This window comes from Vidua chalybeata (genome assembly GCF_026979565.1).
Source record: "Vidua chalybeata isolate OUT-0048 chromosome W unlocalized genomic scaffold, bVidCha1 merged haplotype SUPER_W_unloc_4, whole genome shotgun sequence".
In the NCBI taxonomy this organism is placed as follows: domain Eukaryota; kingdom Metazoa; phylum Chordata; class Aves; order Passeriformes; family Viduidae; genus Vidua; species Vidua chalybeata.
The window spans coordinates 246,822-535,179 of NW_026530339.1; the positions used below are offsets into that span (position 1 = coordinate 246,822).

At 45.2% G+C, this 288,358-nt stretch overlaps 1 pseudogene; it reads left to right on the forward strand.

Annotated features, from left to right (window-relative positions):
• The first annotated feature begins 3,150 nt into the window (after positions 1 to 3,150).
• On the forward strand, positions 3,151 to 123,443 carry LOC128782889 (SET-binding protein-like; annotated as a pseudogene).
• Positions 123,444 to 288,358: the final 164,915 nt, after the last annotated feature.

Genomic DNA, 288,358 nt, shown 5'->3' on the forward strand with positions numbered 1-288,358 from the left:
AGAATAGGACAGAGTTCTGTGGTTGGTGCTGCAGGCAATGGCTGGCATCCAGGGATGGGCACAGTGTAGGACTGATGGACCCATTGCAACTGCAGTACAGTGGTGATCAACTGTCCAATGTGATGGTGTTGGGTAGGATGTGCTTCAGTATTTTACTCATCCCAGGATGTTAGAAAATTGTCCCCGTAGTATTATTCCCAAGGAAATACATTGTCTCATTTATCAAATTTCCCGTTTTCACTTTATTATTCCATGTGATATGCTAATAACACCCCTTTGTTAGGCTTTTGGGTTTTGCTAACTTAAAAAAAAGAAGTAATTTTTACCATTTCATTAGTCTAAATGAGTGATGTATCTTTTAGTTTCTCCTGTGTTATCACCATAGCCTTTGTAGTGTACTCAGAGGTTTAGGCTCCCTTGATTTTGATAGAATTTGAAGGTGGTCAGCACTTTACAGCTTTTGTACCAAAGGAAATAGAGGGAGAATGGTAACTCTTACATTCTCTGCAGTTATATATTTATAGTGTGCAAAGATATGATTTGCCTTTGTTTTACTTAAATTTGCAGGCAACTTATTTTTTGAGTGTCACTCCCTGAAGGAAGATAAATGCCTGTCATGGTTTGACACTGGCACAATGCCAGCACTCCCCATGAAAATACACTTTCCTAAAAAAATGCTGTGAGATGCGATCAGGAACAGAGCAAAGCAGGCCTAAGCTTAGAAATAAAGGGGGAAAAAAAACTTTATTAAGCTACTTCTAGTATAAAAGACACACACACTAAATCCAGGATGAAGACTCTCCAAAACACTCCTCCTCCCCCAACCCAATTTCCAACAAACTACAGCGAGACACCGCCCGGGATTCCTGATCAAGTTGCCACGCTTCAGATAATCAATACTCAGTCCATTAAGGGAGAAAGAAGTCTCTCTCTTGCACCATAGACCCCCCCCCGGAAACACAATTGCCACCTTTCTGTGTTTCCATGTCACACATGGCAACCGCCTGGAGAAAATCTGCCAGTGTGACACTCTCCTTTCCATGTCACAGTGCTCTCACCACCGTGCATGGACAGACTGCTCATAGGGCTCTTTTAAGGATGCTTTGCTAAGGACTAAAATAAACAACAGTTCAGCTTCTCATTTTGGGACCCTGTGTTCTCAAAAGCGTGTCCATGCCTTCAGTGGTCATTCCAGGTGCCAATATCCAAACCTGACCACTGATTGGTTTGACCACAACTTTCTAAAAAAATTCACTTCTATGTCAAACCACGACAATGCCATATAGCAAAGACTTCATCTATTATATAAACAGATTTGAAGGCTTTGCTACTGAATTCCTCTGTCTGCTGAATCGCATAAAAATGTCTTCAGCTGAACTGAGACAGAGTGGGAGCATCTTCTGACCTTTTGATCAACTGACATCTCAAACCATATTAATGGACAGATTATGATGTGATGGAAAGAAGACTAGAAATAGACTTTTTATCATGAGATCCTTCCCGTGTATATCCTTCTTGGGTATATTCAGGTGGTAACCACTGGGGCCAGGACATCATTTGAAAACAGGGGAATGAAATGCTGATACAGAAAATCTAAATATGCTCAGGTTTGCCAACTGCAGCTGGCTATTACAGCTTACAGTTTCTCTCTACTTTTCTCCTACCCTCTTGTTTCTATAAAGGCTGTGGGTGACCTTGCAATATTTCCTTTCACTAATAACCCTATTTTGGCAGAAAGATCAACACAAAATGGACCCTGAGTCCTTGGCTCACAGGGGAGCTGCAGTCCCTGAACTGAAGGTGCACAAATGGTGAATATGGAGATCTGACTGCAAAAGGAAACATTCACATGGAAATGTCTCTGTCATTTTATATATAATAACAGTAATTCTTAAACCCATTTCAAACTTTTTTTTAGAAAAAAAAATTTTGCACATTTTTTAAAAATGCATAGATTTTTTACACTTTTTACAGAACCAAACAGAAACAAGAGCAAATTTAATATTGATCTTATCTTCCTTCCTGAGCACAATTGCCGTATGTTTGAATGAACTTTCTTGTTATCTTAATGGCCAGTATGATTCTTTAGCCTCCTTGATAAGTGAGAATAAAGGAACACTCATTCATTGCTGACTCTGCACATTGGTAATGGTTGTGCCAAAGTTTGATCTGGGAAGGGAGGGAAGGGAGGGAGGGAAGGGAGGGGAGGGAAGGGAGGGAAGGGAGGGAAGGAAGGGAGGGAAGGGAGGGAGGGAAGGGAGGGAGGGAGGGAGGGAGGGAGGGAGGGAGGGAGGGAGGAAGGAAGGAAGGAAGGAAGGAAGGAAGGAAGGAAGGAAGGAAGGAAGGAAGGAAGGAAGGAAGGAAGGAAGGAAGGAAGGAAGGAAGGAAGGAAGGAAGGAAGGAAGGAAGGAAGGAAGGAAGGAAGGAAGGAAATTCTCAGTTCAGTCAGAGAGAAAAGGAAAAAGATTTTGCTGGGCTAAACATGGGAAAAAGTCCGAGAGGAATGTAAACAATCTATTATCTCTCTCTTTCTGTTCATATTGTTTATAGATATGTTCTACCACTGTGTGCTATTCATAGTGCACCAGTGGTGTGAAAGGTTTTCACTTTCAGACCAATCATATTTCACCTTAGTGATCCTGGTTATAAAAGAGGAACGCTACTTGTTAATTGTTGTAGATGTCGGCGAACCCACTGGGAAGAATGATGATGTCTAACTCCAGAAGGCTGAATGATTTCTTTATAATAATTATGTTATAATACACTAATATGCTATAAAAAAGATGATACTAAATACTACATGCTACTTTCTCTAACTATCATATCTAACTAACTCACAACTCGTGACCCTGTTCTCCAGAGTCCAGACACAGGTGGATCCGATTGGCCATCAGGCCCAAACAATCCACCATGATCCACCCAAGCGCTCACTCTAGGTAAACAATTCTTCAAACACATTCCACAAGAGAAAAACAAGGAGCAGAAATAGAAATTGTTTTCTCTTTCATTTCTCTCTGTGCACCTCAATAAAAAATCCTGAGAGAGAGAGAAATGTGCTTGCCACAGTTAATAAAGTTCATTCTTTGCCTTCTGACGATGGAGTAATTTCATTCCTGTCCCTGCCTCAACAGCGACATCTGGTGACCCCTCATGGAGTCGCAGCGCAGCCAGGACTCGTCTTTAAGGGTGCGTCCCGGGGGGTCTCTGCGATCGGACACCTTTGCCCTCTTGAGTGAGGTAACACTGAAACCCTGTGTCTTCCGGAGAAGACTTGGTCCTGTTTGGACCGCGGGTCGGCTCTAAGAAGCTGAGAACTGAGCGGGATGGGTTTTCCCTGAAATAGCAGACTGTCTGTCTCTTGGAGTGGACGTTTGCTAAGGGAGGGTTTCCTTGAAAATGGGGAACCAACTTTCTGCACCTGAACGGCTGATTCTGTCTTCCTGGCAGGGTTATATCCCTCAGCTGGGGGTCCCAGTGTCTGATGCTGAGCTCGCTCTACTCCTGGGTTGGGCTCGGGACCATGGATTTTCTGCGGATCTCAGACGCACCTTCGATCGCAGAATTTGGTGCGGCTTGGGTCATTGCCTCATCACTGAGTTGAACAAGGGGGACGCAACAGCGTCCGCACTCTTCACAGTCTGGGGGCGCATCTACACGGCCCTACAGGGTGAGACCCCGAGAGACAGCGATTCCAACTGGGACATTTCGGGATTCAGTGGGCAACAGGTGGGCAGGGCAGGGCTGTGAGAGATACCGGGATGCCCTGCGGACTTTATATGTCATCGGGAACTTATGTTAAGCCCAAGTATCCCCATCCGCGTGACTGCGTTCAGCTGAAATATCCTTCGCTCGTTGATCGGACACTGACCGCACCGCAGCCCGTGCCGTGGTCGGTCGGGCTGGACCGTCCCGCCCCGAGAGCGGAGCCGGCGACTTCCTCCACCTTTCAAGTGGCAGCCGGGGTGCCTTTGTTACAACTATCAGTTTCGGCACACCCGACATTGCAGGGACTGCACGGGGCAACCCCGCTCGCGGCTCTGCAGCCCCCCCCCTCCAGAATGCAGTTGAGAGGGGGGCCGGCGCCGCCTGCAGTCCGTGACACAGTGGGGGCTGCTGCCCCCCCGGCTCCTTCGCTAATGGAGCCTCTGCAAATGTACGGGTCACGCCCTCCTGTACTGCTGGGACCAGCTATGGAGCCTTTGATCCATCCCCTGGCACGCCCCCTGCCACCCGCGGGGGCTCCAGCTTTGCCGACGGGACAGGCGCAACTGCCTCTCGGTCCACACACCGCTCCAGATGGAGCAGCCAGTTTTTCCGTGTTTCGGCCGGCACCAAACCGACCCTGGGACCAACAGAGTCCCCGATGCCGCCAGCGACCCGGCGCAGCTGCCCGCTTTGCTCAGACTGGCGGTGTGCCACGCTGCGGGGGAGACTGCGCCCACCGCTCCGCTTGCCACGCCTCGGGCTCCGCCGCCTGAAGCCGGGTTGTCAGCAGCGACTCCGCTCTGCGATCTGCCGCCAGCAGCGGCCGGCAGCTCCGCGCTGGACAACACATCCAGCCCGCTTGTTTCAGAGCCTGCACCCAGCCCACCACCCCCTCCGCTTCCCCCAGACTGCCCCGAGCTGTGTCCCTCTGGGGCAGCGGCAGAGGCACTGAGAGGGAGCACCGGCTTGGTCCACAGCAGCATCGCTGCTGCTGGTCCTGTGGCTGGGGATGGGGCCGCAGACACACTGGAAGCGAGGAGTGGCCCTTTGTACTGGGCAGGCATGAGCGGTGCTAAGAGCCCCAAATCCAGGGTGGAATTTTACATTCGCGGGAACACCTCCCCTGCTCGCACCCTGTGCGTCCTGCTCCTGTTCGCAGAGTCGGAGGAGCAGGATTTTGAGCAGCCTGGTGGGGGCGGGCACCAGAAAATAAGGTTGGAATGGGTTGCCCATCTGCGGGTGGCCATAGGGTGTCCCAGGGACCCCAGATCCAGGGCCCCAAGTGATACCAATGAGAAGCTGTGAGGGACCAAGCCGAGTAGATCTTGGCTCGGCAGAGGGGCTGGGGTCCTCGCCCCCCCCCGGCCGGGTCTGGGACGCTTGGGCCGGCCCCTGGGCCGGCCCCTGGGCCGGGTCCCCTGCCTCGCCCAGCACCACAGGGTCCTAAAGCCCGCCGGTGCTGCTGGCTCTTTTGGAAAAAAAAAAAAATTAAAAAAAAATAAAGGTGGAAAGAGCTGCGTCTTCACTGACAGCTCAAAGTACTGGAATGCCACGAGTCAGCCTCGACCCAAGTGATTGAATTAAGGGCTGTGGCCATGGCATTTCAGAGATTTCTCAAGTGTTTCTGAATTTGGTCAATTCTACTCAATTGTTTTGAAAACTTTGAGGATGCAATTTGGACCTGATTTCAAACTTGTCACTCAAGTTGTTCATTGAGGACATGACTGCATGGGCCAAAAGCCTTGCATGATTCTTCTATCAAGTGCATACACCTTGCAAAAAGTAATTTTGATGAATGCCAACCAAAGCTTCACCTGCTGCACCTTACTGGCTGGGATAAATCCCAGAGGCCTAAAGGCTTTGCAGCTGTGGCAAACAGATATTACTCATCTTGCCAAATTATGAATTTGGCTGATTTGGGTATGTGCACGTGTTTGTTAATACATTCTTTTCTGTCATGTGGGCATCTGATCTCACTGGGAAATGGGTTTTGACAAGTTGGACTGCCAGTCCTTTGTCAGACTGACAATAGGTTCTTACTATCCTAAAGTTGGTAACTGATTTTTTGAAATTTATAGTATAAGTTTGGAATCTCTTCGACCATTCTGAGCCAATAGCCAATTGAGGTTTTGATTGTCAGTTGATAAAACTTTTGAGCTGTGTTTGTTCTCTTTCCTGCAAAGGGCCCTGCAGGAGGGCAACAAACGCCGCCTCCTTCTTTAAACAAAAAGGGGGACATATGGATATTCTCAGTTCAGAGAGAAAAGGAGGAAGATTTTGCCAGGCTAAGCCTGGGAAAAAGTCCGAGAGGAATGTAAACAATCTACTATCTCTCTTTCTGTTCATATTGTTTATAGATATGTTCTACCACCATGTGCTATTCATAGTGCACCAATGGTGTGAAGGGTTTTCACTTTGAGACCAATCATATTTCACCTTAGCGATCCTGGTTATAAAAGAGGAATGCTACTTGTTAATAAAGTTCATTCTTTGCCTTCTGATGATGGAGTAATTTCATTCCCGTCCCTGCCTCAACAGCGACAGGGCAGGACAGGACAGACACATATTTCTGAATCACAGAATCATTGAGGTTGGAAAAGGCCTCCAAGATCACTGAGTCCAACATTTGACTGATCCCCACCTTGTGAACTAAACCATAGCACTAAGTGCCATAGCAAATCGCTTCACATAATCATTTAGGTTGGAAAAGACCTTTGAGATCTGTTGTCACAGGCCCCCAGCTGGGAAATAATTAGCATTGACTCCATGATTCACAGAAGGCTGATCAATCACTTTATTATACTATACTTATTTAGAAACCCATTGCCCTTACAGACAGTCACGATACTGGTGAACCCAATTGATCCTTCAATCCAAACACCATCACCATTGGCCAATCAAGAAACCACCCTTTGGTAAACAAATCTCCATAACACATTCCACATGTTCACAACAACAGGTGCAGCAGGCCAAGATAAGAATTGTTTATCATTCTTTTCTCTGATCTTCTCACAGCCTTCCCCAGGACAATGCCTGGGAAAGTTGTGCCTGTTGCTCTCTGTGGCCAGAGAGCTGCTGCCACAGCGATCATTGAGTCCAACCTACAACCTAACATCACCTTGTCAACTAGACCATGGCACTGAGTGCCACATCCAGTTTTTCCTTAAACACCTCCAGGGACAGTGACTGCACCACCTCCATGGGCAGCCCATTCCAATGCCCAATCACTCTTTCTGTGAAGAACTTCTTTTTAATGTCAAGTATAAACCTCCTGTGGAGCAGCTTAAGACTGTGTCCTCTTGTCCTATTGCCAGTTGCCTGGGAGAAGAGGCTGACCTCCACTTGGCTACAGCTTCCTTTCAGGCAGTTGTAGAGAGTGATAAGGTCTCCCCTGAGCCTCCCTCCTCTTCAGGCTAAACAACCCCAGGTCCCTCAGCTGCTCTTCATAGGGCTTGTATTCTAGACCTTTCACCAGCCTTGCTGTCCTTCTCTGCACACGTTCAAGCATCTCAACATCCTTCCTGAATTGTGCGGCCCAAATCTGGACACAGTACTCAAGGTGCAGCCTCACCAGTGCCAAGTACAGGGGAAGAATCACTTCCCTGGTCCTGCTGGCCACACCATTCCTGATACAGGCCAGGATGCCATTGGCCTTCTTGGCCACCTGGGTACACTGCTGGCTCATGTTCAGTCTGCCGTCAATCAGTGCCGCCAGGTCCCTTTCTGCCTGACTGCTGTCCAACTCCTCTGTCCCCCACCTGTAACGCTGCAGGGGGTTATTGTGGCCAAAGTGCAGGACCTGGCACTTGGTCTTGTTAAACCTCATATTGTTGGATTCAGCCCATCTATCCAGCCTGTCCAGGTCCCTCTGCAGAGCCCTCCTACCCTCCAGCAGATCAACACTCGCACCCAACTTGGTGTCATCTGCAAATTTGCTGATGGTAGACGCAATCCCCTCATCCACATCATCAATAAAGATATTAAACAGGAGTGGGCCCAACACAGATCCCTGGGGGACATCACTCTTGACTAGCCAGCAATTGGATGCAACACCATTCCCCACCACACTCTGGGCCTGGCCATCCAGCCAGTTCTTAACCCAGCAAAGAGTGCACCTGTCCAAGTCGTGGGCTTCCACCTTTTCCAGGAGTATGCTATGGGAGACAGTGTCAAAGGCTTTGCTGAAGTCCAAGTAGACAACATCCACAACCTTCCCCTCATCCACCAGGTGGGTCACCTGGCCATAAAAGGAGATCAGGTTGGTCAGGCAGGACTTGCCCCTCCTAAATCCATGCTGGCTGGCTCTGATCTGTTGGCTGTTCTGTAGGTGCTGTGTGATCACACACAAGATGATCTGATCTATAACCTTCCTTGGCACTGAGGTCAGGCTGACAGGCTTGTAGTTTCCCAGATCCTCCTTTCTGGCCCTTCTTATTGATGAGCATCACAATGGCCAGCTTCCAGTCATCTGGGACCTCCACAGTTAGCCAGGACTGATGATAAATGATGGAGAGTGGCTTGGCAGCCCTTCCACCAGGTCCCTCATTGTAGCAGCCACAGGCCCTGCAAGGCCTCCCTGGCAGTCTCTTGCCTAAGATAAGAAATGCCTAGTCATGATGACTGGACCAAAGAAGCCCCTCTTCTGCCTTCGGACCCTTGTTATCTCTCTGTAAGACCATAGGTCATATCCGCCTCAACCCTTACTATTGGACTGTTTCCCAAAACCCCTACACCCTATATAAACCCCATTTCTGCCCAGTTCAGCAGAAGAGCTGTCACTGAAACCCTTTGCAGAAGCTGCCAATAAAGACACATCTGTGGAACCTCATACAGCCTTCTCCTCTCTCTCTCCCTGCGTCTGCCGAGGCACCTTAGCAAGCAAAGAGTTGAAATCACTGAAGAGCTGAATTCACCAAAGAGCTGATCTCACTTAAGAGCTGAGCTGCTTGCTAAGATTGCCTGCGGCTGGGAGCTTGCCTGAGGAACCTGGAGAGGTTGTGCTTAGCTGGACATCGCTATCCAGGACACCTACGGCAGCCGGGGTCAGATAGACCCCGAGAATTCAGGCTGTAATACCTCATCACTCTAGGATGGATCCCATCTGGTCTCATAGACTTGTGAACATCTAAGTCGCTCAGCAGGTCACTAACTGCTTCCTCCTGGATTACAGGGGGGCTATTGTGCTCCCCATGCCCGTCTACCAGCTCAGGAGGCCAGTTATTCTGAGAACAAACTGTCTTATTGTTGAAGACTGAGGCAAAGAAAGTGTTAAGTACCTCAGCCTTTTCCTCACCATTGGTGACTATATTCCCCCCCCCCGTGTCCAATAAAGAATGGAGGTTTTCCTTGCCCCTCCTTTTGCCATTAATGTATTTATAAAAACATTTTTTATTATCCTTCACAGAAGCGAACAGGTTAAGTTCTAGCTGATCTTTCACCTCTCTAATTTTCTTTCTGCATGACCTAATGACATCCTAAACCATTTCCTGAGTTGCCTGCTCCTTTGTTCCAGAGGTGATACACCCTCTTTTTTTCCCTGAGTTCCTACAAAAGCTCCTTGCCCAGCCAGGCAGATCATCTTCCCCGTCGCCTTGGCTTACAGCACATAGGGACAGTTTGCTTCTGTGCCTTCAAGATTTATTTCTTGAAGTATGTGCATCCTTCCTGGACCCCTTTGATTTTAAGGGCTGTTTCCCAAGGTATTCTCTGAATCAGCCTCTTGAAGAGACCAAAGTCTGCCCTCTGGAAATCCAGTGTAGAAATTTTGTTGATGCCCCTCTTTGTTTCACCAAATATTGAAAACTATATTATTTCATGGTCACTGTACCCCAGACAGACTCCAACCACCACATCTCCCACCAGTCCTTCTTTGTTTGTTGTCGTGGTTTGACATGGAAGTGAATTTTTTTCCAGGAAGTTGGGTCAAACCAATCAGTGGTCAGGTTTGGATATTGGCACCTGGAGTGACCACTGAAAGTATGGACACGCCTCTGAGAACACAGGGGGTTAAAAGCAAGAACTCCCAGGGGAACTGTCTCTTTGGTTCCGGTCGTCAGAGAGTGCAGACTCTCCCCTGCCCAGCCTCAGGCTGGGTGGGGGAGGGGAAGCCACGCGGCCTTGTCCAGGTAGGCCGAGGGGGCTGAGGGTGTGGAACCGAGCCAGCTCCTGGACGGAAGGGTGGAGAGAAGCGGAGATGCCTTTGTTCCCCCCCCGACAGAGGGAAAGTGACAGAGAGCCTGATGGCACCTGGAAAGTTGCCGGCAGAGGAGAAGGAGAAGGGGGGGGGGGGGGGGGGATGATGTCCAGCGTGGGAGACGGGATGCTGGACCGAGATATCAGCCATCCAGGGAGTCTGAACTTTTAACCCTTTCCAGGAAATGAGGGCTTTGTAAAATATTACTCCTCCTTGATTTGTAGTGGAAGAGACACAGTCCGGGACCTGAGATGTTAGAAGAAGAAATATTTAGGTGGGAGGAGATGATGAAGTAGCTTTTGGCTGGACTTTTCTTGTTAGCCATGGACTGAACCAAAATCTCCTGCAATAGAGACTGCATTTTAGGGGGATGCAGTGGTGACCCAAGGAGACCTGCTTCAGCTTCTAACCGCACAGGAATGGCAAGAACAGAAGAAAGCTGAGGAGGGAATTGTAATGCCCTCTGTCTTCGGGAAAGAAGATGATCTCTGTTCTTGGACCCTTGGCCCCAGGTGAAAATGGGGGGGACTGTAGTCCCAGGATGAGAAGCTGAACTGTTGTATCTTTGGGTCCATGGCAAAGCCTTTAAGGATAAAGGAGCCCTATGAGCAGTCTGTCCATGCACGGTGGTAAGAGCACTGTGACATGGAAAGGAGAGTGTCACACTGGCAGATTTTCTCCGGGCGGTTGCCATGTGTGGCAGGGAAACACAGGAGGTGGCAACTGTGTTTCCTGGGGGGTCAATGGTGCAAGAGAGACTTCTCTCTCCCTTGATAGCTTGAGTATTAATTATCTTAAGGGTGGTAATTTGATCAGGAATCCCAGGTGGTGTTTCATGGTGGGTGTTTTAGGAATTGGGAGGAGGAGGGGTGTTTTAAAAGGTCTTCATCCTGGATTTAGTTTATGTGTTTTCTGTAGTAGTAGTAGTTTAATAAAGTTTTTTTTTCCCCTTGTTATTAAGCTTGGGCCTGCTCTGCTCTGTTCCTGATAACATCTCACAGCATTTATTTAGGGAAGGTGCATTTTCATGGGGGCGCTGGCATTGTGCCAGTGTCAAACCATTACATTTTTAAACAGCAGGTCTAGCAGAACTCCATCCCTGGTAGGCTCGCTCACCAGCTGTGACAAGAAGCTGTCCTCAGCTGTGGTGTGGTTTTTGCTTTAAGTTTGTGTTTGCCCACTATTCTCCTCCCTAATCTCCTCCCCTCCCGAGTTACCCATCTCCCCAAGCCCTTCCCTAACTTCCTCCCTCACAAGTTGTCAATCCTCCCTATCCCTACCCCTTTTTCCAGAGCGTTCCTCGTCTATCTTGTAGTATTCGATACCCCATTTGTTACTTTGTATTATCCCCCTCCCCTGCTCCTCCTGATAGGTTTATAGAATGTTAGTCCTGACCTGAGTTCCTCCCCTGCCATGCCCTCATTGGTTAGTTGCCCTATACCACTCCTCCTATAAAAACCTCTGCAGACCTCCTGGGCTTGGTCTTGGGGTCCCAGGTCGTGGACCTAATAAATCCATCCAGTTTTACCCCAAGTACCGCGTCATCATTATCTGTTCCTGTGCTGGACCAAGCGAAAACTGGGAATAGCAGAGTTCTCGGGGGGAAGGTCACGCCCCTGCTGTTGCTGCCCAGCACAATACAGCGCACTGCGACAGTCCTCCATACACTCTAAGAGTTTCCTAGACTGCCTCTTCTTCACTGTGTTGAGTTCCCAGCAGACATCTGGCAGGTTAAAGTCTCCTGCAAGAACAAGGGATGGCAATCTTGAAACATCCTCCAGCTGCTTCTAGAATAATTCATTCAGCTCTTCATCCTTGTTGGGTGGTCTATAACAGATTCCCACCAGGATGTTAGCCTTGTTGGCCTACCCCTGATTCTTACCCATAAGCACTCGACCTTACTATCATTAACCTCAAGTTCTATAGCATCAAAAGCCTCCCTAATATAACGACCCACCCCTCCACCTCTCCTACCTCACCTGTCTCTTCTGAAGAGCATGTAGCCATCCATTGCAGCACTCCAGTCATGCGAGTCATCCCACCACAGTTCCATGATGGAGACTACATCATAGCTTTCCTGCTGTACCATGGCTTTCCAGCTCCTCTTGTTTGTTACCCATGCTGTATGCATTAGTGTACATGCACTTCAGCTGGGCTGCTGATTTCACCCCTGACTCTGGCTTACCACCCTTGGTCTCATCTCTAACGAGCCTGGTGTCCTGGTTTGAAAAGACAGGTGTCTTCTAAGGAAGGCAAGAGCCTCCCCTGAAATGGAAAATGTAAACTCCTTCCCTACAAACTATTATAATTTTGAAATTAAGGGGGTCTCAGGCAAAGATATGGGAGTAGGAATAGCAGTTCTTTATTAGGGAAGAAAGTTAAAATAAAATAAAAAATGCAGTAATACAAAACAACACTGACAGAGTCTAAATACGACTTGAAACCCTGTTGGTCAGGGTGTTGGTAGCAGTCTAATTAAATGGTGGCTGCAGTCCTCCTGTAGTGACAGATGTGGTTTTGTTGAAGCAGTGATCCTGTAGAAATGTGTAGTTTTCCTCTGAAGGTCCTGGACCTGGTGGTGTAGATGGGCCTGGTCTTCCTCTGGGAATCTAGTGGGAAAAGGCTGCTTCTGGTGTTCGATATCTCAGATTATATCCAGGTAGGAATGCGTGGCTCCTCCCCCTGGGCAGAGCATCTCACAATGGGATGATGTAATTTTATCAGTCATGCAGTGAGACTCAATGGCCCATTAACAGAAGATATCTCCCCAGAGGGAGGATTGGTTGTTGAAGAGATAAACTGTCCAATGAACAAAAGATAACTGCCCCACCTCTAACAGGTGGGAAATAGAATACACACCGCCAAACCACATCTTACAACCCAGGACACCTGGTTTCATCCCCTTTCCCCTTCAAACCCAGCTTAAAGCCCTCTCAATCGTCCCTACCAATGCAAGGGCTAGAATCCTTTTGCCCTTGCTAGATAGATGGAGCTCATCTGACTAGCAGGCCTGGTGCCGTAAAAATTGCCCCATGATCAAAAAAACCCAAAATTGTCCTGATAGCACCAGTCCTTAGACCACTTATTGATAGCATGGGTTTTCCTGTTCCTTTCATCATTCATCCCTGCTACTGAAGGAATGGAGCAGAACACCACCTGTTCTCCTGTCCCATCAACCAGTCGACCCAGAGCCTTGAAGTCCCTTTTAATTGCCCTGGTGCCCTTCTTGTCAACCTCATCACTGCCAACCTGAACAAAGAGCAGCGGGTAATAATCATAGGACTGAATTAGTTCAGGGAGTTTCCTGGTGATATCCCAAACCTGGGCCCCAGTGAGGCAGCAGACCTTCCTGTGGGATGGGTCCAGTCAACATACAGGGCCCTCAATTCCCCTCAGAAGGGAGTCAGCCACTACAACTACCCTTCTTCTTAATACCTGAGGTTGTGATTTCCCTGACAAAGTGCATGTCGTGGTTTGACATAGAAGTGAAATTTTTTTAGGAAGTTGGGTTAAACTAATCAGTGGTTAAGTTTGGATATTGGTACTTAGAGTGACTACTGAAAGTACAGACACGCTTCTGAGAACACAGGAGGTTAAAAGCAAGAACTCTTAGGAGAACTGTCTTTTTTGTTCTGGTCGTCAGAGAGTGCAGACTCTTCCCTGCTCAGCTTCGGGCTGGGTGGGGGAGGGGAAGCCATGTGGCCTTGTCTAGGTAAGCTGAGGGGGCTGAAAGTCTAGAACTGAGCCAGCTCTTGTAGACAGAAGAGTGGAAAGAAGCGGAGATGCTTTTGCTTCCTCCTTAGAGGGAAAGAGACAGAGAGCTTGATGGCACTTAGAAATTTGCTGGCAGAGGAGAAAGAGAAGGGGGGGGAGGGGATGATGTCCAGCGTGGGAGACGAGAATGCTGGACAGAGATTTTAGCCGTCTAGGGACTCTGAACTTTTAACTTTTTCTTGGGAAAGGAGGGCGTTGTAAAATATTACTCCTCCTCAATTTGTAATAGAAGAGAGACAGTCCAGGATCTGAGATGTTAGAAGAAGAATTTTTAAGTGAGAGGAGATGATGGAGTAGCTTTTGGCTGGACTTTTCTTGTTAGCCATAGACTGAACCAAATTCTCCTGCAATAGAGACTGCATTTTAGAGGGATGCAATAGTGAGCCAAGAGACCTGCTTCAGCAGCTGAGAGTGACAAGAGTGGAGTAAACAGAAAAAAGTTGAAGAAGATGTAGTGATGCTTTCTGTCTTCAGAGAAGAAGAAGAGAAGAAGATCATCTCTGTTCTTAGACCCTCGGCCCCAGGGGAGGAAGAAAATGGGGGGGACTGTTGTTCCAAAAAAGAGAAGCTGTTAGACCCTTGGCCCCAGGGAGAAATAGGGGGGACTGTGGTCACAAAATGAGAAACTGAACTGTTGTTTTTCTTTAGTCCTTTGCAAAGCATCCTTGAAAAGAAACCCTATGAGCAGTCTGTCTATGCACGGTAGTGAGAGCACTGTGACATAGAAAGCAGAGTGTCACACTGGCAGATTTTCTCCAGGCAGTTGCCATGTGTGACATGGAAACACAAGAGGTGGCAACTGTGTTTCCGGGGCGGGGGGGGGGGGGGGGGGGGGGGGTCTATGGCGCAAGAGAGACTTCTCTCTCCCTTAATAGACTGAGTATTAATTATCTGAAAAGTAGTAATTTAATCAAGAATCCTGAGTAATGTTTCATAGTAGTTGTTTTAGAAATTAAGAAGAAGAAGAGTGTTTTAGAAAGTCTTCATCCTAGATTTAGTGTGTGTGTCTTCTGTAGTAGTAGTTTAATAAAGTTTTTTTTTTCCGTTGTTATTAAGCTTAAGCCTGCTCTGCTCTGTTCCTGATAACATCTCACAGCATTTATTTAAGAAAATGTATTTTCATAGGAGCGCTAGCATTGCGCCAGTGTCAAACCATAACAGTGCAACTGGGAGACAGATTTTTTTTCTCTAGCGTCATCTGCCTGACCCTCTAGATCCAGGGCCTTGTACCTATTTTGTAAAGGCACCTGGGAATGTGATGGGGGTCAGGAGGGAATTCTTTTACCTCCCCTGAGCAGGGGCCCATTTCCATTCCTCCCCACCTACTAGATGCCCTCCTACCTGATGGCAAGAGGGGCCGGGATCCTCTGATTCCTGCTGAGCTTCTCTCATGGTTGGAAGGCTGTAACTCCTCTGGTGACACTCCTCCAGTCTATTTCTCTTTCACTCCCCTTAATATCCCTTAGCCTTTCTACTTCCTTAAGCTCTCCCACTAGATAGAGCAGATCATTCACCTGCTCACACTACACGCAAGTGTCTTTTGCACTGTCCTCTAGTACTAACCACCGGGCTCAGACACTCCTTGCAGCCAGTGACCTGGACAGCTGCATCCTTCTTGGGGGATTCTGTCTGGGTTAGCACACTCATCTAGCAGCAGTGGCTTTTGACCATTTGTAAGCCATTGCTGGATCTAGTCAAGTTGGGGGAAACAACAACACCCCCCTCCAAAAAAAAACTCCAACCAAACCAACCAAAACACACCCATCTAACACCCAACCCACCACCAGGAGCTGGGAAGGTGGATGCACCCTTCCTGCTCACCCCATCTGCTCATACTGATGTGCCATGCCCTTACTGCTGTTCCATGCCCCTGTTTCCTTGCTTCCCAGAGCCGTTTAAATCACCCTCAAATGGCCTTGTGACCATCCCTTGCTCACCTGGGCAGCCTGTTCAAATTCTTGACAACCCTTTCAGTAACAAAATTTTTCCTGATGTCCAGCCTGAACCTCCCCTGGCATAGCTTGAGGCCATTTCTTCTTGTCTTGCCACTAGTTGCTTGGGAGAAGAGGTTGATTCCCACCTTGCTACAACCTCCTTTCAGGGAGTTGCAGAGAGCAGTAAGGTCTCCCTTCACCTCAATGTCTTTCTTGTAATGAGGGGCCCAGAACTGGACATAGAATTTGAGGTGCAGCCTCACCAGTACCAAGTACAGGGGAAGAATCACTTCCCAGGTGTTCTGTTTGAAAGCAAAACCAGTGAGAGACTCCAAGTCAGAAATACAATTTATTAGGAAAAGGGAAAAGAAACAAAATACATGCAATAATACAAAAGAAAAACCACTGACAGAGTCAGAATACAACCTGACACCCTTTTGGCCAGCGTGTTGGTAGCAGTCCAAATTGGAATGGCTGCAGTCCTCCTGGAGTGGCAGATGTGGTTCTGTCGGAGCAGTGATCTTGTAGAAGGGTGTAGTCTTCATCTGACGGTCCAGTGGAAAACCCCAGCTGTTCGTCTTGGGAACCAGTGGAAGGGCTGCCTCTAATGTCCCCAAAACCCAGATTATATCGTCAGGAATGCTGTCTCCTCCCTCTGGGCGGAGCATCTCACAATGGGATGTTATAGTTCTTATCAGTAATTCAATAGCCCATTATCAGCAGATGTCTCCCAGGAGGGAGAATTGATTGTGAAAGAGAAGGAAAACTGCCCACTTAACAGAAGACAACTGCCATACATATGGCAAATGGAATACATCTTGCTTCTCAATCTGGGACAGCAGGTCCTGCTGGCCACACTATTTTTGATACAGGTCAGGTTGCCACTGGCCTTCTTGGCCACCTGGGCACACTGCTGACTCATGTTCAGCAGGCTGTCAACCAGCACCTCCAGGTCCTTCCCTGCTGGCAGTTTTCCAGCCACTCTGCCCCCAGCCTGTAGCACTGCATGGGGTTGTTGTGACCCAAGCAGGGGACCTGGCACTTGGCCTTGTCGAACCTCATACAGTTGGCCCCAGCACATCTATCCAACATGTCCTGATTCCTCTGCAGAGCCTTCCTACCCTCCAGCAGATCAACACTCACACACAGTTTAGTATCATCTGTGAACTTACTGAAGGTGCACTCAAAGTGCAGTCTGATGTAAAGCAGACTCAGTCTAACTGAAGTCCTGATGTAAATGTATTTGGGGCTATACAAGCATGAGCACATGCCCAGGCAACCCATGATGGTTATAGAGTATGTAGCATAGCTCTGTGCACAGTTAACATGGAGGTACTCAAATTGTACATGTTTTGCTTCTTCTTGAAGACAAACAAGTTGCTAATTTTCCTGACAGGAAGAAGGAGAAAGGCTGGCAGTGTATGAATCCCAAACTACTGCCAGTGTAGTGGGAATGCTGATGCACCAGGTCTGGACAACAATAGTTACTACAGCTCTATGGAGACTCTTTGCAAATAAGTAGGTTACAGAGGTGGAAGAAATGGACAGCAGGACACTGTCTCTTCTTATCTCCCCCAGCCTCTTCAATCAGGTGCCGGCTGGACTTTCCATTCCTCCTGCCTTTTGCACTAGATCATAGGATCATAAGGTATTAGATTTTGCTGACATCAAGTCATCCACCATCCTCGTGGCATTATAGCTTCCTGAGTCAGGGAGATGCTGTGAAATGTTGAGGCTGTGAGTCCACATGTTGTTTTTAGCTGCAGCTGCCAGGACCACAGAGGTGTGCAAATAGGAACTGGGAGGAAGCACCTGACACAAGTCTCCACCATCTTTTCTTTGGGAAAAACAGGCACTACAAAGGGTGGATGGCAGCTTTGGTGCTGTCTGTTCACGAAGAAAGTGACATTGCTGAAATTCAGACAGCTCACCATGATAAGGAGCTCCCTCAATCTGCAAACCACAAGTCAGTTGCTGCATGGGTGATGCCCATGGCTAAGTATTAAAGCATCACAAGTGAAACAATTCAACGCGATGGGTTCCTCTGAACAGTTCCCATCTGAGAATAAGAGTTTCTGATGGCAGCTTTGAAACCTTTCCACTGAGAAGGCTTTTTGATGTGTGGGGTAAAGTGAGTTCAGGTACAAAATATTTCCTCTGCCTCCCTCCACTGCCTTGCATAGTACTTTTTTCCTACACCCCACAGGGTGTAGGATGGTGCCCAAACATGGGTGGCACCATATCAATATCTTCCCTCTTGATGTGGGATTGCATTAATCCTGTTTGCCTTTTGCCAGATAGTCTCTGCCCTGATATAGTAAATTCTTCTCGAAGTAAAGAGCTTGTGTTCAGCTTCTTGTAGCTCAGAGGGGCCAATGAAAACAAACTTGCTTTGCCTTGGGTAGCTCAGCACAGAAGTTCCTATGGCACTTCTTATGATCCTCCAATGTAACATGATTAGACCAAATGGCAAGTACTTGAGGCGAGATGCTTTTTTGAGGGTGTGTAATTTAAAGTTGCAAACACTGAAGATGTAGTATCAGGCAGATGACAGTGGTGTGGTATGGGAAAAGGAGAACGGTGGTTTGTTTATGAAGTTAAGCTGTTCAAATGCAACATCTCTGTCATTTTAAACACATGACATCTGGTTCTTTGCAATTATTCTTAGGTGCAGATGGCAATAATCTCCAGTAAGAGTGATTTCACAAACCAGCAAAAGATTATTGTTATAACCAAATTTAAAGCAATACACTTCCCTTCTCCTGGCTGGAAGGAGAGAATCTTTGTCAGGAAAAGAGGAAGAGCGACATATGTCATACCAATGTTTTAGGCTGCATTTGTCTTGAGCAAATTAAGCAGTGTCTGGGAATGTTCATGGGAGTGTGACTGGGTATACTCAAATTACTAGATCAGTCCTTGGCACATTTTTGGTCCATGACAGCTAGCAAGATCCTAAGTAATTCCTAAGTATGAATCCGGGTTCATCCTAGTGAGCTATTTGCATTTAACTACTACATTATGGAAGTTAAGATATACAAACTGTTCTGTGCTAGCTGGCCTTAATGTCTGGGAATATTTCTGGGCACAATTAATTTACTAGTGGATGAAGAGGCTTAGGTCCAACTGAGAAACTGGACTTCATAATTCCTAACTCTATTTGTCAGCAGTGTGAAAGGGGAGCAATTATCAGAGGCTGATTCAACCTCCCTTGGTCCTGACTTCTCCAAATGTAGACGGTTGCTAAAGAAGCTAAGCCTACAGGGTTCAACAGGTTGATAGCAGAGAAAAAGCTGCATTATCCCTGAAAAAGGTGATGTATAGTACAGGTCAATTTCCTGCATGTTTACTAGCCATCTCCCCTGCCTCTCCAAGCCCAGATAAAAAGACTATGAAGTCATTGAGGTGTTCTTTGCTGCAGCAGTGAGTGCCATCTGTTATTTTTCTTCACAGAAAGTATTTCTTTCTTGCTCACCATAGGGAGGTTCCTTTTTCAATAGGTTCCAGCCATAGTGTTCTATATAATTTTCTTTTAACAATTTGACGGTTGATAGTAAATTGCGTCCTTCGGAGACAATTGTAGTCTTACACATAATAAAACAGCTCATGGAAAGATTCAGCATTATGTCTTTCAAATATAAGTAAACCCTCTGTTTGATAAAGAAAGTTTTATTTTGAGTCTCTCCTATCCAAATATAGTTTATTTTCCCCACTAAATCAAAAACCTTGGTGAAAAAAAATAACTTTGGCTCAACTGTTGCAACCAAAATGTAATGTTTCACTATCTTTCCTTTAATTGAAATCTGTTAATGCACAAATTGATCTAAGACTTGTTTATTCATATTAAAAAAAGCATTTTCCCTTCAAGAATACCTCAAGTGTTTGGTCACAGTGGGGATGAAATTACTGGTTGAATTTGGCACATATTTCGTAACATGACCTTAATCTGCAGGTTTCAGCGAAGAAGGCATTTTCTCCAGGTATTTCATTAAGTCAGATAAGTAAATTATATTTTTGACATGTTAAAGATGTTCCATTTTAGACAAAAGAAGTGATATTCTAGTTGTTTCACTGAAATTCAATGCCCTCTGTTGCTTGTTAACAACTGCACATTTATTATTTTGACATGTCAGTTTTCTATCAAGTATCAACGAACTGCTACATACCAAATAATCAATAATTCTGCTGGTTGAGTGTGCCCTGGAAATACAATATTATTGTTAATATTGATCCACACAGCAGAAATCAAGGCATCCAACTTTGCGGACATTACTTGCTAGGACTCTGCCTTTTACTTGCAGACTAACCGGCTTCAAAATCGTTATTCCCCAGGGACCATTTTTTTTGCACACCATCTTTCCATGTATCATAATGAGCGTGAACATAAACACAAGGATGTCAGGGCCCAGATGACATGTAGATATGGTACATATAGTTTCATTTCAGCTTTCTGCAGTTTCTGGATGCAGCAAACCAGCTGCAAAGAGCACTGGTAAAATCAATATGCATCAGATTCAGTATATGCCTCTAAGGGTACAGCACAGCAGACTCCCTGGACAAAGTAATTAGTGTCCCAGCATACCATGAAGATACTCAGAGGGCTAGAGCACCTCTCCTATGAATAAAGGCTGAGATGGGATTCTTCAGCCTGGAGAAGGCTCTGGGAAGATTTTATTGCAGCCTTTCAGTACCTAAAGGGGCTATAAGAGAGTTGGAGAGGGACTTTTGAAGAAGATGTGTAGTGATAGGACAAGGAGGATTGGCTTCAAACTGACAAAGGGCAGGTTTAGATTAGATATTAGGAAGAAATTCTTTACTGTGAAGGTGGGAGGCCACCATCCCAGGAAGTGTTCAGGGTCAGGTTGGATGGGGCTTTGAACAACCTGATCTAAAGAAAGATGCCCCTGTCCATGGCAGGGGGATTTGGCAGCGAGTTGGCTCGATCCACCTTCTCCTTTGGTAGCTTGTGCAACTTGTCATGTGGGGCTCCATACGGCTGCTTTCCACTTCCGGTTCATCCCTACGAAGTGACAGGAACCGTCAGTGAAAAGAGCGCAGCGTGTTTCCTCTGCTGGTAGTTGGTTATATGGTGGAGCTTCTTCAGCCCTTGCTGCTTGTACCTGCTCCTCGTCGTCAGTGAGACCAAAGTTTTCACCTTCTGGCCAGTTCGTAATTATCTCTAAAATCCCAGGGAGATTCAGGTTTCCAATACGGGCGCGCTGGGTGATGAGGGCAATCCATTTGCTCCATGTGGCGTCAGTGGCATGGTGGCTACTAGGAACCTTTCCTTTGAACATCCACCCCAGCACCAGGAGTCGGGGTGCCAGGAGGAGTTGTGCTTCCGTGCCAATCACCTCCGAGGCGGCTTGAACTCCTTCGTAGGCAGACAAGATTTCCTTCTATGTGGGGGTGCAGTTGGCTTCGGACCCTCTGTAACTTCAGCTCCAGAATCCCAGTGGTCGGCCTCGAGTCTCACCAGGCACCTTCTGCCAAAGACTCCAGGACAAATAATTGTTCCCGGATGCAGAGTAGAGTACATTCTTGACTTCTGGTCCTGTCCTGACTGGGCCAAAGGCTACAGCATGAATGATCTCCTGCTTGATCTGGGTGAAGTCTTGCTGCTGCTCAGGGCCCCAGTGGAAATCATTCTTCTTGCGGGTAACCAGGCACAGAGGGCTCACAATCTGGCTATACTCGGGAATGTGCATTCTCCAAAAACCTATGGCACCTAGGAAAGCTTGTGTTTCCTTTTTGCTGGTTGGTGGAGACATCGCCGTGATCTTGTTGATGACTTCAGTGGGAATCTGGCGCCGTCCATCTTGCCATTTCACTCCCAGGAACTGGATCTCTCGGGCAGGTCCCTTGACTTTGCTCTTCTTGATGGCGAAGCCAGCTTCTAGCAGTATCTGGATGATCCTCTCACCTCTCTTAAACACTTCTGCTGCTGTGCTCCCCCACACAATGATATCATCGATGTATTGCAGGTGTTCTGGAGCTTCACCCCTTTTCCAGTGCAGCCTGGATCAGTCCATGGCAGATGGCAGGGCCGTGTTTCCACCCCTGGGGCAGTCGGTTCCAGGTGTACTGCACGCCCCTCCAGGTGAAAGCAAATTGAGGCCTGCATTCTGCTGCCAGAGGAATGGAGAAAAACACATTAGCAATATTAACAGTAGCATACCACTTTGCTGCCTTGGACTCCAGCTCGTACTGGAGTTCCAGCATATCCGGTACAGCAGCGCTCAGCAGTGGAGTCACTTCATTTAAGCCACTATAGTCCACAGTCAATCTCCATTCTCTGTTCGATTTGCGCACAGGCCAGATGGGGCTGTTGAAGGGTGAGTGGGTTTTGCTGACCACCCCTTGGCTTTCCAGCTCACGAATCATTCTGTGGATGGGGATCACAGTATCTCGATCCATCAGATACTGCCGGCGGTGCACTGTCGAGGTCGCAATTGGTACGCGTTGCTCTTCCACCCTTAGGAGTCCTACTGCAGATGGGTTTTCTGACAGTCCAGGCAAGGTGTTTAATTGCTTAATGTCCTCTGCCTCTACAGCAGCTATTCCAAAAGCCCACCTGAGTCCATTTGGGTCTTTGTAATAGCCGTTCCGGAGGAAGTCTATGCCTAGAATACACGGAGCGTTTGGGCCAGTCACTATAGGATGTTTTTTCCACTCCTTCCCACTTAGGCTCACCTCGGCTTCCACCTTGGTCAATTGCTGTGATCCCCCTGTCACACCAGCAATGGAAACAGGCTCCGCCCCCACGTCCCGATGGTATCAGAGTACACTGCGCACCAGTATCAACTAAAGCATCATATTTTTGTGGCTCTGATGTGCCAGGCCATCGGCTCCACACTGTCCAGAAGATCCGGTTTTCCCATGCCTCTCCCTGGCTAGAGACAGGGCCCCTCTAACCCTGGTTATTTTTCCTTTCCTGGGCATACATACTAGAGGTTCCTTTAAGGGGGTCCGACAGATCGTACCTGACAGCTTGGTCATGGGAGGCTGAGGCTACTTTCACCTTGGTGGAACTCCCCCGGTTAGAGTTTCCCTCCTTGAGTTGACGCACCCGTGCTGCCGGGACACAAGTGGGTTTCCCATCCCACCTTCCCATGTCTTCCCCATGGTCTCGCAGGAAGAACCACAGATTAGCCCTTGGGGTGTACCCTCTCTCTCTAGCTGGGGAATGTTGGGCTCTGACTTTGGGGCCTGTGACTCACACGGGTGCTGCATTAACCTTCCTCATCTCCTCCCTCATCTGCTCTTTGAACTCCTGAATCACAGCTGAGATATGAGCCTGCATTGGGCCATTAATCATACTCTCATAATTCCTAAGTTTGTTGGCAACAGAACCCACTGTCTCTGGGTTAGTGTCAGCATTGATTGTTGCGATGAAAGTGGTGAAATGAGATGGCCCTATATTTGCTAGACTTCACAGCATTTGCCCTGTGCACCTGACCTTGTCGGGGTCATTATCATGCTGTCCATCCCTCCCAAAGAGTACCTCCAATACTGCCACTTCCCTCAGCTGTTGGATCCCTTCCTCCAGGGTCTTCCAGCGCATTCTATGATGGTGCTCCTGCATTCTCTCCCTGTGGACAAACCTCTCTCTGACATTCATTAAAAGCCACTCCCAGAGAGAAAGGGACCCTGGCTCCCTTACAAAAATCTGATTCATACCTGAGTCCTGGGTCAAGGGTCTAAAGTTCCTTGCCTCACCACCATCCACCTGGATGCCTGTACCCATAAGGTCCCAGACCCGGAGTAACCAGGTAGTATAAGCCTTACACCCTCGTCGCACAATGTCTTTGTGCAGGTTACAGAGACTTTAGTACGTCAGGGACTCGGTGATGATTGCAACCTCTGGCTCCCCTGTGAGTTGTGAGGTTCCTCCATTTCTATCCCTATCTGGGTGCTATGCTTTCATCTTAGACCTCCTTGTTTCTACTGGGGCAACTGCTGCTGGCTGGGACTGCCTTTGTGGTTCAGCTGGAACCTGGACAGTTGTAACATCTGTGGGTTCCACAGCTGTACTATTAGACTGTCCCTCTTCAAGGCAAAGGGAGGGTTTCTCACCAGCTGGGGAAATGCACTCCTTCAGCATCTCACATATCTCCTTAACCAGAACCCTCACCCAATCTGGGTGGTTCATTTCTGAGGTGGGCTGCAGGGCAGGGTCAGGTTCTGGAGCAGCAGCATCTCTAATCTCTGGGGCAGTGTCAGGCTCTGCAGCAGTATCCCTAGTCTCTGGTGTAGGTGTCAGGGTAGTTATCCAGGTTAATCTTCCCTTATCTCTGAGTGCTAAATAGAACAGGCCTATCAGCAACACTACCCATTGCACAATGTCATTAGCATTTAGAGTGGATCTTAACCCTTCAGAAACTGGTGGAGCAGACCCAAAAAGATGGTTAAAAGGTTGGCAGAAAATTTCCCCCGGTGTCATTTCCTCACAATAGGTACCATTATTAAAGTAACCCCAAAAACATACAGTTAGTGTGTGATAGCTCTGAATACATGTACCTGCCTTCCAGAGGAAGTTAAAGATCCATTAATTCCTCACCTTATTAACCCATAAGCCAAACTGGATAACAGCCACAGCAGCCTTAGTTATAGGACCCATGTCTAGATAAGGGCCTACAAATGGGAGAAATATAGCTACGACCATGTGCCACCCAAACCAGGGTAAACTAGACCACATGGTGACGACTTAAAGATGTTTCTATATCAGGACACACAAAAAAATAGATTACTTAAGAACTGTTAATCCTTTTTTCCTCTCAATACCCTCGAGCCTCACATTGGGCACCAAAATCTGTCTTCATTTGAAAAGACAGGAGTCTGTGAAGGAAGGCAAGGGCCTCCCGTGAAATGGAAAAGGTAAACCCCCTCCCTCCAAATTACCACAATTTCAAAATAAAAAGGCTCTCAGGCAAAGATATGGGAATGGGAATAACAGTTCTTTACTAGGAAAAAAAACTAAATTAAAAAAAAAATGTAATTAGTACAAACAAAACTACTGATAGAGCCAAAAACCTGACACCCTGAGGAGTCAGGGTGTTGGCGACAGACCAGTTAAATGGTGGCTGCTCCTCCTGCTCCTGGAGTGGCAGATGAAATGCTGCTGAAGTGATGATCCCGTAGAAGGGTGTAGTTTTCTCTGAAGGTCTGGTGATAGAGTAGATGGGCCTGGTCTTCCTCTGGGAATCCAGTGAAGAGGCTGAGTTGCTGTCTCAAGAAATGCTGATTTTATATAGGTAGGGATGCTTGGCTCCTCCCTCTGGGTGGAGCATCTTACAATGGGATGATGTATCTTTCTCAGTCATGCAGTGAGCCATTCAATGGCATATTAACAGAAGGTATCTCCCCGGGGGGAGACCTTGTTCTTGGAAGAGATAAGAAAACTGCCCAACAGAAGATACCTGCCCCACCTCCTACAGATGGCAAATAGAATATATGCTTATCTTACAAGCCAGGACAAAGAGTAATAAAAATCAGAACAAAACCTTCAGAACAATTCTCCTCCCTCCACAACCTTTTCTTTCCACTGACAATATAAAGAAACAAAACCTAAAATTTCAGTCAGTTTACCGCCTCTAGAATAGTCTTTCTTCAGTTGACGTAGGGAGAGAAATCCCTCTTGTTAATGTTATGGAGACTTCTCCACAAGGAAAAAAACAGTTCTCTTGTGGCTCTCTCACGAATAGCAGCTGCCCAGGGAAATCTGCATTCGTGAAGTTCCTCCCATTTTTCACAATCTTTTCCCACAGCTGTGTTTATGGGCCATGTCAACTTATGGGGCATTGTTTTAAAGATGAGCTGTTCAAACGCAAAAGTTCTCATTATCTATTTCTGAAATCATCTTCATCCCTGGGAACAGAGATCTTCTCTTCCTGGGGATACAGGATTTTCATTGCCCTTCTCTCCTTCTCTGTTCAAACTTCTCTTAGGATCACAGCTACTTTAACATCTGCTTACTTTAGCATGGAGGTCTTTACTCAATATCTACAATTTCAACACTTTCATCTCCCCATACCTTCATGCATTATAGGGAAAAAGAGTCTTTCTCCATAGCTTTACAAGAGGATTTCAGCCCCAAGATTAAGGCATCTCCTCATCCCTCCCATCTAGGACTTGACTTCTTCCTCACTGACCATGATGTCTTTATGTTGTTCCTTTACATGCTTGCATCTTCTTCCTTTCTCTCACTTGAGGGAGGATTGAAGCATTGAAAGGGTTAACATCCCGCCCAGGGCCTGCAGATGGTCAACCTGACCCCGGTCGGGCTGGGTGGAACTACAGACTGCTGGGTGGAACTGCGGCTGGGGGGACAGCTAGGATCTAATCAGCCAGGCCAGAACTCAGCAGCAGCATGCCAGGGAGGGGGGGGGGGGGTGGCTTCTCCTTCCCCCTTCCCGGTGATTGTGGTGGTAGAATCTTGGCCAAGCCAGTTCGTCCTGGGGCTGATCCTGTGGGCTGGCAGATTCAGCTCGGCCCTGGGCTAACTGCAAGATGTTAGAAATCGCAACTGTGGCCCAGCCCGGCCCGTGGCACTCCCTCCCATGCCCGGCAACCGATGGGGGTCCGGCAGGCTCCCCAGGAGAAGGAGCCCTGCCCCGTGGCAGGGGCCGCCCAGCCCGGCCTAGCCGAGACAGGGGTCCGGGGCATGTTACTTCTTTGCTGGCCGGAAGAGAAAGAGGAAGTTCCCAGGTGTCTTCGTCTTTAACATGTGTTTTTTTCACAGACGTCTATACAACTTTCTAGTGGCTAAAAGGTTTGCATCACTTGCCTAAATGTGTCCCATGCAAAACCAGGACAGTGGCTCTGCTTCAGTAATGAGTGCTGGGGAGAAAGTAACCTTGACCTGAGCAGTGCATAACTTTGGTGAGGATAAGTGGGAGATGTAGGCATTTGGGAAGGCGGGGGGGAGGAGGAATGGCTGTACCATGCCACCATGGCTGGAAAATGGTGCAGGACAGTGATGGAAGCGTAAAAGCAGGAGCTTCAGATGGCTGGGAGGAGTTCATGAGAGCTCCTGACAAGGTGAGAGAGGGAAAAATTTTTCCTTACATGTGTATATTCTCAGTTCAGTCAGAGAGAAAAAGAGAAACATTTCTGCTAGGCTAAGCCTGGGAAAAAGTCCGAGAGGAATGTAAACAATCTATTACCTTGCTTTCCGTTCATATTGTTTATAGATATGTTCTACCACACTGACCTAAGTCCAGTGTACCAATCAGGTGAAATGTTTTTACTTTAAGACCAATGGAATTAATGTTCACGGTGTTCTCTATAAAAGAGAGAAGTGCTTTTGAATAAACGCTCGTTTTGCCTTCTGAAATTGTGCGAGTCATCTTGCCTGTCCCTGGCTCAACAGCGTCACTTACATGTCTTAGGAAGAGTGAATCAGGAGAAATGGTACCCTCTACAGTGCCTCACTCCCCTCCTTGGGAAGACAGTCTCATCTCTGATTCAGTGTTGCCATGACCCTCTGTGCTACCAATTTAGTTCTATCTTCTAGGTGACCTTTACCCACATTGTCAGACGTCCCCTTGCTCCCAAGAAGCAAATTTATCAGCCTTATCCTTCATCTAAGAGCTTTAGTTTATCTTCTGCATGGCAAACAATTTTGCACCAGAGAGATAAAGCTCAAAACAATGTCTTAGGAAGTCTATGTGAAGAACAAGATGCTATTTTCTCTTACTGGGAGGAATCAAGGTCATGTTTAAAGTGCTCAGAGCAGTCAGAGTTGCGGGGAAAATGCAATGCAAGGGCCTTTATCTACTGGCATTTCCTAAGACCCAACTTCATATAAAAAATTACATTTCTACACTCTTTCAGAGGGAAGAAACAAAAATTCAGACACTCAGAGAGGAGCAGGTATGATTTAGGGTTGCTCAGGGTTGATGCTTTGCAAGAACCTGGAGGTAGAGCTGAAGTTGTCATTGGTTGTGGATGTATACTATCAACAAAAGGAGGTGATGCCATGGTTACATGTTCTTCAAAACATTTCTCTCTCCAGCAGTATCACCTCTTCTTTGCACAGCCTCAGCAGCTTGCTTCAGCTGCTTCAACTGAAACCACTAATGATGTCATATTTTTTCTTCAATTGGATGATGAGTGAATGACCATTTCTGCCCTTATCTCCTCTGTTAGATAAAATGCCCCAAAATGCCATCATTGAAGTTCAGAGGTCATTAGTGACTTTAAAATCCTCTCCAATTGCCTTGGATCAAACCCAAATGAAATAAAAATCAGTGTGAGAGTCAAGAGGTAAAAAGATACCAAAATGATGTGTCCAAGGCAAACAGCTTGTTGGTTTCAGAGTGTTTCTGGTAGCCATCTGCTTGTTTGAATTTGAGGATATGATGCTTTTAGAAGTCAGAAAAAAAACCACAGTCGACCATAGTCTTCAGATATTTTATTTGATAACAACAGTCTCTTTTTTTGTGTCCATTTTCTTACAGCCTCAAGAATGTCCTGTTTTGCAATCATACTATCATCAGGTGTTTATAGTGCTGAAATACCATGACGTGCAATTCAGTAATTAAAAAAAAAAAAACTTTTTTGAAGCCTCTAAAAATTTTCTTCTCACCTCCCTTCACGAATGAGCAATATAATAGTGTGTTACTAAAACTTAATAACCATTCATTTATTTGCATGGCTAATTATTGGCCCTTTTTATCTAAAAAAGATACTTTTTTTTTTCGTGCTACTCCTATTTCAACTCTGTGGTGTCAGCCTTTGTCCTGTGTAAAAAAGAAACCTATCCTTTTATGGATGGTGTTAACTGAGACACCAGTGACTAATCACATTTAATAGCTAAATTCCCCTTTTATTCTCAAAAGTGGTCAGGATCAAAATACCAAGAGACCAAAGCTGGAGAGAGAAACTTGAACTCCCGATGTATTCTTCCTGTGAACAAATAAAGACATTATAGATTCCCTTGCTGCCAATGTGACCCCTTTAATCAGAAGCATGGTCACAGTTAAGAAGATGATATTGTCCATAAAAATCTCTGTTGTGGTCAGAGCATTATAAAGCAAATATATTAATGTTCTTGGCCCAAAGACTGAATGACATTAAAAGATGAAGATGGGAGTTAAAGGGTTGGCAGAAGCAAGCAGACAGGAATGGGAAGACTTCACAGTGTCTATCTGCACACCCAGGTGTGGTCAGCAGTTACTGAGGGTGGATCCATTGCGCTTGGAGAGGTTTGCAAGAGTATTGTAGACAAGGATGATGAGTGTGTAACAAGAGCCTTTCCCTTGCAGGAGAGAGCCTTGGAGAAGAGATGAAAGTGCATGAACAAAAGTTGTTTACTCTCTTACTTGGCACTTGTTTAAGAAAAACATTCTTTCTAGATTTCAAAAAAAATTAATAAGGCATTCACAAACTAATGAAAGCTACATTTTTATTGGTTGTAATGGATTTAATTAAATTCTGGACATTTACCACATCACAATGTTTATCTGCAAGGCAATATTTCCCCGTGGTTAATAAAAGCGAACAGCAGGAGTACCAGAGCAAATTCAATCCACTTCTAGCACTCATTTCCAGGATTTTAATGGCACCCACATTACCCTGGCTTCTTTTTAAAGCTTCATCCTGCTTTATGTGACAATACTCACAAGAGATGATAAAGATGCTATGTGCATTTCAGACAACAGAAAAAACACTAAGTGAGGTGATTTGGTAGTGGCCACAGAGCAGCACTGTTGGGAGCAAACCTCAGTCTCCTTAGATTTTATCCCAGGAGTCTACTGCATCTTCAAGAGGAAGCTTTGTAGACATGCTTTTATGGAGTGTGAATAAAAGGCTTGCACCAAACTGGGATGAAGAGAGTGGATTTCTCCCTGTTGGCTTCTTGGGGTGCTGGATTGCTCTTCTCTGACAGTCAAGAACTCAGAAGTGGTAGCAGTAAGGGAAAATATTTAGCTCGGTAGATAAATAGTATGAGACTGTCTGTGTTTTCCTTCCCTTTTTATCACTGGCCATCACCTGCTTGTTCTTTCTAGTGGGATTTCTCTGAGTCCTGTTTGACACAGAGAAAGAGCTAACATCCCCCATTTTGAACTTGCCTGCTTGTTGTCTTCTGATCTCAAATTTCTTTTGAAGGCAGTTTGAGGTCAGTCTTCTTCTGAAGCTCTGTAGGACTCACCAGGTTCTGTGCTGGTGCCTAGCAGCAGCAGCAGCAACTCAGGAAGCAAAGAGACATGAGAGCAATATTATACTTCCCTGCAACAGCTAACTGTGGCCCTGGGGCACCCATAATTAGTTGTTTTGGATGGAAAGGTGCCTGCTTGTTTAAAATTATCCAGTTCCCCAACCCTGTGCTTCTTGGGGATAGTCCTGAAAGCCCTGGAGCAAGGGTTTAATCCCGAAGCCATCCTTCTGGGCTTTCAGTTGGAAACCTGTGGTATTCCCAAATTGCTTTGGTGTGTTACAGGTGGCCATACTGAACAGCCTTACTGCAGACTTTGAGAGTCTGTCCTTTGGTCCAGCCACACAAAGCTGACTGTTGAAAGGCCAGCACATCCCTTCAAATCCTCCAGCTTTTCCTTTGCCATCATTTTGCAGTGAGGGGTTTTTGTTTTCAAGAAAAGCAAGGGGATTGATGTCAGGCAGCTCCAGAAATCTCTGGGAGCCACAGTGTGAAACGTCTTTTCCCTTTGCCATTGTGAGTCTCCCAGTGCGGAGCTGCCTTTGATTTGCAATGATGGAGGATATGATGGATCAGCCTCTCTGGTCTCCCTCCTCCTAGTGAAATGAACAGGGCTAATGCCTTTATTAATGTTCAGCTCTTTATTAAAAAGATCAGCTAGGCAGGGGGCTCGACGCAGAGCTCGCCCCCGCGGTTGTAGCTTTCCCAGGCAGCCGGAAGGAAGGAGGCGCGCAGAGCCGGTCACTGGAGTCCCGAGCAGCAGCTGTCCTTTCTCCTTCCTTGTGGCACACCGGTGGCCCGAGGATGAGGAGGCGTGGCGTGCAGAGTCTGTTGCTGAAGTCCAGAACAACAGCTGTCCCCGCTCCTTCCGTGGTGGCAGCACCAGGGCTCTCTGTCTGTCTATCGCCCTGCTTCTCAGAGCCTAATATAGTATGTTCCTTCTTAGGTGATGGCGACGGTTAAAAGCCAGTCAGGGGATGTGTTTCCCTCTTCCTCAGCTAGGGCATTTATCTAGACTCCTCTATTGTGTTCAGTTTTTGATTTATATTCATTTTTATCTCCTAAAAATACTCCCATGATCCTAAGGGGTTTTTATTTGCATGTTAGTCCCAGAATGGCAGCGTGGAGGGGTGGGAGGCCAGGTAGTTTAGAGAAAACAAACAGAGCAATTGGCTAATTAGCATTTCAATATCGGTACTTGGCTAGAGTTAGTAGTTTTCTTTTAGTGTTGCCATGGGAACTAGGAAAGCCCTGCCCGCGTCTCTGGGGAACACCTGGAAACTGTTCATAACAAATCCCTCCTCTACTTCTTTGATCGGGCTTAAGCCCGCATCAACTTACAGTCTTTTGAGGGCTAACTTCTTTTGGCATTTGTATGCTTTTACTCAGGCCTGAGGGTAATTCTAGTGTTCTTTAGAAACCAAGTTGTAACTCCTTTGGCTAAAGGACACTTAGTCTTATTAAACAATTACCAAGTACTTAAACCTTTTCTATGGTACTTTAACTCAGAAACAGTTCTTAACACCTTACTGTATATCAGTCTCTAGCAAGTCTTCCTTAAAGTTAATTTTAGGTCCTCTGGTTTCTTAATTACTGTCCATGCACAAGAGGAGGCGGGTGACGCTGTTGGGTCTGGTCCGGCATCCGGGGGTGGCACTGGTCCTTTGACTCTGGTGACGTGGGTCCAGCCTTTTTCTTGGGTCCGCACTGCAGTGTGTGTGGTGAGTAGTACCTGGAAAGGTCCTTCGAATTTGGGGGTTAATGGAGTGGTAGTGTTCCAGGACTTTATCAACACCCAATCCCCAGGACTGATGTTGTGCGCATTGGTGTCTAGAGAGGAGGTTTGGGGAAGATACCCCTTCTTCCTGAGGCCTTCTAGGGGTTTTCCTATGACCTCTAGATATTTCTGGGTTGCTGCCTCCCCTTCCAGATAATCTGCTGTACTGAAAGGGGTGATTAAAAAAGGGAGTCCAAACATCATTTCATACGGAGAGACCCTCATGTCGGACCGAGGTCTGGTTCTGATGCGCAAGAGAGCGAGAGGTAAACACCTGAGCCAATTCATTTTTGTTTCTTCAATTAATTTAGTTAACACATTTTTAAGGGTTCTATTCATCCTTTCTACTCTTCCAGAGCTCTGAGGATGCCATGGGGTGTGTAATCTCCACCTTATCCCCAGGGCTTTTGTTACTTGATGCAAAGTTTGAGCAACAAAATGTGGACCTCGGTCCGAGTCAATGTTATTGACCAGCCCGTATCGTGGTATGATGTTTTCTAGGATTATTCTTGCAACTTCCTGCGCAGTTTCTTTTCTGGTTGGGAAGGCCTCCACCCAGTGAGTGAGATGATCTACGATCACTAGTAAATGTTTGTACCCCTGCACAGAGGGCATTTCAGTGAAATCTACTTGTATGTTTTGAAAAGGTCTCAAAGCAATTTTTCCTCCCCCATACGCAATTTTTCTCATTACCTTTTGGTCAGTTTTCAGGCAAATCGCACACCCTCTTGTGACTGCTTTTGCCAGATCATAAACTCCAAGGCATAAATTTTCCCGTAAAAAGTGGTCGCACAAACCTTGGATTCCCCAGTGGGTTAATTCGTGTAACTCTACTAGCGCCCTTCGAGCTAGGGCTTTATTTAGGAACCTACGCCCATCAGGAGTTAACCATTCTCCTTGTTTCCCTTGATGTAATTCTAGCTCTTTTATTGTTTTTAATTCTTTTTCACTGAATCTCGGCTCTTCTTTTTTTTCTTTCTCTACTTGGTCCTACTTCTATTTTAAAGGCTTTTACTGGGTTTCTTGGGTCTAAGGCTGCTTCTTTAGCGATCTGATCTGCTAATCGGTTTCCCTTTTCTTCACGTGTGTGTCCTTTCTGATGTCCCTTTATATGCACCACAGCTATCTCTGCGGGCTTTTGTAAGGATTCTAATACTAGTTTTATCAGTTTCTCATGTACTAGGTTCTTCCCTTTTGAGTTTAAGTAGCCACGTTCCTCCCAAATTTTTCCAAAGGTATGGATGATCCCAAACGCATATTGCGAGTCTGTGTAAATAGTTCCTTGATCTCCCTTTAACAGATCTAGTCCTCTTTTCAAAGCATAGACTTCACAACACTGGGCTGACCAGTTCGAGGGCAGTTTCCCTTTTTCCATGACTTTCATGTCTTCCCCATCTATGACAGCATATCCTGAGGCTCTTTTCCCTCCTACTACTCTTGAGGACCCATCTATAAAAAGGGATCTCCCGTATGGTGAGGGTACATCTTCTAAATCCTCTCTCACTTTGGTCTGTAGATTTATGAGTTCAACACAATCATGTTCTAGATCTGCTAGGGGTTCTCCGGTAAGAAATTGTGCAGGGTTTAGACATTTGGAGGTGACTAACTCTAAGTCCCCTGTGTTCATTAAGATGATCTCATACCTCAATATTCTAGAGTCAGTCAACCATTGCTGAGCTTTTTGGCTTAGCACTGTTTTGAGATCGTGGGGGGTGTGGACTTTAATTTTCCCTTGCAGAGTCAATTTTTGGGCTTCTTTTATCAGGATAGCTGCTGCTGCTGCGATTACTTTCCCACTTAAATACATTCTTAGGGCTTCTTTGAGCAACTCATTGATGTTCTTTGCTTGCCAGTCCTCTATCTTTTCTGGGTTTTGTCTAATATCGGGTCAGGATTTGGTGGCAAACTAGACCTTTAAGAGGACTTGACCCTCTGGGCTATCTGGGTCTATATGTGAATATAACTGGAAATTTCATTTTAGTTGGTTAAGCCAAATTGCCGGGGTCTCATCCTTCTCCTGAGTACCATCAAAGGCCAGTTTCGTGTTGCTTCCCCTATGGGTACTCTTTGATCCCTCTTATCATGAGGGCCCTATAGTCTCTCATGTTTTGCCTACCTTCTTGTTGGCTGGGACTCCAGTTGGGGTCCACCAAGGGCATCCTCTGGTTCCCTGGGGGCCCCAATCCACCCTCTCTTTCCCATATCTTCACCCCTGCCGCTCAGATCATCTGGACCTTTCTCAGAAAGAACAGAATGCTTAGAATAGCTCAGGTCTCCCCAGGTACAAATACTCAGCCCTAGAAATTGGTCCAACTGGCTAGATATTCCAACGGGGTCTTCAGTGGAGACAGACACTGGAGGCCAGGGGGCATGCCAGGTGATGAACCAACCCTGGGCAAAGGTGGCCTCAGCTCCCAGGTGGGAGGAGGCAAGGAAACTCCAGCTGGAGAAGGGGAAGAGGGAGTTGGGGAGATGGTTGAGGAAACTAAGGGAAGGGGCGATGAAACAGAGGTGGGAAAACGGGTGAAAGGAATCAGGGACTCAATAGGAGGGGCTGAAGGACCAACTGGGGAAACTGTTGGGGAAGTAACAGGAGCAGAAGGGGACAGGCAATCGAGGGGGTCCCATTCCTTTATTTTTCTAGTCTCCCCCTCTCTATTCCCTTTGTTTTCCTCTCTAATTTTTTTTGTAACTTGCATATTCTCACAGTCTCATTATTTATAAAATTCTCCAGCCAGCAAGCCGCATGAGATAGTTGTTCTATATCAAGGGGCTGTTAGGGGGAATTCTCTTTGCTTTGGAAGGATTTGCTCCTTTGCTATAACCTCTTCCCAATTTCAGGCCTCAAAACTAAAAAAAAATAGGGTGCTTCTATCTAAAATGGAATATACTGACAGGCAGCTAAAGCTCATCTGACCTTTCCCAACTTCGTATTTTGAATCACTTGACTAAACTTAATCTCTTTTAACTAAATTCCCCTCTTGGCACTTTACATTGTCTCTTGGCCAGGACAATCACTAGTCACACTCTCATCTATTGTCTTCTGTACTTTTTCTCTTTGGATTAAGTTTTGAACTCCTTGACTTTCTAGCCTTGTACCCCTGTTAAGTCCTGCCCAAACTCTTACTTGGCCTTTTGCCTAACCTTCTTACTAGGCTTGGGAAGCTTGGTCTCCCTGCCAAGGTAAGGTCGAACGTCCTGCCGAGCCTTACACTCGAACTCCGGCCAAGCCCCTTGCCTGTCCCTACTAGGCTTGGGAAGCTTGGTCTCCCTGCCGAGGTAAGGTCGAACGTCCTGCCGAGCCTTACACTCGAACTCTGGCCAAGCCCCCTTGCCTGACTCTCCTACTAGGCTTGGGAAGCTTGGTCTCCCTGCCGAGGTAAGGTCGAACGTCCTGCCGAGCCTTACACTCGAACTCCGGCAAGCCCCCTTGCCTGACCCTACTAGGCTTGGGAAGCTTGGTCTCCCTGCCGAGGTAAGGTCGAACGTCCTGCCGAGCCTTACACTCGAACTCCGGCCAAGTCCCCTTGCCTGACTCTCCTACTAGGCTTGGGAAGCTTGGTCTCCCTGCCGAGGTAAGGTCGAACGTCCTGCCGAGCCTTACACTCGAACTCCGGCCAAGCCCCCTTGCCTGACTCTCCTACTAGGCTTGGGAAGCTTGGTCTCCCTGCCGAGGTAAGGTCGAACGTCCTGCCGAGCCTTACACTCGAACTCCGGCCAAGCCCCCTTGCCTGATCCTGCTAGGCTTGGGAAGCTTGGTCTCCCTGCCGAGGTAAGGTCGAACGTCCTGCCGAGCCTTACACTCGAACTCCGGCCAAGTCCCCTTGCCTGACTCTCCTACTAGGCTTGGGAAGCTTGGTCTCCCTGCCGAGGTAAGGTCGAACGTCCTGCCGAGCCTTACACTCGAACTCCGGCCAAGCCCCCTTGCCTGACCCTACTAGGCTTGGGAAGCTTGGTCTCCCTGCCAAGGTAAGGTCGAACGTCCTGCCGAGCCTTACACTCGAACTCCGGCCAAGCCCCCTTGCCTGACTATCCTACTAGGCTTGGGAAGCTTGGTCTCCCTGCCGAGGTAAGGTCGAACGTCCTGCCGAGCCTTACACTCGAACTCCGGCCAAGCCCCCTTGCCTGACTATCCTACTAGGCTTGGGAAGCTTGGTCTCCCTGCCGAGGTAAGGTCGAACGTCCTGCCGAGCCTTACACTCGAACTCCGGCCAAGCCCCCTTGCCTGACTCTCCTACTAGGCTTGGGACGCTTGGTCTCCCTGCCGAGGTAAGGTCGAACGTCCTGCCGAGCCTTACACTCGAACTCCGGCCAAGCCCCCTTGCCTGACTCTCCTACTAGGCTTGGGAAGCTTGGTCTCCCTGCCGAGGTAAGGTCGAACGTCCTGCCGAGCCTTACACTCGAACTCCGGCCAAGCCCCCTTGCCTGACCCTACTAGGCTTGGGAAGCTTGGTCTCCCTGCCGAGGTAAGGTCGAACGTCCTGCCGAGCCTTACACTCGAACTCCGGCCAAGTCCCCTTGCCTGACTCTCCTACTAGGCTTGGGAAGCTTGGTCTCCCTGCCGAGGTAAGGTCGAACGTCCTGCCGAGCCTTACACTCGAACTCCGGCCAAGCCCCCTTGCCTGACTCTCCTACTAGGCTTGGGAAGCTTGGTCTCCCTGCCGAGGTAAGGTCGAACGTCCTGCCGAGCCTTACACTCGAACTCCGGCCAAGTCCCCTTGCTGACTCTCCTACTAGGCTTGGGAAGCTTGGTCTCCCTGCCGAGGTAAGGTCGAACGTCCTGCCGAGCCTTACACTCGAACTCCGGCCAAGCCCCCTTGCCTGACTCTCCTACTAGGCTTGGGAAGCTTGGTCTCCCTGCCGAGGTAAGGTCGAACGTCCTGCCGAGCCTTACACTCGAACTCCGGCCAAGCCCCCTTGCCTGACTCTCCTACTAGGCTTGGGAAGCTTGGTCTCCCTGCCGAGGTAAGGTCGAACGTCCTGCCGAGCCTTACACTCGAACTCCGGCCGAGCCCCCTTGCCTGACCCTACTAGGCTTGCTTGCCTTCTTGCCTTTCTGCTTACTCGGGTTAATGCCTGCTCTGACGGGGACATCCTGCCCTGCCTTCCAGGGACATTCCCCTATCTGCTCTGATGGGGACCTCCATCTATGCCTGCCATGGACATCCTACCTGCCCTGTTATCCTGTCCTGCCTGCTGTGGACATGCCCTCTGCCTGGCGGGACTTGCTGCTCCTGCTTGCTAGGACATCCCGCCCTACATGCCTGTTATCCTGTCCTGCCTGGCGGGGACATGCCCTCTGCCCGGGGGACATGACGCTCCTGCCTGCTTGGACATTCCACCTGCCCTGTTGTCCTGTCCTGCCTGGCAGGGACATGCCTTTTTGCCTGTCAGGGACATGCTCTCTGTCTGCCAGGTACATGCCCTCTGCCTGCCAGGTACATGTCACTCCTGCCTGCTAGGACAGCCCGCCCTACCGGCCAGTGATATCCCACCTGCCGTCCTATCCCATCCTGCCAGCGCCGGGGACATGTCCTCCAGGACCTCCACATCCCACCTGCCCTGCTGGGGATATTCCCCTTGCCCTGATTGACAGGGACTTACTTTGCCCATAGGGCACCTCCACACGCTCGGAGGAGGGCCTGCTTTACTTCTAAGGAGACGCCTCAGTCGCTCCTCTATTCCACTCGCTTCCCCCGTTCCCGGCCGGCCCCTTCACAGGAGTCCGGAAACGCGGTACTAGCGGGCCCCTCTCACTTCGGGGGTCCGAGCTGCCGGCCCCCGTCTCACTCACTCACTCATTCGCTCGTCTCCCGGTTTTTCTTACCCATCCGATGCTCCTCTCCGTTGCTCGTCTCATGCTGATCCTAGGGTCCGAAGGTAGCCAGCAACTCCCGAGGGTCCCTCGAAGCAGGTGGTCGAGCTGTCCAGCTGTCCGGGGGTCCTCTTTGGGCGTGGCGATCCCGGACGAGCCCCCAAATTGAAATGAACAGGGCTAATGCCTTTATTAATGTTCAGCTCTTTATTAAAAAGATCAGCTGGGCAGGGGGCTCGACGCAGAGCTCGCCCCCGCGGTTGTAGCTTTCCCAGGCAGCCGGAAGGAAGGAGGCGCGCAGAGCCGGTCACTGGAGTCCCGAGCAGCAGCTGTCCTTTCTCCTTCCTTGTGGCACACCGGTGGCCCGAGGATGAGGAGGCGTGGCGTGCAGAGTCTGTTGCTGAAGTCCAGAACAACAGCTGTCCCCGCTCCTTCCGTGGTGGCAGCACCAGGGCTCTCTGTCTGTCTATCGCCCTGCTTCTCAGAGCCTAATATAGTATGTTCCTTCTTAGGTGATGGCGACGGTTAAAAGCCAGTCAGGGGATGTGTTTCCCTCTTCCTCAGCTAGGGCATTTATCTAGACTCCTCTATTGTGTTCAGTTTTTGATTTATATTCATTTTTATCTCCTAAAAATACTCCCATGATCCTAAGGGGTTTTTATTTGCATGTTAGTCCCAGAATGGCAGCGTGGAGGGGTGGGAGGCCAGGTAGTTTAGAGAAAACAAACAGAGCAATTGGCTAATTAGCATTTCAATATCGGTACTTGGCTAGAGTTAGTAGTTTTCTTTTAGTGTTGCCATGGGAACTAGGAAAGCCCTGCCCGCGTCTCTGGGGAACACCTGGAAACTGTTCATAACACTTGGAAATGAGCTGTAAATCTAAATGGGTCATATCCCAGTAAAATCAGATGATGAATGAATCAATGAGGCAGGTTCAGAAATCTTCCCACTGCTTTTAGGGAGAAGGCATATTCAAAAACATCTCCCTGATAATTGAGGAGACATCCCTCCTCAGCTGCAGAGCTACTGTGACCATGGCATTTCCCATTAAGGCAGCCTGTGGTCATACAGCTCTCAGTGGGCTAGAACATCCTTCTTCCACAGCCTTGTCTGCCCTACAGACATATCCTCTGGCCAAGAAAAGAGCTCTTTGCTCCTAGACCTGGTTGTCCTCTAAAGGGCACATCAACCAGACAAGACTAGACCTAGGGAGTGGAGGTAAAACCAGAGCTGAACCTGTGTCTCAGCACCAAATCAAGTTGCTTTTTCTAGTGAAAGCTTAAAAAAGCACCATTCCCTAATCTCATATATCTCAAGAACCCTAGAGATAAATGTTTTTTGTGAGGCTTTTATAAAACATTGTGGAAAGACTTAGAAGCCTCTGGCTGAAATTTCTGTCCATGCAGGCCTGACCTATGAGGGACAGTTGGTTTTCTAGAAGAGGGCTCAAATCAGAGGATGAGAATGCTTTGGCCAAAGAGTCTAGTAAGTTGAAGGAAAAGAGTTTCATGAGCACAGACACTTAGTCATCATTAACTTTTTATCAAATAATGCTAGAAATATGCCAGAGGATGCTCACATGAGTGTTTGTGTGTGAGTGAAAGCACCTGTATGGTGACTAAAGCACCAAAACCACCCTTTGCTGACATCATCAGATGCAATTTTCATCCCTCTGAATAATTTGTGGTATTTTAGGTGCTGCAAGCATAGGGATGTTTGGTAGTGCTAGAGCTGAACTCACGAAGAACTAGAGGAATACAGAGATGGAAATGATTCAACTTCCCAAGTCAGCCCTGTTTCTCTCTACATTTCTCCTGCACTGCTTAGTTTGTGCAAAGCTTCATCTCCTATCTCATGTCTGATGGGCAGAGCCAGGGAAGCACATCTGAAAGTTTTCATTTGTAGATACAGGCCTGATAAACTCCAGAAGGAAAAGAAGAGCAATCAGCTCTATGAGAACCAAGCCAATTAAATGTCTGAATAGTGTTTCAATAGAAAACATGAGCAGCATCAGTAACTTTCCATAAGCTTTAATAATGCTAATTACTTTGCCAGTTGCGGATTCCACCATGATTTGTTTAGTGCAGTCTTGCTTTGACCTCTTGCCTGGGCTGATAGGCTTTGTTTATGCTGACTGTTCATTTGCAGAGCTTCTCTCTTTATTTTTCCTCATGCTTTCTCTTTTCCCTGGGCTCGGCTCAGAGCCCAGAATAGTCCTCTTCCCCCTTTAAATGCTTCCATCCAGGGCAGGGTATCACCAAAGGATGATGAGTTTCTTGGGAGCAAGAGATGCTGCTCTTGTTCCCAACTACTCTGGATGCAAAAATGATCCTCCCCTTCCCTTTCTGCCACTGAGTTTAAGAAAAAGAATCCTTCCAAGAAGCCAAGCAGCTTCTCAAGGAGCAGGCGGTTGGGATCTGCTGGGGATAGTGGCTCTGAAGCTGATCACTTTTGTTTCAGGGAGAGAAAGAAGGACCTTGTATCTCTCTAGATGGCAAAGGCATATAAGGGCGTGCACTCAAAGTGAGTCTTCCTGGAAAGTTAGTGGGAGTTTTTTATTGCTGTTTACATTCAAGTCCATGGAAATTTAATGGGTGCCTCCATAGCCACTTTGCACAAGAGCCTTGATTCTTCTCCAGCTAATTGGGGAATAGGGCTAATCATGGGTGTTTATGGAATGCAGCTGCCTGACTGACAACTTGAATGCAAACCATGATATCTTCTGGGGATTTTAAAAGTTGATTAAATTCCCTTACTGTTCAAATCCAGGCTGGGGAGGGTGGGATGACATTTCCTCTGTCCTCCTACATGAGGTGCCAAAGGGTGGCTTCACCTCCAAGGTGTGTAATGTCTTCCATTTCACCCTCCAGTAGCAGTGATTACCATCTCTAGAACCCCAGTGATGGTGCATTATGCATATGCCAGCCTTGTTCCCATCAGATTCATGGGTTTTGTGGCCTATGCTCAGCTTTGCCTCCCAGCTTATCTTCATGGTCAGCTCCTGGGCACAGAGGGCTCTGCAAGCAAGGAGCAATAGCAAAGCCATAATAGCACCATCCTAACCAACAAAGGATTGTGAGTATTTAAGAACTGATGAACAGCAGATAGATAGTTCATGAAGGGCTTTCTCGTGTACCTGATTTACCTTGGCCTTTTGGTCCCAAGCAGCTGGTGAGATAACATAGAATCATAAAGGTTGGAAAAGACCTCTAAGATCATCAAATCCAACCATTAACCCAGCACTGCCAAGTCCACCACTAAACCATGTCCCTAAGCACCACATCAACACATTTTTATAACACTTCCAGTGATGGTGATCCCACCACTTCCCTGAGCAGCCTTTTCCAACATTTGACCACCCTTTCAGTGAAGAAGTTTTTCCTAATAGTCAATTTAAACCTGTCCTGAGAAACATGAGCACATCCTCACCAGAGTGCAGCAGGACTTATTTCTAGCCATCCCTGGAGCAGGCAAAGGAGCCCTCAGGAACAAGATTTGACAAATGAAGTATCAGCTAGAGATAAGCCTATCAGCTCTATTCATACCCTATCGGTTTCAACTTTGTGACTGACAAATATATGTGACACACTGCTGCTCACACCTCTCCTCATCACTAGGAACTGTAAAAGATCCTCTGAATGTGTTTTCAGCCTTCACAGTTCATATCAGCCACAAACAGAATCAGAGAATCACAGAATATGCTGAGCTGGAAGGGACCCACAAGGATCATCAAGTCCAACTCCTGGCCCTGCACAGAACCATCCCCAAGAATCCCACCATGTGCCAGAGAGTATTGTCCAAATGCTTCTTGAACTCTGTCAGGCTTGGTGCTGTGACCACTTCCCTGGGGAGCCTGTTCCAGTGCTCAACTACCCTCTGGGTGAAGAACCTTTTCTGAACATCTAACCTAAACCTCCCCTGACTCATCTTCATGCTGTTTCCTTGTGTCCGTTCATTGGTCACAAGAGTGAAGAGATCAGTACCTGCCCCTCCACTTCCCCTCATGAGGATGTTGAATACCGCAATGAGGTCTTCTCTCAGTCTCCTCTTATCCAGGCTGAACAGATCAAGTGACCTCAGCCACTCCTCACAAGGCTTCCCCTCCAGACCCTTCACCATCCTTGTGACCCTCCTTTGGACATGCTCCAATAGCTTAATATCTTTTTTATATTGTGGCCTATTGTAAATAGGCATAAAGTAGACAAGTTGCTGGTTCATGTTAGAGAAATGTTGTGGCAAGCACATTTCACTCTCTCACAGGATTTTTCATAAAGGTACATAGAAAGAAATGAAATAGAAAATTTCTATTTCTGCTCCTTGTTTTTCTCTTGTGGAATGTGTTTGGAGAATTGTTTACCTAGAGTGATTGCTTGGTTGGATCATGGTGGATTGTTTGGGCCTGATGGCCAATCGGATCCACCTGTGTCTGGACTCTGGAGAACAGGGTCACGAGTTTTTAGTAGTTAGATATGATAGATAAAGTAGCATGTAGTTTTTAGTATCCTCTTTTATATAGTATATTAATGTAATATAGCATAATTATAATAAAGAAATCATTCAGCCTTCTGAATTGAGTTAGACATCATTCTTCCCGTTGGGTTCGCCGGCATCTACAACAAGTGGTGACGCCGAACGTTGGATGAAGAACCAGGACCTGGGTCAGTCCACAGCCGTGATTTAACACGGGAAAGGAGGTGAACCCTCTTGAAAAGGCATGTCCGACATCCCTGCGAGGTATAGGGGAGGTAAGACGCTGTGGGAACCCTCTCTATAGGACCAAGTGCAGCCCTGAGCAGTTTGCCATAATCAGATGCCTCTGCCTGCCTTTGAAAAGGTATTGATTTTCTCATTATAATACTGCCCTGACCTGGGGTGGACTTTAACTTTGGGAAGAGATGTCTGCAGCTCTGAGCACTGGTTTTTATTGTGTAGATGGCCTTATATTTGCCGTCTGGAGAGATTTGTCTCAGAACCATGGAATTTATATCCCCGATGATGATCTATTGGAGTTTCTTAAATATGCAGACAGTCGTGTTTTTTTCATGGATCTGATTTTTTCCCTGAATCCAGAGGCTTAGAGATCCCTGTGTTATAAACTGAGGCAAATAATTTGTTCAGCCTTTCGAGAGTCAATCAGAAATTTATTGATTACAGCAAGCAATGGCAAGCAAACAGAGCTGGGTGCAGCCGGGGAGTCAGCGCTCCGCCAATGGCTCACACCATTTCCCCCTTCCCACAGTCTTTTTATACTCTCTTCTGTGTCCGCTGTATCTCTGGGTGTACTCTGCGCTTGCGCCCTCTGTTGCTAAGGGGTCTTCTTTTACTCTCTGGTGGTCGTTTGAGGAAGGCTCCTCTCTTCTTCCTCTGTGAAAGTCCACGGCCCTGTAATGGTCTTTTCCATATAAGGTTATATGTTATATGGGCCTAAGCTCAAGTCCTGTTATCTACACAAGGTTTCCCCTTTGGATTCCTGTTATTTACACAAGGCTTCCCCTTTGGTTTTCTGTTATCTACACAAGGCTTCCCCTTTTTGTCTTGATGAACAAAGAGTCTTTTCTAACTTATTACAATCCCCCCTTTTCTTTTTCTTTATTTTGTTCATCAAACCTTTTTAGTTCTTGTAAGCTAAGGGCTAAGGTTTCATTAGTCTCAGGATCTTGCGGTGTGGGTTCATATTTGGCCTTTATCAACATGAGGTGAGTGGCTTCTAATCTCCCCTTTACTATGTCTATGATCTTATTAAAAATACACGGGCTGAAGGTTAGTCCCAAAATCAGTAAAATTAGGGGCCCTGCAATTGTGGACAATAGGGTAGTCAGCCACGGGGAACTGTTGAACCAGGTTTCCCTGACTACCCCTGTGTGATCTGCATAGATACAACACTCCTCTTTGAGCGCTGCACATAGCCCTCTTTGCTGTAGGAACAGGAGGTCTAATCCTCTCCTATTTTGCAAAACCACTTCAGATAGGGATCTTACTGATTTCTCTAAGGCTGATATCGACTGGTCTATTTGCTCTAAGTCTTCGTCCACTGCTACCCTTAGAGAGTGAAATTCTTTCCTTTGTTTTACTAAGGAGGCCACTCCCGTGCTTACACCCGCTCCCCCATGAGCATTCTTGAGGGTGATATATAATTTTTGGGATTATAACTACTTGTATGCAGTAATTTGAGGTCTCATTGAAAATTTCTAGGGAGACGCAGGGTGAGTCCTCTTTTTGCACAGATCCACTTTGTGGTTTTAGCAGGGAGTAACCACTTGGTTGGCTTATCCTCTCGTTTTGCTGTAGTCATTGTTTCGCACAGGAACTCTATGTGCTGGGGCACTCGGCTAATGCATCTCCCCTTCCCTGTTACTAAGGCTAATGTGTGCTCTTGCGAATCTTTCTAATTACATGAAGGGGGTTAGTGCCATTTGCACGTCTTGCCTTTTCTGATATTCTAACAGTTTCATAAAATGGGGGTTTAACATCAAAACAAAGCCAACAATGCTCTGTAACCTGGGGGTTAGGTACGCTCCCTCTACTAGCTTCTAAAGGGTGTTAAATCGAGAATCCTCGCTAGGGGGTATTATTGTCTGGTTATCAATAGTAGAATTTTCCATTCCTGAGTTACTTTGATTACTGATTATTTCAACATAACCTGGCTCTCCACCTTTGGCTATTACCGGGTTAGGGCCTACTGGCCAGGTATCTGGTGGGATAGGTTCCTTCTTACTGGGTTCCATGTCCCAAAAAACCCATGTTCATCCTACTGTCCATCTTGGATCTGATGGTTTAGTTACATTCAGATACACAAATTGGCAATTCCCCTGATTGACTATGCTGCCCGACCAGTCCTTCTGCGGAGCTTTACAGCCATGGGGTCCCCAAGAAACAGTAAGCCATTGATCTCCTTCTACTGACCAATCCGATGCTATTGTTTCACAGCCCCAATACCCACAGAAGTATTCCCTGGGGTAATTGCAAGATCCCTTTCCTGGATTTGATGCTGGACACATATAGAAACCTATTTTATTTAGACATGGTTCGATGGGGGCCAATGTGCATAATGACGATGTAAAACTAGGAGATCTGGACAATATCTGAGTTTGAATTTCCTTCCTATCTACTCGGGTTAGTATCCATTTAAAGGGTTGATGTGAAAATTGAGAATCTCCCCCTGGCAATAACATAATCAGAATTACAATAAGGATAACTTGCCAAGGAGAATGGAGTCCTGGTTTTGCACTTAACTCATAATTCCCTACCATTCCCCTTTTAGCTTGTTGCCCTTTTTGTCTGCCTGGGGTGGTTGAGTCAGTACCTTTGGGGAGATTATCAATACCCAGTCGGTAATATTTGGAGTATCTCTGCATTATTCCTCTTGGGATTGGGAGGAGCCTGGTTCTTTCCCCTCTGCCTCGCCCGCCGACTCGGGTGCTTCGAGCCACGGGGATTACCATCTTCTCGACAGCAGCGGTACTCTCCAGCGCATCCATTCCCTTTTCCCCTTCTAGCCTTATACTGCTCCCAGTTCTTATCCTTGACCAGGGATGAGTCACACGGGATTTCTTTCAGTTCTTTCTGACAACACCGGTTTACAATATGGGCAACAAGGGGGTCAGGTTCATTCAGGTGGAAACAAGAGTTCTCAGGGTTAAGCCCTTCTCTGTAAACCTTCCACCTCCCTTGGATTTGAGCCTCACCCACTTATTCTTCAAGTCCCCTAACTCTAATATGATTCTTGTTAATCCTCGCTCTAGCCTGTAGCAGCTGGAGCAAATCCCAGTAGGTGGCTTTCCTTTGAGGCAATGGACCCACCACTGTTCTTGGCAAGTTTTACAAAGCACACAAAAGGATAACAATCACAATGTATTTCTTTACACACTACTCTATAATCATCAGCCAAGGGGTAAGTGTATCCTTTCTGTTCCCCTTCTTGGTCTATCTGGATTACCCACACTGAGTCCGTCAGTTTTTCTTCAAGGTGACCTTCAGGTTTCCAGGTTGGCTCGTTACTCTCCAATGGTCAGCTGTAGTCCTTTTGTCTGTCGGATTGTAACCTGCGTCTGTGGGTCACACTAGGGGAGTACAGTGAGGCTGCCTAACAGGGCAGGATGCATACATCTACTTTCATTCGTCCACATTCACTTTATTTTTCACTTACTCTCACACACAACAAAACAACCACAACAACAAGGCACCTTTTATTTTTCAACACATCTATTAGACTTTTAGGTGTCCCTGGCTAGTCCCAGTGTTCTTGGATACCCCTCAATCTAGCTGTGTTGTTCCCAACTCCAGATCCTCTCAGATTTATCTTCAAACCGGCAGAATTTTTACTCAATCCTGGGTGCTCTCGAATATTAATATCTCAGCCCAGCAAACTTAATTCTGGGTGCTCTTGGAATGTTAATCCCTCAACCCAGCAGGTTTAATCCTGGATGTTCTTGGGCATTCTTATCCCTCAATCCAGCAGAATTTTTAGGGGCCCCTCCTACACATTTTACCTTTTATTTTTCCCCAATAGATTATGTCAAGAAAACCCTCTTTTTACCTTTTATTTTTTTTTCCTAATTAATTACCTTTTATTTCCCCCCCCGCCCCCCCACCAAGGGGTCCCACTCTTTCCCTGAGACCTAGTCCCAGTTTCCCCGGAGGGGGATTCTCTCACTCTTTTTATCACTCGCTTTGTCTATTTACTGGCCACTTTTCTCGCGAAAAAGACGGAAACGCAGCATGGGAGACTACCGCTCTCGCTTAGCAGGTCTGGGGTAATCAGCGCCTCTCTCATTCACACACATTCATCCCCCCTTTGTTTGCTATTTCTTTCTATTGTGCTAAAACACTTTTTTTTAAATTATTAATTATTTAAATTAAAATATTAATAAAGTTTATAGTTATTCAAATAACCAATTTAAAATATTAATAGCCAAATTAATAATCAATAGTATTTCTAATATTGAAATATTATGGTGTTAATTAATTAACCATCAATTGTTGTTAATTTGTTGTTTGCCCAGTCCCACATAAATTTACGAACTCTTAAGGGTTTAATCTAAATTACTGGGAAGGAAAGAAAAGGAGGAAAAAATTTCTTTAGTTCTTCCTTTTAATACTATGGCTATGCCACTCCTTTATCTTTTCCCGATCTTCTTCAAACACGTCCCAGGTTTTAGGGACTAGGTGGCTTTTCTTACAGATTAAATTCAGTATTTCACACTTTGCTTGTTCAACCCCTGGGTTATAGTATCTTGGCAATTCAGGGGTACATGCACGACATGTGGATCTCCGTCTATATGAAATACAATACCACCTCCTCTGACACATCAAGCATCGGAGGAGAACTCAAGCTGTGTGCCAGTCTGGCTTCTAGCAAATGGTTGTCAATCCACACACGAAGCAGGGGATTACCCCTTTCAGACCCCACCTCAAGGGGTTCTTAAGCGCCCATTCAACTGGCAGTTGTTCCCAGTCAAAGGCTAGATAGCAACTTGTTGAACTTTGGTATATCCCTCCCAAGAATACTCTGTCTCTCTCTCCGTCCTCCCGCTCTATGACTGCCGAGTCTCCTGATGGATGAAGAGACTGACTTGGTTCAAGCTGAAACCACCTGTGGAGAGCCTGTCTGGGAGGCCGGGCTCCCTCGGCCTGGACTTCGAGTTCTGCAGCCACTGTGGGCAGATCGCCTCTCACTTGTAACAAGAACTAAACAGCAAACCCCGTAATGCAAAGGATCTCCCAGTGACAGCTTTTAACACTAAAGGGCAGTGCTATTGCACAACAAACACTTAACTCTTAGCCCAGCCGGGTTCGCTGGCTACTTTTGCAAGCCCTTTACCAACCAGCGATGCTTTTAAGTGGTGCTTGTAACTCCCAACTTGTACCACGCTCCCACTAGCTGCACTATCAGCTAGCGGCGTTCAAAGCAGCTTCTCAAACCGCGGCTTGTGCCCACGTGCCTGCTGCGCTATCAGCTAGGCTGCGCCTAAAGCACCTTTGCAAGCCCCAACTTAAGCCCCGCGCCACGCTCCCCCCTGCTTGCCAGAGACAGCCCGTGCCATGCATGCGCACCACCCGCTCTATCAGGTAGTGTGGGCTGAGAGCTGCCCCGCGCATGCGGAGCAACTGCTCGACTTCATATGAAATGAACAGGGCTAATGCCTTTATTAATGTCCAGCTCTTTATTAAAAAGATCAGCTGGGCAGGGGGCTCGACGCAGAGCTCGTCCCCGCGGTCGTAGCTTTTCCCAGGCAGCCGAAAGGAAGGAGGTGTGCAGAGTCTGTCACTGGAGTCCCGAGCAGCAGCTGTCCCTTCTTCTTTCCTTGTGGCACACCAGTGGCCCGAGGATGAGGAGGCGTGGCGTGCAGAGTCTGTTGCTGAAGTCCAGAACAACAGCTGTCCCCGCTCCTTCCGTGGTGGCAGCACCAGGGCTCTCTGTCTCTATCTCCCGGCTTCTCAGAGCCTAATATAGTCTGTTCTCTCTTAGGTGATGGCGACGGTTAAAAGTCAGTCAGGGGATGTGTTTCCCTCTTCCTCAGCTAGGGCATTTGTCTAGACTCCTCTACTGTGTTCAGTTTTTGATTTTTATTCCTTTTTATCTCCTAAAAATACTCCCATGATCCTAAGGGGTTTTTATTTGCATGTTACTCCCAGAATGGCAGCGTGGAGGGGTGGAAGGCCAGTTATCTCCAGGTAGTTTAGAGAAAACAAACAGAGCAATTAGCTAATTAGCATTTCAATATGGGTACTTAGCTAGAGTTAGTAGTTTCTGTTAGTGTTGCCATGGGAACTAGGAAGGCCCTGCCCGCCTCTCTGGGGAACACGTGGAAACTGTTCATAACACATAGTCTGGGTCCCGTACCCTCCCCTCCCCCCTCCCCCCCCCTTGACGTTGTTGAGCAGGACGGGAGCAGAGAACTCCACATTAGAACGCAAAGAAAATGAACTCCTTTATTTCAAATGTACCACTCTATATATATAGAACATTGAGAAGACTAATTTCATTGGTCTTAGAGTAAAAACATCTCACACCATTGGTGGGCAGTGAATGACGCACAGGCGACGACGGCGGTGACGGCGGCGGTGGGTGGAGCGAGAGGCACGGCTACTGCTGCCGCTGGAATGGTGGGCGGAGCGGCAGGTGGGGCGGCGAACCCGGCTGCTGGCAGGTGTGGTGCCATGGCTGGCGGGGTGGGGGCTGTTCCCTCCCCCGGCACAGGAGCCAGTCCCACAGAGGGCAGAACGGAAAACGTCATGGTGGTCCCACCCAGGATTTGTCGCAGCACAGTAGGTGCTGGTATCTCAAAGGATATCAAATCCGTCGGTCCACTTGGTGCGCTGTGAGCCGGACCGGGAGACAAAGCCTGCCCCCGTTGGCAAAGCCGGAGCCCCCGCGTGCAGCGGGGGGAATGCCAGGGGATGGATCGGAGGCTCCATTGCCGATCCTAGCAGTACAAGAGGGCGAGACTGGTACATCTGCGCAGGCTCCATCAGCAAAGGAGTCGGGGGGGCTCCAGCCCCCACTGCGCCATGGACTGCGGGTGGCGCCAGCCCCCCCGCGAATGTAGTCTGGAAAGGGGGGGGCTGTGGAGCCGCGGGCTGTGGTGGCAGCCGCCGGTGCCGGGCCGCCTCGTGCATTCCTTGCAATGTCGGGTGTGCCGAAGCTGATAGTTGCGGCAAAGGCACTCCCGCCACCTGACAGGCAGATGATGTCACCGGCACCGCGCTGAAGGTGAGGCACGTCTGCGCAGCGGCTGATCTGTTGGCAAAGAATATCTTGGCTGAACGTAGTGACAGGGATGGGAATACTTGGGCTTAGCATGAATTCCCGGCGGCATGTAAAGTCCGCGGGGTGCCCCGGCGTCTCTTGCAGACCCACTCTGCGCCGTGGCGAGTCTGGGCACCACCCCGCCCACCTGTTGCCCACTGATTCCCGAAACGCCGCTGCATACTGAAATGGCATCCTTATTCCCCGATAGCTCCCATTTGGAGTCACTGCTCCTCGGGGTCTCACAATGCAAGGCCATATAGATGCATCCCCAGACTGTAAACAGAGCAGACGCTGTAGCATCCCCCTTGCTCCCTTGCTTCATGAGGCACCAGCATAAATCATTCCAGACTCTACGATTAAAGGCGCATCTAAGATCCGCAAGAAATCCATGGTCCCGGGACCAACCCAGGAGATTGATGAAGTCATCATCAGAGACCTGGATACCCAATTGTGGGGCACAGCCTTGCCCGTTCAGCCGTAGATGGCTGGTTTCCCACTGTTAGGAAACCCTCCCCTTAGCAGACGTCCACTTCAAGAGACAGACAGTCCACTAGTTCACGGAGAAACCGTCCCGTTCAGTTCTCGGCTTCTAAAAGCCGATCCATGATCCAGACAGGACCAAGCCTTCTCCAGAAGGCACGCAGTTTCAGTGTTACCTCTCTCAGGAGGCCAAAGGTGTCCAGCCAGAGCCTCCAGGCTACTGGCGTGGAGCAGCATAACCCCTCCCCCCGCCGCAAGACGCTGGGCCCGGGTCTTCAGCCGAGGCTGCAATTCCACAAGTGGTCACCAGATGACACCATTGAGCAGGATGGGAACAAAGAACTCCACATTAGAAGGCAAAGAAAATGAACTCCTTTATATCAAATGTACCACTCTATACCTAGAGAACATTGAGAAGACTAATTTCATTGGTCTTAGAGTAAAAACATCTCACACCATTGGTGGGCAGTGAATGATGCACAGAGGCACAACATATCTATAAACAATGTGAATAACAAGATAGATTAAAGAATTATTTACATTCTTTCCCAACTGCTTCCCAGGCTCTTGCCTGGTTAGAAAACCTTTCTCTTTCTCTCTGACTGAGTTGAGAATACCCACACCCTCCCCCTCCCCCCCCAGGTATCTGAGGAGTGAGAGGACATGGGGGCAGGGTGCAAGGGACAGGGAAGACGGGGCGGAGAGAATCTTCTCCCTGGGACAGTGGGACGGAGGTGACAGAGCCCTCCCTGTCAGGGGAGGGTGGGGCTGATGATGCGGCAGGCAGGACATGGAAGGAGGGAACGCCCACCCGAGGGGGAACAGGGGGAGGAGTGGCAACCTGATGCCTTGAGTGGGCGGTGCCCACGCCCACAGGGAAGCAGGAGGGGTGGGGTCAAAGGCGGGGGCAAAGGCGACAAAGGAAGGGTTGTGGGAAGGAGAAACCCCTCCACGTGGCTGTCTTCCATATTGGGAAGACAAAGACCCCGACCACGTGGCCGCGGCTTCCTCAGGGGAACAAAGAAAAAGGTTCAAGGAAACAGAACTGTGCGGGGTAGTGCTAGAACTGGGATTTCTGACCAGGAAAAAGGGATTGGAAAAGGGGTTTGGGGTCAGTTCCTCAGCGAAGTAGCTAATTTTGCCAAGGCGGGGGCGCCGGGGGGGGCTCGCGGGAGCCAGAAGAACAGTCCACGTTTGTGGAGCTGCCCTGCGCCTTAGAGCGGCGGAGTACTCCCCCATGCCTACCCGGGTTAGGGGAAGAAGGGGTAGGAGAGGAAGGTGGGGAAATGGGTTCAGGGGAAGCAACAGATTTTCTCGATGGCTTTTTTCCTTCCCGGCCCGCGTCCCACGCAGGCTCTGTTTTTACAACTTCTCATATTAACAGATGGAGGAGCTTGGGGAAGCAGTCTTTCACGGAGGGATCCCTGTCGATTCCTTCCACTAGCCTGGCTCCTACCCACTCCCAGAACTCCGTTTTGTGCCCGGCTTGGGCTCCTCGGCTTCTTGTTGGGGCCGGCGCTTGGGGCGATTTCTGGGCGCTTCTGCTGCCATGCTCCAGGGTGGGCTGCTGTCCGCGCTTTGCTGTCGGCACGAGGGAGGGAACAAAGAGGCAGGGAAAACGTCCAAATCCATCCGCGTGGCAGCTGGATGCTTTATTGGCCGCAGGAGCCGCGATGGAGAAGCCGCAACCCGCTCCCAACCTCGCGTGGACGAAAGTGGCCCCGGGACCGAGGGGGGAGCAGGATGATATAGGGGTAGGACAGGGAGGACGGGGAGTCCTCCCGCCCAATGAATACAGATGCAGTGGCGATGACGTGTACCACAGCGACCAATGGGAACACGGCAGGGGTGGCCACGGGGCTTCGGGGCGAGTGGTACCGTGGGAATGGGGTGACGGGCATGGAATCCTCAGGAGTTGGCAGGGAGTGGTTGCAAGAGTGACAGGGGGAAGCTCCAATGGCAGGCAGCCTGAAACTAACCACTGTGTGGGGGGGAAAACACAGGGGATGCACGAGGGTACACAGAACCAGCAAACTAACAAAGATCAGAACCCCTAATCTGAACCCAAACCTGGGATGCAACAGTCAGTGTGTCCAAAAAGGCTGTGCAACTTAGACTGGAGCTGTGCTTGTTTACCTTTCTTGTGCATAAAGCTTAGAGGATATGGATTCAGTGCTGGGGAAATGGTTTTAAGCCAGCTGAGGTAATTTGCAGTGCTCACCTCTGTTACCATGGGAATATAGAGGTGTAGGCATTTCTGTTTACTTACCAAGTCAGTGAACACTCAGTCTGTGTTCAATGTACTTAATTTTAATGTTGTGATTTTTATGCTCCTGTAATCCTGGAACAGTCCTTCAAAATCCATTTTTGCCAAGGTAAATATATTTTCCCTTAAGTTAACTGGGGCATTCCTTTTTTACATCCCTGAATGAATAGGAGGCTATATTCCATTTTTAAGGATGTGTTCATGGACTCTGAGACACCTGAATGTTATCAAAGATCTGTCACTGCGTCTCTGAAAGACTGAAATGAGCTTTATTACTGGTGTCTCCTTCAGTAGGAAATGTGTGGTTAGAGGGGTGGTCCTTTGATGTGCAATTAAACCCAGGAAAAATAGTTTTGTGTAATGTATAAATAGAAAAGAGGAGACATAAAGGTGCTGTTGAAATTTCTTGCTGCCAGTTTGGCATCCAAATATTAAAGGTGCATGCCACTACCTCTGCGAAAGAATGAGTTGAGAGAAACATCTTCTCCTTCCCAAATTCCAGCCCCTTGAAAATTACCATTTTACTTACCTTGTAACTACTTTTTTTCACTTGGAAAACAAACAAAAAAACCAACCAAACAAAATAATCCAAACCAACAAAAAGTCTAAGAGGCTGACTTGACTTGTCTTCCTAGCAAAAATGAATTTTTTATTAGAAGAAAATGATGGTTTCTCTCTAAGACAATGCTTTCATTGTATTGATTTTCTCTTTATCTCATGGTCTTTGAGCATCAGGGATAAGGCAGCCAAACACATTTTGCTTAACCAGACAAATGGAAGCTACAGTATTTGAATAAACTTCAGCTGTTACTGTCTGCCATATCTGAAGGCCTGACTGATCTCCTGACATTTTAACATTCACGTAACTCCATAGACAGAGTGGAGCTATCATGCTTTACATCAGCAACAAATGCAATTTCATCTTCTGTAAGAGCCGTAATGAGGGATGCGGGTCTCCAGGCGGCTCTTCAAAATGCAGTTTATTACATCCAAGACTTTACAGCAGTCCAGGGTTGTGAGTGACAGAGCCTGTGCCTACAGCTGTCAGCTCCAGCTGCAGACAAGCCTGAAGACCCTTTAGCTTTGGTTACAATGCATTATATACTTTTCTTTGCTGAGCATCTTAATACAGAAGAACCAATCTATACCTTAACTTTTCCCAATAGCCTATCATAACTACTATAATTACCATATTCATGTTACTATTCTCCAATCACTAAAAGTTAGTATGTTACAGTTTAAGCTAGAAGTTGATTTTCAGTTTTCTTGTGGTGGAAAATTCTGAGACCTTTTTCCTACTTGCAACATTGGCAGTCTTGTTTGCCTGTGCTATCTTTCTGCTTGGTAAAAACATCTTCTTGTTTGAGGTGGGTTTATCCTTTGCTCTAAGCCATAAAAACCCCTTCTAACTAGCATACACTTTGCCTTCTTAGTTATCCAGTAAGACTGGATCAGCAATTCTTTTCTTCTATATCAAAACTTGCTTCCATCTCTATTTCATTCTCAGGTTCTAAATTCAAAAATCTTTCTGCCAAGCATACATATCTGTGAGACTTTCTAGTCAAACTTTCATCCTTCCCAACAATCTTCTGGAAGAACCAAAAAGAGTTGATGCTGATGGATGAGGAAAGCTATTCAAATTCAGAACTACAGAGGAAAATATAGTGGAAAAAACAGGGATGACAAAGGGTGCAGTTATCACCCTACCATGACCTGTCTTAAGAATGTGGACATCTAGTCCCAACTGGACTTCCAAGCTCCCTGTACAGCTGAAACAGAGCTCTGGGCACAGGAGAGAGCCATGTACGCTAGATATCCTAACCACCACTATGGCTATCATCTCTGTACTATCTGAATGATGTTTGCACAAAGGTTGAATCAGGTCACTGTAAAGCTGGGTGGGGCCTCTTAGGTTGTCATATCCAGCCCACAGTGAGTGCATCCCCCATGTCCTGTAATCCCTTCAACACAAATCTATTAAGTTCTATCTTAACCTTCATTTGGTTGGTTGTTCCCACTGCTTCTTCCAGTTTATACCCTAAATTTATTCATACCCTCTTCTCTCAGGCTCTTGGAGTGAAAATGAGCCTAAAGAGCTTTATAACCTCCCTGTTATTAAATCTCTGATATATCAGTAGACAGAAAATGCCTCTGTCTTGTTGGACTCACACAAGCCAAGAAAGGTTTTCCTCTCTTTAGAGGAGCCCAGTGGCAGGCTGCAGGACTTCCAGCTGGTTGGTCCTCATCCTGCTGAATTGCTAAAAGATGTTTGGAAACTCAAATCATCCCCCCATGTTGGAACCCTGGTTGCTGAGAATTTTAGATTTTCTGTGCTGACAGGCACTGATCCCCAAGAGAACACTGCATTTGACCTGAGGCCATGGAGAAGGCTTCCAAAACTGAATGATAGAACTGGGATTATGGGTGTGTAGTTTGAATAAAAGTGTGTAATATCATATGGTGGAAAACTTAGAGTTTAAGGTTTTAGAATATAATACTATATATAAAGCAAGATGGAGGTTTTAGGGTGGAGGCTAGTCCTTCTTCTTCACCTTCTTCCTCATTGTTTTGGGTGGTATTGTGTAATTGGATAAAAAAGTCCGCATTGCGGGCCACAGGTGGTTGGGTCAATAGTAAAAATAATTTAGGTGTCATTTCTTAATTGGACAGTTTATCCTTAAAAGGCCTTGTAGAGAGAGAGATAGGGCTCCATTTTTAGTTTGTTAGTGTGAAGTGCTGTAGAACTCACGATTTGTGAGACTGTAATATAGATGAGAACTAATAAACATCTGAGTCTGAACAAATTTGCCCTTTGCTGTTGGACTAACTCTGTTAATGCACACAGATTTTGCAATGGTAGGGGCCACTGACCCACCCAAACTGGATTTTCTGTTTTCCAGGTTAGTTTTAAAGTGTCACATGCTTCAATGGCCCCCATTAAAAATCTGATTGAATTCTAAAACCCCATTGGAAGAGAACATCCCTCCCTCATAGTACCATTGGCACTGGTAATACGAAGGGTTTGACTGAGGCAACGTGTCCCTCAGGGCCTTTGATCTGTATCAAGTGTCAGCTTTGATAGCTGTGGCTACTCCCTCCACTACTCCCTCAAGTGCCTGAGGCACTTCAGCAAGGGAACATTGTGGGGGCCATTTGGCTTGAGAGATAACTGTAACGTCAGCCCCTGTGTCTATGAGACCAAGTGTTATCTTTTGTCCTATTAATGTCAGGGTACATAGGGTAATATAGATTGTACCCAGCATACTTGGGATGTTCCAGTAGACTCAAATCCCCCTTTTCGCGTTACATCTGTGAAAGGTACGCTCATGGTTTGGGGAAGTAAAATTAATTGAACTATTCAAGTTCCTTGGGGAATGGTGCAAGGTGGTCGAGATGTCCATGCTATGATCATAATTTTATTGTCAGAGTCCATAACCCCAGGGAGAACAAACAGCCCCATCAAAGAGGTGGATGACCGACCTAAAATCAATGCATGCATATGCTGCCCTGGTGGTCTGAAAACTCCTGTGGGAAGCAAATGAACAGATGAATCAAGTAAGATTACTGTGATGGAGGTTGCCATGTCTAGTCTGGCCCTCCCTGGTGTGGAGGGTTGTAAATTGCTGATAGTCTGGCAAAGGCTGCTTGTGGCAGCTGGGCTGAGGCTTGCAATGGTCTGCTCTGAGGCATTGGCTGGGGCATTTGTCTCTCTGCATGGTGCCACCCCATGCTTTGACTTCGGTTTCCCAATATTGGATGTCCTTCAAAATCATACTTGGAATGACATTGATTTGCATAATGTCTTCCTTTACGGCACTGAGGGCAAATACTGGGAGCTTTGGATCTGGCCTCCCCTGTTGTAGTTGAGACGGTCACAATACATAGCAACACTCCATTTTCAGAAGGCTTCAAACCCGGTTTTATTATAGCATGCATGCTTTTTATACATTCTTACAAAAATCATAAGTTTACACTTTACTCCTTGGTCAGGAAAGACAAACAAAGTGCTTATTGGAATAGACAGTTGCAGCTTTCTCTTATTTATCCTTTCTTTCTTGGTTTCTATGTCAACGACCTTGGTAGAAAATTCTTTCAGGGGTAAACATTGATCCTCTTATCAAACTTCTCTCTGGCTCACAGAAGTTGCTGTAAAACCTCTTCCACAAAATCATTAGCTATACCAGCCCCCACAGCTTTATAAGTAACTGTTACCCTATGCTGAAGTGTGCCGAGGCAATTACATGCCTCAGTCATTTCTAGCAGGGTGGGTTCCTCCTTAGGCAAGGACTTAAGTAGTTTTTTACAGTCTTCATTAGCATTTTCAACAGCTAATTTTAAAAATAACACCTCTCTGGCAGTGTTATTCTCAATTTGTCTTTCAAGAGCTTGTTTTAAGCGGTCAATAAATTGCATATAAGGCTTGGCCAGTCCTTACTTTACATTAGTAAATACGTTTTGGGGGGTTGCAGAATCGGGAACTTCTAAAAATGCGATACGTGCAGCTTCAGTAATACCTTTAAGGGCTTCTCTAGGAATGTGGGCATGCCCAACAGGGTCTGAGTGCATCCCTTCTCCAGCTAGCTGGTCAGTCATGAGGGCTGCAATATTCTGGTTTGCATGCCCTACAAATCTTACAAGCAAAGTCTCTAACCCCTTTTTCCACTGAGCATCAAAAATGGCATACTGAGTTTGGGTTAATAATAAGTTCACCAGTTCCTTTAAATCATGAGGGGTTATAGGATGAGTTGACAACGTAGACCATAAAAGATGAGCAAAAAAGGGAGACTCCAGCCCATGTTCTGTAGCAGTGTGGCGTAGTTCCTTAATTTCCGAATAAGCGAGGGTTTCCCACTTGCCATGGTTTGACACTAGCACAATGCCAGTGTCTCCATGAAAATACACCCTCCCCAGATGAGTGCTGTGAGATGCGATCAGCAACACAGCAGAGCAGGCTCGAGCTTAGAAATAAAGGAGAAAACTTTATTACCCTACAACGACAATAAAAGACACATACAGAATTCAGGATGAAAACTCTCCAAAACATTCCTCCTCCCCCCACCCAAACTCCAGCAAACCACAGTGAGACACAACCCTGGATTCCTGATCACATTACCACCCTTCCAATAATCAATACTCAGTCCATCAAGGGAGAGAGGAGTCTCTCCTGTACCATAGACCCCCAGGAAACACAATTGCAACCTCCTGTGTTTCCATGTCACACATGGCACCGCCCAGAGAAAATCTGCCAGTGTGACACCCTCCTTTCCATGTCACAGTGCTCTTACCACCGTGCATGGACCAAGACTGCTCATAGGGCTCCTTTAAGGATGCTTTGCCAAGGACCAAAAGAACAACAGTTCAGTTTCTCATTTTGGGACAACAGTCCCCCCCATTTTCTCTTCCCCTGGGGCCGAGGGTCTCGAGAATGGAGATCTTCTTTTCCCTGAAGACAGAGGGCACCACCACACCCTCCTCATCACTGCAGCAGGTCACTCTCTTGGCTCCAACCATTGCATCCCCCTAAAAATGCAGTCTCTGTTGCAGGAGAAATTGGTTCAACTTGTTGCTTCTTTTCTCTCCGACTTCCTTGTTTTCGTCCGTCTCCTTTTTCCCGGGGCACCGGAGAGAAGCAACAAACACCTTTGTGGGTTCGCTTGATACAGACAGAGCTATTTAGAGAGCGCGATCATGACCGGGATAAAGAGACTCAAGAGATTGAACACTTGTTGTGCAGTCCAAAGTAGGTTGTATTTGTTCGAACGCCGCACATACAAGTGACAATGGTCTGGGGTTGAGTTACAGGTTTTATAGGGGAAAATAAGAGATAAGGTGAAACCAATAGAACAGTGCCCAGTATGAATACATTATAGGTGAAATCCAATGGGAATAGCTTCAGGGGGAAGGGTAAATACACGTAAAAATACAGAATAGAAACTCCAGCTTTAGGTTTAGGAAACAGAAACTCCCATTTCAAATTCACAAAGCTTTTTGCTCCATCTGCGTAGCTGTACACTACAACAGTTCAGTCTATGGCTATACAAGAAAAGTCCAGCCAAAAGCCACTCCATCATCTCCTCCCACCTAGGATTCTTCCCCATCTTCTTCTGACATCTCAGTCCCAGGCCATCTCTCTTCTCTTTCAGATCAAGGAGGAGCAATATTTCACAAAGCTTTCATTGTCCAAGAAGGGGTTAAAAGTCTTGGACTCCCAGGCCGGCTGAAATCTCTGCCCAGAACTCCTACTCCCAAGGCTGGGCACCTTCCTGGCCTGTGGCTGGGCAGGGGAGAGTCTGCACTCTTCGTTGACCGGAACCAAAGAGAGGGCTCCCCTGGGAGTTCTCTGCTTTTAACCCCCTGTGTTCTCAGAGGCATGTCCAATGCCTTCAGTGGTCACTCCAAGTGTCAGTATCCAAACCTGACCACTGATTGGTTTGACCCCAACTTCCTGAGAAAATTCACTTCCCTGTCAAACCATGACACCACTGCAGGTTGTTTCCCCTGGTGCCGCAAAGCCTGACTGGAGTGACTATTTTCACTGTGATATTAAAATCCTTCTCCTTAAGAGCCTTTTTCTTTAATTACATCTAGTTATCATGAGTGTCAGGAGGGAAGAGGTCAGGCTCAGCATCTGGATCTATTGGTCCCAGATTGAAGGGGTCCCCCTCCTCCTCACTGCTAGAGCCACAGTCAGCAATATAGGCTGCTAATGACCGTGAGACAGGATACCTTCCCCTCCTTTGACTGGGCAGAGCAGGGGTTGATGGCTGCGGCCGCTTTTCAGTATCAGAGGTGCCAGTTTCAAGTGGGCTGGGAGAGTCAGAGCAGGGTAGGGGGCTGGTGCTATCCACAGCCTGAGACTGGTCTTGCTTTTTCAATGTCTCAAAAATCACTCTCCAAGACGGGAGCATATGCATTGCCAGCTGTGGGAGGGGTTCCTGCTCTCCCTTGGGAGGCAGCAACAGTTTAGAAAAAGGTTGCCAATCACCTGCTGCTCTCCACCCCAGAAGAGCTGTCTGTCAATGCTTGGTACTCTCCCCAGTTCCAGAAAGTTCAGTTATTCTGTTACCCCCATTGGCTCCTGTTAGAATACCACTCCTCCTCTGTACCCCGATTAGTTCTCTGTTGTCACCCCACTCTGTCTCCCCCCCTTTACCCGTTGCCCATTGGCTGTTTTGTACCCTAACCACTCCTACTCCTTTGCCCTTAATACCCGGCCCTGCCTTCCCTCGGGGCTCCCGGGGCTGGCTCCCTTCCAGAGAGCTTGTGTCCCCTCGTCTTCCCCCTCCTGTTCCTGCGACTCTCCTGAAATAAAGCCTCTAGGAATACAGTTACTCCGGAGCCCTCTCTTCCTTACAGTGGAGCTATCTGGGTTCCCGCCACATCCTCCCCGCGGACCGGTCCTCCGAGGATTTTCCCCCGGACTGGCTGGGCACCCGGGTGAAGCCTGGAGGACTTGTAATTTAATACAGCCAGCTCATGTCCTGTAGTAGCTAAATCATAAAGCTTAACCCCCACATTATCCCAAACAGCATTTGTAAAAATAGAGGAGGCAGTGACGTCGGGACTTTTAACAGCCACCCATTTAAGTCCAACTTTGGCAAGGATTTGCCATGTTTCGCAAGCAAAGCAAGCATTAGTTCAAAAACACCTCTCTCTTCGTTAGACATGCTTTGTCTCATGTTCCTCCTGCCCACCTCCTCCGTGGAGGGATTATTTCGGGCCCGCTCCTAATTCTCGCACCAGCACTTCCAGTTCTGGGGGGCTCACCAACAGCAGCGCAGATAGGCTGGTTCTTGCTCCTCACACGGGGCACCAATTATCGGCAATGGAGAGACAGGGACATCTGAGCTTGGATCATAAGCCAATTTTATTGAGAATACAAGGTGTTTATATAGGGGTTTACTTGTATGGCACTTATATGGGGTTCTATTTTTGGTAACAAGTTCCCATTGGTTACACATTCTTCATGACATATTGTCACCTAGTAACATTATCTTATCACAGAGTTTCACCAAATGTTTCTTAGTCACTTCTTCCCCAGAGAGCAGTTATCTGTGTTTGTCTCTCCCACAGTTTCTGCTCGATCAGACCTAAGATATCAAGCTCCTTTATCAGTTCCATTGTACTCTGTTTTATTTACCATAGACATCAGCATGTGTCAATGTCTCGGGGTTCCAATGCTGGGCTGACCCCAAGATCGTAAAGAGTCTTTGCTTCCTAGCCTGACACAGCCAAAGAAGGAGTCTGGAATGCTTTAGATCACGTTCTCAAGGTTGTTTATTTTTTCTTATCTATAACATTCTTTCTCTGACCTGCCGAGCTCTGGCTAGCAAAGAGGCCATGGCATTCTGCTCTGCCCTCTGGGGCGGTATTTACCTTTTATATCAAAAGTTACGTATAGTCTGTTTACAACAACGTGCCAATATCTAACATCTATGTTGGACAGTGTGTCTCTACCTTAAACCAATAGAAAAGTGTCACCATCACACCAAGACATGGAGGACAAGGAGAAGGAGAAGAAGGCTAGGACACACCCAAATTCCTTCATCTTGACCCCCTGAATTACATTCTAAAAATCCCAAATTTCTACTTTTCCACCCTGTATTAATTCAAATATCACACTACTAAAACCCTTGTGGCTTGTAATTCCTCATACAAAATTGACAGCTTTTTCCACTGGCTAAAATCAAAGCTACAGATGTTTTTGACTTCATGCCAGGGTCTCTGAGCCCCCTGCCAGGGTCTCAAGACATCCAGGGCAGCCAGAGGGATGTCCTGGACTCCAACAAGCATGTATCTCATCTGTTACTATCATGTATATGCAGCTTGCCATATATGCTGCAAAATGTTCCTAGAGGTGCGTTCCTTCAGTCACTTTAATGTCAACAGTCTTCTGAAGGTAGCAAATTTGTGTTCCCTTAATGCAAGTTATGGTGAAATAGGTCAGGAATTTTGGAAAATATAATGCAATTACTTTGCATCAGTGATAGACCTCTAAATTATGCTCTTGCTTATTATATGGTGCTTCAGCCAGGCAAGCAACAAAGTCATTACCCCTGTAGAAGGAGCAACATGAAATGATTTTTCTCTGTATAAAGTAGATACTGGAGTCCATCACTGCAATGGAAAGCAGCAGTCATGCATCACAGTATGACATAATTTTTCATCATCTTCTGCCAGCTAAGCTGTGATTAAGGTGTTAGCAAGTTTTTCAATTGTCAGATAATAAAACTGATCATCAGAGCTGAACTAAAATGTACAAGGCCTTGAAGACAGACCAGGCTTTCAGGCTGATCCAGCACTAAAATACTGGTCTTCAAGTTTCAGTTCCCTGAGATGATGTGCAAGTAACATCCTCATGCCCCACGTGTCCTTACTATGTGCACTGTATCAATGCTGTATCCATATTTACATCAATGTCTCCTGTGTACTCCTCTATCCATTTCAACTGAGCCCTCTGGTGGTATCTAATCTCAGCAAGACAGATACACTTAGGGTTGTTCAGGTTTCCTAGTTGTTTCTTAGTGTTGCTACTTTAGCATAAAACATAAGTTGTCACTGTGGTTTTATTCTTTTACAGTTGTTCCATGCATAATTTTTTGACATTTTATGGATCCCTGAAGATCCACAGGCCACCTCTTGAGAAACAACAGCCTTGAAAGACAAGGTAGAAAATTTGTACTTGTGTATCATTGGAGTTCCTTGATACTACAGGAAAACCAGGAGGGGGAAAGTCATGGACTTTGGTTTTGTCTTGGTTTGAAAAGACAGGTGTCTGTTAAGGAAGGCAGGAGCCTCTCTTGAAATTGAAAATGGAAGCCCCCTCCCTCCAAATTATTATAATTTTGAAATTAAGAGGCTCTCAGGCAAAGATATGGGAATAGGGATAACAGTTCTTTACTAGGAAAACTAAAAATACTAATGGAATAGTACAAACAAACAAAAAAAAAAAAAAACCACTGACAGAGTCAGAATACAACCTGACACCCTGTCAGTCACGGTCTTGGTAGCAGTCCAGTTAAATGGTGGCTGCAGTCCTCTTGGAGTGATAGATGTGGTTCTGTTGAAGCAGTGATCCTGCAGAGGGGTGGAGTCTTCCTCTGAAGGTCCAGTGGTGGTCTAGAAGGGTCTGGTCTTCCTCTGGGATTCCAGTGGGAAAAGACTGTCTCTGTTGTTCGAAATCTCAGATTATATCCAGGTAGGAATGCTTGGTTCCCCCCCCCCCCCCCCCGCCCACCCCGGTGGAGCATCTCACAATGGGATGATGTAATTTTATCAGTCATGCAGGGAGACTCAATGGCCCATTAACAGAAGATATCTTCCTGGAGGGAGGATTGGTCATGGAAGAGATAAAGAAAACTGCTCAATTAACAGAAGATAACTGCCCCACCTCTAACAGATAGGAATAGAATGCACACCCCCATTTCCAACCTAAGACAAGGACATAGCCTCAAGCTGCACCAGGGAAGGTTTAGGTTAGACATTAGGAAGAATTTTGTTACTGAAAGGGTGATTAGATATTGGAATGGGCTGTGCAAGGAGGTGGTAGAGTCACCAGCCCTGGAGGTATTTAAGGACAGACTGGATGTGGCACTTAGTGCCATGGTCTAGTTGTGATGGTGGCATTTGGTCATAGTTGGACTCAATGATCTCAGAGGTCTTTTCCAACCTAACTGATTCTGTGATTTTACTTGTTCCTTAAATTAAAAATCAGTAGAATATGTTTCCTTAGTAATTTTGCATTTATAGAAATATTTCCTTTTTTTTTTCGAGTGGGAAAACCAAACAAAGCTTGTTTACAGTGCATGAATTTAAATGCAAATTTGGCTCAAATATAAGACTCTATAAAGGTTTCTAACCCTTACAAGAACATTGGTCAAGAAGAATTGTCATTCACTGTACAAAATAAAGAGCTGCAACCAGGGGTTATGAATGGACTGATAAACTAATTTTTTTTCTATTTATTTTCTGTGACCTTCCAAGTTTATGACAGACCACAAAAACATTCTGCTCTGCACTATGATCCAGGTCTCCAACAAGATTTCACCAGTGACACCTTAAAATCAAAGCACCAGCAAAAAAGTAGCAACCAGCACCATCTTGACTGGTCAGCAAGCTCTGATACTGGATCCACTTCTCAAAGTTGCTTTGTTAGCACAGAACCCAGTAGAGAAGCAGTTAGTGCCACCAAGGTCTCCACTATGGAGCCAGGAGTGTCCTTCAGCAAATCCCAGGCAAAAAAGTCCTGCACCAGCAGCACATGGGGGCAGCTGTCAGATGGTAGTAAAGAGCTTGCCATTTGCAGTGCAGTCCCACCACCCAACAGCATCATTGGGGCTGCCCAGCTGAGCGGTGACTCTGAGTGTAATGGGCTTTTGACTCTTAGAGATCAAGAGGGAGGTATGCAGCTGGAAGCCCCCAATCAGCCTACCAGGAGTACAAAGAAGTCCTGCAAAAACAACTTGCTAAGTCAAGCCATCCAAACCACAGACATCGAATGGGTAAAGAGTGCTCAGAAAGCATTTGACAGCAAATCCCATGACAGCATGGAAGGAAAAAAGGAGTCTTATTCAATGGACAGTGTGTTGGATACATCACCCTCAAATCAGAATCCCATTTCTGCTAGCAGTTGTGAAAGTGACACCAGTTGCATACAAATTACCAACCCAATAAAGTCTCTGACAACAGATACTTCTGGCCACAAAAGGAAAAAAAGGCACTCCACAAAATCTTTCATAGAGGAAACTACCCAGGAGAAAAGCCTGCCTTCTGAACTTGCTATGAGCAGTGAAGTAGCAAACAGGACTAGCTCTCAGCCAGAGGGGAGTAAAAAAGATCTTCAAGCCACAAAGACAGGAAAAGTGATTGAAAATGAGTCCCCCTTAGTAGCTACTGACAGTGGTGTGTTCATTGACAAAGCCTCCCCCAACTGGGCCACCAGACTCAGAAAACCGATCTTCCCACAGCCAGCAAATTATCTGAGGTCCAGCACCCCAAACATGCAGCTAAGTGGCGATGGACCTGTAGCCAACCTAAATCTATGCTTCAGGAGACCTCCATGACAATATCTGAGAAGCTGATGGTGGAGCCTCCTTTAGCCTATCCAATCACACCATCCAGCCCTCTTTATACCAATACAGACAGTCTTACTGCGATCACACCTGTCAAGAAAAAAAGAGGACAACCAAAGAAACAGCCTTTGCTCACTGTTGAAACCATTCATGAGGGAACCTCCACCAGCCCAGTGAGTCCAATCAATCACGAATTTCCAGGAACAAAGAAAAGGAAGAGGAGAAGGAACCTGCCCAAGTTGGCCCAGATAGTTCCAGGAAAGGACAAGTCCATCAGTGAACTCAAATTTCACAAAAGGGTCGTGAAGCCTGGGGTCTTAGATAAGAAGACCATCAAGACCATTAAGGAAATGAAAACCCTCAAGAGGAAAAACATTCTCAATCAGATTTTGTCCTCCTGCTCCATCTGCATAGCTCTGAAAGCAAAAGTCTAGACCCTGTTTAGTGTTGGGCCAACCACCATTGACTAGGGAAGCAGATCAATGTCAACAAGAGGGGGGCTATCTACATAGGTAAAAAACGGGGCAGAAAGCCAAGGACAGAGATGCAGCTTCAGACAGAAGAACCTAAGACATCCATCAAACACTCAAGACTTGTTTCCAGCCAGCCAGAAAACCCAGCAGTGCCTTCCAACCTGCAGTCACTTGTGGCATCATCACCAGCAGCTATTCATCTGCTTTCAACACAGTTAGTGGGGATTAATGACAACCTCAGCCCTGCAAGCACTGCAACTAATTTTTCAGAGTTAAAAACTATGCCAAATCTTCAACCTATCAGTGCTCTTCCTCCAAAAACCCAGAAAGGAATGCGCAGTAAAACTTGGAAGCTGTCTCCACCCTGGTTAATGGCTAATTCACCTTCTCATCTCTGTGATATAGGTTCTCTGAAAGAAGTCATGCTGTCACCAGTGAGCGAGTCTCACAGTGAGGAAACCATACCAAGTGACAGTGGGATAGGTACAGACAACAACAGTACCTCTGACCAAGGCGAGAAAAGCTCAGAATCCCACCGGATATACTCCTTTGATTTCTGCACCCTGGACAATCCAGAGGCTATCCCATCTGACACCAGCATAAAGAACAGGCATGGTCAGCAGCAGAAACATCTCATTGTGGATAGCTTTCTCTTTCATGAGGGTATTAAAAAGCCAAAGCACAAGAGGAAAAGGAAAAGCCTGCAGAAGAGAGATGGCCTCCAGTTTCTGGCAGACCTTGATGAACTCATCAATAAGTTTCAAGTGTTCTGATTTCTCATAAAAGTTATATATTTTATCATGAAAATCCATATCCCAGCATCTTCAGGATTAATTTTGGTCACTACTACCCTGTGCCATATATCTAGTATGACCCATTGCTCTATCTTTGCAGGACCTCTGATATAAAGTCTAAGAAGAAGTGTGGTAGACCTGCCAAAACCAAGGACACCATGACAAAGGTGCCTTTTTTACAAGGGTTTGGTTGCCCTATTCCCAGTGGGAGTTACTATGCACCCTATGGAATGCCTTACACATCAATGCCTATGATGAATCTTGGTTACTATGGTCAGTATCCAGCTCCTCTGTACCCGGCTTCCCCATTTATGAGACCTACTGTGTCCCCACTCCAATTCCATGCAAGTTCTCATATAAAGATGTCCACCACTGCCAAACATAAAGCAAAACATGGAGTGCACCTACAAGCCCCTATGGGAATGGGCCTTGGAGACATGTAGTCCTCTTTGGCTCCTCCAAAAGTTGGAGGAACAAGCATTTCAAGTGGCCGACTTCACAAAAGGAAACACAAACATAAGCACAAGCATAAGGATGAGCAGATATTGGGGACACATGAAGATCTGAGTGGTCTCTTTGCTAGCAAGTCCACTGGCTTCTCCAGCCATGCAATCAATGAAAGGCTAAGCAGCTCAGATAAAGACTTCTCCTTGCTCAACGAGAAAAGAAAACACAAGGTGAAGCAGAAGCACCAGCATTGTGAAACCAGACACAAAGGCTCAAAGAGTAACTTTGAAGCAGATACACTGTCTATATTATCACTTTCTGATGCCCAGCAGTGGACACAGAGTAAAGATAATAGCAACTTCAACAATGATCCCATTGACTCTTGCACAAAGAGATACTCTGGTAATACTGAGAGTAATGGAAGGTCAGAGTCCCTGGACATGTTTGGTGAAATGAATTCCTCAAGTGAGAAGCAGGACAAGGATGCAAGTGGGAATAAAAGAAGAAGCTTTGAAGGGTTTGGAACTTACAGGGGAAAGGACATTCAGCCCTTCAGGACAAATAGGAAGAACAGAAGTACTTATGATTCTTCAGCTTCTTCAAGTAAACTCTGCTTTATTCTATTTTACTTTACTGCATTTAAATTTTAATGTCAAAGAGGGACTTGCCATTTACACCAAATATATTTATGAGTCAATAAGTTCTCTGGATTTTTGTAATTGACTGGCAGTATGCATCCAGACTCTGGGGAGATCAACAAGAAAGTTGTGCATGCCTTAAGCCAAAACCTTTAAAAGTCTTTGAGTTGTTGCACAACATTTTTTTGAATATTTGTCCTGCCTTCACCTATCTCTCATAGTTTGTTGAGCTTCCTCAAAAAATCTTGCCATTACATTCTGCAACAGCATCAATTATAATACCTGTTGGCAAGGTAGGTATCCCTCTTATTGGTGTCTGCTCTCATGGGGTGGTAATCGTTGCCCAGCCTTTGGGAGAACAGCCACAGTACAGAGTGAAGAATCTCTGCTCTGGCTCACAAAACATACAAAAGCCATGTGTTGATGAGAAGGACCAGATGCATGGGAAGTTGTGGAGCTGGGTCTGTGTCCCATGACTACTGTGGTGTACTGCTGATCCAGAGGGATCCATCATGATGGTGGTTGTGCTGAATATATGGAGATCCTGGGTACAATACCAGTGTAAATCTGTCACTTCCAGTTGGCAGGTGTCATGTAAAGTAATTATCTTGAGCACTGAGTGGCTATGGGAAGGGACTAATGTAATGGAAGCAATAAACCCTCACCAACTGACTCTGAAGAGTTTTAGGTCTCTTGACTTGGATATATAAGCTGCGTAGATGCAGAAGGAAGAAATTCCTTTCAGATGCTAAGGACATCTGTTCGTTGCCTGCAGAAGGGCAAAAAAAAAGAATCTGAATCTTGTCTGAGAGACTGAATTGTACTTTACAAAAGGGAGCTGCTTTTGTGATGATACAGAGGCAGGTGTTTTGCTGCAATATAAATGAATTTAGCTTGGAAGCAAGCCCAGAGCTCCTGCACTATCAGGTATTTATCATATCAAAAAGCAGATTTCACACTAGGATCTGGAAAAGGGTGAGCTTTACTGAACCACCCAGTGGTGGATGATGTAGCATCCCATGAACTCTCCCACCTCAGTCAGTCCCCAAGTCCTCGGCCCTGGCAACAGCAGTAACTACTTACCATAGAGTCAGTCCTCCTGGGGGGAAAAACACACTCCCAAATAGACTTCTGTGTCAATTTCCCCTGTGTAACTTCCCCTGGTTTCTCCTTTCCCTGTCCCCTCACTGGATTGGTATCCCTGGAGACCAAACCCCTCTGCCTCGCCCTTAGCTCCGCCCCCCACCCCTTCTTAAGCTGCCTTCTCCACGTGGTTGCTCTCTTTTCCTTGCTGGATTCCCTTCAGCCACATGTGATATCCTTTGCTGGAATAAAACCCTGCACAAAGAGCCTTTCTTGCCTCTATCACTGAGCCAGCTGCAGTGAGTGTTGAGTGAGGGTCTGACTGCGTTGCCTGAAGGTTAACTCAACTTGCTTTTCTACAAGAGAGGTTGGTTGGGGACAAGAAATAGGCAGCAGCACCCACCACTCCAACACTTGCATTTTTAGGATGACATTGTGATGTGCTAAAAAAAGAGCTTAAAAAAACCCCGTAATTCATAGCTTCCAAAATGAAAAGAGAATCAGCTGAGAATTTGTATAACCTGCCAAAGTAAGGCTCCAAAGTTTTGGTTTTTTTTTTTTTTTTTTATTGTAACTGAGTTCCAAAGACTGCTCAGGCTTAAGCCACCTAGACATTTCCATTTCCTTCACTGAGACCAGTATCTGGACTATAGCAATGAAAAACAGTCTAAAATGAGAGCTTACCCAATGAAAACATTGCCATTCATGATACTGTATTATATCAGACCAATTGTGACACCCAGAAATGAGACACCAAAACATATTGGAAAAGAGACTGAATTCAGTCACTGGTTGTATCAGGGTTACTGCATGCCTGACAAATAACAAAAATATTCTCCAGCAAATGCTCCAGTGTCTATTGCATTAAGGAAGTTGTGTCTTAGAAGACAAGGGTTAAAAGTCTTCAAAAATTTTAACAAGGCTTTTTATTGGTCTTTTAGTGGAAGTTTATGATTTCATAGTTTGATAACAGTTGGATTTGTTAGCCGTTTTGCTTTTTGAACAGATGTTTGCTAAACCTTTACTTCCAATTTAATATATTTCACTTAGATGTAACAAATTGTCAAAATTCTCAATACTGCTGAACCCAAAAGAGTTTCCAAAGTAGAGGCATGATCCCCACCAGGCTTACTTGGAAATATAATTAGTTTAAAAAGGCCATTTCATGTTATTTTCCTTCAGTTTATTGTCCATGCCAATAAAAACATAAGATGGTGTGGTAGAACTTGCAATAGGAGCTCTGTCAGATTTGCTGTTTAAACTTTTAAAACTTTTTAAAATACTTTTTAAACCATGACACTGTCTAAGATCTCAGTGCAGCTTTTTATCCTCTCTGCTTTTGACCTTCACTGGAATTCCCAACATAGGTCCTCACTTGAGTCTAGCCATAACTGCTGACCAGTTCTCACTGAGGGGGGGAATTAAACTTTTCCATTATAATCTTGACCTTCTTTCTGCTAATTTCCCTGTGATGGCTAAACAGTGATTGACTAATCAGAAAATAAAAGGTAAAAGAAAAAAAGTCCTATAAGATTATATAGCTCTGTCCCAGGAAACCACTTCCATAGCTTAATTGCTCTTTTATTTTGGTATTTGTCATCTTTCACAATATAAAAATTATGTATAACAGAGATAAGAGGAGACACCCTAAATATTTAGATGAAAGCTGAAAATAGATTTATATCACAATTTTAGTGCTATCTTTACTGAGTGGACATTTTGGTATGCTCAGTAATACCGTTTGCAACTTCATTGTATGTTGCTGGAGATGAAATATGGAGCGAACCCACCTACATTCAGTGGAGATATCTGTGATACAAGGATCGAGAGAACCATTTAGTACTCTTAGGCATTCAGGAATTGCAGTCTGTTTCAATGTAGTGTTCTAGTGCAGGTGCCATCGAATTGTTGCTAATTTTTAATTTTTGTGTTGCAACAGCATTTAGCTATTTTTGAAAAGTTCAGTGTTCTCTGGTGGTATGTAGTGGTCATGCATATGGTAGAAAACAGTCCTGTCATATAACCTTAAAGCCTATGTATGATTTTACAATCTAGAAATATCAGGATGTCAAGGGAAGAGTTTTCCCTCTTACTTTCTGGAGGAGATGGTTGCAGTCTGTTACAAATGGAGTGAGAGCTTAGACAAGTCCTGCCCTTGACTCAGATTTCTGGCAGTAGCTCTGTTTGAAGTGGCCTACACTCCAGATGGCTCTCACTCACAAGTTCTTAAGAATGGCTGATTTGGTCTATTATAAAATGAATTATTTATTGAATAGACACAAGATTACCAGACAGAAGATTTTAAACAGACTTATTTACTTACTACACAGAATAAACAAAAATAATTATTAGTAAATAAAAATACAGTGCACAATAAAAGGTACCTATATTACAGCTAGTGAATAAATAGTATAGGTTAGGAGTCAATGTAGCTTACCACCAAATTGATGATGGAGTACACATAGAGCCCTTTCACTCAATTCCCAAGAAAGTAACCACAAAGATGCATCCAAACTTTGATGAGAAGCCCTACACGTTTCCATGGTGTGTGCAAAAGATTTCTGCTTTGTGAAAGTTTTGTGTAGCTTTTATAGTTTGTAAAGTGAAGTGTCTGTCAGTCAGAAATTTCATCTTATCTCCCTACATCTTGTTCTCAAGGCAAGATGTTTATTGTCAGCTGGGGCTTGCACCCCACTGGCGCCATAGATAACTCACCATGACAGATGTCCAGCCTGGGTTATCTCAACAATGCATGTGAGGGGGAGAATGCCCAGAGCTATCACACCAGCTGATAGACTGAACAGATAAGCTCTTCTGTGGTAGGGGGGAAAGTCCTGCCTCACAGTCCTGACACAAGAAACCTGTACCAAGAGTGAAGTGTCCCACTGAGGGAGTGTCACCAACTACCTTGGTTGGCCACAGCAAAAGTCCATTCCTTGTACTGCACCAACTTGGACTATCACTGGCCATTCATTAGTGAGTCCTGTGAGCTTTGTCTTATTTTACATCTCTTAGGACCTCTTGGGGTTAAATATGCAATGTTAATGCATATGGCTATTTCCTAGCCCTGTGTCATGCATGCAAACATATGCAAGTCACACTTATGAAATGCACAAATGTATGTGTACTTTTAAAAGTTATTTTCCAATATCTTTATCTTAAAAGTGCTCTTGTTCCTTGTCCTGGGTTACAATGTGGGGTTTAACCAAAGTATGTATTCTACAACTATCTACATCACCTTCTGATGAACTGTGGAGTAGTGTCTCTTTATCTTCACAAATGACAACTTCCTCCAGGGTAGCACCCACCCACCCTGAGGGGGCCATCTCTGTTAATGGGCCATAATGGCTCAGCAGCATAATGGGCAGCTATAAGGACCCAGGCCAGTAAGAACTCCCCAAAATATCCCATGACTCCTATGATTATATCACTCCACTGTGAAACTCCTCGTCCTGGGGAGGTACCACCAGAACACCACCTCATATAATCTTGAGGTTTGGGGACTTGGAACACCACCACGACCACTGGACATCCAGAGGAGGACCCACATTTCCACAGGACCACTGCTCTCAACAAGACCACAACCATCATTTGAACAGCACTGCAACCACTGCTTAATTGGATTGTGACCACCACCCCTGACCAACAGGGGCTAGGGTGTACTCTGACTTTGTAGTTTTAAGCCAGTTTTTCTGTATCGTTGCATTTATTATAATCTTTGTATTATCCAACTTAAAATCTCTTGCAAGGTATTTGTGTGAGTGTTAATTTGTCCCACTGGTTTACCTTCAAACCAGCACATTCCTCTTAAAAGCCTTACATTGGGTGATTACACCTTCCAAAGGGAGAGTTGGAGGAATACTGGAAGAAGGGAGAAGTGACAATCAAATGAATGAACAGCATTCATCTGATGTCAGTACAAACACACATATAAACAGCCATGCTCTGCTGAGAAGTGTCATTTACCCAGATGAGATTTCTTCTCTGACAAAACTCCCCTCTATATCTCAGTTTCCTTCTGGAATGGGCCATTGCCACACAGCACTGAATAAATCTCTGGTTCATTCACTCTCATAAGGCCAAATGCATTAGTACAATTTAAAACAGGAGTTGCTATAGGCGAAACCAAATATGGTGAAATATTGGCAAAGTCACAATGAGTTTTGTTTTGGTTTGAGGGGGGTGTTGTTTGGAGTTTCTTTTAAGAAACAGCATATGCAGTTCTGGACTATTAGTCACAAAGCCTAATCACCCACAGTTTTAGAATCATAGAATCCTAGAATCCTAGAATGGTTTGTATTGGAAAGGACCTTAAAGATTGTCTAATTCCAACCCCCTGTCATGGGCAGGGACACCTTCCACTAGACCAGGTTGCTTACAGCCCCATCAAACCTGGCCTTGAGCACTGCCAGGGATGAGGTATCCACAACTTCTCTGGGCAATGTGTGCCAGTGCTTTACCACCCACATAGTCAAAAATTTCTTCCCAATATCTAATCTAAACCTGCCCTTCTTCAGCTTAAGGCCATTCCCCCTTGTCCTATCACTACACACCCTTGTGAAAAGTCCCTCTCCAGCCTTCTTGTAAGCCCCCTTTTGTTACTGGAAGGTGCTCTAAGGTCTCCCCAAAGCCTTCTCTTCTCCAGGCTGAACAACCCCAACTCTCTCAGCCTCTCTTCATAGGAGAGGTGCTCCAGCCTTCTGATCATCTTCATGGTGTCCTCTGCACTCTCTCCAACAGGTCCATGTCCTTCTTATGCTGAGGACTCCACAGCTGGATGCAGTATTCCAAGAGGGGGTCTCACAAGAGCAGAGTAGAAGGGGCAGAATCACCTCCCTTGACCTGCTGGTCACGCTACTTTTGCCACATCCCAGGATGCAGCTGGCTTTCTGGGCTGTGAGTGCACACTGTCAGGTCATGTTGAGCTTCTCATCCACAAATACCCTCAAGTCTTTCTCCCCAGGGCTGCTCTCAATCCATTCTCTTCCAAGCCTGTACTTGTGCTTGGGACTGCCCTGACCCAGGTGCAGGACCTTGTGCTTGGTTTTGTTGAACTTCATGAGGTTTGCAGAGTCCCACCTCTCAAACCTGTCAAGGTCCCTCTGGATGCCATCCCTTTCCTCCAGTGTGTTGACTGCACCACACAGCTTGGTGTTGTTGGCAATCTCTCTGAGGGTGCACTCAATCCCACTGTCCATGGCACCAACAAAGATGTTAAAAAGTGCTGGTCCCAATACTGACCCCTGAGGAACACTTGTCACTGCTCTTCACTTGGACATCAAGCTATTGACTGCAACTCTTCGAGTGCAACCATCCAGCTAATTTTTTATCCATAAAGTAGTCCATTTGTCAAATCCATGTATCTCCAGTTTAGAGACAAAGATGTCATACAAAACAGTGTCAAATGCTTTGCACAAGTCCAGGTACACAATGTCTGTTGCCCTTCCATCACCCATCAGTGCTGTTACCCCATTGTACAAGGCCACTAAATTTGTCAGGCATGATTTGCCTTTAGTGAAGCCATGTTGGTTGTCACTAATCACCTCATTATTTTCCACATGCCTTAGCAAAATTTACAGAAGGAGGATCTGCTCTATGACTTTTCCAGGCACTGAGGTGAGACTGAAAGGCCTATAGTTCCCTGGGTCTTCTTCATTTCCCTTTTTAAAAATTAGGGTTATGTTTCCCTTTTTCCAGTCAGTGGGAACTTCACTGGACTGCCATGACTTTCCAAATATGGTGGATAGTGGCTTAGCCACTGTGTCCTGTAGTGAGGGACAAGTGCTGCACAGTTACGGGGTGAGTGTTTGTACAATCTGGCCCATAAAAGTTACTATTGTAGCTTTACAAAGTAGCATTATTTTTAAATACAATTACATTCATCAAAACAGCTGTTTGGGCCCTTGAAAACTTTTAGGAGTACAAATCAAAACTACTAAAAAGAGCTCCAAAACTGTTATCTGGCTCCCTTAGAATAAACGTACTTCTTATTTTCCTCTAAGTCTTCTGCCAGACCTGGGGAAAAGAGACCAAGCTAGCATGACTGTTCACAGAATCACAGTCACAGAATTTTTAGAGTTGGAAGGGACCACTAAAGATCATCTAGTGCAACCCCCCTGCCAAGGCAGGGTGTACTAGTTTGAAAGCAAACCAGTGAGAGACTCCAAGTCAGAAACTAAAACTTAATAGGAAAATTGAAATAAATGCAATAGTACAAAACCACTGACAGAGTCAGAATACAGCCTGACACCCTGTTAGTCAGGGTGTTGGTAGCAGTCTAATTAAATGGTAGCTGCAGTCCTCTTGGAGTGATAGATGTGGTTCTGTTGAAGCAGTGATCCTGTAGAGGGGTGGAGTCTTCCTCTGAAGGTCAAGTGGTGGTCTAGAAGGGTCTGGTCTTCCTCTGGGATTCCAGTGGAAAAGGCTGCTTGTGGTGTTCAAAACTCGGATTATATCCAGGTAGGAATGCTTGACTCCTCTCCCTGGGCGAAGCATCTCACAATGGGATGATGTAATTTTATCAGTCATGCAGTGAGACTCAACGGCCCATTAACAGAGGATATCCCCCTGGAGGGAGGATTGGTCATGGAAGAGATAAAGAACACTGTCCCGCCTGGTTTTAAAAGATGGTAATAGAATACATACTTTTGGTTACATCTTGCATTGTAACCTAAGACACAGTGTCACCTAGAGCAGGTGACTCAGGAACACATTCAGGTGGGTTTTGAATATCTCCAGAGAGGAGAGACTCCACGACCACCCTGGGCAGCCTGTTCTAGTGCTCTGCTACCCTCAATGTAAAGAAGCTCTTCCTCATGTTGAGGTGAAACTTCTTGTGTTTTAGTTTATGGTTGTTGCTCTTCATCTTGTCACTGGGTACCACAGAAAAGGGTCTGTCACCGTCCTCTGGGCACCTGCCTTGGAGATAGTTATATGCATTAATGAGATCCCCTCTCAGTCTCTTCTCTTCTCTTCTCTTCTCTTCTCTTCTCTTCTCTTCTCTTCTCTTCTCTTCTCTTCTCTTCTCTTCTCTCTTCTCTTCTCTTCTCTTCTCTTCTCTTCTCTTCTCTTCTCTTCTCTTCTCTTCTCTTCTCTTCTCTTCTCTTCTCTTCTCTTTTCTCTCTCCTCTCCTCTCCTCTCCTCTCCTCTCCTCTCCTCTCCTCTCCTCTCCTCTCCTCTCCTCTCCTCTCCTCTCCTCTCCTCTTTGCTTCCTCTTCACAGGCCCAGCTCCCACAGTCTCTCCTCATAAGAGAAATGCTCCAGACCCCTCATTATTTGTGTAGCCTCTGCTGGATCATCTCCGGTAGCTCCTTGTCTTTCTTGAACTGTGGAGAGCAGAATTGAACACAATACTCCAGATAGGGCCTCACTAGGGCCAAGTAGAGGGATAGGATCACCTCGACCTGCTGGCCACACTCTTCTCAATACCCCCCAAGATACCATTGGCTCATAGTCAACTTGTCATCCACCAAGACTCCCAGGTCCTTCTCAGCAGAGCTGTTCTCTAGTAGGTCAGCCCCCAACCTGTACTGGTACTTGGGGTTATTCCTCCCCAGGTACAGGACCCTGCATTTGCCCTTGTGGAACCTCATTAGGTTTCTCTACACCCAAGACTCCAGCCTATCAAGGTCCTGCTGAATGGCAGCACAGCCTTCAGGTGTATCAGCCATTCCCCTCAGTTTCATATCATCACAAACTTGCTGAGTGTGTATTCTATCCCTTTGTCCAGATCATTGATAAAAAAGTTGAATAAGGCTGGAGCCAGTATTGATCCCTAGGGAATGCCATTGACTACAGGCTTCCAACTGTATTCTATTCTGCTGATCATGGCCCTCTGAGCTCTGCCCTTCAGCCAGTTCTTGATTCACCTCACTGTCCATTCATCTAACCCACATTTCTTGAGCTTACCTACTAGGATGTTATGGAAGACAGTGTCAAAAGTGTTGCTGAAGTCTGTTGCTCCATTCAGCCTACAGCATTTCTTAGAGGAACAGGCTGTTGAGGGATAGCAAAAATTATGGGGAAAGTGAGTCAAAACTTTTCTTGAAAGTATTTTGACTAAGGCATTTGAAATACAGCGGGTTTTGTTGTTGTTTTAATGCTGCCACTTGCTTTACTGTGTTGCTTCCAATGTTTGCACTGACCAAGGAGAGAAGAAACAAAAGGGAAGTTGGAAAGGGAGATGGAGCTGGAGTATTTATCACCTAACCAGACTTTTATTTCTTCTCTTAATGGTTGTATGTTTATTGCTGTGCCTGAGGCTCAGTAGAAAGTCTTTTGGACTAGTGATTAATTAATCAAATTAAATGTTATGATCCCTTTGCTTTTAGGGAGTGTTGCAAGCCCCCCAGTGTCACTGTTAAATCAGAAATGACACAGAGTCAGACAGAAGGCTAAGTGGCATAAGCACCCCATCTTTACTGAAACCTCTTCTTTTATACACTGGTTGATACAGGTGGACCTGATTGGTCATTTAATCAATACATTTCACCTGATTGGCTAATTAACAAGACACCCATTTGTAAACAATCTTATGAGAATAACAGGAAAACAGCTATTAGAAAAACACCACCTACAGGTTGTTTTTAATAATTGGCTATCATTGTTTATCTCCAGCTTCCCAGGCCGATTCTGGGAAAACTTATCCAGCTTTCTCTCTCTCTGACCAGGCTGTCACATCCACACCCTAGCACTGTGCCTAATTTCCGCCTCCTAATTTACTCTCTGTCCAACAGTCAAGCAGTCGTTCCTTTGCAACTTGGTGGCTCCCAGCTATTTATTTTTGCTCTTTATGGAAAATGCCAGAATGTCTTGTTTGAAGTTTTTATTCAGACCACTGCTATCTTATGCAGTTGTGTAGATTCCACCTTGGGTGTGCAGCAGCTTCACATCAGGCACAATTGGCTTCTCCTGGGCTCTTGGCTTTAAAAGGAAATAAAGAATCATGGCCAAATTCTCATCTCAGCCTGGCATAAATCAAGCATCTCTCTATTAAAATTGGTGAGGTTGACTTTTGGAGTGAAGTATCTGCTGAGGCATGTATTGGGTCTGACCGAGATAAAGTTCACAGTCCTTACAGTGCTGTGCTGTACATTAGTAGCTGGACAGGTGTTGATAACAGACAAGTGTTTTGCCTACTGTTGAACGGAGCTGTCCCTCTGACATTCCTTCCCCCACCAAAGGGGATGGGAGTGTGCTGCAGTATGTTATAAATGAATACTCCGATTTAATAATTAAAGAAATTTATTAAATTATCAAAGTATAAATTTGGAAAAAAACCACAAGCGATTCGACTCTGAGCCAGGCAATCAGTGTCAGGGAGACTTAGGACTTGGCCTTTATCACACCAAAGTCCCCGTGGGTCTCCGAGGGTCAGTTCTAAGGGGTCCATTTTTATACAGTCTCTCGGGCTTTGGAAGGGGGGCTTCTTTAGCATATTATCACATTTCCCCAGGAACCGGTGGAAAATTGCTGGAATCCTGTCAGGTGAAAATTTCTGGGATAAGCTTCTGATGATGCCTATCAGAATACCTCCTGCTGGGGTCTAGTCAGACGACAGAAATCCCTTGGAATATACGTTTCTGGAGACAGTGTCTTCTTGGTGTTTGAATCTTTATCACTTAGTCTGTTGATGCTGCTGATGCCTATCAAAAATGCCTCCAGCTGGGGTCTTGTCAGACGAAAAATCCTTTGGAATATACATCTCTGGCAACTGTGTCTTCCTGGTGTTTTGAATTTCTATCACTTAGCTTGCTTGTTGCCCAACACTGGTTTTAGTACACAAAATGCTGTGGTTTTTAATTTAATTTAGCACTAATTATTTTATAACATATATTACATATTACAATCCCTCTCCTTTTATATTAATTTATTAATTCATGCTTGTTATGACAAGTTTCACCTAGTTAGTTCATTACACATTTTCAAAATTTAATTCCAACATTTATAAAATCTAGCAACTACATTTATTAAATTAACAATCTTTGATGCAATAGATTATTCTAATTTTAATAATTTTAAATTTCTATTACTACGTGTATCTTAGGATGTTAGTTTTATTACGAGGTAGCTTAAGGTTTACAACGGCTCCTTCCTAAGCAAAATATTGGTAAAAGACTCTACTTGTTTTCTATGTCTGCTAAAACTCATCCTTGTAGCTATCCCACGGCAACTGTGTTTTGTATATTTCATAATGATCTCTGAGTTGACTCATCTGGTCTTCAAACCTAGCTAAAGTTTTCGCAGCTCTGCTTTTCCTATCTTCTCTTAGTTTCATTATTCTATGAATCAGGGACTCATAAATTCCGGGAGGCTGGACAGGACAAACGCAGATCCACACCAATGTGGTGAAACGTACATTCTCCCTTTATTGTTTGTAAGATGGCAGTTAATATACACTTCAATATAGTTTACAATTGTGAGTACAATCTCATTGGCAAGCAAACATTGTTTCTCTTTGTCTTAAGGTGGTTAACGTTTCACACTGCAGACCTATACTACTTCACACCCAGAAAGCTCAATTATACTGTGATTACCTTAACATAATTTCTAACTGCGCCACGGACTGAATTTCTAACTGCATCAGAGGCTTCGAGGCCTCACCAAGGCCTGTAGCTGAGGCCTAGGCTGGGGTAGCTCAACCTTCTAAATATAAATCATGCCCTCTTTCTCTCAGAAATTCTGCTACAATTCTAGATGCCTTGGGTGCTTTTGCTAGTTCAGGATCTACTGGTGTTGTTGCTATCTGCATACTTTGGACAACAGAGTGGATTAATCGGATTAAGCACGGTATTAAACAGGGTAGAAACAGTAATCCAGCTATTGAACATAATATTAAAAACCCTATATTCCTCCACCAAGCTGCTCCTCCAAACAATTGATCCCACCATGAAGCTTGGAGGATGGAATTCCACTGTTGGACTGGTACATGTGCTAGTCTCTTAATCTCTGCAGCAAGGTTGTTTATAGCCTCCCCATAATTGTCAATTTCTACACAGCATTCTGATTCATTAAATTTTCCACAAACCCCTCCTTCTTCGGCTAACAAGTAGTCCAGAGCTATTCAGTTCTGGTATACAAAGGCTCGCTTTTGAGAGTGCTGTTTGGCCAATAGTCGTAAAGCTTCCGAAGTATGATTTGACACGACTTCTACTGTGGAATACAAAGTTGTGTTTCGTGTCATGTAAATAAAGGCAACCTGTGTAGTTGTGGTTATGAAATGTCTGGAACACAGCCATGGGACAGCTATAAAGATGAGTTCTAAAAAACAACCGAGGAAAGCATGAAAGCAGGCCTTTGAACCAATCTTTTGTGTGCAAATATCAGTTATAATGTGGGAATCCAGAGCATCCCTCTCTGGCTGCCCTGGAAGGTCTGGGACCCTGGCAGGGGGTCAGGAACCCCCCTGTACAGAGCCCCGAGAGACACTGTCTCTGATCTCTGTCCATGGAAAAGAGTTTTCATTCTTACAGGATGAATTACAAGCTCTGAGTGTTCGATATAAGTAGTAATTAGTGTGGCACGGGTGCAAAAGTAGAATTTTAGGATTCTAGATAAGGGGTTCAAAGGGGGCAAGATGGAGGAAAATTGGGCGTGCCTTGTCCTTTTTCTTCTTCTTCATGCCCTCCATGTTTCACCGTGGTGTTGGCATTTTTCTATTGGTTTAGGCTGGGGACACACTGTTCAACATGGGTGATAGATATTGGCACCTTATTGTAAATATAGCACATGTAGTTTCTAGTATATAATGTTTGTAACATCCCACTGAGGTGCAGAGCCCCGCATGCTGTCCTGCAAGACAGACCTGCTGCAGGTCAGAGAGAAAATATTTTAGATAAGAAGAAATAAACAACCTTGAAAACCAGCACAGACGACTTACGACTCCTTCTTTGGCAGCGGGGCTGAAAGACAGAGACTTTCTACAATCTTGGGAGCATTTAAATATCACAGATCCCAACATTATAAGTCTTAAGTTGTTCTGTAATAAGAGCTTTTGAATTATAACTTTAGAAAGTTGCTTAGTATTAAGGATATTAAACTGTAGTTCTAGAATGTATAAGTCTTAAGCTGGTTTGCAATAAGGACTTTTGAATTACAACCTTAGAGTGTTGCTTAGTACTAAGGATTTTAAACTGTAGCTTTAGAATATACAAAGGATTTAAACAGAAAGTGACCCTATCTCAAGCTCTTGATGGACATCTAGATTGCTGATTAGTGACTTTGAAAGGGGAAGTTAGACATCACTACCATAGATTAATGATCTCAGAAAATAGAAGTTGGAGCTCACCATCTGGATACACATCCTGGGATATACACAATAGGGTATAGAAATTGGAAAGGAACCAAACATCACCATCATAGATTTATGATCCTGGAGTATAGAATTGTGATGTTAAAGGTAGAAATGGAAACTGTCGAAAGCTCACGTAGAAACTGGGAAAAGATTATGAATATGCATGAATATGATCGATAAATACCAGCAAGCCCAACAACCGGTGTGCAGTCGGAGGGGAAAACCCCCACCACTGTACCCAGTGCTGTCTTTGCTCATATGTCACTATATTAATTAATAAATTGCATTGCTGCTTGATATATTGGCTGAGTCAAGCATCTCATTCCTAACACTACTACAGCCTGGAATCTTATTAGTCAATTAAGTAGATAAACTGGGGTTCTATATCCCCAGCTCCCATCTTGAGCCCAAGTGGCCGGGCCATAATATGCTATTATTCTTTCTGCCAACCATTCGTCCTCTCCCCATTTTTGGTCTCCTCCTGCTTTTGGGAGTTCTAGTTTCAACTCTCTCTTTTCTCTATCCAGAGTCTCATATAGGGGTACTCTCAGTAAATTGCTCTCTGACCTAGGTAGCACAAAGAAGGAGGGTCTTATCATGCCTAAAGTACAGGATCCTTTCCATTTAGGGGATAGTTCACTGTATGCCTTTTCCCTGCAAATCCAATATATTCCATTAGGGACTTTCCACGGGTCTTTGACAGCGCCTGGTTTTTCCCAGTAATCCTTTAGGGCCTCCAAGGATTGGTAAGGGTTAGCTCCAGAGCTCTTGTACCAGCACAACCTAATTTGGTTATCCCAGTCACAATTTATTTCTTTGGTTCTACCCCAATACCCAGCGGGAGCCTTCGGCTGCCAGGTCTTGGTATTATTGTTTGAATTTACTGCTAAGGTAGATATACAAGGGGTATAACCCACCCATTGTGTGTATCTTTTCCCTTCCTGACTGATACAAATTGTTCCAATTATTTTACGACCTAGAACCCACCCTTCAGGCTGTATTATCGTTTTAGACATTCCGGTGTAATTCCACCTCAGAAGTTGCTCTGGAGTTAAACCCTCACCCTTCCATGGCCATTTCTTGGCTGATTTGAGCCCTCCACAAATCCAACAGTTGGATAATCCTAACTCTGTAGCAATCTCTTGCATCAGATCCATGAAGAGGTTTTTATTTGAATCGGTTGAACTCCAGCTGCTATACTCTCGGGGTCTGTGTCTCTGTGAAGTCTTGATGACCCCAAGATTGTAAAAGTCCTTTTTCTCCCAGCCCAAGCTGCCAATGAAGAGGTCTGGAATGCGTCCAATTGCTTTTTCAAGGTTGTTTATTTCTTCTTATCTAAACATTCTTTCTCTGACCTGCCGAGCTCTGGCTAGCAAGTCCACCATAGCATTCTGCACGAGCCTTGGGCAGCTCCCACCTTATAAACTCAAAACTACGTGTTCTATGTTTACAGTTCCTATACTAATACCTAAGATCTATGTTGGACAGTGTGTCTCCACCTCAAACCAACAGAAAAGTGTCACCATCACAGCAAGACATGGAGGACAAGACAAAGGAGAAGAAGGTCAGGACACGCCCAAATCCCTCCATCTTGTCCCCTGAACCCCCTATCTTAAAACCCCCCCAAATTCTATTTTTCACCCTGTGTTAATTTCACTATCACACTACTCAAACCCTTGTGGCTTGTAATCCCTCATATAAAATTGACAGCTTTCCACAGGCTAAAAACAAAGCCACAGATGTTCTTGACTTCATGCCAAGGTCTCCGAGACCCCTGCCAGGGTCTCGAGACAGCCAGGGCAGCCAGAGGGATGTCCTGGACTCCGACACTATATTGCTGTTCTAACTGCTCATATTGCTCGCTTAATTCTTTTAGCTTCCCCTGTTCGATCTCCTTTTTTCTTACTTCTGACTCCTGTTTCTTTAACTCTTGAGTTATTTGTTTCATTCTACTTTCAGGATCTGCACCTTTTCCATCTTTAGAGAAACAAAAAATCTCATCATACCATAAACAGATTCGATCATCATTCTCTTTTAGAAAATTAAGTAACACAGGTTCCTTATTAAGAGAAGTTATTTTTCCGCATTTTGTATTTTCTCCTACCCAGTATGTCTTTCCCCCTCTAGTAGACATTCCAACTTTGCTGGGATTGTAGCACGTTGGACTAGCCTGAACATGTGCCATAAAGGTGGATTCCATCCTTTCCCCAATCCATACTGTATGGTTACACTGATCACAGATGGGGATATTAGGTTTTAACCCAGCAGCCCTCTTATACATGTGTTAATGTTTTCATATTCCCTTTCATAGGTCATGCTGCTAACCATCGATCCTTAGGTGTTGCTCTGGGGTCATGACAAATTATTCCTCCTTCTGATTGACATAGTTTATATCGAGTGCCATTATACATGCAGCTTCCCCTTTTGTTGCCATTCTTGCAGTCAAAGTTAGTCCAGTATGCCATGATTTTTGTAACTACCTGTCCTTTTAGGGTGGTCTTAAGGCATTGCTCACAGTCTTGGGCTGGACTGTGCCCCTCAACATTGAGGTGTTTCTCAATGATCAGGCTGACTGTCCTGCCCATCATTAGGCTCAGAATCATCAGAGTTCCCCACAGGCATACCCCTCTGCCTTTGCCTACGCCCACTGGGTTGCCATCAGTGGTGAGGTAATCCATCTTCACGGCAGCAGGGGTATTCTTCAAGGGACTCATAAATGGAACGAGCTGCCCACCTCCTCTTAAAGGTGTCCCACCTTGACAGTTTGACTGCATCGGCACTGCAAGGTACTTTGTTTAACCTGCGACACTCAGTTGTAATGGCTTGTGTTCTGGAGTTCAATTTACCTCTCACTCCCTCCTGGAACAACCTGTACCACTCTATAGAGTCTAATTCCAATATGCCTGCATTAGTGGTGACCACTAAGGCAAGGGTGGTTATAGCATGTTCCTCTTCCCAACATGGTGGACAAAGTCCGTGAAGTCTATATCCTCTCCTGCTATGTGCAACCCAAATTTCTTGACAATAATAACATTTAAAATGAACGACTGGATAACATTCACACCCATGTTCCAAACAACTTATCTTATCCCCTTCAGTCATTAGGATGCCAGTGCAATTTTATCTTCAAATCTCCTAGAGGAGAAGTCACTTTCCATTCCGGTGTCCTCTCCTGACGTTCAATCCTTTTTACTCGGGAAGCGTGCGTCCAACCCGTCTCAACCGTTTGTATTGCTGTGTCTGTGGTTAGAAGCACAATGAAAGGACCCTCCCAATGAGGAGTTAGGGAGATTTCTTTCCAAGCTTTAATCAGTACTTCATCTCCTGGTTGTATTTTATGTATGGCAAACCCCAAAGGGGTGCTTTGCATTATTAATCCCTTTTTTCTTAGCTCTTGCAGATTCTTATTTATTGTTATTAAATATGGCTGAATTTGGCTGTCCTCCAGCTTGGGGTGTCCACCTGGCATCCCATGTTCATATGGCATTCCATAAAGCATTTCAAAGGGTGATAGTCCACTTTTTGAGTGAGGCATAATTCTTATATTTAGTAGGGCTAAAGGAAGGCACTTGATCCATGACATTTTAGTTTCCAACATCAATTTTGACAACTTGGCTTTTAGTGTCTGATTTATCCTTTATACTCACCCTGAACTCTGAGGGTGCCATGGAGTATGATATTCCCAGCAGATTCCTAGAGCTTCTGCCAACTGCTTGATAATTTTTGATGTAAAATGCGTTTCCTGATCTGAATTTATAGAATCTACTATACCATATCGAGGTATAATATCTTCTAACAGTCTCCTAGACACTGTCTGAGCTGTAGCCTTGATACTTGGAAAGGCGTCTACCCAATGTGTCAGTTGGTCTACCATTATGAACAGGTATTTATACCTTCCCACTTCAGGTAGTTCAGTGAAATCTACCTGAATCTTTTCAAATGGACGATATGCCAATGGCCTGCTTCCGAATTGAGTTTGCTGTGACCTGGCCTTATTTATCTTTTCACAGGTCATGCATCCTTGTACCTCCTGTTTAGCTACCTCATAAATCCCTCTGCACCCAAAGAATTTCAAAAATTGTTCTGCAAGTGCTTGTGCCACCCAGTGGGTCTGCTGGTGAAGCCTATTTAGAACTTTCCTTGCGTACTCTTTGGATAATAATTCTCTTCTATCAGGCAGTTTCCATTTACCTTCCTCCCACTTGCCTCCTATTTTCTCATACCATTCAATTTCCTTTGAGGAGGGACAGGAGGGATAGTCCTGGGTTTTATCCCCTCTAACTTCCGGAATATTCATTACCAATAATGCTGCCTTTTTAGCTTCCCTGTCTGCCAGATTGTTTCCCCGAGTCTGAAATTGCATCCCCAGCTGGTGTCCCTTAACATGTACTACAGAAATTGCTTCTGGTCCTCTAATAGCCTCTAGGATTTGTCTTATTAATTCTTCATGAACCAACCCTCTTCCATGAGTGCTGATCAAACCTCTTTCTTCCCAGATTTTTCCAAAAGTGTGGACTACCCCAAAGGCGTATTTGCAATCAGTAAAAACCGTCCCTCTCTTTCCTGTTAACCATTTGAATGCTTGTAAGACTGCATACAGTTCACAAGCCTGTGCCAACCAACTGTCACCTAGAGGTCCTGACTCTACTACTTTTCCTGACTTCACATCCACTATTGCATATCCTGACTTCCTTTTTCCATCTACAAACCATTTTTCCCCATCCTCTAATTCTTCTTCTTCCAAGTCCTGTCTTATCTTTGTCTGTAATTCCACCACTTCTGCACAATTATGATTACACTCCTCCAGTGCTTCTTCGAATAAGAATCATGCTGGATTTTGAGCAGCAGTTGTCCGTAACTCTAAATCAGGTGAATGCAACAATATAGACTCATACTTCAAAAGCCTAGCATCCGTGAGCCATTTGTCTGCTTTCTGTTGGAAAATGCTTCTTACATTGTGTGTAGTATAGACCACTAGTGGTGCTCCGAAGGTGACCTTTTTTGCTTCTTCTACTAGTAATGCTACTGCCACTATTGCCTGAAGACAAGTGGGCCAGCCTCGGCTTACGGGGTCTAAGAGTTTTGACATATATCTCACAGGTTTTTTGGCTTCAGCCCAATCCTGCGTTAGTACTCCATGGGCAGTGTGATTACTAACATCTGCAAACAACTGAAACTGCTTCTTTACATCAGGAAGGCTCAGCACTGGAGTGGTTATGAGCATCTCCTTTAATCCTCTAAATTTCTCGTCATCTTGCTCTGTCCATTTTACCCTATCAGTAGTCAATTTTTCATATAGAAATTTCACCTTCTCACTATACCCTTCAATCCACTGTCTGCAGTACCCCACAAGTACCAATAGCTGCCTAACCTCCTTTTTTGATTGTGTAGGAGGTAATGCAATAATTCCTGCAACCCTCTCGGGGTCTAATTTCTTTTTTCCTTTCGTAATCCAGTGCCCCAGATACTTGACCTCTGTCTCAGTAAACTGCAGCTTTGATTTTGACACCTTTAATCCCTTTTTCCCTAAAAAGTTCAATAAAGCTATTGTGCTTGCCCTCACTTCTTCCTCTTTAGGACCAGCTATGAGTAAATCGTCAACATACTGCAATAGTTTGATTCCCTCTGTGGGCACAAACTGACTTAATAATTTCTCGAGAGCTTGTCCAAACAGGTTGGGAGAATCTACAAACCCTTGCAGCAGAGATGTCCACCTGAACTGTTGCTTTCTATTTGTTTCAGGATCTTCCTACTGAAAGGCAAAGTAATCCTGGCTGTCTGTGGCTAAAGGACAGCTCCAAAAGGCATCTTTTAAGTCTACTACGCTGTACCAAGTGTCTTCAGGGGAAATTCTGTTCAAAAGAGTATATGGATTTGCTACTACAGGAAAACATGTCTTTGTTCGCTCATTTACAGCCCTTAGGTCTTGGACTAGCCTGTGGTTTCCATCAGTTTTCCGTATAGCTAAAATAGGAGTGTTGTGTCTTGACATGCAGGGTTCTAAAGTTCCCTTCTTTACTAATTCATCTATCACAGGTTTTAATCCCTTTCTCCCCTCCATGGAAATGGGATATTGTTTAATTCTGATTGGATCCTCTGGTCTCTCTATTTCAATAGAAATAGGTTCCATTTCCAACCTTCCAGCCTCTCCTTGGGTATACCAGACCTTGGGATCGATTTTACTTTCATCCTCCTCCGTTAATCTGTATAGACTTACTACTAGCTCCGGCCCTTATACTCTCAAATTTATCCCCAGAGCTACAATTAAATCTCTTCCTAATAGATTATAATCTGCTTCTTCAACTAATAACATATTCCCTAAAAAAAAATGATTTTCTGATTCTATTTCCACTTCTTTAATAACTGGTACTTTAAATGGTTCCCCTTTAGCCCCTATTACCACTATTGTATCCCTACTTTTTGTAATGAACAAAGTTCCCAGGTGTTCCTGGGAACGCGGACAGGGCCTTCCTAGTTCCCATGGCAACACTGAAACAACTACTAACTCTAGCTGAGTACTAATATTGAAATGTTAATTAGCTAATTGCTCTGTTTGTTTTCTCTAAACTACCTGGAGATAACCTGCCTCCCCCACCCACACCGACATTTTGGGACTAAAATGCAAATAGAAACCCTTGGTACCATGGGAGCATTTTTTAGGGGATAAAGACACCCATAAATAAAGAACTAAACACAGTAGAGGGGGCTAGACAAATGCCCTAGCTGAGGAAGAGGGAAACACATCCCCTGATTGACTTTTACCCGTCACCATCACCTACAAAAGACTAGACTAGAGTATGCTGTGGGAAGCAAAGACGAAGAGACAGAATTTCCTGGTGCTGCCACAAGGAAAGGAGAGGGGACAGCTGTTGTTCTGGACTTCAGCGACAGACTCTGCGTGCCTCCTTCCCTTTCGGCTACCTGGGAAAGCTACAACAGCGGGGCGAGCTCTGTGTCGGGCCCCCTACCCAGCTGATCTTTTTAATAAAGAGCTGAGCATTAATAAAGGCATTAGCCCTGTTCATTTCACTTTTTATACATCCCTTTGGCAGCTTCTGAACCGTGGAATGTTCTGCTCCTGAATCGACTAGAAAGGTTATTTCCTCCTTTTGGGGTCCTATTTTTAGTTTTATCAAGGGCTCTTTAAATGTCCTGGTCCCCAAAATAAAAAGCCCCTGACACCTCTAATCTTCTTGAAAAACGTTCTCATCCTGTATCCTTTTCTGACAATCCCTCTTTAAATGTCCTTTTCTTTTGCAGTAGTAACACTCAGGGCATTCATTCTTTGTGTTCTCACATGTCCCTTTTCGCAGGACAGGCTGCCCTTTTTGTGCTGGTCTCACATGGCTTTGGGGACACTGCTCCTGCTTCTGTGCTTCTTTTACTGCTGCCACTAACACCCGTGCATCTACTTTCTGTTTTTCTTCATCTCTCCTCATATAAACCTTTTGTGCTTCTCTCAATAATTCCTGCAATCCCCTCTCCTGCCAGTTTTCTGGTTTCTCAAGTTTCTTCCGTATATCTCCCCAAGATTTTGCTACAAATTGTGTTTTTAATAATACTTCTCCTACGGGTGAATTTGGATCAACTCCTGAATACATTTGCAAACCTTTTCTCAATCTCTCTAACCATTCTGTAGGAGTTTTGTCTTTCCCCTGGCATTCTCCAAATACTTTGCTAATGTTCTGCCCTCGGGGTACAGCCTCCCGAATCCCCTGTATGATAATGTTTCTTAAATCGACCATATGTTGCCAACCTTCTTCGGTCTGGGTGTCCCACCCGAGCCTTTGATTTGGCCATCTCTGGTCCCCGGCTAAACCTTGGGGATTTTGATGTTCCCATTCTCCTATTCCCGCTTGTCTTATCATCTCTCTTTCCTCAGTAGTAAACAAAATTCTCAATATGGCTTGCATATCATCCCAGGTAAAGACACTGGTCTCCAGAAACTGGTCTAACCGGTCTGACACCCCCAGGGGACCATCCATCAAACTGCCCATCTCTTTTCTGAATGCCCTGATATCCCCGGTGTTAAGGGGCACATTTACATATCCAATGACTCCCCGGGGCTGTTGGAATTTCCCTCAGCGGGAGCAGGCTGTATCCCCCTTCGCCACCCTCCTCACTCTCACTGCTCACATTATTAGTTTTTTCTTTTGTTTTGCTCCGTGTTCTTCTCGCAGGAGGAGAAGAAACAACCTCGGAGGGTGCAGTTGGTCCCATGGCCCCTGCAGGCTGGGATGGAAATTGGGACGGCTGCACGGGCTGAGACGGACGTACCGGAAGTGGCTGTGATGCAGACATGGGCAGGGGTGCCGGTATTGGGTGGGGTTGCCGTGCCTGCTGAACAGGAAAGGGTGGGGGTGGTGGTATTGTATATGGAGGTAGTAAATAGACTAAGGGGTCCCACGATTCACTTTGAGTTCTTGTTCCTTTCCTGATTTTTACTGTAAATAACCGAACTGCTGATCCCATCCAGGTCTTTGCACACTCTATTTCTTCCAGATCCCGCAGTTCCTTGCTATTTATATAAGCTTTCAGGGAGTGACACACCCATTCCTCAAATGTCCTGAACATGGACCAAATCAAATGACTCCTAATCACTTTTCCTCCCCACACATCCATGCAAAAATGGATCATTTCTTCCTTTGATTTCCCTTTTCTTGAAGGACATTCCTCCCAGTTTTCCAGTAAAAAACCTAGGGGACTCTCTGGGGGAATATCTGGTATGTAGCTTTCCTTTCTTCACAGGGTTTTTTTCCTGGGTTTCCCTTTGAGGTTTGCTTTTCCTCTGTCCCATTTTACGAGGTAATATGGTATTATTTCTCAATCGCTTCTCTCCATCCGTGACCAGAACCCTCGCAGGTGGCTGGAAATACACTACTTGGAGATCCTCTCTCACTCTGCAACTATTGTTGCATCTCAATCACCCATGCATTCTCACACTTATTCTCATCTATGTCTAGCACACACCGTGTTTAGCAGTTTTACAGATTTACCGATCAGCGTCCAGGGAATGAATCGTTTTGTGGCGTTCAATCTGGTAAGAGCTCCCTTTTATTTCTTCTGTCCTGCAACTCTCCCCGGACCTTTCCCGGTCCTAGACAAGGTTGGCTTACCAGTCCGCTGACTCCTGAGGGCATGCCTTTCCTCCCCTTGCCTTTCTGTGGCCGACGTCCAAACCTGCCTTGAGTTTTGTATTTTACATGTGCAAAGGGTTTTCTTCAGTTTCCCTTCTCCTATGACCGGCCGCCCCAACCTGCTGGAGTAAGGAACACGGCTTTTAGGATCCCACACGCCCGACCACCCCACTCAACCATGCGGTACTTAAGATTTGTCTTCCCGCGTGGATTCTTTCGTGCACTTAGAGTTTTACAAGTGAAATTTTCTGCGGTTCCAGAGGGCCTCCCCTCTTGTGAGTCTTTCGGGAGCTTCTGAGCTCATTTTCTCTTTTGCTTGTGGCTTTGGCTGATTTTTCTGTCCGATTTTTCCAACAGGGTCTCTCGGTTTCACTCACACCGTTGGGGCCGCTGTAACCAGCAGGGTGCCCCACCGATGGGGAGAGAAACCGTGAAACTCAGAGTTGGATCATGTCGAGGTCACAAATTTTGTTATAAATGAATGCTCCGATTTAATAATTAAAGAAATTTATTAAATTATCAAAGTATAGATTTGGGGAAAAAAAACCCACAAGCGATTCAACTCTGAGCCAGGCAATCAGTGTCACGGAGACTTAGGACTTGGCCTCTATCACACCAAAGTCCCCGTGGGTCTCCGAGGGTCAGTTCTAAGGGGTCCATTTTTATACAGTCTCTCGGGCTTTGGAAGGGGGGCTTCTTTAGCATATTATCACATTTCCCCAGGAACCGGTGGAAAATTGCTGGAATCCTGTCAGGTGAAAATTTCTGGGATAAGCTTCTGATGATGCCTATCAGAATGCCTCCTGCTGGGGTCTAGTCAGACGACAGAAATCCCTTGGAATATACATTTCTGGAGACAGTGTCTTCTTGGTGTTTGAATCTTTATCACTTAGTCTGTTGATGCTGCTGATGCCTATCAAAAATGCCTCCAGCTGGGGTCTTGTCAGATGAAAAATCCTTTGGAATATACATCTCTGGCGACAGTGTCTTCCTGGTGTTTTGAATTTCTATCACTTTGCTTGCTTGTTGCCCAACACTGGTTTTAGTACACAAAATGCTGTGGTTTTTAATTTAATTTAGCACTAATTATTTTATAACATATATTACATATTACACAGTATGAATAAGAAATCCAGCCCAGATTCATGAACCAGCCTCTGGGCTGACTGACAGAGGTTTCAACCAATACCAACTCTCCTAAAATGCAAGCATTTGAATGGTCTGGAGTCTGAGAAGCATACAGACTAGACCAATGACTGTGTAGCACCAGGAGTTTTTGAATTGCCTATAAAAGCTGCTCAGGAACAATAAAACAGGCTGTTTGGCTGATGAAGCAACGGGGGTCTGTCGTATGTTAAGTTTCATATGAACATCAACGTATCAGGAGTGGGCAAGATCCTGGGAGGGGACACAACCAGGCCAGCTGACCCAAATTAGCCAAAGGAATATTCCATACCATACCATTCCATACCATATGACATCAGCTCAGATATATAAACTAAGGGAGAGAGGAGGAAGTGGAGGAAGTCATGAGTTTTCAATGTTTGCCTTCTGGAGGAACCGTTATGCGTGCTGAAGCCCTGCTTCCCAGGAAGTGTCCAAACATCACCGCTGATGGGAAGTAGAGACTGACATTTTTCCTCTTTAGCTTTTGTGCGTGCAGATCTGTGCTTATTTCTTTCTTTTACTGAAATAAAACTGCCTTATCTCACCCTGCTGGTTGTGCTCCATCTTATTCTCTCCCCTGTTCCAGTGGGAAAGTGCGCCTGGCTCGCAGTGTCCACGGGATGGAGGTTCGTCGACTAGCTGTCCCGCTTGTGGCCGGAGGGCAGACACACGAGGAGCCACCCCCGAGTCTCTGCTGAGACTGTTGCAGGTGGCGGTGATTGCTGCGGCGTGGGTAGCACAGCAGAGGCACAGAGCACAAGGAAACCGAGGCAAAGGAATAAGGGAAGGACACTTGTCTGAGTCTCCAAAGATTTAATCTCAAAGTGGGGGCAGAGCAAATGACAAATCTGAACCTGAACAGACTACTTTTATAGGGTAGAGGGAACACGGGGAAGACACAACCTTTGACCAATAGGAGGGCATTAGGGGAGGGGTGCAGGGTAAGGGCTCCCCAATAGAAGCCAACATGGGGAGGGAGCAAACCTTACAATCCAATTCTGCTTTGAGGAAGGGATGAAAGACAGGGAACACTCCAGAACCAAAGGAGTGTGCTATCTTTGACAGACAGGGGTAAGACAAGGGAACAAGGGAAGTATACAGGTGGATTGACATGTGGATTGACATACATTTTGGTGGGGAAAACTGTGGTAAACAACTCAGGACTGAACCATTAGGGAAGCCAAACGGGGTACATAGACTGAACCATTACAAACTTATAACAAGGAATATCAAAACATACTACAGAAGAACAAACTGTAAAATAACAGACTACCACAGGAAAGGGAGTGATAAAGCAACTGAGTGGGCAGCTAGCACTCAGCCAAGTTCAACCCGCTACAGGCGAAAAGAGCGTGTGGGGCTGGGAAGTCTCATCTGTGGTTTCAGTGGGGGCATGCTGGAATTCTTGTGGCTGTGCCTGACATGCTGGGTGCCCAAAACAGTCTCAGTTCAGCATTTATAGGGATTTTCTTAGCTTGGAGGAAGAGGGTTGGTTAAGATTTTGACTGTGCACAGCCTGGATACTTGTATAAGTGGCGGTTTAAGAAGAGTTGGAAGGAAAAATGTGTGCTATAGCTCTGAACTATATGCAGTTCTTGCTCAAAGGCACTGATAATCTAGGTACAAGGCAAGAAGTCTGTTCAGATACATGGAAGAAGAACAAAGTAATGGCTGTATCTTTGCTATAAACCTGCTGATCAATGTGACTTAAATCTGGGCATAGGAAAAGCTGGGTTCAAGATATCTGTTGATGAGAGGGATCATAATGCACTCAGAGCAACCTGCATCCTGTCCTATTCAACTTCAAAAGTGAGAGTTAGCGTCTGTGACCTCCAGAGCATGATCTGAGGCAGCTTCTCCATTCCCACTGCTTTCCAGGAGTTTTATATTCATGTATCACAGCAAGAGAAAGCTGGAAGAGCATTATCCCAGCTGCCTTAGTCTGGCTGATTGCAATAATGATGCTGAACAACAAAAGTAGCAAGAATGTCCTGTTTTAAGGTTTCACTGAGAAGAAAGTCAGAATAATTCCCCTATAGAGCAAGGGCTGTGGGGAGGGGTGGGAAAGGAAAGCTTTGACTGTCCATGGGGGAGTTATTACACAACCTCAATGACTTGACCCAAGGACTCATAATAGGAATCATTAGTGATTTGTCAATGAAAACATTCACCTGGGCATAGATCCCCATAGGCTTTTGCAGCAGCACTGAGTCTGACCAAACTTTCACATAGCACAGTGCTGATTTCAGGAGGCTTCAGGAGTATGTGCAATGCAGAGTTAACTGTCAAGCAAGGGCAGGACTAGATGGCTCAGAGTAATTTGCTAATGAGATATCAAGCTCATGGGTCACTGGTTGAAATTCAATCTTCAAGAACAGTGACAGAAAATCAAATCAAAGTGCTGATGTCAGAGTGATGCTGGAGCAGCAGCAAAAGTGATGCTGGTGCTTTATGCAGCACACACAGACAGCTTAAGTTTGGGAGCAAATTGTGAGGAAGTTGTCTGGTTGATCCCAGTTGCAAGATATAGATCAGTCAATTTGTATTATACCTATCAGTAACTTACTTGTCTTAGTGTGGTTGCTTGTGAATGACAACAGCATCTCTCATCACAGAATCTGACTCCAACGCAGTGTTATATAGAACTAAAAACATAGTTGTGGAGATGTCTAAGTAGAGTTTGCTCAGCAGTGTCATAGAATGTGAAACAGCAGTGTACCACAAAGCTCAGTAGTTTGCGGTTCTGCTGATAGAGTTTTTTGCCATTAGGCCAGTAGTGATAGCTTTCCCATTTCTGGGCTCCTGAAACAATTTGATAGTTTTACCATAGCTTTTTCAGGGCTGGGGAGGGCCCACACTACTAAAGCTCTAAACCCAGCTCTTATGGTTTTCAGAGTTACCAGAGGAAAGGTTGATGATGAAAGGGACAAGGGCATCAGATGCCCTCAGCAATGGTAATGGTATGGCATGTGGAGGACAACGTGTTGGGCAGGCAGGCATGTGCTGATGTTCCTCACCCCACTGATGTTTTTGTTGTCCTTTTCACTGATTTCAAGAGCAACTCAGTGGTCCTTTCTCTGCTTCCAAGCAGCTGGGCTGAGTGTCTCCAGATAGCAGAGCTGTCCTTTCAGCTCTGTCTTTGGCCTTCCTTGTCTCCAGTGTAGGCAGGAAAGGGAACAATATTCAGCACTGTTTTCTGTGTCACCTACAATTAGTTGGCATAAAGAGCACTTAAGTAAGTTGACACACTCTTTGAGTTGCTTGATTTGCTTAAAAAAGAAAACTAAAACATCCCCAGACTACTCCAGATTCTCTTTGCTGCCTGAAGTCTAGTCTGCACCAATAAAACCTTGGGCTTACACAAAAACTGGGACAAGGTCAGTTGCAGAATGTTTGTCATTCATATATTTATATATTTTCTATTAAAAACAAATGAACAAGCAAACACATCTGGGAAAGCAACAAGTAAAAAAATTAGTTAAATCTAGATTCTTGCAGATTTCCTGTTTTGCTTTTTAACAAAACCTCAAAACTGTTTTGAACAAGCTTCCCACCTCAGCTGAGAGTGGAGTTGTGTACACTTCACATTTAGCCTCCAGAAGTGTACCCAAGGACAATAGCACATCTCCTTTGGCACAATGGGGCCAAGTTTACTGCTAGCAGGACAGTCAATATGTGTGCCTGTGTTGAAAACTAACTTTTCTATTTCCAGCAGAACAGGCTGAACAGACAGAAACTGGAGGCATTTGTTAAAGGTATGCCTCTCTGAGATTCTAGGCAGATATTGTCACTGAACTCAGGAAGAAATAAAACTCTTCAAAACTATCTTTGAAATGCCAGTGAGTCAGGCATTACTTTATTCTGGGCAGGATGTGCAGTGAAAATCATTCCAATTACACATGTCCCTTACAAGACTTTTCACATATTTGTACATTTATAGAAAACAAAGAAATTCTTGTTCATTGGTTCTACAATACACAATACTTCGATCCCTTAGTTTTAATGCTAATTTGCATTCTTTGGTTACCTTATCATTCTTCTCTCAGACAGGATGTCTCCAACTTTGCCAGGAGGTAATGTCTATTTATCTCATCCTATCTTCTGGCTATTCCCAACATGAGAATGTTAAAATTCCAAGCCTCCCAAACTCTCTTTTTGTTTATTGAAGCTTATCAGGCCTTGCTCAGTGAGACCCAAAGCTTTGGTGGTTTAAAGATTAAACCAACAACAGAGCCCAGCTTCCCTCCACCTTGGCAAAGGTGAACTGTTAGGTTGCACGTGGCGGGGGTAAGGGGCAAAGGAGACAAAGACACTCACCCTCAGATGTTCGTGTGACAGCAAAGCAGTTTATTTCCACGCTCCCCCTTACAAAGGGCATTTTGAAAGACCTGGTCTGGATATTCTCATTGGTCTGAACTCCACGCCCCCTTGGGATCTGGCCAGTGAAATGCTTGCAGCTTCATAAGAGATCTGATTGGGAGAAGCCCCTGTCAGTCAATCCCGGGGCTTGGTAGCTAGCTCATTTGATATCTCGTAACAGTGAACAATCCCATGACTAAAAGTTACTTAAAACTAAAGAGTGTAAGAAAGTTATATAATTTCCAACAGTATCAGCTGTTGTCAGTACACTGTTGTAATTTCTTTGATTTGATCTAGGTCTCACATCTCAGTAAAAAAGAGCAGTGAAATATATTGCACTCAAATTAATGGTTGTTGCCTGATCTCATCTTGAAGGAATTCATTGCAACCTGAAGCAATGAATGCATTTTTCAAACCCAGCATTCTTTGGCTCCTACACTGCATCATGATATGATGCCTAAAGGAGGTGAGGAAGATCTTATTTATGATATAGTGTGCTATGGCAGATAGTAATGTAGCTAGATGCCTGGGAACTCTGGATGGAGTTATGGCATTTGGGTATGTAATTCTAAGTAACAATAAGCAGTGTTTAACATTTCCTCCCACACTAGAAGCGTACCTATTAGAAGTTTAGCTAAGTCAGGTGTGCAAGTTCTTGCATAAAAAGACAAACTGCTTGTAGTGGTTTGACCTTGACTGGGTGCCAGATGCCCACTAAGCTGCTCTATCACTCCCAGCTGTGGTGTTATCTTTTAGTTAAATGGTATGCTCTGTCTCACCCCTCAAAACTGAATGGTTTATTCCAAGCCTGTAATCCTCCCCTGAAGTATCATGTGTCTATAATCCCATTGGCCCAAATCTTGTTCCGCGCTGTCTTGGTTTGAAAAGACAGGAGACTGTGAAGGAAGGCAAGGGCCTCCTGTGAAATGGAAAAGGTAAACCTCCTCTCTCTGAATTACCACAATTTCAAAATGAAAAGGCTCTCAGGCAAAGATATGGGAATGGGAATAACAGTTCTTTATAAGGAAAAAACTAAATAATAATAAAAAAATGTAATTAGTACAAACAAAACTACTGATAGAGTCGGAAACTTCACACCCTGAGGAGTCAGGGTGTTGGTGATAGTCCAGTTAAATGGTGGCTGCTCCCCCTGGAGTGGCAGATGAAATGCGGCTGAAGCGGTGATCCTGTAGAAGGGTGTAGTTTTCCCTGAAGGTCTGGTGATAGAGTAGATGGGCCTGGTCTTCCTCTGGGAATCCAGTGAAGAGGCTGATCTGATGTCTCAAGAAATGCTGATTTTATGCAGGTAGGGATGCTTGGCTCCTCCCTCTGTGTGGAGCATCTCACAATGGGATGATGTAACTTTCTCAGTTATGCAGTGAGCCATTCAATGGCCCATTAACAGAAGATATCTCCCCGGGGGGAGACCTTGTTCTTGGAAGAGATAAGAAAACTGCCCAACTTAACAGAAGATACCTGCCCCAACTTCTGACAGATGGCAAATAGAATATATGCTTATCTTACAAGCCAGGACACATGCCCACTTTGAATCTGCCTGTTAAGTGTGCCGGGGGAACAGGGCTGTCTCTCTCTTAGCTGGCTCTCCTGGCCGGTGCTCTCTCAGCCCCTCTGTCCCCCTCCGCTTTCCCCCCTCACCCCCCCCCCCCCCCCCCCTCCCCCCCCAGAAACCATGCTGCCTCCCCGGGGTAGGGCTCCAAATAAACCCTCATCCAATTAGCACCCTCAGAAGCCGTGTGGAATCTCCTTGCCTGCCTGCTGCTACCAGCGAACTCACAGCTTAGGGGGCCCCCTGGGGACACCCCGGAGGGTCCCCCCAAAAGTGTGGCAACACCCAGCGGAACAGGGGAGAGAATAAGATGGAAAAACAACCAGTGTGTTGAGATAAGGCAGTTTATTACAGTGGAAGAAAGAAACAAGTGAAAGTTTGTGCACCCATAAGCAAAGGGAAAAGTTATCTCTACTTCCCATCAGCAGCCGATATTCAGACACTTCCCAGGAAGCAGGACTTCAGCACATGGAGCAGTTTGTCCAGAAGGCAAACACTGTAAATAACAAATGCTCCCCTCTTCCTCCTCCTTCCCTTAGCTTTTATATCTGAGCTGGTGTCATATGGTACGGAATATCCCTTTGGCTAATTTGGGTCAGCTGGCCTGGTTGTGTCCCCTCCCAGGATCTTGCCCATTCCCATCCCCTTGATGGGGGATGGAATGTTAGAGGGATAGTGTGGCAGCAGCTCTCTGGCCACAGAGAGCAGGCACAGACTTCCCAGGCATTTTCCCGGGGAAGGCTGTGAGAAAATCAGAAGAAAAAATGAGAAACAATTCTTATCTCCACTCGTTGCACCTGCTGTTGTGTGCATGTGGAATATGTCATGGAGATTTGTTTACCAAAGGGTAATTTCTTAATTAGACACTGGATGGTGTTTGGATTGATTGACCAATTATGTCAAAGCTGTATCTGACTGGCTGTAAGGGTTACTGAGTTTCATAATAAGTATAGTATAATATAGTATAAGATGATATAATAAAGTAATTAATCAGCCTTCTACAATCATGGAGTCAGTGCTAATTATTACCCAGCTGGGGGCCTGCGGCAACAGGATAGTGGTTCTCAGCAGTAGCCAAAACACTGGTCTGTTATCAACACCCCTCCAGCTACTAATGCAAATCACAGCACTGTGAGCGCTGTGAACTCTACCTCAGCCAGACCAAATACATTGCTGAAATGCTAATAGAAGCCACTCATGTTAAAGAGTGGGTAGAGCATACACTGACCCAAATCCTCCTCTACTGTTCATCAGGAGACAGTCTTACTGAGATCAAAGAAACCCTTAGCAGGTAAAATTGTGTCATGGTTTAACACTGGCCAAACACTAGGCAACCAGGAAAGTTGTTCACTCACTCTCCCCTGCCACAGCCAGGCAGAGGAGAGAAAAATTTAATGAAGGCTTCATGAGTTAAGGACCAAGAGAAAACACTATGATGGGGGTTGATGTTGGTCAAATGCCAGTGCACTCATGAAAATCATTTACTCATTCTCCTCTGCTATAGTTAAGCAGAGGGGGGGAAAGAAAACACTTTAATGGGATTCATGAGTTGAGGTAAGGATTGGGAAGAAATACTTCAAGGGCAAAACAAGTTCAAAACTTTAAAAGGGATAAAGAAAATTTTATTAACAGAATTAAAAGAGGATAATGAGAACTAAAAAAAACCTTTAGAACACCTTCCCCACCCCTCCCCACCAGCCCTTCTTTCTTTCCCACCAACAACACAGGGAGACAAAACCATGGGGTTTTTAGTCAGTTTGTCACTTCTAAAAATCTTTCTTCAGTTCGCTTAGGGAGAGGAGACTCTTTTGCTATGCCATGGAGTCCTTCCCATGGGAGACAGTTCTCTGTGAACTTTTCCAATGTGGTTTTAATTTTCACGAGTCACAGTCCCACCTGGAACCTGCTTCAATGTGAGTCCCTCCCACAGGAAAAAAAAGTCTTCCCACAGCTTGTTTTCTGTGGGCTATTTAGTTTATGGGGTGCAGTTTTTAAGGATGAGCTGTTTTAGTATAAAAGCAGGGATCCTCTTCCTCTATGTCTGAATGCAAGGGTTCTCTCTCTTTGTTCAAGCCTGTCACCAGATCACAGCTTCTCAGCGTCCACATGTTCCAGCATGAGCACCTGTTTCTCATGGGCTGCAGGTGAATGCTTGTCTTGGTTTGAAAAGACAGGTGTCTGCTAAGGAAGGCAGGAGCCTCCCCTAAAATGGAAAATGTAAACCTCCTCCCTCTGAATTGTTATAATTTTGAAATTAAGAGGCTCGCAGGCAAAGATATGGAAATAGGAATACCAGTTCTTTTTTAAGGTGAAACATAAACTTTAAGGGATTTAGAGATTTTAGAGGAGCTAAGATTTTAGTTAGAGATAAGCCTTACTAGAGTTAATTAAAATAAATGAGTAGGCCTTGATGAAGTTAAGAGTTAGTAGTTAACTAAGAATTGATTGCTTGTCAACACAATGTTTAGTTAGCTGGGTTTATAATGGAGAATATAGAAACTGACAAATAGCTTTTAGGAACATAAGACAATTGTGGGCCTCCTCTGTTCTGAAACCAATTGAAGACAGGGAATGGGAGTTCTACCAAGGTTCATTTGTCATATTTGCATTGAAAAGGTAGAAAGGTCAGAATGAGGAAGACTTCATTTACTTCCTCATTTTGGGACCCCTCCCCATGAAAGGGACCACCAACCCATTTCAAGGAACAAACTACGCATGCTTAATAGCTTTTGAAATTATTAGCATACGAAGAGAGGAATGGGATGTACTAAATTATGAATATGTATTTGTGTTTTGGGTATTCAATTCTTGTGTGGATAAAAGGACTCTGTAATCATTTGGAAGGTGCGGTGTGTATTTGGGAGCTATCCCACACACTGCCCGGTGTCACAATAAACATACACTTTCTAACTTTAAAATGTTACAGAGTTTTTGTCCGTCACAGTTGGATATCGGTACTAGATCAATATCCATATTTCTTTAATAAATCAAGGGAAGAAAAAAAAATATAAGATAAATAATGCAGTAATACAAAACAACACTGACAGAGTCAGAATACAACCTGACACCCTGTGGGTCAGGGTGTCGGTAGCAGTCCAATTGAAATGGTGGCTGCAGTCCTCCTGGAGTGACAGGTGTGGTCCTGTTGAAACAGTGATCCTGTAGAAGGGTGTAGTCTTCCTCTCAAGGTCCAGTGGTGATTTAGATGGGCCTGGTCCTCCTCTGGGAATCCAGTGGAAAAGGCTGCTCCTCTGGGAATCCAATGGAAAAGGCTGCCTGTGATCTTCCAAATCTCTGATTATATCCAGATAGGAATGCTTGGCTCCCCCCGCCCCGGGTGGAGCTTCTCACAATGGGATGATGTAATTTTATCAGTCATGCAGTAAGACTCAACAGCCCATTAACAGAAGATATCTCCCTGGAGAGAGGATTGGTTGTGGAAGCGATAAACTGTCCAATTAACAGAAGATAACTGCTCCGCAGATAGGAATAGAATACATACACCCATTTCCAACCTAAGACAATGCTGCATCCCCCATGCACTACATGAATTACAGGGAAAGTTTGTTGTATTATAGTCCTCACCATGACTTGAAGAAGAATCTCCGCTACAATGACTGGAGCACCTCCTCCTCCCCCTCCCTCTTTTGCAGGGACCTTAGTGTTGCCATGTTGTTCTTCTCACGTGTCTTCACTCTTTTTCCTTTTCTCTAACTCGGGAGAGAATTGGTGTTCATAGGTTTTTTTGTTCTCAAGTTCTACCAATTGAAACAGGTTTTATAGAGTTCTTCAGTGCTGAAAGGTTGATCTTATCCAGGCTTCGCATCGGGGAATCGCTCATTGTGTTTCTCGCTGTGTTGGTCACATGGTCTCCGCTGGCACAGTGGAAGCCGTGCTGGCTGCTGGTTCCATTCTGCGCCTTTTCTTCATGCGGGGCGCCGAAAAAAAGAAAAGCTGTTGCCGCTGCTTTTCTCCTTCTGTCTGCAGCATGACTGGCTAAAAGCGGCTAAGCAAATAAAGTTCATTGCAAGCCATGCTGAGATAGCTGCAACCGTGCAGCGCCACCCTGATCACGCCAATTTTGGCCGTACAGTCCTGGCCACATGGCTGCTCCTGCACAAGAGATGGCAGCAGCCACGTGGCTGGCCTTGGCCCTGGCCCTGGCCAGTCGTGGCCTCAGGGCCACCCCCAGCACCAGCCATGGGGCCACTCCTGGCGCTTGTCCTGGCCACATGGTTGCTCACGGTGCCGGCATGGCCTGGTGGCGCCACCAGAAAGGCTATCGGCAGGGTCTGCCAGTTAGGGACCTAGCCCCACTGGGAAGGGGCCCCAGCCGTCCTGCCGGGACGGGGCCTGGTAGGCTCCCCAGGAAGGGGCTCCGCAGCCCATTCATCACTCCTCAGAGGGCAGAAAGCTTAAATATGTTCTTAAACATGTCATCATAGAGGCATTGCCATATTTTTTAATTTGGTCAGACAATATGTCAGTCATCAGAGCCTTTAGGGATTGGCTCTGCCAGACAGTAGAAGTCTCAAGAAGCTTCTCTCTCAGAAGCAGCCTTTGTAGCTTTTTTCTTCCCCCACCAAAAACCAGATTGTGCTAGCCTAACATAGGCTCCAAGGCTAAAACAGGTCCAACTTAGAGGTACAAAGTGAATGTAATACTAAGAAGATCAGAGGAGGGTAATGAGAGTAAAATAAACCCTTAAAAACACTTTTTCTTCCCCCAGCCCCTCCCTCCTTCCCACTGACAGCACAGTGAGACAGGGTGGTGGGGATTCTGGTCAGTTCATCACCCAAGGTTTTCTTCTGCTGCTTGGGGACAGGAGTCCTTCCCTTGCTACGCCGTGGGGTCCCACCCACGGGAGACAGTTCTCTGTTAACTTCTCCAGCACGGTTCCAATCTCATGAGCAGCAGTCCTCCCCAAACTGCTGCAACATGAGTCCCTCCCACGGGCACACAGTCCTCCCAAAACTGCTGCGGCATGGGTCGCTCTTCCACAGGATGCAGTCCTACAAGGACTGGCTGTTCCAGCTTGGAAGCAGGGGCCCCTCTCTCTACTGGGTCTTCCACTGGATCACAGCCTCCTCCAGCTATCCAGCCACTCCAGAGTGGGCACCTCCCCCAAAGGCTGTGGGTGGATCTCTGCATCCCCCGTGGACCCCCATGGGCTGCAGGGGGACAGCTGCTTAACCATGGTCATCACCACGGCCTGCAGAGGAATCTCAGCTCCAGTGCCTGGAGCACCTCCTCCCTCTCCTTCTTCACTAACCTTGGTGTCTGCATGTTGTTTCTCTCACATGTTCTCACCTCCTCCTCTGGCTTCTAGAATTAAAACTGCACCACAACATTTGTTTTGATTTCTTCTTAAATATGTTATCACAGAGGCACTACCAACCTCTCTAATTGGCCCAGCTTTGGCCAGCAGTATGTCCATCTTCAGAGCCATCGGGAATTGGCTCTGCTAGACATGGCAGAAACTTCTAGTAGCTTCTCACAGAAGCTACCTCTGTGGCCCTTCTGCTACCAAAAACCAGGCTGTGCAAAACCAACACAGTGGGCCAAACCAGAAAGAGAGTCTATGCCTCTAAACTGCTTGTTTCAAGCTGACTTGTGTTCACATAAGCAAGAGCTGTGAGCATCTGGAATGGGCAGACTGATTCATGCTGCACAGTGCTTGATCCTGATTTTTATTGGGCAACATCTCCCTGTAGCCCTGGTTTACAATTTTTTCTGTGGGTTTTTTTTTCCTAATACAGATGTTAAAAATGGGGTCTTTTCTGCAGCCATCCACTTCTTGTGTGCTATGGGGAGTGACAGGAGGGATACTGGGGTTTGAGGACCTCAGACTAGCATTCAAGTATTGTACAACATAAAGAGCCAAAGTTGTGTTGTGCGTGTCCATGCTGTGCCTGGAGCAGAGCCTGGAGCACACTGTCAGTTTGGCTGTGCCTAGCTTCTCTCTCAGATGGAACAAATGGCTCCCTAACGGCCAGCCAACAACTGCAGAGTGTGGAGGACTTGGATACCAGGATAGAGGAGAGGGACAAGTCAGTAGTTCAGTGTGGAAACACCTTGTCATTCCTAAGTGACAGCTAAGCCTGGGGCATAAGGGAAGGAATGCCTGTTCCCTGGCCTAACTCAATTCATGCCATATATCTGATAGAGTTCTAAAAAAGAAGATTTGAAAACAAAAAACCACCCCATCTACTGGGCTGAAAATCACTAGACTGTGCATCCTACACTTCTGGTTTTTGAGTGGTCTACCTTCAGCAGGAAGAAAAAATGCCTCTACTCCAGCCCTACCTGTTAAATCAGGCCGTGATTTACTTGGGATATGTATAATTCGCTAACACTGGTGATGTTCTCTATCATCAGGTAGAGGCATTAGGCCCTCTGGATTCAAGGTGCTATATCTTTATAAGATTACATTATGTGCTATTAGGAAGATCAATTCATACCTACGTGCTTGTTGTGTCAAAGCTTGGCTTGCATGCTCTTAACACTCATCTTGCCATACATCTTTCTTCAGTAGTATGTACATTTTCACCATAGCAATATATCATAAGTCATCACATTATGACACAAAGCATTTGTCTATCTAAACAAAAATATGTATTCAAAAGAACTCTAAATTTTATGCTGATACTTACTTGGAAGGGCATAAACCATGCTAATAGTAAGCAACATGCAATAGAATGATGTCCTAAGGCAATTTAACATATATTTTGTTTTTCCTTAATTTTAAGAACTGTTTACAGAAACTATATTTGGTTAACTTGCTTTTTATTGTCATCAGTAGATAACTTCAGTCAGATAGGTCTGAATCTGCAGAAGGCACTACTTTTACTAAAGCTTCACCAAAATGAAATTTGGAATTTGAATCAATGCCCAGGAATTATGTCAGCTATAGCAGATTACATTTGCTAATGTCTCTTAATTTTAGATGCATTTTTAAAACAAAGCAGATCATTCTTCCAGGCTTTTACCTTTTAACGTTTTTAGCCTTTGGGCTGAATGAACCATTTTACTTTGGGTTATTGAATATAAAACTTTGAATCTATTTTGTAGTACATTTCCATAAAAACCCATGGATGTAGTCAACATATAGGTTTCAAAAGGAAATTGTAAGTAGTAAAACATGCGGTATTTTATCAGTCTTTTGCATACGGTCTCACCAGTATCCCTGCCATGTGTGGGACATGGACTGCTAGAGAATGTTCCAGGGTAAGGGAGGAGCTCTTTTCTAATATTGTTGTCATTGCTTCCACTGGCTTATTGCAGGCTGGTGCCCCTGCTGCAACTGGATCTAATTGAACTGAGTAATTAATATATAGTAAATAATATGCAACCAGTCTCTAATGGGGTCCTAAATTTTGTGTTACCACTCCACTGGCTATTCCTTTACATTTATGTACATACAGATTGAAGGATCTGGGAGCCCAAGATCAGGATCAGACACTAAAACTCCTTTTATTGCTTTAAAATCTTGTTTCCTCTCAGAGCCCCATGCAATAGGCTTTATCTCTTTGTTCTTGGTTGCCTCAGTCAGAGATTTAGTTAGTTCCTTTAACCTAATCTTAACCCATAAAAATGACTGTTGAATTAATCTAGTCCATGACTTTGAGTTCCATCTGTTATGGTGGTCACTCAGGATTGTGATGACCCACCCTTAAAAGGAAGGAAGTTGTCGCTCTCATATTAGGGATGGCTGAATGAGGCAACACAGACTCCAGTCTCAGAAGGCAAAAGTGAAGTTTATTAGATATCACATTCTTTTTATAGACTGTTCCGAGAAAGCTGGACCTGATTGGTCCTCAGTCAACACCTCTCACATAATTGGCTAATTAAGAACAATACCCTTCTTGTAAACATCTTACAAGTAAACAAGTTCAAAACACCAGCTGCAAAGATTAAAGATTATTTTAATTCTTTCTCTGAGCTTTCTCAAGCTCCCCTAGAACAATGTCTGGGAAAGTTTATCTGACTTTCTCTCTCACCAGACTGCCAGCATCCACAATTCCCCCTTTTTGTTTTAAAGCAGAAGGTGGTGTTTGTGATCCCCTGCAGGGTCCTTTGCAGGAAGGAGAACAAACACAGCTCAAGAGGTCCCTTTAGTAATTTGCCGGTTACTAAACAGAACCTCAATCAGACACTGACTTAGAATTGTCAGGGAGATTCTCTAGCACATGCCATCGAATTCTTCACAATCACGTCTATGCACTAACATCAAGTCTTGTTGTTCATTCTTGTAAGAAGTCAGTTACTAGTTCTAATACAGTAAACAAAACATTGTTAGTCTGCTCAAAGAACTGGCAGTCTAACTTGTCAACACTCACTACTCCAGAAACAAAGGAAAAGATAGAATGCTCGTTCTCTACTCATAGGAGGACCATCCGATTGATGATCGGCATCCTGATCATCATTCAAAGGTTTCCTGTTGGCTACATTCTGCTTTTGGTGTCACAAGTCAGGGCGAACACACCTTGCAGGTATCCACTGTACCCCAGTATCTGTGGAAATGCATGCATACCCATGACCCCAAGTGATTAGCTCACACGGGCCCTCCCACTTATTAGTGGTTAGATCCCGTACCCAGACTTTTGCTTGAGGCAGGTGTGTCTCGCCTGAAGATTGCAACAAAGTGATTTTAAATGACAGGATTGCTTGAATTTTTTGGCACTGTAAGGTGATTAATTGTATATAGAGCCTTTTCCAATCGACTGTGCGGGGTTTCTCCAGGCATTCCCCCTTTTTGTTTTTCAAGAACACACTTTAAAGTGCCATGAGCACGTTCAACAATAGCTTGACCAGTTGGAGAATGAGGAATACTAAATTCATGTGACACTCCCCATAAACGTAAAAACTGATGCATCTTCTGCGAGGCGTAGGCGGGACCATTATCAGTTTTCACAGAAGAAGGTATATCTAAGATTGCAAAAGCCATCCTCCAATGGGCAATAACATCGTGACCCTTTTCTCCAGTATGAGCAGATGCCCACATAGCAGAGGAGGTGTCAATAGACACATGCACATACTTAAGTCAGACAAATTCGACAATATGAGTGACATCTGTTTGCCAAAGCTGTGAGGCTTTTAGGCCTCTGGGGTTTACCCCTGCTGGTAAAGGTGCAGCAAATCCATGACAGTCAGCACAAGAACTGACAATGTCACGAGCCTCAGTTGGCATTAACTGAAATTGTTTCTGCAGAGCATGTGCACTTTGATGGAAAAAATCATGCGACGCTTTGGCTTGCGCAATTTTGTCAGGCTGAGGTGCTACCCACGCAGGGTTAGCTAACCTATTAGCCCTGGCATTACCTTCTGTTATGAAATCTGGTAAATTGGTGTGACTCCAAATGTGCAGGATGTAATACAGATGAACTCGGGCCTGAACTGCACACCACAAAGTATTCAGTAACTGAAACAAAGCTGTATTATTGACTTCTTTCAGAAGTGAATAATCCAAATGTTTGGTTACATCTGCTACATAATCAGAATTAGTGACCAGATTCAGAGGTACCTGAGAAAATCACTGGAATGCCATGGCAACAGCCTTCAATTCAACCAACTGGGCCAAGCCTGACTTGTGGCCTTCCAGCACGTGCCACTCAGATTCATCTTTCCAAGTAACAATGGCTTTCCCTGTTTTTCCGGAGCCGTCAGTGAGGATGGTGGGTCCTTGCACCAGCCCCCAACTATTTTTTGGCCACAAAGACAAATTGGTTGATTTTGCTAACTGCAACAACTTATGACTGGGCAGATGATAAGCAATCTGCCCTGAAAAGTTTTGCAGCACATTTTGAAAAGGAGCACTGTTAACAAAGTTCCATTCAAAGTCTTCCCGCTCTACTGGAAGAATAATTTTTGCAAGATCTGCCAGGTCCCATCCCAACTTCGCAAGAGCAGATCCCTTGCTAGCCCCGGATAGCTCTTTTCGGGGCGAGAAGGGCAGCGAGAGGCACTCCCTGCTGAACCCAGCTGGGCCTTAGAGAGTGCCTTCGTGGGTCTGAGGACACTGCTGATCCCACCAGCAAGGAAGGAGGCGACACTCTTCTGGGGGTAGGTCCAAGATTTATTGTGACTCCGAGGAGAACCCCAGAGCCCAACAGCACTCGAAAAGGTCCCAGAAGAGAGTGAGCTCTGGGCCTCGAGCAGGCCCTGATATAGGGTGGGCGGGGAAACCCGATCAGCCAATGGGAGAAGACATGGGTATGGCCCTCCGAGGGAAGGACAGCCGAGGTATCCACTTAGCAGGGAGGAGGGGAGGGACCCCAGGCCATTGTCCAGTCACCCAGCGACCCCAGCAGAAGCTTCCAGACAGAGGGGAAGGATGGACAAGTCACCTGGGAGGGGTCAGGGGCATGAGTCAGGGTTTTTTGGATTGATACACACACAGGTGCTGATGGGAAAACCCGGGATGAACCAAAAAGGCACAAGGGGGGTACAGAGGGATAAACCATCTTGAACATACATACAGTGGAACCTAAAAAGACAACTCCACATCTCCCTGTTTTTTGTTTTAAAAAGAAAAGAAGGAAATGGATTAAACGGGGGTTTCCGAGTCCATCTGATCTTTGAACCAGGGATCTTGATTCAGAGGCTCTTCCTCTGGAGCAGGATGTTCATCTTCATTGATGGAGAGATGGACTCAATTAACTGAGATGGTGGAGTTCAGAGCCTTCAGAATAAGTCCCTTTAAAATACTAAAACCAGTGATAAACGCAGCAAGAACTAGTATAAGTAACAGTCCAGTTTGAATTAGTGATTTGATCCAACCCGAGAGTCCCCATCCTTGGAAAAGAGACCCCAGCCAGTCTGATGACTCTTTCTTTAGGTCACTGATCAGGTTCTGCATCTTTTGTATTGTGGCATGGATGTCCTCAGCCCTTGAACTTAAATTTAAACAACATAAACCTGCAAATTCTTCACAGTGGTGATTATGTAGGAGCAAAAGAAAATCAATTGCAGCCCGGTTTTGGAGGGTGGCCTGCCTCGTTATTTCCTCATCTGATAGGAGCTCCGAGAGGGCAGTTGAAGTAAGATTGGCTTGCTTAGCAACCCAACACTCGAGGAGTGCCAATTCCCCAACTGTTTTTGCTATAGCCATCCATGGCAAAAGCGCAATGGCAGCTATGTTTATGGATGTAGACCAATGGATAGCCTGAGAGTCACAATTTTGATCCCAATCCTCAAGGTTAGTGTCCCTTTTTTGGTGTACCAATTGATAGGTTTTGTTTAGATTTTGCCAATGCGAAATTTGAGTTTTATTAGGTGTAAACAAGCTCAGCTGCCCAAAGGTAGAAGGGCCTCCGATCAGGCGAGGGGGGATGCCTGCCCAAGCCTGCTGACTGCAGATGAGGAAGATGCCTTTAGGTAGGGAGTGGGGTTTATTATCAGGGGTAGAGTACGTGGGGACTTGGATTACCCTCTGGCACCATTCCTTCGCGGTGTACTCAGTGGTGGTCTGCCTGATCTCAATGGCAGGTCGGTCTCAGGGATCAGGGATAACTGTGAAATGTACACAGGTAAAAGCAGGGGAGGAGCCAAGCAACTCTTAATTCTTCAAGGTTATAGTTCATTACGGGGAACGGTTTGACCCATCTCCTCCATGTGTCCGGTTGGTGGGCGATGAATGAGCGGGTTTCCCTGCCAGAGGAAGAAGTGGGTTTGGGAAAAGTGAAAGGGAATTCGTTCATCTGGTATGGGATCCCCACGAGGCAGGATAGGAGAGGGTCAGATGCAGAGGATGTGGATAAGCAAATGTGATCTTGATTTAGTGATTTTGCCAATGTGGTCCACACATTGGCCCTGGGCTGAGGAACAATCCATGCCAGCTGGGGCGGCGAGATGGTCGCCAGGATGAGGAGGATGAGGCCCCTTTTCAGCGACATCATGGGTTGGATCCAGATGATTTCTGCAAAGTAACTGAGATACAAATCAATTATTTAGGTAGGGGAGGTCTAAACCAAAAGGAAACAGAGAGCTGAGGGAGCTGGAGAGAGAGGATGAATGTGAAAGGGATGGTTTCTGCTGCCTTCTCAGGGCTGCATTCTCCACCTGAGGACTGACAATGATTGGTTGTGCTTTGGGGATGTGTGGTCACACAAATTTTGAGGGGACCCATCTCAGGCCTGAGGGTGTGGACACGCAAGCATACCCACGACCCCAGGTTACTAAGTCGTAGGGTCCCTCCTGCTGCCATGTTTCTGGGTTTTTTATGACAGGAGGTTTCTCCTTGAATGTGGCTTCTGGGTAGGTGTGAAAATGCCAGATGATTGGCGGGTTTAGATTTTCAAAGGAACAGTTCAGGAAGTTGTGAAAAGTGCCCTAGCAAGCCAGACCTGGGGGGACTCCACCTTCATCACTGGCTGCTGTTGTTTGAGAACTCTTTTTAAGCTCTGGTGGGTCCACTCCACCACAGCTTGACCTGATGGGGAATAGGGGATACCAGTCTTATGTTCTATTCCCCATTGTTGCAGGAAGCTCTCGAGTTCCTTGGAGGTATACGCTGGGGCATTATCTGTTTTGATCCCCTTAGGGACGCCCAGCGTGGAGAAAGCCTGTACTAGGTGTTTCTCGGCATCAGCAGCTCTCTCCCCTGCATGGGCAGAAGCAAAGACAGTTCCAGAGAAAGTATCCACAGAGACATGAACGAACTTAAATCTGCCAAAAGAGTGGATGTGTGTTACATCCATTTGCCACACCTTGCAGCTTCTCAGCCCTCTAGGGTTGGCCCCTGCACTCACTGCTGGTATTGGGAGCGACTTACAGGAAGGACATGTGGCTACAATGGCCCGGGCCTGGTCACGGGTGAGCTGGAATTGTCTCACCAGGCCGGGTGCATTCTGATGGTAGAGCTGGTGACTGATTTTTGCCTGTTGGAATTTGTCTGGGAGCGGAGCCATCTGCACGGGGGCGGCTGCAAGGGAATCAGCATGCCGATTACCCTCTGCCAGAAACCCCGGCAGGTCGGTATGTGACCTGATGTGCATTACATAGAAAGGTTGCTCTCTGTGGGAGACTAATTTTATTAACTTTGAGACCAAGTTGTGCAAGGCAAGGTTGGAAACCCCCTGCAAAACCACATCTTGAGCTCTAGACACTACACCTGCTACATAGGCTGAATCAGTGACCAGATTAAAAGGTTCAGAGAACCTCTCAAAAGCTCTAACGACTGCAGCCAACTCAGCTATCTGAGGCGAGCCTTCCACCTCAGCAACGTCTGACTCCCACTGCTGAGTCTGAGGATTCTTCCAAGTCACTACGGACTTGTGGGACCCTCCAGACGCATCAGTAAAGACGGTCAGAGCCTTTAAGGGTTTTTTGCTTTGAATAATTTTGGTTGACAATGTGAATTGAACATCCAGATTGAAAATTTTGTGGGCCGGTCTCAAAACAGAAAGTTGACCGGTGTAGCTATCTAGAGTGAATTGCAGAGCCTGATTTTCTTGTAATAAATGTTCCAACATGGCCTTGGTAAATTGGCCCGATTCTAATTTCAAAGGAATGTGAATGCGCTCAAAGTCACATCCGGCCAGCTCCCTGATCCTAGCTCTGGCCTTACGGATCAATTCTACTACCAGCTCCTGTGGCCGTGTCATTCTTTTGGACCTTTGATGACTTATGAAGACCCACTCTATGATCAGGAGAAGATCCTGCCGGTCCCAGTCCTTCTTTTCCCTGCGAGTGTCTTTCCACTGAAAGATGACTCCATGGAGGTGTGGCAGTCTGCCCAGCACTATAAATTTAAAGGGCAGGTTTGGATCGTATCTATGAGCCTGCCGGGCAGACATTGTCTCCTGGACTTTCTCCACCGCAGCCCTAGCCTCTGGGGTAAGAACCCTAGGAGAACTAGGCTCCTCTCCCCCTTTCAATAAATTGAAGAGGGGGGCTAGGTTTCATTTGTAATACCCAGCAAGGGCCTTACCCAGTTTAAAGAGCCACACAGCTGCTGGACATCCGCTAAAGTCTCAATGTTATTTTTAATTGCCAATTTTTGTGGAACAATGGTCCACTTACTAATTTCCAGACCCAGGTACCTCCAAGGCGGCATCCTCTGAACTTTGTCCTCACGAAGTTCGAACCCTGCAACAACCAATGCATTAGTTGTCATGTCAAGCACGTGTGTAAGGAGATCGTCATTGGGGGCACAAACTAAAATATCATCCATATAGTGGTGGATAATCACGCCGTCGTTGGCTGCATGGACTGGGGCCAGCAATGAGGAGACATACCACTGGCAGATAGTCAGGCTGTTTTTCATGCCCTGAGGAAGGACTTTCCAATGGTATCTCTTCATTGGGGCTTCTCGATTGATGGAGGGAACCGAGAAGGCAAAGCGTGGCGCGTCTTCAGGGTGCAGAGGAATTTGGAAAAAACAATTTTTTATATCAATAACTGCCAGATTCCAATCTTGGGGTAACATTGTAGGGGACGGCATCCCTGGCTGGAGAGGACCCATATCTTCAATTAATTTGTTAATTTCTCGGAGGTCATGGAGGAGCTGCCACTCATCCTTGCCAGGTTTTTTGAGGACAAAGACGGGGGAATTCCAGGGAGATGTTGTTTCCTGGATGTTCCCTTTGGCTAATTGCTCTGCCACGAGCTTCTGGAGCGCTTTTAATTTTTGTTTGTTGAGCGGCCACTGCTCTACCCAGATTGGAGTATCAGTTAGCCAATTTAATTTCTGAGTAGGACGCCCCTCAGCAACCACTGCCCGAAAAACCTGGGGGGTCAGGATGTCAATTGTGACTCCCCACCGGGCCATCAGGTCTCTCCCCCACAGGGGTTCTGTATAATCTAAAACAAATGGACGTAAGTGTGCCGATTGCCCATTTGGCCCCTCGAATTTCACAATGTTCTTTGATTGCCTAGCCAATTGCATACCCCCTACACCTTGAATGCGGCCGTCCACATCCTGCAACTCCCAATGAGACGGCCAATTCCGTGAAGGAATGACTGTCACATCTGCCCCCGTGTCTAGGAGTCCATTCATGTGTTTGCACTCACCCCCTTTCCACAAATAACAGTCAATTTTTGGGCGATCTTTTCTGAGTACCTGGGCTTGTCATATCTTGTGAATCTTCTTCGGTGACAGCTTCCATAGATGTTCTGGATGTACTGGAGGACCAGTCACTGGGATAGCCTTTGCAATGATTTGCCCTTTGGGAATAAACACTGGGGGGTGAGTGCAGTGCAGCCACACTACCAAATGTTTTGGGTCTGTGATGGTTAAACAAGGAGCAATGGTTATTTCGACTGGCGTATATTTAGTGTCCCCAAGAACGATGTACCTACTGCGAATATTTCGCCAGGTTCCGGGGTTCTTGGTGTCGACTGTGATGAACTGCCAATCTGTGTCTTTGAGGTGCAGAGGCTCAGTTAATGCCAGCCTAAAAGGGGAAAAATTAGAACAGGTGTTAAGAATGGGTTTTGGATGGTCAGGGTCCCGACCCAACCAAAACCTGGAAATAAAAGGCACATCATCCCCCGGGTTATTAGTCTCATTTGGTAAAGTCACGTCTGGTGAATAGTTGTTTGTGTCCTCAGGTGGGTGTTGCAAGTCTCTGCCCTCCCCCTCCAGTGATGGTACTTGTCCCACCTCATTTGTGTCTGCATGCAAGGGGGGACTGCGCTGGTGATCTAGTTTTTTGGACTTCCCTGCTGGTGGGAAATCCCTTGCCCCTGTTGTTGGTTTTTAAATTGTAAAAATTCATCCTTCATTGGGCAGTGTTGTGCCCAATGTCCCTTCTGATGGCACAGATGACACAGTGTTCCTTGTCTCGGTCCCTTTGGGGGCGGTCCCGGAAAGCGACAAGGTGAGGCAGGTTTCGGTGTCAGTGGTGCAGTGGCTTCGATGATGGAAACCCTCTTAGGTGCCGCTCGAAACTCTCTAGAGTCCTTTGCAGGGATGGAGACCTTCCGTGCGCAAACGTCTAGTATGTTTTGTAGGGTGGGGTCCGGATCGAGGGGGAGGCTGAGGATGGCATTTCGGCAGGCTTCATTCGCATTTTGTCGCGCAATCTCGGTAATAAATCCTCGCCGGAGCCCTCCGTCTGGCACTTGTGAATCTACTGCCCGATGCAGCCGATCTACAAAGCTCACAAAAGACTCTAAAGGTTCCTGCTTAATAGACAAATAGTTAATAATTGGACCACTGGGTTTTCATTTGAAAAATGCTTTCTCCACCGCATTTGCACTTTGGAGCAAAGCCTCCCTTGGTATCTTTTCTGCCTGCTTTTGACCCGAATCCCAGTCCCCTGCGCTGCACAAGTGATTTACAGATATCATTGCCCCATCTGAATCATGGAAGGTATCCTGATTAGCCAAAAGGTCAGGCAACTTGTCCCTTATGTCCCTTAACCATGCGGACTCCTGTAAGAGCCCGTCTGAAGCCCCTTGTTCTCCATTCTGCCTTCCGATTGCCACGAGAAAGAATCCCTTCCCTCACTGCAGTTCCGGCTTAGAACAGGACACAGAGCAGGTGGAACCACTTAACCATCATGCTAGCTGTTCCAAACAAGGCCTGGCAAGAACTTGGCAAGGAGTTGGCAAGGACTTGGCAAAGACCTGACATGGACCCAGCACGGGACAGCCTGATGCGCGGCCTGCTTCTAATCTCCGTTCTTAAGCCAAATGAACTTTTGGGGTGACTCCCGTGGTCCTTCATTGAAGACCCCTCATCTGCCTCGTTACCACTGTGACAAACAAAGAATGAGAACCCTCCTCCCAAGGACTGAGACCCCTACTATAGGGAGGAGGGGAAACTGGTGGTCTGACCACTAATGATATGACCTGTTTCCCTTCAGTAATTTTAATGGACTTATTCTTCATTGTATTTGTCTTGCTTTGGTGGTTTCTGTGGACTCACCTGTTCCCTCGTGGCGATTGCAATGGACTTTCATTGTTACAATTGTTCTCCCCTCTTTCCTCTGTGGACTATAACTGGACCCCCGAGTCGACCAGAACTTCAAAGACTTCCCCGACACGACAGACGGATCCCCATCGTCCGGACCACTGAGGATCTCGCCTGTGTTGGTAGCTATTCCCATACCCCTCTTATCTCTCTCTCTCCTTTCTGATCCCCACTATCGCATTTACTGTTTTGGCCCCTAATAAAGATGCATTTGTTGTGATTAACTGATAGTCCCTTGTTGTTTGCCTTTTTTGCACTTTTGGGATCGGTGAAAAGAACCATCACAACACCCCGCAATAAGTGGATTGTGACAACTCCTACACCAAAAACTCTGCCTGAGTTATTAAACATGAAAAAAGAATTCGCATATCTGCCGGCACATACTCTGCTGAAGACAGCATTGCTTTCAAGAGGCCGCGGATGTATTCACTCTCCCAGCCAAATTCCTTTTGTGCTTTACATAAATACTTTATAACTTGTTGGGGGAGGGGGGACCACCGTGGAAAAGGCCTAGCCCCCGCTGGGGGGTGTAGGTAACTGGAGCAGAAGTGAAGGTAGGCAGGGAATGAGGCGGGTCGTGGCTCCTCCCGCCCCCCCCTCCTCCCCGGAGACCGGACCATGGGCTCCCCCCCCCCCCCCGCCCCAAGCCCAGACCGTGGGAACCGGGAGAGAGGTTGCAGGGATCGAGGGAGGGGGCGGAGGGAGCTGAGTCAGGACCGAGGGGAGTGGCTGGTGACAAACTCCCCCAAGGGGTGGAGTCGAAGGGCGAGGACATGCATGATTCGTTAGGGGAGGAGGGACGGGGAGGAGGGTTTGGAGACCGGAAGGGGTTTCGGGAAGAAACGCGAAAAGGATTGTGAGAAGAAGGAGACCGCATGTTGGGAGAAGTCACGTGGCCGCCGCCATCTTGTGGCACAGGGTGAGAAGATCACACGGCCAGAGCCACCACGTGGTGGCCGCCACCTTGCGGGGGGGGGGGGGGGGGGGGGGGGGGGGGGGGGGGGGGGGGGGGGGCGGGGCGTAGGGAGGAAGCAAGAAGGGGATTGTGGGAAGGAGAAGCACAAGTGGCAGGAAAGACCATGTGGGCGCTGCCATCTTGTGCCACATGGTGAGGAGAGCACATGGAAGGACCCACCACGTGGCGGCCGCCATTTTGTGCCTCCAAGGAGAAGGAATTCTTTGGAGAAACAGGGTCAGGAAAATTAAAACTAACATCGGATGGGGCTGAACAGAGTGGGGAAATAGGGATAGGGGAAGGATTCAGAGCAGTGTGGCCTGCACTGTTCTGACAGGGGTCCCTGGAATTTTTAAAGGAGCCAGAAGAATCCTGCAGGCTTAGCCGGGATGCTCGTCTAAGAATTCCCGGTTTTGGGGTAGAGGGAAAGAGGAGTGGGAATTGTAGAACTGGGATCAGAGTTGGGGATTGATCTATCTAGCGATGGCTGTGGCGGTGCTTCATAGTTATTTTTCACAATATCACGAATTTGGAAGGCCAAATAGGTACATTTCGAGAGAGAGGGGTCTCCCTGTTTCAAAATTTCCCTGCCGACCTGATCCCAAAAAAGGGTTTGAGACAATTTGGAAGCCGAAATATCTGGGAAGCACTGCAACAGCCACTGAGCAAACCTTTTAACATCCCTTTTTTTAAACTTTTTATTTTCCCCCAACAAGGATTCCCAGAACATGGTTATAAAGCCTCCTCTGCGGTACTGTCAGCTTAGCACCCATGCTGAAAGATGTTGAAGTGTACCGCAGAAAAACCACACGCCGAGAAAACGAAGAAAAAAAATTCAAAGTGTGTTCCTGCTGGTTTAAACAAACTGCCCCTTTAAACTCCCCAGCACCCCGGGAAAGGGAGTTTTGGGAATCATTCCTCCACAGAAAAGAAAGCCCACCAAAAGGGAAACCTCCCCCTACCCTTTGAGGAAGAGGAAACCCATCCAAAAGAGACAGAAGAAAAAAACCCCTCAGAACAACTTACCCCATAAACTGATCAGGGAAAGGCAGAACAGGAAAAAAAAAAAAAAACAAACCTCGGGCAATGGAATGTCGACGGGAGTTCCGATTCCTACGGTGCCTTTAGGAATTGCCAGAGCTTTCCCCCGGGAGCGCTGCTCCTAAAACGGAGCCTGCTCCCACCGGAGGTAATTTGACGGCCAGTGAAGATTAGATCCAGGGTCCCCAAGGACCTCAGGATTCTTCTGTCCATGGGGTCAGAGGATTTCTGGCCGCACGGGTCCCATCCCAACTTCGCAAGAGCAGATCCCTTGCTAGCCCCGGATAGCTCTTTTCGGGGCGAGAAGGGCAGCGAGAGGCACTCCCTGCTGAACCCAGCTGGGCTTTAGAAAGTGCCTTCATGGGTCCGAGGACATTGCTGATCCCACCGGCAAGGAAGGAGGCGACACTCTTCTGGGGTAGGTCCAAGATTTATTGTGACTCCGAGGAGAACCCCAGAGCCCAACAGCACTCGAAGAGGTCCCAGAAGAGAGTAAGCTCTGGGCCTCGAGCAGGCCCTGATATAGGGTGGGCGGGAAACCCGATCAGCCAATGGGAGAAGACATGGGTATGGCCCTCCGAGGGAAGGACAGCCGAGGATCCACTTAGCAGGGAGGAGGGGAGGGACCCCAGGCCATTGTCCAGTCACCCAGCGACCCCAGCAGAAGCTTCCAGACAGAGGGGAAGGATGGACAAGTCACCTGGGAGGGGTCAGGGGTCTGAGTCAGGGTTTTTGGGATTGATGGACACACAGGTGCTGATGGGAAAACCCGGGATGAACCAAAAAGGCACAAGGGGGGTACAAAGGGATAAACCATCTTGAACATACATACAGTGGAACCTAAAAACACAACTCCACGAAGATCAGCTGCCATTAATTGCAAAAACCGTTGATGGCATTTGATTATCAAATGAGCAATCAATTCAAATAACATGGGTGCTGTCTTTTTGGTTGATGGGGCAAGAAGACCCATTCCAAAATGTGCAAAGGATCGGACCATTTTTCACTCCATTGGCCAATGATACCTGTAGGATGAAAATCTGGATCAATAATGAAAACAGTGATATCAATGGAGGGATCTACTCGATAAACCTGATGAGCAGAAATAGCTTGTTGAATGTCCTCCTGTGCTCGTCGCACCTCAAGAGTCCATTTCCGAGGTGAATTCAGATCAGGGTCCCTCTTTAAAATGTTAATCAGTGGGGACAATTGTATCGTGGTTAGCCCCAAATAAGGACGTAACCAACTGATGCTACCCAGCGAGTTTTGGGCGTTGTTCAGAGTTTTAACAGAATCTGTTAATTGCACCTCTTGATGTTGAATGGGTTTTTTTTGTTTGTTTGTGTTTTTTGTTTGGTTTTTTTTCCATAAAAGCATCTACTCCAGTGGCGTATCTGGGATCATCCTGAGGTAATCGCATGTTATCTGCTGCAGCCTTACCAGCCATCTGCCTCCAGTTGTCCTCAAAAACTCTAAATTGCAAAGGTTGGAACAACACTTGACCCAGTTGTTTAATATCAAATGGAGCAAGCAGATCAGTGTTTAACACCCTGATAGCTTGCATAGCTTCTGAAGAACCAAGCCCATATTTTGCTATTTTATCTTGCAAATCCTGTACAACTTTCCATGCTATGACATCATGCCTGTTGACTTGTCCCATATTTGGAACAGCCTTAAACACAGGAAAGGCTTGGACACCCCCTTGTGAGGCTACACCGCCTCTCTGATCCACCTGCATACCTTCTTCAGATGCTGGAGCAACTACTTGACTTTCCTCTGTGTCCCCACCCCCTGCATCTATGGTCTTGATAATTCCTCCCCCGGGCATCCCCAGCTTCTCTAGAAGGTCCCAATTCCCCATTTCCAGAGACTGCAGTTTGACCAATTCCCAAAAACATCCAGGGTGCTTTGGTCGCACAGTCACCTGACACAGTGGCAGTGTCCACAGGTAGCTCTGTGACGATCTCACAACACGTCGCTGCCGGCGCTCAGCTGCCAGGCCACTCCCCTGCTGCGGGACAATCTGTCAATCTTCATCAGTGTCACTGCCCATGTCTTGGGGCAGTGGCACATGGGAGAGCCTGAAGGAAGTGGAGAAGGGCAGGCTGGCTGGAAGCACCAAGGTGGGGGGGGGGCAGCCATAGCGGGCGCCGCAGACGGTGGCGCCAAAACAGCGGGAGGCACAGTGCCCACAATTCCGCATGCGGCAGGAGGAGGAGGTGGTGCAGACACTTGTGCAGACCCCACAGATGGGAACGGAGGGGCTGAAGGGACAATGGCTCTGACCGCATCACCTGTCTGCAGTGGAGGCACTCCCACCACCGCTTGCGATGCAGAGAAAGGAGAGGCCGGGGGGGCAAACGAAGGGGGATGCTAGGCAATTTCCATCTGGGACTCGGCTAATGATGCCTTTGCAAGCTGCGCCACAGATGACGGATACATTGGCATTACAAAGTTACAGGAAGAGGGATACTTCAAGGGGTTGTAATCTCACGGCAAGGGATAGATTTTACGAGCAATTCCCGTGTCTCTCAGGGGTCCGGGCGGAGCCAAGGGAAAGCCACCAGCAGCCCTCTCAGCTTCCTCGCCTTCCGGCGTGTCAGTGTCCATAGAAGGATTGTCCTCACCCTCTGAGTCTGCCACATCCGTATCGCCCTCCCCCAGTGTCCAGCGCTGCAACCCTTTAGAGAGAATGCCCCATGTAACTGCTAATTCAAATGCGTCCTTAGCTGGAGATTTCTTGTAACAGCCGGTCTCCTATCAACTGTCAAGTGTCCAGGCTAAAAGCAGTCTCAGTGTCTACCCAAAATACATGAGCCTTTTCCCAGCAGAGCAGGGCGCGCAGGGAATGATCTGACACAGCAATTCCCATGCACATTAATGTGTCCTTCCACACAGAAAGGAAGATTTGTTCCTCTGTAGAGGTTTGGTTCCCCATATTGTAGGCAACTGTTCCCCAGCAGCCCGCCTAAACAGTGGTTTGCTCCGGAATACAAACTTTCGCTTTCCTGGGGCCCATCCCAACTGTAATGAACAAAGTTCCTGATACTCCTGGGCAGGGCCTTCCTAGTTCCCATGGCAACACTAAAACAACTACTAACTCTAGCTGAGTACCAATATTGAAATGTTAATTAGCTAATTGCTCTGTTTGTTTTCTCTAAACTACCTGGAGATAACCTGCCTCCCCCACCCATGCCGACATTCTGGGACTAAAATGCAAATTAAAAAAACCCTTTGGATCATGGGAGTGGTTTCAGGGGATAAAGACACCCCTAAATAAAGAACGAAACACAGTAGAAGGGGCTAGACAAATGCCCTAGCTGAGGAAGAGGGAAACTAATCCTCTGATTAACTTTTGCCCGTCACCATCACCTAAAAAAGACTAGACCAGAGTAGGCTGTGGGAAGCGGAGACAGAAAGACAGACCTTCCTGGTGCTGCCACAAGGGAAGGAGAGGGGACAGCTGTTGTTCTGGACTTCAGCAACAGACTCTGCACGCCTCCTCACCCTTTGATTACCGGTGTGCCACAAGGGAAGAAGAAAGGACAGCTGCTGCTCTGGACTTCAGCGAGAGACTCTGCATGTTTCCTCCCCTTTCGGCTACCTGGGAAAGCTACAACAGCGGGGGCAAGCTCCATGTTGGGCCCCCTGCCCAGCTGATTTTTTAAATAAAGAGCTGAACATTAATAAAGGCAGTAGCCCTGTTCATTTCACCAACCAGCTCTCAGGCCGGTTCCACTACCCGTGGTCAGAAAAGACCAGACTCCTCTTAGGAGGGTGTGGGGATATACTACCGTACCTCTCTTAATGGAGGACGGAGGGTGACTCCTGTTAATCAGTCTTGACTGCAATAAACGTCGAAACCACCAGATGTCGCTCTCGTATTAGGGACAGCCGAATGAGGCAACACAGACTCCAGTCTCAGAAGGCAAATGCGAAGTTCATTAGACATCACATTCTTTTTATAGACTGCTCCGAGAAAGCTGGACCTGATTGGTCCTCAGTCAACACCCCTCACATCATTGGCTAATTAGGAACAACACCCTTCTTGTAAACATCTTACAAGTAATCAAGTTCAAAACACCAGCTGCAAAGATGAAAGATTATTTTAATTCTTTCTCTGAGCTTTCTCAAGCTCCCCTAGAACAATGCCTGGGAAAATTTATCTGACTTTCTCTCTGACCAGACTGTCAGCATCCACAGGAAGTACTTAAGATAAAAGAATTCTTATTGCTTGAAAGGATCAATAAAAGTTAAAGGGTCCCCAAAGAATCAGAGAGTTTTATTAGCAAATTACACACTTTGCATGGAAATTGGTATGTTAATCCCTGACCTACTATATAGGAACATAGTAGTGGGTTTTGGATAAAGGGGTAATGTGAAAAGAAAAAGAGAAACTAAAGTTGTAAATTAAAAATGACAGACATGAATTAAAGAAAGTGTCTTTGTTTGAAAAGACAGGAGTCTGTGAAGGAAGGCAAGGGCCTCCTGTGAAATGGAAAAGGTAAACTCCCTCCCTCCAAATTACCACAATTTCAAAATAAAAAGGCTCTCAGGCAAAGATATGGGAATCGGAATGACAGTTCTTTACTAGGAAAAAAACTAAATTAGAAAAATGTAATTAGTACAAACAAAACTACTGATAGAGTCAGAAACCTGACACCCTGAGGAGTCAGGGTGTTGGTGATAGTCCAGTTAAATGGTGGCTGCTCCCCCTGGAGTGGCAGATGAAATGCGGCTGAAGCGGTGATCCTGTAGAAGGGTGTAGTTTTCCCTGAAGGTCTGGTGATAGAGTAGATGGGCCTGGTCTTCCTCTGGGAATCCAGTGAAGAGGCTGATCTGATGTCTCAAGAAATGCTGATTTTATGCAGGTAGGGATGCTTGGCTCCTCCCTCTGTGTGGAGCATCTTACAATGGGATGATGTAACTTTCTCAGTCATGCAGTGAGCCATTCAATGGCATATTAACAGAAGATATCTCCCCGGGGGGAGACCTTGTTCTTGGAAGAGATAAGAAAACTGCACAACAGAAGATACCTGCCCCAACTTCTGACAGATGGCAAATAGAATATATGCTTATCTTACAAGCCAGGACAAGAAAGGAAAAGAGAAAAAGAGAGTAAAAGCAAGAGAAAGAGAGAGAGAGAAAAGGGATTACAAGCCCATGCTACAGTGTCGATCCAGCTGATGGGATGCCAATCCTGGTCTCAGCGCCAACCCAGCTGAGGGGATGCCAATTCATGTTTCAGCATCGATTCAGGTAATAAGCATCAATCCAGCTACATCAGTCTGGTTGATGAGATGTCCAGGGTCCAGGGGACACTGCTTAGTCCTAGAGCGGGTACCTTTTTATGGACAGATTTCTCACTTTCTACATAAATTAGTTATCATGCGCAGTCCATTCTTTCAGGCCTTTCTGGAAATGGGTCAGAGATTTTTGGGGGTCTTTGGTGGTTCCAATCCCACCTTATAGTCCATGTACACTTCCTGCCAATCATTCCTGCATATGCACTGTACTGTGCTATGGTTCTTTCTCATGGAAAAGTGCTGCCCTATCTCCACCTGGGCTCTTTTCTCCAGACAAATCTTGTTCTTTCTCATGGCATGTTAATAACAATAGTCCTTGGTTATTACCAACAGTCCTTGGTTGGCTTCACAGCCCCCTGGTAATTGGTGTTTGAGACATACACATTAGCCCCTTATCTTCTGGCAATTGAGAGCTCAAAAAGATCTCACTTTGGACTGCTGTTTATAGGGTTGTTGGAGTGGGCTTTAGTCATAGTAATTTTTCATTCTGGCTGCAATTCAAGATGGTAACTTTCTTTGAAGGTTCAGCAACAGAAATATTATTCCACATGGATTGTTATTCAGGCAAGAAAAATAAGTTTCCAAGGCTGTTTGTTAAAAAACAGGTACTCATTAGACAGCACTTGTTCCTGGGAACAGACAGTGTTTCTGATAAGCTGAAGAGGGGCTTAGTCCAGCTGTAGTTTGTCAAGGCCAAGGCCTAAGGAGCATTTCTCACATCATAGTGCAGCCTGGGGGGGGGGGGGGGGGGAGAATGCAACTAAAGTTAGCTTCTCTCTAGGCCTCTACAGGGATCAAAGAGGTGATGTGTTGCATGGGCACCAAAGCCAGGTCAGGTCAGGTCAAGTCACTGCTGCACTGCAACTGCTTCTTGTAAGGCTTCTCCTCCATTGGTTTGGGTGGTTCCTGTTATAGTAATTCCTATAACACACAACTCAAATCCCCCACTACCAGAAACCAGGCTGTGCAAAATCAACACAATCCATTACAATCTCCACTCCTGGTCCTTTTGAGCCAGGTTATAGTGTTTAACATTGCAATTAATTAAAATATTGTAATGGTTTGTTCCTATTACCCCTGTTCAGTTTTCCTAATAGTCTCTCCCCAAAGTTGTTTTCCACCTGTTTTCCCACCTTTCCCCATATCAGTCCTAGTGTATACCTCCCTTATTTCCAGATCCTTCCCTGTCCATCTTCCAAATCCTGCCCCTGCAGCTTGTCTGTCATTATTTGCTACACCCATTTATCTAGAAGCTTTGTTGTCAGCTATAATATTTTCTTTCACTCATTGGTATATTAAGCATACATTCTCCCCTTCTCCTTCCCTATTGGTTTTATGTTTACATGTATCCACCCCATACTCTTCCTATCTAGCCCTTGTTTTCTTGTTAGGCTGCCCCCCCCTCGGGGGCAGCCCCCCTTTAAAAGCCGCTGTTTTTCTCTACTTTGCGCCCTTTGCCTTTACTTCCAGTTGTTACACTGTATCATCTGTGTCGCTGCCCCCTGCGCAGGGACAAATAAAGAGTGCTCGGAGATGCAAGCAAGGGTCTATCGTGGCCTGAAGTCCCAGGGGTCCTTCTGGCCCCCTGGGCAGCAGCCGCCATAGGTGTCCCGGATAGCACTGTGCTGATGAGGCACAACCTGTCTGGGCCCTCTGGCTAGCTCTGAGCCGCAGGCATCTTTAGCAAGCAATTGTGGAGTGATTTCAGCTTTAGTGATTTCAGCTCTCAGTGATTTCAGCTCTGTGCTCACAAAGTGCCTCGGCAGATGCAGGGATGGAGAGAGGTGAAGGCTGTGTGGAGTTCTGCGGAGAAGTCTTTATTGGCAGCTTCTGCAAAGGGTTCCAGTGACAGCTCTTCCACTGAACTGGGCAGCGGTGAGGGTTTAAGTAGGGTACTGGGAGATTGGAAATCCTCCAATAGCTGGGGTCGAGGAGAACATGACCTATTAGCCTTACAGAGAGATAACAGGGGTCTGATGTGCGGAAGAGGGGCAGCTCTGGTCCACTCATCATGACTCTGCATTTCTTATCTTAGGCTAGTGACCGCCATGGAGGCCTTGCAGGGCCTCTGACTGATACAACTCCACTTTCTGTATTTAGTAAAAAGGCGTGTCCTATAGTGCTTTTGAAACAGTGGACAAGGCATGAGAACATAGTTAACACAATGACAATTACAATGAAAATCCACAAGATTCCCTTAACCAAAGATGCAACCCATCCCATTAATCCCCATTGACTGAAAAGGTCATTGACACAGTATGGATTGCTTTCTACTTTTAAGTCCTTCACAAGTTCCTTCAGTTTCTGGATGTTTGAGTGGATGGATTCCGAGAGTGAAGAGAGGTTGAAGCAACACATCCCTTCAAAGTCTTCACAGCCATGTCCGTGGGCTAGCAGTAGGAAGTCGATCGCTGCTCGATTTTGAAGTGATGCATGTCTCGTGGTTTCTTCTTCCTTTAAAAGATCGCTTAGGGCAGCAGAAGTAACACTGGCTTGCTTGCTGAGCCAGCACCCTAAGTGATTTATTTCCCCAAGAGCTTTAGCTGCAGCTACCCAGGGTAGGAATAGGGAGACTGCAATCTTTTTTGTTATGTTCCAATCATATAATTTTGGATCGCAATTTTCATCAAATTATGTGTAGGATCTTTTGTGGCATTTTAATTCGCTTTGTTTTTTCCAATTATGTAACAAGGTAATATTTGGAGTGAGGGTGGAAAGTTTTCCAAGGCTACAGGGACCTCCCTGAAGGGGGGAGGGAATCCCAGCCCATACTCTGTCACCACAGATGAGAAACGTTCCCTTGGGTAATACTTTGGGGTGGAGAGAGGATACAGAGATCACCCGAGTGGTGTAATTGCACCAATCCGGATAGTTATAGGCTTTATTAATGGGTGATACATCCTTTCTGTATGTGTTTTTTGTCTGGTCAATTTCTGGCCAATTGCTCTTTGGACGTCTAAAGTAAAATGTGACGCAGTATGTTACCTTGGAGGACCCCAAGAGGTCCAATTCTTGGGGTTCCTCTTGAGCATGGGCAACATTTTTGTCCACTCGTCCCAAGTATCTACCATGTTGGGTCTCTTACCTGTGGTGCGGAGAAGCTCTGAATTATAGACGGGCCAATCGTCTGCTACAAATGGAATCCCTACTAAACATGTGGAAAGTGGGTTATCAATGCTTCCCATGGATAAGCACATGTTATCCTGTTTTAATCTTTTCGCCAAGGTTACCGAAACATTGTGGCTGCGCTGTGGGCTAATCCAGCCGAAGGCATGCGGTACATTGAAGAACATCCAGGCAGCTGTGAGGACAGCACCGATGGAGATAATTTCATCTTTGGATAAGGATGGGGCTTCTGATAGGGAGTATAAGCAACATTTGTTATCTTTATGGTGGGAGGAGAGCTTTTTCTCCCTTGTTCCTTTCCTCCTTTCCTTCTCCCCCCCCCCCGTTTTTGTTTTTTTCTTTAATCTAAGGATGGGGGAGGGGGTATAAAGTTAGAGCTTTTTGGTAAGAGTTAAGTAGTTAGGAAGGGAAAGCAATAGGGTTTTTTAGGGTAAACAGAGGGTAATAACATATCATTCAGAGAACAATTTGTTTTCAGGCTGCATCTCTAGCTTATGGCTTAACTGCTACAGCAGAATGCTATTCCACTTTCTGTTTTGTCTACTGTCGCGTGATGGGATGGTCTTTTCTTCTGTATGTGGACATTTGGCAACGTCTTCATCTCCAGGCAGAACTTGCCTGATTTTGAGGAGGTCTTGTATTTGACTTTGGGGGATTCTTGTCGCTGTTTGTGGGAGTAGTGTTTGCATTGCCTAGGTATGGCTTTGTTTTTTCCTGGGTACCAGCTTGGACCCAATGGTAGTAGAACACATGCATACCCTCTACCCCAAGTAATCAACTGGAAAGGCCCAGAAATTTCATGTGTTTCCGGGTCCTTCACTAGCACTGGTGGTTTCTCAGTAAGCTTTGCTTGGGTGGTATTTGCAAAGTGGCGAAGTATTGGCGGGTCAGGCTCTGATGTTGTATCATTTAGGAAATTGATGACGTAGAGAGCCTTGCAAAGTCTCTCAACTGGAGATATGATTTTTGTTTCTCTTTGCTGCTGATTGAGGACTCTTTTGAGGGTTTGATGTGTTCTTTCCACGATTGATTGTCCTGTGGGATTTGCTGGTATACCTCTCTTGTGTTCTATTCCCCATTCACTGAAGAACTCTCTTAATTTTCGAGAGTTATAGGCCTGTCCATTGTCCATTTTGATTTGTTTTGGTACTCCCAGGGTGGCGAATGCAGGGAGGAAGTGCTTTATGGCGTGCTGTGTAGTTTCTCCTGGATGAGCTGATGCAAATATTGCTCCCAAAAATGTGTCGACCAATACATGCACGTATTTTGACCTCCCAAAAATGTGTGACATGAGTTACGTCTGTCTGCCACAGCTGGCAGCTGTTTAGTCCTCGGGGATTGATTCCTGCCCCCACGGATGATATCTGGTAATTTTGACAGTTCGGGCATGTGGCGACAATAGCTATTGCTTGATCTTTTGACAGCTTGAACATTCTAATAAGGGCAGGTACATTTTGATGGTAAAATGTGTGTGACAACTTTGCCTGGACAAAGATGTCAGGAATGTTAGCTGTATCTAGTGCCATGGCCAATGCGTCCACTTTCCTATTCCCTTCTGTGATGAAACCTGGGAGATCAGTGTGCGACCTCACATGCATTATATGGTAAGGTTTCTTTCTGTGAGAGATTAAGCGTGTTAATGCTGAAATCAATTGATGTAACTTTGGATTGGAAACCTCTTCAAGAAGAGTGTGTTCTGCTCATATAGCTATACCTGCAACATATGCAGAATCCGTGACGAGATTAAAGGGTTCGTCTTTGAATTTCTCAAAGGCTCTGACAACTGCTGCTAGTTCTGCAATCTGTGGAGATCCCTCCACTATTTGGATATCAGACTCCCAATTTTGAGTCTTATGGTCCTTCCAAGTCATCACAGATTTATGGGATGACCCTGAGCTATCTGTAAAGATTGTTAGAGCTTTGAGAGGTGTTTTACTTTGGACTAATTTTGGGGTCCGATTAAAGACTGCATTAAAAAGTTTGTGTTTTGGGATATGAATGGAAATTTGGCCTGTATAGCTGTCTAGGGCAAATTGGAGGTTTTCATTGGTCTGGAGCAAATGTTCCAGATCCCCAGTCGTTAGTGGCAAATATATGCATGTGAACTCACGCCCAGAAAGGGAGCGTAGGCGAGTTCTGGCCTTTTTTATTAAATGTCCCATGATTTCCTTGAAGGTGGTAATTGTCTTTGAAGGTTGGTTGTTTGTAAAGATTCATTCCAGTAACAATAAAGGGCCTCGGAGTTGAAGATCCCATTGGAACATCAGTCCACAGAACCGAGGTGCTTTTCCAAGGATGACGAACAGGAAAGGCAGCTTGGGCTCGAAGGGATGGGCTTTTGGCGTGAAGACAGGGCTTCTTGGACCTTGGTGATGGTGTCTCAGGCTTCTGTTGTGAGCATGCATGGAGAGTCTAGGTCTTCGTTGCCACGGAGAAGGTTGAACAGGGGAGCGAGGTCCTCTGTTGTAATTCCTAGCAAGGGGCGTACCCAGTTGATGGATCTGCACAGACTGTGTAAGTCTCTCAGGGTTCTTGGGTCATCTCGGATAGCAAGCTGCTGGGGTACAATTGTCCTTTCTCGGATCAGGAATCCAAGATAAGTCCATGGGTTGGTGTATTGTATTTTGTCCTCACGGATCTCAAACCCTGCTTTTTCTATGGTTTCGATTGTCCCTTTAACTGCTTTTTCTAAGTAAGTTTTTTCTGATGCACAGACCAGGATATCATCCATATAGTGGTAGATGATTGCATCTGGAAATAGGTTCCGAACAGGAGACAGGATGTGAGCGACGTACCACTGACATATGGTGGGTGAGACTTTTAGTCCTTGGGGGAGATACAACCAATGGTATCTTCTGAGTGGAGCCTCTCTGTTAAGAGAGGGAACGGAGAAAGTGAACCATGGAGCGTCCTGGGGGTGCAGCGGAATGATGAAGAAGCAGTCCTTAATGTCTATGATGGCAAGTGTCCAGTCTCGAGGCAGCATCGATGGTGAAGGCAGTCCAGGCTGGAGGGCACGCATGTCCTCGACGACCACATTAATTTTGCGTAGGTCGTGGAGGAGACTCCTCCTGTCCGTCCCAGGTTTTTGCAGTACGAAGACTGTAGAATTCCAAGGGCTGGTGGTCTCAACGATGTGACCTTTGGCGAGCTGTTCTTCCACAAGGGCTTGTAGTGCGCACAGTTTTACTTTAGAGAGGGGCCACTGGTCAATCCAGACTGGGTCTTGGCATTTTCAGGTGAGCCGAGGGGTATCTGGTAGTGCATGCTCCTCAGTGGCCGCAGTCAGAAATCCTGACTGGGAATACGTAGGGAAGCTCCCCACTGGGATAGAACATCTCTGCCCCAAAGGGTGATGGGGGCTCTGTCCTGGTTCAGGGCAAGTCTGCGGAAAGAATTCCCCTCCCCCCCACCAAAAAGGGTTCCTTTAGGAAAGCAGAGTCAATTGGCCCCTCCCCCCAGCCGGTTCGGGAGAAAATACCTCTGGAGGAAAAAAGTGGAAAAAACCTGTTTATTACACAAGAGAACTTAGACAATATTAAACAATAAGACTTCTTGCCACTCCAAGAGAGACAAATTCAGAGCATATCCCCCCGGGCTGCAGCTCAGCTCACTCAGTCTCTGACCAGTCCTTCTGGCGCTGGCAATGCCGTGGCTCAGGCCCGGCCCGCTGGGCCACAGATGTGAGCTGCTGATGCTCTTCTGGTGTTCAGTCCAGAGCAGGTCCAGAGAAAGGGAAAAGAACCACAGTCCAGGGAACTTCTCTGCCTCAGCTAGCTAAAACTAACTAGAAAAAGCAAAGGAGAGCTCTGTCTCGCTGTCCGTCCGTCTGCAGACAACACCGTCCCGGAGCAGGAATGTGGAGGAGGGAGTGAGTTTTTTGAAAACAAACCCTGAGCTTCTTCCCTCCTCCTTTCACTCTTGGAACAAGACTTCAACATAAACAGGGCAGACGATTGGGGATAAAGGCATCATACAGCCACCCTAGGACATTCCACCCCTTATCCCCATATCGTCAGCTTACTACTAAAACTAATATATATATTCAAACCCTATAAATAGATACATTATACATCTAATATACAACTATACACAGACAATGGCAGCAGTATTCAGCAAACAGTGATATTTATACATAGTTCTCACCCAACAATCAGATCTCCCGGAGGTACACATCGTGTTCTTCCATCTCTCTGCATTATCCACCATGTACAACCTGGTCCCTGAGCAAAGACAATCCCATGAATGGGTTTGTCCGTACTTGAGGCAGAATTGATCCACACTGTCTTTCCTAACAAGCCTCTAACATGCACTACTGGGACTTTGTCTCCATCTACTATATGCAAAAGCTGAGACTGGGCAGGGCCCCATCGACTGGTAGAGCCTCGGGTGTTAACTAACCAGGTGGCTTTTGCCAGATTCTGTTCCCAATTCTTGAGAGATCCCCCACCCAATGCTTTCAGTGTGGTTTTCAACAATCCATTGTACCTCTCTACTTTTCCTGCAGCTGGTGCATGGTAGGGAATATGGTACACCCACTCAATACCATGTTCCCTAGCCCAAGTGTTGATAAGGCTGTTCTTGAAATGAGTTCCATTGTCGGACTCAATCCTCTCAGGGGTACCATGCCTCCAAAGAATTTGCTTTTCAAGGCCTAGGATGGTGTTACGGGCCGTAGCATGAGGCACAGGATAGGTTTCCAACCATCCTGTAGTGGCTTCTACCATTGTGAGCACATAACGCTTGCTGTGGCGTGTCTGGGGCAGTGTGATGTAGTCAATCTGCCAGGCCTCCCCATATCTATACTTGGACCACCGCCCACCGTACCACAGGGGCTTTACCCGCTTGGCCTGTTTGATGGTAGGACATGTCTCACAGTCGTGGATTACCTGAGATATACTGTCCATGGTTAGATCCACCCCTCGATCTCGTGCCTACTTAAAAGTGGCATCTCTACCCTGATGGCCTGAGGCATCATGGGCCCATCGTGCCAAGAACAATTCCCCTTTGTGTTGCCAATCCAAGTCTATCTTTGATACCCCTATCTTTGCAGCCCGATCTACTTGCTGGTTGTTTTGGTGTTCCTCATTGGCTCTGCTCTTGGGGACATGGGCATCTACATGACGAACTTTCACCGGTAGCTTCTCTACCCTGGTGGCAATGTTTTTCCACTCATCAGCAGCCCAAATTGGTTTTCCTCTACGCTGCCAATTAGCTTTCTTCCACCTCTCCAGCCACCCCCACAGAGCATTGGCTACCATCCATGAATCAGTGTAGAGGTAGAGTTTTGGCCACTTCTCCCTTTCAGCAATGTCCAGGGCCAGTTGAACCGCTTTGAGTTCAGCAAATTGACTCGATCCACCTTCCCCTTCAGTAGCTTCCGCAACTCGTCGTGTGGGACTCCATACGGCTGCTTTCCACTTCCATTTAATTCCTACAATGCGGCAAGAGCCATCAGTGAAAAGAGCATAGTGTGTTTCTTCTGCTGGCAGTTGGTTATATGGTGGCGCTTCTTCAGCATGTGCCACTTCCTCCTCTTCATCTGCAAGACTAAAGTTTTCACCTTCAGGCCAGTTTGTAATTATCTCCAAAATCCCAGGGCGATTCAATTTTCCAATCCGGGCGCGCTGCGTAATAAGGGCAATCCACTTGCTTCATGTGGCACTGGTGGCATGGTGGGTGGAGGGAATCTTTGCTTTGAACATCCACCCCAGCACTGGCAGTCGGGGTGCCAGGAGGAGTTGCGCTTCTGTACCGATCACCTCCGAGGCGGCCTGAACTCCTTCATAGGCTGCTAAAATTTCCTTCTCTGTTGGAGTATAGTTGGCTTCAGACCCCCTATAGCTTCGACTCCAAAATCCCAGTGGTCGGCCTCGAGTCTCACCAGGCACTTTCTGCCAAAGGCTCCAGGACAAACCATGGTTCCCGGCTGCAGAGTAAAGCACATTCTTCACATCTGGTCCTGTCCTGACTGGGCCAAGGGCTACTGCATGGGCAATCTCCTGCTTGATCTGGGTGAAGGCTTGTTGCTCCTCAGGGCCCCAGTGGAAATCATTCTTCTTGCGAGTGACCAGGTAGAGAGGGCTCACGATCTGGCTATACTCAGGAATGTGCATTCTCCAAAAACCTATGGCGCCTAAGAAAGCTTGTGTTTCCTTCTTGCTGGTTGGTGGAGACATCGCTGTGATCTTGTTAATGATATCTGTAGGAATCTGACGCCGTCCATCTTGCCACTTCACTCCCAGGAACTGGATCTCTCGAGCAGGTCCCTTGACCTTGCTCTTCTTGATGGCAAAACCAGCTTTCAGGAGAATCTGGATGATTTTCTCCCCTTTCTCAAATACCTCTGCTGCTGTTTTCCCCCACACAATGATGTCATCAATGTACTGCAGGTGTTCTGGAGCCTCACCCTTTTCCAGTGCAGCCTGGATCAGTCCATGGCAGATGGTGGGGCTGTGTTTCCACCCCTGGGGCAGTCGGTTCCAGGTGTACTGCATGCCCCTCCAGGTGAAAGCAAACTGAGGCCTGCATTCTGCTGCCAGAGGAATGGAGAAAAACGCATTGGCAATATCAATAGTGGCATACCACTTTGCTGCCTTGGACTCCAGCTCGTACTGGAGTTCCAGCATGTCCGGCACAGCAGCGCTCAGCGGTGGAGTCACCTCATTTAGGGCACGGTAGTCCACTGTCAATCTCCATTCTCCTTCAGATTTACGCACAGGCCAGATGGGGCTGTTGAAGGGTGAATGGGTTTTGCTGACCACCCCTTGGCTCTCCAGCTCACGGATCATTTTGTGGATGGGGATCACGGCATCTCAATTCGTCCGGTACTGCCGGCAATGCACTGTCGAGGTCGCAATTGGCACTCGTTGCTCTTCTACCTTCAAAAGTCCTACTGCAGATGGGTTTTCCGATAGTCCAGGTAAGCTGTTCAATTGCTTGATGCCCCCTGTCTCTACAGCTGCTATTCCAAATGCCCACCTGAGTCCCTTTGGGTCTTTGAAATACCCACTTCGGAGGAAGTCTATGCCTAAAATACATGGGGCCTCTGGGCCAGTTACAATAGACTGTTTCTTCCACTCATTTCCAGTCAGGCTGATCTCAGCTTCCACTGAAGTAAAGTCCTGTGATCCCCCTGTCACACCAGCAATAGAAACAGGTTCTGTCCCCACATAGTTTGATGGGATTAATGTGCACTGCGCACCAGTGTCGACCAAAGCTTTATATTCTTGTGGTTCTGATGTGCCAGGCCAACGAATCCACACCGTCCAGAAAATACGGTTTTCCCTAGCCTCTACCTGGCTAGAGGCAGGGCCCCTCTAAGCCTGGTTATCCTTCTTTCCTGGGGCATATGTCTTGGAGGTTCCTTCAAGGGGATCGAAAATATCGTCATCATCATCATATATGGCAGTTTGGTTATGGGTCACTGGAGCTGCTTCCCTTTTGGTGAAAATTCCTCTCGGAGTCTTGCTTCCCTTCAATTCACGCACCCGCTGTGCCAGATCAGCAGTAGGTTTCGCATCCCATTTCCTCATATTTTCTCCACAATCGCGCAGGAAGAACCACAGCTCAGCTCGTGAGGTGTACCTTCTCTCCCTATCTGAGGGACATCTGCGTTGGGTACCAGGACCTCTGATCTGTACTGCAGAAATTTTAAGAAGGTCCTCTTTAATCTCCTCCCTGAATCTCTTAAGATTCTCCTCTATCTTGTTCTCTATCTTTTTTTCTAGTTTCTGCACTTGTGTTTCTACTTCTGCAATTCTCATGTGTGTTGGGCCATGTACAGCATCTGCATATGCTCGGAGCTTCTTTGTCATATCAAGCACAGTCTCCTCACCGTCATCTTGCTTCATTATTGCTACAGCAGAAGCATATTCATCTGGCCCAAGTCTTACAAGTTTTCGCCACATCACAGATGTACATGGTACCAAGTCTGGATTTACAGTATCTAGATCATCCGAGAAGACAATCTCTACCACTGCCATTTCCCTCAAGCGTTGAATTCCTTGCTCTATAGTCTTCCACTGGGTTTGCTGCATATAAAGATCATCTGCACACAAGTATCTTTGTGCTACACTGTCCAGAACCCGTGCCCAGAGGCTGCAAGGATTAGCCCCCCTCATAATTCCTTGATCAATGGCAGGATCATGTGACAGGGATCCCAAATGTCTCGCTTCGCTACCATCCAGAATTGTAGCCTCCCCTGCAACATCCCAAAGACGGACCAACCAACTAATTATAGACTCATCAGGTCGTCGAGTGTAATCCTTCCTTAGGCCACGAAGGTCCTTCAGGGAATAGGACTCAGTAGTGGCTTCTGATCCTGCATCAGTTGCCTTAACTTCGGCTTTTGTGTCAGTAATTAGCTTTGAGGGTCCTTCTCCTGGATCATCATCATCAGTCCCTGGCCGGTCAGTTTTGCTTCTCTTCTTTCCCGCAGCAACTGCCAGTGGTTTAGGTTCACTGTCTGGTTTAGCTACAGCCTGAGTAACTGGGGGGTTGGCTGCGGACTGAGTGACTGGGATTGCTGCTGGTTTATCTCCCTGCCCCCCTGCCTCTGTCTGCTGGCCTACAGTATCTAGCAGTGTGCGATAAGCATAAGCCAGAGCCCAGCTTATTGCAATGATCCTTTTCTCCTTAGAGTCATCATGGCACTTCTCTTTCAGGTATTTCCCTACCTCATCTGGGTTCTGAATTTGTTCACTTGGAAAATCCCACTCTACAGGGTCAGAAAATTCCTTCAGGGTCTGGCCTATTTTCTCCCATTCTCCACACCACTTAGGATTTTCCACATCTGGATGAGGGGTTTCATCAGTCCCTCTGGATTTTTCAGCCTTCACTCTAGAGAAACTGCAGGCTGTATAAAGGAAGTTTCCCAGGGAGTTTCCCAGAATAAATACCAGAAAGAGGGTCTCTTTAACATTCAGGGGAGACTGAACATTCTCAAAAAATGACATAACAGATTCAAAAGAGAAGAAGGAAAGGAGGGGTTGGAAAACCTCATCCGCTGCTCCTCCTCTAACAAACCAGGTGCAATTACTAATAAACTCCCAGAACATCCTACTGGAACTAGGATGCAGGGTAGGGTGAAAAAACCATAAAGCATACATATTTCGAACAGAATCCAGTATCTTTACAAGCGCCTTATAAATCACTATTGCCAAGGCCAGCACAATAGCTATTTTAATCTGTGCTCTTCTACTGTAAAAACCGCGTGTAAGGGACAATCCTAGTGACCAGAAAAGTACTAAAACCTCAAAAAGGCCTAGTGACCAGAACCACATGAAGGCCTCCACCCCAAGAGACATTATGGATGTAAGCAACATGGCTACTGGGTGCTTTAACCCACTACAAAACAAACACAACCAGCATGCAATCAGTAGAGGAATAAAGGTTTTTTCCACTTTCTCGAGCCCCGGTAGTTGGGCGCCAAAATAATGTATTTGTCCTGGTTCAGGGCAAGTCTGGGGAAAGAATTCCCCTCCCCCCCCCCAAAAAGGGTTCCTTTAGGAAAGCAGAGTCAATTGGCCCCTCCCCCCAGCCGGTTCGGGAGAAAATACCTCTGGAGGAAAAAAGTGGAAAAAACCTGTTTATTACACAAGAGAACTTAGACAATATTAAACAATAAGACTTCTTGCCACTCCAAGAGAGACAAATTCAGAGCAAATCCCCCCGGGCTGCAGCTCAGCTCACTCAGTCTCTGACCAGTCCTTCCGGCGCTGGCAATGCCGCGGCCCAGGCCTGGCCCGCTGGGCCACAGATGTGAGCTGCTGATGCTCTTCTGGTGTTCAGTCCAGAGCAGGTCCAGAGAAAGGGAAAAGAACCACAGTCCAGGGAACTTCTCTGCCTCAGCTAGCTAAAACTAACTAGAAAAAGCAAAGGAGAGCTCTGTCTCGCTGTCCGTCCGTCTGCAGACAACACCGTCCCGGAGCCGGAATGTGGAGGAGGGAGTGAGTTTTTTGAAAACAAACCCTGAGCTTCTTCCCTCCTCCTTTCACTCTTGGAACAAGACTTCAACATAAACAGGGCAGACGATTGGGGATAAAGGCATCATACAGCCACCCTAGGACAGGCTCTTACCACGAATAGGCAGATGGTTGCCAGCTTGCCTTTCGGCCCTTCGACGAGGATCTTGTGCTTGCTTCTCACGGACACTGTGGCTCCACCGATCCCTGAAATCATTCCTGCTACCGGTTGTAGTCCCCAGTGTGCTGGCCATTCCAAGCGAGCAATGATGGTCATGTCCGCACCGGTGTCCAGCATCCCTGGTAGGTGGAACTTTTCTTCTCTGTAGGATAGACCGCACTCGATGGTAAGCTTACTTGGTCCCACAACTTGTGCCCACATTACTGTCAGATTGAGAGGAAGCTGTTCCCTGTGATTCTTTGGGAGTAGAAAGGCTTGTGCGACAGGAGTTCCATTTGAAAGAAAAAATGATAAATCCGTGCAACACAGCTGCACAGAGATTTCTTGTCCTGGGTGCACTGTTTGTACCTCTGGAATGACAAAGATTTCCTCTGGGCCATGGAGAGTGTCCCCTATAATTAAGATGTTAAAAGGACCAACTTTTGGCCCATGCTTGCCTGTGGGAACACAATAGACATCCTTATAATTAAAGTCAATGGATAAAGCACTTACCAACTGGCGCCGTGTTCCCATCTGTGTCTCTCTGTGGGTTGGATCTTCTCCATGTGGCCTGGAATCTGCTGGGATGACGTGTGACTGGATCTGGGTGGCTTTTGATTTGTTGTCTTTGCGCGGGGCCTGGCCACGCTCCGCTGGAAGTTTCCCGAATGCTGTTGGTATTGCTGCTGGTTCTGGGGTCTTTGGTAGGTGTTACGAGGGTTTTGGGTAGGTAACCTGTCTGGACAGTCCTTCATTAAATGTCCAAATTCCCCACAGTAATAGCAGCGGTCCTGGTCTTTGGAAGTTACTACTGCATACACACCAGAAACTCCTTCTGCAATACCCTTAGAGACTGCTTGGGCCACTGTGTTTTCAGTGGACAGATGACGTGTGCAGCTTTCCACCATTTGCTCTATGGTGGGTTCTGTATCCAAGGGGTAAAGCCCTCAGGATTGTTTTACATTGTTCGTTTGCATTTGACAAGGCAAGCTTGCACAACAGTTCTTTTCTTGCTTCTGTGCTCTCTATCTGTTTTTCCAGAGCATCTTTAAGTCTGTCTACAAACTTGATAAAGCTTTCATCTATTCCTTGTTTAATACTAGAGAAGTGTTGGGTAGGGATAGAGTTATCTGGGGTAAGAAGCAATGAGGTTTTTGCTGCAATAGCCAAATCTTGTAGTGCTGCCTTAGGTAAGGTGTTAGCTTGGTCAGAGGGTTTCTGTAAATCCCCTTCTCCGGACAGCTATTGGACTGTAAAATCTGGCTTATTTGCGTCTTGAGCATAGGTGTCTGATAATGTTTTTAATTGCCTTTTCCACTGTCTTTCCCATAGCATATATTCTGCCAGGGAAAGAAGGCATTTGGCAATGTTTTTAAGGTCATGAGGGACCAGGATATGCACCGAAAAAAGCACTTTGAGGAAGTTTCTGAAAATATGTGAACTTCTACCATGTTCTTTGGCTATATTTCATAGTTGTATCAGTTCTTTATTTGTGTTAGGTTCCCACGTTGTTCTAGTAGTGGCCCCCCCACTTTTCCCCTTAATATAATTTACTGGGAAGGCAGTAATTCTCTGAGCTAGTTCCCAATCCCCTGCCCGAGTCGCTTCCATTTTAATTAAAGCCCATGGATCAATTTCATCTATGTCAGATTCAGACTCACTGTCCTCTGATGAGGTCTGGTCAGGAGGTGCTCTATGCTTTTTTGGGCATGTTGGAGTGACCTTTTGCAGGGGTGTGGGGGACTGGACAGAGTGTGGGGGGTTGCCGTTAGGTGGGCATTGAGGGTGGGTGGGTGGATGCATCGCTTCAGAATGCAGGCAGGGGAGAAGGGGGGGAGAGGAGGCGGTGATGGGGAGAGGAGGGGACGTGGTGGGCTGCACGGCGGTGTTGGATCAGGGCGGGGTGGACCCGATCAAGATTGACGTGATTGTACCCAAGCATGAGGCGGGGGCGGTGCGAGCACCGTGCCATGCATTGCGTAACCAAGGGGACTGAGTTCTGGCTTGCCGCGTCCAGAGTGGGGGTGGAGGGATGGGGGGAGCAGAGGGATGGGTGGGCTCCGTGGACCCCGAGGCTGCAGGAAGGGTGGGTGGGGGCGGCGCGGTTCCCTTGTTCCCCATCCCAGGAAGGAGTGAGCGGACAGAGAGAGGACTGTTATCTGAGAGATTAGCATTTGAAGGATCTGGTGTAGAAGATAAGTTTGGAATTTCCTCAGCTGCTATTAAGCTGCTTGTGTTAACTTTTTCGACTGCTTTTGCGATATAGTGAAAGAGAGGCAGGAATTTAGTAACAGAAAAGTCTTCTTTAGGTTGGAAAACATATATTCTTATCCCTACTAAGTCCCAAAAGGAGTCTGAAGCTATCATGCTTATGTTAGCATCTGGAAACTGAGAAAGGATCCATGTTATAAATTTTTTCAAGTTAGTTTTTGAAAGATTGCCTTTGGAGAAAGAAAGGTTGTTAGCATTTAGGATTTCTAGGGTTTGTAAATATAAATCTCTCTCATTCTGGGATCGTTTTAATTTACTAGAGTTTGATCCCATTGCTGTAAATTCCCTTGCCCCCCCTGCAGTGAAAAAGAGAAAAAAAAAGAAAAAAACCAAAAAGGGGACCCAAGATAAACGCGCACAGAAAGGCTGTTTTAAACTTACACTTTTTTCTTCCGAAACTGGGTCCAAGACTGCTGGGTGGGTGTCTGTTTTGTCCAGCTCCTGAGGACTTTCGTCCCAGATGGTGATGTTCAGATTCATTGGATGCCTCTTCCAGATAGCTTCTTCTATAACGGACAAGTTACCCTCTAAGGGTCGTTGCGGGCCAAGGCAGTAATGATCCCCGAAGGAATGCTGCTCTCAGGAGTACCAGGATGTCCGTTCTCCTGTTCGGGCTGCCACGTATTACGGCTTGAAATCCCGGGGGTCCATCTGGCCCCCTGGGCAGCAGCTGCCGTAGGTGTCCCGGATAGCACTGTGCTGATGAGGCACAGCCTGTCTGGGCCCCCCGGCTAGCTCCGAGCCGCTGGCTACTTTAGCGAGCACTTGTGGAGTGATTTCAGCTCCAGTGATTTCAGCTCTTAGTGATTTCAGCTCTGTGCTCGCAAAGTGCCTTGGCAGATGCAGGGATGGAGAGAGGTGAAGGCTGTGTGGAGTTCTGCGGAGATGTCTTTATTGGCAGCTTCTGCAAAGGGTTCCAGTGACAGCTCTTCCGCTGAACTGGGCAGAGGTGAGGGTTTAAGTAGGGTACTGGGAGATTGGAAATCCTCCAATAGCTGGGGTCAAGGAGAACATGACCTATTAGCCTTACAGAGAGATAACAGGGGTCTGATGTGCGGAAGAGGGGCAGCTCTGGTCCACTCATCATGACTCTGCATTTCTTATCTTAGGCTAGTGACCGCCATGGAGGCCTTGCAGGGCCTCTGACTGCTACAAGGGTCCTCCCCTCTTCCTTTGCCTCGATCCTTCGACGTGGGTCCAGTCTTATTGGCCACTTCTGTCGATAAGGGACCACAGCGGACAGCTGAACCGCTACCCTCTGCCGGCCAGTGGCTGAAGTGGGGAGCAGCCGCTCGTGGCGCGCGCCAAGGGGGAAGCGGGTCGGAGCTTGCTGGCAGCCTGCGTCACCCCGTTCTCCTGCGACTGAGGCATGGCGTTGTCACAATCCGCTTGTTGTGGGGTGTCGTGATCGTTCTTTTCACCGATCCTAAAAGTGCAAAAGGGCAAACCGCAGGGGACTGTCAGCTAATCACAACAAATGCACCTTTATTAGGGGCCAAAACAGTAAATGAAATAGTGGGGGATCAGAAAGGAGATAAAAGGATAGAGAGAGAGAGAGAAGAGGGGGATGGGAATAGCTACCAACGCAAGAGAGATTCTCAGTGGTCCGGAAGATGGGGATCCATCTGTCATGTTGGGGAAGTCTTCGAAGTTCTGGTCAATTCAGGGGTCCAGATATAGTCCACAGAGGAAAAAGGGGGGAACATGCAGGACAATGAGAGTCTATTGTGATTGCTGCGGGGGAACAAGTAAGTCCACTGAAACCACCAAGGCAGGACAAACACAATGAAGAATAAGTCCATTGGAATTACTGAAGAAGAACAGGTCATGTCATTAGTGGTTTCCCCACTCCCTGTGGTAGGTGTCTCAGTCCTTGGGAGGAGGGTTCTCGATCTCCATCTGTCACGGTGGTAACGAGGCAGATGAGGGGTCTTCAGTGAGAAACCACTAGGGTCACCCCAAAAGTTCATTGGGCTTAAAGGAGGAAAGTGGGCAAATATGCAGTGGCCCGTTCCTTGCTGGGTCCATGCCAGGTCTTTGCTGATTCCTTGCCAGGTCCTTGCCAAGTCCTTGCCAAGTTCTTGCCAAGTTCTTGCCAGGCCTTGTTCAGAACAGCTAACGTAACGGTACAGCAGTTGCGCCTGCACTGCCGCTCCCTCCAAGCTGGAACTGTAGTGGGGGAAGGGGTTTCTCCTCGTGGCAATCGGTAGGCAAATGTGGGGGCTTCAGATGGCCTCTTACAGGCGTCATACTTCAACCTCCCTTCTGTGTGTAGTGTGCCGAGGGACTCTACTTCTCCTCGTGTGGTATGAGGTACTTCACATCTCCTGCACAGTCTGAGGGACATAAGCCTCTCCCTGTGCAGGTCTCCAAAACCCATCTGCGTCCTAAGACAAACTTGAGCCCTCCCACCTCATGCCTTACAGAGGCACCACATCTCCTCTATATGCACTTTTTGCTGATTAGGCTGCACACCTGCTCTCGATTCATTACTAATAATTTCACCAAATCTGCACAAAATGCCACACCAACAGAGACACTCAAATCCACCTTTATGCAGAATCTGCTCAGGGAATTTTAACACTAACCCTTTGGTTCCTTCCTGCTCCAAAGGATCCTAGGTGAATTCACTCAGTGCTAGCAGTTGGATCCCATCTGGGTTGCCTAACTCTTAAGGAACTAAACTTCACCTACTAAAAACATCCATTAATGTGGTTTTGATTGTTTAGAAGGCCCGAACTAATCACATTGGACAATCATGTGATGGCAATATTATCACAATAAGTATAGACCAATCTTCTTTTTCTTAAATTTCATCACTTAATATTTATATAGACCAAGACCTCATTCCCTTAGTTATACTCCAAAGGATACTACCAGGTTTGAACAAATAAGCTGATAATTATTAGCTCATCATCTACTCCACCTGATTTTACTTGTCAGTTAATTTTGTCAGTGGAGCTACACTACTTGCTTTCAGTGTGAATTTATTCTCCAAAATGCTGCCTAGTATACTCTGAACTAGCAAATTGTTGAGTTGAAAAGGAGACAAAACCAAATTTCTACACTTAACAGTCCCATTTTTCATGAGAATTTTTTATTTCACAAAAATTAATGTACATCCACAGAGCTTACACAACTTAATAAATGGTCAATTGATACTGTGCCTTTAATTGTCCTTAACTGGAAGCAAAAATGCTGCCTGTGAGCCAAAGCTGATTAACACTATTGGTTGATGAATTTTCATTTTTAAAAAACAAAGAGATGAGGGGGAGCCAAAACAGTTCTGAACTTTTACATGGACTGCCTCTGCTTTAGGTGAATTTTGATTTTTTCCTACTGTTTTGTTAAAAAAAAAACAACCTAGTGATGTCTAATCTTCAGGAGTGCACCTCATCATTCAACCCACAAACTGATGCTAAAATAATAAACCTACACAGAATAGACTGTTAGATTCTTTTTATTTTCTTTTACTTCTTCCCTTTGGAAGAAGTTATAGATCACAGCCTTTTGCTTTTGCAAATTAAAGTATAGGCTTTGGACTGAACAGTTGCTACCATTTCTTCTGGCCAAATGTTTCATGTTGGTTCAAAAAAAACTGTGGATGCTGAGTTGGCTATAGTTTGCCTTTGAACTCATTTGAAAGAACTCAGTCTTTATAAGCCTCCAAGAAAAATATACATAATTTAATAAGTTGCAGTTTAATTATTTTGTGTGCAGAATTGATGATGGTAAATCTATTTGGGTTTTTAATTTTCTTTTTTTTTTAGGTTTTGCTGTTTATCTATTTTAGTTTACGTGAATGGCATTGATCTGTCATGTAGGTCCAAAAAACCTATACATTTTTGATTATCTTACAGGGGCTGAAAATGATCCTGAATAGAAAGTAGTTCTTTTGCTAGTTGGTTGCAAGACTGTTTAAAATAAACCATACTCAACTCTTGTTCAGCAAATATGCCTCCAATTATATTTCCAGAAGTCTTCTCAGCTACATGTTTTCCTTTGTCTTTGTAACCTAGTAGACAAACAGTGCTATCGTTGCATCTTTTGCTGCTAAGTTGTCCATAATGTATTTCTAAATAGTATAGAAATAAGAATGCACCACGATCTGTCTCCTTGAAGCAGTTTCTAGTTTTGTCTTGTCAAATGTAGCTCAAAGTTTTGATCAGCTGAATGTTCATCAAGAAATAAATGAAAATTATTAGTGTGTAATATGTTGCAGATCTTGTGTTAATCTTGGACTTTTCCCTCTGCTACCCTTGTACTGCTTTCTTCTGCAGTGCTCCCTTTCTATTGATGTGATACCATCTTTGGTACTCTAACAAAGGGCTATATAAATATTTGGAACCCAGAACAGATGTTTCACCACAGATTTAATTCAGTTTTTCAAGTTCAGACATAAAACAAGATCTTGACCACTCGTGTTTACTATAGTTTGGATGATTTTTTCAAAGGAAGAGTAAGCATGCTGAGCCCAATGGCTTCCTGTCTTCTGGCATCCCACCATGTCTTCTTTACCATACCATAATGTTTCTCAAATTTGCTTTTATTTCACTCTAATAATTGCCTTTGTATATCCACTGAGTGACCTGATTTTCCTATCAAGGCAGGGTTGTTCATATTTTCACTAGTGTAACTGAGAGGAAAATTTGGTCCAAATGCTCTGTGATATCTCACTGTCAATAGTTCTTCACTCCCCTGCCATATGGCAACTTTACAGGAAAGAACTGAAGTGCTTATGTTCTATATAGAACTTTTTCATTCCCTGCAAAATAGAGTTTTAATATCATTCAGATTTAAAAATGGAGGAAGTTCTTTATATTTTAGCATGGGATTTTCACTTAACTTTAGCCACCCAAAAGCTAGGCAACCAATAGAAATTTGTCATCTGAGCTCCTATAGTCACTAGAGGGAGGAAGAAACTTCAAGAAGATGATTCATCACATGCTATGATAAGACTTGGGGGAAAATTTTCTTGTTGCAGGCATGAGTGCAAATCTTTACAACATACACTGGTCTTAATGGTGTTGAACTGATTAATTTTGCTGCAGACCCAAAGGCAATATTTGAGCTGGTGGATTGAATGGGGACAGGAGACTATTTTCCTAAACTGCTGTTAGTCTGCTCCCTGGCATGTTTCAGCTTGGGGAGGGTAAGCTCTCTCCAAATAACATCTGAGCATGACTCAGTGGGCATCGTGAACCAGAGATGGCTTTCAGTCAGCAAGACACAGAAAAAGCTGCCCTATTTCAGGTAGGAAATTTAGCCCTAGTAAGACAAACCATGCCATATGCTTGCTTCCAGGGTCAGACAATGGATGCTGGCTCATTTTATTTACTGATGGAGATATAGCCCAAGAGCTTTAGGCAGTGAAGAAAGTCATATAGGAGAATGAAAGATGAACTTGGGGGGGGTTCATTTGTATTGTCTGAAACTAGGACTTGGGTGCAAGTAGGAACCTAAGAGACAAAAGCCACTTCCTCCTAAAAATACACTTTCAGTTCTTTATTGCAAAAGTAAAATGGGAAAGGAAGAGAGAATGAAACTCCAGTGATGTGCTGTATCTTTCAAGACCTGTACTACTGCCATCACTGCAACACAAAGGCACTGTGGATATCTGCAATTAAAAGTTAAAGATGTTGTTCTTAGAGTTTATGTATTAGTGGCTGGGCTATAACCCTGGGTGCCTGTGTTGGTTTAAGACAAGTTAAGGGCCAGAAACTCCAAAATTAGTTACCTTCCCTTTAGTTTTAACCAATCCCTTTCCACCAATAGGGAAAGAAGAATGCCAGAAGATATAAGTGAAAAAATATCAGTTTACTAAAAAATGAAATACCAACAGGAAAGAAAAAATAACAGTAATAGTTACAAAGTTGCTGAAATCTCACAGACTCCCCAGGAACAAAAAGAAACAAAAATGGTGGCCAAACCTTTCCCTTAGGATGGCGCCCTATGCAGATGACCGAGCGTGGAGAGACAAAGATGACAGCAGCCCTCCCCCCTCTCCTGGCTACACATGGAGAGCGTGAAAAACAGAATTCACTGATTAGAGTTTTTGTTAATAATAATAATAATAATAATAATAATAATAGTAACAGGATAAAAAAAGGACAATATTTCCAGCGCTGGGGTGCTCCTGGCCAACAGCCAAAGAACACATGGGGGGGAAAGGGGGGGGGAGGGTACACAGACAGTAAGATACATGCATATTCATGTGTTTCATGCATTATTCAAACATTCTTTTGAACTTTCTGATGTTTTGAAAACTCCTTTGTCTGACTTCTTCACACTCCCGGCTTATCTGCATGACATCCTGGGTGTCAGGTTAATATATTTTATTTCTTCTTGTGTTTCCATCCTGCTATTTCACATCCTCTGATAAGATTTTAGTATGTCCTCCTTAATTTTAACATTGTATTCTCTAATTGTCCTCTGGTGCTCTGGTTTGTGTCACAGTTAACTTATCACTTGGACAGGTTGGTCAGTGGATGGCCTTACACTGTTTTTAGTTACACAAAAGCCTTTTTCACATCTCATGTTTTGCTAAGATCTATAACACAGTACATTCATCACACTATTATTTCCATAAGTGATACATAGATATTATATTCATTACACTACTATTTTGATGAACAATATAGTGTATACTTAAACTGATAGATTATATTATACTAATGTCGGATCTAATGCCTTGTGGGGTCTGTTGGCTAGCTCTGGACCCTGGATTCACTGACAAGGACAAAAGAAAAAGACGAGAAGCTCTTTTCCTTCTTGGGACCAAGCCCCAGTTTATTGTGAAAGGGAGCAATGGCATCCAGGAAAAGAAAGAGGTCGGGGGTCTCGTGGCGGGAGATTTTAAACCCAGGGGGCAGGGGGCGGAGGAGAGGGACCACAGCCAATGAGATACATCTGATGGGAGGGGCGAACCCAGGGGAAGACCACCACCACAGGACTTTGGGGGGAATACACAACAAACCATGTGATACAACATTGTCGTGGTTTGACACGGAAGTGAATTTTTTCAGGAAGTTGTGGTCAAACCAATCAGTGGTCAGGTTTGGATCTTGGCACCTGGAGTGACAACTGAAGGCATGGACACGCCTCTGAGAACACAGGGGGTTAAAAGCAAGAACTCCCAGGGGAACTGACTCTTTGGTTTCGGTCGTCGGAGAGTGCAGACTCTCCCCTGCCTAGCCACAGGCTGGGTGGGGGAGAGGAAGCCATGTGCCCTGGTTGAGGTAGGCCAGGGGTGAAGGGATTGGAACCAGGCCAGCTCCTGCGGATGGAAGGGTGGAGAGAAACGGAGATGCCTTTGTTCCCCCCCCCCCCCCCAGAGGGAAAGAGACAGAGAGCCTGACGGCACCTGGAAATTTGCCGGCAGAGGAGGAGGAGATGATGAGGGAGTTGGAGTTCTGGGCAGAGATTTCAGCCGTCCGGGGAGTCCGAGACTTTTAACCCTTTCCTGGGAAATGAAGGCTTTGTAAAATATTACTCCTCCTCGATTTGAAGTAGAAGAGAGACAGTCTGGGATCTGAGATGTTGGAAGAGGAAATTTTTGGGTGGGAGGAGATGATGGAGTGGCTTGTGGCTGGACTTTTCTTGTTAGCCATAGACTGAACCAAATTCTCCTGCAACAGAGACTGCATTTTAGGGGGATGCAATGGTGAGCCAAGAGACCTGTTTCAGCGACTACCAACACAGGAATGGAGAGAACAGAGGAAAGCTGAAGAGGGTGTGGTGATGCCCTCTGTCTTCAGGAAGATGATCTCTGTTCTTGAGACCCTCGGCCCCAGGGGAGGAAGGAAATGGGGGGGACTGTGGTCCCAAAATGAGAAGATGAACTGTTGTTTCTTTTGGTTCTTGGCAAAGCATCCTTAAAGGAGCCCAATGGGAAGTCTGTCCATGCACGGTGGTATGAGCACTGTGACATGGAAAGGAGAGTGTCACACTGGCAGAATTTTTTTTCTCCGGGCAGTTGCCATGTGTGACATGGAAACACAGGAGGTGGCAACTGTGTTTCCTGGGGGGTCTATGGTGCAAGAGAGACTCCTCTCTCCCTTGATGGACTGAGTATTGATTATCTGGAGGGCGGCAACTTGATCAGGAATCCCGGGTGGTGTCTCACTGTGGTTTGTTGGAAATTGGGTGGGGGGAGGAGGAGTGTTTTGGAGGGTCTTCATCCTGGATTTAGTGTGTGTGTCTTTTATAGTAGTAGTAGCTTAATAAAGGTTTTCCCTTTGTTATTAAGCTTGGGCCTGCTGTGCTCTGTTCCTGATCGCGTCTCACAGCACTTATTTGGGAAGGTGCATTTTCATGGGGGTGCTGACATTGCGCCAGCGTCAAACCATGACAAACATAAACTATTTAGTGCAAAATACCAAACCACCCCGTGCAAAATAATAACTAAATAAACTACTTAGTGCAATAAAACACCTCCCCCTTTTCTGTTAAAAAAAAAAATTTTAAGCGTCAGGCCTATTCTGATCAAGAATATGAATTTGTCCACCACTTATGATTTGTGGGCCTGTTAGGTTGCCTTTGGTCCACAAACTCTGTGCAATTGACTTCTGAGGTAGTGGGGATTAAACTGTTGATGGCTTTTAAAATAAAGCAACATAGAACTCTGAACGCTAATGCAATTAGGAAAATAACAACAAAAAACAACAGGATTGTTTTAACTATTGAAGTCCACCACCCCACGAGTCCCCCTTCCTTGAACAGTCTGCTGAACCAGTCTTTGGAGTCTTGCTTTATTTGTCCGATCAAGCTTTTCACTTTTCAGAGAGCTGCATGGATGTTGGGTGCTTTTGAGATCAAATTCAAGCAACAAAGTCCTTCAAATTCCTGGCACTCATGTCCATGCAGCAGCAGGAAGAAGTCTATGGCTGCAAGATTTTGGAGTGTGGCCTGCCTGGTAATCTCCTCATCTTCTAGGCGGGAGCTGATGGCCATGGATGTCAAATTCGCTTGTTTGACCACCCAGCACTTTAGGTGGCCCAATTCACCTAGAGCTTTGGCTGCTGTGACCCACGGAAGGAACAGGGATACAGCAATTCTTTTTTGACTTGGCCCAATGAAAAATTTCTGAATCGCAATTTGGGTCCAAATTGTCAGCACTTCTCTTTTGGATGTTGTGGACCGAATTGTTTTTTGAGTCCATTCACCAATCAAGGTTTGATTGGGTGCCCACAGGGACAACCGCCCGATGATACATGGCCCTCCTAAAAGCCAAGATGGGATTCCTGCCCATGCCCGATCTCCACAAATTAGAAACAGACCCTTAGGGAGGCTTTTGGGATGTGAATGTCTGATGTAACGTGGCTTAGAATATTACACCACCTTTTGGCGGTGAACTCTTCTCTATATTGTAGTAGGTTGTTAAAGGGTTTGGTGTTAGATAATGGGGTGCTGGAGAGGAACCCAATAGCTCTAATTCTTGGGGTTCCTGAGTGGCTCTGCGCAATTTTGGTATCCACTCCTCTATGGGGTTCTTAATCATTACAGCCTGCCGTTGATGGGTTTTGTGTTGTTGGATGTGGTGTGATTTGGGGCCTGGGTCAGGCATAGGTGTGTCAAAGCTGGCTGGATACTCTCCAGCTTGCAATGGAATCCCTACCAGGCAGGTAGACATAGGGTCTCTTGCTGCTGAAATGGACAGGCATATATTTTCTTGTTGGAGTGTCTGTGCCAGGGTCACCCAGATGTTTTGGCGTGGCTGAGAGATGATCCACGTGGCTGTCAGACTGCTCAGTGCAAAGAGGATGACAACTTGGACAGGGCTCATTGCAAGGTTGAGTGGGAGGTAGGTTTTCTTTTCTAAAAGGAAAAGCAAACATTTTAAAGCATGTTAAAAGTCAGAGGTTTTGCTGGAATGTAACCAGATTTTGTTAGGGAGGTTTTCCTTTTTCCGGCAGCATCTTCTTTTTGAGGCGACAGCTGCTTGTTTTTCATCCCCTTCTCCTGGTGCTGGATTTTTCGGGATGAAAGGTTTTACCCACTTTTGGGGACTCAACACAGGCCTGCGGGGGTGGACACACATGCGTAGCCACGCCCCCAGGTAACGAGCTCATAAGGACCCTTGGTTTCCCAAGTTTCTGGGTCCTTAATTAGGACTGGTAGACGCTGTGACAACTTAAACTGATTATTACTGTGAAAGTGACGTACCACTGAAGGACTCGTATTTTCAAATGAACAATTCAGAAAATTAATTGTAAACAGGGCTTTGCAGAGCCTTTGTTGTAGTGACATCCATGCTGTTGAACTACTCTGCCTAGCCAGGACTTGTTTGAGCATCTGGTGGGCACACTCAATTACAGCTTGACCTGTGGGGGAGTGGGGAATGCCTGTCTTATGTTCCACTCCCCACTGCTGGACAAACTCTAGGAACTCCTTGGATGCATACGCTGGGCCATTGTCAGTCTTAATTTCCCTATGGATCCCCAACACTTGCACCAGATGTTGCTTGGCATGCGCAGCCCTTTCCCCAGTGTGGGCAAAGGCATAAACCGCACCTGAATATGTGTCTATGCTTACATGTACATATTTAAGGCAACCAAAACTGGGAATGGTTGTGATGTCTGTTTGCCACACTTTGCAGCTTCCAAGGCCTCAGGAATTAACCTCAACACCCAGCGATGGCATGGCCTGGAGCGGGCAACTGGGACAGGTGGCCACAATGGCTCGAGTCTGACTCCTTGTTAGTTGTAACTGATGGATTAGACCTGGCACATTCTGATGATATTGCTGGTGACTTAGCTTTGCTTGTTGAAAGGCGTCCGGAAGGCGTGCCATCTCATCTGGGGCGGCAAGGGAATCTGCTTTATGATTACCTCCTGCGATTTTGCCTGGCAAATCGGTATGTGACCTCACATGCATTACATAGAACGGATGCTCCCAATGTGAAACTAAATAAATTAGTTTTGAGAGCAACCTGAAGAGATGTTCTTTCTCAATATCTTTGAGAACTGCCTGCTCCGCCCTGGACACTACTCCCCCTATGTAGGTTGAGTCGGTGACAAAATTAATTGGCTCCGAGAACTTCTCAAAAGCTCTCACAACTGCGGCTAGTTCAGTGACATGGGGCGACCGCTCTACAAACTCAACATCAGCTTCCCAATGCTGAGTCTGGAGATTTCTCCAAGTCATCACTGACTTGTGGGATAAAAATGCGGGTGTTGGAGTAGTGGTTTCTGCTGCCTATAATCTGTCCCCCCAAGCCTCTCCTGTAGAAAAGCAAGTTGAGATAACCTTCAGGCAATGCAGTCAGACCCTCCCTCAACACTCACCACAGCTGGCTCAGCGATAGAGGCAAGAAAGGCTCTTTTTGCAGGGTTTTATTCCAATGAAGAATATCACATGTGGCTGAAGGGAACCCAGCGAGGTAAAAAAGAGGCCGACCATGTGGAGGAGACAGCTTGGGAAGGGATAGGGGGCAGAGCTAAGGGCTGGGCAGAGGGGTTTGGTCTCCAGGGAAAGGGGGGTGGCCACCAGGGATACCAATCCAGTGAGAGGACAGGGAAAGGAGAAACCAGGGGAAGTTGTGGCACAGAGACTGCTTTTCCCCCCAGGAGGACTGACTCTATGGTGAGTAATTACTGCCGTTGCCAGGGCCAAGGACTTGGGAATTGATCCAGGTGGGAGAGTTCATGGGATGCTACAACTCCCCCTTTTTTTCTTACTAAGAAGACCTCCCCAGTGGACTTCTGCATGCACCTAACTAGACAGGGAAACATGACTAACATTATAAAAACAATTATTACAATAGGTAAAACCAACCAAAAAAAAAAGGGGGGGGGGTAACAGTGTAAACTATGAGTGAATAAAATTCAACAGAGTCTTTTGTTTTCAGGAGCAGCGGAGGGTCATCTTCTTCTGTGAGGGACCTTTGTTTTTACAGTCTTTTTCTTTCTTCTCCTCCATGCTGCCCGAGTTTTGTCGCTTTCTTGCTTCTGAGGTTCTGGGGAAGTGTCTCTAGGAGTTGCACTTGGCGATTTGATGGACGGTTTGACATTCTTGCCAGGGATCCACCTGGGGCCAGATTCTGTGGACATGCAAGCATAGCCTCTCCCCCACGTTACTAATGGAAATGGACCTATTATTTGCTTGGATTCTGGGTCTTTGATCAGCACAGGTTGTTTTTCAGTGAATTGAGCTCTGCTAGTGTTGGAAAAGTGCCTGACAATGGGGGGGGGGGTTGGCTCTGTGAATGAATTATTAAAAAAGTTGATAACATAGAGAACCTTACATAATCTTTCTACATTTGATAGTGTTTCAACTCCCCCACACTGCTGGTCAAGGACTGTTTTGAGTGTGCGGTGAGCCCTCTCTACAACGGATTGCCCTGTTGGTAGGTGGGAACTGTTTGAAATTTTTGGAGGTGTAAGCAGGACCATTATCTGTTTTGATAGTTTGGGGGATGCTTAGTGTGGAAAACGCTAGAAGAAAGTGCTTGGCAACATCTTTGGCCTTTTCTCCTGAGTGGCCAAATGCGAATACAGCCCCGGAGAATGTATCTATAGACACGTGTATGTATTTCAGTCTCCCAAAAGGTGTGTAGTGTGTGACATCTGTTTGCCACAACTATAAACTTTTGAGGCCTCGGGGGTTAACCCCAGTCCCCATAGAGGGCAAAGCAAACTCTTGGCAATTGGGGCAGGACCCCACAATTGCTCTTGCCTGTTCCCTTGTGATTTTAAACATCCGGACAAGGGCTGGCACATTTTGGTGGAAGAACTGATGGCTCAATTTGGCCTGATTGAAAATGTCTGGTAGGGTGGTCTGCACTGCCATGGCTAGGAGATCTGCTCTCTGGTTGCCCTCAGTGACTGGTCCTGGGAGGTCAGTGTGTGACCTCACGTGCATGATGTGATATGGTTGCTTTCAGTGGGAGAGGAGGTATATTAACTTTGAAAGTAATCTATATAGATCTGGACTTGGGACTTCTTTTAACAAAGAATGTTCTGCTCTTTCAGCTATCCCCACAACATAGGCCAAATCAGTAACCAGATTCAAGGGTTGTTTGAACTTCTCAAAAGCTCTGACAACAGCTGCTAATTCTGTGATTTGTGGGGATCCCTGAACAATCTGAACATCAGACTCCCACTCCTGAGTGTCAGGATTTTTCCATGTCATAACTGACTTGTGGGATTTTCCAGAGCCATCAGTAAAAACAGTTAGTGTCTTTAAAGGAGTTCTACTTTTTAAGGATTTTGGGACCAAATTAAAACACTCACTAAATAGTTTATGTTTTTGCAAATGGATAGAGATTTGACCAGGGTAGCTGTCAAGAGCAAACTGGAGGTGTTCATTGGTCTGGAACAGAGCTTCCAGCTCACCTGATTTCACTGGGAGGGAAATGTATGTGAACTCACACCCTGCTAAGGTTTTGAGGCATGATCTGGCTTTTGTGATGAGCTGAGACATGAGCTCCTGGGATGTAGTGATAGTCTTATGTAGTTGATATGATTGGAACACCCCTCTCTCCTGAGAGGTTGACCAAAGAGATGTTCGAGCACCTGCTCCAGAGCAATGCCAACCTCCAACTATCTCTGGACAGCTACAGTGGACAAATATCAGTCCACACCCTGTCACACAAACTGTTTAATGAGGAATTCCACTTCATTGCTCCTGAGAAAAGGAGCCGTAGGCCACTCAAGGCGCTTACAATGTTCACTGACGTGTCCTTGTTGGTGAGACCTAACCAGGGCCTGACCCAGTTTAAAGACCCACACAGGGAATGGAGATCCGCTAGGGTTTTGGGATCACTATCAATTTCCAGTTTCTGCGGAACAACGGTCCACACAGTGATCTCCAAGCCCAGGTACTTCCAAGGTGGCATCCTTTGAACTTTGTTTTCCTGCAGTTGGAATCCAGCAGAGGTTAAAACTTTAACCACTAGGTCAAGTGTGTGTTGGAGTATAGTGTCAGCGGGGGTGCACACAAGCACATCATCCATGAAGTGTAGGATGATGGCTTCCCTTTTTTGGATGCACACCGGGGACAGCAATGAAGCCACATACCACTGGCAGATGAAGGGACTGCACTTCATGCCCTGAGGCAATACTTTCCAGTGGTAGCGCTTCATTGGGGCTTCTCAATTGATGGTAGGAACCGAGAAGACAAACCGTGGGGCATCTTCTGGGTGTAGGGGAATATGGAAAAAACAGTCCTTGATGTCCAGGACAGCCAATTGCCAAATTTGGGGAAGCATCGTTGGGGAAAGCATCCCTGGTTGGAGTGACCCCATGTCCTCAATAACTTTGTTTATTTCCCATAGATCATGGAGGAGCCGCCACTTATCCTTCCGTGGCTTTTTGATTACAAAGACTGGAGAATTCCAAGGGCTGGTGGTCTCTTCTATGTGGCCTTTGGCCAATTGCTCTTCTACGAGCTCCTCAAGCACCTTAAGCTTTTCCTTGCTGAGTGGCCACTGATTTACCCGGACTAGGGTATCATCCAGCCATGTTAACTTGTGGGTAGGGCGCTCCACAGCAGCCGCCTCTAAAAATCCTGGAGTGTCTTAGGGATGACCAATTTGACCGCCCACTGGGACATGGTGTCTCTCCCGCACAGGGGAGCTTTCTAGTCGGTGACAAATGGACGGACACTGGCCAATTTTCCATCTGGCCCCTCAATTTGCACGATGCTTTTTGAGATCTTTGCCAATGTTACTCCTCCTACACCTTGGATTTTGCCAGCCAGGGGTTACAATTCCCAATGTGATGGCCACAACCTTTCAGGTATTATTGTCACATCTGCCCCCATGTCAAGCAACCCTTTCATGTGGAGATGGTCTGCTCCACATGTTAGGTTTCACCCCATAATGGGTTTGTCCTGGCCAACCACTTCTGCCTAGTAGACATTAGGTGCTTTGTCATCTACTGGGATTTCCGCTGGAACGGGAATAGCCTGGGTGATGATTTGCCCCTTGGCCAAATAGAAGGGTGGCTGAGGGCAGCGCGCCAGGAGAATGAGGTTAGGTATGTCTCCCTTGATGATCATGGGAGCCACCTCAATCTCCACAGGTGTGTGTGTGTGGTGTCCCCAATAACAAAGTACTCACTGTCCAGTCCTGTGTGATCTATCGTCAAGTTCTGTGAGTCCTCCGGCAGGTCCACTACAATGACTGTCCAATGGGTAGACCTGAAAAGAAAGGCTTTGGTGGTCACAAGCTTGAAATGCTTGTGAGGCTGCCAGATTTTGTTATGCAAACATTTCTTTTGCAGTCCCGCATCCTGCCTCCCTCCCCCTTTCCTGTTTTGAGGGAGGTTTTCCCCCTTGTGGAGCCCGCTACATTTATGCCATGGCGCTGGACGGGCTCGTGCTCCTGTCCTAGTTTTTTTGTTTGCTGGTTTTCTTCTTCTTCTTCTGGCTTTGGGGGCAGTCTCTGGCAAAGTGTCCTGGATTTTTGCACTGGAAGCAGATGATATGTTGAAGCTGTTCTGGTGACATCTGTTGCCTCCTCACTCCTGGTGATACAGCTGCCACAGTCCTTGGGTTTGTTGATCTTGGCCCTGTCTCTTGTGCACTGAACAGCTCTGCCTTCTTGGCACATGCTTCAATTATCTGTGCTAGCGTAGGTGCAGGATCGATAGGCAGACCTAGGATCACCCTGCGACAGACCTCGTTGGCATTCCTCTGAGCCGTCTCCTTAATTACCTCTGCCTGTGCCATGGGGTCTTCTACTTGTCTCTCTGTGCATGAAGACAGTCAACAAACTGCAAGAAATTTTCTGAGGCATACTGTTTAATGTTAAGATAACTACCCCTAGCTTCAGCTGTTGATAGCTGGTTAAAAGCCTTTTCTGCAGCTCCCCAGATTTTATCTAGAATGAATTTGGATAACACCTGATCTTGGTCCTCGGGGTTAGCCCATTGCCCTTCGCCTCATAGATGTTCATAGGTGATATCATTGTCTTCTAAATCTTTTGTGCCCTGGGCGCTTTGCTTAAGCTTTTCCAGGAGTCCCCTCAGGGATCTCTTCCAGGTGCTTTCCCATAGATCAAACTCTGATGAGGAAAGAAGGCACTGGAAAAGATCTCGGAGGTTGGCCAGAATGAATTCAAGGGATGTTAAGGTAGCTTTCATCATGCCTTTAAAGATCTCACTGTCCGGGCAAAATTATTTTTGGGCTTTGCATAATTCTCTTTTGCTTTGGTAGGAGAAAGGCTGATAGTTCCTAGCTCTGCTTCCCCTACCAGCATATAAGACAGGAGCAACTGAGAGTATGGCTTCCTCCCCCCGTTTTTGATCCCCAGCATTTCCCCCTTTGGCCCCACCCCGTGGGACCTGGCAGGGGGGCACTCCCCCCATGGGAACCGGGCAAAGGACCACCCCCCACCTTGGCCCCGCCCCCGGGGGGACCGGGTGAGGTGGCCTGGGAAACAGGAACAGGGAGGAGGGTGGAGCTGTGTGGGGAGGTCATGCAACCATGGGAACAAAGATTGCAACATGCAGAGGCGGGGTTGCAGGATGACGTCATGCAGGGTGGGAACACGGAGGAGGGGGAAGGGGTGTCTGACGGAAGGAAGGGGTTATGGGACTGGAAAGGGTTGGAGGAGGGGATAGATGGGCAAAAGGGATTGTGGGAAGAAGAAGGGTAGGGGGGAGGGTATGCCACGTGGCTGCTGCTATCTTGGATCCCAGCCACGTGGTCGGCGCCATCTTGAATACCAACCACGCGGTCAGCGCTATCTTGGATCCCATCTATGCTGTCGCTGCCATTTTGTGGATAGAGGGGGTCAGAACACGAAATTCGGGGAGCAGCAACTGGGTTAAAGGGATGCAGGGAAGGTGCTCTGTCAGCTTGTTCACAACTGCCAGAGCCAGAGTGCTGAGTGGGAAGTGGGAGGCCAGGGAAACAGTGGCTATGCCAGGAACCCTGCGCTTCTAGGGGTGCCTCACGTGTCTGTCTCAGCTCAGGGGCAGAGGGTCTGGGGGGAGGGGTAGGGGAACCCACAGGAGGGGTAGTTTGCTGTGGCTGTCCCTTCACGTCCCTCTTAATCAACTCTTTCTGAGTTAAAAGGAACACCGGGAGAAATTTGGATACTGTTTCTTCTCCCTGTTCCACTTTTGATGTGAGTAACTCTCCAATTTTGTCCCAGGCAGAGACAGAATGTACATTCTGATGGGTAAACTGAGGGAAATGGAAAGATAACCAGCGAACAAACTTTATTAACTGCCCTTTGGAAACTTTAACCTTTCTACTACCTAGGGTATCTTGAACTTGGGAATAAATGTCGCAGAAAGCTGACAGCCCATTCTGATGTTACACGCAGCCTGCACACTTTCATCTACCTTGTTTCGCAACAAGCACAAACAGAAACTGAAAGTGCTACAATGTTCACAGCCAATCTAAGGAAGCATCTGCAGTTTCCCTCCCCCCCAACTCTGAGGTAAGAAGCAAAAACCGTGTGCGTGCAAAACCGTGCAACCGCATGGCCATCTGAGCTGGGAAAGCCCGCTCCGATCCCTGCTGCTCCCCGCCACTTGCATGTCCTAGGTTGACTGTATGATGCTTTTATCCCCAATCGTCTGTTCTGTTTATGCTGAATAATAAGTTTTGCACCTTTAAGACTTGTTCCAGGAGTGAAGGGGGGGGAGAAGAAGCACAGCGTTTGTTTTCAGAAACTGCACTCACTCCTCCACATTCCTGCTCCTGGACTGTGTTGTCTGCGAATGGACAGACAGCGAGACAGAGCTCTCCTTTGCTTTTTAGTTAGTTTTAACTAGCTGAGGCAAAAAAGTTCCCTGGACTGTAGCTTTTCCTTTTCTTTGGACCTGCTCAAACCTGCTCTGGACTGAACACCCAGAAGAGCACCGGCAGCTCGCACCTGTGGCCCAGCAGGCCGGGCCTGGGCCACGGCATTTCCAGCGCCGGAAGGACTGATAAGAGACTGAGTGAGCCGAGCTGCAGCCCCGGGAGGGGACTTTTCTGAGTTTGTCTCTCTTTTGGAGTGGCAAGAAGTTTTATTGTTTAATATTGTTTAGGTTTTCTTGTTTAATAAACAGTTTTTTCCACTTTTCTCCAAGGAGGTCTTTTTTCCCAAACTTGTTGGGGGGAGAGGCCAATTGAATCTGCCTTCTAGAGGAACCCCTTTGAGGGTTGTCTCCCAAATTTGCCCTGAACCAGGACAGGTAAAAAGGTACGAGCTGCGGTTTTCTCCCCCAAGAGCTGCTGCCGCTCGTGCGCGCCACAAAAATCGTTTTCCCCGGAGCTGGTACTGCTGGAGCTGCGTCGCAGAAACCGCTGCACTCGGAGCTGGCACCGCCCACCATGCCGCCATGCCGCTGCCTGCCTGCATGTGAATTGCGGAAAAAGAAATCAAACTCCACAACTTTGTAAAAAAAGGTTTTAAAGCCAGTATGTTTATTGCAGCGCTGGACGCATGTGGGGATTGTTCCCCTTCAAAAGACATGCGCGCCCCTGAGAACTCCCCATCCTTTTTTATCTTTCCTTCTTGTACATATACATAGAATTTCACAATAGGTTCATGAATATTCATTCTACTGGTTTCATGTTACAGCTTGCAATTAGTCCTTGTACAGAGAACTCCCTGGTCACTTTGTTCATCTTCTGCAGACTCAGCTTTGGATTTTTTTCTCTTCATTTCAAAGTTCAAGGGGTCTCTCTTATCTCTTCAGCTTGGAAATTTGCATTCTTTCTCCTCAGCTGAGGCAGTTTTACAAGCGCAGCAGAGCTAGCAGACTAAACAGCATATTTTACCTATGCTAGCAAGCTACTAATAATTCAAAGCAGCACATCTCACCTAAATCCAAATGGATTTCTACCCTGTAAAATACCATTTCACACACACAACCCCCACCAACATGGGGCTGCACCCTTCCCTCACGCCAGAGATTAACCCCCACCACCTGAGGGTCACTCCAGGGTCCCCACTACCACTTGTGGGGGTTACTCACCCCTCCTGGGGACCTCGGTTAGCTGGAATGCTGCAAGGAAGTCTTTTGTCCGGAACTGATTCGTCCATGGGCTATGGACAAGTTACCAGTCCAACCCTGAAAATTTCTGCCGTTCAAAAAGCGGCGGTGACCTCCAAGGAAGCCGACAGTCCAAAAAGGCTTGTAAAATTCACACGTGGATATCCAGCCGCTGCGTAGGTCTCTGACATTGCGGGAGGCCCCCGTTTGGCCCCAGCTGTTGGATCAAAAGCCTCGTGGGGTCTGTTGGCTAGCTCTGGACCCCGGCTTCACCAACAAGGACTAAAGCAAAAGATGAGACGCCTTCTTCCTTCTCGGGACCAAGCCCCAGTTTATTGTGAAAGGGAGCAATGGCGTCCAGGAAAAGAAAGAGGTTGGGGGTCTCGTGGAGGGAGATTTTAAACCCAGGGGGCGGGGGGCGGAGGACAGGGACCACAGCCAATGGGATACATCTGATGGGAGTGGCGAACCCAGGGGAAGACCACCACCACAGGACTTTGGGGGGGTGCCGCAGTGTCGACTAAGAGTCTTCTTCGTGCTTCCCTGCTAGCTCCGACACAGCGGCTGCAGGGGACACCCTTCTGTGCTCAGGAGTGCAGAAGAGCAGCTAAGGGTTGTGAGCCCTTTCCTCGGAAGGCACTGTCGGCAATGGTGAGGAAACAAGTCAAGAGGGGGTACTTGCCATGTGGCACCCACCATCTTGTCCCTCCCGGGAGCCACTTTGTGGGGAATCGGGGAGATTAAAACGAACAGAGGGTCTACAAACTGGGGTCTTTTTAACTGGGAGAGTAGGGGGAAGGGTAAGGTCCTGAGAAACCTGGCCAGGGCTACTGGGGCAGGGGTTCTGAGGCATCTGAGGGGAGCCAGGGAGTCGGTGGCAAACCTGTGCCTGAGGGCTGGCTGCTCCCTTTAGAATGCCTGGTTTAGGGAAGGAGGGTAAGGGCTTAGGGCTAGGTTTAGGAGAAACTGTGGGTAAAGTAACACTTGCCCACTGTTCTTTCACTCCCCACTTTGTAATTAAGGCATTCTTGATTTGCATGCTCCAAAATATAAATTTAGACAAGGATGTATCTCTGGACTTTCCTAATTTTATTAACTCATTACCCACTACATCCCACAAGTGAAAATCATAGATTTTTTTCTTCAGACACCTCAGGAAAGTGGCTGAACAGCCAACGAACAAATTCCTTGACTTCCCTCTTAGAAAACTGATTCCCCCCATGCATAAGGAGACCCACAACTTGGAAATAAACTCCCTTTTGTGACGCAGACAGCCTTGCACCCATTGTAGCTGAGATATTAAGTTCTGTGTCACAGTTAAATCACCCACCCAGGAGAAACGGAGAAACAAAAGACAACACCCACAACTGGCACCCTTCCGAAAATCTGGCACCTTGCCAGAGATCTGGGCTGTGCATCTAACCTAGGAAAAGGCGCGCGGTGTCTCCTCCCCCTCCCCACCCCCCGAGGCAAGAGGCAAAACCACATGCGTGCAAACAGTGCGGCTTTTAAAATGACCACCACCGCGTGCTGCGCGGCTCAGAGCCACGTGGTCACTGTGCCGGGGGCTGCCGCCAGCTTCACGCATCCGAATGTGGCAAAAACACAAGCTGCGGCTTGTCTGCCACCTGCCTGCGCTCCCTTTGTGTGCCGAAAACTGCTGCACTGCGGAAAACCGACACTTGGACCCGCCCTGCCGGTGCCGCCCTGCTCAGACTGCACAAACCCGCGCCGCGCGGACCCTCAAAAACCGCCTGCACGCACCCTTTACCTGACCAGTGTGGGGAAAGGAAAGGTCCTGGGCAGGGTCAATCACCTGGAGATGACTCTCTGGGTGCTGGGAGAGCTACCACCTCCATCCCCCAGGGGCGCCACCGACCAAAAAGAGGCCGCTCCCACTGGGGGTAGCTTGCTGGCCAGGAGACTGAAAATGATAAATCCGACTGGAATACCAACAGCCTCTTCCATGGGGTCCAGTGGTTTTTGGGGCCTCATGTTGGGCGCCAAGCTGCCGCAGTGTCCACCAAGAGTCTTTTTGGTGCTTCCCTGCTAGCTCCAACACAGCGGCTGCAGGGGCCACCTTTCCGTGCTCAGGAGTGTGGAAGAGTGGCTAAGGGTTGTGAGCCCTTTCCTCGGAAGGCACTGTCAGTGATGGTGAGGGAACTGGGAGGAGACAATCCAGGTTGTATAAATCCAAGGTTTATTGGCAGCTCTGGGGAGCTCCTGGCCTCAGGGGATACAATGCTGGAAAGCCCCTGAGGAGACCGGAGCAGCCCCTTTTCTTAGGGGGTGGAAACAAGGGAGGGGTTTGGCTATCCACCAACGGAGGGATAGAGGAGAGTGGGACATGAAATAATTGACAAGAAGGACAACATATCGGGGAGCTGAGGAGGGGGGACCCCTGGCCCTTGGCCAACCACTCGATGCCCTTCGTGGAAGCTTCTAGAGAGAGGGGCTGGAGAGTCGAGTGACAGACAAGGTGCCAGGGAGGGGATATGGGGATTGACAAGGAAATTTCTAGGGATTTGGGAGGAGTGGGGATGGTATTGACATTTAGGGAAGGGGAGACAATTTGGGATGAAACCATAAATGAGGGAAAAACAGGGACAAACCAAATAACACAATACAAGAGGGGGGAATACGGAACAAACCATGTGATACAACATAAACTATTCAGTGCAAAATAATAACTAAATAAACTACTTAGTGCAATACAGCATACTAACATGCAGCTAAAAAGAGTTATAATTGATACTATTTCTAAATAGTGAAACGCGGACAAAAAATCAAAACCATACAATTCCTATAAAGATTTGTAGGGACAGAATGTTTATCACAGCGCTGGGCGCATGTGGGGATCATTCCCCTTCAAAGGACATGCATGCCCCTGAGGACTCCTGATCCTTTTTTATTGCCCCTTACTAGTTTACATATGCATAGAATTTCACAATAGGTTCATGCATATTCATTCTACTGATTTTGCGTTACACTTACAGCTAGTTACACTTGTAACCAGTTTTTTATCAGAAAGTACAGAAAGAACTCCTTGGTCACCCTGCCCTGTCTGCTTCAAGGTTCAATGAGCCTCTCTTATCTCTTTAGCTTGGAAATTTGCATTCTTTCTCCTCAGCTGGGGCAGTTTTACTAGTGCTGCAGAGTTACCAGACTAAACAGCATATTTTACTTATGCTAGCAAGCTCAAAGCGGCACATTTCACCTAAATCCAAATGGATTTCTACCCTGTTAAATTTTCACTCTGTTTCATTAGTTATAACCACTAACAACATGCATAGGCTAATACATAAATGTGAAAGCCAATATTATCTGGTCATTTTTCACAGAGACAGGGAACAAAGAGAAAAAACCAACAACAGAGAAAACCAAACCTCCGCAATTACAAAAACTCCCTCTTCTCCCAAACAAGAACCAACAGGGAACAAGGACAAAACACAAAGAAAACCTGGAGTCTAAAACCACCCCAATGTCCTGAGATGGGAAACATACATGCTTATGAAAATTCAGAATTTTAGAGACCTAAAATACACTTCGGCAGGTGGTGGGGAAAACAGAAAATGTTTAGCAAGTTTATAGAAGCAGATACAGCTTGTACTAAGGACACATAGGAATGTAATTTGCTAGGTAGAGACACACTGTAATAGAACATAGGAATTTAGTTGCTAGGCAAAGGCCATAAAGATAGATGTATATTGTGTGAGCTCAGTGTTATAGATGGATAATGAGATGATAGGCTCTGGCAGTTAAGGGATGAAGATTGTGTGAATATTAAGAGAAGCTTTATTGATGTATAGTTATGTTATTGTAGTTTAAATGTCCTCTGTTCTCCCCATAGCTCCCTTTTAAACCCCTCCCCCTCCCCTCCCCTCCCCCCCCCCCCCCGTATTGTTGTCATCAGACAGCCTGGGTTGTCTTGGACAGGTAGAAAGAAGGCGTGCACATGTGCCCCTTACATGGGGCAATTGGGAATGGAAAAGCTTGTTGCTGGGGGAGGCGTGGCACGACAACACCTGACCCTCCAATCAAGTTGCAAGAAAGCAGTCTCCACCAATAAACGGCAAAGATGAGTTGACTGACAGACTTTGGGAGGGGCCAGGGCTGGCTGTTGCAACCCCCAGGAGTATAAAAGACTAAGCATCCATCTTGAAGATGAGCCAGCCACGTGGTAGGCAGCCACAAGGGCAGCTTCCAGGCCTGTTTTTCCTTATTTAGTCCTTTTGTTGTATTTTTGTTAAGGTTTAATAAACCCTTTAAATTTTCAAAGTGAGCAGTTGTTTCTCACATCAGCAGAGCAGAACTTAAGGTATTGTTGAAACCCATAAGGCAGAACCCAAACCAGCCAGGACCAGGCTCGTGGTTTTGGCTAGGAAAAACTGACCTGGGAGAAAGTCAAAACTCTACTGCACCTGCCCAGAAGAAAAGGTCAAGCAGCAAACATTGAGGAAGATGATGATTACTTCACCAAAGACCCCCAACCCACGACCACTGGCAGACTTGTCACCACCAAAGACTCTGGGCAGGGAATGGGCAGGCAGGGAGGTGTGGGCTTGTGGGATCAATGTGTATAAAAAACTTGTGACCTGCCTCACCAGGTATGCATGGTTTTGGTGGAAATATGGCTCATGTGTCCCATCTGGAAAAAAACATACCTGCTTTACAATTTGTAATTGTAAATTCCTTATTCACCAACTCAGTCCCTCTTATCTCTCTGTCGGTGCCAGCTCCATCAAGAAAGACACCTGAAACACTCCTGCAGCTGGAACTCATAGAGGGACTTCACCTTCTCGGCAGAAGAAGCAGGCAGCCAGCTGGGGTGACTCGGACTCTGTGCCTTTCTGCTTCGACCGGGCACTGCTGGCAGGCTGGGGCGACTGTATGGAGTGGATCTGCTCCATTCTCGGCATGATGCCGTGGCTGTAGACAGGCACACACAGAGTTTGCCTTGGAGCAGTCCAGGACCATGAAACGCAGCCTCTCACAAACCCCAACCAAAGCAGCCCCCTCAGGAGGGAAAAAAAAAACACTAAAAAACCCCCCAAAAAAACAAGACACCCAAACGGGAGCCTCTGCCTCTGCTGCCTCAGCTCTCCCTCTGCAAGAACGAAAGGGAAAGAGCAAGAGCCAAGAGAGCTCTGCCAGAGCAACCCGACCTTAAAAACCTCTGGCACCCCCCCCCCCCCACTCCATCCCACAGTTCTGTGTCTTAAAGAGTCAGTAACAATTCTGGGCACAGATAGCTATGGAATGCAATAACATTTTGGGTTACCCAGGACAGTGCCTGCTCTGTGTTTATAATTAAGCACAGGTTTCCTCTGGCAAATTTTATTTACTGGGTGTCTCAGGCACTTGGCACCACTCTCCAGCAGTGTCTACAATGGGAAGGTTGGGCTGACCTAGCCTCCAGCTCTCATAGCTGCTTTGCAAGCCCAGCCTGGTGTCTGGTTTATGAGCACAGCGAGCAGAGCCTTGCAGAGATATGGGGAAGACTTGTGAGTGCAAACACTTGCACGCATACACTGTGGTTTTTATTATCATCATTAACTGTGAGAAATGAAGCCTACTCCTCAGTTGAATTTTTAAAAATTTAATAAATGACAATAGGGGACAAAATCAATAAAGCAAAAGTAACAGCGCTGAGTGCATAGCTGTAGCCAGAGGCACACTGATTAACAATAGTAACCCTTCTTATATACCCTTTCTATTGCATTGGTCAAATACATATTCATAAATGATTATACATATTTAAATATTTCTTCAAACTAGTTTGCATGTTCCAGGAACTTTTTAGCATGACCCCTCCTCTGATCTGCCTTTCTAGAGCATGTGCAGTAACTTTGGTTGTGGTTTTGTGTCACCCCCCACAATGGCCCCCTGTTCTGTGGTTTCAGCAGGTGACAGTTGATAGTCAAAGTGTCAGTAGCAGGGGTCCTTGTCATGCCCGTTCCTCAAATGTTATCTGACCATGCAGAGAGTTTAGTTATTTCAGCTGTTGCAAGTTAAACACAAGTGCTCTAAATCAACATCAGCTACTTCACAAATATGTCTGAGTTATTTTAATTATTGTCAATTAGCTACAAAAATAAAAGCATTAGTTATTATTTCACAGCTATAGCTACTTCTGCAAAAGTTAACCTTATATTATAATGCACAACACATAGCATCCACTATAATATTTGTGAAAGCCAAAACTATGATGTGTTTATTACATTAACCCTCAATAACAATGGGTGGTCAGGGATCAAGCCCCTCTGTAATCTGATTATTAAACAAAAGATAAAGGATAAAGGTGGATACAAGAACAGTGAGACTGTATTGGTCAGTTTGACAGGAAGGACACTGATGTGACTAAAAAGATTTGTAGGTACTACAGAAATGGAGAGTTGAAATGCAAACAGTGAAATAACTGTTGTTGATTAGAGGAAACCACATCAGAGTGTAAAAAATGCCATGGGACATAGTGCAGAAGTGTTTGAGAACTCTATGGAAGGCAAATAGAAAATGGTGTGATAATTAACCACAGACAGCAGTCACCATTTACTTAGGGAATGAGCAGTGTGGTGTTATCCTGTTGATGGAATCCAGAAGGATCTCCAGTGTGAAATGAATGTCTGGAATTCAGCTCCACTCAGACATCCTAATAAGGGCAAAGGCATTAATGAGCAATTTGGGAGGAATGAAAAGGAAAGCCAAGGTGATAGTGAAGGTGTGACTGTGATTATCACAATGTAGATGCTCCACTTCTAAAGATTACAGATCAAGACTAGGTGCCTGCTAGTGTATATTCACTCACAAATTACTTGGCTTTATAAAATTATATTGAGTGAAAATCTGAGCATCTCTGTGTTCTGATTTATTTGCGTTCTATATTTCCATCTGTCATGGGTAGTCCTTCAGCATTTCCAATGACAGTGAATCAGTGCTGCTGATGCTGGGCGGTCAGCCCTGGTCCAGCCCAGAGTTCTTCAATATTCATCTATGAAATGCTGGCAAAATTCAGAGATTCTTAGTGGCTTTTCCAAACCTGGAATATATCTAGCAATAGGAGCCAGATCTTCTACATCACTGTTCTTTAGCAATCCACCAATAACATTCTCATGGCTTTGTTTTAATGATTGTTATGGGTTTAAGCTTCTTAGTGAATTTTTCCCATTGTCACCATGAAAGACACTAGGAGAAGGAGGGAGTGATGCCCCGGAGGTGGATGGTGGGCGATTGAGTTATACAAAGGAGTAGCTAATAGCCCTCAGACACTAAGACAATTATCAATTATTTTGAAACTGAATGATTTTGGAGAATTGTCAGAATACTTGAAAACAGACAGTGAAGTTATATTTAGTATAGTGCTTTAATTAATTTTCTATTTTAACTTTTTATTGAGACAATTCACATCAGTAAGGAAAAAAGTGCAATTTGCCTTTCCCTTTCAGTTTACACTTGTGGTGAGAAACACAATGTTTAAATTCTTAGTTTGGAATAACTCTGCTCAAACAAATAATTTAAAAAATAGATTTATCTGTAAGATAAATACCTTGGAGCATTTTGTGAAGAATGTTTGAAAGATAAAAACATTACAGGTTTCTCACCATTGAAATGAACAGGGCTAATGCTGTTAATTATGTTCAGATTTAAATGAACAGGGCTAATGTCTTTATTAATGTTCAGCTCTTTATTATAAAGAGCAGCTGGGCAGGGGGCTCGACATGGAGCTCACCCCCATGGTTGTAGTTTTCCCAGGTGGCTGAAAGGAAGGAGGCATGCAGAGTCTGTCACTGAAGTCCAGAGCAGCAGCTCTCCCTTCTTCTTTCCTTGTGGCACACCGGTGGCCAGAGGATGAGGAGGCGTGGCGTGTAGCATCTGTTGCTGAAGTCCAGAACAACAGCTGTCCCCGCTCCTTCTGTGGTGGCAGCACCAGGGCTCTCTCTCCCTTTCTGCCTCCCTGCTTCTCAGAGCCTAATATAGTCTGTTCTTTCTTAGGTGATGACGACGGTTAAAAGTCAATCAGGGGATGTGTTTCCCTCTTCCTCAGCTAGTGCATTTGTCTAGACCCCTCTACTGTGTTTAGTTTTTGATTTAGGAGTGTCTTTATCTCCTAAAAATACTCCCATGATCCTAAGGGGTTTTTTTTATTTGCATGTTACTCCCAGAATGGCAGCGTGGAGGGTGGGAGGCCAGTTATCTCCAGGTAGTTTAGAGAAAACAAACAGAGCAATTAGCTAATTAACATTTCAATATTGGTACTTAGCTAGAGTTAGTAGGTTTTTTTAGTGTTACCATGGGAACTAAGAAGGCCCTGCCCGCGTCTCTGGGGGACACGTGGAAACTGTTCATTGCAACCATGGATGGGAATTTAGCAATAAACAGAATTAACTAGATTAGGCTGAAAGAAAACAATTTCTAAGAAAAACAAATTTCACCTAAATATACTGCTCTCTTTTCAGTGTTATATTAAGTCAAAAATTACACTGGTGCTAAACTAAGTAATTTATACCAGTTCAAAGAATTTCAACAAAGATGAAGGAGGGCTTTTATGTTTAAAGTACTATTACCAGAAAAAGGCTTCAGAGGAATTTCCATTTTTAATTACGTCTGTGAGAAATGACTGCTCACTTTTTAAAATATTAAAGGTTTATTAAACCTTAACAAAAAATACAACAAAAGGACTAAATAAGGAAAAATTACAGTGCTGGGAGCCCCGCCCTGCACCCCAGGGCTACCAGCAATGTGGCCCATCTACAAAATCGATGCTCTGCCTTTTATATCCTTAGCCCCTTTGAAAGTTTTGTCAGTCAACTCTTTCTCTGCCATCCATTGGTGGAGGTTACGTTTTACATCTTGATTGCAGTTCAGGTGTTGTTATGCTGCGCCTCCTGGTAACAAGCCAGCCTCCTCTAAATTTCTTCACTACTAAGGCTGTTACAAGAGGGAGAGAGGATTATGGAATGACACCTTACAATAACATTACTATAAATCTATATAATATATCTTAATTGTGAGAGCCAACTATTACATTACTTATCTATAACACTTCAATGGCATGCAAAGCAATAAAGGATAAGTTTGAACTATCTTGCATGAGTTATGAAACATCAAAGCCTGATAACTGTGTAGTGGTTTTGGTTTGTTAATTTAAGATTTTTTTAAATTTTGAAATGTTTTTGGTTAATGTATTAAAGAATGTGATGGGTTTGGTGTTGGTTTATTATTAATATATTTAGTTTTTGTTGTGAGATAGGATTAGGTAAAGGTAAAGTAGGTTTAAAACTTTAAAAGGGTATAAAAGAGAATTTTATTAAAAGTAACTAGAAGGAAAAAAAGGTAGTAAGACTTAAAATAAACTTTTTAGAGTATTTTTCTTTTTTCTATTTATAACTTTTTACTGAGAGTGTAAAGAAACTAAACTTAAGATTTTTAGTTAATTACTTTTAAAATAGGTTTTTTTTAGTTTATTGAGGGAGAGAAGTTTTTTTGGTAAGGTTATGGAGATTTTTTCATAAGAGGGAAAACCAGGTTTTTTGTGGTTTTTAATTTTTCTATGAATAGTAGTTGTTTGGGGAACTTTGTTATTGTGAAATTTTTATTATTTTTATAAGTTTTTTAATCGTTTGTTGATAGGATGGGTTATGTTGATTTATGGGGTATTGTTTTAAAGATGAGTGATTTAAAGGTTAAAGTTTTTATTGTTTATTTTTAAAATTATTTTTATCTATGGGAACAGAGATTTCTTTTTCTTTTGGAAGTATAGGACTAATTTTTTTCTCCTTTTGTTTAAACTTTTTATGGGATTATAGTTATTTTAACATTTGTTTATTTTAGTATGGAGGTTTTTGTTTGATATTAATTTGAACACTTTTTTTTATAGTTTTATGGGTTATAAGGAAAAAAAGACGTTTTTTATAGTTTATAATAGGATTTTAGTTCTAAAAAGTATATTTTTACTTTTTTTATTTGGGACTTAACTTTTTGATTTTGATGTTTTTATGTTGCTTTTTTATATGTTTGTATTTTGGTTTTGGGGTTTTTTTTGAGGGAGGATTGAAGTATTGAAAGGGTTAATATTATGTTTGGGTTTTTAAAATGGTTACTTGATTTCTGGTTTAGCTGGGTGTTTTAGATGATAGCTGGGGGAGGTGTTTTGGATTTAATTAGTTAGGTTAGAATTTAGTAGTAGTACGCCAGGATGGGGGGGCGACTTTCTTTTTTTCTTTGTTTGATAGTTGTGAGTAACTTTTACAGAGGTAAAATCTTAGTATTGACCCGGGACTGCTCCTAGGGTGGAGCAGGTACAGCCGGCCCTGGGCTAAAGAGTTGTAGTAAGTAGTTAGATGTTAGGAAGGCTAGCTCTATTCAACCCGCAGCACTCTCTTTTTCTTGTCTAAGAGTAGATGGGAAAAAAGAAGGAAAGCTAGTAGTTTAGAGAAAGAGAGCCCAGCCCTGCAGTAGGGCTAGTGGGCCCAGCCAGAGACAGGGGCCTGCCCAGCCGTATTATTTTGTTCCTGACCAGAATAAAAAAGAAACAGTTCTCAAGTTTTTTCGTCTTTAACATGTGTGTTTCAAAGAAGCATGTCTAACTTCTTAATAGTTCAACAGATTGTCAGTTACACAAAAAGCTTTACATCATTTCTCTAAATTTCCTCCCATTCTAAACTATAACACTGATATAATACATGGTGCTTATGTGATAAACTGTGGTAACTTGTTTCTTCATCAAAGAAATTGGAATATTAAAGGAGGAAATATAAAAATTAAAGTATGAGGGACTAGCTTGCCTGTTAGGAGATAGGGGAAGCATCTGTGAAGTTGGGAAACAGGAAGCAACTGCTACAAACCGCAAGGCTATAGACATATTGCAAAATGTTAGACCACAAGTATAACTAATCATCATTTAGGGAGCTTTTCTTAGCTTTTTTTTGCAGACACAGGCTAAGGATGTTGGGGGATGGCTGGAGCTGATTATGAAATCAGCGACCACCAGGCAACGGCCACTGGACTAGACAACGCAGGAGTGCTCCGGGTACGCCCATCACTGTCCGGAACCGATTGTGAAACCAACGATCACCTGCCTCGACACAATGCAGAGAGAGATGCTCAAGCTACGCCCACCGCTATCGCAAGAGACACCTCCAAGAAAACTATAAAAAGAGACTGAACAAGGGAGTGGGGTGTGGGGCACTGCAGTGTGGGACACTGCAGGAGGGGCGGTTAGGAGACCCCTACCCACCCAGCGCTGTTTTGCTTGCTACTGCTTGCTGTAATTAATAAAATTCTAATTGACCTTAAAAAGGCTGAATCAAATTATTCGCCTCAATTTATCACAATTTGGTGCCGTGACTCGGATAAAGGAAATCCAGGAGGGAGGCTCCACTAGGGTGAGGCGCCCCACCGCCTTTTTGCGGTGGACCTAAGGGGGGGCTTCCTCCTTGGGCCTTTACCGACGAACCTAAAACTCAGTAGCAAGCAAAGGTACCCCCGTTAATCTTTGTGCACGAAGAACCGCGGAAGAGTGAACACGCAGGAAGCGTAAGTAGCCCCGGTGGGTGGTGGGCCTCTTTTTTCCAGGGTTGATTAAAACCTGCTGGATTGAGGGATTAATATTCCAAGAGCATCCAGGGTTGATTCAAACCTGCTGGATTGAGGGATTAATATTCCAAGAGCATCCAGGGTTGGGGACGTAGGAGGGGGAGAGCTGCACCCCCTCGGCGTCAGGTTACCCTCGGTGGGGAGGCTCCTGGGTTAGGAGGAGAGCAAGCGGGCCTAACCCAGACGTGGAGGTGGACTGCGTCAAAGTTCCTGGGGTGGGGGATCCCCGGAGAAACTTCCCCAAGTTTTGGCTTATTACTTTGGAATAAGTGTGTGTGTTTGGTGGGCCCCGTACAAGCGGGCTCCGGGGTGCGTGTGAGAGGGACAAAGCCTCGACCCCGGAAACGGGGTCTTTAAGAGTCGTTTAGGGGTGTGTAGTCCCAGAGTGATTGAGGTGAATAAGAAGACACACAGGGCGAAGCCTCGGTCGAGAAACGGAGGCGCCGGAAAGACGTGAGTAGTCCGGTCCGCTCGGTCGCTCGGTCAGGGGTGGGAGTCCTGGAGTGTGGCGAATGCGAATGTGTGTGTGAGAGGGGAACTGGCAGCTCAGATTCCCCAAGTGAGTGTGGACCCCATAGTAGTGCGTTTCCCATATCCGGCGACGGAGTGGGCCACAAATTGGGGGAAGCGACTGTCGTATTGTTTGTGTTGAGTGTGAGAAGGCACTCTAGAAGATGGGTCAGAAAAAAAGTAAATCTGCTGAACCCATGGGTGGGAGAATCTCGGTAAAACTTCCTCAGATCCCAGAGGAAAGTCCACTAGGCTTAATGGTAAAGCATTGGGATGCCTTTCCTTCTAGAAAAGGAAAAGACAGGGTTAAAATGATCCATTATTGTATGGAAATTTGGGGAGGTAAACAAATAAGAGGAGACCAACTATATTGGCCCGTATTTGGGTCGTTTGAGGATTGGATTTGTCAGGCTCTAAATATATATGTTAACTCCAAAGAGCCCTTTAACAAAGAGGAGAGCGAATATGCAGCTCTTTGGATAATGGGAGAGACAAGAACAAAGCTATTTGCTCTCAATAGTAAAAGGAAAAAGAAAAGCATACGGGAGGAGGAAATACCCCCAGTTATCCCTCCTCCCTATATACCACCACCTCCTCCAGTACCTCCACCCCTGCTACAATACCCTGACCCCTCAGCCCCTGTTCGAGAATTATCTGATGACGAGGGATCAGAGGTTAGGGGGTCGGAGGGGAATACCCCCAGGATGTCCCGGAGAGTCACTAGGAGTCAAACCTGACAAAGGGAGAAACAAGAACTGGGCATATTTCCTCTTAGGGAACATGGGATGGGAATGGTACCCAACCCAAATGCAGCACAACCAGGGCAGCCAGCCCAAATTTTGGGAGTGGGATATATATCTGTCCCACTAAGTCCGGGAGATGTCCGAGATTTTAAAAAGGAAATGGGACATCTGTTGGAAGACCCCCTGGGGGTGGCGGAGCGATTAGACCAATTTTTAGGACCTAACATTTACACTTGGGAGGAGCTGCAATCTATCTTGGGAATCCTATTTTCTGTGAAGGAAAGGAGAATGATTAGGGAGACGGGTATGAGGATCTGGGACGATGAACACCAGCAAGGACCGTTAGCAGACACCAAATGGCCCCTCCAGAATCCTCAGTGGAATAACCAAGACCCGGTACATCGCATACACATGAGCGATTTGCGGAATATAATATTACAGGGAATAAGGAAGGCTGTTCCTCGTGGACAGAATGTACAAAAAGCATTTAAAGAGCACCAGAAAAAAGATGAAGATCCAACAGAATGGTTGGAGAGACTAAAGAAAGCTTTCCAGTTGTATTCAGGGGTGGACCCCAATACCCCAGAGGGTGAGACACTTTTGAAGGTGCATTTTGTAGTAAATTCTTGGGAAGATATTCGGAAGAAGTTGGAGAAATTAGAAGGATGGCAAGCGAGAGGATTGGATGAGTTGTTGCGAGAGGCTCAAAAGGTGTATGTTAGAAGAGAAGATGAGAGTTTTAAAAAGCAGTCTAAAATCATGTTGGCAGCAGTAAGGGAGGGACAACAAAATCCCCAAAGGAGAACTGGAGGTCAGTCCAGAGGTCAGACTGAAGTCCAGCGAAGTCGGTTTGAAGGAAAGTTGGGAGGTGGAGAGCAGCGAAGTCGGTTTGAAGGGAAGTTGAGAGGTGGAGAGAGCATTGTCTGTTTCTATTGTGGGAGGAAGGGACACATGAGGAGAGAATGTCGACAGAGGATTGCTGATGAGGAACAGTTCAAAGAAGATTAGGGGGGTCGGGGGCTCTATTTGCTGGGGACAAGGGAAAGAACAGAGCCCCTGGTAAAATTAAAGATAGGTCCCCAGCAACAAGAATATGAGTTCCTTGTGGACTCAGGGGCGGAGAGATCAACCGTCCAGACCCTTCCCCAAGGGTGTAAGGTTTCACCTGAAATAATACAGGTGACTGGGGCCAAAGGGGAACCCTTTGGAGTACCTGTAATTAAGGATGTACTTTTAGAAAGTGATTCTAAATTAGGAATTGGGTCATTTTTACTAGTTCCAGAAGCAGATTATAATCTATTAGGGAGAGATTTGATGGTCGAATTGGGGATAGGGATAGAGGCAAAAAAGGGAGAACTAACAGTAAAACTATATTCTCTCCAGGCTGAAGACGAGAAAAAGATTAACCCAGAAGTTTGGTATACCCCCGACAGTGTGGGGAAATTAAACATTGAACCCTTTGAGGTAACTATTAGGAACCCAGAAATCCCTGTCAGGATTCGGCAATATCCCATACCCAAAGAGGGGAGGGAAGGACTAAAAACAGAAATAAAGAGACTTTTGGAAAAGGGACTTTTAGAACCTTGCATGTCCCCTTTCAATACCCCCATCCTGCCGGTAAAGAAACCAAATGGCAGTTACAGATTGGTGCATGACTTGCGGGAAATCAATAAAAGAACAGTTGAAAGATTCCCGGTCGTAGCCAATCCACATACTATTTTAAGCCAACTTGGCCCAGAAAACCAGTGGTATAGTGTAATAGATCTTAAAGATGCCTTTTGGGCCTGTCCCCTTAAGGAAACTTCTAGAGATTATTTTGCTTTTGAATGGGAAGACCCGGATACACATAGAAAACAACAATTGAGGTGGACAGTCCTTCCCCAGGGGTTTACCGAATCCCCAAATTTGTTTGGGCAAGCTCTGGAACAAATATTGGCAGAATATTTGCAGGGGGAGGGGATTGTGCTTCTACAATACGTAGATGATTTATTAATTGCAGGGAAAGAAGAAGAAAAAGTAAGGGAAGAAACTATAAAACTCCTAAATTATTTAAGCCTTAAGGGACTCAAAGTTTCAAAGTCTAAATTACAATTTGTGGAAGAGGAAGTTAAGTACCTCGGACACTGGCTGACTCAGGGGACTAAGAAATTGGATACTGACAGAGTCCAAGGAATACTTTCCCTGGAAGCTCCAAAAACTAAAAGGCAGGTTCGACAGTTACTGGGACTTTTTGGGTATTGCAGACAATGGATTGAAAATTTTAGTGGGAAAGTTAAATTTCTGTATGAAAAACTAACAACAGACGGGTTATTAAAATGGAGCTCCAAGGATGAGACCCGGTTAAAATCATTAAAAACCGAATTGGTCAATGCCCCTGTTCTCAGCCTCCCGGATTTAAAAAGACCATTTTTTTTATTCATTAATGTAAATGAAGGGGTGGCGTACGGGGTGTTAGCCCAGGAATGGGCTGGAGGAAAGAAACCAGTGGCATATCTCTCAAGGCTTCTCGATCCTGTTAGTCAAGGGTGGCCTGCCTGTCTGCAATCAATAGTGGCTGCTGCCCTTTTGGTAGAAGAAGCTGGAAAGATAACTTTTGGGAGTGAACTGAAGGTTTTATCTCCTCATAACATCCGTGGAGTACTACAACAAAAAGCAGATAAATGGATAACAGATGCCAGACTCCTAAAGTATGAAGGCATCCTAATTTCTTCTCCTAGGTTAAGTGTTGAAACCACAAGCTTACAAAATCCAGCCCAGTTTCTATATGGGGAACCAGTTGTGGGACTAACTCATGATTGTCTTTTGCAAATAGAGGAACAAACAAAAATAAGACCAGATCTCGAAGAGGAGGAATTAGAGGAAGGATATCGATATTATGTAGATGGATCCTCTCGGGTCCTTGAAGGAAAAAGGAAATCTGGGTATGCTATTGTGGATGGGAAGATTTTTAAGAAAATAGAATCTGGTCCTCTTAGCCCCAGCTGGTCAGCACAAGCATGTGAATTGTATGCAGTGCTCAGAGCTTTAGAACTGCTAAGAGGAAAGGTTGGGACTATTTATACTGATTCAAAATATGCTTATGGGGTGGTTCATACATTTGGTAAAATCTGGGAAGAAAGGGGACTTACCAATTCACAGGGAAAGGGGTTGATACATGGGGAATTAATTTGGAAAGTGCTCCAGGCCTTGAGAGGTCCGGAAAGAATAGCTATTGTTCATGTAAAAGGACATCAAGTGGGGGTGGGAAACTCAGTGCGGGGAAATAACTTAGCTGACCAGGAGGTGAAAAAGGCAGCTCTAATGAGTTTAAAACCATATAAGGGGGGGGTCACACAAAGGGAAAATTGCTCCACTTGTGGAGCTGACTTAGAAGAAGAACCATGTTGGGCTTGTTGGGATGCATACGGAATTGATTCAATACAGTGTGCCTGTGATAACCCCCAAAAGGAACATTGCTGGTTCCACGGACTCATTAATCATGAGTGCACCTTTGAAAACCCCCAAGAGAAACACTGCCGGTTCCATGGACCCATTAACCATGTGTTAGCCTTCACGGTACAGGAAAAACAAAAACTAAATCAAATGGGGGTGAAGGAAAAAGAGGGAGGCAAGTGGATACTACCAGATGGGCGAGAGGTACTCCCAAAAGGAATGGCAATAAGGGTCCTGCAAGCAATTCATGAAAAAACCCACTGGGGAACTCAAGCCCTGGTTGACCAATTTGCAATTAAATATATGTGCATAGGGATCTATAACCTTGCAAAACAGGTAACCCAACAATGTTTAACCTGTCAAAGAATAAATAAACAACAATTAAGAGAAAGACCAATGGGCGGAAGGGAACTGGCACAACGACCCTTTTCACATATACAAATCGATTTTACAGAATTACCAAAAGTGGGGAGGTATAAATATTTATTGGTACTGGTAGACCACTTAACCCATTACATGGAAGCTTTTCCTACGGCCCGAGCTACTTCGAACACTGTGGTAAAAGTATTATTAGAGCAAATTATCCCCCGGTATGGATTAATTGAGTGTTTAGACTCAGACCGGGGACCCCACTTCACCTCTAAAATTGCAAAAGATGTCCTGACAGCTTTGGGGACTCAATGGAAATATCACACCCCATGGCATCCACAGAGCTCGGGGAGGGTGGAAAGGATGAATGGAGAAATAAAAAAACAACTCACAAAGTTAATGCTGGAAACAAAAATGTCATGGGTTAAGTGCCTACCTCTTGCCTTATTGAACATTCGAACTCAACCCCGAACTGATGTGGGAATCTCCCCATTTGAAATGCTATTTGGAATGCCTTATGATATGGAAGCCCCCACAGATCACCCCTGCCTTAAAGATTCTCATATTAAATTTTACATCACCCAAATTATGAGCAGAAGGCAGGAATTGAGAAAGAAAGGAGTGCTGGCACAGAGACCACCTCTGGACATAACAATCCATAAGATAAAACCAGGGGATCAAGTACTTATTAAGTCTTGGAAGGAAGATTCCTTAACCCCATGCTGGGACGGTCCCTTTCTTGTTTTGCTTACCACAGAAACGGCAGTCAGGACGGCCGAAAAGGGGTGGACTCACGCCAGCCGAGTGAAAGGTCCAGTTGCTACAAATAACCAGTGGAGAGTGACTAGCCAGCCTGGGAACCTGAAAGTGACTCTTAAGAAAAACTAATGAACTCTGTGGACATTATCCAAATCAACCAAAAGGGGGAGCAAAAGGGATACAATTACAAACTAGCTGAAGACTCTATAGTGATTTGTAATAGGAAAGTTGTGAAGATTGTTATTCTTTTGTGTGCTTTAGACTCTATAGTGATATTGTAATAGGAAAGTTGTGAAGATTGTTATTCTTTTGTGTGCTTTAGACTCTATAGTGATTTGTAATAAGGAAGGTTGTGGAGATCGTTATCCTTTTGTAAAATTTGCCAAGAACGGTGGTGGGTCTATTGCCAGAAGGGAAAACCACCAATTGAGGTTTGTACTGAGTGCTAAAAACTCAGAGAAAACTAATTGAAACTGTACTAAGGATAGGAGAATTGGAAAATCGGTGGGTCAGTTTTGGATCTGAGTGGTGGAAAATATTTACCAAGGGAATATACCCTGAGTATTTTCGTTTACTAACGAGCCCACTCCATTTGCTGCTCAGATAATAAAAGGGTGTTGTCAAAAGGAACTGAAGGGGATTCCTTGCAACCCACTTCTGGTCAAAGATAAGAACTGGGAACAGTGCAAGGCTAGGCAGGAGCGGAAAAGGGGACGCTCAGGCGAGTACTGCTGCTGCCGAGAAGATGGTTTACCTCGCAGCTCGAAGCACCCGAGTCGGCGAGCGAGGCAGAGAGGAAAAGGCCAAGCCCCCTCTAAGTGGAACAATGCTGAAATGCTCCAACCATTGCCAGCCGAATACTAGGCTCCCTCAAAGGACCAGTCTAAGTGCCTCCGAAACACCAAGGGAGCAGCAAGCCCAAAAGGGGAAAGCAGGATGTTACAAAACAAAAACAAGGCTAGGACTCCACCCTTATTGGCAAATTATTAGCTTTTTATTGCTCTGTCCTAATGGTGTTTCTGGTCAAGACAATGCTGAATGGCTGTGATCCCAAGCCTTTACCCAATACACTGGATCTATGGGAAGCCAGCCTGATTTAGAAGGTTTAAATTTAACAACTCTAGTCATGCACGATAACCAGATATATACTAAGCAGGAGTGGAAAAGACAAGAGGGGTGGTCACTTCAAGGAACCATAGGAGAGGAAATTAAGATAGGGTGTCGAATGATTAACGGGACTACCTACAATAAAGTTATCCAAATCAGTGTAGATAATCACAAGCATTCGAAGGTATGCAATCATCCAAGTGAATTAGACTGTTGGTATAACTTCACATTAAGGCAAACTGTTGACGTGGTTTGCCTCTGGGCCCACAACACCATTGGGTTGTCTTTCAAATTTACAATAAACGCCATGGCCAAGCCTTTTACAAACCACTCCAGCATTCAAGTACACACCAAAAATATACCATTCAATCTTGAACCCAAGGTTTTTGAAATCGGCCCATATGTCATAAGAAATACGGGTCAACAAAAACTGCTCTTTAACCCAGAATGGTCCCTTAAACGTGTTGAACTGTTAATGCAAACTAATATCTCGGCAGTTCAGCCAGCCTGCTCTCCCTTCCTAAGGTCATCCTTCGAAGGATGGACAAAGTGGCTACAAAAACAAGTACATCTCCGAGGTAGAATGAGAAGGGATTTAACCGGGATGTTAGGAACCGGATTGGGGGTTTTGAATGGGATTGACTCTGAGATATTAATGAACAAATTAGTTGCAGCAACTAACGATTTGACAAAATTAAATCAGCCTTTACAATCTTCTCTATTAGCACTAGGAGATAATCAGTGGCAAGTTTCAAAGGTACTGCCAAAGTGGAGAGATATTGAGGATCACGACCATGACTTATTGGTAGACATGTTACAAGTGGCACAAGAGAACATATCCTTAGCCCTTAGTTGTATACAAGCACAATTATGGATACAATCAACAGCAGCTTTAATCATAAGAGAAGGAAGTGAGGGGGTGTTTCCAACTGAAGTACGAAGGGTCATCTGGGACAATGCCACAGACTTTGAGAGGGATTCCCAATCTTGGTGGACCTTGGTGAATTTTACCTATAATCCCACCACTAACACTGCTACTGCCTTTGTGCTCACTATATGGAATGCCATAATTCACACTATACACCCTATTGTTGCCTTAGGAATAAGTCATGAAAAGTCAGTATTATACCCCTCAGAACATAGGGTATGGGCCTGGAAAAACCAAGGGAAATGGCAAACCATTAACCTAGAACCTTGCATTGCTCAGGAACAGCAGGGATTTATCTGCGAGACTAATTCAATTAGTGCTCAAGATGTATGCCTTGACACTGACCAAGGTATTTGCCACTTTGAAATCTGCCCAGACCCTAACCCACGAACTGTATTAGTGTATATAGGTAATGGCTGTGTGTGTTTAAGGACTATGTGTGATGCTATAGAAATTGATAAGAACAAGGTTTCCTTATTTACTAGAAATCATTCCAATTTCTGTATTTGCAACTTTATCAAAATTACTGGGTGCGACTTTAACTACTCGGCCCCAGTTGTATCCCACCAATTAATAAAATCAAACTACACAACATATGACAAATTACCACCCACACCCATTGGAATGAATTTAACCCTGGTTAAACAATTAATGAAACACCAAGATCTAATCAAAATTATAGAAGAAATTCACAAGAATGGACAGAAAACTCTCGTAACTGTCCATCATGACATAACTGAAATAAACAGAGTTCTGCAAAGAGTAAAAAAGGATGGAAGCCATAACTGGTGGGATGCGCTATTCGGATGGTCACCAACTGCAACTGGGATCATGAACACTCTAAGTCACCCCATTATAGTCTTACTAATCCTAGTCGCTATAAGTCTAATAATGTCAATTTTAACACTCATATGGAATTGGAGGATGTTGCAACGCGTGGCTACTCTGACTTCACTCTTTAGAACTCATGGAATCCTGCTGAAAGAAAACTGTCCTGAAGTAGAAGACACTTTACTTCTAGCATACGAAGCAGCAAAGCGATTTGATGAACAAAATGGTAAAAGAGAAAATGGGGGATTGTGATAAACTGTGGTAACTTGTTTGTTCATCAAAGAAATTAGAATATTAAAGGAGGAAATATAAAAATTAAAGTATGAGGGACTAGCTTGCCTGTTAGGAGATAGGGGAAGCATCTGTGAAGTTGGGAAACAGGAAGCAACTGCTACAAACCGCAAGGCTATAGACATATTGCAAAATGTTAGACCACAAGTATAACTAATCATCATTTAGGGAGCTTTTCTTAGCTTTTTTTTGCAGACACAGGCTAAGGATGTTGGGGGATGGCTGGAGCTGATTATGAAATCAGCGACCACCAGGCAACGGCCACCAGACTAGACAACGCAGGAGTGCTCCGGGTACGCCCATCACTGTCCGGAACCGATTGTGAAACCAACGATCACCTGCCTCGACACAATGCAGAGAGAGATGCTCAAGCTACGCCCACCGCTATCGCAAGAGACACCTCCAAGAAAACTATAAAAAGAGACTGAACAAGGGAGTGGGGTGTGAGGCACTGCAGTGTGGGACACTGCAGGAGGGGCGGTTAGGAGACCCCTACCCACCCAGCGCTGTTTTGCTTGCTACTGCTTGCTGTAATTAATAAAATTCTAATTGACCTTAAAAAGGCTGAATCAAATTATTCGCCTCAATTTATCACACTTACTTGGCTCAAAAGCCTAAGAAAGCAATTGTTGTAAATAGAGACAAGCCAATCTAAATTAATTAATAGCATAAATTTATTTTGCGATCGCGTAACAATTTAGAGTTCGAATTTGCCCCGACCGCAGCTCGGTCGGGATTTGCCCACAGTCTACAGAGCAGCTCTGGGTGCAAACCGACAGAGTCAGTGTCTCCTTCGAGTTTGCGCACCATTGTATTTCTGCAGAGGGTTTTTATACTTTTTATTCCGCCTTTGGCTATAAGTCATTGTGGCAAGCTGCATATTCATGCAGTCTTCTCTCACAGAGAAGGCATTTTGGCTGCTAATGTTGTCTGAGCAGCAGATCATCAGCTAGTGATGAGTCCAGATGTCCCCTTCCTTGTCTTTCCTCTTGGTGTTGAGTCTGGGTTCTGGCCTCAAAGCCACTTGCCTGGGATTCGCTTGGGTGGGACGTAATAGCCAGCTTTTGCAGTCATTGTTTTCTGCTGGCTAGGGCTTTTTAAATGTTAATTAGGTGCTTGGCAACTTAATCTGCGAATTCCCCTCGCCCTGGTTTTTTACAGCAACTCTAAAACATTTTATGGCTACAGTGTATAGCATGTACGAACTGCACGAATTACATATATAACACAATCCTTTATTCCAGACATTTCAGACGAAATCTCATCCAGATGAATACTCAGTGAAAATTGCGGTGTAATGAATTTTCAGCCTGAAATTAGTTTGCTGTTAAGATCATCTTGGAGATAGGACCAAAGATTTAATCAACATGGCAGGTGCCTATCCTTATGGAAGCAGACTGAATGACTACATAAGATTAGATAAATAACTTTTAGGTGGCTGGAATATGAGATAAATCCCACCCTCCTTTGCCTCTTTCTTCATCTTCTGCACTGAGCACTATCCATCTTTGCAACAGCACCATTGGAGGTACGCAGCAGAAATACTTTATAATCGCAGTTGGCAGAGAAGTGCAGGGGGAATTTCCACTGTTACTAAAACAGCATTCTCTGGGCAAAAAATGTTGAGTGTTCTTTTAGAGTTTGATCTTCTTCTCATTCAACCACCATCCTAGCAATTTATTCCTGCTGACTTTTATGTTGACTTTCACTTGTCTAGAGAAACCCACTCTGAGTTTGGGTTTCCAATGAGATGACTCCTCAGAGTATTTCTGCCTGAAGGAAAGAAGACTTTTCAGGGCTACGTTTAGTCATAACAATGTGGGAGAAGAGAGGATAATGTTTTTTACTTGGAAATTAACATTAACTGCACCTGCTTTGTAGCCCACCTTCAGCAAGCTAGTACTTTTAAGGCAGGCATGAAGGCAAAGACTGTCTCCAGGGTATTGTGATCTGGTTTAATTACAGAGGAGTAAAGAGAACTAACTCTCTGTGAATAAAACAGATCGAACCGTGAAAGGTTCGAATATACAAAAAACTGCGATGAATATCAAACTTAGATGTTGATACAAAAAAAATTATATATTTTATTTAATAGCAAAAGAGGCAAATAAGTGAAAAAAGAAAGAGAAGAAAGAAAAAGAAGAAAGAGAGAGAAAAACATAGAGAGAGAGAGAGAGAGAGAGAAAGAAAGAGAGAGAGAAAAAAAGACGTGTGTAGTGTGGGAGACAGAAAGAGTGACAAAGATTAAGTAGAAACCTATCACCCTTCCATGAGTCCCAGAAACATCTCATTGCTCCGCTCCATCGGGTCTTCTTGGTGGTGAGGGTTCCCTGCCGAAAAGGTATGGAATCCAATAGATTAATATAAGTTTGGGCCAGGTGGGAACACCCAGGTGCCTCCCCAGAGGGAGGGGCAAATTTGACACTGTCCTTTGCAAGACTCTGGATCTGTTGCATCATCTTGCATCACGTGCAGTGCTCTGGTGCAGGGTCTGGGAACCCCTTTGGGGAGGGGCCTTTGATGGGTCATGACACCACCTCTGCTGTCCCTCATGTGGATGTCCCATAGATCTGGCTTTCCCAGGATGAAGGCCCCCCCCCCCACCCCGCAGCTGGGCTGGTCTGCACAGCAGAGGATGGACATTCACTGCCTTTGACCAGAGGCTGTGCCACACACCCAAAACCTCTCCTTCTCCCCCCTTTGTTGTGGAGGTCTGTGCAAGCCTGGCAGCAGATAAACCTGGGGCTGTGGCCTCCACCCCGAAAGTGCTGGGTTGAGACCTGCTGTGGATGCTCTTCCAGATGCTTTGAACAATAGTGTTACTTTCTTTATCTCAAGTTGCCTTAGGTGGTTTAACCCACAGTTCAGGACTTCAGTCAGGCGGCTCATCCAGGGTAGGCTTCAGTGGTGCAACTTCATTATATACATTTACTATAACAGGCAAAAGTCCTTAATAAAGATGTTTAAGCCATAAACCATAACATTTCAGTCTCCGACACAGGGAAATGTCAGACTGGCTAGGTGGCATATGACTGAGGAAAAGACATCATGTTGTAGCAAAACCCAGAGTTACAGAGCAAAGTATTGTGTTAGTCTCATGCTCTGGCATGTTTTAGCCAGTAAATTAGCTCATATTTGGTAATTCTGTTACTCAGCAGATTAGACTTTCACTGTGGTGATATGGGTGAGAAACCCTCTAGCACACAATAGCACACAGTGACCCATCATGATGTTCCACCATGGGAGAAGAGATCAAGCAATATTTTGTTGCTGGAATGGAAGGAAAAAACAGTTCTGTTGGCATTTCAGACCCATCTGTGCTTGATCCAGCATGCTTATACAGCTGGACTTGCATAATCTCTGCAGCCTCCCAAGTGAATTGCAGCCTTGTATTCACTTTAGAGCCATCTATTACTCTCCACTGTTTATGTACCTACCTAAAAAATCCATAACTGGTCTCACATTGAATCAATGCTCAGAGTCAAATTGTATACAAACAAATTGAATAAAGCTAAGAGCTCTGAAGGGCCTCTTATTTATCCCATGACAAGCAGAGGCACTCACAGTTCTGCTCCTGACACCTTTGTCATTAAAATATGCTGATTGTACAATACAAAGTTCCTTTATCATTCACCTCCTTGACAAAAAAGAACCTTTGAACAGGAATGTTTTATGTGGTTATCACAAGAACAGTGCTCAAGTAGAGACTGCATCAGTAAAGTGCAAAAATAAAATTTTGTTCTCTTGAAGACTCATATTTCAAGCCATTTTTTTTGATGTAAGGAAAAAATTGGATTTGACTTTTAAGAAAAATTTCTATTTGGCTGGCAATTAGATCATAAGTAAGAATCATAGGACTTGCTAGATCATATAGTCCATTCTCCTTCCACTACAGGATTGGTTTTCAGACTTGAGGTCTAATTTCATTATTTCAAAAGGACAAAACATCAGACTTATGGAAAGTAATGTAACTGCTGCAATATTCACCCTTCAAAGAACACTTTTAGGCAGTACCCCCAAAACTAACTGCTGGCAAATAAACTGCAACTGGAAATGATAGCAGCTGAATATCTGTTTTGCTGAGTTGAAGGTGATATCAGCTCACCTACCTGCCCTAATTTGTATTCCAGGCTATTTCTGAGGACATACTTTTAAAAGTATTGAACCATTAAAACTGAAAATCACGTACAAAGACTCTCTAACTAGTTAAAGTTAGAAAGTGGTATGTTTATTACACTGGTGGATCGTCCCTGAAATGTGTGACTGCACCGCACAAGGTTCTTTGTCTTCTATTTATTTCCCAAAATACTACATATGCATAACCCCAGCACCTCCCATCCCCGCTTTGTATTAAAATCAGGTTATTAGTCCTTCATACGTGCGTAATTCTTCTCTTGAATTGTGTCGGTGGTCTCGAATTGGGTCAGTGGTCCCAGGGATGAAGTCAGGAAGGTCTTTGTCAGGTCTCTGTGACCCTCTGGCATGATCCAAGGCCCCCTGCTTTGTGATGGATTAACATAGAGTCCAGGTGCTGGGCATTGTTCTACTGGTTTCAATATGTTCTTATAATGGTTCACTTGCTCCACTTCTTTCTACAAATGAGCTCATAATGTAGCAATTAGTTTTAGCTTAAGCATCTAATAATCATTAACCTATCATTGGTATATCTAACTTCAATATTAAATCTTAACCCTTTAAAATCATGATTCAGTATTCCAAATTTTTAATATATGCATCATTTATTCTAAATTTACAGTTACAACTAGAGCTGTTTCAGTCTGTTATGTAAATACCATGCTAGGTTTTAATATAAAAGGTAGAATTTTCAAAGCCAAAAAGCTCTTAGGCATGAATTTTCCTTCATTTTAGTAAAAAATTATATGTCAAAATCCTGATACTAGGATTTAGGGGGGTAGATTATATGTTTAAGCATATGTTTTAAGTATAAGTTTTTCTCTAAAAGAAGGACCCCAAAATTGAATTATAAATGCATTTTTACTATTTTATTCATTTGTGTCCAAAAATAATTCAACTGATTGTTTTGTTTTGAACTTAAATTCTTACCTTTAATATAATTGAAACAAAACTGACTGTGAAAGAACCACTGGCAAGACAATTCTAGAACAAGGTAACTGGACAGAGACTTCCATCTCCAGTTTATTACTTGGCTAAAGGTCCATTAAAATGACAAAATGCCTGGGAATTGATGGAACTGACACTGATAGAGTGGCATGATAGTATGCATATCAGTAATATTCAGCCAAGCACACTGACGTTTTACCAACAATAAACTAACAAGAAAAATAATGTTTCCCCATTTTACAGATATGTGACTGACGTTGCACCCCAGTCGCAGAAGGGAGTGGTGCTGGCTGCGAGCGAGCCCCAACTCTGCTTTCCCCGAAGTGCGTGTCACGAGTGGCCGCCCGCCCTGCCTCTGGCGCAGGCCAGCAGAGGGTGGTGGTTTGGCTGCTGGCTGTGGTCCCTTATCGACAGAAGCGGCCGAAAATAGTGGACCCACATCAAGGGACCAAGGCAAAGGAAGAGGGAAGGACCCTTTGCTTGCATCTCCGAGCAATCTTTATTCTTCCCCGCACAGGGGGGCAGCGGCACAGGTGTTACAATGTAACGACTCGAAGTAAAGGCAAGGCAAAAGGGCACGAAGTAGGGAAAAACAGCGGCATTAAGGGGGGGCTGCCCCCGAGGGGGGGCAGCCTGACAACAAATCAAGGGCTAGATAGGAGGAGTATGGAGTGGATATGTGTAAACATAAAACCAATAGGGAAGGGGAAGGGGAGAGTGCATACATAATGTGCAAATGAGTGAAGGAAAATATCATAACTGACAGGGAAGCTTCCAGATAAACGAGCATAGCAAATAATGACAGACAAGCTGCAGGGGCAGGATTTGGAAGATAGACAGGGAAGGGTCTTGAAATAAGGGAGGTATACCCCAGGACTGACATGGGGAAAGGCAGGAAAGCAGGTGGAAAACAACTTTGGGGAAAGACTATTAGGAAAACTGAACAGGGGTGAATAGGAACAAACCATAACAATTATTTTAAACAATTTCTTTAACATAAACTTCAAAATCCCACTACTACATGTGAGAAGGGCAGAAAGGCTTAGAAGTGTCAAGTGACTTGACTTTTTTTTTTTTTTTTTCTCTTTGGAAAATATGGAAAAAAAATTCTATTAGGTTCCATTTTCTCTGTTTGTTTAGTTGGGTTTTTTTTAATGCTTAATATCTGCATTGGTGGAGGAGCTGAGATTTGGAGATTATTCAGAGCCTGCAAGTGCAGCAATGTCGTTTGCACATGATATAAAATACGCAACAGCGTCACTGCACTACTGTTTTTTTTTTTTGTTTTGGTGGGATCAGTCTATGCTTCAAAAGTGTCATTACTTTTCATAAGGAAGTTTCATTCTGCTCTTGAATAAGTTCACAATGTTAATGTACTCATCAGCCAACTCAGAAGTATATACAGGCAGCTGTGAGGAATCTAATTAACATTTGGCTACAGAAGAAGAAATTGCAATCTACTGTACATCAGCTGCCTCTGATGTCCCAAAAACCCAGATTATATCCAGTTAGGAATGCTTGGCTCCTCCCTCTGGGCGGAGCATCTCACAATGGGATGTCATATTTCTTATCAGTCATGCAGTGACATTCAATAGCCCATTATCAGCAGATGTCACCCCAGAGGGAGAAAGCCTCTTCTTCAATGTTTGTCTCCATCAAACACCTGTAGGTTGGTATCATCTCTATTTTTACTCACCATTTACTTGGGCTTAAGTAATTCATGTAATGTTTCCTTTCAAATAAAAATTTCTATTATTCTTTTCATGCTATTTTCTATTTTGACATCTTACAGTGTTACACCATTATGTCCAGCACGTAAAGAGTGCTCTTACCATCTAGAAGTTCCTGTATTCTCTATTAAAATCTATCCACTATTTAGTTTAAAGTCACTCTTAGAGAATTAATCATTCAAAGCCATTCCATGCTTTTTTTTTTTGTAAAAACGAAGAAAGAATAATTGTATTTCTGTGAGATTCTAATGCATAGAAGATAGGGCAGAAGTATTGTGAAGCACAGAGTAGTTTGAAAAGAAGTAGCTTTTTCAGATTAATCTGAATGATCAGAGGGTTGTTTTTCTGAACAAATAGGAACAACAAATTGTTTGGCTTATAGAGAGTGTTTGTCTTGACAACAGACATATGAATGATAGTGTTTTTACAGATAGACCCTTATGCATACCCATAAACTAGTTTATATATTCCAGGAACTATTTTACATGGCTTCTGCTTGGGATCCGCCTTTTTAGAGCATGCGTGTTTCTTGGCTGTGGTTTTGGCTCCTTCTCTTTATCGCTTCCAGTTTGGGCCTTGGTCCACACTGTCTTCAGATGGTGACTGCTGATAGTTGGCATATCTGTAGCAGGTGTCCTCATCCTATGTTCATTGGATGTTATCCCATCCAAGCAGGCATTTTAACACAATCATAGCTATTTCACTACTATGTCCAAGCTTAAGTAACAGCAGAAATACAAACGATATCTTTCTAAGAAAGTTGCTTTAACATCACACGTATAAAATTCATTTTAAGATTTGCGAAAAGCCAATATTGTAATACGGATCTATAACAAACCTTCCTCTTATTCTTTATAAATCATTTGACTTGAGCAATATTTCTTATCCACTTGCATTCTTGGGACTATGCTGGTAATTAATCAAATAGAACAGGGGATTAAACAAGGAAGAAATATCAAAACAGTTGCAACACATAAAAGGAAGAATCCTAATTTCTTCCACCATTCTATCCTCAATACATCACCCCACCAGCTAGTTTTTAACATTGTTTCCCAATTTTGGACTGGTACCTGTGTTATTTTTCTGATATCTTTTTCCAGGATGACATCCCCGTTGTCATCTATTTTCAACAATCTTATATATTAAACTTTCCACAAACACCCCCTTCTTTAATCAATAAATAGTCTAAAGCCAACCTATTCTGATGCACTACAGTTTTTGTTTAGCTTTGCTGACTTGATATTCATTCCAATGCCTGAGCAGCTTTATTTGTTATCATCTCTATAACTGCTTGGAGTCTTATGATACAATTCAGCATAAAATTTGGGGCCAATACAGAGTTAGATTGCTGTGCTGATTTTAGCTTTTTGTTTACTAATTGTTCTTTTACCGAATCTTGGAGTATATCCCTAAGATAAAATGTAAAACAAATCCATCTCTCTTCTTTCAGGCATTCAATTCCCAGTCTATTACCACTTTTTCCTAAGTTTCTTGAAATACAGTATTTTTTCCCATTTTGCCTACAGGTACTTATTTTGGATGAGTTATAACAGTGAATGTTGACATGGGTATGTGTAATAAAAAAGGAACTTTGGTTTCTTTCCATGTAATGCTTTCAGTAGCATTTGTGACACGATATTGCCAGTATCCCAAAAGGGAAAAGACAACAAATGAATGATAGAAACAGGAATAACAGAGGTCTGGTATAGCTTATACCCCCACCTTCCCTGCCTATGGCGTTGCAACCCATAGCCAGGGTATATGATCTTCTCGGTGGCGAGTACAGTGGTCAACCCAGGCTTGCACTCTTCTTTCCTTGTCACTTCCTTTTTTCTAATTTCCAGGCAAATAGTTTTTGACACTCCTTAACTGTGGTTTCCCACCATTCCCCAGGTATCTCCCATTCAACAGGCACTAATAATTCCCATCCACAAAACAAAGTTATTATTTGAGTTGTTTTGAGTTCTATCTGGATAGGAGATAGATTTAGTACTTGACACTTCCTGCAATGAGAGCGTCGATTTTGTGAACTAAAATACCAATTTCCCCCACAATTTAAACATTTACATATAACCAAGCTAGCATGTCCAGTATTGGGATGAATAAAACAGAGTATACGGTATGGGACTGATGGAAATTGTCATTTCCCCTCTTCTTTGTATAAGTCACAGGCTAAGGCCAGAATATGAGAACTCTCTGACCAAAACAGTCCTGATCCTCCTGTTTGAAATGGAAGTATTTCTCCCCAAGGAGGTGTCAGAGGCGTCTCAGGACTTGTCCAGGCGGTACTTGAAACCACTAATGTAAGCTGGGGCTTATTTCCCAGTTAGGTGTGATACTTTGTGTATTCCTTGGATCATTTAGGTCTTCCCAAACTATTGCCACCCAGTCCCCATTTGAAAGTCAATTTGGTACTGCCTGGTTTAGATGTGATAGTCCATTCCTCAGGTTCCTTCACAAGTCCTTTGATTCTGCTGGCATGAATCCACCCTCTTTCCATAGTTCGGATTGCTGCCTCAGTAGTACCAGAAAATGACTTCTTAATAGCACAGGGACAGTGACAAGAGGAAGACAATACTACATCAGCATCTGTCATCAGCATTCCCCAAAACTTTCTGAGTTTAGCAAAAAGCTTTTTTCCACAGCCGCCTCTTCTTCTTGCATCCAGCTGTACTAACAGCTGCAGAATCAAATTCTTCTTTCTGTGAGCCACAATTAGTTAAACAAGAAAGGCCAGTCCAATTTTAACATGAGATGAATCACATCTATTGCTTTTTACCCTGTGGGCAATATTTAACTGTTTTAGTATCACAGACCCATTCCTCTAACAGTTTCGCAGAACAAAAGCCCCCCTCCTAACAGCAAGAAAAACAAAAAAAAAGAAATACACATAAAGAAAAAAAGAAAAGAAAGAAAGAGAAAGAAAAATAACCAACTTTGAGAGGTTTGGAGAGACAGTGGGAGATTAAGGCTATCTCTGCCTTGATCTTATTTCTCACGCTGGCCCCTCTCTCCTTTTCACAGCACAGCTTTCAATGCTGTCCCTCCCCCCTCCCCCACTGCCACCCCTGCACCGCAGCAGCCCCGGCAAGGGTGGACCCTGCCCTAGCGGGAGCGGGGGGTTAAACTTGAAGCCAGCCACATGCACGGGGACCTTGGAGGCTTGCCTTGCCTCCCTTTCGCCTCCTCTTTCTCTCTCTCTCTCTTGCCCTTGACCCACTTGCTGGGGCCAAGGCTACCATCCTGGACTCGGGGCCCTGGCAGGCTGGGAGCCACCCCCGGCGGCTCCGCCACTGAGCCAGCCCGCTCCTCAGCAGCAAACCTGTGCAATCCGCAGCTGGCACTGTCACCAGGCCGCCAAGCACTTCCAGCAACCCCACACCCTCCGGGACCCTGGTGACACATTAATTTTGAAGAATTAAGAATTTTAGGAAAGTTAAGATGATAGCTAAATTAGATGTTGCTGAGTTAGCGGAAGTAGATAAATAGGCTTTGCTCATAGTTTACAGTAGCCAGATCTTAGATAAGATATCCAGGATCTAGTAACTCATTGCTTGTCAACTTATGTTTGGGTAGCTGTGCTTATCATGAAAATCAGATTGTGATAAACAGATTTCAGGGACATGAAAACAGTTGCAGACTTCCCATACTTGAGGAATCCATTGAACACAGGAAAACTACAAGGATTCATTTGTCACGTATGCATTGAAAAGGTAGAAAGTTCAGAACGAGGAAGACTTATTTTACTTCCTCATTTTGGAGACCCCTACCCAAAATGGACCCCCGACTCATTTCAGGGAACAAAACTATGCATGCTTAATAGCCTTTTTGCCATTTAGCATACAAAGTGGAGCAGAGGAAGTGACAGGGATATGAATATGCATTCATATTTTGTGTATTCAAGACGTCTGTAAATAAAAGGGCTTTGTAATACCTGTGATTTTTGCAGTGCGCATTAGGGAATTATCCCACGTACTGTCCGGCCATTGTAATAAACATACACTTTCTAACTTTAAACTGTTAGAGAGCTTTTTGTCCGTCTCAGTTGGATATCGATATTAGATCGATATTCATATTTTAGTAAATAATTTTTGGAGACTGCGGCAGGACTGCTCTCTGACCGACGGGTCCTCGGGGTCTGGGACCCCTCTGGGCCCACCCAGAATTTTCTGGGAAGAGGGCTCCTGCGGCCCTGTCGACACCCCAGGGAAAGACCAGGACCTGTCGAAACTACGGACAAAAGGTATCTCTAATATTGGAAACAGGTACCTTTAAATAGAGGCAGCTTGTAAGCCATAAGGAGATGTCCTTTTGCAAAGCAGATGCCTGAGTAAGTTTCGTAACTTCTGCGGAGTTTGGTATTAGTACTTGTTTGTGTTTCGGGGGGAGCCGGTAACGGCACCAGGTGTCTTTGTGTCCCGAGGCGGGGACAGCGGCGGCAGGGCCGTTGGTCTTGTTGTGGAGCAGTTGTGGCTCCGGTCTGGTATGTGGTTCAAAAGCGGCTCAGGGAATTGTGTTTTGTGAGTTCTGGGTCGCAAGCGGTCCCAGACTGTGTTGCAGGAGACCATAATTGTGGGGTCCCAGCGTGTCGGATGTGTGCGGAGAAGGGAGGCATCTTTGTTTTGTGAATTTGTGTGTGTTCAGGCAGTAAAATTATTGGTGCACCATATGTGTTGTGGGTTTGCATTGTAGGCACCTTGATTTGTGTGCTTTTGGAGTGTGCTATTAGTGTGGAGTAAATGCTTTAGGTTTGTGTATGCTTAAAGTTGTAAAAGAACTTTGAAATCCCCGCCTGATCAGCGGAGGGATACTTGTATTTGCGCCCGGGAAAGCGGAAGGATTTAGAACTCTCGGACTGTATTTGGATCGTGTGCCACGAAGGTGTTGCGTGAGGTTTGACTGTGTAACTGATAGTGGGATTTTAACTAGTGTGTTGTTAAGGGGAAAAAAAAAAAAAAACAAAAAAAACCCCAAAAAAACCAAACAGTTGTGGCTGAATGAGCTGGGTTTTTTTGTGTGTGAGAGGAGCGAGCGAGTGGAGGGGGTTTGAAACTACGCCCGGCATCACCTCGCCGACTGGCGGAGGGATTGGGGTTTTGCAGCCTTGGACTGTGTCTTTCCAACCCCGCTCAACCCCCAAAAGGTTCTGATTGTGGGTGTTTTTTTTGACTGTGAAGGAAAATACTTGGTTGTCTGTGAAATTTAAGATTGTTGGTGTGTGAAGTAGTGTTATAACTAAGCTCTAGTGATTGCTAACTGCAAAGGAGCAAGGGACGGTGTGGGGTTGGAAGTCCCCCCCCCCCCTTTTCTCCCTCTCGCAGAAAGATTTGTGCTGTGTTTCTGCCCGAATCCTCTGTCTTTACGGCAAGACTGTTAAAGTTTTGAGTTCAATATGTTTAGGTCAATTAGTGTTTAAAATTGAGTTTTAGTAGAAAAAGGGAGCCTCACAGAAGCCAGTGGAAATCTTTAGGGTAGAGTGTGCCCAGCATATCTTTGTACCATAGGAATTTTAAGGATGGGAGCAAGTGAAAGCCAAGAGATTCCTAAAAGCAGCCCTCTGGGATGTATTTTAACACATTGGAAAGAGCTGACAGGCTATGGTGAAGCAGAAACCAAGAGGGAGCTTGTCAGTTTCTGTACACAGTGGTGGCCGCTATATAGACTTGATGAGGGTGTAAAATGGCCAGCAAGTGGTACACTGGACTATGAAACATTATTACAGCTAATTCTCTTCCTACGCCATGAACAAAAGTGGCAGGAAGTGGCTTATGCTGATATGTTTTTCACTCTTAGGAATCACCCTGAGTGGCAGAGACTGTGGAATGAGGCCACCTTCTGACCCATTAGTACTGGCTTTGGAAAAAGATAATAAAGCCAATAAAGTAAAGCCCAAATGGTGTTGTAGTGCATGCTCAATAAATCAGAGGTGCACACATCCTGACAAGGTATACCAAGCAGAGATCCTGGAACAAGAAACAGAAGACTTACTCAAACCACTCCCTAAAAGACAGGAGAGAAGGAGGGTGGTGGAGGAAGTAGACTCAGAGCCACTATCGACTCCCGCCTCCCCCACTTCATCTCGAGCTTCATCTTCCTTTGGGAGGACAGCAATTCTGTAAATAAAAAGGCTTTGTAATACCTGTTGTTCTGGTTTGAAAGCAAAACTAGTGAGACACTCTAAGTCAAAAATGCAATTTATTGGGAAAAGGGAAAAGAAACAAAATACATGCAGTAATACAAAAGGAAGACCACTGACAAAGTCAGAATACAACCTGACACCCCTTTGGCCAGTGTGTTGATAGCAGTCTAAATTGGAGTGGCTGCAGTCCTCCTGGAGTGGCAGATGTGGTTTCTGTTGGAGCAGTGGTCCTGTAGAAAAGGTGTAGTCATCCAGTGGAAATTTTAGCTGTGTCCTCTTGGAAACCTGTGGGAAGGCTGCTTGCCTGTCCGAAAATCTCAGAATATATCTAGGTGGGAATGCTTAGCTCCTCCCCCCTGGGCGGAGCATCTCACAATGGGATGATGTCATTCTGAGTCATGCAGTGAGTCCTTAATCACCTGTTAAACAGAAACGGCTTTTGAAGGGAGCTATCTCTGAGTCATGGGGCAAGACATTGATGGGCCCATTACCAGGAGATAAGGAAAACTGCCCAGAAGACAACTGCTACACACATGGCAATAGAAAACATCCTGCTTCTCAATCTCAGACACCTGTGATTTTTGCAGTGCACATTAGGGGATTATCCCACATACTGCCCGGCCATTGCAATAAACATACACTTTCTAACTTTAAACTTTTAGAGCGTTTTTGCCCATCTCAGTTGGATCGATATTCATATTTTAGTAAATCACTGGCACAACCAATCCAGCTCCCGACTCCCAGCGGCACCCCACACAAACTGCGCTCTGAGCCGCTTCCACCGGGTGGGCGAACACTGGGAGTTGCCGCGCCAGGTCACCCACATAAATCAGCCCCTGCCACAGCCCCCGAGAGCTTGCCACTCGCTCGAGAGTGGCCAAACACCTCCTAAACTTGACAACCCCCAACCTGGCATCCCCAGGTGCTCTTATCATTCTTTTTTCTTTTGTAGGCATCTGGACAAATCATCAACATATATTTTTTTTCCCCTTCTAGGAGGGCTTGTTCTGCTAGATCTTCCTGAACCCTAGTTCGGCACTGAACAACCTTTAAATAGCCATGTGTTAAGGCTTCTCCCTGCACTTCTGTCGTGGTTTGACATGGAAGTGAATTTCTTCCAGGAAGTTGGGTCAAACCAATCAGTGGTCAGGTTTGGATATTGGCACCTGGAGTGACCACTGAAAGTATGGACACGCCTCTGAGAACACAGGGGGTTAAAAGCAAGAACTCCCAGGAGAACTGTCTCTTTTGGTTCCGGTCGTCAGAGAGTGCAGACTCCCCCCCCTGCCCAGCCTTAGGCTGGGTGGGGGAGGGGAAGCCACGCGGCCTTGTCCAGGTAGGCCGAGGGGGCTGAGGGTCTGGAACCCAGCCAGCTCCTGTGGACGGAAGGGTGGAGAGAAGCGGAGATGCATTTGCCCCCCACCCCAAGAGGGAAAGAGACGGAGAGCCTGGCGGCACCTGGAAATCTGCCGGCAGAGGAGAAGGAGAAGGGGGGGGAATGCCCAGCGTGGGAGGCGGAACACCGGACTGAGATATCGGCCATCCAGGGAGTCTGAACTTTTAACCCTTTCCAGGAAATGAGGGCTTTTTAAAAGTATTACTCCTCCTTGATTTGTAGTGGAAGAGAGATAGTCCGGGACCTGAGATGTTAGAAGAAGAAATATTTAGGTGGGAGGAGATGATGAAGTAGCTTTTAGCTGGACTCTTCTTGTTGGCCATGGACTGAGCCAAGATCTCCTGCAATAGAGACTGCATTTTGGGGGGATGCGGTGGTGACCCGGGGAGACCTGTTTCAGCTTCGAACAGCACAAGAATGGCGAGAAACGAAGAGAGCTGAAGAGGGAATGGTGATACCCTCTGTCTTCGGGAAGAAGATGAGTCCTGTTTTTGGACCCCTCGGCCCCAGGGGAAAATGGGGGGGACTGTGGTCCCAGGATGAGAAACTGAACTGTTATATCTTTGGGTCCGTGGCAGGGCATCCTTGGGGGAGCCCTACGAGCAGTCTGTCCATGCACGGTGGTGAGAGCACTGTGACATGGAAAGGAGAGTGTCACACTGGCAGATTTTTCTTCCGGGCGGTTGCCATGTGTGACAGGGAAACACAGGGGGGCAGTTGTGTTTCCTGGGGGGCCTGTGGTGCGGGGGAGACTTCTCTCTCCCTTGATGGTTTAAGCATAGATTGCCTGAGGGGTGGTAGTTTGGTCAGGAATCCCGGGTGATGTTTCATGGCTGGGTGTTTTTGGAATTGGGATGAGGAGGGGTGGTTTTAAGGGGTCTTCATCCTGGATTTAGTTTATGTGTTTTCTGTATTAGTAGTAGTTTAATAAAGTTTTTTTTCCCTTTGTTGTTGGGCTTGGGCCTGCTCTGCTCTGTTCCTGATAACATCTCACAGCATTTATTTAGAAAAGGTGCATTTTCCATGGGGACGCTGGCATTGCGCCAGTGTCCAACCATGACAACTTCATACAGAAATTGTATTCAAACTCCCCTCCTCCTCCAGTGCGAAGTTGCCATTATTCCACATTCCAACATCTTAGAGTCTATTAACCACCCTTCTTCTTTTTTAACCTCGCTTTTTCTTCTTTTTTTCATTTTTTCCCTCTTTTTCCTCCTCTTTTTTTTTTTTTTCTCTGATTTAACACTCTTTGGACCGCACAAGCTGTACACACAGTACAGCTTGTACCTTTTAGTTTATCTCTAAAAGTAAGTCCATAGCCCTTTCTTCTTCTGGTACAACCCCCATTTCCAGTTGCATCTGCAAGTTTCTCCCCAACAAGCTGATGCCTGCCCCAGGAACCAACAAGACATCTCCTATCCCTATTCCAGTCTCTCTCCTAATTGCTCCATCTTCAATGACAGGGATTTAAAACTTTTCTTCTTCTGCCCCTGCCACTTCCACCATGTCACCACTCATATCACATCTCCCTGGAATCTCTACCACACAAGTTCTTGCCGCTCCAGAATTGATATAAAATTTCAATAGCCAAACCGAATTTTATTTTTATATTATTTATTTTAAAAAAAGCAAGCAAGCAGCACTGGGTGGCCAGGCAGTCGCCGCACCACTAACGGCGTACACCACTTACAAGTTCGCCAAAGTATATATACTGTTTTTAAGCCTACTAAGCATTTTCCAGTGTGCTCGTGTTAGTCCAAATCAGCAGATATCAATAAGCTGGGATCAGCAATGTCATAATCTTTCCAGGTGGTCGTTGGCTTCCTGTCCTGCTTGTGGTTGTCTGGAGGGAGGCACTTCACCAGTGTCTGCTAAATAATTTTAGTCTCATACAAGTGCATTAAGCTTTTTATTATACATAAGCATTTAGTCACTTTGTTGCAATATCCCTTAGCTTTACCACTACTTCCTCTATTTTATTCTAAGCATCAGTCATTTTTGCCACCTCATCTCTTTACTCTACTACACTTCTTCTATTTTCTTGTTCGATGCTTTAATTGGCTATTCAGTCAAAAAGTTTCAAAACCGTTCTTTGTAGTTATCCCAGGAAATGTGTCCACTTTCAACACAGCAGATACAAGCATTTGCTGATTCCATTGCCAATTGACACAAATCACAAAAACATTTTTCACAGAATCAACCACAAATTCCAGTACTTCCTCTTGGGGGCCTGCTCCCCAAGTTATCAAAGGCTCCAGATGGCATTCATCCCCCAGAAAACAGAGCCCATGATCTTCCTACTCCTTCAAGAGCACTTCCCCTGAAGCACCTCCAAGTCTCCCACTAAGTGAGGTTGCCCTCCCCCACTGCAGCAGAAACAGGCATCCCTAGTCCTTTTCTGGGACCCTGACCACACTGAGGGTCTGCCTCCCTCCTGAACCCCTCCCATAGATTCAGCAGGAGCTGGAATCACCAAGGGAGCAGAGACAAGAGCGGGGGTCGGCAGTGAGGTTGGAACCAATAAACGGACAGAATTAGGAGCAGGAGTCAGCAGGAAAGCTGGAATCAACAAAGAAACAGAGGTAGGAGCAGGAGCAGGCGGCTCCAGAGTGACGGTGGGGATGGGAGTGATCATGGTCAGTACGGGTGGGGAGGGCTGGAACTTGTGACCCAGGCAGAGAAGCTGTTATGGGTAGGGAGACTGGAGCTCCTGGCATGAGCAGAGAAACTGGAGACAGGGAGAGGCAACATTTCCAGGGGGTCCCAGCCCCTTTCTCTGGCTCCCCATCTCATTTCCCCATGAGAAGTCCTGACAACTTGAACACCTCTCACTCTTCACAGCACAGAAAAATACAATCCACTTTCTTCCAGAAAAGTTAAACTTTAAATCAACAATCCATATCACATATACTTTCATTCATTCACACTCACTCACCTGTATTTCTTTAATATGTCACACTCGCTCCCACTCACAAAAGGACAACACAAAAATAAGGTACCTTTGTTCTCAAGTCACTTGTTAATATCCACCCACGGGTATTATAAAATCTCAAAATGTTATTGGCTGTCTTGGTTTGGAAAGACAGGTGTCTGTTAAGGAAGGCAGGAGCCTGCCCTGAAATGGAAAAATGTAAACCCCCTCCCTCTGAATTGTTATAAATTTGAAATTAAGGGGGCTTTCAGGCAAAAAATATGGGAGTGGGAATAATAGTTCTTTATTAGGGAAGAAAATTAAAAAAAAACCAATACAGTAAATCTAAACAACACTGACAGAGTCAGAATACAACCTGACACCCTGTTAGTCAGGGTGCTATTAGCAGTCCAATTGGAATTGTGGCTGCAGTCCTCCAGGAGTGTCAGGTGTGGTTCTGCTGGAGCAGTAATCATGTAGAAGGGTGCAGTCTTCCTCTTAAGATGCAGTGGAAGAGGCAGCTGTCACTCTGGGAATTCAGTGGAAAAGCTGTTCTGCTGTCCCAAAATCTCTGCTTATACCCAGATGGGAATGCTTGGCTCCTCCCTCTGGGCGGAGCATCTCAGAATGGGATGCTGTAATTTTATCAGTCATGCAGTGACAGTCAATGACCCATTAACAGAAGACATCTTCCTGGAGGGAGGAGTGGTTTATGGAAGAGATAAGGAAAACTGCCCAATTAACAGAAGATAACTGCCACACCGCTAACAGATGGCAAATAGAATACATTTTGCCTTACAATCTAGGACATTGGCCAACCCCAGATGCTCTTTGGTATCCCTCAATCCAGCTGTGTTATTAAACCCTGGATGTTCTTGGGCAGCTTTATCCCTCAGTCCGGCTGTATTGTTCAACCCCGGATGCTCTTGAGCATATCCTCAATCCAGCAGAATTTTATTGAACCCTGGATGCTCTTGGGCATATTTTTCCCTTAACCAAGCAGAATTTTTAGGGGCCTCCTCCACTTAAATCCCGCTTTCCCAGTGGATTGTACCAGGAAAAGCCTCAGCTCCCTTCCTCCAAGGGGTCCCACCCGGTAGCAGTCAGAGGCCCTGCAAGGCCTCCATGGCGGTCACTAGCCTAAGATAAGAAATGCAGAGTCATGACGAGTGGAACAGAGCTACCCCTCTTCTGCACATCAGACCCCTGTTATCTCTCTGTAAGGCTATAGGTCGTATGCTCCTCGACCTCAGCCATAGGACAAATCCTGATTCCTCAACAACCTATATAAACCCATACCATTGCCCAGTTCAGATGGAAGAGCTGTCACTGGAACCTTTTGCAGAAGCTGCCAATAAAGACATCTCTGCAGAACTCCACACAGCCTTCACCTCTCTCCTTCCCTGCGTCTGCTGAGGCACTTTGCGAGCACAGAGCTGAAATCACTAAGAGCTGAAATCACTCCACAAGTGCTCGCAAGGTAGCCAGCGGCCCGGAGCTAGCCGGAGGAGCCTGACAGGCTGCGCCTCATCAGCACAGCGCTATCCGGGACACCTATGGCGGCTGCTGCCCCGGGGGCCAGATGGACCCCCGGCGACCACCAAGCCATAAAATGTGGCAGCCCGAACAGGAGAACTGACATCCTGGAACTCCTGAGAGCAGCATCCTTCGTGGATCGTTACTGCCTTGGCCCGCCACAACCCTCCGAGGGTAACTTCTTCGTTATAGAAGAAGCTATCTGGAAGAGGCATCCAACGAACCTGAATATCACCATCTGGGACGAAAGTCCTCAGGAGCTGGACTTAGCAGACCACCCACCCAGCAGTTTCTGACTCAGTTTTGGCTGAAAAAAGTGTAAGTTTAAAACAGCCTTTCTGCGTGCTTTTACCCTGGGTCTCCGTTTTTGGTTTTTTTCTTTTTTTTCTCCTTTTTACTGCTGGGGGGGGCAAGGGAACTTACAGCAATGGGATCAAACTCTAGTAAATTAAAACAATCCCAGAACGAGAGAGATATATATTTACAAATCCTAGAAATCCTAAATGCTAACAACTTTTCTTTCTCTAAAGGCAGTCTTTCAAAAACTAACTTGAAAAAATTTATAACATGGATCCTTTCTCAGTTTCCAGACGCTAACATAAGCATGATTAATTCAGACTCCTTTTGGGATTCAGTGGGGAAAAAACTATATCTTTTCCAAACCAAAGAAGACTTTTCTGTTACTAAATTCCTGCCTCTCTTTCACTACATTGTAAAAGCGGTGGAAAAAGCTAACACAAGCAGCTTAACAGCAGCTGAGGAAATTCCAAACTTATCTCCTATAGCAGATCCTCCAAATACTAACCTCTCAGATAACAGTCCTCTCTCCGTCTACTCACTTCTTCCTGAGATGGGGAACAGGGGAACCGCGCCGCCCCCACCCACCCTTCCTGCACCCGCGGGATCCGCGGAGCCCGCCTGTCCCTCCACCTCCCCCAATCCCTCCGCCCGCATTCCGGATGAGGCAAGCCAGAACTCAGCTCCTTCGGTTACGCAATGCACAGCACGGTGCTGGCACTGCACCCCATCCGCACGTTCGGGTATAATCGCGTCAGTTTCGATCAGGTCCGCCCCCCCCTGCCCCAACACGTCCCTGCAGACCGCCACGTACCCGCCTGTCCCCCCCGCCGCCCCGACTCTCCCCACCCCCGTTACCACCCCTACCTGCCTGTCTGCTGTGGTGCCAGCAGCAGCAGCACCCCCCAACCCCAGCGCCTCCTCTCCCTCCCTTCTCCCCTGCCTGCATTCCGAAGAGATGCATCCACCCACCCACCCTCAATGCCCACATAACGGCAATCCCCCACACTCTGTCCAGTCTCCCACACCCCTGAAAAAGGTCGCTACAACATGCCCAAAAAAGCATAGAGCACCTCCTGACCACACCTCATCAGAGGACAGTGAGTCTGAATCTGACACAGACAAAATTGATCCATGGGCTTTAATTAAAATGGAAGCGACTCAGGCAGGAGATTGGGAACTAGATCAGAGAATTACTGCCTTCCCTGTAAATTATATAAAGGGGAAAAGAGGGGGGGGGCACTACTAGAACAACATGGGAACCTAACACAAATAAAGAATTGATACAACTACAAAATATAGCCAAAGAACATGGTAGAAGTTCACATATTTTCAGAAACTTCCTCGAAGCGCTTTTTTCGGTGCATATCCTGGTCCCTCATGACCTTAAAAACATTGCCAACTGCCTTCTTTCCCCGGCAGAATATATGCTATGGGAAAGACAGTGGAAAAGGCAATTAAAAACATTATCAGACACCTATGCTCAAGATGCAAATAAGCCAGATTTTACAGTCCAACAGCTGGCCGGAGAAGGGGATTTACAGAAACCCTCTGACCAAGCTAACACCTTACCTAAGGCAGCACTACAAGATTTGGCTAATTGCAGCAAAAACCTCATTGCTTCTTACCCCAGATGACTCTATCCCTACCCAACACTTCTCTAGTATTAAACAAGGAATAGATGAAAGCTTTATCAAGTTTGTAGACAGACTTAAAGATGCTCTGGAAAAGCAGATAGAGACCACAGAAGCAAGGAAAGAACTGTTGTGCAAGCTTGCTTTGTCAAATGCAAACGAACAATGTAAAACAATCCTGAGGGCTTTACCCCTTGGATACAGAACCCACCATAGAGCAAATGGTGGAAAGCTGCACACGTCATCTGTCCACTGAAAACACAGTGGCCCAAGCAGTCTCTAAGGGTATTGCAGAAGGAGTTTCTGGTGTGTATGCAGTAGTAACTTCCAAAGACCAGGACCGCTGCTATTACTGTGGGGAATTTGGACATTTAATGAAGGACTGTCCAGACAGGTCACCTACCCGAAACCCCGTAACACCTACCAAAGACCCCAGAACCAGCAGCGATACCAGCAGCGTTTGGGAAACTTCCAGGGGAGCGCGGTCAGGCCCCGCGCAAAGACAGCAAATGAAAAGCCATCCAGATCCAGTCACGCAACATCCCAGCAGATTCCAGGATATGTGGAGAAGATCCAACCCACGGAAAGACACAGATGGGAACACGGCGCCAGTTGCTAACTGCTTTATCCATTGACTTTAATAATAAGGATGTCGATCGTGTTCCCACAGGCAAGCATGGGCCAAAAGGTGGTCCTTTTAACATCTTAATTATAGGGGACACTCTCCATGGCCCAGAGCAAATCTTGGTCATTCCAGAGGTACAAACAGTGCACCCAGGACAAGAAATCTCTGTGCAGCTGTGTTGCACGGACTTACCATTTTTTCTTTCAAAGGGAACTCCTATCGCACAAGCCTTTCTACTCCCAAAGAATCACAGAGAACAGCTTCCTCTCAATCCGACAGTAATGTGGGCACAAGTTGTGGGACCAAGTAAACCTACCATCGAGTGCGGTCCATCCTACAGAGGAGAAAAGTTCCACCTACCAGGAATGCTGGACACCGGTGCGGACATGACCATCATTGCTTGCTCGGAATGGCCTGCACGCTGGGGACTACAACCGGTAGCAGGAATGATTTCAGGGATCGGTGGAGCCACAGTGTCCATGCGAAGCAAGTGCAACATCCTCATCGAAGCGCCAGGAGACAAGCTGGCAACCATCCGCCCATTCGTGGTAAGAGCCCCCGTCACCCTTTGGGGAAGGGATGTTCTATCCCAGTGGGGGGCCTCCTTACGTATTCCCGGTCAGGATTTCTGACTGGGGCCACTGAGGAGCGCGCACTACCAGATACACCTCGGCTCACCTGGAAATGCCAAGACCCAATCTGGACTGACCAGTGGCCCCTCTCTAAAGTAAAACTGCGTGCACTACAAGCCCTTGTGGAAGAACAGCTCGCCAAAGGTCACATTGTCGAGATCACCAGCCTTTGGAATTCTCCAGTCTTCGTACTGCAAAAACCAGGGACGGACAGGTGGAGGCTCCTCCATGACCTTCGCAAAATTTATGCAATACTCGAGGACATGGGTGCCCTCCAACCTTGCCTGCCTTCACCATCGATGCTGCCTCGAGACTGGACACTTGGATCATAGACATTAAGGACTGCTTCTTCAGCATTCTGCTGCACCCCCAGGATGCTCCACGTTTCGCTTTCTCCGTTCCCTCTCTTAACAGAGGCTTCACGCAAAAGATACCATTGGTTGTATCTCCCCCAAGGACTAAAAGTCTCACCCACCATATGTCAGTGGTACGTCGCTCACATCCTGTCTCCTGTTCGGAACCTATTTCCAGATGCAATCATCTACCACTATATGGATGATATCCTGGTCTGTGCATCAGAAAAAACTTACTTAGAAAAAGCAGTTAAAGGGACAATCGAAACCATAGAAAAAGCAGGGTTTGAGATCCGTGAGGACAAAATACAATACACCAACCCATGGACTTATCTTGGATTCCTGATCCGAGAAAGGACAATTGTACCCCAGCAGCTTGCTATCCGAGATGACCCAAGAACCCTGAGAGACTTACACAGTCTGTGCAGATCCATCAACTGGGTACGCCCCTTGCTAGGAATTACCACAGAGGACCTCGCTCCCCTGTTCAACCTTCTTCGTGGCAACGAAGACCTAGACTCTCCATGCATGCTCACAGCAGAAGCCCGAGACACTATCACCAAGGTCCAAGAAGCCTTGTCTTCACGCCAAGCCCATCGCTTTGAGCCCAAGCCGCCTTTCCTGTTCGTCACCCTCGGAAAAGCACCTCGGTTCTATGGACTGATCTTCCAATGGGATCTTCAACTCCAAGACCTTTTATTGATACTGGAATGGATCTTTACACACAACCAACCTTCAAAGACAATTACCACCTTCCAGGAAATAATGGGACATTTAATAAAAAAGGCCAGAACTCGCCTCTGCTCCCTTGCTGGGTGTGAGTTCACATGCATATATTTGCCACTAACCACTGGGGATCTGGAACATTTGCTCCAGACCAATGAAAACCTCCAATTTGCCCTAGACAGCTATACAGGCCAAATTTCCATTCATATCCCAAAACACAAACTTTTTAATGCAGTCTTTAATCGGACCCCAAAATTAGTCCAAAGTAAAACACCTCTCAAAGCTCTAACAATCTTTACAGATGGCTCAGGGTCATCCCATAAATCTGTAATGACTTGGAAGGACCCTAAAACTCAAAATTGTGAGTCTGATATCCAAATAGTGGAGGGATCTCCACAGATTGCAGAATTAGCAGCTGTTGTCAGAGCCTTTGAGAAATTCAAAGACAAACCTTTTAATCTGGTCACAGATTCTGCATATGTTGCAGGTATAGCTATGAGAGCAGAACACGCTCTTCTCAAAGAGGTTTCCAATCCAAAGTTACATCAATTGATCTCGGCATTAACACGTTTAATCTCTCACAGAAAGAAACCTTACCATATAATGCATGTGAGGTCGCACACTGATCTCCCAGGTTTCATCACAGAAGGGAATAGGAAAGCGGACGCATTGGCCATGGCAATAGAAACTGCTAACGTCCCTGACATCTTTGCCCAGGCAAACTTGTCACATGCATTTTACCATCAAAATGTACCAGCCCTTATTAGAATGTTCAAGATTCCAAAAGATCAAGCAAAAGCTATTGTCGCCACATGCCCAAACTGTCAAAATTACCAGATACCATCCATGGGGACAGGAGTCAACCCCCGAGGCCTGAACAGCTGCCATCTGTGGCAGATGGACGTAACTCACTTCACACCTTTTGGAAGGTCCAAATACGTGCATGTATCGGTCGACACATTTTTGGGAGCAATATTTGCATCAGCTCATCCAGGAGAAACTACACAGCACACCATAAAGCACTTCCTCCTTGCATTCGCCACCCTGGGAGTACCGAAAAAAATCAAAACGGGCAATGGACCTGCCTATACCTCTCGAAAATTAAGACATTTCTTCAGTGAATGTGGAATAGAACACAAGAGAGGTATACCAGCAAATCCCACAGGGCAATCAATCATGGAAAGAACACATCAAACCCTCAAAAGAGTCCTCAATCAGCAGCGAAGAGGGACAAAAATCATATCTCCAGTTGAGAGACTTTGCAAGGCTCTCTACGTCATCAGTTTCCTAAATGGTACAACATCAGAGCCTGACCTGCCAATACTTCGCCACTTTGCAAATACCACCCAAGCAAAGCTCACTGAGAAACCACCAGTGCTAGTGAAGGACCCGGAAACACATCAAATTTCTGGGCCTTTCCAGTTGATTACTTGGGGTAGAGGGTATGCATGTGTTCTACTACCATCGGGTCCAAGATGGTACCCAGGAAAAAACATAAAGCCATACCTGGGCAATGCAAACACTACTCCCACAAACAGTGACAAGAATTCTCCGGAGTCAAATACAAGACCTCCTCAATATCAGACAAGTTCTGCCTGGAGACAAAGACATTGCCAAATGTCCACATACAGAAGAAAAGACCATCCCATTACGTGACAGCAGACAAAACAGAAAGTGGAAAAACATTCTGCTGTAGCAGTTAAGCCATAAGCTAGAAACAGCCTGAACCCAAACTGTTCTCTGAATGATATGTTATTACCCTCTGTTTACCCTAAAAAACCCTGTTGCTTTCCCTTCCTAACTTGTTAACTCTTACCAAAACCCTCTAACCTTACACCCACTCCCCCATCCTAAGCTTATAGGAAAAAAAAAAAAAAGGGGGGGGAGAACGAAAGGAGGAAAGGAACAAGGGAGAAAACTCACTCCCACCACCATAAAGATAACAAATGTTGCTTATATTCCCTATCAGAAGCCCCATCCTTATCCAAAGATGAAAATTATCTCCATCGGTGCTGTCCTCACCGCTGCCTGGATGTTTTTCAACATACAGTATGCCTGCGGTTGGATTAGCCCACAGCCTAGCCACAATGTTTGGGTAACCTTAGCGAAAACATTAAAACAGGATAACATGTGCTTATCCATGGGAAGCATTGATAACCCACTTTCCACATGTTTAGTAGGGATTCCATTTGTAGCAGACGATTGGCCCGCCTACAATTCAGAGCTTCTCCGCACCACAGGTAAGAGACCCAACATGGTAGATACTTGGGACGAGTGGACAAAAATGTTGCCCAATGCTCAAGAGGAAGCCCAAGAATTGGACCTCTTGGGGTCCTCCAAGGTAACATACTGCGTCAAATTTTACTTTAGACGTCCAAAGAGCAATTGGCTAGAAATTGACCAGACAAAAAACACATACAGAAAGGATGTATCACCCATTAACAAAGCCTATAACTATCCGGATTGGTGCAATTACACCACTCGGGTGATCTCTGTATCCTCTTTCCACCCCAAAGTATTACCCAAGGGAATGTTTCTCATCTGTGGTGACAGAGTATGGGCTGGGATTCCCTCCCGCCTTCAGGGAGGTCCCTGTACCCATGGAAAACTTTCCACCCTCACTCCAAATATTACCTTGTTACATAATTGGAAAAAAGAAAGTGAATTAAAATGCCACAAAAGATCCTACATGGAATTTGATGAAAATTGTGATACAAAATTATACTATTGGAATAAAACAAAAAGAATTGCAGTCTCCTATTCCTACCCTGGTTAGCTGCAGCTAAAGCTCTTGGGGAAATAAATCACTTAGGGTGCTGGGTCAGCAAGCAAGCCAATGCTACCTCTGCCGCCCTAAGCGATCTTTTAAAGGAAGAAGAAACCACGAGACATGCATCACTTCAAAATCGAGCAGCGATCAACTTCCTACTGCTAGCCCACGGACATGGCTGCCAAGACTTTGAAGGGATGTGTTGTTTCAACCTCTCTTCATGTTCAGAGTCTATCCACGCAAACATCCAGAAACTGAAGGAACTTGTGAAGGACTTAAAAGTAGAAAACAACCCAGACTGGGTTAATGACCTTTTCGGTCAATGGGGATTAACGGGATGGGTTGCATCGTTGGTTAAGGGAATTTTGTGGATTTTCATTGTAATTGTCATTGTGTTAACTATGTTCTCATGCCTTGTCCACTGTTTCAAAAGAACTATAGGACATGCATTTTTACTAAATACAGAAAGTGGAGTTGTAGCAGTCAGAGGCCCTGCAAGGCCTCCATGGCGGTCACTAGCCTAAGATAAGAAATGCAGAGTCATGATGAGTGGAACAGAGCTACCCCTCTTCCGCACATCAGACCCCTGTTATCTCTCTGTAAGGCTATAGGTCGTATGCTCCTCGACCTCAGCCATAGGACAAATCCTGATTCCTCAACAACCTATATAAACCCATACCATTGCCCAGTTCAGACGGAAGAGCTGTCACTGGAACCTTTTGCAGAAGCTGCCAATAAAGACATCTCCGCAGAACTCCACACAGCCTTCACCTCTCTCCTTCCCTGCGTCTGCTGAGGCACTTTGCGAGCACAGAGCTGAAATCACTAAGAGCTGAAATCACTCCACAAGTGCTCGCAAGGTAGCCAGCGGCCCGGAGCTAGCCGGAGGAGCCTGACAGGCTGCGCCTCATCAGCACAGCGCTATCCAGGACACCTACGGCGGCTGCTGCCCCGGGGGCCAGACGGACCCCCAGCGACCACCAAGCCGTAATACCACCCCTTCTCTGAGACCCAGTCCCAGTTACTCCAGGGGATTTTCTCACTCCTTTTATCGCTCACTTTGTCTCTTTACTGGTCGTTTTTCTCATGAAAGAACGGAATTTTAGCGTGGGAGACGCCTCACTCACTTAGCAGGTCTGGAATAACCAGCTCGCCTCTCATTCACAGATACATTCACCCCCCCATATTTACGCCCGGAAAGAATCCTTTTCCAGTCCTCTTTTCTTCTTAGAGTCTTTGTGCACAAGGATGTATGGGGCTACTGTGGTTTTAGGGAGCCTTTTTTTCCCTTTTCCTTTGCTTTATGTGTCTCCTTTTTTCTACTGGGTGTTCTACCTGCAACCGCAGATCACGCCAGGAGAAACAGAGCAAGACTGCCTAAACCTGCTTGGGATCTCCTGGTGATCTCAGGAGCGACGTGTTACATCTGGGATGAGCACGCATTTTTGAAAAATGCGTTCACTCTCCTGTGAAAATTTAAACAGTTTAATAAAGGACAATAGGAGACAAGGACCATAGAGCAAAGGTTATTAGGGCCGGGTGTGTCTTGGCACTCAGCCAAGACCACACGTCACCTTTGAGGATACCCCTTAATTACCTTTTCCCTTACATCAGCCTGTTGCATATTCATAGACCCCTATGCATATCCATAAACAAGTTTATATATTCCAGGAACTGTTTTACATGGCTCCTGCTTGGGATCCGCCTTTTTAGAGCATGCGTGTTTCTTGGCTGTGGTTTTGGCTCCATCTCTTTATCACTTCCAGTTTGGGTCTTGGTCCACACTGTCTTCAGATGGTGACTGCTGATAGTTGGCATATCTGTAGCAGGTGTCCTCATCCTATGTTCATTGGAAGTTATCCCATCCAAGCAGGCATTTTAACACACACATACTTATATCAGCTATTTCACTAAGCTTAATTAACAACACAAATAAGAACTATATAACTAAGTTACTTTAACATCACACATATAAAATCCATTTTAAGATTTGCGAAAAGCCAATATTATAACATGTATCTATAACACAGCCATCAAATGACAGCTGAAATGCGGAGTAGATTTATTTCATTACCTCGCTAACAATGCCAGGCAGTAGAGGCACATGGGAACACAGGCTCCTTTAGTCTTAGTTCATCCCAGTGTGAAAAATGCATATTTTATGATTGGCTTTTCGCAAATATTAAAATGAATATTATATGTGTTATGTTAGAAAGTTATGCTGTATTAATTCTCTTAAGTAGTGTGTTAAATATAGTTTTAGATTATAACATAATGTTAAAATAGAAACTATGCAATGAAAGATATTTTTTTACTAGCTCAAGAAAGAGATGAGATAATCAAGAAATTCTTCGCACAGAGATAACAGCGACAGGGCACACAAAGATTTACTGCCTCCTTATTGTCTTTATGGAACCACCAGGATTAAGGGGAAGAAGTTGACAAAAACCAGAAAAATTCTTAATTTTCAAGGAATTTATGCATCATGTATGAGATATATGAATATGTAACAGGCTAGTGCTTTTAAGGGTTATTCCTTTGTTCACAAGGCATGTTTTTGGTAGCTTAGTGCCCAAAAACATCCGGACGTCCATAATTCTTTGTTTTTTATTGTCTCGTAGTGTTCTAATCCTCATTGTCCGAATTTTTATTACTCTAATTTTATTACTATTTTTTATAACTATTTTATTACTAATAAACTTTTAAGATTTAAAAAAAACGAGTGATTGGTGTTTTTCACACCAGCAAAGGGCAGGGTCTCACTGCCTGCCTCACTGTAACAAATGGCTTTGTTGCATGTATGTGAGAGTGTGTTATGTCTCCACGGGAATTCTATTTACCAGAACAGGCAGAGATGAACAACACTAACAGAAGAAATGGAATTTTCACACACTAACATTTTTTAGCATTCCCAGCTGCAAGGTCACTTTGAGCAAAACTGTTTCCTGCTACTCTCCAAATCTTCTAGTTTTAACCCTTACCTCCCAACAGGCATATATCGAAACAGTTTAATAACTGGAGCAGCTGATCCTGCAGGAAACCTTCTAGGGCTTGCTGTTGGTCAAAAGTGCCATTCTTAACATTAGGTTTCTTTTTCTCAAAATGCAATACCTTCTTCAGGTTCTCAGCTTCTTTGCTCTACCTCTGTCAAGGTCGGGATTGAAGGCACTCGAGACAGTATTTCGCGTTCAGACTTAGATGTTTATTTTTTCTTATCTATGTTACAGTCTCACAAGCAGTGAGTTCCACAGCATTTTACTAACAAGGTACAAAATGGCTATCTTTCTTTACAAGGCATATTAAGGCTAAACTATCCAATTAATATATGACACCTAAATTATTTTCACTTTTAACCCAATTACTAATCCCTCCTGTCTTGCAATGCGGACTTTTCTGTCCAATTACGAAACACCACCCAAACCCATGAAGAAGAAGGTGAATAAGAAGGACCAGCCACCACCCTAAAGCCTCCATCTTGCCCCATATATATTGCTATATTCTTAAAACTTAAACTCTAAGTTTTCCACCTTGTGATATTACACACTCTGATTCAAGCTATGCACCCGTAATCCCAGTGGTATCAATCAATTTTGGAAGCCTTCTCCACGACCTCAGGTCAAATGCAGTATTCTCTTGTGGATATGTGCCTTTCAGCAAAAAAAGTTAAAAATTCTCAGCATCCAGGGTTCTAACAACCTTCCAATTAAAAACTTTTTAAAAACCCAAAACTGAAGCTTCATTTGGTGTTTCCAATAGAAAACATGTATGTCAGAAAGAAGTGAAAGAAGAAGGGAACTGAGTGTTTGGAGGTTAGGATTTTTTCTTTTTTTTCCTTTCTCTCAAGGAATTGTCTCCCATTTGTTGCTAAGAGGCAATAACGACTGGTACTTAAGAGAGATAACAGAAGTGGCCAGGGTTGGGGGAAGGGGCGCAGCTGGCTGCAGCCTCTTAGCGGTGGGGGGTGGTTTTCTCTTGGGAAGGGCAGAGATACCACGAGATTTTGGCTGTGGGGTGAGGGGCTAGGCTCAACTCCGAGCTCTCGCTCTCAGAATCGGAGAATGATGGTCAAGCTGTTGCTACCGTGGGAGAGTTCACTGCTGCCGCAGAGTCCAGCCGATTATTGCTTCTCCTACAGTGGGTGAGCCTTTGCTCGTAAGAGCAACCATTGAACTGAGACCTTATTAACACCCTACCTCACTGGAAAGGACCCTCATCATCTACTCGGGTGCCTCAGGGGAAAACCCGGGACCCCAAGCCCCACTCCCCTCCAAGGGAGCCTCTCTCAGCTGTGTTCGGGAGCCCAGTTGCTGCTGCCAAGCCCCGCCAGGTTTTTTTCTGCCACAGCTCTGGGTTTTTCGCTACATTGTAACCCAGCACCCCCTGCCTGCCAAGACACTCCTGCTACAGCTGTGGAGATTCTGATAAAGTTCATTTGCTACCCCGGGTCTGCTCGCTTCTGCCATTCCAGCTTGCTGCTTCCGAGGTTTCTGCTACAGTTCATTCCGCTATCCGGAGGACCGGCTGCCTTTACCCTTTCTGTTCTCAGCCTCCAGCTTTTATCTGCCTTGCTTCAGTTCTCCTACTATAAGAGAAGAATCCAACAAAATGAACTCATTTAGGGGAAAAGCAGCTTGACTCTGTTATGTGTATATGGTGTGATAAGTTAGAGAAGACTCTTTGTTCATCAAGACAGAAAGAAGAAGCCTTGTGTAGATAACAGAAAATCAAAGGAGAAGCCTTGTGTAAGATAACAGAGAGCCAAAGGAGAAGCCTTGTGTAGATAACAGAAAATTGCCAGACAGAAACTAGCTAATATGTTGATTACTTAAGCTAGTTGTGTAATTAGAACTTAGGTGCATATAACATATAACCTTATATGGAAAAGACCATTACAGGGCCGTGGACTTTCACCAAGGAAGAAGAGAGGAGCCTTCGTCAAACGACCACCAGAGAGTAGAAGACGACCCCCTAGCAACAGAGGGCGCAAGCGCAGAGTACACCCAGAGATACAGCAGACACAAAAGAAAGAGAGTATAAAAAGACTGTGGGAAGGGGGAAACGGGGTGAGCCATAGGCGGAGCAGGGACTCCCCGGCTACACCCAGCACTGTTTGCTTGCCATCGCTTGCTGTAATCAATAAATTTCTGATTGACTCTTGAAAGGCTGAACAAATTATTCGCCTCTATTTATAACATATGGGATAATTAGTGTGGATAAAAATGTTATCTATATCTTATATATATATATTGGTAAGAAACACCCTTATAAAAGGTTTTTAAGTGCACAAGTCAGTATCGGGGATTGCATCACAGTGTCGAAACCACCTGGACAAGATGAAGGAGAATCTCATTTGCAAATGAATGAACGTGGTCAGCCTGGAGATGGGTCGTTCCCCAAGGTGAGCCATGGGGGAGATACATCTCAATACCGGATTCCAGGAACGTGATCATGGATGTTCATCACTCCCCGGACATGGTTTTGTTCAGTTTGGACATGGTTTTGTTCAGTTCGTCGCAAAGAAAGAACTCCACATGAATATGTGAAGTTCTGAAAGGAAGAAAAGGGACTCTGCCTCGGGCAGAATAAACTGTATAAAAACTGCTCAGACGGGACGGTCGACGTGAAACATAAGGGACCCTATGCTGTAGCAGTCGGACTTGTGTCTCACCCAGCGCCGATACCCGGGCTTGGCACTGACCTTTTTGATTGGATTGTGGCTATCTCGGACTGAATTTTGGTCGCGTAATAAAAAATCTATTTTTATTAAATATTTAATTTGGCTCAATTAATTTTTACGTATAACAACTCCTTTTATGATGATTACGATTATTTTAGACTGGAGTAACTACCCTTTTATAGGTAAAACCAAAAACTTAGGGAAAAGCTTTGAAAGCTTAAATTTTAATGCAATAAACCAATCGAACAGTCAGCTCCTGTCTCCAAGGTTCGTTTTCATCTTATTCCTGTGGTTGCAAGGAAATTAATCTATGATGCCATGTTGGAGATGAGAATCAGACCTCATTCTGCACCAAGCATGTTTAAAGAAGAAAGACATTTTTGCAGACTGCTGTGGCATATCCCAAGTCCTGCTGTCCTTTCTGCTGCATACAGAGTGTGTGAAGCAAGTACTACACATTGCAACAGGTGCAGGAAAGAGGAAGGGGATAATAGACAGTGTCATTCTGCCCCGAGTGCTGCAAATTTGTAGCAGGCACGGATGCAAGGAAAGAGAGTGATGTGTGCACTATTTCATAGGGCTGTGTTGAAGGTGAAAGGATGTAAGATTCTAATTCATTTGCATTGTGTATTTCTGCTGATACCACACATGAGCAATCTACAGTTGCAGCACCTAAATGCAACACTCATAGACACTGCACTGTGCAAGTGGACTCAGACTCAGAACCATTGACCCAACCATCACAGCACTGAAGTGAGAAAGGTGGATGGGAAAGGGGTCAATGCAGTTTGGTTAATGCTGGCAGTGGTGTCATTCATCCAAAAGCATCTACTTTAGGTTGGGCTGAGTTGCTCCTTAAATTGTTGGTTAAAACAAATAGTTTCTGATGCCAATAAAGGACTTGCTCAGAAATCAGTGATTCCACTTGTAGGCAGCTGTGTTCAGTCTGATGAGTTCCACTGTGCTCTCTGGGAAGGAGGCAATAAGAGGTGCTTTCAAGGCAGGTTTGTCCTGTCTGGTTGATGAGCTGTATTGGTAGGATGTTCTGAGAGCACCTCACAGCAGCACTACAGCTTTTAGAGCTGCGCTGGTCCCCCTTTGAGTGCCTTTGAGTCCTGACAGAGCACAGAGAAAACATTGCATGCTCTGAGCACTGTCCTGGGATGTGGCAGGTTTGGGTGCCCCTGAGATTGAGGATGCGTTAAACTCACTTTCCCATTTTTTCTGGGTAAATGCTGTAATACTGGCAGTGGACTTCTCCTGTGTTCGTAGGGGAATGTGCACTGCTCATATGGGTACCAAAGAGGCTTTGAAACGGGTGAAGGTGCTGGAGGGTCGGTTGAGTCTAGATGGATGTTTTTGCTTCCTGTTTTATCCTGGCTAACTGGGATATGGGAATGACACTTTAGAGATCCTTTTCTCTGCATTCAGACAGGTATCATAGAGGGACCAGCTGGTCCAGGAACACCAACATCCACTTGTTACATCAGGTACCTATGTCTGAGACATAAGACAGAACCACGTGTGTTTCCTCAAACAGCCTCATTTATTGTATCCGACACCCTTTTATAGACAATTCAAAACTCCCAGTGCTACACAGATATTGGTCTAAACTTTACGCCCCACAGACTCTTAACCAGTCAAATGCTTGTATTTTAGGAGAGCTCCCATTGGCTGTGAGTTTCTGTCAGTCAGCCCAGAGGCTGGTTCATGGAGCTGAGCTGGGCTGCTTATTATAACTTGATTAATGCTAATGCAACATCCACTCAGCATCTAAGTGACTGAATCATCATCACTATACCAACATGGCTTTCCTGACCCTTTCTCAGGGTTTCTCCTGAAGGAAGATCTTACAGGAGGAGTCAAGCATCACTAAAGCATTGTCCTTGGAGCACCTCACTGCAGAAGAGAAACTGAGGCACAGAGTGATTTGCTGCAGGAGCAGGGAAACTCCAGAGCTTCAGCAAAACCCCCAGAGCAGCCAGTGCCTTCCCATTCTTTTAATTAGGTGTTAAAATGATTCTTTGTAATCATTACAGTTTCCCCTCTATTTGAATCAAGAGGGACATAAAAGTTTAGTGTTTTCTGTCTCCCTCCTCTCCTGATTATCTGTGCTCATATGACTACTGTCAACTCATTATCAGCATGGCACTGATCTGAACTTTGAGTTTACTGCTCTGTGGAAACACAGTAGCTACCCAGTAATGTAGTTATTTCAGCAGGCAGGCTTTTTTCTATAAGGTAAGAAGACAATTGTATCTCTTTAGCACTATCATAAAATTGTATTAGTCTCTCAATAAAAAGGAATCTCTGCTTGCTGTTAAGCAAAGAGAAGCTTAGCTTTGAAACCAGGGTTTGGATGAATCCAACTTCTGTTTACTGGACTGGTGCCTTGCACTTTTGATTTATCTGTTGATCTTTTAATCAGCAGAACTTTACTGAAATCAGGAGGCTTCCTGAAAAGTTAAAAATTCTGACAAGTCAACCACAAGGTTGTAATCTAAAGTAATTTTCTTCACCCCTCCTCTGTAGTGCAACAAAATGTTTGTGTTGCTTCAATCCTTATTGCTTCAAAGCTCTTTGCAACATGGCATTGTGGTTTGAACTCATTGCTATGCAGTCTGAGTTTGGCATTTTAACTTCAGCTGTTTATGTTCCAACTAATTAGCCATACCACACTGGACTGGGGATAATAGATATGTTAGGACTCTTTCCCTGTGCAGTAGTAGGTAGTAATTCTGCATCAGTGACATGAAAGTGCAAGAGCTGTTTTTCCATTCTTTTCTGGGGAAGCAAATATTTAAGCTAAAGACACTTGATTTTTGCTGCTCTGGGTCATGATTGGTTTTGATTACATTTTATGTCTCAAAAGCTATCAGTATATTCTAAACACATATAAGTAAATTCTCAAGTGAGAGCAAAAGTGTTTGGGAAAGTCTGTGTGCCACTCAAACCTAAGGATATAGGCTTGAAAGAAATAAGAGAAGAAGAAAAAAAGAATCCATATTGTGTCATTTAAGTCCTTTATACACAAAATACTCTGGAATCCTGCTGAGATTCCTGACTTGAGTTTGGAGTCTAAACTTCCTAGTAGTCCATTAAAAAGGACTAGGGGATATTTGGAAAGACTGGGTGTCTTGGGGTGATTTTATGATGATACTTTATTCCCTAACCATCTGCTTTATGCCCAGAAAAATGCTGCTGTAGCTTAAGGATGAACCTGAGGAGTGAGGCAGGGAGCCTTGGGGTCCTGCGTGGTTTGGTTTAAACATTATCTCTCTCCAGTGCTCTAGCATGGACTGGGATGCTACATTGTTCCTTTTGTTGGATTAGTTTTTTGCTGTCTTGAAGCAAGAAGTTTTTGGTTTTTTCCTTCCCTTCCCCTAGCCTGGAAACTGTACCGGGAATCCTCTCGGCAGCTTTTTGGGTTTTTTTTTTTTTGTTTTTTTTTTTTCCTTGAACTGTTTTGGCTTGGTTTAAGTTTCTCCAAGGGTAATGAGGGCATTTCTGGTGATCAGGGGTTGGTATTAAGACTAGCATGGTTGGGGATATTGAGATGTGAACCATTTGTAGTGGCACAGACTGTTTGTTGGACTGGTTTTGAGTCTACAAGTGATCCTGAGAGACATGGCCATCTGCAGCAGCCTCAGGCTTTCTTCTGGTGTTGGCCAGCTTCTTTGTAGATCTTTGATCAGCAGAAATCATATTGTGAGAAATGATGCTCACTTTTAAAAAATTTAAAAGGTTTATTAAAACATTATCAAAAATACAACAGAAGACTGAATAGAGAAAATATTACGGCACCGGGAGCAAAGGATTTTTTCCCACCATGTGCTCGCCCACACAATGGAGGTTTCTCCTTTTAACACTTTAGCCCCTCCCAAAGTTCTGCCCATCGACTCCTTCTTTTCTGTCCAGTGGTGGAGTTTACTTCCTTAAATCTTGATTGGAGGTCAGATGTTGCCATAGTAACAAGCTGACCCTCCCAAATGTCCCAAACCCAGGCCACTCCCTGATAACAATGCAAAGGGGGGGGGTGTAAAACATAACTATAAGTCTATAAAACTTCTCGTAACATATATACATGATATTTGCCTTTTAACTGTGAGAGTCAACCATCACATTACTCATCTATCACAATCCCCCCTTTTTCTTTTCCACAAGTTATTTGGCTCAAACAATTTAACTCAATGAGTCATACTAACATCTGTTGATGTGGGCAAAGACAGAGGGAACCCAAGGGGAAAAAAAATCCCCAGTTTTCCTTTGACACCCTTATCTGGAATGAACAAAAGGACATTACAGAAGTCCGGTATGACTTTTACCCCCCATCTACTTTGCCTATGGGGTTGCTACCCATAGGAGATGTCTCTTAGTGGTGAGTACAGAGGCCAACTCAGTCTCGCCCTCCAGTCTCATTTGTATTAAAAGACAACTGGGGAATTACAGAGGTCCAGCATGGCCTTTTTGCCCCTACCTTACCATGCCTATGGGGTTGCTACCCGCAGCAGGGCTATGGAATATTCTTGGTAGCGAACAAAGGGGACAACCTGGTCTTGCCCTCCTTCCTTTGTCTTATTTTCTTAAGGATGCTGCCCCATTACCTTTTACGGTCCCTTGTGTACTTCCCCTCAACAGATGCTTGTAATTCTTGCCCATTAAAACAGGGAAACAGTTCTCGAGCTGGCTGGTGGAAACTTGACCTTACTTTTTGGGCATCTTGTTGTTTTTCTGTATCTCTCTTGGTCTCTGCTTGAAAGTCAATCTCGTTTCACCCGGCCTGGATGTTATAGTCCATTCTTTGGGTTCTTCTATTGGGCCTTTGACTCTGTTGGCATGAGTCCATCCCTGCTCTGCAGTTCGCATGGCCAATTAGGTGGTGAGCAGTAGCTGAAAGGGGCCTTCCCACTCAGGAGTTAGGGGTTGATCTCTCCATGACTTGATCATCACCCAGTCCCCAGGAGTAATAGTATGGATTCTGAAATCCAGGGTGGTAGTTTGAGGAATTGCCCCTTTATGTCTTAGCCCTTCTAAGGTTTGTGCTATAGACATAACATATTTCTTGTCATTGGCTTCCCCTTCCTCATAGGTGGCAACCTTCTGGGGTGAGGTCAATAAGGGTAACCCAAACATCATTTCATAGGGAGAGACCCCCAGATCTGACTGGGGTTGGGTTCTAATTCTTAACAAGGCTAAAGGGAGACATTTTATCCATGACATCTGGGTTTCAATCATTAGCTTAACTAGAGCTCTTTTAAGAGTTTGATTCATTCTCTCAACCTGACCGGAACTCTGTGGATGCCATGGAGTGTGTAATTCCCATTTTACTCCCAGGGCTTGAACAACTTTCTGTAATATCTTCGATGTGAAATGAGTTTCCTGGTCTGAATCAATCCTGTTTACCATCCCATATCAGGGAATGATTGATTCTAAAAGTGTTTTACTCACAACACTGGCATTGGCTTTAACAGTGGGTACCACCTCTACCCAATGAGTCAAGTGATCTACTATCACTAGCAAAAATTTCCACCGTTGTACCTGGGGAAGCTCAGTAAAGTCTACTTGGATGTTTTGGAAAGGCCTTAAGGCTAGTTCTCGCCCTCCCCTGGGTGTTTTCCTCACGACCTTCTTATTTACTTGTTGACATATCACACACTGTTCAGTCACCTGCTTAGCTATCCTGAAAATTCCTATGCATCCCCAGTCCCTTAGAAATTGATCACTTAGCGCTAGTGTACCCTAATGTGTTGTCCCACGTATGCTTTCTAGCATTTTCTTGGCAAGGGGTTTATTCAACATTTGCCTCCCATTTGCTAATCTCCACTTCTTTATCTTTCTTGGCTCATATTTTAAGGAGTTCTTCTTCTCCTGTCTCACTAAACATCGGGACTTCTTGCATTTCTCTCATGGGGGTTAACATCATCATTAGTTTTTCTGTCCCTGATTCAGCTGCATTTTTAGCTTCTAAATCGGCTAAATTGTTCCCTCGCACCTCTTGAGCTGCCCCTTTTTGATGTCCTTTAACATATACCACTGCTATTTCCTCTGGTGATTGTAAGGTTTCTAACAAGTCTAAAACTAGTTTTCCGTGAATCAGTCCCTTTCCTTTTGAATTTAATAGCCCCCTTTCTTCCCAAATTTTTCCAAAGGTATGCACTACTCCAAAAGCGTATTTTGAGTCTGTATAAATTGTTCCCCTTTTCTGTGCTAATATTTCCAGAGCTTGTTTTAGGGCATATAACTCACATGCTTGAGCTGACCAGTTGGAAGGCAACTTTCCCTTTTCTATGGCTACCAATCCTTCATCCACTATAGCGTACCCCGATACCCAATGCCCCTGGATTACCCATGAAGATCCATTGATGTACAATCATTTTCCACCTTGGAGTGGTTGATCTGTTAGGTCCTCTCTTACTTTACTTTGATAGTTTATAACTTCTAGGCAATTATGTATTAATTCCTCACCTGGTTCTCCATATAAAGACTGGGCAGGGTTGAGTTGGTTACTCACGATTAGCTCTAAATCATTATCTATTAAGATGGCTTCATACTTTAGCACTCGGGAATCAGTGAACCATTTCTCAGCCTTTTGGCTTAGGATACTTCTAACTGAGTGTGGGGTATATATTTTCAATTTTCCCCCAAAGGTTCATTTTTTGCTTTCCTGTATGAGTACAGTGGTCGCTGCCACTGCCTGAATGCAGATTGGCCACCCCTGGCTGACAGGGTCTAGCAGTTTTGATAAATAGGCCACTGGTTTCCTGGATCCTCCCCAGTCCTGGGCTAGTACTCCATGAGTTACCCCTTTTTCTATATCTACAAACAGACAGAAGGGTTTGTCTAAGGCAGGAAGACTTAGTGCTGGTGCACTGACTAATTTTTACTTTAAAGCTTCAAACTTTCACTCATTGTCTTCTTCCCACCTAATCTCTTCTTCCATAAACTTTTCATACAAGAACTTGATGGCTTGTGTATATCCTTCAATCCATAGACTACAATATCCCAACAAGCCTAGAAACCTTCTAACTTCCCTCTTAGTTTTTGGCCATGGGAGTGAAATTATCCCTGTAATTCTCTTGGGGTTCAGTCGCCAGCTGCCTTGACAAATCACGTCCTAGGTATTTTACTTCACGCTCTACAAATTGGAGTTTCCCTTTTGATACTCGAAGTCCTCGGTTCCCCATAAAATTTAACAATGCTATGGTAGATTCCCAAACTTCGTTTCTTTCCTGTCCTGATAGAAGCAAATTATCTACATACTGGATGAGCTTTATCTCAGGTTTGATGGAGAAGAGTTGTAGTACTTCTCCCAGGGCTTGACCAAATAGGTTTGGGGATTCAGAAAACGCTTTTGGTAACCTAGTCCACTGAAGCTGTTGCTTCCTCCTGGAATCGGGGTCCTCCCATTCAAAGGCAAATATATCCCTACTTTCCCCTGCCAGTGGACACGCCCAAAAAGCATCTTTTAAGTCTATCACACTAAACCACTGGTGTGCTGGGGGAATATTACTCAGTAGTGTATAGAGGTTAGGCACTACTGGGTGTTGATTCACTGTTCTTTTGTTTAATTCTCTTAAATCTTGGACAAGCCTGTAAGTCCCATCTGTCTTCTTTAATGGTAATATGGGTGTATTATGGGGGGGGCATACATGGTTCTACGGTTCCTTTTTCAAGTAGGTCTTGGATCACTGGCTGCAGTCCTCGTCTCCCTTCCAGGAAGAGTGGGTATTGTTGTACCCGAACCAGATGGCTCTCATAAACTATTTTTATTACTATAGGTTTCACGCTCAATTTATCTCAATTTTTTCGTTTTGCCCACACCATCTCATGAATTTTCTCCTCATCTTCTTCTCTTAATTGGAGAAGCTTAACCACCATTTTTCCTTCCTCTGAGAGTACTCCAATGTCTAACTGCACCTGTAAATCTCATCCTAATAGATTGCACCCTGCTTCTGGAAATAATAGAACATCCCCAATTCCTATTTTATTTGCCCCTTCAAACTTTACTTCCTTTAATACTGAGACTTTGAACCCTTCCCCTTTTGCACCTACTACTTGCACAGTATCTTGACACTTTTTGCACCTCTTTGGAATTCTACAAACACAAGTTCTTTCAGCCCCTGTGTTTACTAAGAATTTAAATTCTTCCTCCTGAGGACCTATTTTTAAAGTTATCAAAGGCTCCTGATGGCATTCTGTCCCCAGGAGGTAGAGTCCCTGACACCCCTAATCTTCCATTTCTCCTTTTTGCTCAGATTCATAGACCCTCAGGTCATTTTCCCTCTGTGGGCAATTCTTTCTGATATTCCCATTCTCTTAACAGCAAAAGCAAACTGGTCCAAGGTTTCCTCATTTCCCAAACTCTCCTTTTTCTGTCCAGTCCCAGGGGGCTGCATCCCCCCGTCCCAGATTGAGAAGCAAGATGTATTCCATTTCCCATCTGTATGGCAGTTGTCTTCTGTTAAGTGGGCAATTTTCCTTATCTCTTTCAAAACCAGTTCTCCCTCTGGGGAGACATCTGCTGATAATGGGCTATTGAATGTCACTGCATGACTGATAAGAACTATAACATCCCATTGTGAGATGCTCCGCCCAGAGGGAGGAGCCAAGCATTCCTAACTGGATATAATCTGGGTTTTTGGGACATCAGAGGCAGCTTTTCTGCTGGTTCCCAAGAGGAACAGCTGGGGTTTTCCACTGGACCTTCAGAGGAAGACTACACACTTCTACAGGATCACTGCTCTGACATAACCACATCTGCCACTCCAGGAGTACTGCAGCCATTCCAATTTGGACTGCTACCAACACGCTGGCCAAAGGGGTGTCAGGTTGTATTCTGACTCTGACAGTGGTTTTCCTTTTGTATTATTGCATGTATTTTGTTTCTTTTCCCTTTTCCTAGTAAATTGTATTTCTGACTTGGAGTCTCTCACTGGTTTTGCTTTCAAACCAGAACAGCCACTGACCCCATACTTAAGGCTGTGCAGATCACATGGTCTAATCTTTGTCCTTGATCCCTTTGGTGCAGTGGATACAATAAACCTTCGCTGGAATACATCATACGAAGATCCTTCCTGTCCTTCTTCCGCTGAGCTATCTGTGCATGGACTTGAGAAGACTTTTCTCATGGCCTTACTCCGAGCGGCTTCTGAAGGAGACGCTTTGAAGAAGGTTGCAGCATTTCTACCACCCTGCCACACTGCAGTGCTTTCCTTCCAGTGAGGCAATTTCTCTGCAAATGCCCTTCAGCGGGGGCCCATTTTCTTATGTATATTAGAGACTTGCTGGAAGGCAGGAGCTAAAACAAATGCACCATGTTCCTCTATCCCCACATTCTAACAGGCTTTGATGCAGGCAGGAAAACTAGCATGCTCATTCCTTACAGAGAGAGTGACTTCTCTTTGTGAAAACTAGAAACAAATTTAAATTACAACTAACTCAATTTCATTAATTAAAAAAAGTTATTTGAAAAAAACATTCAGGGATTGAGCTGTGAAGCCCTGGAGGGCCCCCCCGGGCCACCCCGCACGTGGTGCAGGTGTCCATGTCTCCTGGCCCCATGTGGAACCAGGTGCACACAGTGTGGAGCAGCCGCCAGGGCCCGCCTGTCCCTGCCACCCCCGCCTTCTGTGGCTGGGTGAAGCACAGTGAGGATGAAGCAGGCGGGGGGCTGCATCGGGGCCCCCCTTGTGCTGGGACTGCTGCTGCTGAGCGTCCTGCCAGGGCCCTGGATGGAGCTGCTGCAGCCGTGGGGGAAGGGTGGGGGGGCACACTGAGGCCTGAGGAGCAGGGAAGCGATGGTGCTGCTGGAGCTGCCCCGACCCACCGCACAGCCCCTGGGAGGGGTCTGGCGAGGGTACATAATGTGCAAACATTTCATTGTTAAATACCGGAGGGGGAGTGTGAAAAAACACGTTCACCCTCCTGCAAAATTTTAAAAGCTTAATAAAACGACAGTAGGAGTCAGAAATAAAACAAAGGGTTAAAAACGGCTGGGTGCATCTTGGCACTCAGCCAAGAGCACACTTATCTTCAGAGCTACCCCTTAAATACCTTTTCCATTGCATCAGTCTGTTGCATATTCATAGACCCTTATGCATAGTAAACTTTTCCCAAACTAGTTTACATGTTCCAAGAATTGTTTAGCCTATCTCCTCCTTGGATCCACCTTTTTAGATCATGTGTATTCCTTGGTTGTGATTTTAGTCCTTTTTTTATCATCACCTTGAGTTTTGGCCCAGGCCCACACTGTCTTCAGACAGTGAGTGCTGATAGTTCGCATATCTATAGCAGGTAACCTCATTATATGTTCATTGGATGTTATCCCATCCAAGAAGGCATTTTACTTATATCAGCTATTTCACTACCATGTCTAAGCTTAATTAACAACAGAAATAAAAACTATATCTTTATAACAAAGTTACTTTAACACCACACATATAAAATCCATTTTAATATTTGTGAAAAGCCAATATTATAATATGTATCTATAACAGGGAGCATCAGATGTTGTACATACTGAGGGGGTTTCTTAGGCTGGTCATTGACAGGCATGGCCAATAACATGGGAATATCTCCCATTTTGGGCTTCTTCCCTGCATTTCTCTATTAATGTCAGAGGTGAATGAGATTGCAGTGGTAAATCAGGTAAAGGAATCGTAGGGGGAGAAGGATAACTAACATTTGAGCCATAGTGGAAAACGCAGCAGCCAATTTTTTTACAGGAGTTAAAGGAGGATAAAGATCAGGCTTTTTTCCCAGGATCAGTAGGACTAGGATCAAAAGGATCGCCAGGCTCTGGAGAATACCCATCTCCCAATCCAGTGGGCACTTCTGCATGAATGTTGCTAGCATTCAAAGCAGTCACCAAATTTAAAATATCTGTTACAGGGTGCTCACAAACTTGCTCAGCAGGCTGCAAATTTTTTAAAGCAGTATACAGAGTTTTCCATTTAACTAGTGTATCGTCAGTTGTCACTGTCAAGCAGGACGGGAACAGAGAACTCCAGATCAGAAGGCAAAGAAAATGAGCTCAGATTTATTTCAAATATACCGCTCTATATATAGAGAACATCGAGAAGATTAATTTCATTGGTCTTAGAGTAAAAACATGTCACACCATTGGTGTGCAGTGAATGACACACAGTGGCAGAACATATCTATAAACAATGTGAATAACAAGATAGATTAGAGAATTATTTACATTCTTTCCCAACTGTTTCCCAGGCTCTTGCCTGGTTAGAAAACCTTTCTCTTTCTTTCTGACTGAGCTGAGAATATCCACAGTCAGTGACCGGTCGTCGTTGGTTTTTCTGTGCCTTTAACTCAGCTCCTACTTTTTCCCACACTTTAGCATTGTAGGAACCTGGGGGGAGGGGGCGGGGGCTACATTAGAATTAGTTTTCAACCATACTAATAAAGCAGCTAAATTAACTGTTGGGGGTTTAAATCCCTGTTTTTTCTAAATCCTTTGTAAAATTTCTAAATAAATATGCCTGTGGGACGTAGACTGTCCCATAGCTCCATGTTCACAGTTTCACCTGTCCAGTGGGTAGAGACGAGGGTTGAGGATCCCCTGCCACGCAGCTTGGTTCGAATGCGGCGTTGCTACTGGAGATTCACTGTTTGAGTCCCTTCACTGTTTGTGTCCCTGTTTGGGTGCCATTTGTATTGATTGAGGCATGGACCCTGTTCTAAGTCAACAGAATTGGTTTATTAAGCCTACACCACTATTTATATGTTTTTTTCAGTGTACAAGTTTAGGATCAAACTATCAAGCCAGTGATTAGGAGACTAACCAATCACACAAATCAATGGCAGAGCATATGTTTCTTGCTCTTTTATTTTGGATACTCTCACACATCCCACACAGCCTCTACAGCCCAGTGTTTTGGGCCACTTAATTGAAATATTCTCACATAGGTATTTATGGCTGCAGATGATCTTTGGTATGCATTTCTCATGGGAAAAAGGTGTTTGTTAAGGTTGACCAGAAGTAGCCACTTCTTCAATTTCGCTTCCCATTCAGGGTAGAGTTGACAGGACATGTTTGTGCTGTTCTGTTGCCATAAATAAGAAACCCAGTCCAGTTCCATATACAAATACATATTCATAATTTAGTACATCCCATTCCTCGCTTTGTATGCTAATCATTTCAAAAGCTATTAAGCATGCGTAGTTTGTTCCTTGAAATGGGTTGGTGGTCCCTTTCATGGGGAGGGGTCCCAAAATGAGGAAGTAAATGAAGCCTTCCTCATTCTGACCTTTCTACCTTTTCAATGCAAATATGACAAATGAACCTTGGTAGAACTCCCATTCCCTGTCTTCAATTGGTTTCAGAACAGAGGAGGCCCACAATTGTCTTATGTTCCTAAAAGCTATTTGTCAGTTTCTATATTATTCATTATAAACCCAGCTAACTAAACATTGTGTTGACAAGCAATCAATTATTAGTTAACTACTAACTCTTAACTTCATCAAGGCCTACTTACAAAATCCCTTTATTTTAATTAACTCTAATAAAGCTTATCTCTAACTAAAATCTTAGCTCCTCTAAAATCTCTGAATTCCTTGAAGTTTATGTTTCATGGTGACAAGGGGATATTTACAATGATGAGTTATTTCCCTATCCACAAAAGATGTTGGGACAAGTAGAAATGAAGGCTCAGGGCTTGATTATTTTGCCCACATGGTAGTTGTCTACTGCCTTTTGAGAGGCCTAGGTTATCCTGCCTGGCCTCCAGCTGCTCTTGCAGAAAGGCAGAGGTCTTGTCTGAAACCTTTCATCATTTCTGCACAGCCTCCCTTGGATGTTTTAAATACCTCAGGGCATTTCAAATACAACCAGGTGCCAGGATAGACCTTAGACTCCTGGCCCAGGGATGTACCATCCACATTTGAGCTTCTTCATTTGAGTAGGAGGAATTTAAACCTGAGATGTGATTTGGCTACAGAGCTTAGGGGGAGGATGGTTCTTCCCATGGAAATCTGGATGTCTACAGCATAATATCACTATATGTGTCAGGTTTCTCAGCTTTCAGTATAGACAGTGAAAATTTAACCAATATAATTAATCTTGGACTAAAGCAGACCCCATTTTTTCAGCTGAAACATCCACTCCACTCTTCTGACTGTATTAATTTGATCTCTTGCCTTAGACACATAGCTCTCATGTAGACACCCAGGTTGCAGCCACCTGAAGTAAGATGAGATGAACCCCTATTCCCTTAATTATTAAAAGACAATGCCATCAGGAGAGTGTAAGTACAAATTAATAGATTTCTTTATGAAGACAAGATCTGAAATACCAAATTTGATTGGGCTGTTTTCCTGGGCAGTTGTCCCAGTTGGAGAAACAAGGCCTGAGTGCCTTTTTACATCCAAATTGCTAAATAAATTCCCTTTAGATTTCTTCTTCTCAAAATTCTAGTTTTTCTGCAAAACTTCCAAGTCCAGTTTTTGCAATAATTGTCTGAAACTGGGACCTATCCTTGTGTAAATTGGCATTGGCACATGCAGTTGTGAATAAATAAAGTATACTATTAACGTAATTTCAAGCATAAAGGTTGGAGAGCCTGTGCTTGGCAATTTACTCAAGTTCATCAAACTCCTTTGTTACAGTTTCCTAGATTTCAGGGTATATAGGGACTTGTATTTAGTGCTGAGATTTTACTTCAAATTGTATGAACCAGAGCATAGTTTATTTCAGATAAAGAAGAAAAATTAGATTACTAGGCTTCCCAGCAGAGAAAACACTAGCTTAGAAGTCAACAGTCTTGAATGCTCTTATCAGCTCTGTGACTTTCAGCCCATCCTTATCCAGCCTGTCCCAAAGTACCTGCCAACATGGCTTAGCCACCTTCTCTTGCAGCTGCAATGAGTAGAAAGGTGTGAACGCCTCTGGGGTTCAGTTCAGATATTACTGGACTAAGTTTAATACTGAAGGTGTCTACCTGGTTCTCTTGTTCTCTTTTTCTGTAACTGGATGGGTAGCTGCCTTCAATCAATATCCCTGGTATTGTTTACTTTTCTAAAACAGACATTACCACATGACTATTTAAATTGGTATAATGTGAATGGATCATTTCAGTTAGAGAGAAAAAGATATTAGCTGAATTTGTGCATCATACAGATATTGTCTTTTGCTGAATGCATACACAGGGAGAACGAAGTCTTAACATTTCTAGAGGAACATTGTGATGCTTTTTCTCAGTGGATGTCTCAGTTGAACTTGCTTAGCAAGATTTTTGCTAATTATTTTACTAACTTCTTTTTGTTTTCATCACTTTTTGTACCCTGAATGTGCCTGAAAAATGACTCCATCATTACACCAGCCCAGCCCTTGTGTCTCATTCATCCTCCTCCGGCTAGCAACTTGAATATTTTGCCTATGCTTCACGCCAGAACTCTCCTACCAAAGCTGCCAGTGTCCCATTTAATCTGTGATAAATACATACTCCCAACTCCATTTGCCTAGGGGATATCAGCTCTCTCTGCCACATTTAAAAATTATCATCTCTGTTGTTTAGAAAAACAACTCAAAACACCACTTGACTTTTCTCATTACTTATGTGTGGTAGTCTGTTATTTTACAGTTTGTTCTTCTGTAGTATGTTTTAATATTCCTTGTTATAAGTTTGTAATGGTTCATTCTATGTACCCCATTTGGCTTCCCTAATGGTTCAGTCCTGAGTTGTTTACCACAGTTTTCCCCGCCAAAATGTATGTCAATCTACTTGTCATTCTCTGTGTATACTTCCCTTGTTCCCTTGTCTTACCCCTGTCTGTCAAAGATAGCACACTCCTTTGGTTCTGGAGTGTTCGCTGTCTTTCATCCCTTCCTCGAAGCAGAATTGGATTGTAAGGTTTGCTCTCTCCCTGTGTTGGCTTCTATTGGGGAGCTCTTACCCTGCACCCCTCCCCTAATGCCTTCCTATTGGTCAAAGGTTGTGTCCTCCCCGTGTTCCCTCTACCCTTTAAAAGTAGCCACTTCAGGTTCAGATTTGTCACTTGCTCTGCCCCACTTCGGGAATTAAATCTTTGGAGACTCAGACAAGTGTCCTTCCCTTATTCCTCTGCCTCGGTTTCCTTGTGCTCTGTGCCTCTGCTGCGCTACCCACGCCGCAGCAATCACCGCCATCTGCAACAGTCTCGGCAGAGACTCGGGGACGGCCACTCACGTGTTTGCCCTCCGGCCACAAGCGGGACAGCTAGTCAGCGAACCTCCATCCCATGGCCGCTGCGAGCCAGACACACTTATGGATTGAAATTTCCCTGTCTTTCCTCACCTGTGTTCTTGAGAAAGATGCTAGCTTCCATTTCCTTCCTCCCCAGTGACCATATCTTAATCCACTATGACAACTCATCTCAGTATGACTACTTGTCTCTAGGTAGTTCCTTGTTCCAACCTGCATGTCTTTTTATTTCTGCTCTTCAGCTCCCATAGTGGCTTTTTATGTCTTTAAAAAGAAACCCTGTAGCTCGTTCTTCCACCTAACCATCCTCCCTCAGACACTCCTTTTTCACTTCACTTCTTTCAAAAATTCTAACTTTTCTCCTTCCTCTTTTATGAGAGAATTTAGTTCTATATTACTATGTAATAAATTATTCCTTTTCTGAGATATTTAATGGCAAATTTCATTTCTCCAACACCATCAGTCTCTGTCTGTCTCTCTTAATTCTGTCAGTCTCCAACAACTGTAAACTAACTTTCTACTCAAATACAAGTTTCAGGTTCTGGGAGGGAAAAACCTTTGGCTCTGAACCCTTTATCCATGTTCACAAGGCCTGGCATTCTGGAGCCTTTGAATGAATCTTTTGATCCCATGAGTTTTTCTTTCATTTAATTTATTTATTGCTGTCAGCTGCATATGATTAACATGTTCTACTTTCATCCAGTTTCCACTGGAAATCTGTCGCTGTCGAGCAGGACGGGAACAGAGAACTCTAGATCAGAAGGTAAAGAAAATGAGCTCTGATTTATTTCAAATATACTGCTCTATATATAGAGAACATCGAGAAGATTAATTTCATTGGTCTTAGAGTAAAAACATGTCACACCATTGGTGTACAGTGAATGACGCACAGTGGCAGAGCATATCTATAAACAGTGTGAATAACAAGATAGATTAGAGAATTATTTACATTCTTTCTTAACTGTTTCCCAGGCTCTTGCCTGGTTAGAAAACCTTTCTCTTTCTCTCTGACTGAGCTGAGAATATCTACAGAAATCCTTGTTTCATGTGTTTATTACTTGCTGGCATAACAAATTTCAGTGTTTTCCTCCATTACATTTTCAAATCCCAGTCCCCTTCTGTTTTAAGGGCTGGGGGCCTGGGAAGGGCATACAGTAGGGCTGGAGGAGACTGGGCAGGAGCACATTTACAGCCCCCTTGGGTTACTGTCCCATAATGCCCTGGAATATGCACTGCTTCCACCAGCTCCATTAAATTTTCATCTTTGAGTACATGAAAGACTGAGCTACCAGACACACATCACCTCATCGCCTATGTCTGAGGTTGCATGTCCTTTATTCCTCAGTCTCCTGACTCAGGCCCCCTGTTTTCATGATGGCAATATGCAGAGGATAAGGGAAGGAAATTAGATGGAAGATTCATGATTCTTCCTGTACTGGTCCAGGAAAAAGCAATCCCAAAGCAATCCCAAAGCAAAACCAAAAGGCAAAGCTCAAGACTCCATCTCCCAGTAAATCTAATTCACTGAAAATACAGGTTTGAAACAGGCAGGAGATTGGCCTTTTGAAATTTCAAATCACAGCTGATCATCCTCATAGGCTGCATCAAAAGCAGTGACCAGCAGGTCGAGGAAGGAGATTCTGCCCCTCTACTCTGCTCTTGTGAGACCCCACCTGGAGCACTGCATCCAGCTCTGGAACCCCCAACACAAAAAAAAGTGAGGACCTGTTGGAACAAGCCTAGAGGAGGCCACTAAGTTGACCACAGAGCAGGAACACCTCTCCTATGAAGACAGACTGAGAGAGTTGGGGCTGTTCAGCCTGGACAAGAAAGGGTGCCAGGGCATGCAAGAGCTGGTAGTTACAGAATAAGGGGTAATGGCTTTAAGATGAAAGAGGGTAGGTTTAGATTAAATATTAAGAAGAAATTCTTCACTGTGAGGGTGGTGAGGCAGTTGGAACACGTTGCCCAGAGAAGCTGTGGATGCCCCATCCCTGGAAGTGTTCAAGGCCAGGTTGGATGGGGCTTTGAACAACCTGGTCCGATGGAAGGTATCCCTGCACATGGCAGGAGGGTTGGAACTAAATGAGCTTTAAGATCCCTTCCAACCCAAATCATTCTATGGAGGGGCAATGAGGATTTGAGACTCATCATGATGATGAGCAAAATAATGCTTCCTTACCCTGTTCGCTTTGGGTTTAGTCCTTTCATTGCTAATGCTAATAGCTGTGTTTTCAAACACTGCATGTCATTGTAGCCTGCAGGTCCACGCAGTCCTGGAACCCACCTCCCCAAAGTAGAAGATGATCTGAAGCCTCTACAGAAAACCCCACAGCTGTACAGAGCAACAGCAGCTGCTCTGCTTGCTTAAGTAATGCCTTGTAAGGCTTCACAAATGAAGCAGTTGCCACTGTGCTCCCTGTCAGAAAACACAATTATTTTCATAAAGAAGTGGAAAGGAAGACTCACACTGCATTTCTTAAACTCAGACGTTGAGATTCACCCAAGTAGAAAGGAATGGCAAAATGCATTTAACCGAATTAGTTTCAGTAGGGCTGACTTTGTGCAATCCATCAGTGTACAGAAACATAAGGGGAACTAAACTATTTCCACATCTTATTTACATAACGGATTGGATGTAAAATGAGTCCTATGGAAGAGAAGCATCCTGGAGGCACTAAAGTTTATGACAACATGTGAGAGTTCTTTTAGATCGTTGCATTAAATTTCCACTAACAAGATAAATTAATTGTCTCTATTACTGTACTAGTCCAAAGCAGATAAAGTGTATGATTTCAGCAGAGGAAGGCATCTGTTTAAGACAGCTTGGTGGTTATAGAAGGAGACAGAAGAGATTAGTATGTATCTCAGCATTTGCATACTATGATGCCAGGCTTCCTCTTGCCCCTTAAGAAATTTGGCTCTTCTCTGATGTTGGACTTGAGCTTTATTGGTGAAATGAGGGAGAATGAGTAAATTAACTGTATCAGACAGGCTTCAGGGCACTGATCATTCTTTAGAAATAATCACTCTGTGTAAACAAAGATGGGAGTTCATCACTATCTCTTCTCTTTATCCAGTTCCTAAGAGATTTCACATCTATCATCATAGCATTAGCTCTTCTGACTGCTTTTGAATCTCTCCCTTTGCCCTTTCTCATTAAACAAATAATCATTTATTTCCTCCATGCTTTGCCACCCATTGCACATTTGCATGTGCACAGTGTTGTCTGAGCTATTAGTAGGACTCAGGGGAGTTAAGGTATGGGTTTTTCATGGAATTAAGCTGTAGTGGTTTTGGTTCGTCAATTTGAGATTTCCCTGCCAACACACCAATTAATGTGGTGGGTTTCAGTGCTGGCCAAACACCAGTGCACCCACTAGAATATACTTACTCATTTCCTGCTGTGAGATAGGATTAGGAGAAAGGCAAAGCAGGCTCAAAACTTTAAAAGCGTATAAAGAAAGCTTTATTAACAGTAACTAAAAGAAAGAATAAGAATCAGAATAAAACCTTTAGAACACTTCTCCTCTCCCCCTACAACCTTTTCTTTCCCACTCACAATGTACAGAAACAATTCAGCCAGTTTATCACTTCTAGAATAGTCTGCCTTCAGTTCACTTAGGGACAGGAGTCCCTCTTGCTGATTTATGGAGACTTCTCCACAAGAAACCTCAGTTGTGCTTATGCACAGTACTATAGTGCTGTGATCCCATAGGCATAATTACCTAGACAAATATCCCAGTTATTCTATGGGACACTGCTTTATTCAATGTATAGCACTCATCTAATGAACGGCTATTTAGTAGCTGGATTTTATTCTCAATATTCAGTGTGTGACATAATGTTTCATTTATTCCACATTTCTAAGCCTTGGTATGAATAGATTATGGCTTTGTTGGCCCCACGTTGGGCCTCCCCCTGGGGGCTCCCCTGACAGAGGAAACCCTCCTGGAGCAGTTTCGTGTCAGGAAAAGGAGATGCACAGGACTTTTTCAGTCTTCAGCTTCTTGTTTTATTGTTATCTTATCAAAACTTCAGCACGCTGTCTGCACCAGACCTTGCATGCAGGAAAACAGCACAAAAATGGTGAACAATCTTGTGTTACAAGGCCTTTTAAGCCTAATCAAAAACTAAGTTGCCCAATTAAGAAGTGACACCTAGATTATTTTCCCTTCTAACCCAATAACTGACGCCTAAAGACCTGCAATGCGAATTTTTCTACCCAATTACAAGATACCACCTAAACCCATGAAGAAGAAGGAAGAAGAAGGAAGAAAAAGGAACATGAGACAACACCCTATACCCTCCATCTTGTTCCCATCTACAACATACTAAAAATCCTAAAACCTAAATTTCTCACCAAAGTGACATACTATACTACTCTCTATAATCTATTTCACACTTTTGTGGTCTCTAGTTTATTTTGAGGCTTTGGAGGCCTTCTCCATGAATGAGGGTCAAAATCAGTGCTTCCCTGGGAGTCAGAACCCCTCAGGGCAGACAGAGAAATATTCCCCTTGCCCTGGGTTTCCCCAATAGATGAATGTTTCATGAATGATGATAATTTTATTTTTGCAGCACTGCTAGTGAGATGAGTGGTATATTATTGTTCTCACTTCCAATAGAGAAGCTGAGCAGAGAGAGACTGAAGTGGAATGGATACAATTTGAGATGTCTAATACTGGATTTGAGGCTCTGGAAGGATGTGCAGTCTAATAGGCAGAGACTCCTCTGTATATTTTTACCAAGCCATGACCTGTAATCCTGTCTCATTCCTGACTATTTCTGCACTCAGACCCATTGTCTTCCCATTAAGTCCACAGGTTGATAACAGGTCCTATGTTCATCAGGACTCCTATGTGACATTCACATTCCCTGGACAGAGAGACATAATTCTGTCTTTCAGGAGAAGCACAGAGAGAAGAAGAGAAAACAATCTTTATCTCTGCTCCTTTGTTTTCCCCATGTGGTATGGAGATTGTTTACCTGAAGTGATTGCTTGATTGGATTCTGGTGAAGGTTGATTGGGTTCAATGACCAGTCGGATCCAGCTGTGTCTCGGACTCTCAGCAGAGTCACAAGTTTGAGTTCGTTAGGTAAGTAAGAAGTAAGTCTGTAGAAGTGTATAGTATCTCTTAAAATAGTATATTAATTTAATATAGTATAGTTTTAATAAAGCTATCCTTCAGCCTTCTGATCTGGAGCCAGACATCATCATTTCTTCCCACTTCCGGGGTCTACCGCATTTTTACTATACTCCTATCTAAGACTGACCCATTCTGTAGCCCTGGCTTTCAGACTCCTCTCACGAGTGAAGTTCTTCTGTGTTTGAGGCTGCTGCAGATCTCTTCCATAGTTTCTGACACAACCCATAGGTCTCCTGATATTTCTCATTTAATGTGTAAGGGACAAAGGTAGACACTGTTCATAGCAGCTACAAATTGCAAATACAAATAAATGTTTGTTGGTATCTGGAGAGGCCAAGCACAGACAACAGACAAAGAAGTGTGTATAGCAGTTCCTGGTTTTGCTTTGCAATCTACTAGGCTGAGGAAAGGGCTGAGGTACTTAATGCAGGTCCTGCTTGACTAACCTAATCTCCTTCTATGACAAGGTGACACACTTAGTAGATAAGATAAAGGCCATGGATGTTGTCTACCTGGACTTTAGTAAAGCCTTTGACACAGTTTCCCACAACATTTTCCTGGAGAAATTGGCTGCTCGTGGTGAGGACAGGTATAGTCTTTGCTGGGTAGAAAACTGGTTGGATGGCCAGGCCCAAAGAGTGTCAGTAAATGGAGTTAAATCCAGTCACAAGTATTGTTCTCCAGGGTTCACTGTTGAGGCTAGTTCTGATTAATAGCTTTATTGATGATCTGGATGAGGCGATTGAGTACACCCTCAGTCAGTTTGCAAATGACACCAAATCATGTGGAAGTGTTGATCTGCTGGAGGGTGGGAAGGCTCTACAGAGGGATCCAGACAGGCTGGATTTATGGACTGAGGCCATTTCTATGCAGTTCAACAAAGCAAAGTGCTGGGTCCTGCACTTGGATCACAACAACCCCCTGCAGTGCTACAGGTGGGGGAAGAGTGGCTGGAAAGCTGCCCAGCAGAAAAGGAACTGGAGGTGCTGGTCAATGGCTGGCTGAACATGAGCAAGCATTGTGCCCAGGTGGGCAAGAAGAACAATGGAATCCTGGCCTGTACCAGCAATAGTGTGGACAGCAGGACCAGGGCAGTGATTGTCCCCCTGTACTTGGCACTGGTGAGGCCACACCTCTGATTCGGAGTTCAGTTTTGATCCACTCATGACAAGAAAGACTGAGATGCTGGAGTATGTCCAGAGCAGGGCAATAGAGCTGCTGAAGGTCTAGAGCAGAAGTCCTGTGAGGAGCAGTTGAGGGAGTTTGGGTTGTTTAGTGTGGAGAAAAGGAGGCTCAGGGGGGTGCCTTCTCACTCCCTACAACTACCTGAACAGGAGGTTTTAGCCAGGTAATGGTCAGCCTCTTCTCCCAAGTAACAAGTGATAGGACAAGAGGAAATGGCCTGAAGTTGCACCAGAGGAAGCTTAGATTGGATATTGGGAAAAATTTCTTCACAGAAAAGGTTGACAAGCATTGGAACAGACTGCCCAGGGAAGTGGTAAGAGTCACTGTCCCTGGAGGTATTTAAAAGACATGTAGATGTAGTACTTGTGGGGACATGGTTTAGTGGTGGACTTAGCAGTTTTAGGTTTGTGGTGGGGCTTGAGGATCATAAAGGTCTTTCTCAACCTAAATGAGTTCATGGTTCTGTGATTCCAGGTATTAGTATACTTGTGGGAACTCTCTGAGGAATGATCAGGTGCTGTCCAGGTGCATCCAGGGGTAGCAGTGGGGGCTCACTGCTGCAGGGGATAAAGACCCCCATCTGCTGACCTAACCTGCTGTCACGATCCACTTAGAGGAGCGGGGTGTCGTGATGGTTCGTTAACCGATCCCAAAAGTGCAAAAAGTCAAACAGCAGGGGACTATCAGTTTAATCACAACAAATGCACCTTTATTATGGTACCAACAGCAAATGTGATAGAGGAGATAGGAAAGGAAATAAAGAATAGAGAGAAAAGAGAGGAAAGGGGATTATAGCTACCACCGCCTAAGACGAGATCCTCAATGGTCCAGCCACATGGATTCGTCGTCGTCTGTGGGGGTTCACCAAAGTCTTCTCAAAAAGTTACAATTTATATAGTCTTTAGCCAAAGTGAGTGGCATCTGGCCAGAAGGTAGGGAAGATTGATGGGCCATTGTGAAGAGCCCCTTGGTTTGTGAAGCAGGTGCAGGCATGCAGGGACAAGCCAACGCTTGTCAGAACCTGTTTGAATGCAACGTTCTGTAGAAGCACAGTGAGCGCACCTGCTAACAGTCACTTGGCATGCATCTACCTTGGCCAGGCCAGAACTCCTGTCAGGGGTCTTCAGGGTCCTTGCGACGGTCATGAGGCAAATGAAGGAAACATTGGACCGTTTCTTACACCTGCTCTGCTAGGAGGTTTGCTGCTGGTCTAGGGCTTGGATCAGGGAAACTGTGGAGACACACCAAATCTGAGTGGCAAATCAAATCAAGCCATGGTGTCATGGTTTGACACTGGCACAATGCCAGCGCCCCCATGAAAATACACTTTCCCAAATAAATGCTGTGAGATGTTATCAGGAACAGAGCAGAGCAGGCTCAAGCTTAATAACAAAGGGAAAAAAAAACTTTATTAAACTACGACTACAGAAGATACACGGACTAAATCTAGGATGAAGACCCTCTAAAACACCCCTCTTCTTCCCAATTTCCAACAAACTAACATGAAACATCATCTGGGATTCCTGATCAAATTACCACCCTTCAGATAATCAATACTCAGTCTAGCAAGGGAGAGAGAAGTCTCTCTTGCGCCATAGACCGCCCAGGAAACACAGTTGCCACCTCCTGTGTTTCCATGTCACACATGGCAACCGCCTGGAGGAAATTTGCCAGTGTGACACTCTCCTTTCTATGTCACAGTGTTCTCACCACTGTGCCTGGACAGACTGTTCATAGGGCTCTTTTAAGGATGCTTTGCTACGGACCAAAAGAGACAACAGTTCAGCTTCTCATCTTGGGAATACAGTCCCCCCTATTTTCCCCTGGGGCCAAGGGTCCAGGAACAGAGATCATCTTCTTTCTGAAGACAGAGGGCATCACCATTCCCTCCTTAGCTTTCTTCTGTTCTTGCCATTCCTGTGCTGGTGGTTGCTGAAGCTGGTCTCCTTGGGTCACCAGTGCATCCCCCTAAAATGTAGTCTCTATTGCAGGAGAATTTGGTTCAGTCTATGGCTAACAAGAAAAGTCTAGCTAAAAGCTACTCCATCATCTCCTCCCACTTAAAAATTTCTTCTTCTAACATCTCAGGTCCCAGACTGTCTCTCTTCCACTACAAATCGAGGAGGAGTAATATTTTACAAAGCCCTCATTTCTCAGGATAGGGTTAAAAGTTCAGACTCCCTGGATGGCTGATATCTCTGCCCAGAACTCTCGACTCTCACGCTGGGCATCATCCCCCTCCTTTCTCCTTCTCTTCTGCTGGCAAATCTCCAGGTGACTTCAGGCTCTCTGTCACTTTCCCTCTGGCGGGGGGACAAAGGCATCTCCGCTTCTCTCTACCCTTCCGTCCGCAGGAGCTGGCTTGGTTCCAGACCTTCAGCCCCCTTGGCCTACCTGGACAAGGCCGCATGGCTTCCCCTCCCCCGCCCAGCCCATGGCTGGGCAGGGGAGAGTCTGCACTCTCTGAAGACCGGAACCAAAGGGACTGTTCCCCTGGGAGGGGAGTTCTTGCTTTTAACCTCCTGTGTTCTCAGAGGCATGTCCATACTTTCAGTGGTCACTCCAGGTGCCAATATCTAAACCTGACCACTGATTGGTTTGACCCAACTTGCTGAAAAAAAATTCACTTCCTTGTCAAACCACAACAATTACATAAAATTCATGAACCTGGTAAACTATAAAAGGATTTGGATTGGGGACTATAAAACAGAGAACATCCAAACAACGAACCACAGTAACATAACTATACATCAATAAAAATTCTCTTAACATATACACAATAATCATCCCATAATTGCGAGAGCTAATCATCACATGACCTATGTAAAACATGTAAATTAGACCTTTTGCACCATTCGCATCATATTATTTGCGCATATGCAGCCAGCTCTTTTGAGCCCTCCAGGAAGTACGTTTGGGGGAAGGGAGTTGGTACAGGTACACTGAGCACCTGTATGAAACACACAGAGACAGACTTGCAGTTTTTTGAGCTCCACAGATTCCCCTCTTGTTCTCCCGTGAGCTCCCTTTTATTGTAAGTTTGTTACAAATAAACATCCCTCCTAACTGGACCTCCAGGATCTCTGCTAATCTATAACACAAAACATGCCTCAAGCACTCCCTTCATGTGACTATGTTCAGTCACTGTAAATCAAGCATGCAGCTGAGTAGTTTTCCACATAAGTGATTTCACAGAGCATTCTCACCATGATGCCTTAAAGAACCTGGAAATAAAACAACACACACTTTCAAGATAATATTAGTATAGTATTGCGGTGTGATTTCATGGTTTAGCCCTGAACTCTGGGTTTGTCCCCTGAAGATTTCCTCCCAGGTGTGTCAATCACCCCTCCTTTCCCCACCCTGACCCCTGCCAAGTACTGTCTGTTACTCCTGGAATTCCAGAAGGGCGTCGAGTGATTGGGCAGATTCAAAAGATGCCCTCTACCCCCGGGGGGCATTGAGCCATCCAGGTGTCCTTTGTCCCTTGAGACCTCCTCTCCCATACCTGGTTGGTGGGGTCCCTATTCCTTCCCTCCTCCCCTCCCCCAGGTAAAAGGGAGAGCAACCACGCGGTCCGGGAGTTCTGTTGGAGCAGTTGCTGGATTCAGAAGCCTGGGTCTGGCACACAGCAAGAGAAACTGGAGGTGCACCTCACCCAGTTTCAGTGACTAGTTCCCTTCGGCTCTGGACAGCACCGGGCGATTGAGTTCGTGAGACTGCCCAGGAGACAGATGAGAGGCGGACCAGGGGGGTCCATGAAGAGTCCACAGGATATGGATGCCCAGAGGGGGCAGCAAGGGAAAGTAGAGTAAGGGCCTCAGCAATCCATGCCCAGAGGGGGCAATAAGGGGAATCGAGAAGGGGTCTCAACCACAGGGGACAGATTGTGTTGGTTTGGGAAAGGATTGGTTGAAGGAGAGTCTGAAGGAATATGATTAAGGAAAATAGCAACATATCAATTTCTCGAGGTTGGGATTGAAGGCACTTGAGACGGTATTTCATGTTCGGACTCGGGTGTTTATTATTCCTTATCTATGTTACGGTCTCACTACCGTGAGTTCGGCAGCTTTTTCATTAACAAAGCACAAAATGGCTAACTAACTCTTGTTACAAGGTCTTTTAAAACTAAACTATCCAATTAAGAAAGGACACCTAGATTATTTTCCCTTTTAACCCAATAACTGATCCCCTGAAGTCCGCAATGCAGACTTTTCTGTCCAATCACAAAACATGACCCAAAACCATGAAGAAGAAGGTAAAGAAGAACAACCTGCCTCCGCCCTAAAACCTCCATCTTGCTTCATATTTATTTCTATATTCTAAAATCCCAAACTCTAAGTTTTCCACCCTGTGATATAACAGACTTCTAACCAACTACACACCCGTAATCCCAGTGCTATTAATCAATTTTAAAAGCCTGTTCCATGACCTCCGGTCAAATGCAGTGTTCTCTTGTGGGTCTGTGCCTTTAAGCACAGAAAGTTTAAAATTCTCAGCATCCAGGATTCCAACATCTCCCTGTCTTATGTGAAGCATGAACACTGCATTGACAACTTTGTCAACCATCTGTCAGACACACATTTGGCCACACCCCATATTTCACTTAAGCTATCATCTAACAAAAATTCTACAACATCACTGATTCCCACACCCATGAAGAAACCCAAAGTCCACAGTCTTCTGTGGTTGAAACACAAAGGTTGGATTCTCTGTGCAGTCTACATCTGTGTGTCTTCTTCTCTGCTTGTGGAGTGGTCAGCATTTTCTTGCACTTGATAGAGTTTCACATTCTTCACTGAGATCCACCTGGACTTTGTACCTGTTAAAACACAAACAAATCCACGTCCCCTGCAGGGACTGGAGGATTTTCTCAAAATCCTGGTAATGAAAAATGGGTCCTGATGTGAAAATAAAACATTGATCAGTTCTGTTCTGCAAAATTGCATAAAGACATAAAAGATAATAACATAAGTTACTCTTACTAACATTCTTCGGTTATGAGCATGAGAAAACATCAAGAGCAAAACAATGCATGTAGTAAAGAACAAACTAAAAGCAATTAGGAATCAATCAAATAATACACATAATCAATTACACATACAAAATCATACAATTACCAAGCACTACAACTCTGAACTATCATCCCAGAGTCTGCAACAGCTGATAAACCTTAAAACAACAGAGAACTGGAGAAATCATGTCCGGATTCATGTTTCTCCAAAGTCCCCTTGAAAATAGGCGCAGCTGTCATATATGGTCAAATTGTCAAGCCAAAATTTCTTGAGTACTTTTTGGTGCAGAAAACATCTGGGTTGATTGTCAATCATTCCATCCAAGTAGAGCTAGAGCTTGGCCAAAGCCCGAACTCTAATTGGTGGATATCACTTAACACATTTTTAAACAAAGCTCTTAAAAGTAACAGTTATGAAGAAGAAAACTTAGGGTTAAAAACCAATCAAACCATCAAGTGACTGAATCCCTCCAAAGTTTCTTTCAGGATAGAGATTCTTCAAACACAGCAAATCTCTTCTTCAGAGATCTGAAAGTGGTCACAGTCAGGATTGCGAGCCTGGACCTGGAAACTGAGAGCGTGAAGGTCGAGGAAGTGTAGCTGAATGAAAGACTGATTACCTAGTACAAAATTGAAACCCAAAAAAGAAGTTAATGTTACAACTGGACTCTGCTGGAGTACTTCTGTAATAATAACTGAAGAAATTTATGAGACTAGCAGTTGATAAAGAAACCCATATGAGTAGTTAAGAAACAAAAGGGCAGGATCCTGAAGAGACACGTGTCTTGTAGATGATCACACAGAGAGATAATAAAACACATGAAAGCCGGCTACAAATACTACAACAATATCTTAATAATAATTCTTATTTTAAAAAATCAGAGAATTCACATTATATAATCAACTTATCAACAGGAAGTGTTTGAAGGGGTGAAGGGGTTAAGACAACCTTTTTAAAGCATTCACATAACATTAACAACAATCACTATTTATCAATATTACTTATAAAAAACAAAAATAACAAAGGTTACAAACTCAATACCAACAATCTCCAAAACTCTGAACCATTGGGGAATCAGCTGATGACCCTACAGATAGGATCTGATTGACGTGTTCCAAATGCTCTGTCTTCAGAGACATTTTTGGGTAGTTAAATAATTACTAAAACTTTTATCTTTACACAGTAGTTTCCCTCCCTGGGAAGCATCTTTCATGGTAAAAGATTTCCATCTAGATCATATTTGGAATAACACTGATTTGCATAGTGTTCTCCTTTTTCTGCATCTTGGGCAAAGGCCTGGCGCTCTCACGCTTTACGCTGGTTCTGGACAGTTCTTTTCCACGTGTCCTTATTTTCTGCATTTGAAGCATGGTCCTCCAGCAAATGCTGTTGCCATCACTTCTGTGGAACCGGCCTGCTGAAGAACTGGACGAAGCGCCTCGAGCGTTTTCGAAAATTCTTCACACTGCTCTTGAAGAATTTGTCCAACCTGTTCTGTCCAAACACCTACTTGAATGGCTGCAATGTGCTGAGCTGTGCCTACCTTGCTGCATGCCTCTATCATTTCAGTCATGGTTGGTTGACCAGGCTAATTATACTTTTGCATTCTGCATTGGCGTTTGCAAAAGCGAGACTTCAAAGCAAGTGCGGCTTTGCCACTTCATCAGTCACTTGTCGGTCCACCGCTTGCGTGAGATGACCGATGAATGAAGTGAAAGGCCCAGAGAGACCTTGCTTTACTTCTGTGTAAATACCTTCTGGAGTTCCAATTGGCTGAATTTGCAAAATTGCCCCTTGTGCTGCCTCTTTGATGTCTACAATCACATCTTGAGGCAACTCTGCTGACTGATCTTCAGGTCTGTCATGGGATTCATCTCCTGCTAATTGAGCCAATGTGAGACCTGCATGTGGTCCCCCTGCATATCTGTTTCTCAGCTGAGTGAGAGCCCTTCACTATCTTGCATCCCACAGCAGAAGTTGTGAATCTGTAAAAATTGTCAAGGCAATGTATCTACAATCAAAAGGCACCAAATCATAATTGTCAAATGTGCCCTTAAAAAGTTGTTTGAAGTTTGGTGAGCCAAGGCCATTGGTTTTCACGGCTTCTGATAAAACTTTGGTGACCTGATGATCCAGAGGTTCCCATCTAGGATTTTAATTTTGTCTCCCGTATCTCACTGGCAATGCAATGCGATCTGTGTCTGCCATATCAAAGTCTCTTTCTTTCAGTGCTGTCCTTCTGACGTTTGCCCAATTCATTGACATAGCGTCTTGCAGAATATTTCTGGGAATTGAAACGAAATCCATACCTGTATCCAGTGTATTTGTAGTTTGCCTGGATGCACCTCCTTCTGGCCCAAAGGGTGCATGCACCCCAGGAATCCCTCCCCCTCTTGTTTGAGGCATGGGGAGGAACACCTGTGGTTGTGCACACAGGGTAAATGAGGATGCAATGGCTGGACCCGCCATCGGTGGCACTGCAGATGGCATTGATGCAGACATATAGGGAGTATTTACAGAGGATGCAGAAAGGGTGTTGCCATCTTGCCCTGGAAAGGAGGTTTGAGGAAAGTGTGCACTATGTTGTGGTAGGAATTCCTGAGCACATTCCCTAAGTTGGAGGAAAAGCTGTCGTTAAAAGTCTTTTGAAAATTGGAAAACGTGGGTGAATCATAGAGCTGGACCGTTGCCCTGGAGACCAAGCTCTTGGGGCAGTCAGGTGAGGTGCTGGAGTTTTGCCTGTTGTGGGCCAAAAGCAGGTTGGGAACTCTGATAGCATAGTGATGTGTTGTCCAGCTGTGATAGTTATAGTATTTTCGCCATTGATATCTTGGGGTGGTGGAAGTTGTGCTCCTGAATCACCCATGGGTTGAGCTCTGCTCTTCTGATCAGTCTTTGGAAAATGTGCTGTAGCTGATGTGACTTGTCCTGACACTTCCCATTCACCCGGGAATATATTCATTGTATTTTGTTCATCTGAAAAAGGAACTGGAAAAGGTGCTTTTTGCAGTGGCAGAGGCTGCTGCGGCTTGGGATGGTTTGAAAGCCTGCACTTGGAGGGGGTGGGATGAAACGGGATATGCCTCTTTGGGAGACGATGACTGTCCAAACTCAGTGATGCTTAACCGCATCGGTCGTCAGCGAGGCACGGCCACCGCTGCAGCGGGTCGGCTTGGGGGTGTGCAGGGAACATGCACCGTCCCTGGCATGGATTGAGCCTGCACGGACCGCTGGGATGGGTGAATGGTGATGTCGGATCCACTTGCCGTGGGTCCCGCCCTTCATACCACGGTCCAGGCCTCAGGGGTGGGCGGGAGTGGGACCTGGATGATGTCGGCCAGCTCCGGGACTGCTTTAACCGAGCTATGGGGCCGGGCGGGCCCTTTTGACATCTTTTTTGAAGACTGGGTGACGGCAGAGACTGTGGGTGGCCAGCTGAAAAGAGCAGGCATTGGCACTGAAGACTCGGGTGCCTGTGACACCTCCCAAAGTGAGGAATGGAGCGGGGAAACTGGTGGAGAAGAGGGTGGCTTCTCAAGCCTTCCCTCTTCCACCTCAGGGACATGGGCAGGTGTAAGGAATTCAGAAAAGGATATATTATCTTCCTCCTCTTCACTGAGGAGTAACTCAATTGGAAACTTGTCCCCTCTCAGGGTCTGCTTGAGCCGCAGTCTCCCGATCATCCTCCTCCTCCCTGGAGTCCCCCTCCCCTTCCCTCTCCTCCCTGGGAAAATCTCCTTGTTCCTCCAAGGGGTGTTGTTTCCTCCGGGACCTGGGGAGGCGCGTGCAGGGGGTCATGAGCTTCAGGGGACGTCTCCGGAGATCTGGGTGGGGGGGGGCAGTGGGCTCCTGCCCTTCCGTCCATGGGGAAAAGTCCTCAGTTGCTTGAGGGATCTGTAAGGGTGAGTTTGCAGTAGATTCTGGGTGTGCAGCAGATTATAGGTGTTTTACATTGTATGTTGCTTAGTAGAAAGCTCTACAAGTGGAAACAGCGTCCCTGCATTTGGGTTCTGCAAGGTCAGGCAATCATATAATTTCATGCTAGCATCTATCCATAAACAGGATTCAAATAGATCCTTTTCTGTAAAAGCTGGGTAGGTTTTCTTTGTCCACAGCAGCAGGGATTCTAATTCCTTTCTTGGAACTTTAACTGGGTGCTGCTGATCCATTTGGGATTTGCATTTTGCCTGCCATATTTCCTTGGCATGGCCATTAATTGTGTTGATGCTATGCTGAAGTCTCTTTCTTTTAATGCTTTTCTCTTAATCTTTGTCAAATTGGTAGAATTGGATGTGTCTCTTGAATCTTTTGTATTATTATTTGAAATAGCTTCTGGAATATGAGGAAAGGAGACTAATACTCTGTTTTCATTCTGTGGGTTTGTGTCCTGCAAAGATGCTCCTTCTTCAGGCTTCGAAGCTGTATTAATTCCTTGTCTTTCTGTATAAGAAGACGGTGGTTGCATTCGTTGTTGCATATTAGTAGAATTGGAAGGTGCAATATAAGAAGCGGCCAGAGGTGGTGCTGCAGCAGGAGGTTGACCATCTTGCTGGTTGCAAAATGGCGTCGGCGGAAATACGATTCATTGTTCACGAAAGTGCCGAGGATGCCGCCATTTTGTTGTACGGACAGATCCTGCGTACAATCTCTGAGCTGAAAGAAAAGGTCTGTGAGCAATTCCCGCTGTACCGCGCCTTGGTATGTGACGGACTGTGCGAAGGGAAAGGCCATCGGTGCTGCCAAGATGCCTGAGGGCATCCAAGGACACGGGCAGACTGCGGCTGTTGCCATGCGGTCTGTCGGCGTTTGAGAGAAAGCAGGCAGGGAAGGAAGAGCTCGCGCTGCTGCTATGAGCATTAGTGAATCACCAATTGTGATTTCTGGGTTTGCGTTTGCAACCCCCAGTCCGGAACCCGAACCGTGTTCCCGTTCGCTCGGTCCGAACGTTCTCCCGCAACCTCCGTCTGCCCCCGGTTCGTCCTCGGCGGGCTCTTTGAAATTGCTAAAGACAAAGCTGTGTTTGTTGCGTTTAAAAATTGCTGCGGAGCCACTGAGCCCGCCCCGCTGGCACTGGGTACCATCCCACCTGCATCGGACTGCGCTATTTTCTTATTTTTCGCTGTTTGTGGTGGCTGCGCACTTTGCGTAGCCTGATCTATCTGTGCAGTTCCTGACTGCGCAGATTGCGTATCTTGCGAGCTTTTCGCGGTTTCAAACTTTTGCGCGCCGGGGAGCAATCTGCCCACTCTCGGGCTGGTCCCCAGTAATTCAGGGGGTCCCCTGTCTGTGGGGAGCACTTCCGCAGGTTTAAAAAGTCCCCTGTCCCCTGGGTGAGCTGTGGTGAGCAATTTCTCAGGCTCTGCCTGAAATGAAGAGGGCTAATGCCTTTATTAATGTTCAGCTCTTTATTAAAAAGATCAGCTGGGCAGGGGGCTCGACGCAGAGCTCGCCCCCGCGGTTGTAGCTTTCCCAGGCAGACGAAAAGAAGGAGGCGTGCAGAGTCTGTCCCTGAAGTCCAGAGCAGCAGCTGTCCTTTCTTCTTTCCTTGTGGCACACCGGTGGCCCGAGGATGAGGAGGCGTGGCGTGCAGAGTCTGTTGCTGAAGTCCAGAACAACAGCTGTCCCCGCTCCTTCCGTGGTGGCAGCACCAGGGCTCTCTGTCTCTGCCTCCCTGCTTCTCAGAGCCTAATATAGTCTGTTCTTTCTTAGGTGATGACGACGGTTAAAAGTCAATCAGGGGATGTATTTCCCTCTTCCTCAGCTAGTGCATTTGTCTAGACCCCTCTACGGTGTTTAGTTTTTGATTTAGGAGTGTCTTTATCTCCTAAAAATACTCCCATGATCCTAAGGGTTTTTTTTTATTTGCATGTTAGTCCCAGAATGGCAGCGTGGAGGGGTGGGAGGCCAGTTATCTCCAGGTAGTTTAGAGAAAACAAACAGAGCAATTAGCTAATTAGCATTTCAATATTGGTACTTAGCTAGAGTTAGTAGTTTTTTTAGTGTTGCCATGGGAACTAGGAAGGCCCTGCCCGCGTCTCTGGGGAACACGTGGAAACTGTTCATTACATGCCGACGCTGCTGGAGCGGGAGCAAGGGGGTATCCCCCTCCCGCCACTTTTGGCTGCGCGGGCTGCGAGGGAGGGGCTGCCCCATACAGGCTCGGAGTCTGCACAGTTTGGAGGGGAGGGGCTGCTCCAGGCCGTGGAATAACGGCCGACGCACTGGACCTGGGTTCCGCCCTTTGTGCCGTGGCCTGGGGTTTGGAGGCAGGAGGGGGTGGGACAAGGCTGAAGTTCTTGGGTGCAGACCCGTCCCTGTTGACTGAGGAGGGTGGAGAGACCATTCCGACGTCGGTTTTAGGGTATGGACGTGGGCAGGAGCTATGGGTGGACCACCAGGTAACAGGGGCGTTGCCACCCAAGCTCCGGAGGCTGGCTCAGCTGTTTGGAACTGCCCCCAAGGTGTGGCGAAGGGTGGGGGAAGCAGCGGATTCCTGAGCCCCCCCCCCCCCCCCCCCCCCCCCCCGCTCCTGTGTCCGAGACACGCGCAGATGTAAAGAATTCGAAAAATGCCATTTCTGCTTCGTCTGCATCCCCCACCAGCAGTTTCATCCTTGGAAATCCCCCTGGGTCCCTTTTGGGCTTTGCCTGGGCTGCATCACCCCCACCGTGCACCTCCCTCAGACCAAGGGATGACTCCACCCCAGCATTTACAGGGATAAGACCTCCCTCTTGTAATTCAGGGGGGACGGGGGGGGGGGGGGGGGTGTCACGATCCGCTCATGCGGGGTGTCATGATGGTTCCTTAACCAATCCCAAAAGTGCAAAAAGGCAAACAGCAGGGGACCATCAGTTTAATCACAACAAATGCACCTTTATTTAGGTACCAACAGCAAATGTGATAGAGGGGACAGAAAAGGGTAATAAAGAATAGAGATAAAAGAGGGGAAGGGGAATATAGCCATCACCGCTGAGACGAGATCCTCAATGGCCCAGCCACGTAGATTCACTCTCATCCGTGGGGGTGCACCGAAGTCTTCCCAAAAAGTTACAGTTTATATAGTCTTTAGCCAAAGGAAGTGGCATCTGGCCAGAAGGTGGGGAAGATTGATGGGCCATTGTGAAGAGACCCCTTGGTCTGTGAAGCAGGTGCAGGCATGCAGGTACAAGCCACCGCTTGTCACAACCTGTTCGAATGCAACGTTCTGTAGAAGCACAGCGAGTGCACCTGCTACCAGTCACTTGGCAAGCGTCCACGTCCACCTCGGCCAGGCCAGAACTCCTGTCAGGGGTCTTCAGGGTCCTTGCGACGGTCGTGAGGCAAATGAATTAAACTTTGGACCGTCTCTCACAGGGGGCAGTCTCTGCCCCTGTGGAGGCCGCAGGTCCTTGGTCTCCAGCCTGCGAAGAAATGCCCTGCAGCTGCTGAGATGTTTGCAAAGCAGCTTCTGCAAAGGGTTTTTTACATTTTACTGAATGTATAACTTCATGCACCAGTCTACCAACTGAAAACAGTCTCGCAGCATTTTTGCCTTTACGCGTAGCCACGTGGTAAAGCTTAGTATTTACATCTTCCCACAGATTTGGATCAAAAAAGTCATTAAGAGAGATATTTGGAAACATCTCCCTCACCCAGGATAGCAAAATTTCCAGTTCCTGTCTTGAAATTCAAATTGGATACTATTTCATCAATATTTCTAGATTATTTATGACATCCAATTCAGTTTTTGAGAGGTTACCCCCCATCCTGATGCCTTCATAGCTTACCCGACCCTAATGGGTCTGCAGTTCTCAGGTCTGGTCCATGCTGTCACCTTGGAATCGGCTCCTTCCACCGGATTCTCTGAATGTCCAAACACAGAGATGTTCATCTCAGGAGTTTTCCTGGGTTCTGGTTTTCGTCAAGGGTTCCTGGCACAGTTTCTTCTTATTGAGCTGTGACTTTTACACGGATGCACCCGTTATCGATTTCTTGAGGTTGGGATTGAAGGCACTTGAGACGGTATTTAATGTTCGGACTCAGGTGTTTATTATTTCTTATCTATGTTACGGTCTCACTACCGTGAGTTCGGCAACTTTTTCATTAGCAAAGCACAAAATGGCTAACTAACTCTTGTTACAAGGTCTTTTAAAACTAAACTATCCAATTAAGAAAGGACACCTAGATTATTTCCCTTTTAACCCAATAACTGATCCCCTGAAGTCCGCAATGCAGACTTTTCTGTCCAATCACAAAACATGACCCAAAACCATGAAGAAGAAGGTAAAGAAGAACAACCTGCCTCCGCCCTAAAACCTCCATCTTGCTTCATATTTATTTCTATATTCTAAAATCCCAAACTCTAAGTTTTCCACCCTGTGATATAACAGACTTCTAACCAACTACACACCCGTAATCCCAGTGCTATTAATCAATTTTAAAAGCCTGTTCCATGACCTCCGGTCAAATGCAGTGTTCTCTTGTGGGTCTGTACCTTTAAGCACAGAAAGTTTAAAATTCTCTGCATCCAGGATTCCAACAGCAACAGGAGACTATGTGATAAGGAAAGAAAAAAAAAGAAACAGTGAGGACTGGGATGTTCGCTGCCTTATCTTCAAAATCTGTAGTCCAATATAGGGCCGGCTACAAGTCTTTTGTATTCCTGGCTTCCAGGATAGGGAAAACAGGGAGATATTGTTCCTACACCCCCACCCCTCCCCGGGTCTTTATGGATCTGAGATGGAGGATTCGGGTTTTTCCGCTTACTACTCAGGACTTAAGGGGGTTCCTCTATGGTGAGGAGTGCGAGGCCTGGTGTGAGAGTGCAGGACCAGCAGCACGGGCTGGGTGCCTGTGGAGGAGGTGCAGGACTGAGCCAAGGCTGTGGGGCAGATGGGGCTTGGATCCGGGCAATGACTGTTGCCGCCACCCCCACGGGCAGGGGCTGCAGTGGCCCCCCGGCCCCCATGAGGTTGCAGGAGACCCTGGCTGCCTGCCTGTCCCTGTGACACTGCTGGCTGTGCCCTCCCACCGAGCTGTGCCAGCAGCTGGTGCTTTACAGATCTTCTGGTGCTGTGAGTCCAGCCTGGGGGCCTGGATGGGTGTGCTGGGGGGGGGGGGTGTGTGTGTGCATCTGGACTGGCTTTGGTATACGGTGTAAGGTACAGCAACCAGCTTGGATTTAAGATACAATGTGCCACCAAAGCCTGGCTTGATATAAGAAGGGATTCTGTTTGGATCACTGGCGTCAGGAAAATCTACAAGCACCAGAGGTTTACATCCAAAAAGGAGACAGAGTCCTTCAACTTTTTTCGAATAAAGGGAGAGTCCACTTGGCCACACGCCTGTGGGCTTTTCTCTCTCGAGGTTTCAGAGGGCGCAGCCTCCCTTTTATCCTAATTCCCAGCTGCACATTGCCCTCTTCCTCTCCCCATTGGATGAGGTACCAGGAAGGGACAGCCTTCCCAAACTGCCTACCACATATTCCTCCCTTGAACCTGTCATTTTGCTCCAAAGTTCAGAAGTTCAGCCTTGTGCAGACCCTTGTCTGTTTCAGGAGCCAGAAGCTGTCTGGGCTCTGAAACGAACTTGTTGCCAAAGTCAGGAGAAACATTAAGACCGATTTGAAAGACATTAACACCCATCAAATTATTTGTAAAGACATTAGCACACATCTTTCCTCTCAATCCCTCCTCTTCTTATTTCTCAATTTGTCTTTATAAACTCTAGTTATTATTAACTTAACCCTTTTTAACAACTTGGAACATTTGAAACACTCTCTCCTGACTTTTCTAGTCTGGTCACTGCACCAGGTGTGGCAAGTAAATGCAGAGAAGCAGAGAATACAGTAAATACATAGAACAAGGTAGACAATGGTGGTCCACTTCTGCTGAGAGTTAGCCACAGCCTCCCATCCTTTTCTTCCATCCGAGAAGTCAGAATCTCCAGAGCTCCAAAGACCCTGACCCAAGTGTGACGGGTCCATCTGTGTTCAGCTGTCCTGGCTGCTGTCTCTGCGATCCCGGTTGGATGTCATGAACATCAAAGTCCAAAGGCAGCGTCTGTGCTAACTGGGCTTTCTGTCAAAGAGATTTCATGAGACACAGTATTGAGACATGGGGTTAGTGTTATAGACGTATAATGAGATGATTGGCTCTCGCAATTAAGGGATGACTATTGTCTGAATATTAAGAAAAGCTTTAGTGATGTATAGTTATGTTATTGTAGTTTAGATGTCCTCTGTTCTCCCCTGTCCCAGGTTGAAAGGCAAGATGTATTCCATTTGCCATCTGTATGGCAGTTGTCTTCTGTTAAGTGGACACATTTCCTTATCTCTTCCACAACCAATCCTCTCTCAGGGGAGACATCTGCTGATAATGGGCTATTAAATGTCACTGCATGACTGATAAGAACTATGACAACCCATTGTGAGATGCTCAGCCCAGAGGGAGGAGCCAAGCATTTCTACCTGGATATAATCTTGAGTTTCTAGAACACCAGCACGGCTTTTTCTGCACTGGTTTTCCCAGAGGAACAGCTGCCTCTTCCACTGCAGGAAGACTACACCCTTTTCTACAGGATCACTGCTCCAACAGAACCACACCTGTCACTCCAGGAGGATGGCAGCCATAATTCCCAATTGGACTGCTGCCAACACCCTGACTAACAAGGTGTCAGGTTGTATTCTGACTCTGTCAGTGTTGTTTTGGTTCACTGCATTGTTTATTTTATCTTTCTATTTTCTTCCCTAATAAAGAACTGTTATTCCTGCTCCCATATTTTTGTCTGAGAGCCCCCCTTAATTTCAAATTTATAACAATTTGGAGGGAGGGGGTCTACATTATTTTTTTTTTTTTCCATTTCAGGGGAGGCTCCTGCCTTCCTTAGCAAACACCTGTCTTTCCAAACCAAGACATCCCCATAGTTCCCTTTTCCCCTCTCTATATTGTTGTAATCAGACAGCCTGGGTTGTCTAGGACAGGTAAAAAGAAGGCATGCACATGTGCCCCTTCCATGGGGCAGTTGGGAATGGAAAAGCTTGTTGCTAAGGGGGCGTGGCATGGCAACACCTGACCTCCAGTCAAGTTACGAGAAAGCAATCTCCACCAATAAACGGCAAAGAGCTGACTGACAGACTTTGGCAGGGGCCAAAGTTGGCTGATGCAACCCCCAGGGGTATAAAAGGCTGAACATCCATCTTGGCAATGAATCAGCCACATGGTACCCATGAGGGCAGTTCCCAGCACTGCAAATTTTTCCTTATGTAGTCCTTTTGTTGTATTTTTGTTAAGGTTTAATAAACCTTTTAAATTTCCAAAGTGAGCAGTTGTCTCTCACATTAGGAATTAGAGGGGTATTGATTAGAAATAGATATTTAGATGAAATATTGTTTAATATTTGCTGCATTTTACTGTACTAACTGCCTGTAAAGGGAAGACGGGATATACGTGGGGGAGAGGTGTGAAAAACGCCATTCACTTGTATTAAAATTTTATAAGTTTAATAGTAATAAAATAGTAATAAAAATTAGGACAATAAGAATTTGGACAATCAAAGTTAGGACAATAAAAGACAATAAAAGCAAAGAATTATGGATATCTGGAGGCTCTTGGGCACTAAGCCACAAAAGCATACCTTGCTAACAAAGGATTACCCCTTATAAGCAATAGCCTATTGCATATTCATATATCTCATACATGAATCAAACATTCCTTTCAAATTAAGGGTGCTTCTGTTTAATTTCATCTTCTCCCCCTCATCTTGTAAATCAATTTTCTTGGTTCCTTGAAGTCTGAGCGTTCCCGATAAGGAGGCAATAATTATTTTCTCGGGATCTTGGTGTCTTGTTGCTGTTATCTCTATCAAAATAGGATAATGCATAGAATTTCTGGATTATCTTTTCCATTCCTTGAGCTAGTTACAAAAAGTATCTTACATCACATCGTTTCTATTTTAATATTATGCTATAGCTTAAAAACTATATTTACCACACTACTTAAAAGAGATTAATGCAGCATAACTTTCCAACATAACACATATAAGTATTCATTGTAATATTTGCGAAGAGCCAATCATATAATATGCATTTTTCACACAGGGTATACGTGCAAGAGCAACATGAAAGAATGCAGGGATGTGTGATAAGGGAAGGATGATGTTCATCAAAATAGGACAAAGTTACAAGGCTACCAAGATAACAATGCTCGTCTGGACCCCCAACTAGATCAAACCAAACTCATGGTTTGGACTGTGACCAAAGGATCAGTAAGCATGTGCAAGAAGACAGGGTGAGAAGGTCAACTCTGATGAAGACTACTTACTTCATCCCCCTGCGCCCCCCAAGGACCCCCAAGATGACCACCAGAGACAAGTACACAGGCGCAGGCGCAAGGGACTGATAAGATAACTAACATATGAAGCGGGACAAGGAGGAGCCAGGAAATGAATATGCATTGATGTATTGCAAAACCTAATGTATATGTATCATTTTAGAGGATAAAAAAGGAATGCTGAGAGTGGGTAGATGCGCATATTTTTGTAGAGGTATCCCACATGCTCCCGGCCAAAAATACATACCTACTTTACAACTCACTTTGAGTTTTAGTCTTTCTGCAGATCAGTATCCTGGTCACATACTGGTTTAAATATACATATTCACCTCCCTGCCACGTTGAAAATTAACAGGGTAAGAATCCTAAACAATTCAAAGGGGAATGATTGAATATTCCCTTGGATTTGGCTCTTATTCTTGCCAAAGCTGATGGCAAAAGCCATACCCATGGCATCCTAAGTTTCTGTCACCAGCTTCAAAGTGTCAGAAACAATGCTCACATTTAAAATTTCAAAGGTTTATTAAACCTCAACAAAATACAACAAATGACTGAATAAGGAAAACTGCAGTGCTGAGAGCATGGAACTAAACCACCATGTGCTCATCTACACAATTGATGTTCTGCTTTTTATACCCTTGGCCCCTCCCAAAGTCTTGTCAGTCAACTCCTTTTCTTCCATCCATTGGTGGAGATCACTTTCTTGCAACTTGATTGGAGGTCAGATGTTGCCATGCTGTGCCTCCTAGTAACAAGCCTTCCCTCCCCCAAATGCCCCGACCAGTGACAACAATACAAGGGGAAAGGGAAAGAGGACTATGGGGAGAACATACTAAAATAACATAGCTATATATTTATACAATTTCTCTTAACATGCACATAACATTCATGCCTTAATTGTGAGAGCCAACCATCTCATTACCCATCCTGTAACAAATCCCGCTTTTCCTTTTCTATAAGCCATTTGGCTTGCATAATTACTTTTTATTTTTGATTTTGATTATTTACTCTTACTTCTCTTGAGTCAAATTTGAGTCATAATAGTATCTGTTGATGTGGATAAGGACAGTGGGAACAAAAAAATGATTGGTGGAATTGGTGACATGAATTGGTTGGAGCAGAGAAAAGGGAATCACAGAGGTCCGGTATGGCTTTTTACTCCCATCTACGATGCCCATGGGGTTGCTACCCATAGCAGGTATATCTTGGTGGCAAGTACAGAGGCCAGCTTGGTCTTGCCCTCTAGTCCCTGTTGTACTCCACTTGTCAGTTGTACCCATATTGGATTTTGGAGGGAAGAGACAATTGAGGAAAAATAGAGGTCCGGTATGGCTTCTTTGTCTCGACCTTACCATGCCTATGAGGTTGCTGCCCGCAGCATGGCTATAATCTTCTCAGTGGTGAACGGGGGCCAACTCGGTCTTGCCTTCTGGTTCCTGTCTTACTCCACTTGTCAATTCCTAAATGAACCACCCCATCACCTCTCATTGCTCCCCATGTACTTCCCCTCAACAGATACTTGCAATCCCCATCTACCAAAAACAGGACAATTATATCAATAAATGATACAGTTTAAATTCCCTGCCCAAAGTGTTACTTAAAGCAGTTCTTAAGCTGGCTGGTGGAAGTTTGACTCTACTTTTCAGACGTCCTGGTGCTTCTCGGGTTATCTCTCAGTTTCTGCTTAAGGGTCGATGTTGTCTCACCCAGTCTGGATATTATAGTCTATTCTTTGGGTTCTTCCACCGAGCCTTTAATTCTGTTGACACGAGTCCAGCCCTGCTCTGCGGTTCACACAGCTGATTTAGTGGTGAGCAATACCTGAAAGGGACCTTCCTACTGAGGAATTAGAGGATGATCTCTCCATGACTTGATCATTACTCAATCTCCAGGATTAACATTATGAATTCTGAAATCCAGGGCAGTAGTCTGAGGAATTACTCCTTTATGCCTTAGCCCTTCTAAGGTTTGTGCTATAGACATAGCGTATTTTCTGGCATTGATTTCCCATTCTTAATAGGTGGCAACTCTCTGGGGGGAGGTTAAAAAGGGTAGTCTGAACATAATTTCCTAGATCTGACCGGGGTTGAGTTCTAATTCTTAACAGAGCTAAAGGGAGGCATTTTATCCATGATATTTGGGTTTCAATTACCAGCTTAATCAGAGTTCTTTTAAGAGTTTGATTCATCCTTTCAACATGACCAGAACTCTGTAGATGCCATGGAATGTGTAACTCTCATTTTACCCCTAAGACTCAAACCACTTGCTGTAATATTTTAGATGTGAAATGAGTTCCTTGGTCTGAATCAATCCTATTCACCATCCCATATTGGGGAATGATTGATTCCAGGAGGGCTTTACCTACAATACTGTCATTGGCTTTAACAGTAAGCACCACCTCTACCCAATGGGTTAGGTGATCTACTATCACTAGAAAAATTTCCACCGTTGTACCTGGGGAAGCTCAGTGAAGTCTACCTGGATGTTCTGAAAAGGTCGTAAGGCTAGTTCTCGTCCTCCTTTAGGTGTTTTCCTCATGATTTTTCTATTCACTTGTTGACATATCGCACAGTGTTCAGTTACTTGCTTAGCTATTCCAAAAATTCCTATGTAGGCCCAGTCTTTTAGGAATTGATCGCTCAGTGCTTGTGTACCCCAATGTGTTCTGCCATGCATGCCTTCTAGCATTTTCTTGGCAGGGGGTTTATTTAACAATTGTCTCCCATCCTGTAACCTCCACTTCCCCTCATTATCTTTCTTTGCTCCTATTCTAAGGAGTTCTCTCTCTTCCGTCTCACTAAATACAGGGACCTCCTGCATTTGTCTATGGGGGTTAATGTCACCGTTGAGTCAGAAATGACACGGATAAATGAGTGACACACTCCATGCATTCTCAGAAGGCTAATAACAACTTTATTAGGAAATCCATTCCTTTTTATACTCTATTCCAATACAGGTAGACCTGATTGGTCCTTTAATCAAAACACTGTCACCATTGGCTAATTAAGAAGACACCCATTTGTAAACAACCTTATGGGAAAACAGCTTATTAAAAAACACCATCTGCTGATTGTTTCCATTTGATTATCATTATTCCTCTCCAGCTCCCTGAAGCCCCCCAGACCAACTCATGGGAAAGCTTATCTAGCTTTCTCTGACCAGACTGTCACATCCACAGGTTAACACCATCATTAATTTTTCAGTCTCTGACTCGGCTGCATCCTTAGCTTCCAAATCTGCTAAATTGTTTCCCCGTGCCTCTAGAGTCACCCCTTTTTATGTCCTTTAACATATACTACTGTAACTTCTGGTAATTGTAAGGTTTCTAATACTTCGAAAATAAGGTTTTTGTGAACTAGTCCCTTCCCTTTTGAATTTAGTAACCCTCTCTCTACCCAAATCCTTCCAAAGGTATGTACCATCCCAAAAGCATATTTTGAATTTGTATACACTGTTCCCCTTTCTTCTGTTAAAATTTCTAGAGCTCGTTTTAGGGCATATAACTCACATGCTTAGGCTGACCAGTTGGAAGGTAACTTTCCCTTTTCTATGGCTACTAACCCTTCATCCACTATAGCGTACCCCGATACCTGGTGCCCCTGGATTACTCAAGATCCATCGCTGTACAATTGCTTTCCCCCTTGGCGTGGTTGATCTGTTAGGTCCTCTCTTACTTTAGTTTGATAGTTAATAACCTCTAGGCTATAATGCACTAGTCCTTCTACTGGATCTCCATACAAAAACTGGGCAGGATTGAGATGGTTATCTACAATTAGCTCTAAATCATTATCTATTAAAATGGCTTCATACCTTAATACTCGGGAATCAGTGAGCCATTTCTTAGCCTTTTGACTTAGGCTATTCCTAACTGAGTGTGGGGCGTATACTTTCAATCTTTCCCCAAAGGTTAGCTTTCTGCTTTCCTCTACTAGTAAGGCAGTCGTGGCTACTGCTTGAATGCAAGTTGGCCACCCTCTGCTGACAAGGTCTAGCAGTTTTGATAGATAGGCCACTGGTTTCCTGGACCCTCCCCAGTCCTGGGCTAACACTCTGTATGCCACCCCATTGTCTACATCCACAAACAGATAGAAAGGTTTGTCTAAAGCAGGAAGACTCAGTGCTGGTGCACTAATTTCTGTTTTAAATCTTCAAACTTGTGCTCATCTTCCTTTTCCCACCTAATCTCTTCTTCTACTAACTTTTCATACAAAAACTTGATGGCCTGAGTGTACCCCTCAATCCATAGCCTACAGCATCCCAACAAGCCTAAAAATCTCTTAACTTCCCTCTTAGTTTTCGGCTGTGGAAGTGAGACCATGCCTGTAATTCTTTCAGGGTTCAGTCGCCAGCTGCCTTGACAAATTATATGTCCTAGGTATTTTACTTCATGCTTTACAAATCAAAGTTTCTCTTTTGATACCCAAAGTCCTTGGTTTCCCAGAAAATTTAATAACGCTATGGTGGATTCACGGACTTTCTTTTCCTCTTCTCCTGAGAGAAGCAAATCACCTACATATTGGATAAGTTTTATTTCAGGCGTGATGGAGAAAAGTTGTAGTACTTCTCCTAATTCTTGACCGAATAAGTTGGGGGATTCAGAAAATCCTTGGGGTAACCTTGTCCACCAAAGCTGTTGCTTTCTTTCTGAATTGAAGTCCTCCCATTCAAAAGCAAATATATCCCTACTTTCCCCTGCTAATGGGCAGGCTCAAAAAGCATCTTTTAGGTCTATCACACTAAACCACTGGTGTGATGGGGGAATATTACTCAATAGTGTATAGGGGTTGGGCACTACCAGGTATCGATTTATAGTTCTCTTATTCACTTCCCTTAAGTCTTGGACAAGCTGGTAAGTTCTGTCTGACTTCCTTACTGGCAATATGAGTGTATTATGGGGGGACATATATGGTTCTAAGGTCCCTTCTTCAAGCAAGTCCTGGACCACCAGCTGCAACCCTTGTCTCCCTTCTAGGGAGAGTGGGTATTGCCGTACCTGAACTGGGCGGTTTTCATCAACTATTTTTATTACTATAGGATTAATGTTTAATTTACCTTGGTTTCCCGGTCTTACCCACAATATTTCATGAATTTTCTCATTTTCTTCTCTTAATTGAAGAAGCTTAACTACCATTTTTCCTTCTTCTGGGACCAACTTGATGCCGAACTGCACCTGTAAATTCCATCCCAATAAATTGCACCCTGCTTCTGGAACTAATAGAACATCTCCAATTCCTATTTTACTTGTCCCTTCAAACTTTACTCACTTTGCAACTGATGCTTTAAACCTTTTAACTTTTGCACACACTACTTGCATGGTATCTTCACTCTTTTAACGCCTCTTTGGAATTTTACAAACACAAGTTCTTTCAGTCCCTGTGTCTACTAAAAATTCAAATTCTTCCTCCTGGGGACCTATTTTTAAAGTTATCAAGGGCTCCTGATGGTATTCTGTCCCCAGGAGGTAGAGCCCCTGACACCCTTAGTCTTCCACCTCTCTTTTTTGCTTGTTCCCAAAAACCCTTATGTCCCTTTCCTTCGGGGTGCAATTTCTCCTGATATAACTATTTTCTTTACAATAAAAGCAACTCAGTCCTAGGGTCTCCAGTTTCTCAATTTCCCTTTTTCGAGTTTGGTCCCAACGAACTGTATCCCACCTCCATCTATCCTCTTGCACTCAAGGTCCTTCTTCCTTATATGGGTTGTTCCTTACGTGCTAGTTTCCTTCCCTAATGGCAGCTACCATTACTCTAGCCTTTGCCATGGCCTTGTCCTCATCTCTCTTGACATATACTTTCTGTGCTTCCCTTAAGAGATCTTCTAATCCCCTTTCTTGCCAGCCATCTAACTTCTCTAAGTTTCTCCGTATATCTGGCCAAGCATGGGTGACGAAATTTATTTTTAGCAAGATTTGCCCTGCTGCCGTATCAGGGTTGACCCCTGAGTACTGACTCATATTTTTCCTCAGTACTTCTAGCCACTCTGTTGGGGTTTCTTCCTTCTTCTGCTGCTCATCAAATGCCTTATGAGTATTCTGGCTTTGTGGAGCAGCCTCTTTAATACCCGTTACAATTAATGTTCTGTACTCCTCCATGTTTCACCTTCCCTTGGGGTCGTTGTGGTCCCAATTAGGGAGTACTGTGGGCATTTTCAGGTCCCCGGGAGGTCCTTGCATATGATCCCTTCCCCATATCTGTATCCCAGCTGCCCAGATCATCTGTCTTTCCTCTGGTGTAAATAACATGGTCATTATTGATTGCATTTCTTCCCATGTATAAATGTTGAGCCCTAAAAATTGGTCTAACTGTTCTGCTAATCTGATGGGGTCCTCTAGTAATCCTTTTAATTCTTCTTGGACATCCTTACATCAGAGGAATTGAGTGGTATGGTTACAAATCCAATTCCTCCCTGCGTCCCATCTAGTGGTACTTCCCTCAGAGGATGTAATCCCACTGCTTGGTTTCCATCCCCTGACCTGCTTTCTTCTTGTTGTGCTACTCTGTTTCTAGTATTTTGACTAGGCCCATGAGGGGGCAAGGGAGGTGCGGTCGGTGCTAGTGGAGGTGGAGGGGGAAAATAGTCTAACGGGTCCCATTCTTTACTTTCTGATACTTTAAACACGCCCACCCTCAAAGGGAAAATCTCTCCTTCCCAGCAGGTAGTGTAGTCACTCTCTTCCTGATTGTATGGTTTCTTAGCTCTTACATAGATGTTTAAAGCCTGACATATCCACCCTTTGTCCGACCTATACCTCGGCCAGTGTACATGATTGAGCCTGATTTCCTCCTTAGTCCAATCTATCATACAGTACTGTATCATCTTGAGCTCATCCTTATCTCTGCTGTCAGGGTTATGTTTCCACTGGGCTAGTTTCCTTCCCAGTGGGCTATCTGGGGGTATACCTGTTGGTATCTCTTCACTTCTTCCTTCTCCCATCGGGGATTCCCTACTAGCTCCCAGTCCCATCCTGACAGTTAACCACAGGCCCTCCTAACAAGGCTCGTCTTCCCAAGCAACCAACCATAGGGCCTCTTAGTAAGGCCTGCCTTCCCAAGCAACTAGAAGGAAAAAGATGGAAAAAGGAAGGAAAGAGAAAGGAAGGAAAGAGAAAGAAAGGAAAGGAGGAAAAAAATCTTACCTTCTTCCCAGAGAACAAAAGCAAATAAACCATCTGCCCACGATCCAGGGACCCCCATACCATTGGGTCGGCTCTGACGCTTGTCTCGCTGCCGCAGCTCCGCACTCTGGCATCCGTCTGTGCAGAGCGGTGCAGCTGCAGAGAGCTACCCCCCGTGGTTCCCTCCCGGTGGTGCAGTTCTGTGCCATCGATCACCACAGGGAAGCCAGCACAGCCCGGTGCTCTGCTGCCCCCCGACGCCGTGCAGGGCAGCTGCCAAGAGGTACACACTTGATCCCCTCAGTGCCGTGGCTCTGCTCTGGTGAACACCGCAGGGAAGCCGGCACACCCCCGACGCACCAGCGCAAGCAACCACCGAAAAGCTGATCACGTGGTCCCGCGCTCGCACAGACTTATGCCAGTGTATACTGTAAGGAAGCCTCCGCAGTTTGGTGCTCCCCTGCAGTCCCCACTCGGGAAGCCCCGCACACCTTGTTCGCGGTCCCCACTCAGGAAACCCACACCGGTGCCGTGGCTCCCCCTTGGTTTGGCAACTCCGTGTGACCGGGTCACCCCTGCTGGGCGCTACTGCACTTGACACCTCCCAGTCTCTGCAGCACCTAGCAGCAGTTACCACCTCCGGTCCCTGCTGCCTAGCGGTTCCTGCTGCCGGTGGCCTTGCGCCGCTGCTTTTTCTACCCCTCATTTGTTCGTGTGCCGCCATCCATGGGTCTCCCACCTCTCTCTTACCCTGCATCCCACCCTCAGCTCTTCTGCCCCTCCTTCACTCACATCCCACCTTTTGTGGCTCCCTGCTTTCCTCTTACCCTGCATCCCGCCGTATATGTGTCCAACCACCCAATATCCTTATGTTCCAATGGACCAGGAAAAGATTCCATACACTAGCCGAGAGCTGGCTTTTGTGTATTTGGATTACAGACTAATAATCTGGCCAAACCAATTGTGAGGATCGTACTCACCTTCCCCTTCTTCCTTTCCATTATTCAGTCTTTTGTTGTCTTCATGGTGTCAACCTGCCAATCCCTGGTGACCCGAAGAGAAGTCAATCAAGCAACCAAACTCGGCGCCGAAATCTCCTAGGGTCATGGAGATGAGGTTTTTTTCTCAGACGAGCCCCCATTTGTGAAAAACAATGCTCACATTTAAAATTTCAAAGGTTTATTAAACCTCAACAAAATACAACAAATGACTGAATAAGGAAAACTGCAGTGCGGAGAGCATGGAACTAAACCACCATGTGCTCATCTACACAATTGATGTTCTGCTTTTTATACCCTTGGCCCCTCCCAAAGTCTTGTCAGTCAACTCCTTTTCTTCCATCCATTGGTGGAGATCACTTTCTTGCAACTTGATTGGAGGTCAGATGTTGCCATGCTGTGCCTCCTAGTAACAAGCCTGCCCTCCCCCAAATGCCCCGGCCAGTGACAACAATACAAGGGGAAAGGGAAAGAGGACTATGGGGAGAACATACTAAAATAACATAACTATACATTTTTAAAACTTCTCTTAACATACATGTGAAAAATGCCAATCACTTGTTTTAAAATTTTGAAAGTTTAATAGTAGAGTAATAAGAATTTGGACAATCAGAGTCAGGACAATAAAAGACAATAAAAAACAAAGAAATACGGACAGTCCGGGTGCCTTCCTAGGGCAATTTAGCCCCGAAAGCACACAGGCTAACAAAGGATTAACCCTTAAAAGCAGTAGCCTGTTGCATATTCATATGGGTATTCTCAGTTCAGTCAGAGAGAAAAAGAGATGTTTCTAACCAGGCTGGGCCTGGGAGATAATTGGAAAGGAATGTAAATAATTCTTTATCTCTCTTGTTGTTCACATTGTTTACAGATATGTTCTGCCACCGTGCATCATTCACAAAGCACCAATGGTGTGAGATGCTTTTACTTTAAGACCAATGAAATTAGTCTGCACAATGTTCTCTATAGAGTGGTGCATTTGAAATAAAGGAGTTTTCCTTCTCGCCTTCTAAACTGGAGTTCATTGCTCCCGTCCTGCCTCAACGGCGGCATATTCATATATCTCATACATTATGCAGAAATTGTTTTCAAACAAAGGATGTTCTCTGGTTATTGTCAACTTCTTCCCCTTAATCCTGGTGGCTCCTTAAAGACGGAGAGGAGGTGGAAGGATGTTTGTCTTTTCTGATAAGGAGGCAGTAACTCTTTAGGTGTCTTTTTACTGTTATCTCTGTGCGAAGAATTTCTTGATTAGCTCATCCCTTTCTTGAGCTAGTTAAAAAAATATCTTACATCGCATAGTTTCTATCTTAACATTATGTTATAACCTAATACTATATCTACCACACTACTTAAAAAAGGTTAATACAGTAATACTAATTAATACACCATAACACATATAGTATTCAATTTAATATTTGTGAAGAGCCAATCATTTAATATGCATTTTTCACAATACACATAAATTCATCCCTTAATCGTGAGAGCCAACCATTGCATTACCCATCTATAACAAAAGGGTGTTTCTTTATTTCCCCATTCATCTTTTCTACTTGACCTGAATTCTCAGGGTGCCAGGGGGTATGGAGATCTCACTGAATTTTCAAAGCAGCCATAATCCCTTGAAGGATCTGCTAGTAAAATGAGTTCCCCCATCCAAGTCTACTGCCTTCACAATCCCGTATTCAGAAATCATTTGTTAACTGATCAAATAGTTTCTGAAGTGGCTAGAAACACCTCTGGCCACCCCACCAGCTGGCATACCACTACCAGAGGATATCTAAACCCTCTTGCCCAGGGCATCTCAGCAAAATACAGCAGACATCCCTAGAAAGGGCATATAACTCAAGGTCATTTTCCTGTCTTGTAATTTCCTTTGTAGTCTGGCTATTAACTTCAGCCAAGTACACCTCAATAGCTCTTTTTGCTAAAACAAAAAGACCTAAGGCAGTACATCTTGAAGAATGTCTCTGCCAAACATCGAGAGTCCCAACGACTCCCCCTATGGAGCCATCCCAATATTTGCATCTACTGTTTACTGTCTTTTGTAAATAATTTCTCCCCTCTTTCCTCTGCCCCACCACCTTTAATTATTTTCAACTTCTCTGATGGAAAAGACACCACCACCACTGCCACTCCTCCCCTCCCCCTGGCAACGGCAGAGCCACAGGGAGCAAAGGGAGGATCCCAGAGACCTCTGGCAAAAGTGCTGCTTTCTGAATACCTCCACTGACAAGTTGATTACCTATTGTCTCTTCTGAGCACTCTGCCTGATGTTCCTTAACTGCTCTTATTTACCTCTTGGTAAATTCACCACTTCTGACAAGTGAGTAACTGAGCTCTAATGAGCTCTCATGAGCTCTCTTTTTCCCTGCAAGTTAACAAACCTCTCTCCTCCCATCTTTCCAAATGCATGTGCCACCACACATGCATACATTGAGTCTGTAAATGTAATTGCTACTTTTCCTTGATACAATTCACAGGCTCTTATTAAGGAATACAGTTCTTCAGTTTGGGCTTACCATGTGCATGGTAGCTTCCCTGCTTTTTGCAATTCTCTTCCCTTTACTATAGCATATCTGGTAACTCGTTTTCCTCCTACTATTCTTGAAGATAAACAGCTTTTCCCCATTTGGCAGAGGGGTCTTGTAAATCTTCCCTAGCTGGAGTCTGGAGATCTCTTACTTGTGTGATAGATGAGTAATATGATGGTTGACTTGAAATGGAGATTGTGAAAAATGCATATTTTATGATTGGCTTTACGCAATAGTTACAATGAATATTATATGTGTAATGTTGGAAAGTTATGCTGTATTAATTCTCTCAAGTAGTGTGTTGAATGTATTTTGGGTTATAACACAATGTTAAAATAGAAACTATACTATGTAAGATACTTTTTAACTATCTCAAGAAAGAGATGAGATAATCAAGGAATTCTTCGCACCAGGATAACAATTACAGAAACCCCTAAATTTTCCAGAGGAGAGGAATTTATGGTTTTCCTTATCAACAGAAACGAACTTCTTCAAGCCTGACTGAGACGCAAAGGCGCCTGGGAATTAACAGAAACTTTTTGACAAGTACCAGATGAAGTTCTTGTTTTAAATAAAATATATGCATAATCATGAAGTGTTTTGTATATGCAACAGGCTATTGCTTTTAAGGTTATTCCTTTGTTCACAAGGCATGCTTGTCATGGCTTAAGTGCCCGAGAGCATCCGGACGTCCATAATTCTTTGCTTTTTATTGTCTTGTAATTGTCCTAACTCTAAATTTTATTTCTCTAATTGTATTACTATTTTTATAACCATTTTATTATTATTAAACTTTAAAAATTTTAAAAACCAAGTGATTGGCATTTTTCACAATTATGGTAGCAGAGGATGGTTCTTAACACCTCTCTGCCGGTGCCTTAGGAGAGTCCGAGTGAGGGAGACGCGTCCTGCCCTGTTATTAGGCAGCCTCACTGTGCTCCCCTGGTGTGACCGACAGACCCAGGTTCCGATCCGATGGACAAAAGGAGACAATAAAACAAAGAAAAGGGAAGATATTCCCTCAAAACCACGGTAATTAGCCCCTAAGACTACAGTGTACACGAAGAACAAAGACCAAGGACAAAGGATAGGTAAGTATTTGTTGGGACGGGGTGGATAAAGGGGGGATGAATGTGTGTGAATGAGAGGCGGGCTGGTTACCCCAGACCTGCTAAGCGAGAGTGGTTGTCTCCCATGCTGCGTTTCCGTCTTTTTCGCGAGAAAAGCGCCAGTAAAGAGACGAAGCGAGTGGTAAAGAGTGAGAGAAACCCCCACGGGAAATTGGGACTGGGTCTCAGGGAAAGAGTGGGATCCCTTGGTGGGGGAAAAAAATAAAAAGGTAGTTAACTGGAAAAAAATTTAAATTAATAAAAGGTTAAAAGAGGGCTTTCTTGGCATAATCTATTGGGGAAAAATAAAAGGTATTGGGGAAAATTCGAGAGTACTCAGGATGGAATAAAAATTTTGCCGGTTTGAGGATAAACCCAAGAGGATCTGGCGTTGGAAAACACAGCTGGATTGAGGGATATCCAAAAGCTCTGGGATTGGCCAGAGAAAGGTACCTTGTTGTCTTGTTGTGTACGCGAGGGTGGGTCCCGCACCAACAAGTCCCCGCGGGTGGGAGCTTAGGCAAAACACCGCAAACCTAACCTTGTTCCCCCGGGTGTGAGGGGGAAGCTGTGACTCGCACCAGGTGTGAGTCGCATGCAGCCAGCCTCAAAGGTGAATTGGCACCAGAGGCAACTAAATTCAGGGCACTTCCCAGAGGCCTGGCGGTACTGAAGCCCAGAGAGTCTGCCCCCAAAGCAAGGATGGCTCAGTATTGTAGGACCTTTTAGCACCGTGGCTGCGTAAAGTAGTCGTTTAACCCATTCCCCCGGGGGGGGGGGGTGGGGAGTCCAGATCAGGCAAGGTATGGAGGTCCGAACCCCTGACTCTGAGGGTATCTCTAGGGAAGAGGGATAGCCAAACCTCGGGGAGGTGGAAGGGGTCAGGGTGGGGCTTACACGATCCGCGATTCTCTGGTAACAGAAATCCCTTCGTGTAAGTCTAAGAGGTTTGCTGACATTTCCTTCCTCTGTGCAATAAAATAAAGGAAAATGTAGAAGTGTGAATGAACAGGTCTGAGGGTGTGAATGTGTGTGCGAGAGTGAGTGGAAAATAAAAGTGAGTAAATGGAAATGAGTGGAAGACAAAATTTTTGCCAGTTTGAGGATAAGCCTGAGAGGATCTGGGGTTGGGAACAACACAGCTAGATTGAGGGTTATCCAAGAACACCAGGACTGGCCAGGGGCACCTAAAGGTGTAAAGGTACCTTGTTGTCGTGGTTGTTTTGTTAGCACCCAGACTCAAGCTTACTGGGTTGAGATATTAATATTCGAGAGCACCCAGAATTAAGTTTGCTGGGTTGAGATATTAATATTCAAGAGCACCCAGAATTAAGTTTGCTGGGTTGAGATATTAATATTCAAGAGCACCCAGGTGTCATGGTTTGACACTGGCGCAATGCCAGCGCCCCCATGAAAATGCACTTTCTTTAAATAAATGCTGTGAGATGTTATCAGGAACAGAGCAGAGCAGGCTTAAGCTTAATAACAAAAGGAAAAAAAAACTTTATTAAACTATGACTACTACTACAGAAAACACATAAACTAAATTCAGGATGAAGACCTTTTAAAATACTCCTCTTCTTCCTAATTCCTAAAACACTCACTATGAAACATCACCTGGGATTCTTGATCAAATTACCACTCTTCAGATAATTAATATTCAAACTATTAAGGGAGAGAGAAGTCTGTCTTGCACCACAGACCTCCCAGGAAACACAGTTGCCACACTTTGTGTGTTCTTGTCACACATGGTAACCGCCCGGAGAAAATCTGCTAGTGTGACACTCTCTATTTTATGTTACAGTGCTCTCACTACTGTGCATGGACAGACTGCTTATAGGGCTCTTTTAAGGATGCTTTGCTACGGACTCAAAGATACAACAGTTCAGCTCCTCATCTTGGGACTACCGTCCCCCCCATTTTCCCCTGGGGCCGAGGGTCTAAGAACAGAAAATCATCTTCTTTCCTGAAGACAGAGGGCATTACTATTCCCTCCTCAACTTTCTTCTGTTCTTGCCATTCCGGTGCTTTTAGAAGCTGAAGCAGGTCTCTTTAGGTCACTACTGCATCGCTTTAAAATGCAGTCTCTATTGCAGGAGATTTTGGTTCAGTCTATGGCTAACAAGAAAAGTCTAGCTAAAATCTACTTCATCATCTCCTCCTACTTAAATATTTCTTCTTCTAACATCTCAGGTCCCGGACTATCTCTCTTCCACTACAAATCGAGGAGGAGTAATATTTTACAAAGCCCTCATTTCCTGGAAAGGGTTAAAAGTTCAGACTTCTTGGACGGCTGATATCTCGGTCCAGCGTTCCGTCTCCCACGCTGGACATTATTCCCCCCCCCCGCTTCTCTTTCTCCTCTGCTGGCAAATTTCTAGGTGCCGCTAGGCTCTCTGACACTTTCCCTCTGCGGGGGCGGGGGGGGAACAAAGACATTTCTGCTTCTCTCCACCCTTCCGTCTAGGAGCTGGCTCAGTTCTAGACCCTCAGCCCCTCGGCCTACCTGGACAAGGCTGCGTGGCTTCCCCTCCCCCACCCAGCCTGAGGCTGGGCAGGGGAGAGTCTGCACTCTCTGAGGACCGGAACCAAAGAGAGACAGTTTCCCTGGGAGTTCTTGCTTTTAACCCTTTGTGTTCTCAGAGGCGTGTCTATACTTTTAGTGGTCACTCTAGGTGCTAATATCTAAACTTGACTACTGATTGGTTTGACCTAACTTTCTGGAAAAAATTCACTTTTATGTCAAACCACGACACTAGGATTAAGTATAAGCCTGAGAGGATCTGGGGTTGGGAACAACACAGCTAGATTGAGGGGTATCCAAGAACACCGGGACTGGCCAGAGAAAGGTGTAAAGGTACCTTGTTGTTGTGGTTGTTTTACAACACAGCTGGATTGAGGGGTATCCAAGAACACCGGAACTGCCCAGTGACCTTGTTGTTGTGGTTGTTTTGTTGTGTATGAGAGTAAGCAAAAAATAATGTTGAGCAAATGTGGATGAATGAAAGTATATGTAATGGAGATTGTTTATTTTAAGCTTTATTATAGCTCCTCGGAGGAAAGTGTATTGTATTGAAAAGTAGTGTGAGAAAAAGGAGGGGTTTTTTTTGAGAATATAGTCAAAAGAAAAGTGGTATTTAGGTAGTGAGAGGAAAGTGAAAAACAGAGGCAGGGGGTGAATAGATAAAATCTTGAAAAATGGGACAGAAATCCAGTAAAGAGAATACAGGAAAGAAATCCAGGCATAAGAAATTATCAACAGAGATACCCCAAGATAGTCCCCTGGGAGTTATGTTAGCCAACTGGGAAAATAACCCTTGTACAAAAAAAAAAAAAAGGACAAAGTAAAGATGATACAATTTTGTATGCTTGAATGGCCAACAAAGAAAATAAGATCAGACCACGTTTATTGGCCTAGATATGGTTCTTTTGAAAGATGGATTTGTCAGGCTCTAAATGTATTTGTAAACTCAAAAGAACCGTTTCATCCAGAAGAAAGAGAATATGCCACATGTTGGACAGGGGATTTTAGGAAAATAAAAATCTTTAAAGTAGCAGAAATCCCCGAAAAAAAAAAAAAAAGAAAAAAGGGAAGGAGAAGGGAGGGGACCAAGAGGAAAAAAGCGGAAAAGGAAAAGAATGGGATCCTTTACAAGTTCTACCCCCTCCCTTCCCATCCCTGCCTGCACCACCTGTGGCCCCAGCGCCAGTTTCAGGTCGCAGCGAGCTGCTCCCTTCAGCTCTGCCGGCCCCGGTGTTGGTGTCTGTCCCGGTCCCAGCGCCTACCCCAGGTCCTGGCTTGCCGCGTGTTCATGCCCCAGGCGCGAGTTCACTGACTGCGGCGGCGGCTCTGCAGGTTCCCGCCGTGCTGCCCACAGCAGCCCCCCCGGTCTCTCTTTCACCGCCCGCCGCTTCGGTGCCGGCCCCCGCCTCGCTGCTCGCGGCTGCCCGACCGGCCCAAAGGGGCAGCACCTCGAGGAAAAAGGCTTTTGAGGCACAGCAAAAGAAAGAAGAGACCCCAACCGAATGGTTAGACAGACTTAGGAGAAATATAAAACAATATTCCAGAATAGATCCTGAAACTGATGTGGGAAAAGCTTTGTTAAGAATTAAGGGATGTCTTATTAGTCCCAGGGGAGGGTAGCAACTTATTAGGACGAGATTTACAAGTGAAATTAAGAATAGGGGTTATCCCAAAAGATGGGAAGATGACAGCCAGAGTTTTAAAATTAAGCCAAGAAGATAAAGAAAAATTAACAAGGAAGTTTGGGCTGGGGAAGGAAATAGGGGAGGATGCTTCATACGGAGCAGATGTCTTCATGGAGCTGTTGATTCAGCTAATTCTTTTCCCTTTGCTGTGTACAAGTAGTTTAAACTATTTATTCCAATTTGCATCGTAATTTTTCATCTTCAAATACGTAACTTGCTGTACTCTAAGATTGAAAAACTAGTTTACAGCTGTGACATAGCAAAACCTAGTCTTAATTTATTTTAAGTTGAGGCCAGGTTATTCAATCAAGTGGTTCTCAGTGTGTAAAGTTAAACTAAAAGTAACACCAGCTGATTAGTAGGTCAGTGAGAAACATTTTCCTTTCCAGACAGTCCTTTTTCAGGTACCCAAAGGTCTTTTTGCTTTTTTTAGTTTTTGTTTTGTTTGTTTGTTAGTTTTTCTAGAAGTACTAATTACTTGCAGTGCACCTGGAACAGTGGCTAGAGTTGTACATGCATAGCCCTTCTGAAAAATAAGGCTCATTTTTTTTCCCAGAATTGGAGGTGGCTACATATATAAAAGGGAACCTACAAAGCTAGACAAAGAAAAGGTTTCAGTAACTTCTAATGTAAGCTGTTAATTTGTTACTTTCAGCATTACTGTGGGTGTGTGACACACACATAAAAAAAAAATAGTGGGAGGAGATCTCTTCTTGCTGTAGTTTTCTTTCTTGAGTGAGTTAGAGAGCTGTGAAGAAGTTGTGGGTTCCTTGTGTGGTTTATCCAGGCCTGCAGGGAGGGCTTGGCCATGATTCCCTCTGTGCTTCAGGTAGCCCTGCAGCATGGCAGCAGTTGCTTGCCTCTGGTGAGTTTGCAGGCAAGGTGCTTCACCACTGCAATACTCAGGTGCTATTTCCTATTAAGACATTAAGGTTTAAAGTCAAGAGTGCCTCTTCCCATCCAGTTATTGTTTGTACCACAGGAGCCTCTTTGGACAGTGTTTCCTAGCAGTCAAAGGGAGGGTACTGCAGAGACAAATTCCTTACTTGCTGTCCCCCCGCCACGGTACTCATATTTTGTCCATTCCCTCTTCAAAATATAGATTTGTAAAACTCATGCCCTGTGTCCTCAAATGCCCTTCCCAAATCAAACCTTAGCTTTATTACTCCACTCTATGCCTTATGGAGGGATGTTCTCAATCCATTGAATTTGGTGCCGCAGTAACTTTTTACCTCAGAGGACCTGGGATGTTGATGCAAGGGTGTCATCAGAACTAGTGTTTCTGCCCAGGAGTGAGGTCATAGTGTCCTGAGCAATTGGTGATGGAAGAAGTGCTTGTTCTGATGTTTGACCATTTCTTTTGCCTTTTAGTGATAAAGTTCCTTGAATTCCTCTGTTTCAGTAAAACGGAAGTAGTGAGGTATTTTTTTTGAGAGCTGTGGCTGGAAATCTGTGAATAGAAGAACTCTAGTTACAAATTTCATTGCACTAACTAGCATTGCCTCAAATTTTTTTGAGCAAGCAGGGTCATTTTGAAAGTAAGTTGTAGTTTACCTTGTTCCTGCCACCCTTTCAAGCTTGTGAATGAAAAAAATTGTGATAACAAAGCAAGTCGTTAGTTTTGGCACTGTGTCAGCTGTGAGTGGCTAGTAGCCTTGGTGGAGGGTGCTGTGAATTGCACGCTTGCAGAACACACATAACAAAGGTAACTTAATTTGTAAAGAAGTTGAAAAAGGGGAAGGGAGGGGTGATTGGCAGACTCACCTCTCCGGGATGTTAGAATGTAGAGTGATGTTAGAATGTGGATGTTAGAATGTGGAGTGATGATGTCTTAGTGCTAGAAGAGGAAGTGTTTGGCTGCTCTCAGGGGCTGCGGCAGGAGCTGATTCATGGGGGTTACCCAGCGCAGCAATTCCCCGTGTTTCGCCCACCTAGTAGAAGTGGCACAGCACAAGGTGCCACTGGGGTTTGAGGCTGGCTGGGTTGTGCCAGGGTCCCAGAGAGTGAGGAGTTGCCAGAGGCGCTCGCCGGCCCAGTAGCGGGGTTGGGCGTGGGTTGTGCGGGTTTGCTGCCCAGGAGTGGGCTGGCTCAGTGGCAGAGCTGCCAGGGGCAGCTCCCAGCCTGCCAGGGTCCCGAGTCCAGGATATCAGCCTCTGCCCCGGTATGTAAGTCAAGAAAGAGAGAGAAAGTGAAAGGGAGTAAAAGAGAGAGCAAAGGGGATAGTGAAATAAGCCCCCAAAGTCACCATGCCCGTGGCTGTCTGTAAGTTCTCCCCCGCTAGGTAGAGTGACAACAGGGTAGGGGGAAAGGCCAAGAACAGAGTTAAACGTAAAGCTGTGAAAAAAGAAGAGATAAGGATTAAAGCAAAAATAGTTGGCACTCCAAAACCTCACAAAGTAGGGGTTTTTGACAAGATTTTTTCTTTCTGTTTTTTGTTGTTATTGTTAAGAAGAGGAGGCTTTTGTTCTAAAGAATAGGTATGTAAGGCTAAAACAGTTAAATGTCACCCAAAATGTAAAAAGCAGGAGATGTGATACATCTCGTGTTAGAATTGGCCTGGTGCTTAATTGGCCTCTGCAGCTATTAACACAGCTGGATACAAGGAGCAGCTGTACAAAAACAGTTTAGTTAAACCCAAGCAGTTTTGAAGAAAACTAATGGTAAAAGTTAATGAAGTACTGTCTTTCTTTTAACACTGTGTTATTAAGAAGTCCTTTCCAGGTACTACTAAAGCAGCAATCCGAATCACAGAAAGAGGGTGAATTCATGCCAGCAAAATCAAAGGACTTGTAAAGAAACTTGAGGAATGGACTATCACATCTAAACTGGGTGATACCAAATTGACTTTCAACTGGGACTGGGTGGTAAAGGTTTGGGAAGACCCAAATGATCCAAGGAAGGTACAAAGAATAACGCCTAACTGAGAAATAAGGCAAAGCTTACATCACTAGTTTTAAGCACTGCCTGAATAAGCCCTGAGACGTCTCCGACACCTCCTTGGGAGAGGAATACTGCCACTTCAAACAGGAAGATCAGGACTATTTTAATCAAAGAGTTCTTATATTCTGGCCTTAGCCTGGGACTTGTACAAGGAAGAAGGGAAAATTGCAATTTGTACTATATTGTATACTTTATTTGATTCATCCCAATACTGGACACGTTAACTGGGTTATAAGTAAATGTTCAAATTATGGGAATAATTGGTATTAGAGCTCACAAAATCTATGTTCTCGTTGCAAGAGGTATTGAGTAACTAAATCTATCCCCTATACAGATAGAACTCAAAACAACTGAAGTAAAAACTTTGTTTTGTGGATGGGAATTATCTGTGTCTGTTGACTGAGAGAAACCTGAGGAACAGTGGGAAACCACAGTTAAGGAGTGTCAAAAAGGACTTGCCAAAAAAAAAAAATTAGTAAAAAGGAGTGACAAGGGAAACAGAGGGCAAGCCTGGATTGACCACTGTACTCGCCACCGAGAAGATCACACATACCTGCTATGGGAAGCAACTCCATAGGCAGGGGAGGTGGGGGTATAAGCCATACCAGACCTCTGTTATTCCAGTTTCTCTCATTTGTTGTCTTTTACATGGAAAGAAACCAAAGTTCCTTTTTGTTACACACACCCATGTCAACAGCCACTGTAATAACCCATCCAAATTAAGTACCTGCAGGCAAAATGGGGAGAAATACAAGATTACAAGGAACTTAGGAAAAAGCAGTAATAGATGGGGCATTGAATGTCCAAAAGGAGAGAGATGGATTTGTTTTACATTTGATCTCAGAGATATAATCCAAGAATCAGTAAAAAGGCAATTAGTAAACAAAAAAGGTGATACCAGCGCAGCAATCTAGCTCTATATTGACCCCAAATTATATACTGAATCGTATTATAGAACTCCAAGTAGTTATAAAGATGATAACAAACAAAGCCGTTCAGGCATTAGAATTAATATCGAGTCAGCAAAGCCAAACAAAAACTGTAGTGTATCAGAATAGGTTAGCTTTAGACTATTTATTAGCTGTCAAAGGGGGTGTTTGTAGAAAGTTTAATATATCAGATCATTGAAAATAGATGACAATAGGGAGGTCATCCTGAGAAAAACAAAGGATATCATAAAAAAAAATTATAACCCAGGTATCAGTCCAAAAATGGGAAAACAAAGTCAAAAACTAATTGGTGGGGTAATGTATTGAGAATGGGATGGTGGATTAAGATTCTTCCTTTTATGTGTTACAACTGTTTTGATGTTTCTTACTTGTTTAATCCCATGTTTTATTTAATTACCAACAGAGTCCAAAAAATGCAAGCGGATAAGAAATATTGCTCAAGCCAAATGATTTATAAAGAATAAGAGGAGGGATTGTGAAAAATGCGTATTTTATGATTGGCTTTTCGCAATAGTTACAATGAATATAATATGTGTAATGTTGGAAAGTTATGCTGTATTAATTCTCTCAAGTAGTGTGTTGAATGTATTTTAGGTTATAACACAATGTTAAAATAGAAACTATACTATGTAAGATACTTTTTAACTATCTCAAGAAAGAGATGAGATAATCAAGGAATTCTTTGCACCAGGATAACAATTACAGAAACCCCTAAATTTTTCAGAGAAGAGGAATTTATGGTTTTCCTTATCAACAGAAACGAACTTCTTCAAGCCTGACGTAGACTCGAAGGCGCCTGGGAATTAACAGAAACTTTTTGACAAGTACCAGATGAAGTTCTTGTTTTAAATAAAATATATGCATAATCATGAAGTGATTTATATATGCAACAGGCTATTGCTTTTAAGGTTATTCCTTTGTTCACAAGGCATGCTTGTCGTGGCTTAAGTGCCCGAGAGCATCCGGACGTCCGTATTTCTTTGCTTTTTATTGTCTTGTAATTGTCCTAACTCTAAATTTTTATTACTCTAATTGTATTACTATTTTTATAACCATTTTATTATTATTAAATTTCAAAATTTTTAAAAACCAAGTGATTGGCGTTTTTTACAGTGAGGACAGGCGGGGCCAGGGGTTGAATATGCATGGAAAGGTTGTGTAATGTATTGCATATGGAATACCTTTGTGAATAAAGATGTAGGTCAGACCGAGGCTAGGGACACAAGTTTTTTTTTTTTGAGAGCTATCTCGCTTGTGCTGGGCGCTGACATACATACCCACTTCATAACTACATCAGGTTGTGGAGTCTATTCCGTGCATTGCTTCAGACTCTCACAATTAAAAGGCAAATATTATGCATATGTTAAGTTTTATAGATTTATAGTCATGTTTTACCCCCCCCCTCCCCCTTACATTGTTATTACGGGATGGCCGGGGTAGTCAGGACATTTGGGAGGGTCGGCTCTTTGCTATGGCAACACGTGACCTCCAATCAAGATGTAAAAGCGTGATCTCTACCACTGGACAGTGAAGAAGGAGTCGATTGACAAGGCTTTGGGAGGGCCTAAAGGGTTAAAAAGCGAAGCATCCATTGTGTGGATGAGCACGGTGGGAATAAATCCTTTACTCCCCAGCACTGTATTATTTTCTCTATTTAGTCTTCTGTTGTATTTTTGTATGTGAGTATTGTTAAAAATAGGTTAGAAACTCTTGTAAAATAGTTGATAGTTGTTAAGCATGTATTGTTAGTTTGGTTATGGTAAAAGGGGTTTAACGGGGTAGTTGTCAGAAATACGGTACTCTATGTACCATAATACACCTAAGTAAAGTGCACCACCCCCAAGCAAAACAAGACAGCCTGGACAGAATTGTAATGGGCCAATCAAGCGCCTTAAACCTTCATGCAAATGAAGGATCCAAAAATAAACCAATCCAAAGGGACAAAAAACAGCATAAAAAGGGGGCATCCGACCTAGTGAATCTGTGCCGCTCCACCTGGAACATCGGGGACATCGCTGCTCAGAAGACCCAGCGCCAGCACTGCAGCATCCTCTACGGGAACGCTTCTGCTCAGCCCGTTGGCCCTCATGCTTTAGGCCTTTCTTTTTTTATTAGAATAAATGCTGAAATCACTTTTAGTACCTGGAATATGGTCCCGTTTTTAACAGCTTGGGGGCTTCACCGGGATATGACCTCACCCGAGACCGGAGGACGGGACGGCTGCCTGTCTTCCATGGAGGGACCTGCGTCGGTATCTGGGGAAAAAGGCCTGAGGCACGCGAGAGGCACAGCGGAGCCGGTAAGTATCACTCATCCATGGGCAGGGGGAGGGCCCGAGGGGTGCGGGGGGTGATTGTGTGTGTGCGCATATTTGAGACGGGGCCAGGGGCCAGCAGCTCAAGCGGCTCAGAGCCCCGAAGAGAGAGGGACCTCCCATACCACAGTTCTGAGCCATCTGCGAAGAGGCCGGCTGGGAATGGAGGGAAGCGAAAGGACGACTGAGTGAGGTGCCCCCTCTAACCCTCTTTGTTCTGGCACCCGGGCATGCCCCATTAAAGCCTGACAAGCCATTGCTGTCTGGGCAAAAGGAAAAAGAATAAGAATATTCCTCCTGGAAATCCCCTTGGTGATATACTGGATGACTGGAATAAGTGGGAAACAACTAAAAAGTTAGATCAAGTGAGGATAGTTTATTACTGTGTGGAACATTGGCCAAAGAGGAAATTACAACAGAAGTCCTTAAAGTGGCCCTGGTATGGAAGTAGAGATAAGTGGTCATGTAATTTTTCATATCAGCAAGTGTGTAACCAAGAAAACCCTAATTCAGAAGAAGTAGAGTATGTAACTTGCTGGGTCAAATTCTTAGAAGGAGATTCTAAGGTATACAAACTAAAAAAAAGATAAAGAGCAGAAATCAGAGGAAATGGATAAAGAAAACGAAGGTGTTATTCAAAAAAGGTGGGATCCTTTGGACTATGTAACCCCACCAGCTCTCCCTGCAAACTATCAAGCCATCCCCCCCACTTAACTCCCAGCCTCCTGCCTCTCAAAATCTACCTTTATCCCCTCCAGTGATGCCCGCCTCTCCTCTGTCTCCTCAAGGAATCTCCATGTCATTTTTTTCCCCCTCCAGCAACCCCACTCCCCCATATTTATCCACCCCTTGATGCTTTTTCCCCGTTGCCTCCTACCCCCACTAACTTGCAACTTCCTTCACCTGTAAGTCAGAATACAACACCTTTCCCTGAGAAAAACCCCCTAGATATATCCTCCAACCTAACAACTGAACCCTCTCAAAATGATAACAAAGAATTAGTGAGCCAGTCAAATAACCCTTCAGATGCTGGCCCTTACTGTAATACCAGATCAAAAAGTGGTGTAAGGGCGGAGGTGAATCCGGACAGGCTGTTGTTTCCCCTGAGGGAAGTTCCACTAGGTGGAGGGGTAGGAGGAATAGGTTTCATAAATGCACCCCTGACAGCTTCTGAAGTAAGAATATTTAAGAAAGAGCAGGTTGGTTTAATAGAAGATCCAATTGGCACCACACAGCAAATAGATCAGTTCCTGGGTCCCAATATATATACATGGGGAGAGCTGCATTCTGTTATGAACATCCTCTTCTCCCCAGAGGAGATACGCCTCATAAGGTCAGCAGGGATAAAGATCTGGGAGAAGGAAAATCGTACGGGACCCCCAGGGGAGCAAAAACTCCCTGTAGTGGACCCAAATTGGAATCCCAACCAGGAAGAGGGCCGGAGAAATATGCAAGAGTACAGGACCCTAATTATAAGAGGCATAAAAGAATCTGTACCCAAAAGCAGCAATACCAAACTGGCATTTGATGGGAGTCAAGAAAAAGATGAATCCCTGGGGGCATGGCTAAGTTGATTAAAACGAAATTTTCAGTTACATTCCAACATTGATCCTGACGGACCAGAGGGCCAAGTATTATTAAAAGTACAGTTTGTTACCAAAGCTTGGCCTGACATTAGACGGAAATTAGAAAAACTAGAGGACTGGAAAGAAAGGGGAATTAATGATCTGTTAAGGGAAGCTCTAAAAGTTTATTTAAGGAGAGATGAGAAGAACAGAACCAAAGCAAAAATTATAGTGGCAGTAGCAAGAGAAAGTGTAGGAATGGGAAAAGGGGAGACAAGGGGGGGGGGCCAGAAAATAAAGGGAAGCTGGGTAAATGGAAAAAACCACCATCAGATGGTGTATTGCTATTACTGCGGTGAAAAAGGGCACATTAAGTGGTTCTGTAAAAAAATTACAAATGGATGAAGCAATTGAGAAAGAACAGGACACTCTAGAGAAGATTCTGAGAGGAGATGATGATTAGGGGTGTCAGGGGCTCTACAGTCTGGGGGATGAGATCGGACACCAGATAGAGCCCCTGGTAAACTTAGAAGTTGGCCCCCAGAGCGAAAAATATGAGTTTTTAGCGGACACAGGTGCTGATCGATCCTGTGTGACAAAGCTCCCCAGAGGGGCTCAGCTAAGCAAAAAGATTTGCCAAGTGTGGGGAGCAAAAGGGGAACCGTTCAGAGCCCAGGTTATAGAGAGCGTAATTATAAAAGGCAATTCAAAGGAATGCAGACATGATTTCCTTTAGATCCCGAAACGAAGTTGTAACTTACTGGGGCGGGACCAGCAAGTAAAGATGGGAATTGGAGTAGTGCCAAAGGAGGGGAGGATGGTACCCCAAATAATGTTATTAACTGAACAGGATATGGGAGAAATTAACCCAATAGTCTGGGCAGAAGGAGGGCGAGGGTTGTTAAATATCCCACCAATTAAGATAGAAATGCAGTCAGAAATTCCCCCAGTTCAAGTAAAACAATATCCCATCTCCCCTGAAGGCCAGAGAGGACTAACACCTGTGATACAGGGACTTGTGGAAGAAGGCATACTAGAACCATGCATGTCACCACATAATGCACCAATTCTAGCTGTCAAAAAGGCTGATGGAACCTATCGATTGGTGCAGGATTTGAGGGAAATTAACAAACGAACTATTTCCAGATATCCAATAGTATCAAATCCTTATACTTTTCTCAGTCAAATTCCACGAGAGCATGCATGGTTCTCAGTAACAGATTTGAAAGATGCTTTCTGTGCCTGTCTGTTGGAGGTGGGGAGCAGGAATTAGTTTGCCTTCAAATGGGAAGACCCAGACAGAAAATGTAAACAACAACTTAGGTGGATCCGCCTCCCACAGGGATTCACAGAGTCCCCTAACCTATTTGGATGAGCCTTAGAGGATCTTATAAATTCCTTTGTACCCGGGGAAGGAATACAAATTCTACAATATGTGGATGACCTACTAATATTAGGCAAAGATCAAGAACAGGTCCAACAGGCCAGTATAAGCTTACTAAATTTCCTGGGAGAAAAAGGATTAAAAGTATCAAAAAAAATTCCAATTTGTAGAAGAAGAGGTAAAGTACCTGGGGCATTTAATTAGAAAAGGGTACAAAAAGCTCAGTCCTGAAAGAGTTGTGGGGATCCTGTCAATTCCACCACCCAAGATTAAAAGAGATGTAAGAAAGCTATTGGGTCTAATGGGCTATTGTAAGTTATGGATTGATCAGTATACTCAAACTGTAAAATTTTTGTATGAAAAATTAATAAGCACAGAACCTGTAGCCTGGACTCCGGAGGATACAAACAAAAGTAAGAGAAGACCTAGAAGAAGACCCTTTGCCATATGGAAGGGTCCTGTATATAGATAGATCCTCTTGAATTGTAATGGGGAAAAGGGCATCAGGATATGCCATTATTGAAGCCGTGGAAATCAAAGAAAAAGAGAAATTACCCTCAAATTGGTCTGCACAAAGTTGCGAGATATATGCGCTAAAGAGAGAATTAGATTTATTAGTAAACGATATAGGGACAATCTACACAGATTCTCAATACGCCTTTGGGATAGCTCATACCTTTGGAAAAATCTGGCAAGAGAGGGGATGCCTTAACTCAAAAGGAAAAAATCTGGCACATGAAAGTCTGATCAAGGAAGTACTCGAATCCCTCAGAGGACCAAAAGAAATTGCCGTAGTCCATATTAAAGGCCACCAAAAAGGGGATACCCCTGAAATCCAAGGAAACAAATTAGCAGACCTGGCAGCCAAAGAATCTGCCTTTGAAATGGGGGACCCAGTCATAGTCCTGTATTGTGTATTTTGAATAATTCGTGCTTATGAGAAATAGATGTATGAAATATATTATATTGGTAAGAAATATTCTTATAAGGTTTCTTAAGCAGTCAAGCCAGAGTCGGGAAGATTGCCTCAGGGTATTTTGAAACCACAACTGGCAGCAGAGAGAAAAGGACCTAATTTGCAAGCAAATGAACGTGGCTCGCTCGGAGATGGGTCCTTCTACAAGGTGATCTGAGGAACACCCAAGTGATGAATACTCGATAAATATCTAAGATTGAGATAGCCAGAGCCATCAGGAAGACTCATCTCAATGCTGAGTTCCAGTAACTTGATGATTAGCATACATCACTTCCCCGGACACGGTTTTGTTCACCTCGATGCAGAGAAAAGAAGCTACATGAATATGTGAACCTCTGAAAAGAAGAAAAGAAACCCTGCCTCAGGCAGAATAGACAGCATAAGAACTGCTCAGACAGAACAGTCTGGGTGAACATAGGAAATCTGTTGCTGTCGAGGTCGGACCTGTGTTTCACCCAGCGCCGATCCCGGGCTCGGCACTGCTTTTTTGATTGTGGCTATCTTAGACCAAATCTCGGTCGCGAAATAAAAATCTATTTTATTAATTATTAATTTGGCTTGATCCTTTTTACCTATAACAGTTCTAAAGGTAAAAGAAGACCAGGGAAAAATAAGGGAAGAGGAGGTACCAATTTTCAAAGACAAAGAGCTAAAAGAAATAGAGAAAAAGGGAGGGCTAAAAACAGAGGATAGAAAGTGGTGGACTCCAGATGGGCGACAAATATTCAACCAAATAATAACCAGGAAAGTGATAGAAGAGATAAACCGATTAACTCACTGGGGAACATAAGGAATATGTGATCATTTCCTGAAATATTACATGGGAATGGGAATATATGAAATAGCCAGATCCATCACAGGAGAATGTTTAACCTGTCAAAAAGTCAACAAAAAGGTGATGCGAAAAACCACTCCGTGAGGGAGGAAATTAGCTATAAGACCCTTCCAGAGTATTCAAGTTGATTTTACTGAATTAACTCCAGCCCAAGGGTATAAACACCTATTGGTCATATATTGGTATCACTAATATCGATGACAGGACGTGCCTTGGCTTGTCTGGCCCCTGCTGCTGAACCAAGTCATGGCAACTGTGGTGTTTCACCCCAGAGACACCTTTGGCTAGCTGGATGCTGCAGATGGGCACGTGGAGACAAGTCCAGACATGCCGGAGCTCCGGTGGCAGCGGGATGGCGCTTCCTCTCGTAGAGGGTCCACTCGCTCAGGCTTCCCTCTGCCGGAGAGGCTTTTAAGGCGATAGTGAAGGAAAGGAGCCTGTTCTGATAGAGGGTTTTAATCCAGAGCTTTTATTCTGCCCCGCAGGCTTCTGAATCCAGCAACTGCTCCAACAGAACTCCCAGACCGCGTGGTTGCTCTCCCTTTTACCTGGGGGAGGGGAGGAGGGAAGGAATAGGGACCCCACCAACCAGGTATGGGAGAGGAGGTCTCAAGGGACAAAGGACACCTGGATGGCTCAATGCCCCCCGGGGGTAGAGGGCATCTTTTGAATCTGCCCAATCACTTGATGCCCTTCTGGAATTCCAGGAGTAACAGACAGTGCCCGGCAGGGGTCAGGGTGGGGAAAGGAGGGGTGATTGACACACCTGGGAGGAAATCTTCAGGGGACAAACCCAGAGTTTGGGGGTAAACCATGAAATCACACTGTAACAGTCATAATTGACCATCTAACCCACTGGGTTGAAGCATTCCCCACTAGAAGGGAGACAGCCCAAACTGTGACAAAAGTTCTCTTAGAAGAAATTATTCCGAGATACAGGCTAGTAAATATTATTGATTCGGACCATGGCCCCCACTTTACATCCAGTGTTCTGCAACAAGTCATCAGGGCCCTAGGAATAAAGTGGGAGTTACACACCCCTCGGCACCCTCAGAGTTCTGGGAGGGTTGAGAGGATAAATCAAACCTTAAAGAAAATTTTAACAAAATTGGTCTTGGAAACCCAATGGAATTGGGTCAAATGTTTACCACAAATGTATTATAAATAAGAACAAGACCCAGAACAGATCAAGGGGTTTCTCCTTACAAAATGTTGTTTGGGCTGCCTTTCTTGCTTACCCGGTACAGTATTGGGGAACATCGAGAAGGGGGGATGACCATGCAAAAATATATAAAAACAGTAACAACAACCCTAGAAGAACTAAGGAAAAAGGGCTACTTTCCCCAAACTTCCCCACTGGACTGTAAAATACATGGTATTAACCTGGGAGACTGGGTATTGATTGAATAATGGGAAATCCCTCCACTAACTGCTTGCTTTGAAGGCCCCTTCCAGGTGCTGCTTACAACAAACACTGCAGTAAGAACAAAGGAGCAGGGCTGAACTCATGCACGTCGAGTGAAGGGTCCAGTACAACCCCCAGCTGAGGCAAGCGAATGGACTATAGCCAGCAGAGACGATAAAGACTTGAAATTGGTCCTGAGGAAAACACCAAAAGAAGCGCAATCCTGAACACAACCCCCCTACAGGAAGCCTCTACATTGTTATCTGCATATCCTTAAAGTTTGTTAATGTTTGTTATAGTTCTAGTGTAAGTTTTTGTTTAGCTAAAAATTGACAATCAGAACAACATCTCATTTTCCAGTTGTCCTGGTTCAGGGCAAATTTAAAAGAGAACCCCCAAAGGGGTTCTTCTAGGAAGCAGATTCAATCAGCCCCTCCCCCCAACTGGTTTGGGAAAAAATAACTCTTTGGAGAAAAGTGGAAAAAACTGTTTATTAAACAAGAAAGCCTAAACAATATTAAACAATAAAACTTCTTGCCACTCCAAAAGAGAGACAAACTCAGAAAGTCCCCTCCCGAGGCTGCAGCTCGGCTCACTCAGTCTCTTATCAGTCCCTCTGGCACTGGAAATGCTGCGGCCCAGGCCCGGCCTGCCGGGCCACAGGTGCGAGCTGCTGCTGCTCTTCTGGGTGTTCAGTCCAGAGCAGGTTTGAGCATGTCTAAAGAAAAGGAAAAGCCACAGTCCAGGGGACTTTTTGCCTCAGCTAGCTAAAACTAACTAAAAGCAAAGGAGAGCTCTGTCTTGCTGTCTGTCTGTCCACAGACAACAAAGTGCAGGAGCAGGAATGTGGAGGAGTGAGTGTCATTTCTGAAAACAAACTCCGTGCTTCTTCTCCCCCCCCTTCACTCCTGGAACAAGTCTTAAAGATGCAAAACTTATTATTCAGCATAAACAGAACAGACGATTGGGGATAAAAGCATCATACAGTCAACCCAGGACACCGGTTCTGTTCCATAGAGCACTCTCCTTGCAACCCTAATTGGGACCAAATTGAGGGAAGGGAGTTGGTACGATAAGGGTCATGGCAGAATATCTCCAGAAGAAGGGAGAACCAGAGGTGGGAGGCAAGACTGGATCGGGAACTACCTCCGGGAAACACTCTCAGGGCACCAAGAAAACCCCTGTGATTTGAGAGGTGAGGAGGCCAGCCCGTACCAGACTCCCACTGGTAGCAATGCTACTACTCATCCACTTCAGAGGAAGTGGAGAAAACACTTGTGAGAAGTGTTATTATCCCTTGTATAGAGGAGATAAAGTAAGTGTATAATCAGAGTACACACAAACATGAATCCCAAATGTATCAGTCACTCCCAGTTAACAACCTGTAAAGAGGATAATTGTGAGTTTGCGGGCTCCACATTGGGCAACTCCCTGAGTGCTCCCCTGGCAGGGGGAAACCCTCCTGCAGCAGTTCTTTGTCAGGAAAAGGAGATGCACAGGACTTTTTCAATCTTCAGGTTCTTGTTTTATTGTTATCTTATCAAAACTTCAGCACACTGTCTGCACCCAGACCTTGCATGCTGGAAAACAGCACAAAAATGGCTAACAACCTCGTATTGCAAGGCATTTTAAGTTTAATCAAAAACGAAACTACCTAATTAAGAAGTGACACCTAGATTATTTCCCTTTCTAACCCAATAACTGACCCCTAAAGTCCCACAATGCAGATTTTTCTACCCAATTACAAGATACCACCCAAACCCAAGAAGAAGAAGGAAGAAGAAGAAAGAAGAAAGGAACTCAAGACAACACCCTGTACCCTCCATCTTGTACCCATCTACAATATGCTAAAAATCCTAAAACCTAAATTTCTCACCCATGTGACATACTAAACTACTTTCTACAATCTCTACAATCTATTTTACACTTTTGCGCTTTCTAGTTTACTTTGAAGCTTTGGAGACTTTCTCCATGAATGAGGGTCAAAGCCAGTGTTTTCCTGGGAGTCAGAGCACCCCAGGGCAGACAGGGAGATATTTCCCTTGCCCTGGGTTCCCACAGATAATAAGATATATTGGTTGGCTAAAAATATTGCAAACCCAAGCCAGAGGATGTCCAGAGAGTGCCCTATGAAAGAAAGATGGGTATGTTTTGAACAAGAAAGTAAAACCAACTTAGAGGATACATTCAAAGAGAAAGAAGTGCAATTGAAAAGACAAAGGGATAGAGAGGGACAAATATATGGTAAGAATATTTTTATCGATATGGTGGAAAAGATTACAAGAGAATTTATTTTGACTGATTGTTGGGTGTGTGTGGGGACACACTTAAGTGAGATTTCGCCATGGGATGGTATCAGTTTGGGTCCCCTAGACATTTTAAAATGGATTACATCAAGAAAAAGCATGGTAGTACCTAAAAGAAGGGGAGTGGAAACTAAAATCCACAATAATAGGGGAAGAGTGTTTACCAAGAAAAGGGAAAATGTTTACTATAGAAGTAGGAGAAATGCCATGTGAAAAATATCTAGCAGCAAATGACACACACACCAGGTGTGTTGCTTCTTGTCTCTCCGACTTCCTTGTTTTCGCCCGGCTCCTCTTTCCCGGGGCGCTGGCCCGGCGCTTCCGGGAGCAGCCGGAGAGAAGCAACAAACACCTTTGTGGGTTCGTTCGATACGGACAGAGCTAGTTAGAGAGCACGATCAAGACCGGGATAAAGAGACTCAAGAGATTGGACACTTGTTGTGCAGTCCAAAGTAGGTTGTATTTGCTCGAACGCCGCACATACAAGTGACAGTGGTCTGGGGTTGGGTTACAGGTTTTATAGGGGAAAATAAGAGATAAGGTGAAACCAATAGAACAATGCCCAGTGTGAATACATTATAGGTAAAATCCAATGGGAATAGCTTCAGGGGGAAGGATGAATACATGTAAAAATACAGAATAGAAACTCCAGCTTTAGGTTTAGGAAACAGAAACTCCCATTTCAAATTCACAAAGCCTTTTTGCTCCGTTTGCGTAGCTGTACACTACAGCACAGGTGGATCCCAGAAACCCCCCATTCATATTGGTCAATAGAAAAAACTGAAAGTAGATGTGTATACAGTGAAAAAGAAAAAATGTTTGAATGCTTAGGAGATTATATTAACCCATTCTGGGCAACAGAAACCCTATCCAAATATTGGAAACATATAATGAATCAAGATTCTAATTTCTGGGATGCACCTAAAAATTTATTTTGGATCTGTGGCAACACGGCATATGTGAAGTTACTGGGAGAGTGGAACAGGAGTTGCACAATTGGAGCTATAGAACCATCCTTTTTCTTACTGCCTAAGGATGCAAAATCAAACTTGGGAGTCCCAGTATATGATGATCTGGCCAGAAAGAAAAGGAGTTTATTTGGCGGAACCCAAAATTGGAATAATGAAATTTGGACCCCACAAAAGACTATCGATACTTATGGGCTGGCTACCTGGGCCCAAGATGGATCCTGGGGGTACAGAATCCCAGTACATATGCTCAATCGAATCATCCATTTACAAGCAGTACTTGAAATAATGTCAAATCAAACAACTCTGACCATTGATCTCTTAAACCAGCAACAACAACAAACACGATCAGTAATTGACCAAATTTAATTGGCAGTAGACTACCTCCTCACAGAGGAAGGAGGGATCTGTGGGAAATTTAATACTTCAGAATGCTGCCTAGAGATTGATGACCACAGTCATGTAATTAAAACCATTACTCAAAATATTAGGAAACTAACCTATGTTGGAATGCAAGAATGGACTCCCTTGTTTGGAGACTCCAATTGGTGGGACAACTTATTCACCTGGAACAGTAAATGGTGGAAGAAATTGGTCTTTGTAGTGTGTGTACTTTCAAGTGTAATATTCCTACCATGTGCAATTCCATGTCTAGTCCGGATAGTAAACCAGCATTGTCCAAAGCAGCATCAGGGGTAGTTGTCAGAAATACGGTACTCTATGTACCATAATACACCTAAGTAAAGTGCACCACCCCCAAGCAAAACAAGACAGCCTGGACAGAATTGTAATGGGCCAATCAAGCGCCTTAAACCTTCATGCAAATGAAGGATCCAAAAATAAACCAATCCAAAGGGACAAAAAACAGCATAAAAAGGGGGCATCCGACCTAGTGAATCTGTGCCGCTCCACCTGGAACATCGGGGACATCGCTGCTCAGAAGACCCAGCGCCGGCACTGCAGCATCTTCGACGGGAACGCTCCTGCTCAGCCCGTGGACCCCCTTGCTTTAGACCTTTCTTTTTATTACAATAAATGCTGAAATCACTTTTAGTACCGGGAGTGTGGTCTCGTTTTAACCCCTTTTACCATAACCAAACTACAGTACATGCTCAACAATTATCAACTATTTTACAACAGCTTCTAACCTATTTTTAACACTACTAGTGTTTATACAACAACATTGGGACTATCCTATGTTAAAAAGCCACATAATAAAAAGTCTTGAAGCCAGGTCTTGTAACACCCTATTAATCCTAAAACATTTTACAGCTCCCCTTCAGTCCTGGGCACCAGCACCTTCAAGCCTCCCCAGACACCCTTTGGGCCAAGACACCCCAATCCTTAAGTCAAAATATGCCTCAAACATTCAACACTTCTCTCCACCACTGGCACCTTCCCTTCAGAGACTCCAAGCCTCCCCTCCAGCCAGAAAACTGAACAATTTCACAGTGGCTTCCCTTACCACCTCCTCCCATTCTCTCAAGAGGAGCAAGCCTTTCTCATAATGCAATAACCTAATTCCTAGGGATTGTTATAGATGGATAATGAGATGATTGACTCTCGCAATTAAGAGATGAATATTGTGTGAATATTAAGAGAAGCTTTATTGATGTATAGTTATGTTATTGTAGTTTAAATGTCCTCTGTTTCTCCCCATAGTTCTTCTTTCCCTCCTGTACTAGTTCAGGGCAAATTTGGGAGGGAACCCCCAAAGGGGTTCCTCTAGAAAGCAGATTCAATCGGCCTCTCCCACAACCTGTTCAGGAAAAATACTTCCTTGGAGAAAAATGGAAAAAACTGTTTATTAAACAATAAAACCTGAACAGTGTTAAACAATAAAATCTCTTGCCACTCCAAAAGAGATACAAACTCAGAAAGTTCCCTTTGTGGACTGTAGCTCGGCTCACTCAGTCTCCTATCCATCCCTCCAGTGCTGGAAATGCTGCAGCCCAGGCTGGGCCCGGTGGGCCATAGGTGCGAGCTGCCAGTGCTCTTCTGGGCGTTCAGTCCAGAGCAGGTTTAAACAGGTCCAAAGAAAAGGAAAAAAAAACACAGTCCAGGGAACTTCTTTGCCTCAGCTAGCTAAAACTAACTAAAAGCAAAGAAGAGCTCTGTCCTACTGTCTGTCCATTCGCAGATAACACAGTCCAGGAGCAGGAATGTGGAGGAGTGAGTGCAGTTTCTGAAAACAAATTCTGCGCTTCTTCTCCCCCCCTTTGATCTCAGAACAAGTCTTAAAGGTGCAAAACTTATTATCCAGCATAAACAGAACAAATGTTTGGGGATACAAGCATCATATAGACAACCCAGGACACCCTCCCTCTGTATTGTTGCCATCAGACAGCCTGGGTTGTCTAGGACAGGTAGAAAGAAGGTGTGCACATGTGCCCCTTACATGGGGCAGCTGGGAATGGAAAAGCTTGTTGCTGGGGGAGGAGCGGCATGACAATACCTGACCCTCCAATCAAGTTGCAAGTAAGCAGTCTCCACCAATAAACGGCAAAGAAGAGTTGACTGACAGACTTTGGGAGGGGCCAGGGTTGGCTGATGCAACTCCCAGAAGTATAAAAGGCGAAGCATCCATCTTGAAGACAAGTCAGCCACGTGGTAGACAGCCATGAGGGCAGCTTCCAGGCCTGTTTTTCCTTATTTAGTCCTTTCATTTTACTTTTGTGAAGGTTCAATAAACCTTTTGAATTTTTAAAGTGAGCAGTTGTTTCTTACAATTTTTGGAGGCTCTTTAGCCAGGATAAAAATACCTCCTCTCCATGACTGCAGGCGATGTTGTACGAGAAAGGCGTGCCCTGCCTCATTTTCAGCAGCTTAGTCGAGTTCTCCTGTGACTACTGGTGAGTGCAGGTATCCCCGGAGGACAGCAGAGGACTAAATAATGAAAAAGAAGAAAGGGAAGGAAACTGCAGATCTAGAGGGTTGGGGGTATTTGAGTGCATGTATGCACTCAAGTATGACTGGGGTAATTTCGGGAGTGTGCTTGGGGTAGATATGAAACTTGAAATATCCTCATAATCATTTTGGCCAAATTTTTGTCTGTAATCCAAGTATACAAAAGCCAGCTCCAGGCCAGTCGTACACGGGACCCGCTCTAAGAGTCCATTGGAGCTAAAGGACAAGGGAACGGTTTGACATTTTAAGGCTTAGAAAATGAAAGCAGGGATCCCGTAGAAGGAGAGGACCCTGTGGAAGGTGGGATGCGTGTAATAGATATTAGAGTTATGGAGACCCAAGAGCACATGGAAACGTCAGATTGAGGGTCACCGGTTTTAGAGGATGTTAGAGTGATGGTGAAAATCGCTGTTCAGTGGAGATAGCGCTTGTTTCGAGGTGAGTAGACACGGCAGCTTTCCTAACGCGTGGGGGGGTGGGAGGGGTGAAGAGAGGCCGTGTGGCAGCCTCAGGTGGAGCAGCGGTGTGCTCAGCGTGGTGAGCTTCTGGTGTGTGGTCAGCACAATAACTTCCAAAGCTTACCAGCTGAGGTGTGATAGGGGGTGCTGCCACTAATGACAGCAACTGAAAAGCACCGTGTGCCTGGCCACGGTGACTTGGTGGCGCCAAGCAGTGGAGTCCAGCAGGCTCACCTGGTGCCGGAGTGCCCAGGAGCGAGGGAGAAGGCGGACAGGGTCTCCCTGACCCATGGGCATAAAGGAAGCCAGCGGGGGGGAAGTGAGTCTACGTAGAGTTGTGTTTGCAGCCGCACTCAGCGCAGCGGGTTTCTGGTACACACCGACCCAGTGAGGATGGGGGAAAACCGGTGCTGAGATTACACGTGGCGCTGCTGGCGATCAGAGACCAGCCAAGATGCGGATGTCCCCAGGCCAAGGCGCAGGGTCTGCTGCAGCTCCCCTGTGGAGCCGTGAGATAGGGATGCTATGTGGGTGATTGTGGCGTTTGCTTTTCTTCTCCCCGGCTGCACACAGCTCTTGGGAGCCCGGCTGTGGCGTAGCTTCCATGTGCTGCCGGGGTTTTCTGCTGTGGGTTCCCGGACATGGCTACTGCGTCCTGGGCGCGTGGGCTGGCCAGCCGCTGTTACCGTGCGCTAGGGATCCAGCAAAGAAGTAAGGAATTTGTCCATTTACTCCGTGCTGGACTGGAAAGGTTTATTGGTCACGTGGCGCGGTTCGATGGAGAGATGCAACTGCTCCCGACAATCGCATGGGAGAAATGGCGCCTGGGTTCCGGCGGGGTAGGATTTTATGGACGGGCAGGGCAAGAGGATCCATGGCCTCCCGTCCAATAGGGGCGGCTGCCGTGGCGGTGATGTCGGCAACAGCAACCAACCGAGATGGCGCTGGGGCGGTTCCGGGGTCCCAGGGCTAGTGGGGATGCGGCATCAGGGAGATTGGCAGGGAACTCTCTGGCAAGGATGGGGAGTGTCTGCTGGAGTGATTGGGGTAAGCTCCAATAGCACGCAGCTAGGAGCAAACAACCGCGGGGATGGGAAACACGGGGGGTGCGCGGGATTACAGAACTTGGCTATCTAACATAAATTAAAAACCCCTAATCTAAACCCGAACCCCAGTATGCAACAGGTGATGGCACCCGGTGGCAACGGAGGGCCATGGGCAGGGGGACAGCTGCCGGTGGCGATTGGGACGACTTTTGCTGAATACACAGGGTTTCCAAGCCAGGGACCGCATGGGCAGTAGGGGACCAGGGGCGTCCAGCACAGTAACTTTCACTGAGGGTGACCATGGCCATCAGACACACTGGAGCCTGGAGCCACTGGTCCACAGGTGCGGGGCTGCCAGTGGCGCAGGCTGCGCTCATGGGCTGGGGGAGTTTAAAGGCGTGGGGCCGCTGATGGCAAGAGCCGCTGGCACGAAGTGCCTTTGGGCTCAGCGCTGCTGGGAGTCAGGCCATTGGAGCCTGGATCTGCTGGTCTGTCTCTCTGGGCTGCCAGCCGTGGGGGCTGCACTCTCATGGACCAAGAGATTCGGAGGCGTGGAGCCACGGGCAGCGAGAGGCTGCTGCTGAGCCCAGCGGAGCATGCAGGGCGCTTCACGGGTGGTGCCGCCAGGGTCAGTTGTGCGAGGACCTTGTGGACCACAGAGGTCACTATCCCAGCGGTGGTGCCGCGGGATGCATTCTGTGTGGAGACTGCTGAGAGTCTAAAACTCTTGGCTGTGCAGGGGCTTCTCCGCAACCCACCAGTGTGGGGCTGAGCAGACGCGGAGCGGGGATGTGTGAAGGCACATTGCCAGCTCAACGGGGAGGGAGTGGTGGCTTAGGGTGCAGGATGCAGGATGCAGTTGCATGCTGCACAACAAGTAGTAGATACCTCCTGGGCGGTGACCCCGGCACCCTGGGCTCACCTGTATAGAGCTGCCCACAGCGACTCAAGAATGCCGGAGGCAGCCACACCCAGTGGGGCTGGTCCGGGGGCACCAGGCTGCAGAGACTCCCCTGCGATATTCACCAGCGTGGAACCACATGAACACGAGAGCACCACATGAGCAGCTCAGCAGCTGCTTACACTGGTGTTCCAAGAGTATAAGCTAATTATTAGATTTTATTTTCCAAGAAGAAGGCAAAGCTTCCTCTTTCTTTCTCTTTTTTTCCCTCTCCTTTCTTTCTCTCTCCTTCTAACTAATCAGGGATACGGGTTGTGTTGGGAAAGCCTAGAGTTAGCCTATCAGAGAGGCAGGCTCTGTCTAGAGAGCCTGTAGTTGGAATGAACTGTGAGCAAACTTCCACAATGATAGGGACCACAAGTACCCCTCCCTTTAGTTAAAAGGTAAGAAGTATCCCTTGACAAAGCACCACAGTCTAGCTGTGTAAGGGGTGAGGAATACCATAACCTATTTATTTACTCTTTGAACAGTACACATATGGGGATTACTTAATCACTGTCATATATTTGGATGTTGTAGATTACTGATAGGTTTTGTATGCAGATCAAATTGTAATTGAAGTTATGAGATAAGTTAGGAAACCTCTACTAACATTCTGTTTTCATTAGTGCATTTAAAATTACTTCATTTGCAAACTTGCAAAGCCTTCCAGAGAAAGCAATTTCCAAATACCTTGTGGAAACTTTGCACAAAAATGCTGTTAACAATTTTGGATTTTATTTATACGTGACATCTTACTGATATCAGAAAGAGCTGAGCTGTTCTTTCTGGGGGGGGGGGGGGGGTTGATGCATTGCCTGATGGTGTTGAATAATTTGGGCAATTCAGAAACTAGTTTAATAAGAATTTTTGTACTGTATTTCTAAATACTGTTCATTATATCAGAAATCTTCTTGAATTTTGCCTAACAAGAGAGGAAAGATAGCTTCTTATTTAAGCAGCTGGGGGAAGGGGACTTGGGTTTGGTTTTGGTATTGCCCTCTTCAGAGAAGATGCAACAAATCTATACTTGGCCTTAAAGGAATAGAGGTACAGGATAAGACATATTAATGTATGCCATGAGAACACTGAAAGAATTTGAAAATTTGGCACCTCTTCATTTCAAAGCCTTCAGTCTCATCTACTGGAAAGTGCATCAGTATATTCATCATTCTGAGAACAGGTGATAGCCAGTGCTATGCCTTGTTCTCTCTCTTTTCAGTGCCTTTCTATCATAGCAGGGGTCCCCGCCGGGTAATAATTAGCATTGACTCCATGATTCCAGAAGGCTGATCAATCGCTTTATTGTACTATACTATACTATACTATACTATACTATACTATACTATACTATACTCATTATGAAACTCATCACCCTTTCAGACAGTCCGATAGAGCTTTGACCAGATTGGTCAATTGAATCCAAACACTATCACCATTGGCCAATTAAGAAACTACCCTTTGGTAAACAAATCTCCATAGCACATTCCACATGTGCACAACAACAGGTGCAGCAAGTGAAGATAAGAATTGTTTCTCATTCTTTTCTCTGAGCTTTTCTCACAGCTTCTCACAGCTTCCCAGGAAAATCCTGGGAGAGCTATGTCTCTCTCTGTTCAGAGGATATATGATTACCACACCTTTGTCTCTAGTTCTAGTTTGTATTCATTTCAAAGGAGAAAACTCTTTTCATTATAAAGGAGATAGGCCAAATATTTTTATACTTGTTGTGCTGAAATTGTTCTTTCTAAGAGAAGTACTTGTCCAAATCTCCATAGTCTAAATGAATGACCTCTCCTTCATGCCAATCTAGCCTCTAGGAAAGACAGAACAACCAAAAGTGCCCAGTTTTGTTCCATCCTGCTGTTGTAGGGTAAGAGGCAGGAGGCAAGAATCCAACACAGTCTTTCTTTAACCTTTCCTTTAAAACAACAGTGTCTGTTCCCACCCCAAAGGCACAGAGGGTAAAATACTGCCTAGAAGTGACAGGGTGGTAACAAACAGTAGATGTCCTACTACTCTCTTTCCAGAAGCGCTCCGGGGAGTGCTTTACATGTATGTGCCAGTGTGTATCTATGGGTACATGTGTACCAAGGTGTATGAGTCTTCTCATGCAATACCTGTGTGTGTTGGTGTGCACAGCTCTGGGTGCACACACACAAGTACCAAGGTGTACACGTGTTGTGTGCATTACTATATACATATGTGTTAAATTACCCCCTCTCAGGTGTGACTAAGTTTGTGTACAGTCCTGTGTTTGTGGGTGTGCACAGGCTCTACAAGTGTGAACACAGCCCTGTGTAAGATATGTGTGTTGATGACATTACATATAGTAGTGTGCACAGATGTATATGCTTGTGTTAATGTACACAAGTTTTACATACAAGCAAGTCTCATGTTTGTGAGCATGTGTGCATTAGTAGAGAATGTACATAAGTGAGTGTCTCTGTGGCACACATGTGCTGGTGTGTGCAGGTAGAGCGTGTGCAGCTCCATGTGTGTGCAAGTGTGTGCTGCTGACAGGTACCTCTGTACACCAAGGTTCTATGCCAGTAAGCAAGTAGCTGTGTGTGTGTACTAATTCTGCACATACCCCTACGTGCAGACATGGGCTGAGCACGCCCAGAAACACGGCTCTGGATGCACAGCTCCATGCATGCAGCTGCTGTCCCACCCAAGAAAACAGATGTGTGTGTTTGTGTGTGTCAATGTGTATGTATCACTACTGAGCTCTGCTGACCAGAGTAGCTCCTAACTCCCTGTGTACACTCTATTACAATATGTAGAGTTCTGTCGCCGTTGAGCAGGATGGGAACAGAAATTACTCCAGTATCAGAAGGCAAGAAAGAATTGATTTATTTCAAATGCACTGCTCTATATATTGAGAACATCATGCAGATTAATTTCATTGGTCTTAAAGTAAAAACATCTCACACCATTGGTGCGCTCTGAATGATGCACAGTAGCAGAACCTATCTTATAAACAATGTGAACAACAAGAGAAAGATAGAGAATTATTTACATTCCTTTCCAACTGTTTCCCAGGCTCTTGCCTGATTAGAAAAGCTCTCTCTTTCTCTCTGACTGAACTGAGAATACCCATAGAGTTCAACTTATTTTATAACAGAAATACAAATCAACCCATTCAAACTGCTGTTATTTATGTTCTTACCTCGTGTCTTAATTTTGCTGTAGACTTTTTAGAACTTATGTGTGAACTCATTCTTGTATATTGATAGACTAATGCTATTCTCCTGTCACCATACTTTGTGAAAGACAAGTGAAAACCTCACAGGACTACTCTACATGCTTTAGATAACTGTTTAAGTAACATTTTGAATGGAGAATTTAAATTGCATTAGTCATTGATATACTTGTTCTATGAAAATTACAAGTATCTGTTAAGGAGAGGAACAGTGTAAAGTGTTAAAAGAATTCACTTAAAACTAAAGTATGGTGGGAATAGAGGGCAAGACCAGATTGGCCCCTGTACTCGCCACCAAGAAGATTATAACCCTGCTGCAGGCAGCAACCCTGTAGGCATGGTAGGTGGGGGTAAAAGTCATACTGGACCTCTGTTCAAAAACTCTACCAAGCATTTTGCTTAAAACCCTTTTCCACTGTCCTCACCCACATCAATAGATGCTATTATAACTAATCCAAAATCAAACTTAACATAAGAAAAACATGAGTAGTTCATAAAAAAATTAAAAATTAGTTAATTGCTTGAGCCAAATAACTTATAAAAAAGAAAAGGGGGTTTGTTATAGATGGATAATGAGATGCTTGGCTCTCACAATTAAGGGATGAAGATTGTGTGAATATTAAGAGAAGCTTTATTGATGTATAGTTATGTTATTGTAGTTTAAATGTCCTCTGTTCTCCCCATATTTCCCTTCCACCCCCCCCCCCCGTATTGTTTCCATCAGACAGCCTAGTTGTCAAGGACAAGTAGAAAGAAGGCGTGCACATGTGCCCCTTACATGGGGCAGCTGGGAATGGAAAAGCTTGTTGCTGGGGAAGGAGCGGCATGACAATACCTGACCCTCCAATCAAGTTGCAAGAAAGCAGTCTCCACCAATAAACAGCAAAGATGAGTTGACTGACAGACTTTGGGAGGGGCCAGGATTGGCTGATGCAACCCCTAGGAGTATAAAAGGCGAAGCATCCATCTTGAAGACAAGTCAGCCACGTGGTAGACAGCCATGAGGGCAGCTTTCAGGCCTGTTTTTCCTTATTTAGTCTTTTTGCTGTATTATTGTTAAGGTTCAATAAACCTTTTGAATTTTTAAAGTGAGCAGTCGTTTCTCACAGGATGGAGTAAATTAACCTCTTCTCCCACTTGTTCCCATTAAAAGGCAAAATACTGTTTACTATGCTCTGTAAGAGGACATCCCCAAAAAGTATCCCTTAAATCAAGTACTGAATAGCACCAGTGTGAGGAGGGAACCCAACCCAAGATGGTACAAGGATCTAGGACTATGGAATGCCTTGGTTAATAGTTTCCCCTACTATTCTGTGAGAAATGACCCTCTCACTTCAACTGAATTTTTAAAAAAATTAATTAAGGATAATAGGGAACAAAATCAATAAAGGAAAAGTAACAGTGCTGGGTGCATAGCCGTCGCCAGAGGCACACCAGCTGGCCATAGCTACTCTTCTTATATACCCTTTCTATTGCATCAGTCAAATACATATTCATAAATGATTATACACATTTCTTTGAACTCATTTACATATTCCAGGAACTCTTTAGCATGGTGTCCTAGGGTGATGTTATGGTGCTTGTATCTCAAATCGTGTGTTCGTTTATGCCTGATATTATGTTCTGTGCCTTCAGGACTGACTCTGAAAGTGAAGGTTTGTTTTGTCTTGTTATCAGCCGGCTCACCTCCCCCCATGGTCTGTGTCTAGAAAAGGCTAGGCTTGCTTGCTAGCTTGCTTGTTGGCTTGCTTGCTTTTGCTTTGCCCTTGCTTTTGCTTTTGCTTTTGCTTATTAGTTAGTTTAGCTAGGCAGTCCAATTTTTACCCTGGACTGTTTTTTTTTTTTTCTTCCCTTTCCCTTTCCTTAATATCATCTGAACCTGCTCCAGACCGGGACCTGGGAAACACAAAGAAACACCGAGAGCCTGCATTTTGTGATCTGCAGCAGCCATCCCCAGCGACGGAGACCAATAACTGGGTGAACACTCCCAGGAGAGACTTTCTGAATTTGTCATCTCTTCAGAGCGGTGAAAGAGTTTTGTCATCTGGTGTTGTTTTTTTGTATTGGGGAGTGTTTTGCTTGTTGAATAAACAGGTTTTTTTCCCACTTGTCTCCAAGGAAATTCTTCTCGAACCAGGTGGGGGAGGGGCCATGGGGGGTTTGCTTTCTGGGGGCTCCTCCTGGAGGTCTTCTCCCAAATTTGCCCTAAACTAGGACACATGGTTCCTCCACTGAACTGCCTTTTTAGAGCATGTACAGTAATCTTGGATGTGGTTTTGAGGGTCGTGTGTCACCTCCTCACAACAGACCCCTATTCCGTGGTTTCAGCAGGTGACAGTGATAGTCGAAGTGTCAGTAGCAGGGGTCCTCATCACATCCGTTCCTCAAATGTTATCTGACCATGCAGATGGTTTTATCAGTTTCAGTTATTGTAAGTTAACCATAAGTACTCTACATCAGCATCAGCTACTTCACAAATATATCTGAGTTATTTTCATTATTGCCAGTTAGTTACAAAAATAAAAGCGTTAGTTATTATTTTATAACTACAGCTACTTCTGCAAAAGTTAGCATTATAATGCACAACACATAGCATCCACGTGAATATTTGCAAAAGCCAAAACTATGTGTTTATCACAATCCCTCCTCTTCTTTTTAATAAATCATTTGGCTTGAGCAATAATTCTTGGTTTTTTATTTTCATTATTCACTCA